The following is a 272,483-nucleotide window of genomic DNA, read 5'->3' on the forward strand; positions in this document are numbered from 1 at the left end:
AGGTAAATTCAGCGAAAAATTAATATATGAAATGAAAATGAAATATGTTTTATTTATTTATTTTTTTCATAATATAATTTCACGAGTTCACCTGCCCATCCTGTCCTGATGGTTAATGGTAAACGAACTTGGCTTGCTGTCCTCAATGGAGGCTCGAACCCGAGGCTCTGCTTAAGCACCGAGTTCAATTCCCCATTGCGGTACTACCTAGAGGGAGAAAAACAGAAATTGAGGAGGAGATGGGGAGGTGGAGGGATGCCGGAAGAATTAACGCTGGTACGGTGCAATGAGACATGCTTATATAGGCTCGTAATGATGATTGACAGGACTGAATGATTAGGCTTCTCCCCAGTTTGGAACTTCATATAATATAATATAGATTTTTATTATATTTATAATTGATATAATTTGCAAAGGTTATGCTATATGTTATTAGCTTTATTTAAATATTTTACAATATAATTATTTAATGTACTAATAGATTTATAACTGATATGATTTCATATAATATGTACAGTAAATCCTATCAGAATCCTTTCAGAGACTTTGTGTAGGTGGCAGCCAGTCAGAAGCCGTTCTGGAACTCCTCCACCAATGGCATTGCAGAATGTCTGTAAAAGGGGGTGGGGCCTGCATTGCTGCCCACTGGTTACTCTGACTCAGCTGGAAGTCAGGGTGTCGCGTGTCAGGACTGACCCCTCTGGCAGCACAGTCACTGACAGACAATCCCTGACTCGTGGAGCACGTCCCTTCTTAGAAACATGTCCCGTTGCTTCTGGCCTAATGTTACAGTTATGAAAGTATCCTCCATTCCCATATTTAGATCCATGACATTATGTAACAGGGGAGAGAAGCATCTTCACGCACTTCTGTGTTTGCACCTGTTGCGAATGAAAAGCTGCAGTATCATAGGTGAATTAGATTTGTTTTAGGGCTTCTTTTTTTATATTTTAAAGGGTTACTCCACCCCAAAATGAAAATTGTCCCATTGGCTGCCAAGTAAATTACACTGTCAAGGCCCAGAAAAGTTGAAAGGCGTTATCAAAATAGTCCATCTGCCATCAGTGGTTCAATCTGAACTATATGAAGGTATGAGAATACTTTTTGTACGCAAAGAAAATAAAAATAATGACTTTATTCAACAATCTGAATAAAGCGTAGCGCCATTTTGGAGAGTGTCCGTGTGGCGCAGCTGACAGAACAGCAGATGCGCTACGGCGACGTGGATGAGAAGCTGAGGAGACGAATTGTTGAATAAAGTCATAATTTTAATTTTCTTTGTGTACAAAAATTATTCTTGTCACTTCATAACATTCAGATTGAACCACTGATGGCAGATGGACTATTTTGACGATGCCCTTCATACTTTTCTGGACCTTGACAGTCAATGGGACAGTCACAAGCCTCCCGGATTTCATCCAAAAAAGCTCAAATTTCTTCCTTTAAGCTCAAATTCCTTGCTTTGTGTTTCAGCTCCTTCACAGAACATTCAAAACAGACATTCTTTCGTCTGCTCGTCTAGACTTTGGCATATGTTCTCTTTAATAAGTGTTGAAGCGTGTACAGCGGGTTAAACCCTGCACACAGAGTGCAGATGACACAGGCTGATGGTTTTCCTCAGGTTAATCCTGCAGGGCTGTAACACCTGCCACATGCACAGTCTGCCACAGGCCTTGTCAAGTTCATCGCCTAAAGTACCTATCAAACATGTCTGGAGACACTTGAAGTAGTGAGACTTGTCAAGAAGAGCCCAGGGTGAAGATTTTACATAAACATCGCGTTCCATTAAGACACACTTCTCACCCAGTTCTACTTGATCCTCTACTTGTGTGTTGGAAAGAAGAAGGGTGCTGTTTTTGGGCCAATTATAGTGGAGGCCGGGGCTAGTTGTCACACTAGGAAGTTGTCACACTATACCAGCAAAAAGTTTGAAATAACTAAGATTTTTTTTTAATGGTCTTGAAAAGAGGTAATCAAAGCTGCGTTTATTTGATCAAAGTATCAGTAAAACAGGAATATTGTGAAATATTATTACAATTTTAAATAACTGGTTTCTATTTAAATATGTTTTAAAATGTAATTTATTTCTGTGATCAAAGCTGAATTTTCAGCATCATTACTTCAGTCTTCAATGTCACATGATCCTTCAGAAATCATTCTAATATGCAGATTGCCCATTGTGTAACCTACATACAGTTTGACAACATTTCCTGCTTTTAGGGCATGTTGTCAACAAAAGTGAAAGAAAAGGAAGTCTTTTTGTAGCCATTGCTGAGGTTTTTACCTTTTTTTGACTTTCAAAAATAAGACTCTCCTAAGAAATAATAACTTAAGTAAACTAGCCCTGGTCATTCTCATATGTAAATGTGTACTAAAGTTAATTTGTTACAATCCTAGTGATTACTCCGTTGATGTTTATCTGGATTTAATTGACATTTCCAGCTGTAAACTTGAGCATTTTACACTCCATTTACAGCAATGAGCTCTAATGAGCTGAAGAGATCCAGTTTTATCCCTGAGCAGCGGAGGGAAAGTAGGTTAGTGGTCCACTTACAGCTCTTGGGAGCAAACATCTGCTCCGTTTGAGCCTGGGAAGAGGAGTGGAAAATATGAAGCGTTCCATAGCGCACATGAGGTCTGTGTGGGCACAGACAAGGAACTCCTTGTGTTCGGTCGGCATCTGGTCCTTAGATGGCCTGTCTGCTGGAATGCCAAGAGAATGGAAAGGAAAAGACGTTTCCTCTGAAGGGAAGCTGAAGCTTTGGAAGCCAAATGTCTCAGTGATGAAGTAGAATCATAAAAATTTTCACAAATCTGTATTTTTATACTTTGGAGGTTGTTATGCGTACGATTTAGATGCAAACGTAATGTAAATGCTAGTGGTGAAAAGTTGCACAATGAAGTCTGTCAACACAGGGAACTGGTTACAAATCTGGCCTCTGGCTATGGAACACCCGTCTGACTATTTGAGCTTTGTATTGTTTTACATTTAATCCCTTCATGTTTTACCCACCTGGGTTATAGTTCTAAACATGGCAAAGCACATCCATCTCTGGATATTTTTGTACTTTTGACATGCAACAGCCTTGCCTATGATATACAAGCTCATTTCCACTTTGTCAAAGGGATTTGTTGCCAGGAGGTTTTGTCTGAACATGTAGGAACACCTGTGTTTGCCAAATGTGTCAAGTTCCCTTGTGTAAATTGGTGTTCTTGAAGTATGTTCTAACAAGTACAACTCTAACAAGTAATACAAGAAAAACTAAACTTTAGTTTTTGTATAAAATGCCATATTTATTTAAACAGACTGGAGCAAAAACAGACAAACATACACGTTTTTTTTTTTGCTGTGACATCGTATAGACAACCTACAAATTGGTACAAAAGTTAGAAACAAGCCAAGAATACAAAACTATGTGGAAACACACAGCGGATATTGCACCGTTCGACTTGGGAGTAGCTTAATACCCATTTCACCCATCAACCCCTGAAATGGAAAACAATGGAAGCCAGTTTAATTAGCTCTAGACTAGCCTGACTGAAGAGTAACGTTGCTTCCTATATGCAGTATGCATTACGTTCAGTCTTTATGAGGGTTCTTTAATTCCCTGGAAGTGCATGTTTGAGAATGTTCTCGTAGTATGTAAAATAAAAAAAATAAAAAACACACAAACTGCAACTATTATCACCATGACCCAAAACACAAACATCAAGGTAAGGATGCATACAGTTCACAAAAAGTACATAGTCCCTTTTTAGTTATAGGTAAATGTCAGCGCGGCGCACAAATTCAGCCATAAACAGTGATAAAAACAAACATGGTTTTTGTGCCAAGGCCACAGAGATTGTTTCATTAGTCCAAACGTGTAGCTAGTGACTCTGGTTTGTCTGTTAACAGCACATTTATGTAAACAAACATAGCTAAAATCACATGTAAACGTCAGAGCATATGTTTGTCAAACTTGTGCATCATATTAGCCAAGCTTCGGTATACACTTTGAATGCAATCGATGAAAAGTGCTAGCTGTTGTTGAACAAAAAAAGGCCTACGCCAACAGGCCACAGTCAGAAGAGAAGGAAAAAAGAGAGTCTAGTTAGCTCTTAGTTGTACATATTGGAGTGCAGTTCTCTGCGTATATTGTAACAGTGCGAGCGGGAGGACTGATTCAGGAATGTCTTGCATCTCGATGAGAGTCCTCTTCGTTCGCCGTCAATGGTCTCTTTTCTTTCGCCACTTGAATCAGTGCCATGTTCAGTTTGATGCTCTCACAGTTTCTTTCTAGCAGAAAGGCAACGTGGCATGTCAGAATCCCATCCATAATGCTTTGCAGCAGGTCTTGTTGTATCCACATCTACAGTTTCCAACATTCTTAAAACATTTCAAGAAAATCAATGTGGTAAAGCCACTTCTTTTAAGTCAAGAAATGACAAACATTTGACAAGTCTGTCTTTGTTCTGTTAGAGTGGATGCAGGATGGGTGGAGTTATTTGTTGCTCTTAGAATAACGATCACCAAAAAATCTTCAAGATGATTTGGTCTGATCATTCAAATAATGAAGAATAACTTCCAAAACGAGGCTGGAGATGTTTGGACACTGTTCTCACACTTAGTGGTGTTGCATTTAATCCATCTTGGTGTCAAGGGCACAGTTTTACTCCGACAAATCTTGTATGTACTCTTTTCACCAAGGACGGAGGGGGAAGGGAGTCACTCAAGATCTTCAGCGGATTTTAGGGGCCGCTGAGCTGGACTCGACTTGGATTGGGAGTGTTTCCTGGAGGATATCCATCTGAGCACCAAGATGGCTACTCATGCCTCCTCATGAAGGAAGAACAAACCCCAGTTGAGGTTGTAGAGTTAAGAGATCCCTGACAGCATTGGTCAGGTGTGGTCACTCGTTCAGCGGGATGGACAGGTCTCTGGTCTCCTGTCCATGGAGCCGCACACCTGCTCAGGATGGGGATCAACCTATCAAGGGAGAAGAACAAGGTTTGAGAACTCAGGAACTCAAATGCATTAGCAGGACCGAAGCTACAAAAAGTTTGGGAACTCAACGCACCTCAGAATACAGAGGTGGAGGCTGGAAGCGGAACTCATGGATGTAAGCATAAAGCGGTCCTTCAATCTCATCCCTCACAGCTGGGAGCTCCAAGTTGTTCTGTCGCTCCTCATCGGTGATGATTTCAGAGTAGCTTGGTGGAGCTAGAAGAGTGGAGGACAAAGCCAACAATTAGACCAAAAAAGACTTCTAAACTGATTGTTTAATGTCAAACAGTCGTAAAGTATCTTAAGTAATGGGGCTCAATCCTACTCCTAGAGATCTGCCTTTGGATTAACTGGAGACTCTGGGAAGTAAACTCTAAAAGAATGTAGTCCTCAAGGAGCAGGACTGAGACCCCATAATCTAAAGGGTCTAGGTAACAAGTTTAGGATTTGTGCCGTACCTTCAGGTCTCTCAGGCAATCCCAACCAGCTCATAGCCATGCTGCACTGACTGCTGACAGAAGAGGTGCGACTGCCAAAGGAGTGGAGGGGAATGGTGCCGATCACCAAGGGCAGGTTCAGGGTCAAGTTGACAGCTCGAGGGATGTCCACATACACCTGTCAAGAAGCAAGAGATTAGTTACATGGCAGATATTGGCATGCAGTTTGCTTTATCACAAATCAAACAGATTGTAGACTCACCATAAGTGAATATTCCACATGGATGATGCTGCAGTCCAGAATGGATGGTGATATGGGTGGGATCTTCAGCATCTTGCCGTCCCAAGTCTCGCTCTTGCCAGGGGGTAGAGGATCTCCGCGGAGGTTAGCTACGAGTTGTTTGATCTCCTTGACCTTCCCTTTGGCAAAGAAGGTCTGCGTTTGGAAGATGGCTGCCTTTGGCACGACCACACGGGAAGAGCAGTTTTCAGTCTCTGCGAAGATCTGGATGGACTCTCCTGCAAAGAAAACCAACCAAATTCATTCACCCTGAACGATAAAACTTTCGTATTAGCTAACTGTCTACCAACAAGCAGGTTTATCATCTCACCTGGAGTGTAGCCCTTCCTCTCAATTTTGGCACTTAGTGATACAGGCCCTGAGGTGCAGAACCAGCAGCAAAGGGTTTTGTCCTTTGTGCCAGCCTGGGGAGACTACAAATGAAAAAGTGACAATATATGAACCTCTGAAATCATACAAGAGCTCAAGCAAAAATTCAGTTTTACATTACAAGGTGATTAGGCTTCAAATGGTTTTCTCTTACCAGTAACAATGGAGTGTTGATGTCAATGTGCTCAAAGACGGTGAACTCCTTCTTGGTTTTCATGGGCAGGAGCCATGGCCTATGAAGCTCCACCTTCACCCAGTACCGTACGCTGCCGTGTTTGCCTTCAAATGATGTCGCCAAAGGCCTAGAAAGAGACATGAAAAAATAACGTCAGCGTTTCAGTCGATACATTATATATGCATATAATCAGTCAGGAGAGTTACTTACGTCTGGGGCAGTTCGAGGCTGAAGGGAAACTCGTGTCGTCCTGAGTGAAGAACGGTGAAGCCCTCGTCACAGCTGTCATCATCTAAAACAAAGGAGAATAAAACTCGATATACCAATATACCATACCTGTAATATTCCTCAAGAATCCTAAACACAAGACAAAGACACGACCCACATTGTCTCAGTGCTTCAATGAATATAGGAACAGAACATACAAAATTACAAAACAATATCAGCATAAGAATGTTTTAGAAGAATGAGCAAACTGTCCATAATTTGGTGTAGTATGTTCTTATGCTTTTCAAAAAGCTTTTATCACTAAAACCTTAAATATATGAACATACAAACAAAATAACTAATTAAAAATGCACAACAACAAAAATGAATATAGGAATATTTGGTCTTTGGACTTAAATATGTTTATTTTTAGTAAAATATATCGTTTTTGATGTATTTTCATATTTTTTGTTCATTCTTTTACTTCCACCTCAGCAGTTCCACAGACTGGTGTAAATAACTATGGCCATAAATAAATACAGGAATAATCTGCCATTAACATGTTTTTTTTTTTTTTTTTTAATGTATTAAATGTCTCTCTTATTTTATCGCCACCTCAGCATTTCCACAGCCTGCTGTAAATAACTATGAGCCTGAAGGCAGCCAAGAGCTAGAGAGGACCGGACTGAACCGGCGCGAGCAGCCTCTCTCAAGCCGGATTTCCTCGTGCATATATTACTAGCCGGCTCCTGATTGGCTGAGCCAGGGAGTTTTTCTCTTGAATACGCCCCCATAAGGAAGCCACGTGTATTGCAGCATGGTTTAGGTGTAAAAGAAAATGAAAGACGCAAGACGAAAATAAATACGTTTGACTTAGTTTATTAGTAGAAAAGACTTCATTACAGAAACTCCATATTTACTTTAATGGTTGTTACAGAGCACATTAAATTCAGTTTACAACATACCTCAAAACATGACATTGTAGAATATAAACACATGGAACATTTATGTGACAAACTTTTACAGTTGACTCATGCTAACCAGTGGCATAGGAAGCGAATTAATTTGTTTTTCTTGCTGTTACGGTATCTTTAAGCCAAAATACTTTTTAACAAATGCAGAATGATGCATAAGGTGTAGAATGAAAATATGACATTTTAATGAACTTTCAATCAGTCCTGCGTTGTTGCGAATAAGTTGCGTCGCAGTCTTGACACTTGGGCAAAGATATGATATCACCGGGGGCCCACGAGCACTTCCACCAATCAGCGAAGAGATAGGATTGACCTCAACCAATCAGCGAGCAGAGGCTCGGTCCGCACAACCCCCAGTCTCCACCAGTTTCTGAACAGGTTTAAACCGCTTCTAACAAAGGCTACAAACTTACTAGAACCGCCTATGAAACAAAATGTAACTTATATATAAAAAACCGCATGTCAGGATATGATTGCATAGTGAATATCGATATAAAAAACGTTTATGGCAGATAAAAGTAAAATATTAACTGGTTGATTTGGACAGAAGGGCTTGATGTTTCTAAGCTCTGGTGTTCAAACAAACAACTTAATTTAAGCATTCACTTTGCTGGATGATGATTCATAATCTAATTCAAGATGCTTGTTTTTACATTTAATCCCAGTATTACTGAAATAAACTCTTTGGTAGCGAGGAAGACGTTTCAGCCAAGCATCATCTGCATAAGGGTTCATAAAGAAATCTTGTATTGCTGGTTTCTCTCTGCCTATGCCAGTGGATTAAACTGTTCAGAGTGCAAACTCAATGGAATATTTGCAAGCAAACAAAAGACACAATGTAAGGAGCATCTGTCATAAATAAAAGGTGCTTGATTAAAATGCTCCTTACCTCTATCATGTCCAATAAGGACGTCTCTGTGGTTTAAATACTCCACTTCTTCAGTGAAATTCTGTGTGTAGGCAGTGTTGGATCCAGCATTACGAGATTCAGTCCAGCGAACTTTCGCCAGTCCCTTGGCGTGAATGTTCAAAGATTTCACGCGGATTTCTCCGGTAACTTCAATGATCACCCGACCTGAGACATAGTCCCCACTGGCAAAGACAGGGACATTACTGTCATTGAGACAGTCGTAGCTGACAAAGAAGTTTTTCACCTTTCCGAGCACCATGGTGGAAATCTTACTGAGCTGTAAGATATGTCAAATAAAAAGAGCGAATCATCTATCAGATGTTTCTAGGAAAGAAATCATCCAAGGGTTTTGCCGTGCAGAAGGGCTGCAGGCGGGTTCAGTGCTATACCTGTCTGTTATTCATTGAGTTTTATTGTAACTGCATGTGAAGATGCAGCTGTATCTCTGCGCTCTGGCTCGGACTCTGCTTTAATACCTCCGTCTGGTGGAAAAACAACCGGACTGCGCATGCGCAATCGATAAGGCTGCTGCTGCTCCCTTCTTCCGCCTTCCTATGCTTCAGTGTCTGTTTTATTATTTGTTTAAAAGTAGCCTATCTTCACAAACTCGTACATCCAAGAGTTTTACTAATAAACTAGTAACTGCCTAATAGTATGCGTACATTATAACAGGATGAAATACTGCAGAGTGCTGTGAGAAAACAGTAGCACAGTGAAACAAAAATGAATGTACACTAATGCGTTGTTGGCGTCTAATACAGAAGTGAAACTATGCTTAATTAAATTTGAACGTACTCGCATGAATGAAATCACTCATTAGACTTTATATAAACGTGATGTAGCAAGCTTTACGAGCTAAGCTAAATTACCAAAAAAAAATAAAAAATCCTATAGATGGCTGTATTGTTAATTGATGTTTTCATATCATGGATTGTTTTGTTTTGTTTTGTTAAATCTCATCATTTCAAACATTTCATAGTTTCTCCCGCGGCTCTTCACTGCCACCTGCCTGATAAAGGTGGTTATTGCATAATGCAACTTCTAAATAGCATACTTTATACATTTAACTGATATCGATGGACAGAAAACAAACTTTCGCTTCAGACTTTGACAGAATAGGCTAAATCTTATGTACTTTAATATTTTGCATAATTTACTGTACAAGTACAATATGAATTGAATTCTTTTGTAAGTCGCTTAAGTACAACCCGAATTCTGGAAATGCTGGGACGTTTTTAAATTTGAATAAAATGAAAACTAAAATAATTTCAAATCACATGATCCAATATTTTATTCACAATAGAGCATAGATCACATAACAAATGTTTAAACTGAGAAATTTGACAATTTTATGCACAAAATGAGCTTATATCAAATTTGATGCCTGCTACAGGTTTCAAAATAGTTGGGACGGGGGAATGTTTACCATGGTGTAGCATCTCCTCTTCTTTTCAAAACAGTTTGAAGACGTCTGGGCATCGAGGTTATGAGTTTCTGGAGTTTTGGTGTTGGAATTTGGTCCCATTCTTGCCTGATATAGGTTTCCAGCTGCTGAAGAGTTTGTGGTCGTCTTTGACGTATTTTTCATTTAATGATGCGCCAAATTTTCTCTATAGGTGAAAGATCTGGATTGCAGGCAGGCCAATTCAGCACTCGGACTCTTCTACTACGAAGCCATGCTGTTGTAATAGCTGCAGTATGTGGTTTTGTATTGTCCTGCTGAAATAAACAAGGCCTTCCCTGAAATAGACGTCATCTGGAGGGGAGCATATGTTGCTCTAAAACCTTTATATACACCTCTCAGCATTCATAGTGTCTTCCAAAACATGCAAGCAGCCCATAACGTATGCACCCCCATACCATCAGAGATGCTGGCTTTTGAACTGAACGCTGATAACACACTGGAAGGTCTCCCTCCTCTTTAGCCAGGAGGACACGGCGTCCATGATTTCCAACAAGAATGTCAAATTTGGACTCGTCTGACCATAGAACACTTTTTCACTTTGAAACGGTCCATTTTATATGAGTCTTGGCCCACAGGACACGACAGTGCTTCTGGACCATGTTCACATATGGCTTCCTTTTTGCATGATAGAGCTTTAGTTGGCATCTGCAGATGGCATGGCAGATTGTGTTCACCGACAGGGGTTTCTGGAAGTATTCCTGGGCCCATTTAGTAATGTCAATGACAGAATCATGCCGATGAGTGATGCAGTGTCGTCTGAGGGCCCGAAGACCACAGGCATCCAACAAAGGTCTTCGGCCTTGTCCCTTACGCACAGAGATTTCTCCAGTTTCTTTGAATCTTTTGATGATGTTATGCACTGTAGATGATGAGATTAGCAATTTGACATTGAGGAACGTTGTTTTTAAAGTATTCCACAATCTTTTTACACACTCTTTCACAGATTGGAGAGCCTCTGCCAATCTTTTCTTCTGAGAGACTCTACCTCTCTAAGACATCCCTTTTATAGCTAATCATGTTACAGACCTGATGTTAATTAACTTCATTAGTTGCCAGCTGAATCTTTTCAAAATTTCTTGCTTTTTCAGTCCTTTGTTGCCCCCGTCCCAACTATTTTGAGACCTGTATTTTGAGACCTGTAGGCATCAAATTTGAAATAACCTTTTATCCACTAAAAATAAATTTAGTGGATAAGAGTGTAACGTTTCTCCGTTTAACATTTGTTATGTTCTCTATGTTCTATTGTGAATAAAATATTGGCTCATGTCATTTGAAAGTCTTTTAGTTTTAATTTTATTCAAATTTAAAAAATGTCCCAACATTTCCAGAATTTGGGTTGTAAATTAAGTATGTTAAATACATAAATGTAAATGTAAATACATTGTAGGAAAGAAGAGAAAGAACAGAAAATGTTGAAGCTAAATTATCTTTGTGAAATTTGTTTAATTGTCTTCAGCTGAAGAAAACAAGAAGAGTAGCTGGCATGACCGATGTTATTTTAGTATTATTAACATAGTATTATAGCATTTATTCATACATATGTGTATATATATATACATATGTGTATATATATATATATATATATATATATATGTGTGTGTGTGTGTGTGTGTGTGTGTGTGTGTGTATATATTATTGTTTTTTCAGTTTGTTTTAATTTTACTTTAAGTTTTAGTTATTTTTCTATATGCATTTGGCATTTTTTTTATTAGTTTTTAGGGTTTTTTAATATTTCTACTAGCTTTTTTAACTTCAGCTTTAGTTATTTTAGTACTTCAGTACCACATTTATTTTAGTTAGTTGCCAAGACAATTCAAAATTTCATTTCAAGTTTAAGTTTACATTTTATATATATATATATATTTGTAAGTATTTTTTATTAGTTTTTCATTACACAATAAACACAAAACATATTAAATAAAAGCACACTTTTAAGAACAATTAGGGCATATAGGCAGTTTCAGTGGACATTTAAACAAGCACTCAATAGTAATACTAATTATTAGCATACTAGCATACTAATTATTACATTGCTGGCCAGATGATTTAGAAATGGTTGCCATATACTGTAAAATTTATCAAGATTACCCATAACTTCATACCAGACTCTTTCCATGTGCAATATTCCAGTAAGATAAGTTAACCACATCTTAAACTGAGGAACAATATCCGATTTCCACACCCTTAGAATGACAATCTTAGTTATAAGTATTTCATCAATAATGGTACTTTGTACAGAGACATTATGGTCCAACAGAATATAAATATAACGTGGTGTCCGTATCAGGCGGAAAAACACAACTATACATGTTAGAAAACCACTTAAATATGTCAGACCAAAAATCGTAATGTTTCGGACGTGTCCAAAAGAGATGGATCAGAGAGCCGGATGCAGATTTACACGGGTCACAAATAGGAGCAATAGCAGAAAACAATTCTATGCAGTTTAGATTTGGAATGGTGCAGCATGCATCTCCTTGAATAGAATTAACTGATGCCAAATGATCTTTTCATCTTTGTACAATGACCAATTATAACATCTAAAATACACATTTCTTTGAACATAAAACTTATGTAAAAGTCCATATTATTTGTCAAATACTCAACAGCAGATGGCAGCAAAGCTCTATTCAAACTCATAAACTTGATACATTTAAAATTACCAACATAAATTTAAGCACAACTGTTTCATGCATGCTAAAAGTAATGATAAATTTAAGTTATTCCCAACTATTGCATGGTCCCTGGAGGTGTAAAATGGACAATATGTCATTTCCATAGACAGTATTTTAATTGTCCCATATTTTACAGCACAAACTCTATCAATCAGACGTAAAAGGTAAAGCATATATTCTTTTTCAAAGGAATCTGGAGCACAAAACCCCATATGTTTACGAGAATAAAGATTCTGGAACAATTCCGTCAAGTAATTGATTCTATTCAGATCAATTCTCATTGGATGACCATTATAGCTCAAGACAAAGACCCTTTCAGGCAAAGTCCTGTCATACTAAAACAATGGCCATGACTGAGAAGATGGATCCATTTCTACCTTTCCCACTCTTCGTTTTATGTAATTCACTGAATGATCTTATCAATTCCATCCTCCAGAGCAGGGACAGGTCTGCTCTCTCCGGGTCAGAGGTCACCGTCAGAGTTCAAAGGTCAAATTTAGTATTTAAATTAGACCTTAGAAAACGCTGATGGATACAGATAGCTTTTATCACAATATTATTACACTGCTGGCTCTTAAATGATTGAAAGATATATCTAATTATAATCAAAAAATTAAAATTCTATTGAAGTGAAGCATCCACACACACTGACTAATGTAGGCGAATGAAGATTTTACAAATTTACAGCACTTATACTTTTACCAATGTATTTTTAATCTATATCACAAATTTATATTATAACTTTTAATTTATAACAATTAATTTACTTGTTTTTTAGCAGTCGGTTCAGTGCCTCGACAAAGCATAAAGCTTCTTGGCTTAGGCTGGTATAGAGTGTGTGTGTGTGTGTGTGTGTGTTTGTGTGTTTGTGTGTTTGTGTGTGTGTGTGTTTTTGTTTTTATATTCCGGTGGGGACTTAAACCTGCATACACACAGACTCATGGGGACTTGTGTCACGGTGGGGACCTAAATTGAGGTCCCCACGGGTAAACAAGCTTATAAATCACACAGAATGAAGTTTTTTGAAAATCTAAAAAGGCAAAAAGTCTCCTATGAGGGCTAAGTTTAGGTGTAGGGTAATAGAACATACGGTCTGTACAGTAGAAAACCATTACGCCTATGGAAGTCCCCACAAGGATAGCGAAACAAGTCTGTGTGTGTGTGTGTGTGTGTGTGTGTGTTTGTGTGTTTAAGAGCCATGATGCAATGTGAAGACTCAAGTCTTTCCCACACTTGGAGAGGGATCCCTGACAGCCTGGGAAACTAAAAGCTTCCATCTGTTCAACAGGTCAACAGAGGGTCCTGTGACCTTTGACACAGATTTGTCCCCCAGTAAACATGAAGGACCAAGCTGTTGACAGAGTGGTAAACGATACAGACCAGTTCTGTGTAATCTCATCCGAGTCAGACTTATCTGATATTCTGTTGACAGGTCGTACATCTAATTTGTCAACAAAGAGGGAAAAGAACAAATTATTTGGTAATTACATAACTTTTTTTCACCATTAAAAGTGATTTATGAAACACCTTCCAAATTTAATTTTGTTTCCCAAAATGACTTCACTATCAGGTTGGAATGTTTATGGTTTCACAATGCCCGGCCCAACATCACACTGTGCTTAACTGTGCTTTTCACACTTGAAATAGTTAACCCTTGGGTTATCTTGCTTCATTTCCTAATCCATGGATTAATATTGATTTTTATTTGCATATTTGCCATGTCAGTGCCATTCAGAATGGACTTTTCGGTGGACTGTCAAGTTAAACATAAAGAACAGTCTCTTCTTAACTCCAAATCATCTGTTTTCCATCACTATTTCTGTGACTGTCCACTATTTCTGTTGCGAACCATAACACTCAGCACCTCATAAGGGCTGATAAATTGGACTGCACTGCGCTGGTTATCGTGGTTCTAAACCCCGCTTCTGATCCCGGCTCAAAGAACGTTTCACTCATGTAATGTGAGCCCGGTCTCATGAAAATGCGTAGACTATAAATAGAACGCCAAATAAAAGCGAAAACCTGTGGTATTGATAAGCAAAAATGTACTTTGGCGTATATATGATACGCACGTGTTTGGCGTGCATATAATACGCAGTTTTCGCGTGCATATGATGCATCTACCCTAATCATACCCATTGCGTCCCTTACCAAAAACTAGTATACAAGTACAAATACTAGTATACAATACACAAATATTCAAGTTTATTTTATTAAGTATGCTTAAGTAAAGTTCGATTATATTTTTAAGTACACAAATATCAGTGTACTACTTGTAAGTGTACTATTTCAATACTCTTGGGACTAAATTGGCCCACTTTCCAGTATCTAAAAGTATGCTTTAAGTATAATAGTATTAAACTTTAAGTATGCTACTAAGTCCCTATTAATTTGTATATATTTTGTTATATGAATATCTGAACATACAAAACATCAAAAGAAAGAACATGTTATAAACAAAATTGTAAATAATTGTAAACAAAAAAAAATATTATTAATTTTATTATTATTTATTAATTAATGTATTATTATTATTAGTACTAACCATGTGAAAGCACCTTTCCCCGGGGTAAAAAGTCAGAGAACATGTTAACAGCAGTATGAACTTATGGTGATATCCATGTACTTTTAAGGTAATCAATTAGCTATTTGTTTTTTGTTGTTGTTGGCATTTTATTCAACGTTAATATACAAAAGTTAGTGAAAAGAAGAAAAAAATAGGTATCAATCTACATATGTGATAGACATCAGTGATGCTCATCTTTGGTATCTCCTTTGAAGACATCTTGAGGAAAACAGCTCCATATTTAAAGAAGCACATATAAAAGATCTGAGCCAAAAACTGCATGGCCTGTTTTACAGAACACAGAGGTTTGTTGAGGTTAACCCCTATTACATAGAACTATTTTCAAGCCCTTGACTGTGGTGGTATGTTGAGGTCTTAACCCTTTATGGAAACTCCCTTCATTTAAATGGCGGTCAAGGACCCTCATATGCAGACAATCAATACTCTTATATACTGCTCACATGGATACCTGAATCTCAAAGCTTAGTGAGCTTAAGAAGACAGCAAGATGTTTATTTTCCTACCAGTTATACTATACCTGTTACACACAGTGACTGATTCAACACTAATCAATATTTCACAATCAGTCCAGGCTATCAGAAATAAATGAGTTACATCTGGAAATGTGACACACAGATCAAGGGCCGTATAATGGAAGCCCTGGCCTGAATTGCTTTATATCATCCAGGTGTGCTCTCACACTTGCAGATGTGCTGGAGTACATTCAGTCTCTCAGAAATCCAGCTGCACGCATTTGGCTTCCAAATAGCTCTTTCCTTCCAGAGGTCATGAAGGTCACACATCTGCATGTGAAATGCGATGGCCTTTGACACAACCTGCTGCCCCTGAGCCTCTGTGGCCCTTTTGTTACATAAAGTGCCAGCACTGGTGTCGACTGCTGCGATTTACACACCTGACATTTGCCTGGACTCACTGAACAGAAGTTACTTTATGGTCCTAGTGCAAAAATGTATTATAATAAATAAATAGTATGTAAAATATATAGATCTTTATATATATTATTTGTAATATTTATTACAAATTTGATATTCCTGCCAGAAATGTGTAATAATTTTTAAATATCATTCTAGCACATTGTTTTTGGAGTAGTGACCCTTCTTTTGACCTCTGACCCTGGGCTTTGTCCTTGTCTTTGCTCATTGTATCGCTTTGACCCTTTAACCTGCGGCTCCTACAACCTGTTCACAAACATGCCACTGATCACGTGACTCTGCTCCATCCAGAGCCTTGAGGTTCACCACAACTCGAAGCAAAACGTTGACCCTTGAACTCACTGAATTATGCATGAGAAGAATAGTTGCTGCTGGAGGTGCAATCACTGTTATTAATAATATCTTTAGACTATAGCTGCTCCTATAAATACCTTGGCTGTTTATATTTATAGGCAAGACACTACAGGTGATAACACTTTTACACTAACAGATCCCTGTCCCTTGTTGATTAATCACAGTACATTAAGACACTTGTTTTGTTTTACAAGTTTCCTAAAATGTTATGTTTAAATATGCAAATTAGACATGATTACACCTTTGTGAAATTCTTCAGAATATATGGAAAAAAAAATAGCCCAAAATTGACTAGTCCCTGAAAAAAATTAAATGTTATTTTTAAGTAATAAAATAAAAAAGTATTTTAAAGTAATAAAAGATTATGTTATATAAAATAAGATTATGTTTTTTTTTTCACACTAGGTGGCAGTCCTTCTATTTTTCTACACTCGTGAGCATCAGATTAAATATTCCAGCCTACTAATCAGTTGCAAAATGATAAATGATCTACATTGATTATCAGATTGGAGAATGAATATAATGCAGATAGTGGTGAGGATAAAAAGCATAACCTACCTTTTGAAAAGCTAAAACGTTAAATCCTACTCTTGTCCAATATCAGAATCACCCAGTATGTTTACACACACAAGGAATTTGACTTGAGGACAGGAGTTTCCAGTGCAGAAGAAAGTACAGACATAGCGCAGACATACATAGGAAAAACACAGTAGGGATAGAATATAACACACAGAAATAGAAGTATAGGAAAAAAATGTAATTGTTTAGATAAATGTACAGATATGTTATAAGTGTGCAGATATGTTATTTACAAAGTGTGCAGTTTACAAGTGTAAATATGAGAAAAAATACAAACGCATAAAAGTCTCAGTGTTTGCTATAAGTGACTCCAAGCACATAATTGCATCCAGCCGCATTTGGAAGGATGTGAGCTAAATGGCCAATCAAACAGAGCTTTCGAGCTTAAAGGAGCCGCCCACTTCTGTGCTTTAATACCTGATGGGGTCCATAATACAGGCCATTCAATAGACCACCGCTGAAGCGCGTATAAGACCAAGTGAAGGTGTGGTCATTTGGATCAGCATCATGCCAAAGTTGAGTCCGTTCAGCTCTGTTCTCACGGATACTGCTGTTTTTAGTTCAACTTGAAGTCTTCCATTCATGCTCATGTCAATCATGCCAACAGAAGGCTACGCTACGCCGCGTCTTTGCTCTCCTCGGATCTGATTCATTTGGGGCTTCCGATTGTCCCTTTTACGCACGAAGACACCACCAACACGGAGGTCCGGCGCGATTGTTTTATATCCAATCTGGCTGTCTGATCTTGTTGGACACATATCTCCAGTCTAATCGATGCGCTTTCCATATCAATTGGCTCTTCTGCATGGATAAAACACGACCGGCCTTCTTCATCTTGAATAATACAGGAGAAGACGCGTAAAAGGTTCGCAGTCCAGCCATGGCCATGGTGGTGAGCGTGTGGAGAGATCCGCAGGAGGAACTGGCGCCGGCGGGATCTCTGGATGATCAGAGCGGAGCGGGGAGAGACCACCAGCATCACCACCACTTGAGCGCAGCCGCGCACTCTCCAAACACCGGACTGCCTTCCGCGGAGGATAAAGGACAGAACTCGGCGCAGAACCAGCAGCACATTGAGTGCGTGGTTTGCGGGGATAAATCCAGCGGAAAGCACTACGGACAGTTCACCTGTGAGGGATGCAAAAGTTTCTTCAAGCGGAGCGTTCGGCGGAACTTAACGTACACGTGCCGTGCCAACAGAAGCTGCCCGGTGGACCAGCACCACAGGAACCAGTGCCAGTACTGCCGCCTGAAGAAATGCCTGAAAGTGGGCATGAGACGCGAAGGTGAGTGCGCAGTGCATTCTGCTTTTGTAGCCCACATAATATTTTTTTTAATTAAAAAAAAAGTAGAAAGAAAGAAAATTGCCCAAAATTAATAATAAAAATAAAGAGAGGTATTTAAAAAAAAAACTCATATTACAAATTAATAACACAACATTAATACACTTTAATATCCTACACTAGCCTGCATACTGTACAACTTGTAGCTCAAGGCCAAAAGCAATTTAATTAAAGGATTTTGCTTCTGAACATAAAAAGCTCTTTAAAACATTTTTTAAATTATTTGTCGTGTAATATAACCTTATTTAAAAAGCAACTTTTAGGCAGGCATATTAACTACAGACCGCTTATTTAGTCTGCATTCAATTACTGAACAGGAAAATTGCGTTATTGTATCAGTAGAACAGATTTCATGTTAATATCTGCATAAATGCATAAAATATGAGGAGTATTACAGAGTATAGTTTCTTATAGTATTGTTTTCATATTCTAGATTTATTGCACTTGAAGTTAATTGTGTAAACAGTGTGTTTTAGATTAGATAGATAGATAGATAGATAGATAGATAGATAGATAGATAGATAGATAGATAGATAGATAGATAGATAGATAGATAGATAGATAGATAGATAGATTATTCCCACGATTGCAGTGCATATAAACTTTAAGAAAAAAATAGGTATACTGGCGCGGTACACTTTCATATGGACAGTTTGTCCCTTATTTATCACTAAAGAGTGCATATTAATACATTAAAGATACATATTTGTACCTAAAGTGTAGGCCTACATATTAGCATCTAAATGGTAAATATCAGTACCTTTTGAAAGGGTACCTCGCCAGTGACAGCTTATGTACTTTTTAGAGTGTAGGCTAAACATGCAGAAAGATGAGAGATGTGATTATTCACGATAACATTATATGTTGTTTCTATGCACATTTCTTCTCCATCTAATTCTGTTTTGATAGCGGTTCAGCGAGGAAGAATGCCGCCCAATCAGCCGAACCCCAGCCATTACGCGCTGACCAACGGAGACCCGCTGAGTGGCCAATGCTACCTGTCCGGATACATATCCCTCCTGCTTCGGGCCGAGCCATATCCAGCGTCCAGATACGGAAACCAGTGCATGCAGTCGGGTAACATCATGGGCATTGAGAACATCTGCGAGCTGGCTGCCCGTTTGCTCTTCAGTGCGGTGGAATGGGCGAGGAACATCCCTTTCTTTCCTGATCTCCAAATCACGGACCAGGTGTCTCTCCTCAGACTCACCTGGAGCGAACTTTTCGTTCTGAACGCTGCGCAGAGCTCCATGCCTCTCCACGTGGCTCCTCTCCTCGCCGCCGCCGGGCTTCACGCGTCCCCGATGTCCGCGGACCGAGTCGTGGCCTTCATGGATCATATCCGATTCTTCCAGGAGCAGGTGGAGAAACTGAAGGCCCTGCAGGTGGACTCCGCCGAATACAGCTGTGCCAAAGCAATAGTGCTGTTCACATCAGGTAGGCCCGAGTCAAGATCAAGCAAACTTACAGCTCAATGAGCTTGTATAGCATAATCCTATTTGTTCCGCGAAGTTTGTTTCAAATAATGGGCCGCCAATCTGTCAAAAGTACCATCTGCGCACAATCAGATTAAAGGCGTGGTTGTTTAAAAATAATGGAAGTTCGATGATGTAAAATATTGAATAAGAATATAAAATCAGTATTAGGCTGCTCAGTAATAAAAGTTCAATTAGATCTTGTTTGACAACTGTACACATACCCATATATATTTCAAGTAACATTTTAATATTTAAATTATAATTTGAAATGTTCCTTTTTGGTGTGGCAAATAAAACAAATATTTCATTTATAGTCCTTCAGAACTGAACATATAGATGTGTGAGCTTTCATAATTTAAAACAATTAGCAAAGTGCTGCCTACATATACAGACTACAAATATACAACAAAAATATTTAGTTTTGATTAAAACTGTGCCACAAGACATGTAGGTTGACCGAATGCGCAAAGAACATAGAATAATGACAGAAAAATACACCCTCTAAAAATCACACGCTGATATCAAACTTTCCAAAACTGTCCAAAAAGAGTTTTAATATACTTAGGCCCATACAGACTGGTTAAAAACACAGAGTCCTATAAAAGTCGACAGTGTGTAACATCACAGTGGCCCAAACTGTTATTTTGAGGAGTTTCTTCTCAGTTTTAATTACTCTCGAAGACGTTTATATTAAACTTTCCAAATATAGCCTATACAAATAATGCAGCATTCACAGCTTAATTCGTTTCGTTAATTCGTTGTATCCATGCTTAGCCTGTTTAATAATTTATTATGAGAAATAACATTAAGAAATGAAACTGAAATGCACACGGTATATTCATTTAACATGCTTTCTTGAATTTAAAAAAATGTCTACTGACTTAATTTAGGTTGTAACTCCATCGAAACAATTCGATTTTCAAATGGATTAATTCTGTTTATCTATAAGGAAATAAATGAATGCTATTTCTGTTTTTCTGAGCCATGCTAAATAAATGTATTGTGCATACATGCCACAGAGATGTTATTCTTTTGAATGGCATGTGTTTATGCAGATGCATGCGGGCTCTCAGACATACCGCATATAGAAGGTCTTCAGGAGAAATCTCAGTGTGCTCTGGAGGAGTATGTGAGGAGTCAGTATCCGAACCGGCCCACTCGCTTCGGCAAGCTGCTGCTGAGACTCCCCGCGCTCCGGATGGTCTCCTCCTCCGTTATAGAACAGCTTTTCTTCGTTCGACTGGTGGGTAAAACACCCATTGAGACGCTCATCAGGGATATGCTGCTATCTGGGAGCAGTTTCAACTGGCCCTACATGTCCCTTCAGTGAGAAGAAGGTGGACATTTAGTGAGCATTTACAGACATAAAGAACTAAAACAGTCACAGATGATGCAGAAACTCTCTCAAAGTCGGTTTATATAGCAATTATATTCGTGATTACTCTCTTTCTCCTGAACTTTTAACAGTCAACCATGACACGTGCTATAAAAAGACTTTATATAACTTTTGATTCAGTGTAATTGTCCATTTTAAATGCATTGATCCAAAATAACATAAATAATTGGTGTTACCCTAAAAACGTTCAACAAAAATGTTTTAACTGAGAAGCGGAGACAATGGATTTAACAATTATTTATTTTGCTGTATTTATTTTACTGCTCATGTATCGAAACAATCAACCACAGCACTTAAGGTTTTCTGAGGCTCGACAATAAATATTATTGGTGTATTTTCCAACATTTGTTCTCGGTATAAAATATTACACTTTAAACTTGTTTTTTGTTTTTTGGGGGGGCTGTCAGGGTGGGCGAGGGGGACTGTTGGATTTGATGTAAGATGCAACATTTGATTAAACAATTTTCATTAATCATTTCGTGCGTAAATGTGCTTTTGTTTGTACTTTTGCTAATAAAGATAGTTCTCATAACTTTGAGGGACATTTTCGTAAAGCTGCGGTCTTATGCTTCAAGCGCTTCTTTCTGAAATATGTTGAGATCTTTTGTAGAAACTGATGCAAAGAGACAAAAACAATAGTCCCTTAAAGTAGGAGACCGTTTTAGTTTTACCATTAGCGTTAAAGATGTACACAAAATGGATTATTTTGCTTTATTCACAGTTTAACACACGCAGTTAAAAGCTATAGATATTTATTATTAATTCATTTTATGCATGGATTAAAACTAAGAAGAACTCAATCTGTGAATTTTATTGATCTTCTTCATATGTATATTTTTAGACAAGTAACAAGACAGTAAAGTCATAAAATATAGCCTATAGCCATTTATAAAACATAAAATGATACCAATCGAGTAAGCAATATAAATTCGCAGTGTCATTTAATATTTAAGAATATTTAAGCCTATAAATCAACAAAATGCCACTTTTAAACACATATAGGTGAGTTTCGACTGATCGTTTGGGCTGTAAAGGCGTATGTTTAGCAGAAATATTATAATTTCATCTGATAGATAGAGACAGACTAAACAGTTCTTTCCCAGACCGATGATAACCTGGACAGGTGAGATGTGTTTTGTACAGAGGTGTCAGGAAAGCGCTGTGATCTTATCACATCAGTCAGATCAACCTTCAAACAAACCTGTTCATTATAGAGTTTGTGTGCTTTCTTATGAGCTGGATTTCAATCTGTACTGCCATATCTCAAACTGCTTGTTCATCAGACAAGCAGCAAAGAAATTCGTTTTTATTTATGATGGTATATAAATATATGACGTTTTGTATATAATAAATAATAATACATTTGCAATATTGAACAGTGGGTTTGATACAGGCTATGTTTTTTTCTGACCAACTCATTTTATTCATCAAGCATTTTCTTTCAAATGACAATGAAAATGAAAACACTGAAGATGAAGCTGTTTTCCAGGTTCATCAGCTTCGAAATGTAGCCTATCATGTTGAAGCCGACAAATAAATGGGTTTAGACAGAAATTCTTTCCCAAACCAAAAAAAATTTTTTCGTCGCTTATTATGGACTTAATAAGGCGTCATTTATAATTTCTCGATTAAATTTAAACAGATTGACCTTTATGACAGCTCTCATTGTGAGGCACGTCTGGCATTTAATGATTATATCGAGTATAGAAATGCGCATGCGCGAAACAAAATTCAAGAAACTCAGGATTTTTTTTAGACTTATTACGCGAAGGTAGCACACAAATATGTAGAATTTATTGTCCTTTCTCTAAAACATGCAACAAAATCCCGATATTTTTAATCAAGTTGTTGGAGTTTCTATCTCATAACAATAGGCTATTTAAAGCTTTTTATTTCATTGTTATCTCTGTGTGGATTTAAGTAAAGTAATCTGGGAACAAAATTGTCTTCAGAATTGAGCTAAACCTGACAAAACCGCTTTTTGGAGACAACTTTCTAAAAAAAAAAATCCTTTCAGGCAGTAAGTAAAGCTTCATATAAAAACCTCAGAAGTCTATGGCATCTCCTCAGTTATACAGAAAACAGTGTGTGTTCCTCTGTGTTTTCTGTGTGGAGTCTGACAGCCAGAGTCTCTAGTTATTGTGAACTCCGTGACCCCACGCTTCTCTCATCATGTGCAGATCTCCTCCTGAGCTGAGGTGTATCATGAACTCGTGGCATCTCAGATGAATTGCTGACACCGTGCCTGGGTTAGCCATGACCCCTGCGGTGCCTGGGGACCCGTGAGGAGAACTGGAGCTCGGAATAAAGCGCAGGCTCCTCCACAGGGGGATTCCTGATGGCCACGAGGAGGGTCTTTGTTGGACGTTAGTATCATAGGATACGTGCTCGGATCAAGGGTACAGCTGTTAGAGGAAACGCTGTCCAAGCTGCTATAGTGTGGGAATGCAAACATAGACACTTGTGAGGAAACTAGTGCTAAGAAAGCAATTGTTCATGCCTGCAATTGTGATATCCTGCAAATATGGATAAAATAGTCATTGAAAGAAAAGGTCAGGTGGGCATGTAAATATCAGCGGCCCCAAAGAAGGCCTTCCTGTCATGGACAGCATTATAGTCTTACTGGTCTTAGTTGGATTATCAAGCTGTAAACACACTGCATACCAGGAAAGGACGATTACAGCACAATCTGGAGATGGAAGTGCTGTCAACCTGAATCAAGTTAACACAACTTGTCACCTATAGGGTCCTGGATCCTTGGTAATGGGCAATAGGCTTTCTGGAATGGAAATGGAGGGGAAGTCCAAATCCTGGTTTAAGACTTTAATGCAGTCTCTATTATATTCCTCGTCTCAGCTCATTTAGCTCACTCGCATCTAGGTACAATATTATAAGTGGATTTGAGCAACACATACAGCCAACTGTCATCTATGAGAATGGCTTTTAAATTCCAGTTCAATTCCAGAGTTTCTGTGTGAAGCAACCAAACTGTTTTCAACATTGATAATAATAAGAAATGATTCTTCAGCAGATTTCTGAAGGATGGAGTAGTGATGCTGAAAATTCAGCTTTGAACCACAGGAAAAAATTACATTTTAAAATATATTCAAATAAAAAACAGTCCTTTTAAATTGTAATAATATTTCACATTATTACAGTTTTTACTGTATTTTGGATCAAATAAATGCAACCTCGCAAAAGAGATGTTTTTCAAAAACCTAACTTACCCCAAATATTCTGAATGGTGGTGTAAATATATACAATCGTTTATATAACATTTGAATTGCAATTTGGTAAATTTCCTGTCATTCCAGCTGAATGTTCTTTGTGTTGTGGCTAATTCATCTTATATTCTTAATCATCATCTAAAAATCCTGAACTTAAAAGCAAGCTTTGATCAATAAGGTTAATTTGTCTTTGTCTCTCAGATGATCAGAGATGGTACCTGATCTTTTGTTGCTCGCTGATGATCAGACATCGTCTGTTCTTCTCCCAGTCAATTACGTCCTGCTGGTGTAATTGCAGAGCACTTCACTGTCTGGCCCATTATCAGCCTTTGTTCCTCTGCAACCTGGCCTGAACGCATTTGATACAAGTTTTTAATTGTCCAAGCGCTCTATTCAAACATAATCATTTTTACAAGAAGTTGCACACATGGATATATACAGAACTAGGGCTAAGAGTTTTGAAAGTTATATAATATATGCAAACATGTGCATTTAAAACATGCATAAATAGTGTTTTGAATTCTAAATAAAATTCTGAATATTTAAAAATAACACCTTTTGAATTCAGCAACTATAAAAATGAATATGCTTGCGTGTATTCAAGCGTTCTGCTCAAACAATCAAGATATGGTACACAAAAACATGAACAAGACTGTTGTATAATATAATTTAATAATTAATATAAACATATGCATATGCAAAAATAGTGTTCTGCAGTTTAAAATGACAAGGAATAATGGATCATTCTTGTTATACAGAACTTTTTAAATTCTGTAACTTAATTTAAATAAATATGTATTTCCAGAGTATATAAAGGCAAACAAACTTTCAGAACTCACAGAATGTGTCGAATCCATTGCTAACACTTGCTTCTGTGGAAGATGATATCATAAAGGTTTTTTTAGTTAAGCGATTTTACAGCTTAAAATCCAAATTATGAAATTATTGTAAAAAAATGAAACAATTCACATCTTTAACTCACAGAATTCATTAAATCCATTGCTAACATTTGATGTCTGTCCACTTTGCCACCGAAGTGATGTCACTTCCTGAAGGGATGATGTCATAAAGGCTTTTGTTAAAAGACTCAACAGCTTAAATTCTGGCTGATTAATATTAACATTACTATTAATTCCCTTATTTTACGTGTAACAAAGCTTACATAATAGAATGGTGCGTTTGTGTATGTAACCATCTGTGAATTATTCGTTTGCCAAATGACTGTAATTTTCTGCAAATCTGTGCCAGTTATGTGGAGAATTGGGGTGAGCGGATCCACAACAGCTTTGGCGCCTACGCTCGTCAGTATTGCTCCACGTTGTCATTGGTTTGTTGGCATGTGGGTGATTTCATGCACAAGAAAAGTTGTCCGCAAATTGCTCCAAGCAGAAAAATGCACAGTTGCTTCCAGATCTCGGTGACCAAAAATCACATCGTATTTGATGCAAATCTAACTCGACTAAATCAGATTTAAAAAGCCGTAACTGTATATGTTTTCTCAAGCAAAACTTCACTGAAAATGCATTTTCTTATATTTTAGCAAGTCATGGCTCACCACTGTGTATTACTATTAAATATGCACCCTGGTAATAAGTGTTGATAGAACGCTCTCTCCACAGACTACAGTAATCCTCCTAATGAAGTAAACATGGATTTCCCCGTAATGCCCACCGTATTGCACATGAACATCGTCCCTAATCCGCTCCAGACGGCCTGAGGATGACATGTGCTCCTATGGACCAATCAATCCAAGCACAAGAGCATTCACAGTGAATTAGCTTCTAGTTAGGGTCTCCACAAACCATATAGAGTCTTTGTGAACTACACTTCAGGTACATTTGGCCACTTTTGGTCATTTTTGAAACCAATGGTAAATGTCTACAAATGTATCAAATATGACACCCTAAAATCAGCGTGTTTTAAAAGATGGTGTAGAGTATAATATTAAGGTAAGTGTGTTTTTGGGGTCATTGCAGGGTCATCATATCACACTGCCCCCCCACACACAGCTTTTTAGACAACAGCTTGTCGACAGCCCACTCATTAGTGTCTCAAACACGCACACACATGCTCAGACATCAACTCCAACTGACACCACAGAGAGGGTGATGATAGTGTACTGTTAAAATTTGCTTTTGATTTAATTATGAATCTCAATCTAAGCTGCAATCTGTCCTCATTATCACTTTATATTTAATACATTAGCATTACATTTTATTCCAACACATGACAAATACACATTCAAATAGATCATTTTAACACCTCTTTTTTTTACATTAATTCTGAAAAACAAAGATCATGAAGTTTTCGGGAAACTTTTATAATGGATTCACATTCACCTTTTCTGCTTCTCAGCACGGACATGTATTAATCCACTTTATGCTTCTTTGAAGTCGAGTCTCTTTCTAATTAAGGAAGCACTGGCCTTCAGAAGACCTCATTCAGAAGTCATGTGGTATCCTCTATGCGACTTGACTGAGAAATACATTGGGGGTGATGCAGTTCTCGTTCTCTCAGAAATAAAATGTGTATGGTAGCGGTGCAACCACCACAAAGTGTGAATTTATACCAATGCAAACAAAAAAAAAGACAAAAGACTGAGGAGACATTTGGATTTCAAGAGACAACATCCCTCATGCCTAAAATACATCATCCAGCGAGTGTGTTTGGCTTAATTTAGACTAGTTAATTTAGCCACAAAAAACACTATTTTTAGGTTAACTATGAGATGCCTATTGAAGTCCCACCAATTTTTATTCTCTAGTTCCTAAGCAAGCCATCATGTACTGGTGTTTTAAAGAACCAAAAAAAAAAAAAACACCAATTTGAACAAACCACTGACATTTTGCATATGACTGTAAGTAATGTAATGCATAATATTCCAATACTACAAAAGTAAATATTTTACAATGCACCAAATATTCAGTATAAGACCTGGATTCTTGAGTTCAGCTATAAATAATGACTTTAAAAATTTTAAAAAGAGCGCACACACACACACGCACGCAAAATAAAAATAAAATTTAATCTATTTATTAGAGTACTTTTTACAGGAAAATACTATTTCAGTCTCTACTTCAAAAGCATTTAATTCAGTGTGTACTTTCTATACCAAGAATCTAAGTCTTGTACTGCATATTTGGTGTATTATAAAGTGTTTACTTTGTAGCAATATTACACATTATATTATATGCAATTATTGCATAATCTAGGTGTAATGACATTTCTAATACACCAGATATTTTTCAGTGGTTTATTCAAATCAGTGTTTTGATTCCATGGGTTCTTTAAAAGACCAGAACATGATGGTTTACTACAGAGTAAAGAGTTGCTGCTGGGACTTACTGTAAATAGGCATCTTGTATAACGGCAACCTAAAAATAGTGTTTTGTGTTAAAATCTAAATTAACTATAGTCTAAACTAAGTCAAACTCCATTCGGGTTCACCAATGATTCAATAAAGAGTTTTTCACCAATACAGACAGAACATTGTTGGTAGAACATTAAGATTTGTTGCTCGTCTCAACATTCCTCAAAAGCAAATGTCTGGAAGTATTCTGCACATGCTCTGTGCGGTCGAGCTAATTCTTCCACAGGGTGAGGATATTATGGAGTCTGCTCTCTGAATGAACCTGTGCTGTCTGTTCAGCCGCAGGCTCTCTGAAATGGATTCTGTACGTCTGAAGCAGTCTCGCCACACGCTTGTCCTTGGGATAAAAAAGCAGGGGATTTTTTCCCTTTAAACCCATAGAGAGGTTATTATCAGAGCTTGTGCTGTTAATAGATCCGACAGACACCTACAGACCAATCCGCCTCATTTCCCGCTTGCCTTTTTGAAGCATCAGAAATGAAATATAATGTGATTTGATAGGCGTTCTGCTACATCTGTCACGCAGGTATGACACCGATGTAATTCCCAGAGGAATGTTTTATGTTTTATACAAAGTCAACATTATTTACTGTCTTAATACACATTCTTGGGCTTATTGTGAACAACTCATCGGTGCAGGTTGGATATAAATGATGATGAGGCTTTAAAGAGAGCTTAGCTAAATGAACAGCGGTTGGTCTCTGTGTAGTATGGGAGCTGTCAGCGCTGAACTCCGTGTGCCAGTGTCTGTGGGAGCAGCAGCAGTTTTCATCACACCGAGGTGAGCGGCCCAGCCAGATCCACGGATCACTGCCAGAGGGAAACTTTGCCCTGGGCGATGCAAATGAAAGGCCCTCCAACAGATCACACATGAAGGAGACAATAAAGTCACGAGGGGCCACTGTGTGAGTGTGTGTGTGTCCACAAAAGACTTTGCAACACAAAACACAGTGTGTTTTTATACCTGACAGCACATTTCAATTTATTCCAATTTTGAATTTAGGAATATTTATAATTTTACAAAGGATTGTTTTACTATTGAAATAAGTTGAAGTATGTGCACTACATTGATTTTTTTTAATGTTTTGGAATAAAGTCATTTATTCTCAGTAACGTTGCATGCATTTATTTGATGAAAAATGATTTCTGAAGGATCATGTGACACTGAAGACTGGAGTAATGATGCTGAAAAAATCAGATTGGCATCACAGGAGTAAATTCAAGTAGAAAACAGATATTTGAAATAGTAATTTTTCAAAAAATGTATGTTTTTACTGCATTGTTTCTCAAATACATGCAGCCTTGGTGAGCAGGGGCTCGTTCTTCGTACGTTGCTTAAAACATCCGAGATCAAATGAGACATCCGAGATGATTTCATCGTGCTAATCATGATCCGGCTAATTGGGTTCTTCGAACACACCTGTTGTTGATGATTAGTATCGCTGGATTGAGTTATCTGAGATAACTGCGCGTTCATGCGCTGGTTTAAAAGGGGATATGTATCGATAGTAGAAACACTGATCAGCAACGCTGTTATTGGTTGCCCACAATGGCCAAAGAGCGCGCCCACTTTTTCTCTGCGGCAGAACAAGAACTCTTGATGGAGGGCTATGGGGAGTTCCAAAATTTAATAAAAACGACAGGGAACACCTCAAAGGCTGCAAAAGCCAGGAGAGAGTGCTGGCAAAAAGTTGCAGACAAATTAAATGCTTAAGTAGTGATTGTGTTAGAGGTTTTCAATCAGTTATTACAGTATATGTACATTAAACAATTTCATACTTTAATCTTTCATATTAGAGCCTCCACAGGACCCACTAGAAATTGGGAACAAGTAAAGGTGAAATACAAGAATATTCTACAAAATGGTAATTAACTACATATGTTGTTCTTAGTCTTTTTTTGTTTTTGTTTTAAACGACTGTGAAATGATGTGCTTGTTTATATCAGCAACTAGGAAAAAGGCAGAGCAAAAAAAAACAGGCGGTGGTCCTGCACCCTGAGTTAAATGTGAACCGACCCAATGTTCAGGACATCCCTGGGAGCAGCTCTTCCTTAGACCCACAGCCAGGAAGCAGTAGCAGCAGCACCTTCATTACTGGTAAAGAGGTTTTTAATTCACTTTGTATAGGCTACTGTAAAATAATTGGTAGCTACCTTGCATTTGGTGTAATCCAAATGTCAGCTACACTCTTCAACTGGTAAATCTTGAGTAGTGCTGAATTGCATTGACATGAAAGGAAGGCAGTTAAACCTACTTTGAGTAAATGGGGGGGGGGGGGGACTAAAAAGTTTCTATGTTTCTTTTCCTGTGTACCTCATTGTAATGATTTTTTTTTTTTCTTTATTTCTGTGCAGTTTTACATAAAACACCCACACTTTTACCTGTTCCCATGCAAGTGGTGGCTGAAGCATGTGCAGTAAGTGGACTTGTCCTTTTTTTTTTTTTTTTTTTTCAATAGTGAAATTTGGAGGAAGTACCTGTAAGTGCATAACTACACATAAAAATGCACTATATAATATACCCTATAAACTTATCAACTAATGTCCTTTATATTTTTGACCGCAATATGAGTTGCAGGAGTCTGCACAGAGGCCTGCAGAGAGGGAGTCTGCACAGAGAACTGATACAGAGGTGGACAGTGTTGCATTGTTTTTTTTACTTTCAGTTTTTTGTTTTTTTATGCGTTGAGTCTAATTTATTTTCTCTGCAAATGGCACAGGGTGACATCCGTTCCCTCTATAAACGTAGCCTACAGCAAAAGGTTGAATATTTGCATTTAAAAAAACAAAAACTGAGGGGAGAAATGGAGCTCCAAGAGCTAATGAAGAAGAAAATTGCTCTAGAAATAGAGTTGCTGCAAAAGGAACTTCAGAGTAAGTACTAAAACATTTCACATTTCAGAGCACTACTGTTGACCTTGCATAACAATATCTCTTTGCAGGCAAAAGATGACCCTAATTTGTTTTTTTTTCTCAAAGAACAACTAATAAAAGTCATTGAATCCATATTTGCCTTGTCTTTTTTTTTTTTATTTGTCTTAATTTTTATTAAATTATTCTCAAAAATGGTGTTCCACAATCCTGTCCCGTGCAGCTCAGCCACTAGGTTGATCCAAGTGCACTGGCTGGAGGTCATCATCAGGCTGCACTTCCACCACAGGGGTCCTCTCCTTTCTAATGGTGGCAATGTTGTGTAATACATGCGACAATAATGTCGCATGCCCTGTCAGGTGCAACCCTCAGACTTTTCAGACACTGAAATCTTCCCTTTAGTTGCCCAAAGGTCATTTCAATGCGTGCCCTTGTCCTGGCTAGAGCTGCATTGTAACTGGTTTGTGGTCCAGGGTTGGGGTCAGGGAATGGAGTCATAAAATACTGCCTACAGGCATAGCCCCTGTCTCCAACCAGGATCCCATCGTAATCACCTGTACAATGGTAAAATGCAGTTCTGTTAGGCCCACAATAAGTGTGTGTGTGGAATACAGTGAGCATGACATTAATATCCTTACCACGTTCAAATAATGTGCATAACTGTGACTCTCTGAAAATTCTTGAGTCATGCACAGATCCTGGCCATTTGGCTTCCACATTTGTGATATGACACATAGAGTCTAAGACATTTGTAGTCAATCAACTGCATACTTATGGAATACATTGTATATATTACCAATATAAAATATTAAGAATAGTGATACTTAACTCACCTGCACATTTATACTGTGAACCCCCTTTCGGTTCACAAAATCCCCTTCATTTGGGGCCTGGTGGGGCCTTGATATGAATGTGTGTGCAGTCTATGGCACCAATCACATTAGGGAAGCCTGGGGGACAATCGATTTATATTTACTAGTGTGGTCATATTCATACGATCTTCATTAACAAGTAGAATGTACCTGCAATTGCGAAATAGCTCTGTTTTACAACTTGGGGTCTTAAGTGGCTTGGAAAGACTACAACAACACCTAAAAACTGCTTTAGCGCCAGGTAAATTTTACGAATGGCACGACAGACAGCACTTTTGGCCAAGTTCTCCGCATCCCCAATAGTGTACAGGAAAGTGCCACTCGCAAAGAATCTCAACGCGATGCACACAGTTTGTGCTGTGGTTAAAGCCCGACTCCGACGAGTAGAACTTTTAATATGAGGTTCTAACAAGTTTATTATGTAAATGACACCCTCACGTGAAAAACGATATCTTTCAAAAAGTACACTATCGCGCTGTGCTAATGGATCCTGTCTGTGTCGCAAAACGCGATTAATTCTAAAAGCTCTGCGAATTATCCTCGCACCTTCCGCAACAGGTTGCTCTCGTAAAAACGGGCAAGACATGGCTGCGACAGACTTCCCCATCTCCTCCGCTTATAAAGCCGCGATCTAATCCTGTTTACATGAAATAAGCCTGCTCCCGAGCAGGTTTAAGCTTGCGCACCTGTTGCTATGACAGCAAGTCCAGGATGAGCGTCGAAGAACCAAACGATCCAAGATCATGCCAAATCGTCAACAATCAAATCCAGCTAACTGAGTTAGCGACGTACGAAGAACGAGCCCCAGAAGAGACAGCATTTGAAAACATTACATTGCGATTGTAATTACCCAAAACTTTTGACAGTGATTCATATACAGTAGGGCTGGGCAATCTGGCCAAAAAAGATTATCCCATTATTTTTTTTCATATCAGTCGATATCGATAATTATCATGATAAATGTCAAATCTTTATTTATTTAATGTTTTTAAAAGCCAGATTTGTGCTCCAAAGTGAAAAATTTATTTCTTAGTTTCTGCATTTTCTAATGAGTGATATTGTTTCAAATCAAGAAACAGGTTTGTGTTGCCTGATAATAATAATAATCATCATCATCATACTTTTGTCTCTTAGAAATGAACATTTGATACTAGTAGCTTGTCAGAAATCAGTAACATCTGTAGCAACCTCATTTTTATATGGTGAAATTTAATTATTCTGACTGAGTTTTTTTTTTTTTTTCATTAATCATTGGTCTTCCATAGGAGCATACATTTAAATAATGATAATCACAGTTAGAACCACACATATAGCACCTCAGTACCATGGTAAGAAAGTGTCTTCCTACATCTTTTGTGCTCAAATTGCATGACTTATTGAGAAAGGTGCAGTTACTTTTCATTTTGGACTTTGTGGATGATAAAGCAGGTGAAAAGCAACAATTTCTAAAACCTTAGCAACCACCAAAAAAAATCTAGAACCACCCAGAACACACTATAAACCATTCACAGCAACATCTTAGCAAAGACCATTGGCTGAAACATGTTGAGTCACTTAAAAAACAGCAATGTTCAGATGCGACAGAGTCAAAGTACCTATGCATAACCTGCCATCTTTCTATTAAAAATTTGAAAGATATTAAAATTCTTCAACACATTTTTGCGCACAACAACAAGTGGGGACTAGACTGCATTAGAAAGTGAAATTAAATCATATATCACCATTCATGCACACATTCCATCAGCATCTGAATACATATTCTAGCAGGTTCACACACATATGCGACTTTAAAATAATGTCCTGCAGGACCACCTGTTGTCCATTATTGTGAAATATTTCTGAGGCATGAATCATAAGGGTGAGTAATTAATCATGGGCTGTCAGAACAGAGCGCAGGGGTCTCGTGGGAGGGTGAGGAGTCACATATGGGCAGATGGAGGTCAGAGTCACACCGCACACGCCATCGACAGGTTAACATGAGAGAGAGCCAGAGAGCCAGCAAGTGTGAAGACAAAAGTACAAACAGATGAGACGAGGTTAACTCGCTGGGATATATTTGTAGCAATATCCAAAAATACATTGTATGGGTCAAAATTATCAATTTTTCTTTTATGCCAAAAATCATTAGGATATTAAGTAAAGATCATGTTCCATGAAGATATTTTGTAAATTTCTTACTGTAAATATATCAAAACTTAATTTTTGATTAGTAATATGCATTGCTAAGAACTTCATTGGGACAACTTTAAAGGAGATTTTCTCAGTATTTTCAAATAGTTGTATCTCGGCCAAATATTGTCCAATCATAACAAACCATACATCAATGGAAAGCTTATGATGATGTAGAAATGTGAAAAATGAGATGTCAAGTGAAACATTGTCACTTATGACTGGTTTTGTGATCCAGGGTCTCACACACACACACACACACACACACACGTTTGTTTTTGTGAAAAGTGGGACATCCCATAGACATCCCATGGTTTTTATTCTGTACAAACTGTATGTGCTATTGCCCTACACCTAAACTTAGCTCTCACAGGAGACTGTGCATTTCTACTTTCCCCCCAAAAAAACGTCACTCTGTATGATTTATAAGTGTTTTGAAAAGTGGGGACATGGGTCAATGTCCTGAAAAGTCACCTTCACCTTGTAATACCTGTGTCATTATACGTATGTCCTCATTTGTCACAAAAACATGCGCGCGCGCACACACACACACACACACACTCTCTTATATATACATATTAAATTAAATAAAAAAATAATGGAAGATTTTAGTACCTTGAAATGATACTGCAAAAGTCTTTTTTAATTTTTTTTATATTTAATAATAAAAAAAAATTATTTAATGGTTTCATACATAGATTATAAGTAAAAGTAAAAGTAAAAAAGTTAAGTCGTGACGTATTGTCAAGTATGGTGACCCATACTCGAAATTGGTGCTCTGCGTTTAACCCATCCAAGTGCACACACACAGCAGTGAGTAGTGAACAAATGCACACACACACACACACCGTGAACACACACCCGGAGCAGTGGGCAGCCATTTATGCTGCAGCGCCCGGGGAGCAATTGGGGGTTCGGTGCCTTGCTCAAGGGCACCTCAGTTGTGGTATTGAGGGTGGAGAGAGCGCTGGACATTCACTCCCCCCACCTACAATCCCTGCCGGCCCGAGACTCGAACCCTCAAACTTTGGATTACGAGTCCGACTCTCTAACCATTAGGCCACGACTTCCCCATTATGCTGTATTACACTATAGGTGAATTACTAAATCTGCAAAATGTAGATTGATCATGAGATTTCACCATTAGAAAAGATTCTGTTCTGTAAGATTGTTATAATATTGTTACAAAAAACCCTCCTGGCAACATTCTAGGAAGGAATTAAACCCGAAATTAACCTAAACGTTTTGACAAATTTTGAAATTAAACCTGAAATTAACCTTAAAATGACCATTAGAGAATGTTCTGTATCTGTTCTTATTAGGCTGTCAAAAATAAAATGGTTTCAAAAATTTATGGTTGCAAAAATAGAACGTTACTGGAACTGAAGGAGGGAAACAATATGCTTTTGTTACGAGAACATTGTGTTTGATGGGATACCATTTGATGAGAAATGTTTGCATTCAAATTTAAGATCTCGACTTCTGTTTGCAGATTTTGGTTTTGTCACAAATCTGAGCACTTTGAGACACTGTTGAGATCTCTTTTGAAACTTGTGAGATTATAGGCGTCTCTTTCAAGAGAAAAACATGAGAAGCAAGAGATAATGACATTAATTTAATGAACTCTTGATTTGATCTTTTGCTGTACAAAACAGCAAAATTCAGCAAACAAATACGAAACGCCAGCGTGTGGTTCCAGTACTGTTTCAACCCCAGATAAATCAGCTGAATTACACGTTTAAAGGTTTTGACTAATTGAAGTCGTCATAGAGCCTGAAGCCAGCGTGACGATCCTTCACTCCTCAGTAAACTCGTGCACTGTCGCCCTCTGGCTCTCTCCACTCAAACACTCAGAGATAATTACCACAGGCTGTAGGCTATAGCGCGTCCCATTTTGATCTGCAGTACAAAACATCTGAAGCCACTGTTGTGTGCTCCTTCTCTCCATAGACACTACCAGAGCATTTGAAGTGTGTTTAGAGCCACTTCTAGCACGTTTATTCTCAACTACATGTCACGTTTTGTTTCTGGCCGGCAGAGAGGAAAGAAATTCTCATTTAGCAAAATTTGATTCATCCAGAAATACAATCCGGAGTGAAGTGCTTCTTTTTACAGTCTTCCATGAACTTTCTTTTTGTTTATAAATACAACACCTATAGTATGAGTTACTCGTGAATGCACTTTTAAAATATAAAGTTTTTTTATTGGCATTGATGGTTCAGTGAAGAATTATTCCATTGAACAAAAGTTTCTGTATAGTGGAAAAAAAAATATGGCTCTTTTATATAAAAAAAATAATAATAACCAAAACAGGGTTTTCATAGCAATGCCATAGAAGAGTCGTGTTGGCTCTTAAAAGAACCATTTTTCTTAGTGTGAAGAACATTAAGCATCTAAAGAACCTTTTCCCCACTATAAAGAACCTTGAGGTTCTTCATGGACAGCCAGTAAAGTGTTTGCTGTGAAACCCCCCTTTCGGACCCCTTTTATGGTTGATTGTGTCTTCAATGTAAATTATTTTACTTGTTTTAAGGTATCATTCATGTCTGTAGCAAAAACTGCAATCTATAAAAATAAAATGCTGCTAATTATACTTATCAAATGGTTGTATGCTCCCTAATATTTTACCTTATTATGCACTATCAAAATCTGTTTTGAATCTGTTATATGCACTGGTTCACTAATAATGCATTTCATATCAAAGATGCGCATGCAGTAATGATTTGCCCCAGAATGCAACAGCATTTCATATGTCTGAACCTCCGAATGACCCACTTAAAGAGGCACTGATGCCATTAATACTTTCTCAGGTCATGGCACCTTAGGATTTTCAAAACACTCAGAGAAAGAAAGAGAGCGAGAAAAGAGAGAAATCTTGTGTGTCTCTCAGGAATGCCCTCTATATTAAATCTATAATAGAGTCGACCGCCATTGGCTATATCTAAAACACGCTCATTTTCCGGTGAACCTCAATATCCATGGGAAAACACTCTTCTCCCAATGGAGAAATCCAGCTTTAAATAGGAAAAATAATCTAAAGTTTTATCTTAAATCAATTCAAGGTTTAGCATGGAAAAATTGTACAATTGATTAAAACACAAAAACAAGTATAGGCTTATACAGTAAATTATGAATTCTCTTTTCTCAAGACATTTGGACATTTTACTTTTTAGCTTTTTTCCATTATTCTCAGTGGCGAATCTCATTACTGTAATACAGTATTAGTTTAGTATCACTGGGATACTATAATGGTTTTAATTAATATTTTGAATCAGTTTTATTTTTATATTTTTCATTTTAATGTTAAAGTTTTAGTAATTTAGTTGTCATTTTTAGTAGTTATTTTTTTTAATATGTCTACGTAGCTTTTTATTCATTTTTGGTTATTTCAGTACAACAAGGTAAAATGTTGCCTTGGCAACTAGCTGAAATATTAATATTTCAGCTATTAATATTAATATTATTTTATAACAATATAAAAAGGTTTTTAGTTTCAGTTTTAGTTAACTATAACAACCCTCCTATAATACGGTTTTGGGGGAAAATTAAGATTTTTCTTTTATTTGAATAAGTATTAATTATTATGTGAAGACATACTTCAGTTATGCATACAATTCAAATAATGTTTCTTTTACAGAAATGAGAATGAGGTTTTATCAACGGGTTAATGAAAATTGGGGGTTTTATTTGACATTAATTTAATGAAATTGTAAATAATATTGGCTTTAAAAATGGCCTTTAATTTTTTTAATGTAGAATATAATTTATTTTTCGATTTTGGGTGAAATATGAGCCGGGCTGTTAACCATGTATTCTATTTAAAATTCTATATATGCTCAAGAATAATAATACTGGAGTTAAGATGTAAATAAACATTGTCTCATGTCACATCACAGCACTACTAGAAACCTAATAATGACACAAAAGTGGGCAAAATTAGCTGTGAAGGCACAACAAATTAGTCATGCATTTGGTTTTCTGTGTTGTATACTGATTTCATTGGTCCGTTGATGAACCAATGAATTGAAAAAGAGCCTCTACGCTCCTGCTCTGCCTTTCCAGTCACGTCTCAGCATGGCATCTGGAGCGTTGTGGCAGGGTCAATGTCAGCGAAACGCTGGAAACTCAACACAAGCAATCAGTTTACTTGAGAGCTGCTAACTTTGCGATGAGAAGAGAGTGGGGCGCATCAAACTATGCCTAATTAGCCACTAGCATGCTCTCTTTAATAATGAAGCATTAAAAAAACCAGGAGGACCACACACACACACTCATATTCACACTACAGTGGGGTTCACTCTCATTCAAGTCTCAGTGGGCTCCAAAACTCCACAGCACCAGCAGAAGGAGTTCCAGCAACTTACCGAACAATGGTAATGAATAGAGAGATCATTTTGTTTGTGCAATATTCTGAATTCGTGACGAGGAAGTTGTCAAACGGCAACCATCACGCTTGTGACTGTATGTCAGGCGCAGTACTCACTCAGGGGTGGACTGTCAGCAAAAGGACCAGTCTCATTACACAAAAGCTGTGCGCTGGTTGGCTCCCTGCATCCACCGCTGGGGCCAGTGTGGGTTCCTGTGGGGCCGGCGTCTGCGTATTGACAGCTGGCCCCGAGCTCCAGGGACGTGTGACGTCTACTATCCCTGGAGCTCGGTACTGTGTGGCTGCAGACAATACACAGACCTCCTCTGAGTTCTAGCCTTGAAATAGCATCACGCTACTGAGTTACATTTAGAAGAAACAAAGTTCTGTATGTTCTTATCTTATTGATCTATTTATGTATTACTTATCTAATGTTTTTGGAAAATTCTATTAAAAATAATTTATGACTAAAATAAAGTTATTATATAAATAGTAAAACATTATAAATAAAAACATTATAATATAGTTACATAAAATCGAAATAATGTCCATGTTAAGTATTTACATATTTATACATCAAAGACATTAAGCTTATTATCTTAAGATATCAAAGGATCTTAATATTATTGTTTTTAATTTTTAAAATAGTTATGTTGACGTACATAATTAGTACATAATGGGTGGTGATGGTGCAGTGGATAAGACACATGCCTTTGGTGTGAGAGACCCGGGTTCGAATCCACTGTGAGACACCAATGTGTCCCTGAGCAAGACACTTAACCCCTAGTTGCTCCAGAGGCGTGCGACCTCTGACATATATAGCAATTGTAAGTCGCTTTGGATAAAAGCGTCAGCTAAATGAATAAATGTAAATGTACATGGTTTGTAGCCTGTACAGAGTTATATTATATAAACAGTAATAAGTAAAAACAAAAGATCCAAAAGATTTTTTAATATTTAAAATATTAAAAGACATGTAAAACATTAGGCCTACCTTAAGATCTCAAAAAAAGTTATTCAGATAAAAAAATTTTAAATAGTGATGTCTAAGGTTTTAGAAAGGCCATCTGACTTTGTCATGCTTGCTTTTATATCTATCACTATATTATATATATTCTGAGAAGTGAGTCTTGATCCCCAAGAAGGGGGAGAGCAGAGGACTCGAGGCTATGGAATAGCATCCTGATCAACCACATAGCATAAGCTCTCTGGCCGGAGGCCTCAGCCTCTGGAGGAAACATGTACTAGGGGGTGCCTACCCATTGAGAGGCCACCGAGAAGGGCGCGGTAGGCCGATAAAGCCGCCACGTAAACCTTCAGGGTGGAGTGGGTTACCCCTGCAGAAAAACGGGCCTGCAGGAACTCCAGCGCTGTACCAAACGGGCAGTTAACTGGGTCGAGGTGGCAGTCTCCGCACCATGAAGCGTAAAGTTTCCTCATAGAGGGAGCTCTGGATTGAAGGATGGTCTCAGCAACATCGGTTGAGAGACCGGAAGCTATGAGCTGTGCCTCCTCAGAGGCCACACCCACAGCTTCCACAGCTCCAGGCGAAGGTGGACGATAGTGCCTCCCCCGCCTGAGAGAGGAGATCTCTCCTGACAGGAATCTCCCATGGAGACCAATCGAGGAGAGATATCTGGTCCGAGAACCATACTCGGCCCGGCCAGAACAGTGCTACCGGTAGTAGACTGACCTCGTCCCAGTGCACTCTCGCCAGAACTCCCGGGAGCAGAGTGATCGGGGGAAAGGCGTACAGACGAAGCCTCGGCCAAGTCTGTACCATAGCATCCAGTCCCAGTGGAGCTGGATGACCCCGGGCCTCAGCCCCTACCTCGACAGGATGTCTGCTCTCCATGGTGGTCTCTTCAGTCTGGGAGAAAATGTTTGAGTGCTCGAAACACGGCCAGCATCTCCAGGCAGTTGACCTGCCATGTCAGATGGCGACCACTCCACAGACCGCGGGGCAGGGTGGCCACTCATGACCGCTCCCCAACCGGTGAGGGATGCAGCCGTCGCTAGCATTACGTGGCAACTAGGAGCTCCCAGCACCAGGCCCTGAGACGAGAACCAAGGACATCTCCACATGTCTAAGGCACGTAGGCATCGCTGCGTGACCTTGAATGCGAAGTGGGTTTCCCCTCAGGGAGAACCCCTTGGTTCTGAGCCACCACTGTTGGGGTCTCATGTACAGCAGGCCAATAGATATCACATTGGACGCAGCTGCCATCAGACCCAGCAGTTTTTGAAACTGCTCGACAGTGAGTGACCGGCCTTCTTTCACTCTCTTGACTGACGTGAGGATTGACTGAATCCGAGCAGGGGACATGCGTGCCTGCATCGTGGTCAGATCCCACACCATGCCTCGATAAGTGGTTCTCTGTACTGGAGAAAGCACACTTTTCTTGGCGTTCAGTCTCAATCCCAGCTCTTTCAAGTGCGCGAAAACGACACCTCAATGTCGAATCGCCAGCTGCTCCGATTGAGCTAGAATCAACCAATCGTTGATGTAAAAGTGCGGGGTGAGAGTGCATGGCCAACAGGAAGAACCCGATATTGGTAAGCTTTGCCCCCAAAAGCAAACCTCAGGGACTTCCTGTGAGTGGGAAGGATGGAGACGTGGAAGTATGCATATTTTAGATCTATCGTGACAAACCACTTGATCTGAGACATGACCTGTTTGAGTGTAAGCATCCTGAACTTCAGTCGTATGACTGAGCGGCTCAACTGACGCAGATCTAAAATGGGACGCAACCCTCCATCCTTCTTTGGAACAATGATGTACCCGCTGTAGAACCCGGACTCTCTTTCGTGAGGAGGGACCACCTCGATGGCCTCCATCCTCAAGAGAGTGTTTATTTCCTGTTCCATGACCAGAGCCTGCTGGGGGCCCACCAACATGGGAATCACCACATTGAAAGTGTGTCAAATTGAATATATAGCCTTTCTCTACAGTACGCAGGACCTGCTGAGACACATTGGCAGTAGTTTCCTCGCTGCCAGATGGTACTAATGCTAATAAGGGAACCAGTCTCTCGAGACTGGTCTCTGATGTACTCAGAGCTGCTAGCTTGGTGCCCTGAAGTGGAGGACCTGCAGGAAACGGCCGAACAAGGAGCTCTAGAGACCCCCGCAGGGGTGGCGAGCTTCTCCGCTCTGCTACGTTTTCGGTCGGAAGTGACTGAGAGAAGCGCTTGCTGGAGACCGCTGCGCCCTGGAACACTGACAGGGTTGGCAGACCAATCTCCTGAGGGCACTGAGGAGAGACGGGCACCGTGTAATGTGATGTACGCCGCTCTTCCCCAGAGGGGCCGGCCCTCAGAAGTCCTGGGTCATAGGCAGCAGGACGTTTTAGCCAAAGACTATCCAGCAAGAATGACGGTCCCCAGATCCGCCTTCTGATAGAAGCCTTTGGCCCGGGAGTGCCACTCTGACTCCAATATTATGGGGAGTACGAGAAGTGATGCTCCCTAAATGAGGAGCTGGAACACGGTTGGGGCTGCTCCGCCCAGCAGCCCCTGCTGATCACCTCAACCTCCTCAGAGAGGAAGAGAGGTAAAGCATCATGCTCTCACTCGAGAAATGTCCCAAGTGGCTCCTATACACACATATATGTTAGTTAGATGAAATACATAATTTAATTCCTCAAAATTAAATGCAGAAAGACAACCAGACCAGTAAACACGGTCTGATATGAAAGGGATTCATAAGAAGAATGAGAATGGTAAAGCACGCGTCGCCTCTGCAACAGCCAGCTCTCACTCAAAGGGGGAAGAACCGCACCGAGCCAGAGTGCTAGAGCTGGGGAATGCAGGTGAAGATAGGGAGAACCCGTCTCCAATCCGTCCGCCAGATCCATGTTGCAATCCCCGCGATCTCACTCGCCGCCATGCCTCAGCAGTGGTGGTCCTGAACCGCGAGATCTTACGGCGGGGAGAAGCACAATCAGCCCTTTATCTTTAGAGCTGACAGCGCGAATATTGATGTCGTCATTCATAATATGCTTGTACAAACACTGCAGCTTTACAAAGCTCATCGACGTCATTCACGTCCACCTCGGAGTAGGAAGACAAGCGGAGCATCGAGCCCTCTCTCTGGGGGAAGAAACCGTGGGGCGTGCTTCCGAACACAGAGAGCAGGCGCTGGATCTGATGGGAGAAGAAGATAAGGGCTCGCCCGTCTTCACTCCCTCCACCTGATCCATGTGCGAGCCCCACGAGTGCAGCCGCCGCTGCGCCTTTTTTTCTCGTTCTTTGGCAGAAGCGGACCGGCACCGCGAGGAACGCTAATGAAAGCGCACGCCTTAAAGAGAGCCTTCTGAGAGCAAGCAGACGCAGTGACAAACGCTCACAAAGCGGGCAGTCAGCTCCCTCGAGAACTGACTCTCAAGCAGACCACTCACGGACTGTGTGTATCCCCAGCAGAGATGTAACGTTTGCAGGGAGGAACATACAGCCTGTAATGCGATCTGCTCTCAAGTGCTTGCGCACAATGTGGAGCTTATTTCAAGTGGTTGTAAGGGACAAACAACACTAAATAAGACTCACAACACAGATTGACAGAGACACACACACATACAGAGTAGCGGTTACTGAATGACAAAGAGCTGATGCCGGTACCACCGCACTTGCTTTTATGCTTCCTGGTCGATTACGTCACCCGCCCGTGACGTCTCGTCCTTCCATTGGACAGATTACACATGTATTAGATGCAGCTCGAGTTCCTGGAAGGGAATTTATTTTGGATGCGATTAATCGTTTGACACCACTATTATTTATTTATTATTTTCCCACTTTCTGTTAATTTAGGGTTGTGGAACGGGGTAATTGTTTGAACTTTTTTGTCTAAACATGTTTGAAAAATTAATAAATAAAGTGCAAAAAAACAATTGTGATGTCATTGCGTTGATTTTTGTAGTCATACAGAGTTATATAAACAGTAAAAAAGTTATATAAATGAAAAATATTAGGCTATAGTTACATAAATATAAGTAATGTCCAAAGCGGTTATTTTTAGAATTTAAAATTTTATAGGCTACATAAAAGACATACAAAACTTATCTAAAGTATACATTTTTTTTAACAAAAATTATGCCATCGTGTGACATTGACCTACGTGGTTTGTAGTCTGTACAGCAATATGCCAGAAAATGTAGGATAATTGAAAGAAATGTATCTTGCTATAAATGTACCTATTTGACACCGACTGCTTAATTTTTAAATGTAAATTTTTAAATGTTTAAATGTTAATTATGAGCATTATTATAAACTGTTTCTACTTTGCAATAGCGCTGCTGCTAGGTTTGCGCGCCCATGTCTATTTTCTAAATTGGCGCAAACTGACGGTAAATGAGCGTAGTGTGAGGCTTAATTTGAAGGCTTGAGCGATGGAGTACATCCAAGCTTTTCCAAAGCAACACCGCTAGTGTTCAGGCTATGCCTTTTAAAATAACTCTACGCAAGGTACACTCACCTGCACTGGCTTCACTGAAGGCCAACCTTCTCAAAAGGCTACATGAACGGATTGCCATCCTCCGTTATTCTGACAAACTTCGTGCAAACATACAGGCCCATCCACCTCACTGAGACGAGGTAAGCACTATCAGGCAACAATCAATGGCTATGTTCAGAATGGATTGCTAGCATAGCTAATGCATACAGCGCATACACTGCATAGCCTACGTTTCTTTAAGATGGGAATTAACATTATGCAGTAGGCCTACACAACAATACGTATTAAACATTTAAGCATGCTATATTGCTTTGTTGACGTTCCATATATTATACTAGTAAATGAAATGCAAACATTTTAGTCATAATTTCAATTTGTAGATATATGAGATACATTAAATTGACATTCAAGTTTATTCCGATGTGATTATGGCTCTGGCTACAACCACATGGTGATGAGGGTACAGTAGAACAACTGAAATAGTATTTTCTTGTAAAACATACTTCAATAATCTTTGTTTTATTTACAACTTCGAAAAACATTATTTCCAATCTAATTCTTGGGTGTCTCTAATATAAGACTATATAAACCCATCTCTGACAACATTAAGGCACTTGAGGTTTACTTCATTTCAATCATGACAACTCTCTGAAGATTTTAGCATGGTGATGGATATGACAATGTTAATGTATTTGGTCTTGGCGGAATAGATCTGCTACACTGCTGCTGAATTGCTGCTGCTGTTGATTATATCTGTAGTTGTAGATTATTGCTGCTGCTGCTGCAAGCAAGTACAGGAACTTGCTACTGCCAATGCATAGGCGATACGGTGCCCTGAGTATTTAAGACATACTGCTGCTGCACAAATAGCATATAAAATATCCCGTAGCAGATCTATACAGGTGGAGCTGGGGAGGGTGGAGGGCTTCAGAGAACTCTGAAAGCACACTGCAGGAATCTCAAGTGAATATAAACAAGCCATATAAATGCAAGGCACTAAGCTAATTGGCTGCATATGCAGCATGAACTAATCAGCTTGTGGCAAGTCTGAATATCTTCAGTTACGTTAACAACCCATCAGCCAGCACCATCTAGAGTTGCATGACTGAACTATATTATTTATTTAATAATGATATTCCATATGATGCGATTTTCTTGGTGCTATGTTGAAAACCATCAATTATTTTTGCTTTGTTTCTCATGGTTGGCCTCCAGTATGGGTGATTTTTGGACAGGTAAGCTGTAATATTCTTCAGGAAGCACACAGTGTAGTCGCCCAGGTTCTCGTGATGCTAGAAATGAAATGGGTCCATCAGAAGTTCATCTACTTTATTAACATAGAAAGAGTTAGCAGAGAGTTGCTCTCCAGAACCCACTGTCCTCGCCGTGATCCGCACCTTTTGCCAGCGTCACCCTATAAAGAGACATTCTTTCTCTCAGCCTTTTTTATACACCCACAGTTTTCATTTTCATTTTGTATTCATTTAATTGCCTGGAGTCATGAATTTTTCATCACTGGTTTCATGATGAATAAAAGATGAAAAAGGGAAGGACGTAGAGAGCTGGAGTTACTGTGTTTGTGTATTGTAACTATGCGAGTCCACGAAAAATCTGTCACCACGCTGTATTGCTCTCTAGAGTGATAAAGTACATCAGAGCATTTCCTGTACAAATGTGACTCTGATTGCACCATAACTGAGACTAATGAGAAGTTGTTGATAAAATTAGTTTAAGAAGGAAGTGAGGAAAGTCTACTTTACAGACAGAATGGCGAAAAACTCACAGCACTTTGGTTTCGTGGAATAAAAACTAACTTGAAAACAAGTGTTTCTTGTTACATTATACAATACAATTCCCCCATGTAGATAAAAATAGCAATATATTTAAGATGGTTGTTGTTGTATATGCATGACTGGTAATGTAGTTCTAGAGAGTGTGTCTCACACTGATGGCAGAAAAGTTTTCTTTCAACCTATTTCTGCTCTGAAAAAGAGTGTTTCACAAAACACTTAAAATCACAAAAATAAATTAAATCCAGAATTCTGGTATGAAACTCTAGATTGCGCAGTCCAATAGTTCAAACTCAATCTGACATAATGACATCATTATCACACGGCTCAGCTGATTGGTTCTTTATGTATCAGCAGCCAATGAGCTTGCAGCTCAACATTCAAATACTTGACTAGTGCTTGCTGTAGCAGTTGCAGCGTGCTTTAGAAACCCTCCACCTTCCCCAGCTCCACCTGTATAGATCTGCTACAGGGTGATTCATGTATGCTATATGGGGGTTATTTCATATGTAATGTGCAGTAGCATTATTTCTTACATGCTCACAGCAACATGTTGTGGATGTGTTGGCAGTAGCAAGTGGCAAGTGCAGCAGCAGCAGCTTAGCAGATCTATTCCACCAAGTAGTGCTGTCAAACGATTATTCACGATTAATTGCATCCAAAATAAGTTTTTGTTTACATAATATATGTGTGTACTGTGTATATTTATTATGTATATATAAATACACACACATGCATGTATATATTTTAGAAAAATGTTACGTTTACATAATATGTACATTACCATGCCAATCCCTCAGAGAGCTGTCATGACAGAAATGACTTTTCTTAAAATTGTATTATGTAAATTACATAGATTTGAACATAACTCTTTACTTTAATAATGTACCAGTTTTAAACAATACATATACTAATAAGAATAAATGCTAAAAGTTCTCCAATGTGGTAATCACAAACAGTTCAGTAGAAGGAATCCTAGCAAGAATCTCAATGGCAGAAGTATTTCAATTGAAACTACTTATATTGTACCGAATCATCGTCCGCTGAAGTAATTTGTAAACAATTTGCTTTGCACACCTTGACTCTCAAACCTAACTGCGTTTCTCAGACTCTGCCAGAAAAAGCCTTCTGCCGCCGGGTTTGTGGGCCACTCCAACACACTGTGTCCACACAGGCAGCGCCGCAAGTTTAGGATTCTCGACTGCCGAAGAACCGGTTCCAACAAGACCAACACCATCACATCCACGCCCTCTTCCAGCAGCCTTTGTTGCGCTAGGAAAGCTGCCATCTTGAAAATCGCACTGTGAACAAATCCCTCCGTCAGCACAAATATGGTCTTCCTACTCCGGTTGACGCTTTGGTTTAGGTTATCCATTATCGGAATACCAGGAGTCCAATCTCTTTCCGCCAGACAGAGCGGATGAACTCGTCTTCCTCTATCTTCCAGTTCAAAACGCAAGTGGTTCAGTACCCATTCTGCAACCATCGGATCCTTGGTGTCGTACATAACAAAGGCATCATAGGTGCAATCATCCGTCTTCAAGTAATAACTTTTTATTTTGGCTCTCCAGAAATTATAAATGTACGATATGTCCCAGTAGAACACACGTATCACGATAGTTGTAGACATCATGACAGTGATGATGGAAGACGTGAGTACATATAGGATTTGAGCAATACTGTTGTTGATGCAGGCATTTTGTAAGTCCAGACTGACCATTGGATGCCCCCTTTTGGATTCTGGAAGGTCGCACAAGACGTCTGTTGCTAGACGAGGAAGGACAATCTCACTTTTCTCTAACCAGAGAATGAAGTCCAGAAAGTCACAGGTGCAGTGGATAGGGTTTCTCTGCAGGTTCAGCACGTGCAGGTAGTGATCGCTACCTGTCTGGAAGGATGCATCGCTGATGTGCTGCAAGCGGTTGAAAGCAAGACTAAGGATCAGCAGGTTTTTGATATCTTTGAGAAAGCTGTGATGCAACTTGAAGATCAGATTATGGCTCAAGTCTAAGACCTTCAACGAGCTTGTATGCTTTGATAGTTTTCTAGTGACCTTACTCAGTTTGTTCTTACTTAGATCCAGAGTCTCCAACTGGGGCAAATATTTGAGCTGTTCCCACACAAAATCGGCAAGAGTGTTCTTGCTCATGCTAAGATATGTTAGCGTACTTGGAAAATAGCTGAATATATCGTCTGGTATTTCACTAAGCTTGTTATATGATATATCAAGGTGCGTTAGGTTCGAGAGAGACTTAAAAAGACTTTTGAATCCACGGTCCTTCTTCCACATTATATCCAGTCGATTGGCTTGAAACTGCAGTTCCTTCAGTGAGTCGCTCTTCAAAGACTTGTTGGTTAGCGAATTTATCTCATTCCAACTGAGGTTGAGCACTTTGAGGAACTGAAGGTTTTCCAGGAACGTCAGACTGTTCCTGACACCTGCCACCTCAAAGTAATGTTTGTTGTGACTTAAATCCAAAACTTGTAATTCTTTCAGTTCATTTAAGGCGGAATCTGAACGCATGTAGACTCTGTTGTGAGACAAGTCAAGGTACTTTATCCTGGGAAAGTGAGTGAACTCGGTTCCATTGAAATATGAAGCAATGAAGTTGGAGGAAAGATTGAGACAAGTGATGTTCTCTGCTCCTGTAAAGAAAATTTGATTGATATGGTAAATGTTGTTCCTGCTGAGGTCCAAAACTGGTCCTGTTGCCAGGCATTCAGCTTTTGTAAATGGAGGATAATGGCGGAACTGTTCATTTGTGTGAATGTAGGGGCCTTCACGGCGGTTCCCTTCATTGTCATCAGAAAGGACGTCACTTTCACACTCCTTTCTTCGAATCGGACTTGTGAATGTTAGCCTGTTGTCAATCAATGAAATCAAAGACAGGTTGTGAAAGTTCCTGAACACCGATAGATTGAGATTTTGGAGAAAGTTGACTCCCAAGTTTAGTACGGATAGGTTTCTCAAACCAAAGAGAGGTTGGAGATCTTCCTCACAAAGACTGTGGAAAATGTAGCCTTCTAGGTGAAGTGTTTGTAGTGATTCCAAACTAGTAAAAGCTTTCGAGAGTTTCAGTCTATGGTAAAATCTTTGAGACGGATTATTGTATGAGAAATCTACAACTTCCACTTTTGGTAGAACACTGAAAAATTGGCCACTCTCAAATTCACTTATCAATGAGTTGAAGGAAAGATACAAATACTTTAACATGGTAAGGTTCTGGAACCATGATGGGTTGATCGTTTGTAAAGAATTTCCAGAAAGTCGTAGGTCTTGTAGTTTGGATAGTTCACTAAAAGCATCCGGATGAATCTGTAGAGCGTTATTCTTCGTCTGACAGGTAGTGCATGGGAATGGAGCGGTGAAACAAAAAGGGCAGTTTCCAGATAAATCAAGAACTTGCAGGTTTGTTAGGCTGTTCAGGTCTGAGGCATGAACATAGTAAATCTTATTTAGGAGAAGTGAAAGTTTGCGGAGGGATCTGGGTAAAGCAGACGGTATTTTTTTCAGTCCATTTTTAGACAGTTCTAGCTTAGTTAGATTTAAATGTTGAAATGTTTCTTTGTGAATTGTCAGTTCTATACTGGCATTATGATAGCAGTTCTTATTTAATGACAAAACTTTGAGTTCCTTTGTTCCTGCAAAATCTGATGGTCCAATTGTCTTGATATGGTTGGAATTGAGGCTCAGCCATTGCAGTCCAGGAGGGAGATCTCTTGGAAATACTGTAATCTTATTATTATCAAGAAGCAAAGTCAAAAGATTATCCAATCTTGAAAAAATCCCAAGATCTTTCTCAAGACAGTTTTCAATCTGATTCTTTCTGAGGTTTATCTGTGTAACATTAGTCAAATTCCAGAAGGCGTCCTTCAGGAGGTATTTTATTTTATTGTCCGCAAAGTCTAGTTCAGTTGTATTCCAGATCAGGTTTTTCGGAATTATTTTCAAAGATCTTCCCGAACAGTCCAAGGCGACAGAGCTGTTGGACAGGGTCACGTCACATGGAAGCTTTCTCCAAGCCCAGATGAGGCCTTGAGATGAGTGGACAGTACATATCAAAATCAACACAAGCATCATTTTCTTAAGAGTTCGGGGACTCCTGTGAATGAGAGAATGCATTATTGGTTACTTTCTGAAGCTGTCCAAATTGGGTATATACCCACATGGACAGGTTGAGGGCTAACACTTATCCTAAAAACCATGACCAGAACTAACCTAAAAATATCCTAATTAATATAAAAATATATTTATTCATGACACAAAAATGTCTTTATGCTCACCAAGGCTGCATTTATTTGATGACTATTTACTGTCTTGACATATATTTTAAATGCATTTATGTGATAGAAAAGTTGAGCTTCCAGCAATGTTTTTTGTGTCCACATGAAATCATTCTAATATGCTGATTTACTGCTCAAAAAACATTTGTAGTTATTATCGACAGGTTTTTTAAAAATATTTTAAAAGTTAATTTAAAGTTTCTTTGATGAATAGAAAGCTCAAAAGAACATTATTTGAAACTAAAATCTATTGTAACATTATAAATGTCACTTTTTGTCAATTTAATGCGCCTTACTGAAAAAATATAATTATGAAAAAGTGACTGATCCCAAATGGTTGTAGTTGTAACAGAAAGTGTGCTTACCAGAGCAGTCTGTATGGAAAAGGACATGGTTAAGTAATATCTGTCAGCTTATATGGATTCTTTTCTCTTTTTTTGACCGTAGTTTCCTCTTTCAAGTTTCAGAATGCTTCCTTATTTCCCTTCCAATCAACCAAAATAAATGCACAAATTTAACCTGTGTGCCTTAAAGGGGTAGTTCACTCAAAACTGACAATTCTGTCATTGTTTACTGACCTTCATCATTTACATTATTATTGTTTTGGATCCCTTTGACTTTTATTGCATGGGCAAAAAGAATGAGACATTTCTAAAAATATCTTCTGTTGTGTTCCATCTTTAAAAGAAAGGCATACAGGTTTGGAACAACATGATCATTGTGTATGCATGGCTATCTGTTGAATGACAGTACATGAAGAAAGACACTTTTTGTAGCTATACGGTGTGACTTCAAAATTGTGTTTATTGTCTTCAACAATATTATATTGAATACAAGAACTTGCAGAAAATAATTGCAAAGGAAACATAGGCAGTCATAGTTGTGCGACTGAACCAAACCAAAATATGAAAAACCTAAAGAATAGTAAACACTCAACTCAATAGCAGTCCTTTCTCAACCTTCTAATCCTACTTGATCCAATACGTCAGATCTACCATCTTCGATTGAAACAGTGACCATTGCCGGCAGATCTAAACAATAACCTGATCTGCAAACACTCAACAGTCTGTTTCTTCTGTTTGCACAGCAATGGCTAAAAGCACCAGAGTATGCAAGGCCAGACTGGCACTCATCGCATGCGGAGCCGCGAGTGCATTAGTATGCCGTGGAGAAACACGGCGACTGTGAGTGGACACTCCAGCAATTAGATGCATAGCACTTTGTGTGAACCCGCAGAGGTGCCAGTGCTCATATTCTGCTCAGCACCTGGGGGCAGCTTTCATGCATTGCTTTCCAATCGCTGCTACGTGTTCCACATACAGATCGGACCATTATTATTTTTAAATGTGTTGTATCCATGCCACAGTCCTTGGTATTTCTGATCAGTAGGGATGAGGTATGGAGATGAACAAGACACGGTTCATTATGTAGGCGTGTTTTACGCTGTATTTTGTTGTTTTACTTTTTTGAGCATCGTGCATTGTGTTCGTGCTGGTGTTTAGTTGTCGTTGTTATGTGTGGTGGAAATCTTAAGTTTGAAATTAAAGTCTTAGGACTTTGTTTACTAGAAATTCTGTCTGATTGCACAAGAGTGTGTAAGAGAAGCACTCATGTCTGGTCTGAGACACTAACAAAACGCATGAGATGTGCTTCTGCTACTACTTCCTTTAAAGTATGAGCAAAGCCTTACACTTAACAATGTGAGTAATGAGACACAATAAGTACAATCTTGACAATGATTTCCAGGTTGTATCCTGCACTTTTCACCTTTTCCACCCTTCATGATCCGGTGGGGTATCTGAGCCTGAGGGGGTGTTGAATTCTGCCCGGGGCGTAATGTTTGAGCTGCGAGGATGAGCTTCAAGCTCTTGAGGAATAGTGGACTGCAGTTCAATAGTATTGGTGATTGCAAAGGAAAAGAGTCACTTTTGCTTGCACAGAGCCTTGTTTTTGTATTGTGTGTGACTGGGTTTCCAGTAAATAAATAAATAAACGTGATTGATGGCTGCTGCGGACTATTACAATGTTTACTATCTGGGTTGTCTTTTCTCTTGTTTGTAAACTGAATATTAATTTAGATTTTCAGTATGGCTTGGATGGGAGATTCTGCAAAACATTAGATTCATCCACGTTGGAGCCGTGCTGGAGCACAACCCACGCAATAAAAATAATTCTGCAAGTAGCTGCAATTGCAGTTTTCAAACAGAGATGGCGACAAAGAGGCAAAACTTACGGACAGCAGCTTTAAACTATAAAGTACTGATACATGATAGCATTTACAATGATTACAATTTAAAAAGAAATACCAATAATTTACATTTAGTCATTTAGCAGACGCTTTTATTCAAAGTGACTTACAAATGAGGGCAATGGAAGCAATCATAATGAACAAAAGAGCAATATGCAAGTGCTTTGACAAGTCTCAGTCAGCCTAATGGAGTACACGCAAGTTTCTTTTTTGTTTTTTAGAAATATAGAAAATAAAGAACAGAGCAAGCTAGTGTTAGAGGGCTTTTTTTTGGCTTTTTGTTAATTGTATAATAAATAAAAGAAAGCAAATAGAATGTAAAATAAGCAGTTAGTAAATTAATAGAGTGCAAGTCTAAAAGGGGCAAGTTTTTTTTGTAAAATAATCCAATAAATACTCTATTGCAATAATGAAAAATTCTTAATTTTCTTGATGCAAAATACATCTATTATTTTTCTTCAGTTTTGGGAGGAAATGTGACTTCAATTCAAACTTACATAGCAGTCAAGTCTTTAAATGTTGATCTGTTGTTGAACTTGAAATTGAGCAATTGCAACTTCTCCGATTTTAGGGCAATCATAGCTTTGACTGTAGATTAAAACAGACATTTGTTCTTTTGTTTAGTCATTGTACAGCTATAGTATATATGTTTACTCCACCATCTGGATCTTAAACCATCAATGGGAGCACTGTGGAGAATTACATCGGTCTTTATTGAAGTGAGAAGGGAAACCCAAGACCGTTTTAAATTCTCATTAATCTCTTTTAAAATCCCAGGCCTAGGGAGAGACTGCTCTTTTGCTACTTTAAAAAGATGCCCTTCATAGCTCAATTAGTCTGTCCTGATTCCCAAAGAAGCATTTATTTAATAAGGCAGAGATTAAAAAAAACTAATTATAAACCTTTCATTTGTAACTGGGAGATGGACCGTCCTGTTGCCCATATGAACGTGTTAATGTAGACACAAAACTCCACCTGATGACTCATTCATTATCTGTTACTGTCCCTCCCCATCCCAAGAAATGCATCACTTCACACATACTGGATCTCTAATCTGGATTAGTTAATTGGATGCTCTTGGACAAATGATTAACAATCTACATTTTACACAAGGAGGAAATACTGGATTATGCAATGCCATATGCACTTAAAATCCCATGGCACCATGTTAAATTGCATGTATTAATTTGTTTTTAATTAATGAATTTCATGTCATCATGAAACCAAAAGTTACCCTTTTTTCTCGTCTTAATTGTGAACGATTCATTGGTGCACTCTGTGCCAAATATAAAATAGTCATAAAGAAAGCCAATCAAGTCCTGCCCTACATTTCGTTTAGTAAATTACAAGTATAGTGCAGAAATAAAATGGATTGCAAATGTGATTTTATGTTTCATCTTTTGAAGACCGATAAATACAAATAAAACCAGCAACATTCAGAAAAAAAGTCTATTATTTCATAGTTCATAACCAAAAGATCACAGAGAGAGGTTTTCATTGGTTGGTTTCAGCCTTGTATAAACATGCTCTTTTTTATTCTTTGAAAGTGCGCAAATGTTCTCAATTGGAAATTTGATCAATTCTTCCAACTAACAATTTATGTCCTTGAGTATATCTGCATAACAGTTGCATGCTCATAGACCACTGACGAATCATTAACAAGCAACACAATGTACAAATATTACAATTAACCACCATTTCATCATTCATCATAGCATATGAACAGTGATCATAGCATATGGCATCATGGGTAAACATGTCCAGATCAACGCAAAAAAAATTATATGCACGCACACATTTTTTCGATTTAGATGCACAGCATGCAGTTTCTCCATATGATATGTGCTTGTGGATAAAAATAATTATCCAAGGAAAATTATTTGAAGAGTGACCTCAAAGGTGCAAAGTTCAAAACTGCTGTGGTCAGACCAGTTGCATTCAATTGTGCAGATGTTTACAAAAGCTGATATTTTTGCACCAGAAAACATGTTATATAATTTATATAGTTAGGCACATATTTTTTGAGCTATGGTGCTCACGTGGGCGACACAGGTTTGAATCCGGTTTGCAGCATTTTTCTCCACATAAATCTCTTTGAATAAATATGTTGAAGACACTGATTGTGAATCAGTGACAGAATAAAAATAGGAATATAAATAATTAAAAGCACATTTTATGAACGGTTGTGTTTTGTGCTATTATAGTTGTGCAAGTTCGCTTAAATAATGCTAGAAATATTTCTTTTTAAAACAATCTCCTTTTTAAAGTCTTTGCAACATTCACAGTGTTTTGTACGTGAACAGAGCTTTGGAGGCTGTTGATTTAGAAACGTAATGTCACAGTTCAAGATCTATCCGGGGTTGTTCCTCCTCTTCTTGCTGGGACTCTGAGAAGTCTCCGGTTTGAGATCTTTGTATTGAACCTGATGAGCAGATTTTGCACAAACGTGTTGTGAATCATGCAAAAGAATGAAAATACGTCGTCACTTATCATTGATCACTTACCAACTGGACATCTGATGGAACTCTAGACAGGAAGTCCAGCAGCTCGTTGTTCTCAATGATGTAGGGATCCCGAAGTTTTTTGGTGAATTTATTGATACCTGTGTGGGACATGCATATTCATATCCTACTAATATCCAAAATATTACATCCTAAATCATGCATATCCAAAAAAATGCATCAGATTATGCCATTTTTTATTTCAACTAAATAATCTGAATAGTAAACTGTTGGGAAAGTGTTTAATATACAAAAGCAATAGGATTTCTCACCCCAGACCAGCACAATGTATCGTAGTGGGATATAGTATATTAGCATGGCACCGGCACATAGCACCGTTATGGCTAGCCAGCTCAGAAAAGGCACAGACCAGTTAAACGTGCTGAAAGAGAGGAACAGCATGAGAATGAATAACCATGCATTCATGACACAAAATTAATGCTACTAAAAGAGGAAGCTTCGAAGGTATGAGCAACATCCAAACGTCTCACTTCTTCACTCGTTCCCCAAAGCAGGCCACTTCATCCAGAGCGTTTTGAACCGTTATGATCACATCTTGAACCGCGTAGAATTTGTCCAAGAAGCCTTTTTTCTCTGAGTCCTGTTGTTTGAACACACAAGCATGCATGGCAAGTTACTCAACAGAATTCCCAGATTTTGAACAGTTGTGCTTTGGTCTGTAGGAAATCTTCTAGTAAGAAACATGAGTTGTTTAGTCGCGTTATGAGAAATGAAAGACGTGGGGGTGGGGAAGCTTTTGTTTGCTGTCTGGTGTCTCTTCTCTTTAGACTAAAAGGTTAGTTGGTGTAGCTTAACACAAAAGCAGCGAGTCTCCAATCCCAACCGCAGCTTCATTAATATGGAAAACAGGGCCTCAGAACGACGAATAATGTTAAACATTAGATTTAAATTTATCTCAATCAAATGTCAAAAGTTGCATTTAAAATATTGGTAAGTCAAATTCAAATCGAGAGCTTTCCATATTCTGGTGCCTGTGTTTCTTAACGCTTTTGAATATGTGTGTGAGAGTTCAAATTGAGTTTTTTACTGGATAATGGACCATAAATACTGAAATCTTGTTCACATGGTACGTAAATGTTTTTTAAAAGCAAGAAGCATAGTCAGGCTGATTCCATTTTCTAGTATACGTCTATATAATCAAATTTCCCTTTCATAACAATAAACAAGTTACTATAAATCACTATGGTAAATATAGCTGCTAATGTTTATGAAGAAAACTACAGTTAATTGTAAGTTAATAAATAAAAAAACATGAGAGGCAGTTAAGGGATTTCAAATAATATATACTCGGTATTCAGTACATAATTACATCATTCAAAAGTTTGCATCATAAAAAAATATATACATTTATTCAGCAAGGATGCATTGAATTTATCGAAACTGACAATAAAGACATTTGTCATGTTACAATATATTTAGATTTCATTTTCTATTTAACTAAATGATTTAATTTCTTCTCATCAATGAATCCTGAAAAAACTGTATCACAATTTCCACAAAAATATGAATCAGCACAACTGTTTTCAACATTGATAATAATCAGATGTGTTACTTGAGCAGTATATTAGAATAATTTCTGAAGATCACGTGACACTGAAGACTGGAGTAATGATGCTGAAAATACAGCTTTGATCACAGAAATAAATTACATTTCGAATTATATATAAATATAATATTTCACAATTTTACTGTTTTTTTACTGTGTTCTGATCAAATAAAAGCTGCCTTGGTGAGCAAATAATACTTCTTTCAAAAACATTAAAAAAAACTTTTTTCAAACTAAAGTCATTTGACTATTAAACAACCCTTCAATATGTCTTCCTGTGTCAACAGGAAATACGCATTTTAATTACACTATTTGACGGAGTAAGTTTGATCAAATAGATTGTCATTTTTCAATAAAATACTGGCGATTTGAACCATGCCAGGTTGTGTTTTTCCCTTGTTTGATCGTGCCTGACAGCATTTATTCTGCACCCCAGGCCTCACCTGTGTCGGGTCGCATGGAAAATCAGTGGGACGGGCTGCAAGTTGTGTTATTCTTTCCCCAACAACTTACAGAGTTGGAGTTCAACAAATCAATTGTCCCCATAAATTAGCGGGAACAATTTCTGAAAGCTTGGAGAGCGATACCAACCCTCGGCGTATTTTCATGACCAGTCGGCGGTAAGCTAAGTGCAAACATATGTCCAGGCTTAGCCTGGGCCTACGAGGGGTCCTTATGAATGGAAAACAGGTGTCTGGGTCATTTGTGCCAAAATACCCAAGTTAGCTCCCAGGGTCAAAGGTCAGGCCGCTAATGGCTGCCTTGTGGCGCACAAAGGGTTATGGGAATGAGAAGAACGGCTGGAGTTAAACATCTGGGATATGTTGAATATATTTGGCAACGCAAGCTTCAGGTGCAATTAAACTAAAGCACTGACTGTATATTAAACTGAGTGTCCGTACGCCAACCTTTCAGCTGTCCCAGAGAGCTTCAGATAACACACAAGACCACAAATTATAGTGTGAGATGGAGGGTAGATTTCCTTCAGCCATGCATGTCACCGAGAGGAAAGATGAGTCTTAATGAGTTGATAAGGAAATAATGAGGCTACCTTTCTATATAGAAGTGTAGGGTTACCTTGTCATCTTTGTCATAGTCTTCATCCACATCCTCAAGAAGATCCTCTATTGCTTGCTATGAAGCAACAAGAAGAAAAATCACAAATGCGATCTTTTTAATATCTCAATGGTTTACGCTAGAACGAAAGCAGCAATGAGATCAAATGGAGAGCGAATAGAGACTTTAGAAATATACCACAGAAATCTCACACGCTTCTCCTCTAGAGTTTCAGAAGAGATCTTTAAACTTTGCTTGCCAAGATACCAAAGTCTGCAAAAGTCCATATGAACTTGAATCCCAATAAGTATGAGATCTTCATGTTAACTTAAACATTTCTCATTACATAAATGATCTGAGCTCTGCTGTCCACATTCATTTTGTAGTAGGAATCTTTTGACAAAAGTCTTGATTACTTGATAATAATAATAAATTATGATTACTTGATAGTAAAAAATAGAATAACAATAACTAAATATTTGTTATCTGAATTTTATCAGTTAAACATTTTCCATGACTTTTTAATATTTAACAAATTTTTCTGACTTTTCCAGGCCTATAAATCACAGATTTATAACCATGAAAACCCTGCTTCATTTGTATTTTTCTCATCAGTTTTAAAAGAAACATCTGAGATGAAGTTGATATCTAAATAAAACATAACCGAGAATTCCATTAAGTCTCTCGAGCAATGAAAGATCAACCTCTGAGCAATAACATTTTCCTCTGGGGAGTCTAGAATGTCATTTAAACACTCACGTTACATCACATACAGACTGATGACAATCTAATGGCAACTGTTCCGCCATTTATTAGCCATTAGGCCACATATGAAAACACATATGCATACGTTGGTGACAGACTGTGTATTTGTGTCAATCTCCTTCTGAATGTGAAAATGATTCTCTCTCCGTATCTGTCATGTGTCCGTCAACCGAAATCCAGCTTAGAAAAAAATATTGAAATTCATGCTGGTCAATATGATAATTCCATATTTTAATTTGCAAAGTAGTGGAAAATTATTTTATTGTTTTGAGATTTATCTGATGCACATCGCTACTGACTGGTTGACTGGATACTCCTGATGGCTTAATTGGGAAGCGAACACCCTCTCCAGAAACGCTGCGCGTTGAAAGTCAGCACTCATTCCACGCCATTTTAACAATTAAAATGGAATCAATTTTCAGGGAGTTTTGCATACACACTTAGTGTGATTGGCAACATTTCACGATGGCATGAAATTAGTTTGACACAATTTAATTGGAAAATGCGAGTAAATACACCAGGTAAGTGGAATTGCACGTTTAAGAGCTCATATATCTGCGCTACTTTTAATTACCTGAAGTAATTGGAATAAAAACATTCAATTCCAGCTGTGCACACACCTTTAAAAAATAAACATGCACAATATAACTGTTTATTAACCAGGAATTGTTGATGGCTAGTTCAAATAATCAAAGATGGTTTGGGAAAGGTGAGACATTGCAATTTCCTGTGACGGCCTACAACAACTATGTTCTTAAAATGAGCTGGACACAAATGTAGCCCTCATTAGACGAGAGTCAACATCCATAAACACACTCACCACGCTCCCCTCGCGCGACTCCTTCCCCGAGGCCAGCAGGAAGTAGTTCCAGGTCAGCAGCAGCAGCAAGGACAATGGCACCATGTAGATCTCGAAATTCCAAACCACCACCACAAAGATCTGACCAATCGCAACAAACATATTACATATTCATATCATTTTATCAACTAATGGATGTCTTGCAATTCCATTTTCATGATAAAAATTCCTTCGTAACAATAAGTTACTACAATAAAGATATCTGCTAATGTTTGTAAATAAGTATAGTTAATATTGAATATTCAATAAATAATAACATTTAATATTAATCATCACAATAACATATTCGGTCCCACTTTATGGCCTTAAGGTGGCCTTAACTACTATGTACTTACATTTAAATGAATCATTTGACACAATGCACTTATTGTGTACATACATGTTTTTACATTGTACTTATATTTTAAAAATGCCTATATGTAATTACATCTGTAATGAAATTTATAATTACACTGTTGTAGTAGTATACTAATAGAGCTCATTATAATTACTGTGTAGGTTTATGATTTACAAGTGTGTGACAACTTGTGATATAATTAACTAATTTTGGCATCAATCAATTTTGGAATCTATCTATAGATCTTAAAGTATCTAATCTTAGATTCTTAAAGTTTATATGCACTGCAATCGTGGGAATTATCTATCTATCTATCTATCTATCTATCTAAAGTGTGGCTCTGTGTAATTTTTTATTCATAAATGAATACTTTTATTCAATAAGGATGCATTCAATTGATCAAAAGGGACAGTAAAGATCTTTATAATGTTACAAAAGATTTATATTTCAAAAAAAGAAAACTTTCTATTCATCAAATGAGTAAATTACTTTTTGCCATCTTAGGAAATAAATTACACTTTAAAATAAAGTAATATATAAATCATTTATAAAACAGCTATTTATATATATATATATATATATATATATATATATATATATATATATATATATCTTTATATTATATGTTTCACAAAATTGCACTTTTTATGATTTTTTTAAATCAAATAACTTAGTGAGCATAAGGGACTTTTTCAAAAGCATTAAACTTTTGAATGTTAGTGTGTATATACACATATTAGTATATATGCAATAGTGTATATTAGTATATGCACATTTTATATTTGTGTGTGTATATATATATATATATATATATATATATATATATATATATATATATATATATATATATATATATATATATATATATATATATATATATATATATGCTCCAGGGTCACACACACACACATACATATATATATATATATATATATATATATATATATATATGTGTGTGTGTGTGCGCGTGTGTGTGTGTGTGTGTGACCCTGGAGCACAAAAGCAGTCTGAAGTCGCTGGGGTATATTTGTAGCAATAGCCAAAAATACATTGTTTGGGTCAAAATTATAGATTTTTCTCTTATGCCAAAAATCAGTAGGATATTAAGTAAAGATTATGTTCCATGAAGATATTTAGTAAATTTCCTACTGTAAATATATTAAAACATTATTTTAGATTAGTAATATGCAATGCTAAGAATTTCATTTGGACAACTTTAAAGGAGATTTTCTCAATATTTAGATTTTTTTGCACCCTCAGATTCCAGATTTTCAAATAGCTGCATCTCAGACAAAAATTGTCCGATCCTAACAAACCATACATCAATGGAAAGCTTATTCAGATGATGTATAAATTACACTTATGACTGGTTTTGTGGTCCAGGGTCACATATGATGTTCACAAAGGCTTTGAATGTGGTTCATCCTATCAGATATTAGAGCTGGAACAGGTTCACAGTGTTTGTTACTGTATTGTAAAGGAGTTTTAGTTTAAGTTTCCAGTCATAGCCGTAAACTAGAGCTGAACTTCACTGTTTAAAGAGGGAGGTCAAATCTTGGTCAGTTAATTTTCATGAACAGGTACGGATGAAAACAACAGAGAGAATCTATTATGAGGGAGACTCAGAGTCTACAGCGCCTCCTTCAGGTACAGGAGGGAAGTGTGTGAAAGCGAGAGGGAATCCGTGTGAAGGGCTCTTGAGGTGTTCAGAGCGGGGCAGGCGGGGGCGAGGGGTGAGGTTGGGCGCGAGGTCACAGAGGGACGGCGTCTAAGAGATCACATCTACTCGTTTTAGCTCAAGGGTGCTTCAGCGCTAAACTACGAGCACACTTCACACATCACAGCCCTTCAACACACAAGAGTCACCAAACACACTCGATCTATAATATATACAGTGTGTACATCTATTATCTAGACCTATCTATCTTTAATAAGTGAGTTTGAGTTGTGTGTATCGGTGTTTGTTTCTGTGTGTATATACGAGAGAGTTTTGCCACCTACCAAGAAAGTACATAAACTCCTGGAGGGGGACTCCCATTGAAAACAGCTGTTGATGTAGGAGCCCACGTTAATGAGGAAGAGGACGCAGCGCTTCACTCGGTTAAAATTCTGCTGCAGCATCTGACGTGAGACAGAAATTCAAACAAACAAGCACTATAAGCCATAAACCTCAAAAATAATGATCATGATTAGAGAATACTCCTGAATACCAATATCATTTCCAATATTATACTGTAATATATTGATATGTTTTATGTTTATATCATATAAATAGGTTTTTATAACATATATTCAAACCAAAAGAATATTCATTTGTAAAAAAAAAAAAAACACCCACAATTTTACACAATACATTATTTTCTAATCATAAAATATATTTTATTAGTAAATTTAATTTTATATACTTTACTTGTATAATAATTAGATTAAGTATTACTATATATATTCTCTCAATTGCATATATCACACAATTATGTGATATATATTTTAATCAAGACATTCAAACAATGCACTACCGTTCAAAAGTTTGGGGTCAGTAAGATTTTCTCTGTTTTTTATGTTCATAAAGATTGCATTTATTTATTTGACAGTGAAAATTCAGCAAAACTGTAATATAGTAAAATATTATTACAATTCAAAATAACTTTTATATTTGAGTATATTGTAACTGAACTTTCCAGCATCATTACTCCAGTCTTCAGTGTCACGTGATCCTTCAGAAATCATTCTAATATACTGATTTACTGCTCAATAAACAATAACAATTATTTTATTATTATTATGTTGAAAACAGTTTTGCTGCTTAATATATATTTTTTTGTGTGTGTGGAAACCATACAACATTTTTTCAGGATTCTTTGATGAACAGAAAGTTCAAAAGAACAGCATTCATTTGTATATTAACATAAATCTTTTATAACAATAAATGTCTCTGTCACTTTTAATCAATTTAACTAGTTTTACCATTATTAATGTTATAATGTAATACTGAATATTTACCCTCACTTTTAATCAATATAAGTATTAATAAAAAAAATCTTACTAACATCAACCTTTTAAATGGTGCACATCAAAATAAAATAAAAACATTTATGATTTTTTTTGTTATAAAACATAAATATTATCCTCTTCCATCAAAGGCCGAACTTTGTTCTGATACACATGATTAACACAAACCACCCCAAAAGGTGCACAAAACTCACGGCATATCAAAAAACGAGGCGAATGTAATCATCTCCATAAGTGACGTGTGACTGACAGCTGGGGTTAGATATACGGGCCGAATCCGCGGTTGAACTCTTCACTGAGACGGGCATAAAGGACTGAAGAATCGGTCTGTTCTGCTCAATGGGCAGCTTTGTGACAGCGTCTGATTCAGCCCAGCCCCTCCAATTCAGCGCTTTTGTCACGCAGGCACATTGAGAGAGAGGACAATGAGCAGGCACAGCCGTAGAGCCGCAGCCGGGCCCTCTGGGGTGGCCCCTCTCCTCTCATGAGGGCCGGCTTGACATTTCTATTCAACACCTAGAGCGGCAGGGCAAGGGGGAAAACGCTGCGATTCAGCGCTTGCGCCCCCTGTCCCAAACACGTCGGCCTATTGTGTGGCGGGCATGGGACCGCCGGCCCTCGTTGGGGTGGTTTTGATTTGATTGCAGCCGTTGGATTAAAGGCACAGTTCAGCTAAAATGAATATTGTGTTATTATTTACTCGCCCCAACGGCATGCTGTTATTATGTATGGAACACACATGTAGAGAGTCTCTAAAAAAAAATAAAAAAACCATCATAAGGCGAAGTGGTCCATAGGACTTTTTTATTCAAAGTCTTCTGAAGCAGGGTTATTATAGTTTATTAAAACTACAAAATTAATATTTAAAATAAAAAAAGAAAAAAATCTTAAACTTATTTCATTTCAGCTAGGTGCCAAAAAAAAAAAACATTTATAACTGAAACTACAACTAAAAAAAGTAAATAAAAATAATAAAAAACAATTATACAAATGATAAAAAAAATTAAAGAAAAATTTTTTAAAATGAATAGAGATTAAAATGAAAATTGAAAATATAAAATAAAAATAAATGATAACTGAAGATGAATAACTAAAATGAAATTAAATATTAAAAATCTTAAACTTATTTAATTTCAGATAGGAAACTATGTACTAAAATAATTAAAACTGAAATAAGAACGAAACCCTAAATAAATAAACTATATTAAACTATTTAAAAAAATAGTCATAATAATAAAAAAATGACAAAAACACACATCAAAATGATTAATGCTTTTGTATCCAGAGTAAAAAAGATGCAAACACTTCAGAAGTCTTTGAATGTATGACACAACACAAGGCATTTGAGCTATTTTTTGGCCACGTTGAAGCCTCATTTTTATGGAAACAGCTGTGTAATGATTTTTCATGTAATGTATGGTTCACAGAATAAAAAGCAGCATGTGGTTTGTGGAGCGACATAAAGGGGAGTAAATAATGACAGAGGTGTAATTACTTGTGAACTTTTCCTTTTAAAGAATAGTTACATTGTTGTTATTTTACCTGTTTAGAGACTTTGGCCTCCTCTTCGATGTACTTCTGTTCTGGTGGAACAAACGTCCGCAAACTGGCTTTCACCTTGAAGCGAAACGAAGCGCAATGATTTGTTTTAATTAGCGCTGGAGTTCTCTATGCATCAGTAATTATTGCATATTCCACAGTGTGGAAACAAAAGACACAACATCCAGCGCTCTGGGCGCAGCGCACACTTACGGCGTTGAAGATGACGTCTGCTTCGAGAAAGATGACCCCCTTTGTTGGCCCTGTCAGCTCCTTGTTTTTTAAGACGTAGGCCTTCTGTTCACTGTTGCGGATCTGTGTGAAGAAGACGTGACAGCCTGCTGTCTGGCAAAGCCCCAGCGGACCCCCCTGCTCGGCTGACCCCTGATCTCCCAGCGGCAGCATCAAACAGCCAGCCGCACATTCCCTCCCCGTCCCTCCCTCCTTCCAGCACTTCCAACTCTGACAAGTACCTGCTCATTACCAGCATCCCTCTGTCACCGAGACATTACCCTGGCACCGGGAGGCCCAGCTGTGTGCGCCTTTAAAGACGCGCCGCCATCAATCTCCTTTCAAACATGTCTTTAAAAACACACGTGGATCTAAGAATCTGGGGAAACTGAATGGGACGAGCTTACGTTTAATAACGGGATGGCCACTTTACCCAGGAAGTCAGCGCTGCGGTCTCTGTCCTCGTCGTACACGGTGATCTCCAGCACCGAGTGAATGTCTTTCACGTTACTGCAGGGTGAACAAGAGAGAGTCTTATATCAAACACAAAACAAAGTGTGCAGAACATTTCGATTCATATTGCATTTACAAATACTGTATGAAGTCAACATCAAACAGAATTTGCAACGCATCTGAAAGCCATAATGGGCCGTATTTCTGTGGGAAATTATGTTGGGCGGTACTTGACTTCAGGATTTGATTGGATGATGAATCATACCTTATGTCACATAGCTTTTTTTGAGGTCAAGGTGTGCAACAAATTATGCAGAATGATTTCTAGTAATATTGACTATAATATGGCTTAGTATATTGCATTTACGTATGTCATAATCAAACAGCAAACAGAATTTACAACACATTGAAATGCCATAATGTTTGGAAGTATTATTCCTGCAATGTTTTATGTCACAATTCTGACATTTTTCTAGCAGCTCTGACATTTTATCTTGGAATTCTGAATTTACATCTTGCAATTTTGACTCTTTTCTATGATTTCTGAGTTTACATCTCACAATTCCAACTTTTTCTTGCAATTGCAAGTTTATATCTCACAATTCCGACCGTTTTATCTTGGAATACTTAGTTTATATCTCACATCTTGCAATTTTAAGCTTTCTTGGAAGTCTGAGTTTATATCTTTGAATTCTTGTTTGTATCCTCCATGCCACAGAATACAAAAATAAAGCAATTTTGACTTTTTATCTTGGAATTCTGAGTTTACATCTTGCAATTCTTTTTTGTTTCCTCCATGGAAAAAAAAAAGATGATTCTGACAATTCTGCTGCTTCTTCCCACGCTTGAAGGCTTCGATGGCAGCGGGGTTCCAGACGAGTGATTTGGGTTTGTTGCGAAGTAAATTGGTCAAAGGGCTTGTGATGGTGCTGTACTCGTGGATGAAGCGGCAGTAAAAGTTGGCAAACCCCAGGAACCGTTGCAGTTCCTTAATGGTGCCAGGAGTGGGCCATCCTCGAATGGCCTCCAACTTCCCCTCGTCCATCCGGATGCCACCGCTATCGATGTTGTATCCTAAAAAATGCACTGAGGACTGATGGAGCGTACACTTCTCTGCCTTGAGGAACAGGTGGAAGTCTCTCAGGCGTGTCAGGACCTCCGCGACAATGTTCGGCCATGCTACGGGAGTAGATGAGAATATCATCAATGTAGACCAGCACAAACTTGTGGAGAAACTCCCGGAGCACCTCATGCATAGAGTCTTGGAATACGGAGGGGGCATTGACAAGATCATAGGGCATGACTAAGTACTCATAGTGGCCAGTAGGGGTCACGAAATTCTGAACGTATTCTGATGAGGTTGTAGGCGCTGCGGAGGTCCAGCTTGGAGAATACGGTGGCTCCACGAAGATGTTCAAGCGCTGCTGGGACGAGAGGAAGGGGATAACGGAATTTAACCGTTATGTTGTTCAGGGCTCGGTAATCTATGCACGGTCGTAATCCACCATCCTTCTTGGCCACGAAGAAGAAGCTCGAAGCAGCAGGGGATGTAGAGGGGCAAATGTAACCTTGTTTGAGTGCCTCCTCAATGTACTCCTCCATGGCTTTCCGCTCGGGGATTGAGAGTGGGTAAATTTTCCCACGGGGCACTGGCTCACCCGGTATGAGGTCTATTGCACAGTCCCTGGGAGGCCTTCTGGGGGCACAAGACGTCACTGAAGTGGGAGTAACAGGCTGGGATATCTATGGACCGTTTCTCGAGGGGACTTTCTATGGAGGTGGCATTTACAGCGATCTTCTTGACAGGAACAGATTTGGGTCTGGGAGTGTTGGGAAAACAGCGGGGAAGCAGTGGTTACCCCACTTCAGGACGTCACCAGTATGCCAGGCGATATTGGGCTGATGTTGTACAAACCAGGGCCTTTCCAGTATGATATCTGCTGTTGAACCCTCCAGAACCAGAAGATGAATGTCCTCTTCATGCAGCGAACCCACTTTCAGGCGGACAGGACCCGCACTGCGGTTGACACATTTACGACTGAGGGCGGTACCACTTACCGACTGTATTTGATAGCTGGTTTTGGAGATTGCGGTTGGGAGGTTGAGCCGACGGCTGAGATCTCCCGCACGGGGCATGCTGCCCTGAAGTGTTCTTTTTCACCGCAGTATAGGCATAATCCGAGTGAGATCCGTCTTTGACGTTCCTGGATGGGCAGAGGAGCATGATCGATCTGCATGTGTTTGCTGGCTGGTTCTGGAGGGTATTGGCTGAGTGGGTGGCGGGGGAGTGAATTGCAACCGGGGGTTAAAGCTTGTTCCTCAAGACAAGATCTCATACGTGATGCGCATCGGATGGAAAGCTGTATCAGGCTCTCGAGTCCACAAATGTCGTCATAGGCGGCCAGCTGCAGCCGAAGTTTGGGTTCCAACCCCTGACGATAGGCTGTCAATAGAGATCGCTCGTTCCATCCGCTGGCTGCTGCTAGAGTGCGAAACTGGAGAGCATAATCATTAATAGACAGAGAGCCTTGACGTAAATGATACAGCTTCTCACTTACGGAGGTGTCACAGGCAGGCCTGCCAAATACTTCCCGGAAATGGTTTACAAAATTGTCGAAAGATTGAGTGGCTGGACCCCACTGAGCCCAGAAGGTTTCTGCCCACTGTAAGGCCTTTCCCTTTCGGAGAGAAATTATAAAAGCGATCTTTGACATTTCTGTGGGGTACAAGTGCGGCTGCATCTCGATGGCTAGGGAACATTGTAATAAAAATCCGTTGCACTCCTCTGCCACGCCAGAGAAGGGCGCTGGTTTGGCCATGGGACTGGAGATCACGGTGGTAGAAGAACTGGTGGAGCTGTTGATGGAAGTGACCGGAGGTGCTGGTAGAGGAGTCAGTGTGAGAGCATCGACGAGCTCTTGGAATGGATCCGGTGTGCTCATAGTCTGTCTGTTCGGTGTTGGTCCGGTGTTCTGTTACAGAAGTAGGACACGGACTGAGTGACGTAAGGTGAACGGGTTTTATTGACAGACTTGAGGCGGTCGAATGAATCAGGTAATTGATGATACAAGGATTATTCGGTGTTCAGGATTGATGGTAACTTGAATATCTTTTTCCAAACAGGAGACACGGAACAGGAGTAACTGCACACCTCACCAACACAGTGGATCAGGATGAGACTCGGGAGCTGACAAGAATTGGGATCGCTGGAAGACACACACTTGGGATGGAACACAGCAGATAAGTAAACAAGACGGTAAGTATCAAGCATAGAGATATGATAGCTATAGTAGTCCTCTTTGTAGGAACGAGACCGGACACTGGAGTGTTGTGAGGTGTGAGTATTTGAGGAGTGCGGGATGATTGCCATTGATGACGTGCAGGTGCAGGTGATTATAATTCAGGTGAGGGAGTGCGCTGTGATTGACTGGTGATTGAGCCTGGCCGATCTGGGACAATGTCCATGCTACTGGAAAAAAGTCAAGCAAACCATTTACGTGTTAATGTGATGTAATATATTGGAATCATGTCGTGAGGTAATTGGTGATAGTCTCGTTAAATTACTTAAACCAAGTCATATCTAGGGGCCAAAATACCATAAAGAATTGGTGCTAGGATCATTTGACTCACTAGGCCAGTTGAAAACCACCTAGAACCAGCCCAAAACAGTGCCACAATAACAATCTTGCAACCTAAATATCCTGCAATCAGCATCCATGTCTATTGCACTATTCATATTTCCTTTAGAAAATTTACATTTTGTTGGTTTTTGTTAGTTACTTGTGGTTATGAAAGCAATTGGATTTTGATTTAAGATAATTAAATATTTTTTCCCTTTATAATGAAGTAAATGGGAGACATTTTCATTTCATGTTTTCTATAATATATTACACAATCAAGCCAAATTACCGCTGATAGTTCAATCCACTTGAGTCCAGGTGATAGAACAACTTCATCAGCTGTGAATATTTTAATTGGTCCTCTGCTGGGAGCAGCGGAGGATGTGCATAATGAACTCACAAGGTGAAGACTTTATTCCACTCGGGGTTCAGCATCTTGTAGACCGTGTGTGTTTGTAGACGGTCGTTACACAACTCCGCAATGCAGAACGGGTCGCTCTTTCCTGAAACACAGTGATTCAAAAGCTTTTAGGTTAAAATACCCGCGTGAGATATGAAAATGATATGAATGAAATGTAATCTGTAATGTTTCCAATAAGTAATTGTATTACTGCAATGTAGTTTCTTGTCCCATAGTTCAAGGTTTAAGTCTGATCTCTGATGTTTTACAACCCTATTCCTTCTCTTGCTCTTGTCCTCTTACACTACCGGTCAAACATTTGGGGTTAGTAAGGATGCATAAATTGATCCTTAAAGTGACAGTAAAGACCTTTATAATGTTTTATCTGAAACAGATTTCCATTGCTGTAACATGGTTTCTACAAAAATAATCAGCACAGCTGTTTTCAACTTTGAATATAATAATAAATGTTTCTTGAGCAGCAAACCAGCATATTAGAATGATTTCTGGAGGATCATGTGAAATCCCATTAGTAATATATATATATATAATAATAATAATCAGAGTTACTCATGCATGTTTATTCCTTTCTGGTGATCATACAACTTCCCTGAAATGTTGCCAGTGTGAAAGATTAGCATAGAGAAACTGATATTGGCTTATATTAAGATAATCTTAACATGTATGAGTAAAATGTCTATGACATCTGTGCTGAAAGAATGTAATTCCACACATCTCCCACCACATGCATGTTGTTTTCTGAAATATTTGGCTAATTTTGGAAGGCTTTGAGCTAAAATAAATAAAACTGTGAGGGAAAAAGTACACAGAATCTGTGTGGGCGAATTTCAGTGGGAAAAAGTATAGAGGAGCTAAAAATCTTTTTAGTCTTTTTAAACCACAGGCTTAGAGAAAGGCACAGAAAAATGTGTGTGCATTAATGTGTGTGTGTGTGTGCAAAAGGTTTTTAAAAGCCTTTGTCTGTCCACCATGGTGTGGTATTAGAAGAAGGCATGAAATCAGAACCCACGAGGTGGGCCGCTTTTGAGAGAACAGCAAACCTCAAAAACTAGATCAACTTATGAGTGAGAAAAAATTAAATTAGGAGACTCCTCTTTTTCAGACAGTCATCTTTCCATCATACACCTCCAGAAGAGAAACTGAGGTATTAACCACTCCAAAACATTCAGAAAAATGCCCACAAAACTCTTATAGACCATCCAGTTTACTACCCGGGGAAAAAACCTCTATGTAACTATACAGTGTGTGTGTGTGTGTGTGTGTGTGTGTGTGTGTGTGCGTGTGAATGTGTGCGCAAGTGTGTGTGTATATATACCTGTATATCTCAACATTATATACTCAACATATATATCTCAATCATTATATCTGTAATATATATATATATATATATATATGTGTGTGTGTGTGTGTGTGTGTGTGTGTGTATGTGTATGTGTGTGTGTGTGTATTTATTTGATCAGGAATAGAATGAAGAACAGTAATATAATTAAATATTATTACAATTTAAAATAACTTTTTTCTATTTTAATATATTTTAAAATGTTATGTATTTCAGAAATCTTTCTAATATGCTGACTTGATGCTCAAGTAACACTTGTTATTATTATCAATGTTGAAAACATATTATTCCCACAATATTTTTGTGGAAACAGTGATGCACCACTTTTAAATTGGAATAATATTTTACAATATTACTGTTTTACTCTATCTTTGAAATCTTTGTTTAATTTTTTTAAGCAAAAAAAAACATTTTTATACAATGCCAGAACTGCTCAAAGAGTCATATCTAGTTAATTAAATATTTTAAATCCTAGCATAACTATATATATAAATGTGACCCTGGAGCACAAAACCAGTCTGAAGTCTCTGGGGTATATTTGTAGCAATAGCCAAAAATACACTGTATGGGTCAAAAATTATAAATTTTTGTTTTATGCCAATAATCATTAGGATATTAAGTGAAGATATTTAGTATATTTCCTACTGTAAATATATTAAAACTTAATTTTTGATTAGTAATATGCATTGCTAAGAACTTAATTTGGACAACTTTAAAGGCAATTTTCTTAATATTTAGATTTTTTTGCACCCTCAGATTCCAGATTTTCAAATAGTTGTATCTCAGACAAATATTGTCTAATCATAACAAACCATACATCAATGGAAATATTATTTATTCAGCTTTCAGGTGATCTCAATTTCCAAAGACGTATACTTATGACTGGTTTTGTGGTCCAGGGTCACATATATATATATATATATATTTACTACACAAATGAGATACATTTCCATGACTTTTCCAGGCCATAGATTTAAAATCAGCTGATAACTTCAGGTTTTTCAAGAAACTAAGAATCCTGGTTATCGTTCCACTGGGCACAAATGAATACAGGAAGTGACATATGATTTTACCTGTGACATCAGCAGCCAACAGCCCCTCGGCCCGCAGGATCTTCACCTGCACGACTCCGACATCCTTCAGGTTAAAGAACGACCTTTGTGGACTCTGAAAAAGAACAAAAACACATCACGGAGGCCCATGGCCACATTCAAAGCTCACAATCTGCCGAGCAGCAATACATCCATATGTTTCTGACAGCTCTATTTTGGCCCTAACTTTCTCTAATCCCCTGTCAGAGTCCGCAAGCAGTTTTGTGTCCACGTCAAAGCCACTCGGCCGTGGCCACTGAGACAAAAACACAGAGCCGCCACGCCAGATTATCTGGTGGCTCTCACGAATACATCTTCATTATGCAGCTGTTATGAAAGAAGGTCAGTCTGCATTGGTGGTGAGTTTCTGTAAGCGGTTCAGTGACCGGCCCTCTGGGGGACAGTGGCAGGACACAAACAAACCGTGAATAGAGAGGACAGACAGCTCCGAGAGCAGCGAGATGTCTCTCTCTCTGTCTTTGTTTGGTGTGAGTTACTCCACCGTCGTCCAGTTGTGAACGAGGCCAATGTTACTCCAGTAGTGCACTGGACTGTGATCATTTTACGCCTCCTTTTGGTCACAGAAGTGTACTGCAGAATAGAGCATTAACAGTTTCTGCTGTATTTTGCACATTTATTTAATCAAAATACTGCAATATTACTTGTTTTTGAATTGAATACATTTAAAAAATATAATTTATTCCTGTGATGCAAAGCTGTATTTTCAGCATCATTTCTCCAGTCTTCAGTGTCACGTGATCCTTCAGAAATCATTCTAATATACTGATTTGATGCTCAAAGAACATTTATTATTATTATTATCAATTTAGAAAAAACAAAATCTGTGCCTTAATATTTTTGCGGAAACTGTTCTTTTTTTCAGGATTAGTTGATGAATAAAAAGTAGAAAAAGAATAACATTCATTTGAAATGTAAATCTTTCATAACATTATAAAAGTCTTTACTGTCACATTTGACCAATTTAATGTGTCCTTGCCAAATAAAAACATTATTTTTTTTCAAAAACAAAAATAAATAAAAAAATAAAGAAAGTGGTGCTTGATCATACATAAGTACATTTGATCACTTATATTGACAAATATTAGCACTGCACTTTATTTTATATTTAAAATAACATTAGCACTGCATTTTATATTTAATAGCTAATAAAGTCTTAATATCATGTTTAAGATGGTAATTATTATCATTCTGAAGCATCATTGCATTCATTGTGCTGTCTTGGTTTTTCTCAGCGCTGGACAGGATAGGCCAATCACAGATGTGAATACTGAATAAGAAATTAATTTCAAGACATTGTTGAGCAAGATTTTTATTTATAAATGGCAAATACTATAAAAACCATACTGAGATTTGAATGCGGCTCAATAGAGGATATAGTTGTCAAGCGCCCTCTAGAGTTAGACAAGTTACCAGTTAATAGCAACACTTGCTGTACAATGTCAAAGCCCTGATTTGTGAAGAAAAAAATCCTGTTTGGCTGTGAGGACGTCACACTTACATATCTCTTAATGATCTGCTGGCGTTCGTGTGGGTCGTCCAGTAGGTTGACAGACAGGTCAGAGATGGAGACCGCGACTGTGGCGGTCAGAGTCACCAGAAGTACCAGCGACCCTTTATCCTCCTCCAGCTCAAGTTCCAGCTTATGTGTCTTCTCTCTGCTGAACTTGGACAGGTCCAGCTGACACCTGAAATATGTTAAACACATGCATTTCTTGTAAATCTGGTTAAGGTTCAAGAACAACCTCCTCGACAGCAAACAGTCTGGGTCCAGAAGTGGACATTCTAACGAGACAGCCTTGCTCTCAGTTGTTGAAGCCCTAAGACTAGCAAGAGTGGATTCCTAATTTTCAATACTTATATTGCTGGATTTGTCCGCTGCTTTTGACAAGGTGAACCACCAGATCCTCCTGTCAACCCTATTTGCAAAAGGCATCTCAGGAACCTCACTCCAGTGGTTTGAGTCTTACCTCTCAGACAGGTCCGTCAAGGTATCTTGGAGAGGTGAGGTGTCCAAGTCGCAACATCTAACTACTGGGGTGCCTCAGGGCTCAGTTCTTGGACCAATTCTCTTTTCTGTCTATATGGCATCACTAGGTTCTGTCATTCAGAAACATGGCTTTTCATATCACTGCTATGCTGATGACACTCAACTCTACCTCTCATTCCATCCTGATGATCCGACAATAGCTGCTCACATCTCAGCTTGTCTAACAGACATTTCTTGATGGATGAAGGACCATCACCTTCATCTCAACCTTGCCAAGACAGAGCTGCTTGTGGTTCCATCAAACCCATCGTTTCATCACAATTTCACCTTCCAGTTAGGCACATAAACCATAACCTCCTTCAAAAACAGCCACAAATCTTGGAGATATGATTGATGATCAAATCTTCCCGGTCCTGCAGATCTGCTTTATTCAACATCAAGAAGATCAGGCCCTTTCTTTCGTAACATGCTTCACAACTCCTTGTTCAAGCTCTTGTTCTGTCCAGGCTGGACTATTGCAATGCTCTCTTGGAGGTCTTCCAGCCAGTTCTATCAAACCTTTACAATTAATCCAGAACACGGCAGTCAGATTCATTTTTAATGAGCCAAAAAGAATGCACGTCACACCTCTATTCATCAATTTGCACTGGCCACCAATAGCTGCTCTCATAAAATTCAAAGCATTAATGTTTGCCTACAAAACCACCACTGGCTCTGCACCCCTTTACCTAAAATCATTACTTCAGACCTATGTGCCTCTAGAAGCTTGCGTTCTGCAAGTGAGTGTTGCTTTATTGTGCCATCCCAAAGAGGCACAAAATCACTTTCACGGACTTTTAAATTAATTGTTCCCTCCTGGTGGAATGACCTACCCAACTCAATCCAAGCAGCTGAATCCTTAGCCATCTTCAAGAATCGGCTAAAGACACATCTCTTCCATCTTTATTTGACCCTCTAACTCTAGTACTCTCTATTCTAATTCTATTCTTAAAAAACAAAAAACAAAAAAAAAAACTAACACTAGCTTTTCTAATCTTTTTTTATTTTATCTATTTGTTTTCTTTTTATTTATTATACAATTAACAAAAGCAAAAAAGGCCTCTAACACTAGCTTGCTCGATTCTTTTTCTATTCTATCTGTTTTTATTATATAATTTACAAAAAAAAAAAACCTTGCTGCGTGTACTGCGTTAAGGTAATTGAGACTTGTTATAGCACTTGCATATCATTGCTTTTTTGTTGATTTTAATTGCATCTATTGTCCTCATTTGTAAGTCGCTTTGGATAAAAGCGTCTGCTAAATGACTAAATGTAAATCAGGCATCTAGAAATAGTGTATTGATGGGCTTAATTTCCAGGTAAGAGACATACTGATAACGTGAATAAATGATACGTAGGAAATTGTACGCACTGGCCAATGAAGTCGTCTCTCCTTCCAATGTCTTTATCCCAAACGGAGATCTCCAGAATGCCTCCCTCCTCGTCATACAGATGCAAATCGAACTGCTCCCTCCACTGAGGGTTGAGGGTCTTGGGAATTGTCTGTTTGTACAGAAGAGAAGAATAAGTAATATAGAAATAATGTTCTTAGAAACAGTTTTAGCAGACAGTATTGTTATTCTGTCTGCTGAAACGTGTATACTGAAGTTTACTTCATATGACAACAAGGTTGCCACGATGATGTGCACATGTTGAAATAAATGAATCAATGAAAAATGTATTAATAAATAAAAATTGTATTTATATTATTTAATTTTATTTATTTAATAGATATATAACAAATTATATTTTTTTTATTTGGTTTAATTTTCATTTATTGTTTATGACAAAAAGTTGTAATTAAAAGACATATATATATATATATATATATATATAAATTGCAGGTGATTGGCTGAAGGGAGTGGTTGGTTACATCAGCAAAGAAATTTCTGTCAGAGGTGGGGAACAAACATTTTTTCTGTGGAATAATGGCTGAATCGTGGACAGTGGGTCCAGAGATATTTAAAAAGAGATCACACAGTGTCATGTTGCCATGTTGAAATGGCACGTTCGCTCATACCTTACTCTTGTACTTCTGAGGGCCTAGTTTGAACTTGACGTAAGGGTCACTCAAGCCGTTCTGGTCCATGGGGATGAGGTTACGACCCTCGATGAGTCTGATGCTCACGATGCCCCTCCACAGCTGAGACTTTCTGTGCATGTCCGACAGCCGGAGATTCTGCTGCTGCTGCTGCGCTCCACACACACATCACAGGACATTAAAAGGTTACTTCAGTCCAAAAGGACAATTCTGTCATCATCTACTCACCCTCATGTTGCTCAAAACATGATTTTTTGGACACAAAATGAGATTGTCTATACAGCAAAAGTGGTTGGTGAACGTGGCTGCAAAGCTCCAAAAAGGACAATCTGAGCATCAAGTACACTATTGTTTTAAAGTTTGGGGTCTGTTTTTTTATTATTAAATCAATTATTTTTATGAAGTAAGGATGCATTTTAAATTTAACAAAAATCACAGTAAATACATCTATAATGTTACAATTTACATTACATTTCTATTTCAAATCGATTCTGTTTTGAGCTTTCAATTCATCAAAAAGTCCTGAAAAGAAGAACTGCATCTCTGTTTTTACAAAAATATTAAGCTGCAAACTGTTTTCAACACTAATAATAATAAGAAATGTTTCTTGAGCAGCAAATTAGAATGATTTCTGAAGGATCATGTGACACGGAAGACTGGAGAGATGATGCTGAAAATGCAGCTTTTCATCACAGGAAACACAAGAAAACAGGTATTTTAAATTGTTATAATATTTCACTGTTTTCACTGTATTTTTGATCAAATAAATGCAGCCTTGGTGAGCAGAAGAGGCAAATCTTACTGACCCCAAACTTTTGAACAGCAGTGATTTTTGGATGAATCCCTTTAAGACAATGAAATGATTCCTCAGTGGGGAAAGAAGTCAAAGAATGTGGAATGGTTTCACATACACCATGAATGACTGGGCCACCAAAGCATAAAATGCAAATGTCTACAAAAATGTATGGCCCATCACCCTGAGAGATGCACGACTGTCGCAACTAATGGAGCCGTACTGATAAAACTCATCCTCTGACCAGACTGCTGCAGTGCTGACATTTAGGGCATTTGGCACACAAACCATTTTTTCTTTGAACATGTTGCATAAGTCATTCTACAAAATGTTCATTGCTAATAAACCCGATATGGTTTGTGTGGGACAGTTTACACAGCAGCTAGTCAGAGAACCTGGGGGCAAACGCTCTTGCTTTTTTACCTTACTGCATTGCTTCCAGCTTCTCCTCGGTAGCATGGTCTACAAAAACAAGAGAGCAGGTCATATGCGTTACTGTATATTCAGGGGGCTGGGATGGAGGTGGGCGCGCTTTGAATACTGCCAAGACTACTTTTGTATTGGATGAGAAGCTAAATCTCTAAATCTGATCAAGAGACGCATCTTCTGTTCTTATGCTCTGTCCTGAGGATCAAAGACGCCCATCAGACTGCCGTTTCATCTGTTGCTGGAACACCATGTGAATTTCGATGGGTTCTCCGCCTGCCTGCAGACTGCAGCAGGTTTCTAATGTCTAATTTGAAATCATTTCATGCATTATGCAGACAGCACAAACGTCCCATCATCCCAGTGTCTTTCAAGAGTCATGGGCTTTTTAGACTAGCCGAACATAATACTTATACTATTTTTGTACAGTATGCAATTTTTTTGTAAGCTAACTGAGCATGTTGTGCTGGGCACAGTATCCCAGAATTGTGCTTAACTTGATAATCCGTGTTTTTTTTGTGTGTGTTTGTTTGTACAAAATGTATTAAAAATAACCATTTTAATTAAATGCAACATAATAGCTCATGTGACCACAGTGTAGAATAGCACTATTTGAAATGTCCATTATGCATAATGCATACTGTTTTTAAAAAAATAGTAGGCTAGGCAGTATATACACTACATTCAGAAATTTGGAGTTGGTAAGATTTTATAATCTTTTTAAAAGAAGTCTCTTTTGCTCACCAAGGCTGCATTTATTTGTTCAAATACAGCAAAAATAGTAATATTGTGAAATAGTATTGCAATTTTAAATTTCTGTTTTCTATTTGAATGTATTTTAAAATGTAATTTAATCCTGTGATGCAAAGCTGAATTTTCAGCATTATTACTCCAGTCTTCAGTGTCACATAATTCTATCATTTTAAATCATTCTAATGTGCTGATTGGCTGTTCATTAAACATTTATTATTATTATTAATTTTGGATAAATTTTGTAATCAGTTGTGCTGCTTAATATTTAAGTGGAAACTGTGACACTTTTTTCAGGATTCTTTGATGGACAGAAAGTTCAAAAGAACAGAAATTTGAAATAGAAATAGTTTGGGACATTATAAATCTCTTTACTGTCACTTTTGATCAATTTAATGCATCCTTGCTGAATAAAAGTTTTATTTTCTTTAAAAAAAACATCATAACCCCAAACCTTTGAAAGGATTTGTACAGTAAACAGACATCAACTTCAGTTGCATGATTGACTTGTTTTTCAAAAACAAGATGACTGGACGTGGTTGCTAAATAGTTCATAGTCTCATGAGAAAGGTGTGAAATAAATTTGAGGTCTGTAAACATGTGAGAATGAAATCTTTTTGGAAGCATGCAGAGAATTTGCCAGCAGATTGAATCTTTTCCAACTTTTCCAAGTATAAAATCAGATTAATCAGCCAAATGAGTCTTACCGCCTGTCGGAGGGCCTCTCTGTCCTCTGTACTTCTTGGGAACAGAGTGACCGCCAGCTCCAGAGAGCCCAGGTCCTGATCAGGGCAGTGAGGATCTTGAAGGTCTAACCGAACATCAAGAGGCCTACAACAAAAACATGAGCTCTTATGACCACCATTAAAAGTAGTGTTATAGTTTATCACTTAAAGAAGTGAATAATCTTTTTGATAAATGTGTTAAAACTTAATTATTAGATCTACCTAAAATGATAATGTTAACCGAAAACTTTTGCATTTGTATAATGCTTCATCCAAGGCACTAGATGTCAGAATAAACTCTTAGATCACAACAAAACATTAGCAAAACTGACCTTGTCAACGTTAATATTATGACAATAATAACACCTTTTTATGCTGATTTGCTTATATCTTTGCAGTGATTATGAAAACACGATACCTCTGCAGTTCCAGAGAATCAAGGTACAGGTACGCTGATCCCATAAAATCATCTTGAAGGCCAAAATCATAGTCGAACACCTAAAATAGATTGCAACAGGGAAAATTCTTTAGGAAGAAATATCAGAGATCATTCTAGAATGACTTCTTAATGACTGATTGATTATTCTTGTCGATTCAATAAAAAGGACCAGCTCCTAAGAGTCTGTTGTACTGGAATAAATCTACATTGTTCAGGCTGTAATGCTTTTGTTTCACAAGTGAATTCATTCATTTCAGAATACATCGGTCCCGCACTTGGTTTTTGATTCACTAAAACAAACCGGCTCATGAGAGTCATTCATTTCGAAATCGATATACATTGTTCATGCTGTAATGTTTTGGATTTGCTAAAAAGAACCGGCTCATAAGTGTAATTTGTTCAGAATTGGCACATACATAGTATGTTTTTGAGTCACAAAAAAAAAAGGCTCATAAGAGTCATTCGCTTTGGAATCAGTCTTCATTGTTCATGCTGTAATGCTTTTGCTTCAATAAAAATCACTGTTTCATAAGAGCTGTTTGTTCAGGAATTGGACTACAGCAGTCACGCAGTATGTTTCTGATTCACTAAAAAGAATCATCTCTTAAGAGTCATTTGCACTGGAATCAGTGTATATTGTTCGCACTGTAATGTTTTGGATTCCCGGCTCATAAGAGTAATTCATTTGGGATTCAGACCACACTGGTGGTCACACAGATTCACTAAAACGATTCGCCTCATAAGAGTCATTACTTTGCGTTTTGGAATTCACTGCTCAAAAATATGAATTGATTCACTAAAATGAATCGACTCATAAGAGCCATTTATTCCGAAACCAGACTACACCAGTCATGCAGTAAGTTTTTGATTCGCCAAAATGAATTTCCTCGTTAGAATCATTAATTTGGGTTTCAGAATATACCGGTCGAGATATATGATTCTGATTCACTAAAACAAACTGGCTTTGCCGGGCGAGCAGCATGTTTCTGATTCACTACAACGAACCAACTCATAAGAGTCATTAATTCAGGATTCATACTATATACTATAATGGTAACAAGCATCCATAAACACTGTGAGAAAAATAAGTATTTTTACCTTAATATACAGAGGCTCATGCAAATTGTCCACTATCAGACAAACACGCTCGTCCCAAACCGGGTTAAGGTTTTTGTGGATGATTTTACTACGGAAAACTTCTTTGCCGGCTATTTTGAACTTCACATATGGGTCACTTGTTCCTGAAACATAAGAGCATTTTAATCTAAAAAGAATTGATTACACATTTCAGCAAATCATAGAAGGAACATAAGTTTTAAGTAGCATATGAATACATCTTATTAAAAGTAAAACACATTTCCTGACAGTGGTATTAGTGGAGATAACATGAGCAGGAGAGATGCAGGTCTTACCGCCTCTGTCTCGAATAGCAAGGTTATTTCCTTTTTTCAGCACGATGTCTAACTGGTACATTGCTGAAGTGGGCAGTGAAGGCTGTGTAACACCATTACCAGCTGCATTAATGCCCTGAAGAAAACAGACATTGTCCCAAAAACTTGATTGACAGGACCTCTTCAAACATTTAATACACCCAAAGCCTTTAAGGCTAAACCTTTTAACTAACACAAAAGTGCTCATATGAGAAAGCATATTCCTGGGGAATTTATGATTGAAATTATAACAGGATGTTGCAAGATGCTTAAAACTGATAAACTGGTGCTCTAAAACCAGCACTGAGAACATAACACTGAGCTCTTGTTATACACACCAAGTATTATTCTGTTTTAATCATTTTATTAGAATGGCCATTTGCACTCTGCATTCATTTAACTGGACTCATTACAACATATTTACTAGTTTCAATCATATTTTTGGCTGTTATATAGAAATATTATACACAGTGTTGTGTAATATCATTTATCTGTCCACACTAAAAGCAAAAATGCACAAGGCACAATGTGAAGCAATCCCAGTTAATCAGAATAATGTGTTTCAACTTTTGATACTTTCACAAAGTCAGCACTCATTTTCTACCAATTTCTGCCTTTTACCCTTTTGTGGAGATGTTCATTAGTGAAATAAGCTTCTACTTTGTTGCATGCCGCTTCATTACTTCGTCTTCTCACTTGGTCACTTTATCTCAGTCAGATGATCTCTTCCGGTCTAAGTAACCAGTTCCTGAACAGAATAAGCTGCAAATAAACTAAAAAGCGAGAGTCACAGGAAGCTAAACTAGCAATCTGTTGTCAATGTCTAATTTTTGCATAGGAAGTAAAACACTGTGCATGTGATGTTAACTTCACACATCTGACAGTGCTTAAAAACCGCCTGGTAGAGTCCAGAAAAAGTCATGTGTTTTTTCCAATGGTGTGGCGGTGGCCTAGTGGTTAATGGTTTAGTCTGAAAAGTTGTGTATTCATAAACTACCATCATTGCGCCTATTTAAGCCACCAACTTGAACACCTGCTGCAAGTCATTTAAAGAAGGTATATCATGAAAAACTGATTTTTCCCCCTACATCTAAAGGTACTACAGTGTCTTTCTATTTCAAAATGTCATGTTTAATTTCACATGACTTGTTATTGATTTGCAATTATATGTAAAAATACTAGCAATTTCTCAGTGAAAATGCTAATGTGTTGCTAGGGTGTTCTGGGTGTGTCCTATGTGGTTGCTAAGGTGTTACTAGTGTGTGTTCTACAGTACGAGGTTGCTAAAGTATTGCTAGGGTGTACTGTGTGTTCTATGTGATTGCTATGGTGTTACTAGGGTGTGTTAGTATGTGATTGCTGAAATGTTGCTATGGTGTCCTGGGTGGGTTCTGTGGATGCTAAAGTGTTCTGGGTATGTTCTATGTGGTTGTTAAGGTGTTACTATGGTGTGTTCTACAATATGTGGTAGCTAAGGTGTTTCTAATGTGTTCTGGGTGTGTTCTATGTGGTTGCTAAGGCGTGTTCTACAGTATGTGGTTGCTAAGGTGTTGCTAGAATGTGTTCTACAGAATGTGGTTGCTAAGGTGTCACTAGGGAAGTTGTTTACTGGCCCAGGTTAAATTATATTCTGTGATATTCTGGTGTAGATATGGGCTCAGATTGATTCATATCTGTAGGACCAATGGTGCAGAACGAGTTACATGACATAGTTGAATATTTTGGGGCTTCTGAAAACACAGTACCACTAATTATGTCACTTAAACACAGACAATATTTGGCAAGCACTACACACATTCTACTTACTCTTTTTCACACTTGAGTGAGAGATGAGGTCAGAAACACATTTCTCTCACACACTAAGTGTGTTTGTAGTGTCAGCTGAAAGCAGGTGATTTGCATTGTGGACCTTTAGGGCCTATTAAACATCCTGTTGATGGCAGGACTGGCAAGAAGAAGGATATAGGATATTGTTATTAGATCAGGAATTCCTCCAACAACATCCTGGTGCCGTGTTTGAGATAAAGAAGTTCTCATAGCTGATCTACATTTAGAGATATCATATTTATCTTCCTCCATCATTTCTGCATCACTAAAACCAAACAGAACAAACAGACTTCCAAATATAATGAATGACAGGTTTCATCTCATCGTATGATAATTGGTAAACAGATAGTCCCGCCCCGAACTCACACCTGAATATCCAGTTTATAGTGGTTCCACCTAGAGCTGCATGATTTGACAGGGTAAAAAAAATATATTTTTGCAAAAAAGAAAAAAGAAAAAAAGAGTGGTTAAAAAAAAAAAAAAAAAACTCCAGGTTTAGTGTTTGTAGAGCTAAAATATTTGGCCAAAAGATTTGATTATTATTATTTTTATTATGATTATTGTTCTAAAAAATTGTATTATAAAATTATTATATTATATTGTATTAAAAATATATTACTATTGTAATTTCACTGTAAAATAAAATCAAGTATATAAGAAAAATATAATTAATAATAATTGTATTTTACAGTACAACTGTAAAATATATCACTTTGATTATAAAATTAGATTATTTTATGATAATTAAGAAGATGGTTTATTATGATTAGGAAAATTGATTATGATTATTATTATTACTAAATATAAACAAAATACACAATATTACTATGGTCATTTAAAAATCTTGTAAAATAACAAAATCAAGTATTTAATAAAATATAATAATAATATATATATTTTATTGTTATTTATTTTATAATTTTTTTTTAATTACAGTACAACCACTAATTACAAATATTTTGGCTGTCTTATTTTCTTCATTTTAAAATGTTAACCCATTTAACTTTTTGACAGAAGGCCACAGGGACCCCTAGAGCTTCTGTTTTGTTGATAAAACTCAGAGCAGAAGCAGAGATGGACTTTGTGTGGAGAAGCATTAACTGCGAACCGAGCCGCTCTGAGACACTAAAAGCACTGGTTCATGAGCTGCTCGCAAGGAGATGAACACAGTGCCAGGCTTCACTCTGAAACATGCACCACACAATTAAATCGCAGCCTTTGCGATTTGATAATCACACTGCATGTCGAGTGTTATGCGTCGGTGGTTGTAGCAATAAAGCTCTCGACGAAGGAATGAAACAAAAAGGAATATTCTTTAATCAATGGCATCAACTCACATAAGACATTATTAACTTAAGATCGGACAAACATAAATGGCAAAACTGAGGACTTATAAAGGGGAGGAACAAACGAGGAAACAAGGTAATTAATAGAACACAGGTGATGACGATAATTAATTAACAGAACTAGGACACAAACTAAAGCAGGAAGAACCAAATAAGGAAGAAACAGAACAAAACCAAAACTGACATATTACAGTATCTCCCCCCCCCGGAAGGCGGACTCCTGAGGGCGCTCTTGCAGCGCAGACACTTGAGGGCGCTCTTGCAGCGCAGACACTTGAGGGCGCACGGGAGGCGCGAAGCTGGATAGAACCAGCGGAGACGAAGGAGAGCTGGACGGGACCAGCGGAGACGCAGGAGGGCGCTCTTGCAGCGCGGACATTAGAGGGCGCTCTTGTAGCGCGGACATTAGAGGGCGCACGGGAGGCGCGGGGCTGGACGGGACCAGCGGGAACTCAGGACGGCTGGACGGGACCAGCGGGAACTCAGGACGGCTGGACGGGACCAGCGGGAACTCAGGACGGCTGGACGGGACCAGCGGGAACTCAGGACGGCTGGACGGGACCAGCGGGAACTCAGGACGGCTGGACGGGACCAGCGGGAACTCAGGACGGCTGGACGGGACCAGCGGGAACTCAGGACGGCTGGACGGGACCAGCGGGAACTCAGGACGGCTGGACGGGACCAGCGGGAACTCAGGACGGCTGGACGGGACCAGCGGGAACTCAGGACGGCTGGACGGGACCAGCGGGAACTCAGGACGGCTGGACGGGACCAGCGGGAACTCAGGACGGCTGGACGGGACCAGCGGGAACTCAGGACGGCTGGACGGGACCAGCGGGAACTCAGGACGGCTGGACGGGACCAGCGGGAACTCAGGACGGCTGGACGGGACCAGCGGGAACTCAGGTGGGCTGGACGGGACCAGCGGGAACTCAGGTGGGCTGGACGGGACCAGCGGGAACTCAGGTGGGCACTTGCGAGGTGCCGGAATTGGTGGGCTCAGACGAGGAGCAGGCACAGGAAGGCACTGGCGAGGAGCTGGCACTGGAGGGCGCCGGCGAGGAGCAGGTACTGGATGGCACTGGCGAGGAGCAGGCACTGGATGGCACTGGCGAGGATCAGGCACTGGAGGGAATGTCATGCCCTCAAACTCAATTAAAATCCCTACCGGCACCTGTTTTTCCTTCCTCGGCGGTTCAGGGTGAACCGTTATAGGCGGCGGGATCCTCTCCAGCGCGGACGGCGCAACGTTCATCGCCCCTTGCGGCGGAATCCTCCTCGCCGTGGGCGGAACATTCATCGCCGTGTACGGCGGAATCCTCTTCGTCGCGGACGGCGCAACGTTCATCGCCCTTCGCGGCGGAATCCTCTTCGCCACGGGCGGAACATTCATCGCCGACTCAGGCGGAACGAATTTCTCTTGGGCGGGGGGTAAGGGCGAGCGGCGAATGGCGACCCGTTCTCCCCAAAACGGGTGGCCTGGGTAAGCCGCGACAGGCCGCCCGACATCCCACGCTGCACGGGCAGGGGCGAGCCGCGAACGGCGGCGTGAACCCCCGCAAACGACGGGAACCAGCTCAAGCATTTCGAGCGGCTATCTCGTCTTCGGTTGTTGGTCGGATCTTCTGTTATGCGTCGGTGGTTGTAGCAATAAAGCTCTCGACGAAGGAATGAAACAAAAAGGAATATTCTTTAATCAATGGCATCAACTCACATAAGACATTATTAACTTAAGATCGGACAAACATAAATGGCAAAACTGAGGACTTATAAAGGGGAGGAACAAACGAGGAAACAAGGTAATTAATAGAACACAGGTGATGACGATAATTAATTAACAGAACTAGGACACAAACTAAAGCAGGAAGAACCAAATAAGGAAGAAACAGAACAAAACCAAAACTGACATATTACATCGAGATGGCTTTTTTATTTCAATTAATCATCCAGCCCTTGTTCCACGCTCTCTATAAGACCTCTCTAAGATGAATTCAGCTCGGAGCATCTCTGTAAGCAAAGATATCCATTACAAGAGCTAGCCTTCTAAGGAGAAAGACACTGGCATGGGGAATGATGCCAGCCGATAAAACACATCAGCCACTGCACTGAAAATCTTTATTGAGGTTTGTACAAGTAGCTCATGTTGATTGTGCCTATAAATCAAAGTCTCGTAATAAGCTCCCTCCTGCTCCATAAAGTAGAAACAATGTGAGCATGATGATTGAACTTTAGCAAGAGAGAATATTTTTGAATAACTTGCCAAAGGGTTTAACAGGAAGACGTAGAGGTTGACAGTATGGTGGTTAAAGTTATAGAGCCACTTCCTGTTTGTGAGCAAGGCAGCCTATAAACAGAAATTCTGGGGTCTATTATAGGGGCCTCAAGGGATGTGTGCAAATGCACTTGTATTAGGTGAGAAGTTGTAAGACAGGAAACATGTGATCTGTTTAATGTTGTTTTCAAGCGTGTCTGGTCTGATATGTAGTATTTAAGCCCTGAGCAGTCAAACACCGACCTCACTGAACGTGACCTGCGTCTAGAAATGTTGTAGCTACGATACTCAGCCCGCAGTTTCATTATGACCTTAAAGTGGCAGTTCAATTGTATCAGAGCAAAACAACATCATCTTAACCACCCTTTTCATGATTTCATTCTTTTTCCAGCCATTTGTGACCTGGATAAAAGTTCATGGAAATTATTACAATTATTAGAATTTACATTTTAAAATACAAGAAAAACATTATCACAAAAGATCTTCAGATAATATTATATATCTGAATGTTGTTTGTGACTGTTGGACATATATATATTAAAAAGTAAGGTTAAATAAAAGGTTATATTTTATCCATTTACTTTTTAAGATACACATTTTTTGCCCAATAGTCATAAACAACATTCATATAAGTGCTGGGCAACAATTACTCGTGATTAATCGCATCCAAAATAAAGGTTTTTGTATATATAATATATGTGTGTGTACTGTGTATGATTATTTTGTATATATAAATACACATACATATATTTAGAAAATATTTACATGTATATATTTATATTCATATAATTTATATTATATGTAAATATTTATATATATATATATATATATATATATATACATAATACAACCCAAATTCCAGAAATGTTGGGACGTTTTTTTACATTTGAATAAAATGAAAAATAAAAGAATTTCAGATCACATGAGCCAATATTTTATTCACAAAAGAACATAGATCACATAACAAATGTTTAAACTGAGATTTCTTTTGCATAAAATGATCAAATTTGATGCCTGCTATATATATGTATATAGCATTATTTATAAATAAATAAACAATAAAATAAATAACAAAGCAAACAATTTAGTATATGAATGTTTTTATTATATGAATGTAATTTTTAAATGTAAATTAAATTGATCTCTCTCTCTCTCTCTCTCTCTCTCTCTCTCTCTATATATATATATATATATATATATATATATATATATATATTGATAGTATTTTTTTATTTTTTTTTGCCCTGCTCATTTTTTAAAGCAGAGCATGTCTAAAAAATAGTAAATGATAAATTGGTCAGATATACTTTACTAAACCCTGTAGGTAGCTCAGCATTACTGCAATTCCCACATACCATGAGTTTCAACAATAACATGCTCACCCAAATCAGCGCCTATGACACAGAGGAGTTGATCTGAGTTGCAAAGTTACTCCTGAGCAGATTAATCATCTGCTCTGCCAGATCCTGAGACACAGATTTCTTAAGAAAGGCATGCTGCTGTTGATCAAATCTCATACCTCCCCAAATGCCTTCCTCATCTAACCACAAAGACAGCTCACGCAGCTCCATACCAAAACTGTTTGTCAAGTCCACACATGCAGTGGAGTAAAGATAGCACCAGTAGGATCCAGAGGAACTGTAAGCTCCAGGCCGTGTTGTTTGTTTGACTCTAATCTCTGCTGCACTGTTGGAGGCTGTAAGCCAGTGATGTAATGGCTTGGGATAGACATGCATACAGAAAAGCTATATGTACACTTAGCTTCAATGTCTAGTCGAAAACTTTATTGCTCAAGGTTTCTTGCTCACAGGAGGCATTTTTTAATAATTATGTAAAATTTAAATCCTGTCACCGTTTGCACATTGTCACATCAGACTTTCTTTTTTCTCAGGTGGGGATTCACAAACTTTTTTGTCAGCCAAACCCCTTAGACAACAAATATTTACTTGAAGTTGCTCCCATGAGATTTTAAGTTAATATTTCAATACTGTAACAACACATTTGCAAGTTTGTGGGTCTCTGATGTCAGTTAATGGTCACAAGACATGCAAGTAAACAGATAAATATCAAATCTTTTTTTAGCAAGTGTTTATTATTGTTTTTATTTTAAAATAAAGTGAACCTAGCGCACATTACATTCCCAAATGCCCGTTAAACTCTCAGTGATTGCAGATTTGGAGTTCACGAGAAGCAGCATTAAAGAGTTATTTCCTTTAAGAATCGCCATTTTGGAAAGTACCCCAGAATGTAATCAACATAATGAGCATTCAGCATGTGTGAGCGTTGTTTACATTCTGTAACTCGGGGAGAAGAATCGTTGAATAAATTATGTTGTTATTGTTTTATTTGCGCACAAAAAGTATTCTTGTAGCTTCGTAAAATAATGGTTGAACCACTGATGTCACATGGACTATTATACCGATGTCCTTTACTACGTTTCTGGGTCTGGGAATATTGCAGTTGCATTATTGCAGTTGCAATATCTTAATTTGTGTTCTGAAGATGAACGAAGGTCTTAAGGGTTTGGAACAACATGAGGCTGAGTAATTGTTTGGTGAACTAACCCTTTAACCATGAGCCAAGCCGCTCTGAAAACACTGTATTATAAGATGAATGCATGTAAATGAACACTTAACTCTGAAACACACGCCTATTCACTTCTATAAAATACATTTTTCAAACTATCTTCTTCTGTGTCATAAAGAAGAAAGAAAGACATACAGTTTTGTAACAACCTGAGTTTGAGTTAAATCTCATTTTTGGGTAAACTATCGCTTTAAACAAAACACACCACTGGTGCTTCCAGGAAAACAACAGCAGAAGATCTCATTTGTTTTTTTTGAGATATGTGCATACACAACTTAATCAAATCTTTTCATTTGTATTCATGGATCTCAAAAATCTGATGCACATAGACAACCGATAATATAAATTTACTAATAAGCACAATAATTCACTTCTGCAAACTTACTCAACTCTTGGCACCGTGTTTGGCGTTAAGCCTGTGTTTGTGTGTCTTTACTTTTAGGCAAGTTCCTCTTCTTGCAAACCAGCTTGGCAAACACCCTCAGGCACAGAGAGAACTAACTGTACAGTGCCAACATGACTAAAACTAACAGTTGTAGACAAAACTCAATGTCAACCAAACTTTACAGTTTTAAAAGAAAAACTTGCGGAAAAAAGTCTGACACAAGCTCGTTCTGGCACATGTCCTTGTGTGAATGGGAATCTGACATGAGTTTGACTATGCAAACATATCGCTTTGCATCTACAAATGTAAAAATGACCTTGCACAAAAACACCTGATTCAGGTAAACCTTGGTGTGCATATATATTAAAGGCTTAAAATGGGTATGTACAAGGGCAAAGATATTCACAAGCATGCATGCAACAACAAAAAAAATGACTGTCTACTGATAATTGGAGGAGTTCTGACATGACATCTGATTTGGACTTGCAATGTAAAAAATATTACAGTGTCAAAATCATTCTGTTCTTGTATTCAAAGCAGTTGTTAGGGTGGGTTTAGCAAAAGTGGGACATCAGGTAAAATGAGGCAAATAGGCTTACTGGTCGATTGCCCTTCAAACCCAATCTAAGTCATTCTGGAAATGTTTCAATTTCTCTAACATCATCCTGCTGCATGGATCTAACGGATCTGTGTATTAATCTGCTTTTAAATGGTGTCTATCTGAAGCATGCTGCTCATTTGTGGTCCGCTTCAAGCTGGGATGTTTGAGATTGACTTGGTACACCTTGATCAAGTTTCACCTATAACAAATCGGCTAATAGGTTATATATATATATAACAGCTTAAACTAATATAACATGGGTTTTCCAGCTTGGATGTAATTCATCATGTTTCTTATAAGAAAATTAATTTATTGTTATTTTGTAGCAAACAGATTTTCTATAAACCTAAATTCAGTTTTTATACTAATTTTACCTAAAAAACTTAAAAATCACTATCAAATAGAAATTATACTAAATATGTTTTAATACATTTATATTTAGGAAGCTAAATGCATCCATCTAAGTTATTATACAAATTTATAAAAAAAACTGTTCCAGTTGTGGCCAGTTCGCTGTATTTATAACTAAAACAATCTATTTAAGTCAATACGTTCTAGACATCTGCAAATGTGAATGTAGAGCGTAAACTATATGTGAAAGATAACTGCATCCATCACTTATTACTGCAGTGCAATGGCAAAAACGTCTGAAAGATCATAAATCGTCTTACCACACTTTTATAGATCTCTTCCTCGTTACCATTCATCACAGCATCATCAGTGCATGTGGACCCTTTCAGAGCAGGTTTATGTTGAGACTGCACCAACTGGGAGAGCGTCGGTTTGGAGCTGACGGTTCTTTTCAACATCTGGATCTCCGCACCGAGCGACGCCGCTGCTACGGCCGCCGTACCCACACTCAGCTCGGGCGCGGCGCGGCGCGTCCTCCCGCTCTCACCACCATCCGGAGCGGCTGCCGCGCTGTGCAGATTGGGTTGAGATGAAGACACCGCTCGGTCCAAACCATTTGGTCGTTTCTTTTTAAATATCCAAAACCCGCTTTCTTGCTTTCGGTCCTTTTTGCCCAGTTTGGGGCTGCCAGTGAGTTTGGGTCTGCCGTGGAAGGATTTCCACAAGCCCCGCTGATGCTGATGCTGGGATGGAGAAACATCATCCATGTCCAGTTTCCCCTCCATATGATCTCTGCTGCGTCCCAGGCAGATGTTGCTGTGAGGTTAATGCTGAAAACATGCAAACCGATGCAAATAGCATTTACTTCAATGTTGTTGTGCTCAGCATGTTGAGTGTTAAACGCATGTTTGATGCGGAAGTAGAGTGATGGAGAGGCAAGTTTTTCCAGAGCACATCTGCAGACCTTCAGACCATCATGGTTTTTATAAAACGAGACAGTCCCCCAGTCTGTGGTCCTCATCCACGCCCAGTATTTTTAAAAAAGTTGCTTTGGTATCCATACTAAATGAATATATCTATGATTACGCAACGCATCGTTCCTGCCCAGCAAGCTTTTATTTACATGCACTTCTGTTAAACTCCTTCTACATGGTGGTCTATGTTAATTCGACACTACGTGATCGAAGAATGTAATATGGTAAATCGTAATACACACATATTTGCATAAGACAAACCTGTGGACTTGACGCATTACGCAAAGTTTCATTGGTTGGACCTTATGAACGAACACGCCCTCTTTAGATTCAACCTTTTATATATACTTTCAAACTCACATATTTTAATACCTGAACCAGTATGTCATGGAAAATATAAATTTGGCACTTAATGACATGAAAGTGAAATTATATCATGAGAAATCTAAATATATATATATATATATTTACCAAAGGTGAAAAGATGTACAGACTAGGCAGGTTTACCACGGAAATGTGTTTATTTTTCAAAGGAATCATGATAAATGGCAGATGGTGCATTTGTCATGCTCATAGCTTGAGTAAACACATACAGGGCATATGAATCAATATCTCAATGCATCCATCTAAAACCAACAACAATAGCTGATATAAAAGATGTCGGTGCCTATTCACTAATACAGATTGTCTGATATCCATTTTGTGAAATATTATAAATAATTAGGAGTTTTAAGACTGGAACAGTCATCCTAAGTGGCATATTAAAACCTGAATTACATAAAACTGTCATAAAGAATCCCATTTTCATGTTCAATCCATAAGGTAGACAAAAGGTTGCATGGATCAGTAATCGTACAGCAAAGTTTGCAATTCAAGGTGCTCTGATAAGGCCTTCAGAGACAAATAAATGAATGAAAATGAAAAAGAATGAAGGTTAAAGTATTTGCTTTAATACTGCAAATGTTTTGATACTTCTAAACCTTGTTCAATATGTAATAACTTATTGGTATAGCTGCTTTAAAAGTAGAAAATCACTCAAATATTTAGTTTTTCACTCAGTGCTCTTGTTTTAAGCAAATCGGCACAGGCACACACACACACACACACACACATTACTAAAATATTTTAAAAAAATGGGATAGAATCAGATCACAAAAACGGCAAACAAAAGACAATAGAATAAGACAATTGCCATGTCTACTGTGAATAAAGCAGCAGTCTTTGCCATGGAAACAGTCATCCAGCATCACATGGACTGTACAAAGTGTGTTACCAAATATTTGAACTTGGAGCCTGGTTTTAGATATCAGGCTCAGGTGAAGTGACCCTTTTAACTGTAGTGCTCGACACATGCATTCATATCTGTGTGCTGTGTTTGACATACAAATACATCTGTTTGCTTATCTACTGCATATCCTTCAGTGTGATGATGTTAAAGTGTCATGTGTCTGCTTGTGTAAAAGTGCAGACAAACTGAAATCAGCGTTTTTGTGCTCAGGGCAGCGTTCACAGGTCCTGTTCGTGCATCTGCTGCTGCATTTTTTGAAGCATCTCTTGCATCTTCCGCAACTGTGAGGGACAAAGTCAGCAATATTAGGCAGATTCAGCATTTAGGGTTGCAAACAGGGCCTAAAATGAACACTAGCCAAGCCCCAAGGGGAATAAAAACCAGCGTTGGTGAGTATATGAAACACGAGAACACAATATGGTTTATCAGTTTGCAAAGCTTGCGTTGTAATCATATAAATAATATTCTTGAAAATGCAACAAGCACCAAACATCTAACTAAGTTTATAATGAGAATGGTTTATAAGTCTGTTGTCAAAAAAAGAGAAGCATTTCAACAGAGAACTTCCCTGCAGTTTTATGCCAAAAAAATGAAAGCAAAGAAAACAATCAGCCATAAATATTAGTATTGTATTTGTACTGTTGTTATATAAAATAATAATAGGCTGATGATAATAATAATAATAATTATTATTATTATCCTATTATTAATAGCCTATTATTATTTTAGCCTATTTATTATTAGCCTATTATTATTATATAAATTTAATTTATTATTATTATGAAATGCTAAATAGTATTAGATAGTGTTAAATAGTATTATATGAATGTTTCTTTAATGATTTGTTTGTTTTTAATAAATAAATAACTAAGTAAATAAATACAATTATTAAATAATTAATTGCAATTAGATGTTCGCCTATTTGTTCTGCCTGATTTTTATTGAAGTAATGCACATACAGTTTCATGGATGGTAAAAAGTATTTATGGCAGGTACATTTTCTCAAATCACTTTTGATTTTCAGGTGCAGCAAAATGTTTAATTGCAAATGTTTCAAAAATAACTAGTTTTGTGCTCAATGCCACAGTTATAAAGTAACATCTGAAATGACTAGATTAAGCTGGCTGACCTCGTCATCCTTCATCTTTATCAGCTTTTCTGTCTCTACGTCCGGGGTGGACAGTGGTAGTATTGGGATGGGGCTCTCCACGCGATTATCCTGGCTCAGTTTGCTGGTGGAAACAGAACATCTCATAAGCGTTAAAGTCAATGGCAAAGTTTCTTTTCCTATGATATTTAGTAAGATATTTGAGAAAAGCATTGCGACTTACCTTGTCATTTGCTGTATGCACTGCGCCCTGTAGTTTTCATAGTGCACGTCACACGTGATGTCTTTCAGGTCGTGCATGTGTGAGCGAATCAACATGTTCCTCAGCTTGACGAAATCACAATGGGACTGATTCTCCACTGTGATAAAAAAAATGCACACAAATCTGTTTCAAAACCTTTTAGTACATTTATGGTTAGCTGGCACACGGTTGATTAAAACTTATTTATGTTGCATTTGTTCTTGTCAGTACAGAGAGTCTGTCTCATGCAAAACATAAATATTCAAGCGCAGATCTGGACTGACCTTCCACAATGCCCCATGGGTAAAGTCTGCCTCTCACCCGCTGACCTTTGACCTCAACTATCATGTTGCTCCCAATCACAGCAAATGGAGTGCTCTCCTGAAACACATAACATTGAACATTTGGATTTTTTTTGCTTCTAAATATTTCATTAGTTAGTTAGTAAAGATCTCTAGCAAGAGTTGAGTTTACAGTCGCCTTTCTAAAGTGTACATTAGTTAGTCAAGTTCTGTAGAAAAGATTGAGCTTACAGTAGTTTTTCAAAGATTGTGATGGATTCTCTTGTACAGGTGAAATTTTATTTTATAATTTTTTATTTAATTTTTACTTAGACCGTTTATTATTATTATTATTATTAGCAAAATTATCTGCAAAATGTTCCAGAGGAGTAGTTATAGCATCTACCATCAGTCAAACCTTAAACCCCTTAATAGAGGCAGTGCATTTGATTTTGGACTTCAACAAACTCCTGGTTTTAATCTGCCGTGGACCCTATGAACCAGACATCAACCTCGGATGGAACAGCGAACATCAATTTTCGTGTCTCGAGTCATTAAGTACTCCAGCATCCGTTTATGAGTCATAATACTGACCTTTAGCTCTCGGTCCTGTTGCTTGAACTCCTCATCCTCATCGGAATCACAGTCTGGGAACTGGTACACTTTGAGTCCGAACTTCTCGATCTCCTCCCTCACCTTGAATAGAAGGATGAAAAACATTGGTTACGTCAGAAGCCCTGACACATGGAGCGAAGACGCGGCGTGTGTGTGAATGTGAACAGAGCGTGTGCCTGCATTAACAGGCTGATCCACTTTACCCTGTCCTTCATCTTCTTCATCTCCGCTGGCGTCAGACAGTCAGCCTTGGAAATGAGTGGAACCACGTTCACCTTGTCCTGCAGTGCTTTCATAAACTCCACGTCCACGGGCCGCAGCCTGAGGGGGAGAAGAGAGAGTGAGTGGGCTTATCCGGTCGGAGATACTTTATTCACTTTGCTTTCAAAAAAGAGACATTTAGAGACTAATTTTCATAGAAGAGGCCATGTGATGGACAATAAGATTTTTCAAGTTTGATGTACACATAAAATACATATTACTATTCAAATGTTTGGGGTCAGTAAGATTTTTTTATGTTTTTGAAAGAAGTCTCTTTTGCTCACCAAGGCTGCATTTATTTGATTAAAAATACAATAAAAACAGGAATATTGTGAAATATTATTACAATTTCAAATAACAGTTTTCTGTTTTAATATTATTTTAAATTGTAATTTATTCCTGTGATCAAAGCTGTATTTTCAGCATCATTACTGCAGTCTTCAGTGTCACATGATCCTTCAGAAATCATTCTAATATACTGATTTGCTGCTCAAGAAACCTTTTTGACCTTGACCTTGACCTTTTTTGCTGCTTAATATGTTCATGATCTATTTTTTCAAGATTCTTTTATGGATACAAAGTTCAAAGAAGAGCATTTGTTTTAAATAGTTCTATAATATAATATAATAGAATAGAATAGAATAATTCTAAATGCTTTACTGTCACTTTTGATCAATTTAATGCATCTTTGCTGAATAAAAGTCTTAATTTCTTTAAAAATAAATTCTGACCCCAAACTTTTGAATGGGAGTGCATATTTTAATTTAAAAAAAAACAAGACCATTTTTTTTGCTCATTCATAATAGTGTTTAAAGTACTCTAAAACTGTAAACAGACCTAGCCTAGAAATAGTTTTTGTTTGTCAGTTTTTTTTTTTTACTATTATTTAATAATATTTTTTATTCTTTTAATAATTTTTTCATTTTGCCAAATTTAGCATGTAACAGTTCATGTATTTCATTTTCATTTATGCATTTGGAGGACGCTTTTATCCAAAGCAACTTACATTGCATTTAATGGATATGTTTAAGGTATTTTTTTATATATTTATTTTTCAGTTGCATGCATTCCCTGATCAAACCCATAACCCATAACTCTACTGTTTGAGCTACAGAAGTGCTTTTATCTGAACGTATTTTATTCAGATATTAGCAGAGAGTCAGGATGGACTACCCATGTCCAAACGGAGGGATGAAGTACAAGCAGCAGTGGACACGGTTATCCTGGATGTTCTTCCTGTTCAAGCCGCTTTCATCCCGAAAATACTGTTCAAACTGCTGGTCAATATAGTCAGTAATGGCCTTCCAGCTGAGGATTGAGACAAAACATTCTGTTAGCAGAAAACTACCAATACTTAACAAATCTGAGGTAAACTTTAAGTACTTACCTCTCTGTATTATTGACAGCGTCTCCAAAACCTGGTGTGTCTACAATGGTCAGCTTCAGCTTAACGCCTTTCTCTTCGATGTCAACCGTGTGTTTGATGATCTCCACGGTCTGACTGATGCGCTCTAAACATGACATACATTTTTGAGGAAGGACAAATGTGTCTTTTAAATGGCATAATGTAAATTGTCTGTGAGTCTGTGAGTATGGGAGCAGAAAGATACCTTCAGCGTTGAGTAGTTTTCTGTCCTTGTACAGATCTGTGAGGAACAAGCTGTTGATCAGGGTGGACTTTCCAAGACCAGACTCCCCTAAAAGACAACGAGTGTAAACTTTCAGAAATGCAGCTTTTGCTCATGTGGTCAAGGAAAGTTTGAATCCCCCATCTTTATCTGTTCTCTTTCCATTATATGAGTCATTAAATTTGGCAGGGTTATTAAAATTTCCCAGGGTTATTATAGTTTTTCAGCAACATTTCTCATTTTAATTTAGTTTAACTTGATGTACTCAATTAAAACTGAAATGCAAATGAATAAACAAAACTATATAGATACATACATATAAAAAAGAAAATATTACTGAAATTTTAAAAAATGCTAAATAAAAAATAATATATAAAATATAACAATAAAATTAATTCAAACTATTAATAAACACTAATAGTTTCTCAATGATACTAAAATATCACTGTTACCTTTGGTGTTTTTGGTATTAAGTAGTGTCAATTTAGTATTTTTACATACTATTATAGTATTTATTATTATTTTGAGTCTTATTTTTATATTTTCAGTTTTCATTTTAATCTTAGTTTAAGTTGTAGTAATTTTGTTACATGTTTTTTTATGTTTCTAGCTTTAATTTATATTTAGTTCTAATTTAGCTTTAGTAATTGTAGTACTTCAACTTATTTTAATTCAGTTACTTGCCAAGGTAATATTTCTAATTGTTTTAATTTTTACATTTTTCATTTAATATTTATATTTTATGCCATCTTCATTTTAATTAAATTGTATAGTCCATTCAAAAAAAATTCTATAAATCAAAATTCTAAAAAAATGAAAAGTCATAATTTACTAAGCCTCTTGTTGTTCCAAACCTGTATGCCTTTCTTTCTTCTGCATGTGGAATACAAAAAAGATCTTTTGAAGAATGTTGATAACCAAACCGTTTTGGATCCCATTGACTTCCAGTGTATTTTTTTGTCCATACAATAGAATCAATCAATGGGAACCAAAACTGTTTTGCCACCAACATTCTTCAAAATATCTTCTTTTGTGTTCCACAGAAGACAGAAAGTCATGGAACAACATAAGTATATGACGATAAAATATTCATTTTCGGGTGGACTATCACTTTAAGAAATACAATATTTAATAGTTTTAAAATGAGTTTTGGTTAACAATAACAACACTGGTGATAAGAACCTCACCTGCCACCATGAGAGTGAAATCAAAGCCTTTTTTGACCGACTTCCTGTGAACCTGATTCGGGAGGGTGGCGAAGCCGACATACTCTTTTTCCTAAAACAATGGCATATAATGACATCATTTAATAGCAGAATCCTAATACTACCACATTAATTTCCATATCAAAACAACTGTACAGTATGAAAAATCAGACATCTGCAAAGCAAATCACGTGATAGCTGCAGGATAACGATGAATCCAAGCACCCAACCCCCAACACAGCCAGCCTGATGTATGCCACACTCGCATCTTTACTAGGGCAATCCCAGAATTCCTGCCATGTTTCATTGTGCTTAGAGAGTCTGTGCGGAAGCAGCCTCACGGACCATATTCACAATATTACATAATTTATCCTATTATATAAAGCCTCTCTATATATATCTCTATATATATCTCTGTCATATAGAATCATTATGCTTGGTTTGCATCGCAAATATGCAAAATTAGCCCTGTTTATTGGTCCGATGCATCTTAAAGGGCAGCAGAGTATGCAAATACGCTTTACATACCATGCAGGATCTGTGTTTGTATGAAACACAAATACAATAACACTATGAATAATGTTTGTTTTTGAGAAAGCATATTACAAAATAACAATTCTGGATCAAAAAGGGAAGGTTAAACTTAAAATCTATTTTCACGCAATAGATTCTCCTGCTTGGCTTCATCTCCAGGATTGTCAGGCCTGTCTGGGAATCAGGGAAAGAGGTTTATCCTCACCCAGAGGCATGGGCATTGGATTTTGCTTTCATGCACGACTGGCAACAGTCTCAGTCGTATGGAAGCCGTATGCATGTATTCGTGGGCGTTCACCGAGATACAAGACAAGAAATGAATTGAACGTTTCCTAGCAGACAGAGGCCTTAGTGTTATTTTCATCAGTCGTCCAGATTGACTGATAGTTCGCCCTCGGGCGGACACAAGGAGAGCCAAGTGCACATTTAGACATTTTCTAAGCCAGTGCACAGAGCAGACCACACGAGCATCAGAATTTTTCAAGATTTCAAGAGGAATATGAAGTCAAAGAAATATTGCAAAACAGTGCTTCACCTCATAAAAAAATTAAACTAGGCCGATAATAAATTTACTAGGATATTTATAATTACTATATGGGAAAATGTAATCACAAAAATTAAAAGAAAAAATTATAAATTATATTTTACATAAAGCAAATTAACCCCCTTTTTTTTTTGGAACTATGAAGATTTTTGCATTATTACATTATCTCTGTAACATTTAATCAAATTTCTCTCCTAATGTTTATTATAGTAATGCATAAAGAAAAAAAGTGTCACAGTGCAAACAAACATAATTCATTTTCTTTCTGTAAAATACAATTTTGATTTTGAGGTGAAATGCATGAGATTCATGAATATAATTAAAATAATTATGTAATTAGATTCAATGGATTTTAATGAGCACATTAGGACTGGTGGCTGGTGGTATCAGCATCTTTCTCATTGTCCTCAAATGATGCAATGCATGCAGTTTTCCTGCTGCTTTACAGTGAGGTCAAACAGGGATTGTGATGAAATGTGGGACACTGAAAGCTGGCAGTGAGGATTAGTTTCATGCATTTCTGAAAATGGACAGCATCTATGAATTTGATGGATAGGTTATTTGCAACACTTAAATGTCAGACCGAATATACAGAATATGATATTTTGGTGTTTATTGTTACTCTCACAACCAAACAGAGGTAAGTGAGGCAGCACCATGGCTCTATAATCTCATATCAATCCAGTCCCAGAAATATATGCAGCATGCGCACGATGTGAATCAACCTATGGCAAACACACAGACACGCAGCACATTATTCAAATGGATGATTATAGACTGAAGCAGCTTACCTCTGCATCCTCTGTTGTGTGATGTGAGACGCCCGCAGCAGGTGAAGGATGCAGCCCATTTAGGCGTTAAGAAATCCAGAGCGATTGATGCAAACAGACCAATTACATTTCCGTTATTAAATCTAGCTGTTATTTCAGTCGCATACCGGTAACACCTCACTTATCTTACCTGATTTCACCGACCTGCTCTTGTACCTGGCGCTGCTCGCCATCCCGACCGCTTTCGGTACACCAACTCGCAAATACTATGGAGAAGGCGTGCTCATTAATATTCATTAGCTCAGCCTTCTCTATTGGACGATCGCCGAGGAATGTCTGCGCGAGTCCATCGCTATTGGATGGCAGCCGCACAACGGAAGCATTACGTAATTAATATTCATGAGATGAGGTTTCGCCATAATAGGATTTATATGTCGGCATGGAGAACAGCTGGAATAAATATGATGCTGCCGGACGGACAGGGGAGGACCTAACAGAATTAGGTTATCTTACCATTTGAGAATTAAGTTTTACTATATATATTCAGTTTTTAAATTAATTATATGACGTGTGTGTATGTATATATTATATATACATTTGAAGTGGATCAAAACCTTTCATCAAAGTTTTCTTAAAACCTAAATAAGATAATTATTTAATTATTTAGTTAAATGTGAAATGAATGAATGAACAATTTTTTTATATGCATTACTTTAATTACTGCATTTGGCTATTATTAATATTTTTTTCTTTAATTTACGCAATTATTTATTAAATTTGAATGAATACATTAGAAATTATGTCTTATGTAAGAGGTTCTTCCAACACTGCATGCTGTAGAGATCTGACACACGGTGGCAGCATAACATCATATCCAGTTTGTGTGAATCTTATAAATGTTTGCACTATAATGGTTTGAATGGATGCATGCGAGACGGCCTTTGTGTGCTTAAATGATCCATTCTAGGTCATGCATGTATAGTCATGCATTATGATTTTCCTCACAGAGAACGACATGCGAAGGAAGATGTCCAGAGAGCAACACATTAGTGAGACCCTGCTCTGTAAATACTGCCCAGGAAACTGTGTGACAGGTTACCAGGCCAAACTATAGGGAATTGTTCCTCTCCATGTCAGAAACAGAGCGGTTTATTTATTCTAGAAACACATCAAAGGCCGCTTAAATTAGGAAGATGCTGACACTGTAACCCTGCTGGATATAAAAGGAAGCAGGCCAGATGAACGGGAATGGGCTGTATTAAGAAATTTCCTCTCATCGTTTGAGGTTTGTTGAGGAAATAATGTCGACATCTCTTATTTGCTGTCAGAAGCTGTTTGCCAGTGCTTTGAAAACATAAACTAATATTTTAATTGATGTATATTTGATAGTATCTACTATAGTGCATAAAACTATTTCAATTTTCTCTGTTTTTAAGTACTTTATATTTGAGTATATGGGCCTCCAGTGAAGCGGGCTTGATCAGTCAAGGCTGTTTCTTCATTACAGAGGATTTGCTCAATCTAAATGCATTAGAAACATGTCAGACCATTTCTATGGAAACTTGAAGACTGACGTCTTACTGTAGAGTCCTCAAACAAAAGAGCATCCTTTGATCCATCAGGAGGTCTGCAGACCTATAGTGGGACGTGTTGTTTCAGCACCTTTTTCTGCTAGATTCATCAAAACCGATCCAGGGGAGACTTTTCTTACATGTAAATGACTTTGGAGGATTTGATGGGATCAGGGAGGAAGGTCAACACTGCACTGATTCACTGAAAGCACACAATAGTTCCCTCTGGTGCAGTTTGTAATTAATTTGGTTTATTCTTATTTCAGAGGAACTTTCAAACATTATTACATTTTAAAAGAGCTGTTTTCTATTGTCATATGTGTTAAAATGTAATTTATTCCTGTGATCAAAGCTGAATTTTCAGCATCATTACTCCAGTCTTCAGTGTCACATGATCCTTCAGAAATCATAATAATATGCTGATTTGATATGATATTGTTATCAATGTTGAAAACAGTTGTGCTGCTTAATATTTGTGGAAACCATGATACATTTTATTTCTAGATTTAATTTAATTTATTTTTTGGATGAATAAAAAGTTCAAAAGAACAGAATTTATATGAAATATAAATATTTTGGAACATAATAAATGTTTTTACTTACATTTTTCACCAATTTAATGCGTCTTTACATTTAACATCTGAAGTGTTTTTAATAGAAAACAGCACAAAGTACTGTGGATTTCATCTTTCGTTGCAGACATTTGCAAATAGCTTTATATGACCTGATGTTAAACTTGTTTATCTGACATAATTTTCAATGGCGCCAGAGTAGCCCCATAAAGCATATTGAGAAATGAGAGACAAATCTGGACGATCTCTAGTTTGTAATCAACTCATGGCTCTCAGAGTTTGTGTTGTGTTATTGGCCTGATGAAAGCTGATAGTTATAAACAATGGTGCAACAAAACAAAAACATCATAAAAACAGCGAGGCAGCGCTGCAATCGCTCATGCGGCCAAACTAGCACAGGAGCAAACCGGAGGAAAACAATGATGGGAAAATCCTGTCAAATAATCCAGCTGCTCTCCACAGTCACCTTCCTGTGCTTCAGTGCTGCTTATTAGACAGCAGCCAAACAATTAGCGCTGCAATTAATAGTTCACTCCAGATCTGAACAATCACAGTACAGCTATTTGGCAGTCACACAAGCATTGTTGTTGTACTTTCGTTCTTCGATAACCTTGCTAATTTACAATTCACTTTCTTAATTGAAATGATGTCATCATGCTTCCCCGCTATTTTAGCTGAGCATTTTATCTTTCCCTGGAGCTAAGGCCATTGTTGCCAAGCTTATCGTTGCATGCATCAAAAATGACTAAAGATGTCTTTCAAATGCAGACATCTCTAGATATGGCTTGAGTCCCTCCTTCAGTGTAAAGGTGCAGCGACATTATCAAAATTTCGGCAAAATTTCATGGACAAAAAAAGGTCTCTTGTACATTGTCAATAGTGCAGTGTAAGGAGCACAGGTCACACATGTCACTTTCAAACCAAGCGGCTTTTTGTTGGTTAACGAATTGAACTCAAATGGAAGAATAAATTAAAAAGGTAATTGCTTTATATCTCACAATTACTTTTTATAATTTTTTTAGTTTAAATCTCACAATTCTGTGATTATATGAAAAAAACACTGGAATTGCGAGATGTAAACATAGAATTTAGACAAAAAAGTCACAATTTCGAGATGACGTAAACTCAGAATTTGAATCGCAAGACATAAACTCTTGCAAAAAAAAAGTCAGAATTGTGAGATATAAACTCCAAATAAGATAAAAAACAAAACAAAAGAGATAAGAAATCCAAATTTAGAGATGCAAACTTAGAATCCTGATTAAAAGAAAGAAGAAATGCAAGATTCAAGAATTCTGAGAGTGATTTTTTTTTTTTTAGAAATTCCAAAATTGAGAAATAAACTTTCGGGAAAAAAAAAAAGAGTCAAAAATGAGAGATATAAAGTCAGAATTCAGAGGAAATAAAAAGTCAAAATTCATAACAATTCTGACTTTTTATAACTTTGAGTTTGAATCTTACAATTCTAAGATTATATGTCAGAATTCAGAGAAAAAAACGCTGGAATTACGAGATGCAAACTTGGAATTCAGATAAAAAAAGAAGAACTGCAAGACAAACTCGGAATTCTCAGAATCAAAAAGTCAGAATTTCGAGATGTAAACTCAAAATTCATGCAAAAAACAGTCTGAATTGAGAGATATCAACTCAGAATTTAGAGAAGTCAAAATTTAGAGATGTTATCTTAGTTAAAAATTAAGAACTGGAAGATATAGAGTCAGAATTCTGAGAAAAAAAGATATAAACTCACAAAATGTTGACTCAGAATCACAAAAAAAAGACTTCTCGTGTTGAAGTTGCTCATGTTAACCAACAGAAAGCTGCTTGTTTTGAAGGTGACTTGTGTGAAACTTGTTTGTCGCTCATTTTAAGTCTGATTACTTAGAATAAATAGAATAAAACAACTATGTTTTAAAAATTCCTGCAATCTAGCATCTAATAGCCTATTATGGAACCTGGTGGTAGTGGAATTACATAAGCACTATGCAAAACACATGGATTTGTGCCAGTTACAGTGACGCTGACTGAGGCACCTTATTTGTTTCTGTCTGGAACGTCTCAAGGTGCTCGATGTACAACAGGATGCTTCATGGCCGCAAACTGGGCATGGAAGCTTTCTGAACGTTTCCTCCGATGGACAGCAACGACCGCGGGCCACAATAACTTTTCTTGGGAAATCTCAGGAACACATAGGGTTTGTGTTACGCATCCATGTACAATAGCTCATTAAAGGTGGATCGAGCGGCTTTGCACCAGCTCGGTAAAGATGCCTGGGGCATTGCAGGAAACGTTTATTGTTCTGTACAAGCTGTTTCCTTGTTTCTCTTCTCATGACGAACAATTGAAGCAAGACGGTGGGGGTTAAGGCAAACATTTCTCTCTTTTCTCATAAAACCCAACTCAAACTGAAAACTATGAATTTTTCAGAAATGAAAGTGCAGAATAGTGGAGAATGATAGAAAATATTTGGTCACACTTTATATTAGGTGGCCTTAACTACTATGTATTTACATCAAAAAATAAGTACAATGTATTTATTGTGGTCATATTGTATTGCAAAACACTTCTGCTGCTATTGAGGTGGGATACGGGTAAGGTTAGGGACAGGTTTGGTGGTATGGGTAGGTTTAAGGGTGGGTCAACAGTGTAATTACAGAAATTAATTACAGATGTAATTACATATAGGTATTTTTAAAAATATAAGTACAATGTAAAAACATGTAAATAAGTGCATTGTACTAAATGATTAATTTAAATGTAAGTGCATAGTAGGTAAGGCCACCTAATATAAATTGGGACCAAATATTTAAATACCGAATAAAATATATATATATTAAAACTTACATTTCTGATCTAATTATAATTATTTTATTTTTCATTTTTTATTTATTTATTTTTAAGTGCAATACGGATTTGAGTTACTACCATAAAATGTTCATTTTATTTTGAAGATTGCAATGGATTTGCCTGTTTGAGTTAAGCTGAAATGCACAAAAATAGAGTTAATACAATTTTTTAAATATAATTGTGATTTTCTATGCTATTGAACATCAAAAAAAATCAAACATTGTTCTCAACATTTTACTCACTGTACAAATGTGTAGGAAACTAAAGAAATGGCATCAAGCAAATCTACCTCCCACTTTTTTAGAAACATAAAATTTTATAAAAAAAAAAAAAAACGTACAAATATTGTAAAAAGGGTATCTGAGAGGCTATGCTGTCCATACATGTTTCTTTATGATGGTATATGGACACAGGAAGTGGCCTCAGTCTTAAATATGACGGCTGATCTCAAGGTCGATAGGGAAAATGGCTCAGGAAATTGAAAGGAAACCGTGCGTCAGATGAGTGAATTTTCACCACTGTGAGGGACCAGTTAAAACCAGTTTGCCCTGAGGGCATAAATGAGTCATTCCCAGCAAAATAATGGATGAAATGATGGTCATACTTGTACAGTGACTGTAAACACAGCTGCATACAAAGTGCTTGACTCACGATTTCCTTCAGAAATGACAACATTAACGTACAAGAAACAATCGGACCTCCTTCCTGGTGATCACTGGACCGGGATATAAACTTCATTACTGTACTTGAGGAACTCCCATTGGCATAAATTAATGGCATTAATGTTTAACCATTAACTCATTTACTCATTATAAATTCAATAGGTTCACTCACACAGTGAACTTAATATGGTTATGTTCACACAATTCAGTTATTAACAACAACCACATTCATAACTCACACTCATTTTCAAGACTTGACAGCTTTTCTGTTGTAATGTTGTAACTTCAGACTCAAGAAACTCCACAAAATCCCCTCAAACCCGCAGTCTGGTTTGACAAATGACATCATGCTGGCGTTACAGACGTCATCATCTTTGAATTTCGAATTGTAACTTGCTAAAGTTTCAGCAGAGATTTGTGGAAATCATGAAAATAGAAAAAATACAGTTAATACAGTTTCTCAAATACTGGCTGCATAAACTGTTATATATAAGCCCATTTAATTTCAAATCACGCTTTGGTAAGTCATAATTATGACTTGAAATGTTGTAATTATGACATGCTAAATTGCTATTATGACTTTCAAAGTCAAAATTATGTTATAAAATGTCAAAATGATGACTTTTAAAATTGAAATTGATATACCAACACTGAAAAAAAATGATACTAAATCTTTTTTAAGGAAAGTGGTTGCAATCTATTTATTTTAGCTACATTTAAATAAAAAAATATTGTTGAAAGTTAGTCAACTATATTTGTTTATTTAAATGTAGCTAAAATAAATAAATTGCAACCACTTTCCTTAATTTGTTTTTGAAAATTCAATGAATCATTTTTTTCAGTGAAGACATAATTATGAGATAAAAATGTTCAAATTATGTCTTCAAAAGTCAAAATTATGAGATAAAAAAGTCAGAATTATGACAAAAAGTTGTAATTTTAAATTCAAAATTATGACTTTACAACTCAAAATGATATTGTAATGTAAATTATAACTTTTTAACAATAACTTTTAACAATTTCAACTAAGTATGCCATAATTAAAAACACTTGAAGTCATAATTGAATAACTTTTTATCTAATTTCTACATTTTATTTGATAATTATCATTTGTGTCAATTTTGAATTAGTATGTCATAATTTTAAAAAACGTTTTTACATCATAATTTTGATTTAGCAATGCATTTTTTTTTTACTTATATGGCAGAAATGGTGTCATATGAATAGAACATATTGAAAATCACAGTTTGTCAGTCCCAAACGCTGTGTGATTGTAGCCATGATATTTTGATGTCATAAAAATATCATGTAATATATGATGTAAATCCATATTTTTTGCCTGTAATAAATAGTACGTTTTTTAAAGAAAGGACCACAATGGAAGTAAGTTACAGTAACTTTATTGTGTTATCCTTGACAAGAAGTTTGTAACAGTGAATTACTACTTTCAGTGTCAGATAATCTCAACTCAACTCATCTAAACTAGTAACTAAGCATAAGCATAAGCAAAAGCAATTGCAAGCAATCATGAACATTTCTGAAGAATGTCCATTTAGACAGCTTAGAAAGCTTGTGAAAGATTAATAATATGAAAACTAATGGTTAATTACATAGTTGGATTGGCCATCATGCTAGAACAATAGTGTTGAGGGAAATAATAAGACAGGACAGGATTTCCGCACCATACAACTCCATCCGTCCCCGGCCCATGTGTCTCCATGTGGCTCACCTCAGCCTCGCTGTTCATCATCCACTGAGCTGCTGTGACTGCTGCCAAAGAAGGAGGTCTTGATGCTTTGTTTCTGTGCAGTGAGGCCCATTAGATACGTGTGTAATTCCAGACACCTGGCGTGGCTTCTGCACACCACTGAGACTAGAGGAAACATCTGCAGAAAACATGCACATCAGCGATTTTTGTGCACTTCTGGTGTAGGTGTCTGTCTGGACAATCCGCAAGATTCTTGCTAAAAGTGATAAAACATATCGCCGCCTTGGAATGCTGGGATGTACGTGGATAGCGTATAAACATGATATGAGGTCAGCCTTTGATTAATGCAGCTTTGTTTGTGTTCTTTCTAATTATACTTCCACACGGATGAGGGGCTGATTGTTCCCAGGAAGTTATGCCGGTTATTAGCTGACCCAGTGTTAATGTGTGTTCTGATTAACATACAGGTGCGGCCCTTTTTTTTTAGATCAACTAGATTTTTAGGTTTAAAAAAATACAATGGTGAATTTGCACGTGTAAAACTAGATACTACGATGCTAAGTTGTTCTGGCCGGTTGCTAAAAAAGTTGGGCAAAATTGAAGAAATCGCTCCCTTTCAATTCTGAGGTGTGGATTTTAATTTATTTGGCCACACCCCACAGAAAGCTGAATTGGAATGACAGGAAGAGGAATCTGATTAACTGTAGTGCAAAAAAATAATAAAAATTCAACACAAATAATGCACTTTGGGATATGAAGTTTTCTTTAAACCTGATTAACAAGTTAATTTGTTAAATATGATTGTATACAGTTTTCTAGCTGGCTATCTATCCATCCATCCAAATTTTTAAACAAGGATTTATCGAACTAACATTCAAAGTTTGCTAGTTACATTTAGTCTATAAATTTTGTATAGTTAGATTTACTATACAGGGCAAATTAGCATTAGAGTGCAATTCCATAAAAGGGCCAGATCATTTCCATAATGACCAGCGCAATTATCTACCAAGAGCAGCGCAAATTACCGCCTGCTTTAAGACATGCTTTTTTGGGTGTTGAATAATGGCTCAAATACCAGTAATTTGACGAGCACAAACATTAGTAAATTGCATTGTCTGATTCATTTTAATAGCCTAATGCTCTCCTCCCATAAATTTTGCATCTGAAGGGAAACTCCTACAAATGCATATTCAATGAGGTCAGGCGCAAACTAAGGCCTAACTGTGTCCACGTCTATTTTAACGCCAAAAGATGATTTGCACTAGCACATGCTGTTGGTAAATCTGACTTATACCTTTTGCACACTTGTTTCTGGTCTGGTCCGTTTCTATTCCCCTGTAATTATAAAAACCCACTTTTCCTTCCCTGTGGTAGGCCTAATTTTCTTATCAGATCCCTCCAGATCAATTTAGGTCACAAGCCACGGATGCAACACTAAATAAGGACACTTCAGTGACTGCATTTTGGGTTTCTAGGGGGTATATTTTCCCTCTGTAATGACTAATATAAATAGTCATAAGTAGTAAACGTTAGTGGTTTGGTGTGGTCTATCTTGTGATCATCATGCTACATTTACTATAAAGTAAACACATAAAGTAAGAAAACTTGAATCAGCCAATGAGAGCATCTTTCTCTGTCATCAGCAATTACTGGCATCCTGTTAATGTTTTTTAAAAAATGCAAGATGTCAGTTCACAGGACTGTGTTGGCAACACAATCACCAAAACAACAAGGACAAAAGCTGATATGACAGAAGAACCGAAACTGCATTTGTCTTTAGTTAATTGATATTGGCAGTTTTGTCCATTTACATGAAGAAATTTGAACATACTTTTAGAAATGTTTACAAATCATTGTTGTAATGTACATAATCTAAAACACACTCTTAAAATTGATCTTACACTCTTAAATATATATATATAATTTATTTTATTTTTTTCAGCAGTTCCATAGAATAAGTTTTGGTTCCCCAGAGAACCTTTCAGTTCATAAAACAACATTTTGTCATAGTTTGAAAAACATTTTAAAAATCTAAAGAAACTAAAGAAAGGTCCTTCATGGAACCATCAATGCCAATAAAGAACCTTTATTTTTTTATATTGAGTTTTACATCTTCAGTTGTCCATTTTTGGCAATATTGTGGTCTATATTGTTGCACTAAAAACAAGCTCTGAGATGTAAATGAGTGATATTGTGTGAGACATGCATCTCCAGCAACACAAATACAAACATGTCACAGTCCAGACAGATGATGTGGAGGCTGGTATGCTGCAAAGTTTTTACCCAGACCCTCCTGAGGAACAACAGCCTGAATCAACACAGATTTTCCTGCTTCAGTCTGACTCATGATAAGTGCTTCTGTCAAGGTGCCACTGAATGTGTTGCTCAGCACTTTTACCACACTTTGGGAAAGTGGCTGAGTTACTGATAGCGCACTTTTGTTTTTGGAGAATCAGAGAGCTTTTAATACCACAGAAACCTGGTTACAGTAAATGTCATTAATAGCATAACATGGAATTAAGCCTCTATGGCGTCCACTCCAGTAAATGAACAATTGTACCTTATGGACATAGGAAATGGTCACTTCTGGGAAAACAGCTTTGTGTGAGAAAGCACTGTCAGTTGAACTATAATCTAATACATTATACAAAAAACAAAAAACAATCAGTCACTGAAGTCATTGGTTCTATAAGGCAAGAACAAAGCTAACTGTTTGGCTCTTGAGTCTTCAGTATCTAAGGTGGTACCCTGTCTTCCGTCATTGTCTCTGCAGCTGCATGTTCACAATCACAAATACGAGACAGTTCACCCCTCTTCCTGTTTTTCCTGCGCCCCTCCTCTGCATGCTTTAGGAGAGGAAGTAACAAATCTAAGCATAAGTTATGACTGTACACATGACACACTGGGCTGCACGTAGATGAATCCGAATCACGCAAGTTGAAGACATTAAAGGACAGTTTTTATGCACATTTTTTAAAACGTTATTCAGATGAATAATATAACACAGCATAAAGTACAGAAACGTCACGATAAATGCTTTAAATGCATATTGGTTAATGCATATAAATAGCATAAAAATGGCATCAATCATTGATTATTACAATGTCTAAGTTTTATTTTTATTTAACTTGTTTCCACCATGTGATAAAAAAAGTAATTTTGGCTTTTTATCTCACAATTCTGTAAAAAAAAAAAAAAAAAAGTCCGCCATGGAATAAAAATTAAAGATTTTGTCTTGCAATTCTGTTTATTTATTTATTTTTCTGGCAATTGCAACAATTTGCGAGTTTAAACCTTGACAGTTTGAGAGAGCCTACACTTTTTTTTTTTTTTTACTTTATTACCTAAATTTACTTAACCTAAATTGCTTAGTTGTCTAACAAAGCCTAACTTAGTCTTTATGCTTTAAATGATTTTAAAGTGTCTTTGAAATGAGCAAGAAAGACAGATAGGGAAAAGGTGCATAACTAACCTAAATGGTTCCTAAGATGTTCTCGTTGGTTGCTATTGTTCTTATTGCTGTTCTATGGCTTCTGGCTGGTTACTAGGCTTAGGCAGTTCTGTCTGATTGCTAGTTTCGACTGGTTACTTTGCGTTGTTAGTGTTCATTTCTAAAGACGTCTATGGTTCCAAGTTTGCTGACCGCATTATATCACTTTGCGTCCACTCTCCACTGAATAAACAACAGCTAAATGAGAACAAAAAGGATAAACATTCGCTTTTAAAAGTAATAACTGTCAAAATAACTGTAATTAGACAAAATAGCGATTGAGAGAGACCGGGAATTAAGTAGGTAAGCACTTGAAGAGCAGTTGAAGGTTCGGTGTCTTGCTCAAGGGCACCTCAGTCGTGGTATTGAGGGTGGAGAGAGCGCTGGACATTCACTCCCCCCACCTACAATCCCTGCCGACCCGAGACTCGAACCCTCAACCTTTGGATTACGAGTCCGACTCTCTAACCATTAGGCCAGGACTTCCCCACTTGCTCTCTTTCACACACACACACACACACACACACACACACACACACACACACACACACACACACACACACACACACACACACACACACACACACACACACACACACACACACACACACACACACACACACACACACACACACACACACACACACGCTCAAAATTACAGAACTGAAAGTGTTTCGCGCTAGTAGTATTATTTCTGACGTCCCTTTTCAACATAAAGAAATTTCCTCTAATCTTATGCATTTGTGTGCTTGTTTTAACACCTGCCCCCCTTGTGTAAAGTGGGCTTTTCTTCTTAAAGAATACCAGGAAGACAAGGAAGTCACACTTCCAGTATGTTGCTGCTACCGTCACTTTTAAAAACTGAATGGTGCAGTTTGGTCTTATCAGGTTTTGTCCAGCGGCTCTCACTTCTGATTGGCTGTCGGGAGATGCGCTGCGCTCTGATTGGTTGGAGCCGCTTCTCTTTGTTGCGAGTGCTCTATATCAGCATCCTCCCTGCACACAAGAGCAGAAAACTCCCACCGCATCTCATCCTGCAACACTGCCAAGCAATGTAGAGATACTTCTGCTCTGAACAGCTGCTTTAAACAAAAAGACTTTCTAAACTAAGAAAAAGAGCATCAGAAAAACTTTGCAAAGATGATTTCTGCATGTCTGGAGATTATTGGACTTGGCTTGAGTGTCACCGGGACCCTTTTGGTGATGGTGGCTTGCGGGCTGCCCATGTGGAAAGTGTCTGCCTTCATCGAAGGCAACATTGTGGTGGCTCAGAACATCTGGGACGGGCTGTGGATGTCCTGCGTGGTCCAGAGCACGGGTCAGATGCAGTGTAAAATGCACGACTCCGTCCTGGCGCTGACCACTGACCTCCAGACCGCTCGGGCTTTGACGGTCATCTCAGCGGTTTTGGGTGTCCTGGGTCTGATGATAACCATCGCCGGCGCTCAGTGCACCAACTGCATCAGTAAAGAGTCCATCAAAGCCAAAGTAGTCAACGTCGGAGGGGTGATATACATCATCGCAGGCTTGTTTGTGCTGGTGCCTCTGTGCTGGATGGCCAATAACATCATCTCAGACTTCTACGACCCTCAAGTGTCTTATGCAAAGAAGAGAGAAATTGGAGCTGCGCTCTACATCGGATGGGCAGCATCTGCCATGCTTCTGGTCGGAGGAGTGATCCTGTGTTTCTCTCGTCCACATGATGAGAAATCCTCGTATCCTCTAAAATATATACCTCCACCTACAAAAAGCACATCAATCAATGGGGACTATGATAAACGAAACTATGTGTGAACCTCAACGTTCAACCATGGACTAGTGGCTCTGCGCATATGGACTTTCAAGGCTGTTTAATATTTGTGCAGTTCATCAATAATTGTATTTTTAATTCAAAAACAAGATTTAAGGTTCAAATATATATGAAAATGTATTTTTAGGTGCTCTGTTTCTTACAAATGAGTGTGAGAAATAATTTTTTAAAGTACATATTTTGCATATTAATTAAAACTGCATGTCAAAAAAATGTTTAAAATAGTTTTAGATGAAATAAAGTCACACTGCAGTCAACTTCCCTTTTACATGCAACAGGTCTTGTATCCAAACTTAGCAAGCATTCAGATAATCAATTGACAGAATGTATAAACTATGTTTGATTATATTTTTATTGTCTTTAGCTCCTTTAACAGTTTGTTATAGTAATAATGAATTAGATGTACACGGGTATTTTTGTCTTAGTTAATGATATTAGGGTCAGCAGCCCACTTGTTTGCGTTTGATTTTAATCACTGTGTCTCTAAGGGGGTGAAGGGAGGGTCTATATTTCTTGTTTTTGTTCCGCTTTATAAGAGTGCACTAATTAGACACGGTCTGTGCTTCAATAAGACACTGAATGATGCCTATTGTTCTGCCTATAGACTCCAGGCTGCAGCTTTACATGAGACTGTTTTGATCATCCAAACCTCCTGATTGTACATAGTTGTATGAAACTGTTTTTTTTTTTTTTTTTTAGTAAATCTGTGTATATTCAAAGTAATAAATAAAACGTTTTTTGATAATAATGTGTCTAGTTGCTTAATTTAGTTGGTACATATGCATGAAGTGTCTGAAGTGTACACTTTAATAATAAAAGAACTGTAGAAAAAGCTACATGATTTTGTTTTAGATTTCTGATATCTTTTTTTAAATAAACCAACATTTTCAGCTTGTTTTAATTCAGTTCAAATGAATAAATATACTAAATGGCTCCCTAAATTACTAATATATTTGACAATATACTCCAAAAACAAACAAATGCTTTGAAAAGTGTGCCTTTGCCATCTTTGATCAAAATAATCTAATGCTACATTATTCATACGTATGAATGTGTGTATATACTTTTTGGAAGTTAAAAGAATGTTTCACCCAAAAATAAACATTTTCTGAAAATGTACTCATCATCAGGCCATCCGAGATGTAGATGCGTTTGGTCCTTTACCAGAACAGATTTTGGCTTTACATCATTTGTTCACCAATGGATGCTCTGCAGTGAATGGGTGCCGTCAGAATGAGAATCCAAACAGCTGATAAAAACACTAAAATAATCCACAAGTAATTCACACCACTCCAGTCCAGCAATTAACATATTGTGTAGTGAAAATCTGCATGTTTTGGGGGGAACCATTCCTTTAAACTGCACCCTTTTTGTGTGTGTGTGTGTGTGTATGATCTTACGCATTGTTAAAGCAAGGACAACCAAAGTCAGAGCCGTTACCTTTATCCTACTAAAAAATCATCAGCATCACTTCAGGTCTCAGGAGTTCTGGAACTTTGACCCAGTTCTGAGTCCTGTGAAATGACAGAAACGGCACACAAGAAATGATGGCGCCTCTTCTCCCCTGATGTTGCCGAGAGATTAGAGACCCGCGGCAGGTGGGACTGAAGCCAAATCTGGTCAAGCGCTCATTTCCCTATGAGCTCAGGAAGAACATGCACTAACAAGTGCATATAAGTTAAATAAACAGGGTTCTTTAATAGGATTCTTTCAAGTTATTTTAATTTTTGAAATATATGCAAAAATGTTTTCACCTAAATCTGGAAAACAAACCATTTTATGATACTGAAAACAGAAATTCTGTCAAATAAATTAAAAATAAATATTTTATACTTTTTTTGCATGTCACAAATCACACTTAAGACACATTTTACATTTTTTTCGGTTCAATTTTCACACAAACTTGTATGCTGGTAATACGTTTATTTTATTATTAAATTAGACATTTTCACTAGTGATCTCAAGCCTTTTGGAGCTCACTTAAAATGGTTTTTAATTTCAGCATTGTATTATTTAAGTTTGCATCATATTCTGACCAAAGAAACAACTGGAACATGTATCAGTGCATGCAAGGCGTTTCAATATCCTCAAATAGCTCTATAAACAACTTCCCTCCAACCAAGATTAAAACCAAATTATATCATCAGAACATTTGCTGCAGAGAAATCTTAGAATTACAATAAGGTGTTAAAATAAATCATTGTATTAAAATGCATAACAAATACATACAATTCATTATGTACAATCAGATGCATTTAAATTCCCAGTGAAGATTAGTCCTTACAGTCTGACACAAAGGCAAAAAGTCCTGACTCTACTGCACTCTTGTGGCACACATGAGAAAATGCACTTCAAACAGTCTTGTGTCGCTCAATCTGTGATACAGCAACATTAATACATCTTCAGTGGCCAGTCACAGTAATCCAGTCCTGAGATCTGTGACCGACCAGATCAGCCAATCCAGGCACAGTGTCATAACGTGAGCATCAGCTCTCCTACTGTTGATATTCTTTGAGAATGTTGTTGGCAATGACTAATCTCTGGATCTCGCTGGTGCCTTCATAGATCTCTGTGATGCGAGCGTCGCGGTAGTGTCTCTCAGCAGGCATGTCTGTGACGTAACCCATCCCGCCCAGCACCTGGATGGCCTGCACATTTCAACAAAATACTCATCTTAGTGCATCTACAGTATGATAGGTTTAGAAATAAAGTTTCTATTTGATGATTACCTGGTGGGAGACAAACGTAGCAGCCTCAGATGCAGCCAGTTTAGCCATAGCAGCTTCCTGCAGAAACACACATTTTTTATGATTTTTTATTTACCCACTATCCCCAAGTTTAAACAAACCATCAGCACATTTACCATAAACTTCACAATAGTTCTGAGAAAACAGACTAACCTTAGTAAAAGGTTTCTTTGCGTCTCTCAGCATTGCACCTTTCCAGGTGAGCAGCCGAGCGCTCTCTATGGCCAACGCCATGTCTGCCAGTTTAAACTGAAAGAGACATTTATAGAGAACCTTCAGCAGCTGAATCATCCCAGATGAAAGATGAAAACACTAAAGCTTTCCACTTTCCCTCTGAATGTCACACAGGGAGTGTTTGCGGTGAGTTATAGCCCGTATATCACCTGTATGGCCTGCAGTTTCCCAATCGGAGAACCGAAAGCTGTTCTTTTATGAGCGTAATCAGCCGCACAGTCCAGCGCCGCCTGAGCGATACCAAGAGCCTGTGCTGCGATACCAAGCCGCCCACTGTCTAGAGTTTGCTGTGGGATGTAAAACAGCTGCATTAGATCACACGCAAACAAATGTGAAAGAGCTTTAGTTTTATAACTTGACTAAAATGAAATGTGACCCTGGAGCACAAAAGCAGTCTGAAGTCGCTGGGGTATATTTGTAGCAATAGCCAAAAATACATTGTATGGGTCAAAATGATCCATTTTTCTTTTATGCCAAAAATCATTAGGATATTAAATAAAGATCGTGTTCTATGAAGATATTTTGTGAATTTCCTACCGTATATCAAAACTTCATTTTTTATCAGTAATATGCATTGCTAAGGACTTCATTTGGACAACTTTAAAGGAGATTTTCTCAATATTTAGATTTTGTTCCCTCAGATTCCAGATTTTCAAATAGTTGCATCTCGGGTAAAAATTGTCCTATCATAACCATACATCAATCGAAAGCTTATTTATTCGTTCCAAATAAAATTTTTTGAAGAGAGTTGTTTCTCCCACCCCTTCCTCCTTAGTAGTATATTTTTTATTTAATGCCATGTCATCATCTTAGGCTATTTTCATGACAAAAAACAATTAAAAAAATACAAATTCAATAAAAACCAGCAAACTAACAAACACAAGAAAACACACATTTCAAAGTAGAATAACTGGCTGTAGCATTGTTTTTCAGGAGGAACAAAATATCTGCAAACATATTGTGCTATTTTTATGCTTTAGTGCAGTAGTACAGTCCAAAAATTACATACAGCATCTTTAAAATCATACCATTGCAATCTTAAAGCCCATTCCGCGCTCTCCCAGCATGTTGCCGAGTGGGATGCGGCAGTCTTCCAGAATGATATTGGCAGTCGATGAAGCTCGAATTCCCAGTTTGTCTTCTTTCTTCCCTAAAGACAACCCTGGATGAGGCATCGGCACTAGGAAGGCACTAATTCCCTGATTTTTCAGTAAAATAAAATAATTAATATATTGAATAAATAATAATACAAGTAAATAAATAATGTATTTTTTCATTTGAAAATTCCCTATTCACTCTATGAATACATAAAATCAAAACAATTTCAGCTCTTTACATTTTTATGAAATGAAAAAAAAAATCAGTTCTTTTCAAATCAGTTCATTAGTTGCACACGAACCTTGTGTTTTAAGCTCTTGTCTGTTGTGGCGAAAACGACGGTGGCGGAAGCATCCCAGCAGTTGGTTATCCAGGCTTTGGTTCCATTCAGAACCCACTCGTCTCCCTCCTGCTGTGCCAGTGTTGACGCCGCACCTGCATCGCTGCCGTTTCCTTTATAGTCAAAACACATCTTCAGCACAACATTTCATACCACAAGATGATGCAAACAAGCTCTCACTGATGTAAGCGTAAACATGGTAACTCTACTGATCTACAGATGTAGAGTATAAATGAAATCATCTCCATATAAAGCTTAGCAATTGGTGGATGTGTGAAGGATGCACCTGTGTTTATAAAGCAGGCAGATCTCATGGTAACTGCAGCTGTGTTTACCTGGCTCACTCAGAGCAAAACAGCCCACTTTTTCCCCCGCGGTGAAGGGAGCAATCCACTGCTTTTTCTGTTCTTCTGTGGCAAACTTCAGAATCGGACCCAGGTACAGAGACTAAAACACAGCAATTCGATCACATGCAGAATTAAATCTCAGCTAAATGATAATGAAAAGGACAGGTTTGATACTTAGAGATTCAGTTCAGTAAGTATGAGCAATAGTGATTCTGTATAATAGTGGAATAATAATATGTTATGAGGAAAAATAAGTATCAATATAATAAAGTAATTATATATATATATATATATATATATATATATATATATATATATATATATATATATAAAAGTGCTGTCAAACAAATAAATGTTTTTGTTTGCATAACATATGTGTGTGTTCTGTGTATATTTGTAATGTATATATAAATACACATACATATTTTGAATATATTTATAGCACATATTTATATTCATATAATTTATATTATAAATAAATATATAAAATAACCTATTTTTCTGAAATATATACATGCATGTGTGTGTATTTATATATACAAAATAAATATACACAGTACACACACATATATTATGTAAACAAAACTTTTATTTTGGATGCGATTAATCGCGTCACACTAATATATATATATATATAACTTAACACCAATGACAAGATAATCTCTCCCAATAGGCTAACTTTCTCTCTCGCTCTCTCTCTATATATATATATAAGTACACAAAAATACATATATGAAGTTAGCACAATGGGAAGGAGTGACATTTTTTTACACTCACCAAAGATTTTTATTTGATTAAAAATACAGTAAAAACAGTAAAATTGTGAAATATTTTTACAATTTAAAATAACTGTTTTCTATATTAATATGTTTTAAAATGTAATTTATTCCTGTGATGCAAAGCTGAATTTTCAGCATCATTACTCCAGTCTTCAGTGTCACATGATCTTCAGAAATCATTCTAATATGCTGATTTAATGCTTAAGAAACATTTACTATTATTATCAGTGTTGACAACAGTTGTGCTGCTTAAAATTTTTGTGGAAAATGTCATGTTTTTTCAGAATACTATCCAAGATTAATAGAAAGTTCAAAAGAACAACATTTCAAAAAAATTGCAATAAATAATTTACTATATATTAATATATATACATATTTATACACATATTAATCGCATCCAAAACATTTACATAATAATAAATGTGTGTGTACCGTATATATTTATTATGTATATACAAATGCACACACATACAGTATATATTTTCAAAATATTTACATGTATATATTTATATTCATGTAATTTATATTATATATAAATATATTTAATATATAAACATAACATTTTTCTTAAATATATACACGCACATATGTGTATTTATATATACATAATAAATATACACAGTACACACATATATTATGTAAAAAAAAAACTTTTATTTTGGATGTGATTAATCACAATTAACCGTTTGACAGCACTAATATATATATATATATAATGGCTCAAAACTATATTTTTCAAAATATAATTTGAATTTATCCAAAACATGGTGTAGGATTGGAAGACTGGAATTGCATATTAACCTGTTAACTGTCGGTTCCACGTTTTGAGTATAGGCCTGAAAATGACATTTCCAATTTAAATTGTTATAAATTTTGAATGGTTTGGAGCAGATACTTAAGCAAAATATGTTTGGACATTTTTTTAAATATATAAAAATATATCTGAAAATATATTTTTTTTGCTATTAATTGCATGATTGCTTTAGGCATTGCATGAATTCATTGTTTAACCATATATGTTCAAATGCAGATTGTTTTTAATGTGCACTGAAACAGATTCAGCAGAATTGAGTGACTCACATTATTCACACTGACGATGACTCCGGTCGATGCACATCCTCTGCTGAGCTCTTCTACAGCCAGACAGTACGCGAGATAATCCATCCCAGCTCCACCCAGACTCTCTGGTACCTCTACAGCCATGACACCCATCGCTCCCAGTTCTTTTACCTACACCGTTAAAACAACAGCCACAATCATCTTCATATGCTCTAATCAAAAGACAGTGAATACTGTGGAGCTCCATGGGTCCTTCTACCTGCTTGGCTGGGAACATGTGATCTTTGTCTAGCTGAGCAGCGATTGGCGCAAGTTCTTTTTGAGCGTAATCCCTACATGTCTGCCTCATCATCTGGTGCAACTCTGGCAGCTCCGCAAGCTGGCTCAAACAGCGAACGCCACGGCCTACCGCCATGCCCAGAGCTGATAAATACACAAGAGAAGATGATAGTAACATACTGTATATAATTATTAAAAGAATAATGAGAAAACTGCAACATAAATGTGATTTAGCAAAAATAAGTCAATTATAAAGCAGTGAAAGCATAGATACATGACAATAAAAACTGCATAAATTGCAAGTCTAAATCATAATCTAATCAGTAAAAAAATATTTGATTACAGTATTTACACAGTAAAATAAAGAAAATCATGAAACTTCCATGTACAAAAATAACTATATATATGACCCTGGAGCACAAAACCAGTCTGAAGTCTCTGGGGTATATTTGTAGCAACAGCCAAAAATACATTGTATGGGTCAAAATTATCCATGTTTCTTTTATGCCAAAAATCATTAGGATATTAAGTAAAGATCATGTTCCATGAAGATATTTAGTAAATTTCCTACTGTAAATATATCAAAACTTCATTTTAGATTAGTAATATGCATTGCTAAGAACTTCATTTGAACAACTTTAAAGGCAATTTTCTCAATATTTAGATTTTTTTGCACCCTCAGATTCCAGATTTTCAAATAGTTGTATCTCAGCCAAATATTGTTTTATCCTAACAACACCATACATCAATGGAAAGATTATTTATTCAGCTTTCAGATGATGTAGAAATCTCAATTTCGAAAAATTGACACTTAAGACTGGTTTTGTGGCCCAGGGTCACATACATGTTAATTAATATATACATACACTCGTATTTCACTAGTAACATATGAAGAGTTAATTTGCAAAAACAGATAATACAGTTTTTAACAATTTTCAAACTGCAGTTGGCTTATTTTGATTAGGTCTAAAAATTACCCCAAAAAAAAAAATAATACAGCTATCTTACATAATAAAAACATGATGACATAAAAAAAACACCGTGATTTTTTAAATAATAAAAAAGGAGTTATCTTTATGTGTCAGTCATAAAATATGAGTTTATGCGCATGCGCAGAACCTGCAGAGTAAAAGTAGGTAAAAGGTCATTGTGCGCTTTCACATCATCCAAAATAGCTATAATGAGAAAAATGCATTAAAGTTGTAGAATTGTGCTTCTGTACATGCATAATTAGTTACATAAACCAACTCTGAATGCATAACGCGTGCATTTCTTTATGAAACCCGCAGTAGTTTACTGTTTACTCTGAATGACATCAGCTGTCAGGGTAAAGATTAACCCCACATTTGACAATAAACCATCCAAAACAACACAAACACAGCAAACTAACATTTCATATTTCAGACGCGCTCGTGCCTAATCATGGAGAATCAATATCAGGTGAATTTTAATAAGGTAAGCACGTGATTATTCTTATTCTATTTATTGACTAGTTAGTTTATTAATGTTCTTAACTATAGACCTAACCGAAACAGCGTCATATTAAGGAAATGATTATGATCTATGTTAATATTCAAGCTGCACATGAGCTGCGAGTAACACAGAGTAATAATCAGTAACAAATACTACTGACCTCTCCGTGCTTTGAAAAGCGCCGCCATCTTGGCTCTAATGTATCTGCTTTCGCAACAGCAAGCAAGCAGGAAGCGGTGCAGTGACCGGTCGGGTCATGTGATCATGACGTCGCGCAGACGTTTTATTTTATTAGATTTTAAGTTTTATTAGAGTTTAAAATGAAATAAACATTTGAATTTTGTGTTATTTAATTGATTCATATTAATTTTAAATGTCTAAATAAATTAACGTCTTACTCTATAAAGAAATGATGAAATCATAGTACAAGATACATTTTAATATAAAATATATATTGCAATATTAATGCGTAATAAGTTTTCTTTGAGTTTAAATGAAATTATTCTCTACTCACGTATGTCGCAATGTAAAGTAAATTAAGGCTTCACTCTTTATTATAATAAAGCAGTGAAATTATAGCATAAAATACGTTTTAATAAAAGCGCATATATTGTATACTAATGCATAATATGATTAATAACAGGATTACAGATATTACAAGTGATTTCTCTGAGTTTAAATTAAATATATATTATAAAATACATACAAATCTAAATTAAATACTATATAAATATTTATAAAGATAAGATTTATATTTAAATGCTATATTTATAATAAACATTATGTTCAAATTAGAATGAGAATTACGTTAAAATCAAATAGCTCTATTAGCAAAATTAAGATATTTTGAATATTTTTTTTTTCTTTTTTTTTTTTTGTGAATTTTGTATTTGTATTGTAGCCTATATGTGTGTATTTAAGTCATTTAAATGTTAGAAAAGAATAACATGAGATGTCAGCTTTTTTGTTTTTCCAAAACATGTTTATTATTGGCATCATAAAAAGTCAGTTAGATGTCCGGGACAATTTAAATGAATCTATTCTGGGGGGAGGAGTCAGAGAAAAGGGGGAGGTACGGGGATAAAAAGCGCCATGAGAAGGCTAGTCGCTATGCTACAGGAGCGCAGCGGGGTGAGTTCACTGTTTAGCGGCGATCAGATTGAAGTGGCCGCGCTGGTGGAACTGCATGTCCCTCACACGGCGCATGGACTGAATCTGAGGCTGGAAGGCGCAAAACTCGTTGTAGTGTCTGTAGTCGCCGCACTCAAACAGATACTGGTAGCCCCTGTAGCCGGGGTACTGGTATCCCACCCAACTTCGAAAAGAGGAAAAGAGTGTGTAAAACATGGGATAGTATTGCTGTTAGCCGTTAGTTGAGGTTTTGTTTCGCTACTCACGCTCCACCGGGAACCTTCACGCTGCCCACTCTGTCGCAGAAGCCATGCGCCCACAGGGTTGGCACGTCGTCCTCCTGGATCTCCATCTTGTTGCCCTGGAAGTCACACTGCTCGAACAGGCAGATCTTGTGCTCCATGGGGTCCTGTAGGCATTTGGACCAGTTAGCAACATGCATTTGAATTCAATAAGGAGAAGTTGGGACGCCGTCCCAAGTGTCCTACCATGCGGATGGGTCTGAGGGACATGAGACAATCACTGCGGTAGCTGTTTGACCAGGTGTCCCAGCGAGGATACTCGCCCTTCTCCAGGATGAACATCTCGCCACGGAAGTTAGTCTGCTCGAAGGCAACAAAGCTGAAGACATGGACAGCAGGGACAGATGTGTACCAGACAGTGGACGAGGAAAAAAAAGAGGAACGGAGGGATGACAGCATGAGTACGGATTGAAAAGGATGGTACCAGCTAGATATAGCTCAGGGTTATAGTTAAGAAAACTGAAAAAGTTTAACTTTTTGCAGTAAGAGAAATAAAACGAGTAAAAACTATATAGGCATATTCAAAATAATAATAAAAAATGACAAAAACTCAAAACTAATTTACTAAAAGTTTAACAAAAAACTCAAAATAAAAAAGAAAGTCAAAATATTAATATAAACTATAATAGTATCTCAATGAGTTAACTACAGCCTCTATGTTTTTCCCATCCACATTAGAAAATATCCATGACTTACGGGCCGCACTCAACAATGATACTGCGGACTCTGTCCATTCCTCGTTCACAAACGTTCGTGCACTCATTCTGGACCTCCATCATCCTGCCCTGGAAGTTCTCCTGGTCGAACAGGAAGATCTGCAGGAGAAGAAGAAGCAGACCATGACCAGGTTTCCCACTTACTTTCTTAATTTCACAAATTAGCCTGATTTTGTGGATACAAAAGGATTTTTCTGCAGCGATGCCATTAAAGAACCATTTTGGGTTCCCCAAAGAACTTTCTTAAAACCGTTAAATAACTTTTTCTATTATGAAGAACCTTTTGCACAATGGAATGTTTCCATGGACGCTGAAGGCTCTTCATGGAACTATAGAAGCCAATAAGATTCTTCAGAACCTTTTTAGAGAACAGTTCTTAAAATAACATTTTCTTAGTGTGAAGTATTGTTTAACTATCTAAAGAATATTTTTCCACTACAAAGAACTTTTTGTGCGATGGAGGTTCCATAGATGTTAAGCGTTATTCATGGCATCATAGAAGTCAAAAAAATAACTTTTTTTCTTTTTAGGTTTCATGCTAATCATAATGTCTGTAAGTGGTCTGTCTGACAAAATCTAATCCCTAAAACCAGTGGAACGCAGATACTTACTTTGTAGTTACCCGTGAATCCGGGCTCTCCGGTCTTGGTATTCTTGCTGGTGGCGGCAGGGGCGGGAGCTCCCTTGTCCTTGGCATCAGTGCCCTGGCTGGTGGCGGACTTGGCGGTCTGAGACATGATGAAGGGGTTCAAGAACGTCTGTGAGAAAAGAGCAAAGGGTGGGAAAATGTCATGAGGCTTGAAACTGGTGCGTATACTCCAGAACATCCATGTGGGACTGGTGTTGTGGGACAGGGGTTGAATGTTAGGGATGGTACGGGTCGGGCTTCACATTTCAAATGGTTCCAATCGCTAAAAAACCAGTGAATCCAGGGCAATTCCCTACTAGATCCGTGAGACGGTGAAGGGACTCAGCTTTTGCTGTATCCGTTTTACCTGGGCTCTTACCTGCTTGAGTACAGCTGTGCTGAGATGGCTGGCTCGTGCTGGCCCCCTCTGACCAGTGCTCTAACTTTTATACCCTGGCAAGGGGAGTACAGAGGCGCTCGGCGTACAATAGAAACCCATCGTCATCAGACTTTGCCTGTGCCAAAGCCGCAGGGTCATCGCATAGCCCAGAAGGCTCTCCCCGCAGCGCCCGTAAGCATTTTACTGTCAATGAAAAGCCCTGACAATGGCACTTTCCCTCTTAGCCGGTGCTCTATGCTATAGGCTACATATGGACGAGAGGTTTCGTGCAGGTCAGAGGTCACGTGATCCTACACCACTCTAATGTGCTCTCTGACTTTGCATGAGTTTCACAAGAAATACACGCTGTGATGTTTGCACTCTGAGTTACATTATGATTTCAAGTGCATTACAATATATAATATATATTTCGTTATTAATGTATAAGTATTGTTATTAATTTATTAATTATTATTATTATTAATTAATTATTTTGATAAATAATTTTTTATTTTTTATATATTTTAATATTTTAAATATACATTTTATATATATTTATTTTATATATATATATATATATATATATATATATATATATATATACACACACACACACATACAAATATATATAATTTTTAATATAATATATTTTTTAGGTTTAATGCATTATTATTATTACTATTATTATTAGCCATAAGAAAAGTTTATATATTGTGTTCATTGATTATTATTATTGCTATACAATGTCGGCCATATTAAAATCCATATCTGACATCTATTAATGGTTTGATCCCAGTCATTCAGATTCTCATGACTTTTAGGCTTATTATTACATCTTCAATGGCATCTTTAAGGTTGTGTTTGTATCTTGGTATGTGTGATAGCAGACACAGAATGAGCTTGTTATGCAACAGAAGGATCCCACATGGAGTTGCACAGAGTCTCACAGGCACTCTTTGAACATGCGGTATGAGATATATGGCTACAATCTTCTCAAATGAATGCTGCAATAGCCCTGTAACAACTGCAATGTGTCTTTTGAGAGCCTCTCCTTACTCTGACTCGCTCAATGATTAGCAATAACCTTTGAAAGCACAGGGATAAATAAAGAGCAGTGTACAAACCTTGAGATGCTTTAGCTTTATAGAAGCCTTACCGTTTTCATCTAACTGTATATAATAAGTGTTTTTTATATTTGCTTGCATTTTATTTTTTGAAATGTGCTATGCAAATTAAATGTATTATTATTTTTATTGTTATTATTGTTGTTGTTGTTATTAAAGTTGTTTTGTCACAGTAAAAAATTATTATTTTTTTAATTTATTTTAGATAAAAATAATCTGGTTAAAAATGTCTGTCAGGGTTTCCCTTTGGGTTGGAGATAAAATTGCAGAGAGTTTGTGAGACTATGATGAAAATGTCAGTTTATAAACAAATAAATGAATGTCCATTTAAATGTAAAATATAGCAATAACATATAACACCATTCAAATGTTTGGGGTCAAAGATGTTTATTTTAAAGAAAGGATTGCTTTTATTTAGCAGGAACACATTAAATTGATCAAAAGTGGCAGTAAAGACATTTATAATGTTACAAAAGATTTCTATTTTCAAACTAATGCTGTTTCCAAAAACATATTATGTAGCACAGCAGTTTTCAATATTTTTACAATAATAATAGATGTTTCTTGAGCAGCAAATCTGCATATTAGAATGATTTCTGAAGGATCATGTGACACTGAAGACTGGAGTAATGATGCTGAAAATTGATCTTTACATCACCGGAATAAATTACATTTTCAAATATAGCCTATTCAAATAGAAAATGGTTATTTTAAATTGTAATATTATTTCACAATGTTACTGTTTTTACTGTATTTTTTGCATAAGAGACTTCTTTCAAAAACATGAGTCTTACCAAAAGCCGAATTTCAGAGAGAACATGCAAAGCTATTGTAAAATGCATTAGACTTATATTGCATTTACATTTCACATTACATATTTAGAGGTTAACATACTTCAAGTAATTAATTTAGGTATAGAGGTTCATCTGAGAAAAACAAAAAAACCCTGATCAATATAATATATAGGTGAAGATGATTAATAAATGTTTAATTTGTTTTTTTGTGTAATGCATGTAAATAGCTTTTTCACTTTTTTCACTCCAAACTATTAATAAATGTGACCCTGGAGCACAAAACCAGTTTTAAGTCGCTGGGGTATATTTGTAGCAATAGCCAAAAATACATTGTATGGGTCAAAATTAGCCATTTTTCTTTAATGCCAAAAATCATTAGGATATTAAGTAAAGATCATGTTTCATGAAGATATTCAGTGAATTTCCTACCGTAAATATATTAAAACTTAATTTTTGATTAGTAATATGCATTGCTAAGAACTTAATTTGGACAACTTTAAAGGAGATTTTCTCAATATTTAGATTTTATTTTCAGATTCCAGATTGTTATAGTTGTATCTATAACATTTAATAGTTAATAGTTGTATTTCGGCCAAATATTGTCCTAAGAAACCATACATCAATGGAAAGCTTATTAATTCAGCTTTCAGGTGATGTATAAATCTCAATTTCAAAAAATTGACACTTATGACTGGTTTTGTGGTCCAGGGTCACAAATAGAGACCAAGATCAACTATTGTCCTCAAAATATTTAAAGGTATCTATAATTTTGATTTACCTGATTTTGATCATCCTGGGCCACAAACAGGGGTTATTTTAAAACTGTACACTATTGTACAAAAGCTGAATGTATTATTGTGTAAATTTGAATACTTTAGAATAATTTCATATCTTTTATTATGGTATTTACTGTAGGTGTATAACATCTTCACAGCATCACTGTAGACCTCCCCTGCTGTCAATCATTATTTTCAATGCATTCGCCGAACCAAAACAACAGTGTCATATATGGAACAGGTCCAAGACCGGCACATCTCCCCCCTGCACATGCACCGTCTCAGATCCGCGTCGGCCCTTAACACATATGTGCATGTGACTCGAGTGTGTCCAGGTCCGAGCGTCCAGGCCTGGATCCAGGCGGGGATAGTGTGGCGTTTGCACTTCTCCAGCTGTATAGATTTAACCCCTCCTTTGTCAGCTGGACAATGGCAGGCCCCTCCCTCGCTGCTGAGCTGGGGCTTTTACTGGGCCCTTTGCCAGGGGAGGCTTTAAAAGGGTACATGCACATGCCCAGCTTTCACTCTCACATCAGGACGTCCCAAGGGCATCGAAGCGAGGTGAGTTCTTCTCCGCTACGGGCCCGTTGTCTGTCCCCCCACCTCCCTCATACGTTTACACCGCCACAGGCCTCGGCTTCTATTAGAGAGGCCTTCCTGTTTGGTCCGATAACTTGAGAATGACTCAAAAACAGAGCACATAGTCAGACCGTGCTAATGTAAAGTCTAGTCTAATTCAGATGCGTGTGTGAGAGGTATGGGATGTTGATTTGTCATCACTGTTATCTTTAGTGAAGTTTCGGAGACTAATTCTGTTTAATCTGGAGCTATGAACTGTTTGTATCAACTTGCTCTTTGTTTTCAAGCAGACGAGATGACTCACCATTGCACCAAGTTCTCTGGCCATTGGAAGGTATGCTGTAAAAAAAATAATTTTTCTGAAGTTGTTAATGAAAAAGAAACAATATTATTGATTATTTTACAAGAAAATACCATTTCAGGTTTTTTTACTCCAAAATGTTAGTTAATTCAATTACATTATTTGTAATTGTGAAATTTACTAGCAATTTCTGACTGAAAATTAATATACACCATTTTTAGTGTATTATATAATAATATATATTATATAGTATTTATTCATATTTTGCATTTGCTTTTATTTTTGTGTACTTTAAATATTTTTTAGTTTTAGTAACTTTAAAAATATATAGTTTTTAAAAATACTATTTTACAATAAGTGCATTTTACAAGAAAATACTATTTAAGTTTATCTGCTTCAAAATTTCACGTTTAATTCAATGCATTTCTTAACATTTCTTTGTAATTGTGAAATTTACTTGAAATTTATGAGGGAAAACAGATTTTTCAAACTTGTAAATCACAAAATTATAACAAAGATGATTTAAATTTATTTGACAAGAATTAGTTTTTTCTGCTTCTAAATATGACATTAATTGAATGTTTCACTTGCCATTTGTTTGTGAAATATACTAGCAATTTCTGAGAAGAACATTTGAAAAGAAAATACTATTTCAGTTTTTCCCCTCCAAAATTTCACATTAATTCTATGTATTACCTATAATTTCTTTGTAATTGTGAAGTTTACTAGCAATTTTTGAGTAAAAATGGTACAATTTTTCAAAGTACATTTTACAAGAAAAAGATATTTCCGTTTTTCTAATTTCATGTTTAATTCATTGTGTTCTTTGCAATGAAATTTACTTGCAATTTCCAATACACGCCAATTTTTTCCAGCGCATACTTGACACTATCCTGTCACTCATCAAGATCTCCAAAACAAGCTGTTGTTTCCCAAGGAATCTTACATGAGTCTGAAAAGACTCCAGTATGTTGTTATCTGGACGCTTTTGCTATAATTAGATGGTATATTTCCTCAAACGTATCCGCTGGTGTTGAGTAACTGCTGCTTTTATAGTGCTTCACATCCCATTTGGCCTTTCCCCCAACATGCAAGTCTTTAATTGTGCCCTTGAAATCTTTAAAGGTGCCCAACCTCTGTCTTCCAGATCATCGTGTACGACGAGGAGTGTTTCCAGGGTCGTCACCATGAGTTCACTTCAGAGTGCTGCAACGTCATGGAGTTCGGTTTCGAGAGCGTGCGCTCATTGAGAGTGGAGAGCGGAGCGTGAGTGTTTTCTCCAAGCTCTTTGTTTGATAGTTTACGTAATTCCTGAGGTTTGTGCCAATTATCTCTTCTGTAGCTGAGACTCCATGCCAGAAAAAATCATGCTCTGACCCTTCACTCATGTCATGTTTTTTTAAAACTATTTTTTTAATTTTAATAAAAAAAACTTATCACAGTTTTAGTTATTTTAGTGCTTCAACTTATTTGATTCCATTTAGTTGCCAAGGCCATGCTTTTTCCATCTAATATTTATATTTAATTTCAGCTTTATTTTATTTAAGAAGATAGCTTTAGTACTCAATAATAACAACACTGTGGCACACAAGTTCAGCCGAGGTTTAACCCGTGTTTGTCTTCAGGTGGGTCGGCTACGAGCACGGAAATTACCAGGGTCACCAGTTTGTGCTGGAGCGTGGTGAGTATCCTCAGTGCGATGCCTTTGGAGGAAGCAATGCCTACCACATCGAGAGGATGACCTCCTTTAGACCCATTTCCTGCTCTGTAAGTTCACAAAGCTTTAAAACCACATCGTACATCACTGACACAACCTGCCTTATCTGACCTCATTTTGCATTTAATTCATATTATAATGACCATTTTTGGTTTGCATTGGAAAACAAATGCTCATTGGCTGACATTATGCTTAATATAACTCCATCCAGAACCACAGGGAGTGCAGAATGACTATCTTTGAGAGGGAGAACTATCTGGGCCGCAAGGGAGAGCTCAGTGACGACTACCCCTCTCTTCAGGCTATGGGATGGTGCAACAATGAAGTGGGCTCTATGCGTGTTCAGTCCGGAGCGTGAGTATCTGTTTGGGTTCTTCTGTCATTTTTCCTTTCGCATTTTTCGTTCACCGCTGTCTGTTCTTCGATCCGCACGCGACAGGTTCGTGTGCTACCAGTTCCCTGGTTACCGTGGATACCAGTACATCATGGAGTGTGACCGCCACTGTGGGGAGTACAAATACTTCAAGGAGTTTGGCTCCCATTGCCAGACCCCTCAGATCCAGTCCATCCGCCGTATCCAGCAGTAATGGATTTCTCCTCGCCCCTCTCCTTGCAAAAACTCTCATGCCCCTTTCTGCCCGATGCTAAATAAACTGTCTTTCTTAAACCTCACTGACCTCCTGTTATAAATCTGTGTCCAAAAAAGAGTGCATTTATTAAAACCTCAACATTGAGGAATTTTGGACACTTTCAAATAAATTAAAAAATATTAAATGCTGTGCCTTTTAGTAAAAATTTTTGAAACTGGTTATATAAGTTGTTTTGGCTCACAAACTTTCTTTTTAAAAGGATAGTTGACCCAAAATTCTGTCATCGTTTGTCAGATGTATGAGTTTATTTCTTCTGTTGAGCACAAAATTATATATTTTAAAGAATGTTGGTAACCAAATAGTTGACGGTACCCATTGACTTCAATGCACAAATTACTATGGAAGTCAATGGCTACCGTCAACTATTTGGTTACCAACATTCTTTAAAATATATAATTTTGTGCTCAACAGAAGAAATAAACTCATACAGGTTTGAAACAACCAGAGGGTGATTAAATCATGACAGAAATTTTATTTTTGGCTAATCTATCCCTAGGAAGTAAAATACACATTCACAAGTTTTCCGCCAGAGGGAGCAATAAACCTACAAGCCAAACGATCATAAGAAAGGCATGCAATAAAATAATCAGCTTTAATGAGAAACTAAATATCAGAATTCTCTTGGAGGATAAGCGAACACGCTCCAACTTGCTCCCAAAGGTGGGTTTAAATATCAGTGTTTGTCAGATTGAATCCTATGACCAGGAACTGAAAGGAGAAACCCCCCTAAAAAAAAAAAAAAAAAAGCTTTTTTTGTAGATGCATTGTTGATAAAAGAGGTGGGATGCGCTTACACAATGATTTTTATTTAGATAACATGGCGCAGCCACTACACTTTGCTACTATGATGTAGCCATGGCTTATGAATATTAATTACGCACGATGACGTGCGCCAGTACGCCTAGCAGACGGCGAATGAAACATCCTTCTATGGGGAAGATTCGACTCATGAATATTAATGAGGTAACGTGCCTGGCCGCTTCAACGTCAGCAGGATCTATTTAATATTCATAACTCAAGCCTTCGCCGTAGTAGTTTTTTTACGCTTTTACATTTAGTCATTTATCAGACGCTTTTAAACATGCATACGTTGCGTAAATCAATTCAGTAAAAGAAGTTTAACAAAAGAGCACTAAAACAACTCGAACAACAGCGTCAGTGAATAAAATGAAAAGGCATTGAAGTGCTTTCCTGGAGTCCAGCTGCGCTCCAGCGCCGGGTTTTGCAGCGACTCCGCCGCTGGGAGGAAGTGCAGCTCGCAGAAAAACCTGAATTTCACTTCACGACGCGCCGTGGGGCTCAGCTCACTCACACTCAAGCACTAAAACAAGAAAATAGTCCATCTGGATTAACCACAGGGGGTCCTCAAGAAGCAGTGTCTCCCGGGACCGGACTGGAGTGCTTTATCTGGACGGATGTAGTGTTTTTGTTGAGCGACGACTTGGATCTGCGACCCAAACACGGATGGGAAACAAAAGAGTGCTTTCTAACATCGAGAAACCCAAACCAGACGTCTTTTGGAAGAAAGTGCATCTGAAACCCCTGAACGAAGCGTGTCGGGGTTAAAAACACGTCGTTTTCTCGAGTTTCGTCCAGAGTTTGAGACGCACAGCCATGCAGATGAAGTTCCGCACGAGATCAAGCGCACAGATTTCTGGGTGAACGCTTTAATTTTGTGTTTTTTATTCACAACTAAATCACAGTAGCTGGGTTTTTATGTACAATCCTGTTTTGAAGTTTCATCTGAACACGTTTTGTGGCACCATTTTTTTTTTTAGAAGAAGGAAACTCGGATTGCTTTCGTTCACATTTGCTTATTTCCTTTTCTAGCGCCCCCCTCTCATCTGTAGCTTACAGTAGAGCAAGATCTCTTAGAGCACACCTCTCATTACATAAATAAATTGACCAGCAAGCAAATCCAGTTTAAGAGGAAAACTGCATTGATGCACGAGGCAGTGGACTTGCATCCAAACGCATCTACTATAATTTAGTCTCTTTAATGTGCTTCTGAGATCAAGACAACCAGTTTGGATCAAGAGGAGTGACAGGCATCGAATCACACAAAAATGGGGATTTGTTTGTGATAATACCAGGATATTTACACTCGTGCATGTGCTGTTTAGATCTTGAATGCTTTTTGGATATCCAGAGAACAATCCAGCTGCTCGTGTCGCATTATTTATGTTTCTCCATCCACTGGGCTTCAGATTTCCACCATCTTTCCGCTTTTTAAGAAGAGTGTGCGTGCTGTGGCTAATATCGGCGTCTGTTGTCATGCATTGGGGATTTGGTCAGTTTTTTAACACCGTAGCTCGTTACAATTTATGTTCTGCATCTTGTTGGTTTTAACGGGATTGCATTGAGGTTTTGATTTGAGCATCATCCATTTGTGACACTGCCTGGCCAGCTTGCATGTATTTGTAGTTAACCAGCCCGTTATTTGCATTCATCTGCACAGACGGCGGCTGAAATTAACTCGCATGTCGTTTAGTTGACGGTCGTTACACCTGCAGGCGGGTTCTTCGCGTTAAACTCACCCAGAGCAGGGGGGTGCTGGATGGGGGTTCGATTAATCGATATTATCGTTATCTCCATCTAGAATTATTATTTTTTGAAAATATCCGGACCTGTCGGTGATGCCATGCACATATTTCTCCTCTCGAAGCCATTTCTGCTGCTCCAGTAGACCTGAGGGTGCTTCATAGATAAGCAACCCATAGATTTTCAGGGTGGATTTTTTTTTCTGCTTTTTCGTCTATTTTCAGCCACGATGGTTGATTTCTGAGAGACTTCTGAGAAAAAAAAAACGGTAATAAAAGAACTGAGGCTGGGATAGATGTTCGCGCCTCTCTCGCGCATCACCACCACAGCTCCCGCGCTCGTCTCGTGCTGAGTCCGCCCACCGTCCCCTCACGGCCGGTTCTGGTACCGTTAGCGACTCGGTTCGACCCAGAGGGCTCGAAGATGGCGGACCTCGAAGCAGTTCTCGCCGATGTCAGTTACCTGATGGCGATGGAGAAGAGCAAATCGACTCCAGCGGCCCGCGCGAGCAAGAAAATCATCCTTCCTGAACCCAGGTAAGCGAAACGAGTCTGAGACAGTTAATTCATATCCGTGACGCCTAATATGTTATTGTGAAGCGGTGGGTTGACATGTCAACATATTGAGGTATTAATGTCCACTGCATTTTGACTGAATATTCCTGTAATTTGGTGTTAAATAAGCGATTTCCTGTCACCATCCTTCGCAATGGCCTCTCATACACAGGGTTTGCTGCTTTCTTGTTTACAAAAAACACCATGGTATTTTTAGACTATCTACTTGTATATAGCTTAGTAATATACCATGCTATTTAAATACTTAAGAATAACATGTAAATACGATGTTATGAATGTGATAATCAGGCCTGTAATATCTGATACCGTGGTAACACTAGAGTACTTTTTTGTTAGCGTTGGCTAAATCCTAATTATTTAGTTAAAAAGCTAATGTCACAGATTTTGTGCTGTGTTTAGTGTTTTTGAGGTTGTTCAGCAGTTACTGAGGCCTGCTGGGAAAGTCTCCCGTGTGAATCAATGGCTCTTATCACCTGTAGATTTGCTCCGGGTTGAGGGTGATATTCACTGTAAACAGGTCCAAATTCTGACATTGCCTTCACATTTTGGCTTACATACGCAATAAGGCTTACAAATGCCCTTTGTTGGGGTTTTGTGTGACTGTTTTGAATGCTTAGATCTTGGAAACGTTGAAGCAGACAGCATCTATTATATTAGACTATACATGTAATATGTTCCGATGATGAATGTGTTTCTTGCACCTCGTATCAGTTAACTTTTAGTTTGTGCTTTTGTTTTTAACTTCTGCTTTCAAATATTAAGCAATAGGTTTTTTCCACACAGCCTATATATTCACAACTTGTTTTCATTGCCTTGGAATTGTTTGGAGGACAACATTGGGCAGGATGTGGGATAACAATTTTGTAAATAACTGATGGAAATGATTTTTTTTTTCATCCAAATAAGTTAATCAGTTAATCAAATAATCAATATATAAAAATGTTATATTTATGTCAGATTGAATTAGTTCAGATTAGCTAGACATTCAACAATTCTTGTCCCACTGAAAGCAAGGAGTCTGATGGTGTCTAGAAGTACTAAACATAATTAGGCCTAAAATATTGTTAACTATGGTCTTTGTTGGAGTTTATTGTACCTGTCGTCTTGGATATCATGTGAGGTCCCTTGTGTGTATTGGATTTTGTTTTATGGCCACTGTCTGAAAACCATAAAAGTGATAAACTGACCATGCTGTTACATTTTGTAGTTATTTGGCCATTTACTACTCCATTGGGTGACTGAACATTGTAAATGTTATTTAGACCTGCTTTTGGTAACAAATCGAGGCCCTAGAAATAGGAAATGGTATTTCATATTTCACAGTTTGCTCATCTCATTGGCTCACTGTGGTGATACGGCTGTCAGTTTACAATGTAAAGCCTGTAGTTGAACACAAAGCTTTTATTGTACAGTTTACGTGAGCATGTGTCTCAGTATAGCCTGCGCCTTCGTGGAATTGCAGTAGTTGGAATGTTTTTAAAGTTTATATAACACTTAAAAGTGATTAGTGATCTCTCAGTGTAGCTGCCAGTTTTGTTGTCAGGTAAACAGATAAGAAGTGCACAGGTAGCAATGCAACCCTTTCTTGGAAATATGGGCTATTAAGGCCTTGTTTAGACTTTTCCTCAGCATGTGATGGTATATAGTGTTTCCCAATGTTTAATTACCTAGACTGCTGCAAGGGTTTAACGCGAAACTAGGACAGTATTGTAATTTTACTTCTCTAGTTAAGTATCACTTATGAACCAAACGGGACATTTTCTATTGGTCATCACAGCAAATTGTGAACAGTTTGAATCCGTTGTGAAATCTGTGTGGGGAAATCCTGATTGAATATTGAATCCTATTGGAATGACTGGATTTCACCCATGAATATTTGCTGAACCACTGTAAATATGACCACACCTTGACAATAGTACTGTATTTCTGTCTCTTGGCTGATAATGTTGTAAAATTATTATTACATTCAAATTCTTTGGCTGCATCTTTGCAAATGTAATATATTTCTGTCTTAGGCATAAGAATAATATAAACTTGATGTTGTTGTATTCAAATAGTTTGGCTTTCTAAAAACACCAATCTGAATGTGACTGAGACGCTATCACAACTAAACTTATTTTGGTTCAAAAAGTCCACCAGTTACAAGTCAATGCAAAGACTTTGTTCGGTATGGCCCCTGAAAATGGGTTGAAGCACCTAATTGATGCACTTAACTTTAAAATGTACCATGCTACATAGCGGGAAACGCTGGTATAGATGGAATAATTGTTAAATTTTGCTTGCATAAGCCTCTGTGTTCATGCCTTTTTTAGCATGCTAATAGAATTTGAATATGTGCCACCTTGAGCTTTAAAGACATTTTTGTTGACGTGATGGTTCTGAAACCTTGAACCGAGAGTATCTTAAGTAGTGTGTTTTAAGTGCTCAGTTTGATTGCTGACCTGCCGATTATTTATAGAGCTTGTCCTTAGTGATTATCACCTATGTAAACATATCATATCATATAATCCTGCGAAAGAATTCAATCAGGCTTTTTGAAGAGTCTTCTGTGAGTCGGCCAGCATCAGGACATAGGCAGAGTAGACTTGCGGCAAGATTCATTTATGGTTAATCATCTTCCTTCCTACGCCAAGGCTAATATAAACGTCTCTCCCTGGGCCAAGATGATGCATGTGCCGGTGGGCTATTTAGCCTCCCCGGATGGTGCGGTAATGCACGGTACGAATTTGAAACGATAACAAGGGTTGGCTTTTCCGGTCAGCAAAGTGGTAAACCATACATCCGCTCCTCATTGTGATTAGTCTGCTTTAGTGGCTCTGTTTGCTCTGAGGGATTACTGTAGTCCTCAGCAGGGTGGCATTACCATAGATCGAGTGAAAGCATTAGCCGTTGACATCAGTGTCCCCATCATTAGCATTATTACGGGATCCATAAGTTTCATGCCACTCCCAGCTGCACCTTCTAACACTGTCATTTAACGTCAAACTCTTCTTGTGACACTCAAGCACTTGTTTGTTGTTGTTCAGTAAGCGTTTTTGAACCCCTGTGGTATAAGAGAACCGTATCGATATCCCATATTGGCAGCAGAAATGATCCAGCGTGCATAAGAAAGCGTAACCTGATGTTACAACAAAGGCATTTGTTAATAAATAGAAGGTACTTTGTCCTTTGCCGGCATAGAAAGTAGCGGCGTAGAGAGATAACGCAGCTCTGCTACATTCTCCTCGGGCCAGTCGTGAGCCCGCTGGCAGAGAGGTGAGATTTTGACAGCATGACTGGAAGAGACTGGAGATTGTTTCAGTCACATAGACTTTGGACTGTGGGACGGGACGGAACTGATGCGATTGCAGACAGACAGAGAAACAGATGAATGTGTCTGAATCCAGAGAGAGACAGGCAGCAAGGGGTCACGTTTGTTGTGGTTGAATGCAATATGTCCTGCACGGGTACAATACTGCGTTTTAAATTGTATCCATTAGTCGGTGGTTTTGAACTAGTTACCACATTTGAGATGCTAAAGGCCAGTTAATGTGTCATAATAATGTAGGCCAGGCGATAAAATATGAATGCGGTGTGTGAGTAAAACATGTAGTCATTAATAAATGAAATGTTTGTTTATGTCTTAAAAGCGCTCATGGCAGGCTTGAGCTTTCAGTGATCAGATTTAGCTTTTTACAGTAATTTACTAGGGCAGGGCGCTAAAATATTATTTTTAAGCCAATATTGATTTGATATATCCCTATTTATATATTTGCTCTGAAATTACTTGTACGGGGGTTTTTAGAATGTTCAATGCTAGAATTAGATGAAGTATTTAATGATTTTATTTTATATGCACTAATATAACAAAAACATGGTAATAAATGGCTAGTAAGACTTTTTGTGTTTTTAAGTATCTTTAGTCTCTTATCCTCAGCAAGGCTGGATTTATTTGATTAAAAATGCAGTAAAAACGGGAATATTGTGAAATATTATTTCAATTAAAAATAAGTATTTTCTACTTGAATATATTTTACAATGTTATTTATTCCTTTGACGCAAAGCCCTATTTATATTAGCAGTCCTGATATCAGCCCTGTCTGTTTACTGTAATGTGTCAGGTCACTCACTACAGGGGTGTCTGTGTCTGGTCCAGGACTGCAGGAGCATGTTTGGGGACACTCCTATCTCCCCTGACCTGCACTCTGACTCTGTGGAGCTGTGGTTGGGTGATAATAAGCCCTTGGAGGGGGTGCTAATTGATTCAGTCTCCCAAACTTGCTGCTCATTAACACCCTCTCCCAGGGCAGCGTGGCAATGCCCTCCGTTGGGAAGCGACGGGCGGAGAATTGAGCAGGTGGTTGCGGAGAGACCTAAACTAAGGCCGGGATCGAGGTGTAAGGGCAGCGCAGGAGGCTGGCTGAAAAATTCTCTTGCCTTTTGATGTGGGGTTTGAATGGTGTTTGTTTGTTTTGAACTAAAGACATTTTCCCATTTTCTTACAGTATTCGAAGTGTCATGCAGAAGTACCTGGAAGAGAGGGATGAACTGACGTTTGACAAAATCTTCAACCAGAAGATTGGTGAGTTTTCTCAATCTTTCATGTCACTTTGAGCCAGATTTGCGTTGTAAAAAGGTCCGAAGTTCTTTGTCGTCATTTCAGATTTGTAAAAAGGCCATTGTTGTGGACGTAAACAGAGTAATTCTTAGAATAAGCTTCTAAAAATCACCACAGACCCTTGAGGAGGACATTTTAATCACCATGAAGTTAAATAATGATCTTGTTCTTCCTTTTTTCTTATCTGCCGAGTCAAAGCCAGCTCTTTGTTCTTTGTAACCACTGGCCGCTATGTCTGCTTTTCTCTATTAGTCACCTGAACAGTTAAACTCTTTGTCTTACAGTGTGTCGTACAAATGCTCCTGTGTTATGGTGTGATGAATGCATATGCCCAAATAACCTCAGGTACCTAAGTGAAAGCATGCTTTTTTCCACTTGGTGCTTTTGGAGAAAAGGCGTGCTGAAATGTGTGAAGTATGAGCTGTGAAGGCACCATGGGAACACGGCAGCCAGCCCAAGATTTTGATTAACCTCAATTTTTACTTACTTTTGTGTCTGAAGTCCCAAGTGAGGATCTCCTTCAGTGGTTTCTCTCTCTTTCTTGACTTTTTTTGCACACTAAAGCCTGGTATGCACCAAGCTGACACCAACGAACTAGTGACGACGAAAGCAGACTGCGGGGTTGGCAGCGTCTTGGTCCAAAGTTGCCCTGACACACCAAGCCGACGCTCGACACCCGACGGCCAAGTAGGGTTTTTTTTCTCGAGTACTGCTTCGGCAGCTGAACAGCCAATCAGAATGATCAGATGGCCCGACTGACAGACGAGCTCTGACGCCGATTAAACATTGAATAGGCCGAAAACAAGCCGACAAGGACCAACTTCAGCCGACGATGCAGAGCACACTGAGAAAACAAAAACGACGTCCTGACATCCGACCGTCGGCTTGGTGTGTACCGGGCTATACACAATAACACGCTGATAGCGCCGTTTTAGGGTAGCTGAGATTCTTATCACCGGTTTTAACCAACAAAATGGTTAAATTTGTTAGAACAGGGTTTCCCCACCTGAGATTTGAGAATTGATGGAAAAACTAGTAATTAATTAAGGGAATATTTCACCCAAAAATTACAATTTGCTAAAAAAAGTACTTGCCCTCAGGCCGTCCAGTGTAGAAGAGTTTGTTTTTTCATCAGAACAGATTTGGAGAAATTTAGCGTGACATCACTTGCTCACCAATGGATCCTCTGCAGTGAATGGGTGGCGTCAGAATGAGAGTCCAAACAGCTGAAAAAACATCACAATAATCCACATGACTCCAGTCCATCAGTTAACATCTTGTGAAGTGAAAAGCTGTGTGTTTGTTAGTAACAAATCGATCATTAATGCTGCGGATTATTGTGGTGATTCTATCAGCTGTTTGGACTCTCATTCTGATGGCTCTATTCTATACTACTCACTATACTATTACTTTAAATCATAATAAAAAGAAATAAAATGTTGTATTTGTTTATCTGCATGTCATGTGACCAATAATAGACCACAGAACAGTAAACATGCAAATGTGTTAAATTATTTAAGTATTAGAAGATGGAAATGGACCAGACTTCTGTTAATGGTTTGTCTTAGTTGTAGGCCATTGTTCACTGAACTACCTAGATCACCTGTTTAAAGACACTATAATACAGGTCTTTTATTGATCCCATGTAAGTATGGCTGGTGTTGAATCAGATAGTGAAGGAAAAGCAGTCAAAAATTGTCTTACGTTTAGTGAACTACTTCAATACTGTTTGAAAGCATTCCAGGATGCACCTCTTGTAGTTAATAATCTAATCCAAAATGCAGAAAATAGTAGTAAGTGGTCATATTTATGTGTTCTTATTTTTTCATAAGCTGCATGTTTTATGCTGTCAGTGTTACTGTAGTATAAGATGAGTCACTATTACAAACTGTTATGCACATATAAACAAGTGGTCTATTTGAGAGTGGGAAACTTGTTCGTGGTCTTAACAGGGAAGCCAAGCCGCTCTGCATGTGCCATGTTGATGGGTCTAAACAACAAGTACATTAATTAAGTGAAAGAAGGATTTTCACTAATGCAAATATCTGAAGCTTGCAAATATTTCAGGTCCTCTCTAAAGAGAGACGCGAAGCAGGAAACCGAAGTCCGCTGCTGCGGTGCCGCTAGTTCACATGCAGAATTTGAATGACAAATGTCTCTTTTGCATCTGACCAGTGGAAGGAGATAATGACTCAGGGACTGGTTGCATAATCAAATGCTTCCCTCCTGTTTTTGTCTTTTAACCCTTGTTTCTGTGGCATTTCATGTTTATTTGATGAACTAAATAGCCTAGTGTTGCATGATGTAACGATATACATTACTGCTGGCCTTTTCTAGGCTAGTTCTTTTAGGGCGTGATAGCTGCGACCTATTGATCTATTTTTTTTCTTTTTGATGTGCATATGATTGTAATGTCCTAAAAAAGCTAATGTTGCATGGTTTCTCATATGTTTAGTTTATTTTTAGCAGACCTTCTTGATTTATTGCAAAAACATGCTTCCCACTGTTAAGACCCTACCCTCGCTGTGATCATATAAGACCTAATAGGGATCAACAAGTAGCTTTTACCATTAAAATTGCATGAGAAACTAATAGAAATGAATCTTGCTTAGCGGTAGAGGTAGAGAGCAACACAAGGATGAAAAGCTCAGACTCAGGGGTGTCTGTCGGCCCAGAATGACATCTTCCTCCATTAATATAATTTGGTTTGACAGTCACAGCCATGAAGACGTTCGCACGGAAAAACTGAGCATTTGATGTCTGACTTTATTGGCAGAAGAACTTGATTTACTGGAACATCTGGAATGGTCTAGATAATGCTGTCTATACATGTTATAATATGAGAAGCATTCATAAATATTGAACTATGGAGCAAGAAGATTGTTTTTCCAAGTCAGTGATATTTTTTCTCCTCAGCAATCCCCACTGTTTAATGTATCATGTGCCATAGTTTTATACCTAGGTCAACACTGATTTATTTAGCATTTTTCCTAGCATTGAAAGCTTTGAAATGGTTAACAGTCCTTCTGAGCCATGTGACCAATAACTGTCTGGCGCAATGGGAGAAAAAGCTTCATGTTCCTCCTTTGATTGTGCCAGACAAGCGTAGCATTTCACAGCTACCATTGTTCTCTTTCTACCCTCACCGGTTAAACGAAAGCCATTTTGCCCAAACTCTTCCATGACCTACACGCACCGAAGATCTTGCATGCTCTGCAGATCGATAAGCTTGTTGCATTGATGCCTTTTATTTAAGTCTTCGTCCTGTCTGGGAAGTCACGACTGACTGTAATAAATAACGCAGGGCAGCTCAGGGCGAATAATAATGAATAGCCCTGTTTAGCCGAACGGCATTGGCGATCCAGTGCATGCACGCTTGTGTGCATGTATCTGTGCACAAACGAGACAGTTTGACAGCAAGTTTCGGGCTGATAATGATGTCTCTCCATCCCCCCTCTCCATGACACATGATTTATTGGTCTGCAATGTTGGTCTGTGATACAGAGATGCTGCACTGCAGTGCAATTCTCCTTCATTTGCACTTTCTTCTTCTTTTGCTCTTTTTCTTGTTAGCATGCTTCACTTTGTGGCAGGTGACATCAATTTCATTTTATTGCGGCCAGCGGAATTTTTGGAACAAGGTCTTGAACCCTGCACAGAAATAAAATGTTATGTTGTTGCAGTGCTACTACTCAAACATTAAAAAGGAGACCAGAGATGTAGATGAGGATGTTCAAGGCGTAGTTCTCTTCATCATTTACTTTACATAAAGCCCTGTGAACGTCTTTCGTCCAGTTTTTCACCAAAGTAAATGTTTTGGAGAATCTCCCAGCTGCTGTTTTCCATTAAATCAGAATTAATATATTTAAATAAATTAAAATTATTATATTAATTTTAATTAAATTTAAATACTATATATATCATCATATATACATGTTTTATTAATATTGTTTTTAATTTTTTAATTTAATACTTAGCCAGTTTTTTATTAAAATCTTGCCCTTAAAAAAATTACTTGCATGAAAGATATTTTCTGTGAATAGTGACTGTAATGTCGATATCCAAAGGTATAATAATTTTTTTTTTTTTTTGGAGCTTGACAGTTAGTGGTCACTATATGCTTTTGGTGTATGAAAGAGTGGATTGAACATTCTGCAAAGCTCTCCTTTAATGTGCTTTGAAAGAAAGGCGAACAGGTTTGAAACAATCTGAGGATGAGTAAACGGTAACACAGTTTTCATTTTTGGATGGACTAATCCTTTAAACCACTCTTATGCGTTTCACATGAAAGTCATGAATATTTAATGTTAGTTCAGACGTATGAAATCTTCATTTGTCCCATCAGGCCAAATACCGCCAATAGCCACGATTGCTCTGCTGTGAGTCAGTGTACTTGTTTGTGATACACAACCAGATGAGCAGTCTCTTCGTTTCCTGGCCCAAACCATCACTTATCATGCAGACCCCACCTCCCTCTTTATCGTCAGTAATGGTTTCACGATGACAGCCCAGAGCTGTCAAAGGACACAGCACACACCGTCCCCGAGCGCGCATCGTAAAACCATCATATCTCTGCCATCTCTTTGAGCTGGTCGGTTTATTCTTCTGCATGCGTTTCATGGCTTTGATGCCCGGAGGAGGCGTTCACGGCTCCTGTGGATCTTCCGATCTGTTATGATGTTATTCCTCTATCTGCCCTCCTCCTGGTTTCTTCATTTGTGTTCTGCCTGTCCACCCCTCCTCCTCCTCCCTCATTCACATCTCCCTTTCTCTCTCGTTCCATCTGTCAGAGTTCTGGAATGGATGTTTGAGAGTTTTGTGTTGCCTAGCAACTGCAGTTGCCATGGGAATGCCGACGATATCCTGTGTTTGCTTGGCGACCGGGAAAATAAAATTAAAGGATGAATTAAAGAAGGAGGAAATAGATGATTTCTATTCAAACAAAGCAAAAAAAAAGCCCCTAACAGAATATTCACTGATATGTTTGGATAATTACACCCGTCCTCTTCCTGGCCTGAGGCTGGGAGCTCTGATTGGTCGGATTGATCAATGGCCATTAACGGTTTAGGTTTCATTTTCAGTGTATATAGATGCATGTTTGACCATTGTCTGTAATGAGAGTGGAACATATCGATGCGTGTCCTTTGCTAGAGAGTCAGACCGTCTGTGCCCAGATGTGTTTATGTGTGTGTGTGTGTGAGTGAGTTCATGCATACGTGCGCATATGTGCACTAGCATTGCATTAATTGACAGTTCTTTGATCCACCAGCCTCTGTTAATTGCTCTGGGATTTGGAGAATTAATTGGCCAGTCAATGTCATTATTTCCACCCCACTCGCCCTCTCTCTGATACTGAAATCACGTAGCTTGAGGGACACTTTTAGAAAATGCAGAGTGACTGGGGTCAGTGAATAAAATGACCTGGTAATATTAGTTTTGAAGTGCAGTGTCTTTTACCAGCTTAATTTTTACGTTCTCATTCAGTCAAAACATTATAATGTACTTGGTGTGATTTTAAGGTCTTCTTTGAACTTGTTTATGTGTTGCACTGTGTCGCTCACGTGCAGTCCAGGCATAGAAGTGGCAAAAATAAAGGCCGGATTGTGGAGGCGGGCCTGTCTTTGAGTACAGACCAGAGTTTTTAAATTTGAAAGCAGCTTGTGTCTTCCCATTGCTGCGTGGACCGCTGGGAGAGGCTCTGGAGATTTTGATGTTTCCAAACCTGCCTGTTTTCTTCTTGCCAAATTCTATGTGGAGAAGGCAATCACATAATGCATTTCAACAAAGTTATCTAAAGCTATGAAAGCTATCTAATTTAGATGTGGAGTGAAATGAGAGCGATCTTTATAATGTTACAAAAGATTTCTATTTCAAATAAATGCTGAACTCTATGAAAAAATGTATCACTGTTTCCACAAAAATACTAAGCTTGATTGTTTTCAGCATTGTTTCTTGAACAGTAGATCAGAATATTAGAACGATTTCTGAAGGATCATGTGACACTGAGTAATGATGCTGAAAATTCAGCTTTACATCACTGGAATAAATTACATTTTAAAATATATTCCTATAGAAAAGAGTTCTTTTAAATGCTGATAACATTTCACAATATTACTGTTTTACTGTATTTTTAATCAAGTAAATGCAGCTTTTGTAAAGAGAAGTGACTTTTAAAAACCTTTGAACGGTAGTATACTAATACCTTTATCATGAAGTAGTCAAGTCACCTTTATTTATATAACTCTTTTAACAATACAAATTGTGTCAAAGCAACTGCACAATATCAAAATAGCAAAATAGTGTGTCAATAATGTAAAATGACAAGATTAAACACTCAATTTTCCGTTAAAGGCCTTTCGTTATTGAATTCCGTGATGTCATCGTCCAACTCAGTTCAGTTTAAATAGTGTCTGTGCAATCAGGTCAACGATATCGCTGGAAATGAAGTGTCCCCAACTAAGCAAGGCGACCGCGGCAAGGAACCAAAACTCCATCGGTGACAGAATGGAGAAAAAAACCTTGGGAGAAACCAGGCTCAGTCGGGGGGCCAGTTCTCCTCTGGCCAAACGAACCAGCAGTTCCAACTGCAGCAAAGTAGATTACATGAATTAACAATGAAAAATAGTATATTTATAAAGCAACATTAATCTATATTTATAAATGCTGTTAAAAATCCCTATTTATTCTTAGTTTCTGATACTTAATGCATTAACTAATTTTAATGAATAAAACCTTAAACCTTACCTTTCTTTTAATACCAAAATGCATCTAAATGTAGTTAAATATGGATTATTCAATGTTCGAGCTATAGTATTAAAGCATTGAAATCCACTTGATTCATATTTTTTATATTCAATAAGAAAAATCTTTTACGTATTTATCTGCGGGGTACTCGAACAGTCCAGATGACCCAAATGAACGTGCCTACTGTATTTTGGGTTGATTCATGTCCAAATAGCTCCATTTGGGCCTGGTCCATATAAGCATCTATAACGGCTCTATTATATGCTGTGACTGCAAGCGTTCTCTCACAGAATCATTGTCTCTTGGCTGGTCACCATGCTGTGTAGTTCTCTAATCATTTTGGGCTGTTTTTCTCTTTTGTCTCTCTGCCGAAGTCTCTCGTCCTCTGTCCAGTTTTGGCAGAGGGCCCTTGTGGGTTTTTACACACTGTGGTCTGCCATACAGTTATTTTCCCATGCAGACTCAGGCTGTATCTATGCATGCGTCTTTGCCCTATAATTATTGCTGTTTATTTTAGTCGTGTGACATGGCTCTTTGGCTCTTTTCTTACTACCAGGTTTACCAATAAGATCCGGCAGGTTAGATCTTGCGATACTGAACATCCTGTTGACTCTCGGAGAGTTTGAATGACTGGTTTAAGAGCCACACACTTGTCAATATGCAGCGGGAGATATTAGATGCTTTTCAAATTAAGCTTGTGACCTTCCTTGTGTGCACGGCAGTTTGGCAAGCCTGCCTGTTTGACGTTGTGAGATGACAGTTTGAAGAACGAGCTACAGCTTCCAAAAGAGTGATCTGCTCCAAGTTGCTCCACCTTGGGATTTTCCCGTGGAGCAGTAGATGTTTTTGCATCCAGATGAAGAAGTAATACATACAGAATGGCAATTCTTGGACCAGGGAAAATGAACCTTAAGTTGATTTCCATGTGGGCCTTTGGATGAAAGGTTTGTGTTACTTGACAGATGGCAAATAACCTGTTTGAAGACTGTCACATTAGCCAGAAAGGAAAGTTGCATCATCTTGTACACATAAAATGACAGTCATCATGGAAGCCACATCTGCCACCTTGATGATGATTATTTATTTTAGCGGGAAGAAAGCAGAGTTTGTTTTCTGTGAATTCACAGCTTGGAAGTGATCGGAGTTTGAGTGGCTTCCATTTTGCCTTTTTGCACTAGCATTCTTATTAGGTTAGAGAGTGACACTCTTGCCAAGTCTAAATTTAGTTTTATTTATTTTTTTATTTTTTTTACATGTTTTGTTAAATGATAATAATTGTATTTGCATATTAAAGGCATAGTTCACTCAAAAATTACAATTCTTATCATTTACTTACCCTTATGTCATTCCAAACCTGCACTGCTTTCAATTTTTGTAGAACACAATAGATAATTGGAAAAATGTATCAGTGTTTTGCTTTGCTTTGTTATTTTTTATATATACAGTGAAAGTCAGTGGGGTCCAAATTTGGACCCAAATGATTTTCACTGTATAGACAAACATCTTCAAAATATCTTCTTTTGCATTCCACAAAGAGAAAAAAAAAAAAAAAAAATCCAAACTGGTTTGGAATGACATGAGGAAATGACCAAAGTTTCATGTTTGAGTGAACTGTCCCTTTAGGTCTTTTGTAGATTGAATTTTTCCAAAAAGCAATCATACAACTATTTGTTTGGCATGTGGGCGAAAACCTGTTTGGCAACAATTATTATTTTCACCGGTCTGCCTCAGAAACTGCACTCTTCAGCACTTTATCAGGGGATTGAAATTTGGCCACCGCTCAACACGACATGTGCAAGGCCTATTGGTCTGATTCATCGTGTATATAGTCATGATGCTCAAGACTAGAAGGATCTGTCACTGGACTGGAACCTGAACAGAAGTTCTGGCTGTGAATCTCAAGCCCACTCTCCATTCGGCCCGGCACGAGCATGGTGTCTTTTCACACTATCGCTGATATTGAAACTATGCAAAGGGAAGTGTTTGTGACAGAATAAGAGAAGACGAGGGCGTGCGTGAAATGGAGTCATGACAGTTTCGGCCTAAAATAAACGGACACTTGTTTGCTGAGTCTGCAGTGCGTGTATGCGTGTGGGTGTGTGTCTGTGTGCGCTCGTGCGTGTTTAATGGGCTGTCCGATTTTCCAGCTTCACCTGTCTCGTAAACATCACTAAGACACTCACATTGTCGGCAAGGTATTGTAAAATAAAGACACATTAACCTGGCCTACTAAACTACCCAGGAAATGGTGGTTGTTTCCCTTTGCGATTGCCCACAGTAAGCTCTAATGTAGTTCCTTGTGATTTTGGCTGTGCGTGGGCAGTGTGGTTAGTGTTGGCCTGTGTGCTTGCATGCGCATGTGAACGCTCCTCCCCTCCTCTCACAGAGACCACATCTCGATATTGATTACATGCTTCCGGGTGGCTGGTGAAAACGACAGAATCAGTTCTGGCAAACAAGTGTTGAGTAGAAAGTCAGACCTTTGTATAACTTCAGATGCATGGAATTTACACTTTCAGAATTCCATAGAAATTTCTGTACAATTAAAACACCTGTCATGCATAAACGTCAAATTATTTCTTTGATGTTTGTTTTGCCTTTAGGCTCATTTGATAATGCTTTCAACTGCTAATGAGGGTGTAGCACTCTCAGCTACTTCATGTTATCTTCGTGTTACATTTATGCATTGGCCAGAAGCTTTTATCTAGTGCATTGCATTCAGAGTACATTAGAGCAGTTTTTGAGCTACAGTGAAGTCAATATGATCCGATGTTCACAGCCTTTTTTCTTTTTTTTAATGGGATGGATTTATGAAAATAGACAGACTTTATCTGTTGTGTGTTGATTGGATTATGAAAAGTAGACCTTTTAGACCTGAAGTTGTGGAGAGAATGCTAGAGTCTCCGGTAGTTGTTGGCTGATATTGCAGTAGATCTGTCTAATGCTAGAAAGGCAAATAATATGCATTTATGTCATTTAAACACGTGTTTGAAGACCTATTAAATATCATATATTAGGGATGGGCATTTTTGGCAATTTCTTACTTCGATCATCCATAGGTTTCAAAAACGATTAATCTGGTACACGGGGGGCGGGGCATGGCCGTAATGGAGATAATGAAAATATCTGAAGACTGTTATGAAAATGAATGTTAAAAATAAAAATATGACATGAAAACATGCATCTGAAAACATGAACACATTATTAGATGTTAGATTATGATTATGATGCAGCAATGTTATTAAAAAAGAATAGCTGAGGTGAAGCTGACTTTATGCCAATAAACTGAAACCCGTTCTATGACACTTCCTGTGATATTAATCAGATAACTTGGATACATAACATAAATGTAACATTACAACTTGTATCTGCACAAAAGGATGCATATGCCAGAGAACTTTGTTACGCGCTATAGTGTGAGAGAGAGAGAGAGAGAGAGCGTTCCCGCCGTGATGCCGTTTCAACAACGCACTGAAACATGGGTAAGGATGGAATTTACTATAGATTTCACATCTTATAAAGTTTTCTTCTACATAATCAAGTGATTCCTAAAATCGCCTGCGTATTTTCGAAGCCATACGAAGTACGAAAACAATTTTAATTGACTATGCCTACTGTTGAACAAATATGATGAAAAACGTCACTGCTGCATTATTATAGGATCAGTATTTTTGAAAAAGAAACATCTAAAAGCAATGTGACAGTCTCAAATAACTTAATAAATAACTAAATTTTGGGCATTGCATTTGAGCATGAAACTAAACACTGGTAATATGCAGCGCATTCAGCTGCATGTAAATAAATGTTAATATCCCAACGCATCCTATATTAGATTAATCAGATATGTATGCAGCTAGCCCAGACATCACCAAGTGACTTCAAAGCCAAGCTTTTCTCTCTTCTCACATCTATACTTTGAACCGCATGTTGCAAGCTAAACAATCAGAGCTCAGGGTGCCACCCAAAGTGCTGCTATAACCAATCAGAATTTTTTTTTCATGATCGATCATCGCTGTCACTGCCGAGTACTCGATCACTGTTGCACATCCCTATCATATATTTATGGGTGTGGTATGGAAATATATATTTCTAAGCATTTATATTTTTACTATCTTTAATGTGCAGATAGATAGCTTGCTATTTGGCCATTTTGATTTAATGTTGACTTTGCATCAACAATGTGGAGGAAAATAAAGCAGTGCCGATTCCAGGCCTACATGTAATTATTCCCCAGCTGTATTCAGAGGGGCTGTCATTGGATTTCTACTGGATTATTGCACTGATGAGTTTGTGATTCAGTGGCCATCCTCCCAGATCCTCCTGTGCTTCAAGAGGAAGCACGCACTGAGCTGTCCGTCAGCAGGCTAACCCCACCTGTGCTTGGACTCGAGTGAGAATCCTGCAATCAAGGAGAGAGATGGCTTTGTGCATTCAAAGCGTGATTAAGGGTAATCCATTAACTCTGTGACGTAAACCACGCCAAAGGTTGGCATCCTCTTTATTTCTATCACTCCCGTTCACTTCATCATTCCTGCTCAGAAGATAAGGATGAGGAAACCTTGAATTAGACTATTTCATCTGCAGTTTCAATTGATGTGCTGTCAACATGATGTTTATATGTGGCTGATTCAGCATTTAGAGCTGAACTGCTAGTTTTTAAACACCTTTTTACCTTCCACAAGCTTGTTGATTTCTTGTCTTGGTGCATCTTTATGCTTATTTATATGACCACTGTCTGATCCAGGGATGTTCATTTTAACCGTTAAACCGACAATAATTTTGATCGATTAATACAATCAGTTAAATGGTTTAAAGTCACTTTATTTATTATCAGTAATTTATCAAAATATTTTAAAAGAACACTGTAAACATAGCTAGGCTATTTTAGTTCCCCTCACTCCACAACAAATCCTTTCAATTAACGGAAGGCTATTTAGAAAAGAACAGTAATTAAAAATGTAAGAAGCTATAGCTGTATAAACGACAAACCAAAGCAAATTCATTTAGGCTAAAACGAAACTGAAACCAATGTTGGGTCTCTCGTTCGACACAAAATCAAATGTTTCTGTATTCGCGATGTATTTGAATGCCAAAATATTATTTACCTTTTATGTAGGCCTATTTCACTCTGGTTCCAATATCCATGTAAAACTAAATATTTTTTCACAACTTCACGTTGGTACGGTGATAATGCTTAAGGGCACAGATTTTACTACATATTTAAACTGAGCAGTGTGTTTTTTTCCATATGTTTGATTAATTTTTTTTATATTTGATAATGAACAGGCTGCATTGTAACTGGCGCTGGTGCAATCACTTGATTTGTTTTTCCCTTCTAACAGTGGAAGCAACTACTCCTTTTAGTCATGAAGTACATTCACAATAAAAACAAATCTTTGTGCTTTTGTATACAGCGCCCAGCTTTGTTTTTCTCCACTTGCAGAAGCGCTGCAGGTGCATGATGTGATCGCCATGATGACCATGTTCTGTTGTTCTGTTGTTTGCTCCTTTTTGCGCATGTAAAATGAATCCCCTGATAACAAATGTTAGTATTTTTAATGGGTCACAGACACTTATTCTTTCTGATTTAATTCACTTCTAATTTAATATAATGTTAACGGTTAATAATCGGTTAACGACCGTCGGTTAGGAAAGATAACCGAAATGAACATCCCTAATATGATCAATATGTTTACACTGTGATCCATGACTCTGTTTCCATACATCTGTATCCATGTCACCAGCTGCTGAGTTTATTTCTCTCTGGATGGTGTATTGCAGACAGCAGGAAAGGGAGGAAGACAAAAGATGAGTGTCCAATAGATAACAGAGAGGAGGAAGAAGACTGCAGGGAAGATACTGAGAGGAGAAAAAAAATTCTGAGAGGCCCTTACTAGTATCGCTACTACTATTACTGCTTTTGGTGCGGATGTGAATTATACCTCAAATCGTCTGGCTTCTTGAGAGGTGTGCGAGCACTTTTCAAGCTGATTAAACTTGCAAAAATGGGCAAGAAATCCCATAGATAGACACTGAAGTAGGGACTGAGTGAGAATGAAGTATCACAATATATTACTACATCGTTGTCACTGTAATGTCCATGATGCCTCATATAATTTCAGCTGTAATATTATTTTGCTCTAAATGCTTATTGGTTTGTGCACAGCCCATTTTACTTCCTTGATACAATAGATTTATGAAAACTGCAGGATAAGACTTGACTTTATCCATTAAGAGTTGATTGGATTGCATAAAGTAGCTTTTTCAGATCTGAAGTTTGCAGTTGGTTGTGGAGAGGATGACGGTGCTTACTGTATTTTTATATTTATTTATTTATTTTTTAAATATATAAAATTATCCACTCAAATTACATTTTGGGAAATTATTTCAATGCATTTTGTGTGCCAGTCCGGAGCAGAGATTGGGAAAAATAAAACAAAAAGCTGGTTTTAGTGTTTGATTGATTGCCGATTGACTGGTGCTTCTCTACGCAAAAGTTAGTTATATTTTATATAATATGCTTTATATTGAGTTAGGGAATGAGTGAGAATAAAGTATCACAATATATTGCTACATAATTGTAGTCATTACGACCGTTATGCCTGTAATTTCAGTTTTGTGTTGTACTGTTTTGGTGTAAATGCCATTTTAAAACAATGTCATTTTAATTCTTTATTTAAAGAATAGGTGTAAAATTTGTGCTGTAGCTGCCCTTCAGCACCATGTTTGTGGTGTTTATTTTTTTGCTTTTAATCTCCCAAAGATAATTCCACTGTGATCCAATTAACACCTGCATTACCCTCCTATTTTAACAGCAGTAATCAGCTTGCACTAATGCTGCAGGTATCAGAAGTGGCCCCGCTCTCAGATCTCAGCGCCCAGCGTTGGAAAAGCCACTAGAACAGCGTTTCTTCCTCCGTCATCCTATAATCAGCTCCTTTTCCATCACTTGCGAAGACCATATCACTCCTCCTTGACACCCTTGAATTGCATTTCATCCAGTGACTTTTGCCCTCTGTTTGTCCGTGCGTCCGCCCAATCAAGTGCTGACACGGGCAGTAGTCGTTAACCGAGGTCCGTCCCTTCCGCTCATGATGATGTCCCATTAATGTTGCTATGGGAACAGTCTCAACTTTGCTGTCTGTGCTGATCTTCTCCCTCTGCGCCACGTCATCAACACGTGAGCGCACGGGTTGTTAAACTGATAACTTCTGCTGCGCTTCATCGAAAAGCAAACAAATAGAAGATGAGAGAGGAAGTGCTGTAGCTGGCGGGATCTAGTGAAATGAAAGGTCAATGTGGCCTCTGATGGAGGATTTTCTGAATTAGGAGAGTGGTGTCTGTCCTGTGATTTTAAGGATAATCTTCTCAACAGTAACTAATCCATGGGCCACTGGTTAGGTTATCATCATCTCTCATTCATTGAGAGTTAAACTATTTGGGTGAATCTCATAGATGCAGGTTTGCATCATATTTCATCCAAAAGAGGATAATGTTAAATTGTTTTACATAAGCCTTTTTATTATGTCATTATTTTCATGATAAATCAACCTAGAAAGTGTCTTTGCAAGGATGAATGCATGTTTACGATCTTGTGGTCTTTCTTGTGTTTACTTCACCACGTGATATTGATTTGATTATGAAAATGCTGCTTTATTGGAACAGCTTCTCCCTTCAAAGCAAATCATATTATATTTATTCATGGTGATACAGCTGCTGTTTGAGCTGTCTTTTTTATTTGCTCTGGTTATACTTTTGTTTACATTGGCATGAAAGGAACTTTTACAGATATCAATATAGCTGCTGTTTTCTTTTTGCTTTTTTTATGTATACAATACATTTTTCTTGCATTGTGCACGCTAAAAAGGTCAAGTCTTTCCATCAGACGTTCTGTTTTGCACCTTATCTAACTGTTCTCTTTCCTCCCTCTGTTGTCCAGGTTTCCTCTTGTTCAAGGATTTCTGCATGAACGAGATCGACGAGGCCGTTCCGCAGCTGAAGTTTTATGAGGAGGTAAAATCGGGATAAATCTATATGTTCCTTTCATTGCTAACAGGACAGTTTTCGTGGCATTTGTGTGGGGTTTTTGCTGTATACTTTCCAAGTTGTGTGTTTGACCTGACCTTTCCTCATTCTGGTTGTGACCTGAAATGGCACAGCTCAGTCGTGAAGTTTTGTTGACCTGAAGAACACCATATGTCCTATTAAAGAGCATGGGGGTTGCATCTGAGATGAGCGTACTCTTGTTTTGTCCCCTTCAGATTAAAGAATACGAGAAGTTGGATTCAGAAGAAGAGAGGCTAACTCGCAGTCGACAGATTTATGACGTCTACATAATGAAGGAGCTTCTGTCGTGTTCACATGTAAGAAAGCGTGGCAGAATGTATAAAGTGATCACTAGCAGTCATTTTACATGCATATGGCAAAGGGCTGTATTATTAAGCAATACTAAAGATTGCATCTTTGCTGATTTTGCGTTCAGCTACTTTTAAAACGTGTCACTTGCAGCATGTTATTTAAATCTTTTCTCTTTTTATGTATAAACGATTTATCTTGGATCAATAGATGACCTTGCAAAAATAACAAATATAACAATATAATCAGTATAAATAGTATTGTAATGTGTATAATTTTTATTTTTCTATTTACGATATCATTTGTTTTATAAGCAATTTTATTTATGTATTATAATGTCTTTCTCTCTTTCTTAATTTATATATATATATACATACATTTTGGATTTTTTTTTTTTTATTTTTTTTTTTTATATATTTACTTTTTATAATATAAAAAGATAAAGGGAATATATGGGGAACGGGGTTCTATAATGCTGCTAGCTTGGAGGGACTATGGTTCTTATTGTCCAATGCAGATCCGGAGACTCCATTCGGATGATTCTGTTGAGAAAACAAGTGTCCCATTAGTCTCCGTCAGTCTCCAGTCGTAGCTTTTCAGAAACAGGAAGCTTGAATGAACCAACACAATGGCCTATGGGACACTCAAGGCCTGTGCGATTATGTCACAGTGTTTTATGTTGTGATAACCGGGAATGCTTAGGAGGTTAATGTCAAAGCTTGACGTTTGTTCTGGGGGAACAGTTCTTGTTGTTTTAGTGTTTTGACCTCCCTTATCGCAAAATGTCACTTAATCTACCTTCCTTTCTCACAGCCCTTCTCTAAGAAGGCAGTAGACCATGTCCAGACTCACCTAGCAAAGAAACAAGTTCCTCCAAATCTCTTTCAGGTAAGTCCCCCAACACGAAATAAAATCTAACCAGTTTTTCCGGGTGCTGATTGGCTTTTGTGCATTTAACACAAAGGAAGTAAAGTGTTTGGGTAGCAGGACTCTCAACAGATCCTGATGTATTTGTTTGCTTTGCTTTTTCCAGCCATACATAGTTGAGATCTGTGACAGTCTTCGAGGAAAGATCTTTCAGAAGTTCATTGAAAGGTGACACAGACGGCTACAAAAAAGCTTACTTTTGCACTATTTTTGTTGCATCAGAATGATTTTAACATCTTAAAACCTTTCTCCTCACTCTATAGCGATAAGTTCACACGTTTTTGCCAGTGGAAGAATGTAGAGCTCAACATCCATGTGGGTTTTTCCTTACATTTGGTTATTTTTATTCACCTGTAAGTCGTTTGTTTTCCTTTTATAACTGGTTCTCCTTAATATTGCTCTTGATTTTGCACACAGTTGACGATGAATGACTTCAGCGTGCATCGGATCATCGGCAGAGGGGGGTTCGGAGAGGTTTACGGATGCAGAAAAGCAGACACAGGGAAAATGTAAGTGCTGTTGTAAGGATCAAACCAAAAAAAAAGCCAAGTTTGGGTTTGCATAAAGGCATCGACTAATTTACTGTGTGTGTCTCAGGTATGCCATGAAGTGTTTGGATAAAAAGCGGATCAAAATGAAGCAGGGAGAAACGCTAGCGCTCAACGAGAGAATCATGCTGTCGTTGGTTAGCACTGGGGTGAGTGACACATACAAACTCAGACCGCACATTAACATCCCTGTCTCGCTTATTTGACCCTCTCTATCTCTTTCTCTCTCTGCAGGACTGCCCTTTCATAGTGTGTATGACATATGCCTTCCACACTCCTGATAAACTGTGTTTCATCCTGGACTTGATGAATGGTAAGGGCAGCCATCATAGGCTTGTTCACACAATGTGATTACACATCACAAAAGTGAGGCATTTTTTCTAACTAAAGTTATTTAGTTTAATGCCTAATGCTAACCTAAAAAAACAAAAAAATTGGACTCTGTCATCACTGAAATACTATTGTAATTTTTACAAATATTTTGAATAGGGCTGGGCGATAATTCGATGACTATAATTATCACTAGGGATGCAACGATACCATTTTTTCCGATTTTTCCGAGTATCTGCCGATACTGATCCAATCCGATACCGATGTAGAATTTATATACTTCTGTGTGTCTGTGTGTGTTACTCTTTTTGTGTGTTAAACACAATCTACTACATATAGATAACTTCATTTTAATGAAAAATAACAAATGAAAAAATATATAATCATAATCTATGACAAAAAATACTATTATAAACTAGGTTAGTGGATAATTCAGCTGCAAAAGATACTCTAGAAAATTCATGGGTGCACAATTTTATAAAACCTAGTGAAACATTTCTATTTACAAATAAAAGTGAATAAGTGTAGGACTAAATCTGGTGAAATTATACACATTGCTCTTTGAATTGTTGTAAAATACATTCATGAAAAAACAAGCAAATACATTTATATATAAATATATAGGCTACTATAAAATTAAAATACATTTCTTTTAAATCTATAGCACAGTAATGAAGGCAGCAACATATGATAGATAGGACAGAACAATAAAGACTGTTAATAATCTTTCATTGCGCAAAAGTATTATAATAAGTAAGGCTCCAATATAGAGCAGCAGAAAGTGCTTGTACGCATCCCGAGTACAAAGGGAAGAGATATGGATGCGTAGTGTATTAAATCTGTGCGTACGTTTATTAAGCCTTTTCTTTTAACAGTTTTAAACCTCAGTAACTGCGCTCTTGAAGAGAGTTTGACTGCAGTAACCGAACGCGACACGCAGTTTGATTGCTGAATGGAGGATGACAGACAGCCGCGGCGGGGAGAAGAGTTTACCTGAACTTTAAACTATGGAACAGCTTCAGAACACTTGAAATATAGTGCACGAAAACTTTATGGTGCTTTATAATATTTTTGTGCCTTTCGTGGGGCTCAACAATAACACAGAATAGTATACGCACAATATCGGTTTTGTATCGGTATCGTCTGACCGATACCCGATCCGCAGAAAATGACCGTATCGAGTCGATACTGATCCTGAGTATCCGATCGATGCATCCCTAATTATCACGATATAATTGTCCTCGATAAAACGATATGAAGAGTTTGATAAATGTTTATGCGCCAAAAGCGGAACGAAATGCATTTGAATCGCGCCACACAGACTGTTTATCCGCTCGGATCACAGTTCAAACTGCCGCACGGCGTGAGCTTCACTAGAGCAGATGCGTTGACTCGGTCACGCAAGCACTAAACAGCACTGTGAGATCCAGTGTGAAGCTCTTGAATTCAGTGATGAACACAAATGACTCTGTGATTTTAAACTAGTTTATAGCCAAACAGGAGAAACACTGTGGGCAACGAGACAGTCAGAAGGCTTTTCAATCTACACATCGCCATCATTTACCGTGGATTTTCTGTAGTAACACTCACTGCACCATGGTATTGTGTCAGAAATGTGGGATATTATAGTATGTATTTGTGATTTAAGCTATAGTATGTGTGCATTTATACTGAATGTTTTTAGACTACTGTTTTTCATACAAACAGGCTACCTAAAAACCATATAGTTATATTTTTACCATGGTATTGAGGTGTTATATGGTTTTAATTGTGTTTATCATGATTTAAATGTATGCTAATATGGGAGATCATAAGCTTAATTAAAAAAAAAAAAAACTTGGTCAGAATAAATTTAACCATATAAAACTGAGGGTGGTACAATTTTTACAGATGCTACTGACTTTAAAAATGAAAAAAAAAAGTTTACCTCTGCATCCTAACTCAAACTATTATCAAATGTGCATTTCTAAGAGACAAAAAAATGGATATTATTATTATTAATATTATCAGGCAACCCAAACCTGTTTCTTGATTTGAAACAATATCACTCATTAGAACATGTAGAAACTAAGAAATAAATTTTTCTATTTAGATATTTATTTTGTTAAGGAAAATTAGCAAGTGGAGCAAAATTCTGGCTTTAAATTTGAAAGAAATAAAGATTTGACATTTATCGTGATAATTATCGATATCGACTGATATGAAAAAAATTATCGTGATGATTTTTTTGGCCATTAGGCCCAGCCCTAGTTTTTAAGTAGATTTTTATATTTTCTGTTTTCTCTGTAATTTTAGTTAATGATTTCAGTTTTTTAAGTATAGTTTGTTTTAGTATAATTTTTAGTATTTATTCATTTTTATTTAGCTTTAACTAAATGAAAAATATTGCCTTGGCAACTAACTGAAATAAAATTAGGTTTTTAAATAAATAAAAAAATATTGTATTTCAGTTAACTTCCATCCCACTGCTCCGGGTGTATGTTCACTACTGTGTGTGCACTTGAATGGGTTAAATGCAGAGCACAAATTCCAAGTATGGGTCACCATACTTGGCCACACACCACTTCCCCTTTCCCTGAACATTTCTTTTCAGCACATATTTTTGTGCTGAAAGTTTGAACTAAATACGTGAATACCGTGAAGTGTATAAACTGAAGCGTATATACCATGAGCATCCTCAAATCTTACAGATCGAAGCAAACCCCTCCCAGTGTGAGAATGTAAAAGCCTATTTAGGGCTCTAATTTTGGCCTTCCTCTATAACTTAATGTCAGCTTGAATATGGGTCGGAGCTTCCTCTTCAGACACTCACACTTCCTATATCTGCACTGCAGCGTGGGCCACTTCTCTGAATGTCCTTCTTGGATAGGGCTGGGTATCGAGTTCGATACTTTTTAGGCACCAACCGAATTGCCTCGATACCACCGAGTATGGAAAAACGTCTTGTCGTTCGGTACCAAATTTCGATACCTAAGGGGTTAATCTCATCACCGTCAGTGAGCCAATAAGCCTGCAGCACTAGATGTGTTTGACTAGAAGCGGCACGGCGCTGATTGATCAGTGTTTGACATCCGCGAGAGCGTTTCGAAAGCGCACGGAGCAGTCTGCTCTCTATATCGCGCGGTTTGTACTACACACAGACTGAAGCTCGCGTGACGCTCGCGGTGATTTCAGCGTCTGCCGCCTAACTAAATGAGGACATAAACACATGAACAACATCTCCAGAACTGCTGTGAGAGTCAATTAATGAGCATTTTACCGTTTGATTCGAGTAAAACTAACGTCATATCATATACACACAGAACTGTAAAGGTATTCCAGGCAACCCGTCAAAATAAAACTTGGAAGACACTGCGGCAGAAATATATTAATATTGTTCAGCAGACAGTACATACTGCTACTACTGGGCTACTATTAAAATTATTAAAACTTTATTATTATTTTTATTAGTAATGATCACACAACAGTTATTCCATTTTTTAATTTTAATAGTAAACCCCCTTTGTTTGCCAAAATAAATAAACTTTGATTTTCAATAATTTAAAGAAATTAAATTAATGTTTTATGTCTTCATTTGAAAACCAGATTCAGAACACAGAATTTCTGAGGAAAAATAAAACCTTTCATAAGGCTATTTTAAGAATACATTTAAATAAACTAAGTTGTTTTTATGCATTCAAATAATTAGACATACTACACCAGAATTTAATAAAAATAAAACACATGGTGAAAGAAAATAAAACACCCACTTATGAAAGTGGATGAAGATTTTAAAATTCTTGAAGTCTTTAACAACCTAGAAATGATGATGTGTTTTAAAATGAACACGCACTAATGTAAACGTAGCCTAACAGATGTGTAAACTGAAAACAATTTGAACTTTATTAAAATTATTTATTTATTGTGTTGGATATATTTTGTTCCTTTCTGCAGTGGCTCAGGAGATGAGGCTTTGAGTCTGTATAAATATCAACATAAAAAAAGAGTTTTTTGAGATAATGTAATCTTATTAAAACTGATTTCATAAAACTGGTATAGAAAAAAGTATCGTTCAGGAACCGGTATCGAACTCAAGGTATCGGTATCGTTATCGGTATTGAATTTTTTTAACGATACCCAGCCCTATTCTTGGATTTGTGAAACAGTCACATCACTTACACAAGTCTTCAGGAACAGAGGAACATACTCTACAAAAGCATTTGGACACTGATGAGTCCATTAATAATAACCGCTTCTACATATCAGAGTGATAAATATTTTCCCAGAAATGTCCATTGTTGAAGTGGCTGTTCATGTGATGTCTCTCCATCAAATTACTCTTACAGGAAGATCCTTAACTGACTTATTATTTGTAACATAATTATAGAAGATAAGTGTTTTGCAAACTGAAATTAAATATAAATGTCAGCGCTCAAAAAAGCTGTTGGGCAAATTTCAGTAAATTCAAAATGTGAATTTAATCAAGAAGTAATCATCAGGTTTCCCAACAGAATTGCTGGCAGGATTTCTTCAGTATCTTGTGTTTTATTACTTTTTTTGTTTAGTTTTATAATTTTATCTTTTTATTTCGTTTAATTTTACTCTGGTTTATTTTATTTTGCTGTACTTTCGATTTTTTTTAAAAATCCCCTACAAATGACTGAAATAGTAATGAAGTTAATTGGTTGCAAGGTTTAAAATCACTGATTCATGAGATTTATTGTGATTATATTCTATTGACTGCTCATATACATTTATAACACTGTGTAATTGTTTGATATTGTACTCGTGTATTTCAGGTGGAGACCTTCACTATCACCTGTCTCAGCATGGCGTCTTCAGTGAGAAAGATATGCGCTTTTATGCAGCTGAGATCATACTGGGCCTCGAACACATGCACAATCGATTCGTCGTCTACAGAGACCTCAAGGTATGGTCATCCCCGTCCCAGTTGTTCCTTTTTCACAGAGAAAGAATCGTTCGTACCGTCCTCTGTCACTGCAAAGCCCATTGATCTGTGCTTGATTCCATGAAAAGGGAAAATTAAATGTTCCGTTAAGTTTGTGTATTTTGTAACATAAGCTTGTATCTGTTCTGCGTCGTCGTCTGAGGTTATTTTTTATTAAGTTTGGCTGAGCTGTCTCTCTTGGCAGCACTGTTTATTGTCTTTAAACGGAAAAGTACGTCATATGATGGAGCGAGTCGAGGTTAACCTACAGTCCCACACGTAGAGTGTAGCCTTCCCGTGACCGCGAATATCATGTCATTTGTCGACCCTCCACATGGAAGCAGCAAGAGTGCAGCTATGCGATTGTTTTGAATTATGCAATTTTAAGTGAGATGTTTGGGCTTCACGCTGCCCGATTGCTGAGAATATGCAGGATCTTCCCTGGCAAGCTCCTGAAACGGGACACTGCACACGCGAGCGGGGTGCATTCTGTGAGTGAACGATCCTGTTGTTTTTCCACAGTATCACTGATGTTTGTTTAGAAGAAAAACTCCATGCAAAGGTTTGCTTGCTTATACCTCTGAGCAACATTCCTGAGAGCCGTAATACATGGCAAGATTTTCAGTGCAGTATGTCTCTTAAAGGGATAGTTCACCCAGAAATGAAATTCGTCAGTTCACTTGTCCTTATTGTTGTTCCGATCTTGTATGCTCCATTTTTTTTTATGAAAGGAGATGTTTTTAAATAGTTTTTACTAGGGATGCATCGATCCGATATTCAGGATCGGTATTGCTCCGATACTGGCATTTTCTGCTGGATCGCGTATCGGTCAGACGAGACCGATCCAAATCAGATATTGTGCATATACTATTGTGTTATTGTTAAACCCCCACTCAATAAACTATGGCACAGATTTAATAAACTATGCATCAATATCGCTTTGAGTTTGAACTTCTCTATGCGGAGCGCTGCACGCTGTGACTCTTGTGTTGTTTCAAGCACATCATTCTGTGCACGGGATGCGCAAAAGCACTTTGTGCTTCTGTGTATTGGACTCCTCTATCATATGTTGCTCCCTTCATTACTGTGCTATACATTTAAAAGAAATGTCTTTTAATTTTATAGTTTATATTTATATATAAAAACATTTACTTGTTTTCATTAATGTATTTTCCAACAATACAAAGAGCAATGCGTCACATTTTACCAGATTTAGTCCTACACTTATTCACTTTTATTTGTTTCTCACTAAATAATGTTATTCACTAAATCTTTAGATTTTATAAAACTATGCACTCATGATTTTTTCCAGAATTTTTGCTGCTAAATTATCCACTAACTTATTGTATAATAGTATTTTTGTCATAGATTATGATTATATATTTTTTCATTTTTCATTCAAATAAAGTTGTCTATATTTAGTGGATTGTGTTTAACACTCAAAAGAGTGACGATCAGGTCAACACACAGAAGTATAGAAATTCTGTATATTATTGTGTGTGTGTGTATTTAAGAGGTTTAAGAGATGAAGTCGGCGACACGGACTTGTCATCTCTGCAGTATTGATCCGCCTGAATTCATGTTTCATACGGATTACATAATCTGAGAATATCTGTTTTACATTTGAATTGGTTTATTTGAAAGTACACATTTCAGTCTCTATAGATATTGTTTTATGTCTGTAAGGCAAATATACACCGTTTCGCTCAAGTTCACAGAGACTGAGACGGCAGAAAGCGCATCCTGTTTGCTTTCGTTATTTTTGCAAAAGCGCCATGTTTTGTTATTTTGAGTGCACACAAATAAACGTAGAGTCTTTACAGATTTGAAAGATGTATTACTCTTATCTGTATGACTAAAAAGGAGTATCTTAAGAGCAAGTGAGCGCACCGATGCCTCCATCTGTCCTGTGGTGAGCGCACTTCTACACTCCACACACACACTTGAACAGCGCACATTTCTCTAGATTGAGTGGCCATGTAAAGTTGCTGCTACTAACATATTTCAGATGATAAGCCATATTTGAGGTCGATGAATGATAGGCGAGTGTCTGGATTTCCTGTCTGATGTACTACCACATAGACCAGCCGTTAACAATCTGCGTGACTTCGCCAATGTGGATTTTCTTTTTCTTTTTTTTTTCTGCAACTAATAACATTTTGGTCGACTAACGGTTAGTCGTCTATTAGGGGGCAGTCCATCCAATATATTCTCATTGGTTGTTATTGTGTGATGCTATGCGATGTAAATGCTCTCTGTTGTGTTTAGTGTCAAATAGTTTTTTTGCTGGTCAACTTTATCTTTTTGCTTAGAGAAAGTTTAACACTTGCTGTTTTTCTTCATTATATGTACTCAATGTAATCACAGTGATGCTGTTTTTGTAGCTGTTGCTTACAAAAAGACAGTCTGTTTTTTTTATCAGCCTCTTAAAATGATTTTTTGGACTGTTGGACGGTGTCCTAATCTCCACATCACTTTCTGTTCCTCACAGCCTGCAAATATCCTCTTAGATGAACACGGACATGTTCGCATTTCTGACCTGGGCCTGGCCTGCGATTTCTCCAAAAAGAAGCCTCACGCCAGCGTGTAAGTTCCTCTACACAAATAAAATTAGTGCAAATAAAAGTGTTGTTTGGGGAAGGTGTGGTTGCTTCTGTTCTCTGACGATGTTTCTTTGAGCATACACAAGCTCTTTGTTGTTTCACACTCGTGCATATTGCAGCTTTTCTTTGCAGTCAGTTATGGAATCTTATACCACAGTCATATGCTTTTTACCAACAAATTGCATATAAGCAGTCACATTATACATGCATACGGTGTTTGCGCTCACATTTTCACATACATTGTTTTGGTTATTTCAGTGTCCTTTCATCTGAAGTGTTGTAATGAATCTCTATTTTTTTTTTTTTTTTTTTTGTTTTTTTTTTAGAAAAATTTCACATTTGAAGGGGACATAAAGTATTTTTTTAATTACCTGTACACTACTGTTCCAAATTCAAAAATGCAGTAAAACTTTAATATTTTGCAATATATTTACAATTTAAATGAACTAATATTTTAATATATATTAAAAAGTACTATATTCCTATGGTGGCAAAGCTGAATTGTCAATGCCACATCCTTAAGAAATCATTCTGATATGCTGATTTGATGCTGCAGAAACGTTTATTATTGTTATCAATGCTGAAAATTGAAAATTGTCATTATGAATAGAACAAACATTTGTTGAAAATATAATTTTTGTAAGATTATAAATGGCTTTCCTTTTTTATCAATTTATTATGTCCCTGCTGAATAGAAAATATAATCTTACAAATCTTACTGTCCCCAAACTTTTGAATGGTGGTGTAATATGCAGACAAATTGATGTTTTCAAACCAAAGCTCTGTCTCATGCATTGAAAGCATGTTATGAATATGACATCATAGCTGTGACAATTTTAACATATGACACCCAAGTTTACATGTCAGCACCAATTCAATGCTCATTGTACTTTCAGGGGGCTGGGTCAGATATTTTTACGAAATGTTCTCTCTTAAATATAGACTGTGCAGTCTTAAAAGCACATTAGTGAAAACATCCTGGTAAATGCAAAGGGTCAGAGAGAGGATTGAAAACCTTTTGTGTGTAATGTAGCAGTTCTTTGACTGTTTGTGTTATGTATGAGAATGAGCTTTGTTGTGTTTACAGTCAGTGTGTGCTCAGCCTGGGGGGTGTGTGTACACTTTGAATTTAATGTGCATTAATTGCTGTGTTTCCAGAGGTACTCATGGCTACATGGCACCTGAGGTTCTGCAGAAAGGAACAGCGTATGACAGCAGCGCCGACTGGTTCTCTCTAGGCTGCATGCTGTTCAAACTCTTGCGAGGGTAAGACCGCCCTCTGCAGCGGCCCGCTCATGAATTCTTCATCTGTCTCTCTCTCTCTCTTTTAGTCTCTGTCTGTGTTTCTCACCTGTTTGATGTGGAGTGTAAAGTTTAAATGTCAGGGGTTTGGAAGTAGGAGGTCAGGAGCAGACATCATAGAGAAGAAAGACACAGAGAGTGGGGGTGGAGACCACTGAAATGGTTGCTAGGTAGAGAGTGGGGAGGGGGTGTAATAGGGGAGGAGTCTAGGGCATGTCTTTCCACTGAGTGTCATATGCACTTCAAAGCAGAATGGAAGCGGGTCAGAACAGGCCTGGAAACACACTCTATATTTTTATACTTTACAAAACAAAAAACAAATTCTATATGTATTCTATATACTCGATGTATATATTTATCATTATATAAAAATGAATTTTATGATTTTATAAATTAATTACATAATTTATATATATAATTTTATTTTATATACCATTTTAGTGATAATTATAGATATATATCATTGTACAGTGCTTCCCACAGACTTGCACTCTATTTGTGGTGGCATATATATATGCAAATTCATTCTCTGCCAGCAGGAGGTGCTTGTAGAGCAGGAGAAATAGAGGTTTTCCCGGTAACGGCTGTACACAAAGCAGCGCTCTGCTCACAAACTCTGCTTTATCAGACATTACATGCAAGAGGAAATTAAAATGACATCCCAAATTTTCTGAAGACAGTCGGTTTCCTTCAGAAATAAAGTGATATAAAAACACCCGCACCGGGTTTTTATTTTTAAACGTGCAGTGCTCATGTTTATTCAATGAAGTCAAAGCCTTTTGAAAATCTATTTGTCGCGGTCAGTTTTGATATTGTGTCGGGCGTCACAAATAAATCAATGTATGGGAAACACTGATTGTAATCATTTCAATCATTATCATTTTCATTTGTTTATGCCATGCATGTGTGGTGATTTATTTTAATTTGTACCATGGTCTGTTTGAATACTGGATTCTGATTGGCTGGCAGGTGTGCATTAAAACCGTTGTTACAAGTCAATTTAGTCATCGTTCTATATTTAATGCGCTGCTTTAATTAATGCACACAAACCCACACACGCACAGAGAGAGAGAGAGGTCGGAGACCACAGATTGCACTGCGCACACACAGAAACTTGTCAACGCTTCCCCTTTGACTTCTATTAATAAAATAGCCTAGGTACTAGATAGCTACATTATATTCCTCAGCAACAAGGTGGTAAAATCACTGTTTTGGAAGTAACTAAACACAGCTTCATTGTTTGTGGAGAGATGCGCAGAACGCAGGCAACGCACACAACTGTCTCTCTCTCTCTCTCGATCGACCGATAATTCATTCAAATAAATTAATTCAAATAAATGTGATCTTACCGCACTATTTCATCTCTGTGTCTGAGTTGAAGCAGGCAGAATGTTAGCACTAACAAACTGTAACTGATGAAATAATCGTCATTTTTACCTGTCCGGTCAAATGTTGCATTGCAAACATCATTAGCAGCTTTAACTTGTCCATGCTGGCAATGCTAGCTGTGCATTAAACGATGTTGCGTTGGGTGGTTCTTGACCTCCATGTCGTGCATTAAAATCGTTTAATGCACAGCTAGCCATGCATTATCCCTTACAAAAATAACATGTACATTTGAATACATTTTAATGATTTTTTTTTATTTTCAGTTATACTTTTAATTTAACTAGTTTTTACATAATACATTACCGTTGCACTTATCTGTACATAGTCAATATAGTTATTTTTCAGCTGTTGTTGACATCCTATCTGAAACGTAATTTAGCCAAAAAAACAACAATAACATTACCACTTTAAAATGTCTTGCGATATCCGTGCGTGCAAAGGTTCTGCGCGATCGTCTTGTTCAATATTCTCGAGGTCTGAATTGATATGGCAATATTGATGAACTTACTGTTCTGGCAAGGGGCGGGGCAATACTGAAACTCATCTAAGCTGTCCACCAATCACAACGCACTGGGACAGTTAACCAATCACAACACATTTCGTTTTTTGGAAGGCGGGCCTTCATCAAACCCAGAACTAATATGAGTCGTTTGTGTCAGGCTGGGGAGAAAGGTATTGTAATAATATTAATTATGTGGAAAAATAATGTGATTTTCAAGCCACCAAGCATGAGAGCATGTTCTAATACACCCCCAAAACAAAATCAAGGCTTTGTAAAAGATTCTTTCATTTTTACCCATACAATGTATTGTTGGCTTTGCTACAAATATACCCATGCGACTTATGACTGGTTTTGTGCTCCAGGGTCACAAATGCTCGTCTCTCACGGTGATCGACTGAGATTGAAACTTTTTTGAACTCTCATGGAAACCCTCCTCCCACCTACATGTCACGGCTAAATCACTACGTGTGTCCTCGGTATGACGTTGCGACGCTAAGCATTGTGTGTTCAGTTACGTGAACTCGGTTTCTTCTTTTCTTGCAGGCACAGTCCATTCAGGCAGCACAAGACCAAAGACAAACATGAGATCGACCGCATGACCCTTACCATGGTGAGAAACCAAAGCGCCATCTTTCTCTGTTATTTCACACATAATTATGTATGTATGGGAGTGCTCTGGGTTTTAAGTTTCTTGGTGCATGAAGAAAAATCCCATCAAAAAATTATCCCAGGAACTACCTAGATGATCTTAGCAACCACCCAGTTCTTAGTTATAGCTTTAAAGACTTCAATGGAATCTTATCTACAAATGCTGTAACTGTTCAAATTGGAAAGAGCTCCCTTTTGCTGATTATCAGATAGAGCTGTGAAACAGGAGATGGATAAATGAGCCACAGCTTTCCATGGAAGTGAAGAGGGACATTTCATCATAGCAACACCTGTGCCTTTACACCCACTATGTTTAACAAGGGAATGCTAATTGAGAGGAATTTGCATCCACGCTTTGCATTTACTGTCCTCCTCTCACCATCACAGTAATTTAGTCCTCATCGAGCTGCCACTCTCTTGACTGTTGTACAGTCACTAGAAAGGAAGTCACTTGTTTTTAATGCAGATTTTGTGGTTTCCCTTCAAAATTAAGACACAAGTAATCTGCCTTAGGCATCAATGATCCCAAGGAAAAATTGTGCTACTTTCTGAGACATCTTGTTTTGATTAAAAGGAAAAGCAGCCCCAGTCCAAAAATACATTGTGCAGCTTAGCGGATGAAGTCAATGCAAATGTCAATTATGAATGTATTTTGTATTCTCGTTAGAGTTTGCTCAGAAACATGTCAGATTTTATTGTGCTGCCCATGAAGGATGATTCAAATCAGTCATTAGGACTTGGAAAAATCTAGTCAGAAATCAGCAGAAAAAGCTCTCGGTGTCCAAGCAGGTGTTCACCCAGCAGAGACGTTAAACAGTTTTCCTCTGACAGGCAAGATGATCGTGTTTTGTTTGTAAACTGGAACACAAAGATTACGGGCCAAGACTGACAGTGCTGACACAGTGTTCAGAGATCTTTTTTCATAATTTCCAGAAGTAAATTTATAAAAAAAAATTGATCCTGGTAAAATAAAAGCTGTTCAGTATACGCAGAGCAATTCTGACACAATAATTGTGCTATTAAGGTTTGTTTTTGGATGCCGACCTCACAGGGAAAATATCTCCAGATTTCATTAGTCAAGGATTTAGAAGGTATCTTGTAAAATAAGCTGTTTTATAGTCTGATCAGATTGAATTAAGATTGGACTTTAAAACTCAATCATGACTCCACAGAGGTTCATTGGTTTGGAGTTGGTAAGATTTTTTTAAAAGAAGTCTCTAATGCTCACCAAGGCTGCATTCATTTGATCAGAAATACAGTAAAAAATGGTAATATTGTGAAATATTATTATGAAATATTTAAAATACAATTTGTCTGTTTGAATATTTTAAAGTGTAATTTATTCCTGTGATGCAAAGCTGTATTTTCAGCATCATTACGCCAGTCTTCAGTGTCACATGATGCTTCAGAAATCATTCTAATATGCTGATTTGGTGCTCAATTTAATTTCTTATTACCATCAATGTTGAAAACAGTTGTACTGCTTAATGTTTTTTGTAAACCATTTTTTCAGGGTTTGCTGATGAATAGAAAGCATTTATTTGAAACTATAATGTTTTATAACATTTTAAATGTACTTACTGTCACTTTTAATCCGTTTTTGGTGTCGTCCTCATATATATATGAAAGAAAGAAAAAATCTTACTGGCCCCAAATTTTGGAACAGTACTGTATATAGAGGCACTTTTAAAACAGGTGGGAACAAATCCCATAGACATTGCATTGAATGAGGAACTAAAGACCAGAATATTGAGACTTGAAGCTGGACTCTTGACTAACACACTCGCAAGTACAGCAACAAGCTACCACTCAGTATCTATAATGCAATGCCCTGTTATTTAGTTCAGTGTTATGGTGAATGTACCTGACAGCATGAACTGAGTGAAGTTTATTTGTCTGCATTTACTGTGACTTTGGTGAACGTTGACCTTGATTTGAATGTGCAGTTGGCACTGCCTGTTACGTAAGAGAATTGTTTTGGTTGTCCTCACATTCATTTGTATGATTGTGAGGCTATTTAAATACTGCTAAGCACTCTGTACTGTTAATGCTCTGTTGATCTAGACGGCTACTGGAACGTTTGCTGTTCCTGCATATTTGCATTTTACTAATGAATGTTCAGTATAACTGACGGGGATAACTAATGAAACAAAAGCAAACATCTTGTGAAAGTCAAACGCCAGCTGACATGGCATAAAGTCATGTTTAATGAGATATCAATCAAGCTCATGAGCCTCTTCCTGTTCCTTCTCTCTCATCAGAATGTGGAGTTGCCTGACTCCTTCACACCTGAGCTCAAGTCCCTCTTGGAAGGACTCTTACAGCGAGACGTCGCCAAAAGATTGGGGTGTCTAGGACAGGGGTAAGTCAAAATGCCTCCCATCTTCAAGATTAGACATCTGTAATACTTAGACATTTTATCTGATGTGTATTTGGTTTGTACTATCAAAATAAATAAATTTGATGCCACTTGTCCAAATGAAGCTACAGTCTGAAAGCTTTTAGACTTATAAAAGACAGAAGGGCATGCTGGGAATTATTTTCAGGTCGTTCTGAATTGCTGACACCTGCTGGTTAAAAGTGGTGATGATTTTTCCTTCATACGTAAAATATACTTATGCAAAGCAATTTATAGCTATATCTGTGTAGCAAATATCAATATAATTTATCAACCACATTATCACCCAGCTCTTTAAATAAAGTTTGGTGTATAAGTATGTCCAACTTTATCTGCTTACATACAGTATACTCGTGTAATGTGATATGTACTGTCTAGCAGATTTCAAATGTGTGATTGTTTTTATATCATTGCAGCACGCAAACTATATTATTGTCCAGCTCTGATCTGCTAAATGCATCTATAAGACATGAAAATGTTAAGATTTTAGAAACATCAAGATTATGATTTTCTGTAAAGCTACTGTGGAAAAATTGTGTTGTGTGAAAAGCGCTTGACAAATGTATTTGACTTGAATGTGATCTCTTTTATGCTCTGTAGGGCGTCAGAGGTAAAGGAGCATGTGTTCTTCAAGGGGATCGATTGGCAGCAGGTCTATCTTCAGAAGGTGAGACCTTCGACCTTGTTTTCGGTATCAGCCCTGTTGAAGTCCTCATCATACACTCTGATAGAATAAGAGGTTTTATTGAATTGCAATTTATAACTGATCTGATTTAGAGTCCAGATGATGGACTAGTCATTCAGCAATCGATTAGCAAGCCTCAGATTTTTTCTTTTTAGTGGTGCTGCTTTAATAGGAATGAATTTAGATGAACATCATCGCGGAGAGTGTGTTAGAGTGCTGTTAGCATACTAAAATCCTCTCTAGGAAGTTGTTACTCTAATTTCATCCCTTTTACAGCACCATTGGAACCGGCATCAAAGCCAAGCCTTCAACGATACATTTTCATAAAACAATTACTCTCAGACCTCAAATAATTTCCTGTGAGCAGTGTTCCCGTTAGTGTGCACAATCTATAGATCTCTGTTATGAGTACTATCATAGTTTTCTGAAATAAAAGGTCATTGACCCTGTGGAGTGCAACAGTCAGGTTCCGAAAGAAAAGGCTTCATTCGTTTTATCCATAGGGCAATTGATTTTAAATGAGAACATATAAACCTTTGAAGAAAGACCTAAGAGTTTAGAGGTTGTAATTGAGTGCTATATGCTTTTGCTGAAGCCATCCATTCACATTATTTTAATATATATATTGAGTTTGTGGTGAAAAGTACATTACCCATGTTGCTGTACAGAAAATTTCACCAATCAGAGAGTAACAAATCGTGCCAAAAGATCTTGCCGGAAACACTCATGTAATCATAGAGTCGTTATGCTGTTATTAGGGGTGTCGAAATTAATCGTTGCATCGATGCAGTAATCCATTATAGACTATGACGTCATTCGCATACGCACTTGTCACGCGAGTATTAAAAATGCATTCTCTATTTTAAAATCTGAATTTTTTTGTGCGTGCATCTACTTTTATGATACGAAATTGATGTAAACACGGTCAGTGTGTTTTTAGAACAGGACAAAACATCTGATGTGTGGAAATAAATCTGTGCATTAGTGTGAATGCAGTCTATTAAAGCTGCCAGTGTCTATTATCTCATCAGTAGCTAATAATCAAATGGCAATAAGGCTGAGGAAAAAAGAAAAACCCATAACTATGATTATCTGTGAATTTTCGATACTTAAAGCACTCCCAGATACTGAGAGTGTGTTTTATCACTTGCAATTGTCTTTTCCCCCCTTAGCTATTTTATATTTGCTTGTATGTTTTGAAGCTATATTTACTTTTCATTCTGAACGATAATAACAATTAATTAATATATTAATCAATCAATTAATTAACATAATTTTAAAAAGTATCCTGCTTATATAATTTAATAAAAATGCACAAAATAAATTTGATATAATCGTGATATCGAATCGAATCGTTGACATGATAATCGTAATCTAATTGAATCGTGAACCCAGTGCCTATTCACACCCCTAGCTGTTATATAATGTATATAATCAACATCAGTTTTATAATCCTCCATCATTTTGCAAGACAAACTAGTTAATCTTAAAAATGTTGTTTTGAGTTTGTGTGATGTTCATTCTCTGCATCTTTTGTTTGATTGCAGTACCCCCCGCCCCTCATTCCCCCCAGAGGAGAAGTCAACGCTGCAGACGCCTTTGACATCGGCTCCTTCGACGAGGAGGACACCAAGGGAATTAAGGTAAAGACCAGTAACCATGGGACCAAACTTTTCACTTATTCCACTTGGTGCTCAAGGCCGATGTGTTTTCTTCAGCTCAGTGACCATCAAAGTGGACTACATAGTAGGCTTTCAAGTGGAGCCAAGATTGCATCCAGCACCAAGAGAACCGTCTAAAATCTAAGAGCACTTGAGCTTGTGTTTCATGCTTTAAAAACTATGCCGTGAGCATGTTAAATGACTCCCTTATAGCCAGAATTTGACTTCCAGCGTAAAGTCTGGTCTACGCTGCAACTTTATCTCTGCCCACTTAGACAAGATGAGACTGTCTGAATTGAAAGTAATTGTATCTTTGTCCCTTTCCCTTTCAGCTGCTTGACAGTGATCAGGAGCTCTATAAGAACTTTCCGCTGGTGATCTCCGAGCGCTGGCAGCAGGAGGTGGCCGAGACCGTGTATGAAGCCGTCAATAGCGACACGGATAAGAACGAGGCGCGCAAGCGGGCCAAAAACAAGCAGCAGGGCCACGAAGAGGGTGAGACACGGCACATAAGTTTTATTGTTAATTATTTATTTTCTGTGCATTTCCCCCCAAATTCTCAGTGTTTGAAGGCTGATCATTCAAATATTATTTTAGATTTTGTGTATTTGTTTTTAAAATAATATACGCTGTCATTCAAAAGTTTAGGTGCAATTGTTTTTTTTAAAGGCTGTTTATAAAGGCTGTTTTTATTAATGAACCATAGTCAAAACAGTAATATTGTGAAATATTATTACAATTTAAAATAAATTTTTCTATTTTACTATATTTTAAAATATAATGAATTCCTGTGATTGCAAGCTGAATTTTCAACATCATTACTTCAGTCTTCAGTGTCACATGATCCTTTAGAAATCATTCTAATATGCAGATTTTTTTTCAGGATTCTTTGAAAAGAAAGTTCAAAAGAACAGCATAATTTTAAAATTCCTTTGTAACATTATAAATGTCATTACTGTCACTTTCAATTTAGTCAATTTAAAGCTAAAAGAATGATGTATATACAGTATTTATTTTTAAAAAGGCTTAACCCAAAGTTTTGAAAGTGTAACTGTAAAATTTAATTATTTTATACGGTTTTTTTTTTAATCTGTAGCCAAGTATTTGGTTTTGAATCTTGAAATATTGCCCTGATATTGCTTTGTGAAATTCGTCCAATAATAAGCTAACATATATGTATAGCAGAGCTTCCTGTGCAGTGAATAGATTTTTAGAAGATTATATTTCTTGAAGTCTCTTCATATACACAACATTTGTGACTAGTGAGAGGTGTCATGGCAATGTACACAGAACAGCTGGTTGCAAAATGCTGTTTGTAAACATCCTGTTTGCTCTCATTCAGCAGACTCTCATTTTTTGACTGTATTTTGGGAGTGTCCTGTATTTTGGACTTCCAGAAGGTCACGAAACCTAATGAACGGCTGCTCCAGGCGTCTTGTCGTCTGCGGCACTCGGTCATTTACCCATGTTTTAAGCCGGTCCAAAAGATAATGTTTTCTGGTAGAAACTACGGTTTGTGTTAAATCATAAGACGTCTGCAAAATTGACCAGCAGTAATTTCACACAGTGGTGTCAAGAGAAGAAAATGGCCTCTGCTACGGTAGTGCTACATTCTCCAGCATGAATTAAAGGCCTGGACTGACGTCAGCTAATCGACTTTCACGGGTCCAGCGTCAGTTCCGTTAGCGACCTCGAGGAGAGGCCTGAACCCTACGGACTTGTCATGCAGTGCTGGTTCCACATGCTTCCCCCAAGGGAAAGACACAGAACCCATCACATGACCGAATGTGCGATGGTCAGAAATAGATCTGAAAGAGCCCGTGTAATTTAGCAAACACTGAGTTAATCGTTTGCGTCACGACCCCAGGATAGGAGCACAGAAGTCATGAACAGGAATTCAAGTGGGTTATATCTGAGAGTGTTAAAGTAATTGATGACCCAAAAAAAGTCATTTATTCACTGTCATCTCTTTCCAAATGTGGCTTTCTTTACAAAAAATATAATAAATATGAATGAGCATGTCTCAAAGATACTGAATTTTAAGTTAATGCAATTATTCCAAAATGGCATTGAGCGTTATGTGACTGTGTGTCTGTGGTGTTTATGCAGACTATGCGCTGGGGAAGGACTGTATCATGCACGGCTACATGCTAAAGCTAGGAAACCCCTTCCTGACACAGTGGCAGCGGCGGTATTTCTACCTGTTCCCCAACCGCGTTGAGTGGAGAGGTGAAGGAGAGTCTCGGGTGAGTGTTTTTGTGTGTTTTGTTTGCTGTTAGCATCTCTATAAAAGGCCATTTTTTGAGAATGAACATGCCTGTGTGTCCCTACGCTGTAGGAATATTGGACTAAAACATTAAAAAAACATAAATTCAAGGTGAGTCTGGTGCATTTTAGCTGATTCCCCCTCTCCTTTAAGTTTCATTGTTCATTGCAGAGCAGGAAATATCAAGATTTTGATAAAAATTCTAAGAAGGAGAAGGCGAGGAGGAATCACATCACCCTACGTAAACCCTACATCAGTTTAAATCCTCCACCCTGCTCTGAAATTCCCATAGTGACGCAGGTTCACCTGCAGCCTAAACCATTGAGACGCCCACCTCTCCTTTTAATATCCTCTGCTTCTTTCCAGCGCTAAACCAAACCTCAGTCTTTTCCCATCCGGAGGAAGCGTTTGCGCTCAGATCTGTGTAATGCAGAAGTAGGTCACTGCAGGATCCCTGGGGCCAAAGAGTTTCTGCCCTGATCTGTAACTAAGATAAAGAAGTGCAGATTTTGCCAGTTTCCTGCATTTTTAACTCCCAGAGTCCCTGAATCTTCGATCTGAGGGGTAAAGGCACTTCCTGTGGAACATGTTTTAGAGGAGATGCATGGAAATGGAGGACACTTGCAAGTCAGATTTGCAAGCAGTGATGCTTATACTTGACTACATTTTAGTTGTTCTGTGTTCTAAATTTTAGAGATTTAAAAAATAATATATTTTTAAGGGCTTTTATGCCTTTTTATTGAGATATGACACAAGAGAGAGGACAGGAAAGCACTGGGAGGAGAGAGGGGAGCGGGATCGGCAAAGGACCTCGAGACGGGAATCGAACTTCATTCGTTCATTTTTATTTAATTTTATGTATGGTCAGTTTTCAGTTTGCACCCATCCTGTCTGTTTCAAATAAAACTTTTAATATTATTATTGTTATTTTTAATCTAATATTAAATTCACTGGATTATACAGAAGTAGCCATTTTGACATGATGATTTAATATTTAAAATAAATATGGTTGTATAATTACAGTAATATAAAATTTTGATCATACAGCCCAACGCTAGTATATGTAATATTATATAATAATATAATAATTTTCTATTCTAGTTCTAGCAGCTGGAAAAAATGAACAAATGTTTATTTTTCATTTTTTTGATTTTGTTTTGTTTTTAACATTAATTTTAATTTAAAATTAAACATTTTAATTGACTGTACTATACCATTATATTTATACGTCATACTGCCCAAACATAGATTTAATTTGTTTGTCATTTCATAAAATTGATCTGTGCATCCCTAGCTTTATGTTGTTAAAGAGTGTTATTTGAAAATCGTTTCTTGTTCTCGCAGCCGAACAGTGAACAAAAGGCTTCTTAGGAAAAAAAACACTGGATGTTTAAGTGTTCACACAGAAGCACACTTTAAATCAAGGTCTTTAGAAACCAGACTGAATGTGGTATGTGTTATTTAGAGGGAAAATGTTTGTACAGAAGTGAAATGACTTCCATTATCCTCCAGTCTGATGGGAATCAGGTATCCGCGATCAGACGGTTACATGAGATGCTCTGTCTGCGGCCTGCTGTACCACCACTGACTCATTGAGTACAAGAACAGCTTGTCATCCGTGTCTTTGCTCCCTCGTAGCCCCAGACAACCTCTAGAATTTCTACCACAGTGTAAGTGACACCGATAGATGCGTATACCTCAAGCATAGGGTAAAATCCCACCCATATAGAGCTAGCAGGTAGCGTGGTGTGTTCTCCTCGAACACAGTAGGATAATGTGAGAAGACTCACAGGGACGCACTAATTAGTCTTTCCTCCCCCCAGCAAAACCTGCTGACCATGGAGCAGATCGTGACTGTGGAAGAGACGCAGATCAAGGACAAAAAGTGCATCCTGCTGAGGATCAAAGGAGGGAAACAGTTTGTCCTGCAGTGCGAGGTAGGGCACCTTCATGCATTTCTCACAGTCTCGTCGAGGGATTCTCTCTTCCCCTTTTGGTCTTGTATTATCTTGCTTCACTTTTATTGTTCCCTATGCCTCTCTTTCAAACTCTTGTGAGTGTTTTATTATAAATGAATATTATTATAAATAAAAATAAATCAAAAAGTCCAATTTAACAAGTCACATTTACTATTTAAATAATATCATATATGAGATATTCAATATTATAATCAGTAATAATACACAATTAATAATGAATATAACATAATTACTGCAAACAATTTTTTATTGCTTTTCTTAGAAAAGAAAACTTTGGTTTCAGTCACAAAAAATGAGGCAGAAAATGTAAAGCACCGCCTCTGCGGGTTGCTTATACATGAAAATTTTCAATTTTAAATTAATATAATTAATAATAAAATACAATTAATAATAAATGGTATCTAGTGTATGTTACTGTTATTTTGCGGTAATTTTTTCTCAAAAAAGAAAAGAAAACGTTGGTTTCAATCACAAATATAAGGCAGAAGAGCTAAATCCTTGCATCTGTGATGTAATTTATATATGATAATATTAAATTATTGAATTTTACTGGATCTTGACAACATGGTTATTTATTTTATTTATTTTATTTTTCAATAAATAACCATAGTTACCACGGTCAGTATATACCTTTAGTCATAGTGCCCAAACTTCCCATGTGTTCCCTTATGTTTGCTCTTGTGTTACTTCCTAATTTTTCAGAAAAAGTAAAGCACAGCATTTATGGAGTTCTTATGTATGATATTAAAGGGGTTATCGGATGCAAAATTCACTTTACATTTTGTTTGAACATAAATGTGTGTTTGAAGTGTGTGTACACATCCACCCTATAACGATAAAAATCTACCCAGTGTTTTTTTTTTTTTTAAATCCCCTTTCTCAAATCAGGCTGTTCTGAGATTCCTGTCAGAATGACCTAGTTCTGCACAGACCGCTCCTACGAGAGTTGATTGACAAGGCCGTCTTACAAGGCAGGGCGAGCAGAGCTCATTAGCATTTAAAGCAACACGGACTAGAATGGCTGAAGACAGAGCTGATTTTGACAGGTTAAAAAGGGTGTTGTTTTACACTACCATTGAGAAATTTGAACCAAAGTATGTTATAGACTTTTCATTAAGACCCTAAGGAATCATATCAACTTGTGGAAAATGGACATCCGATGACACCTTTAAATTGAAATATTTAATTGACTAGATAATCCAAAAAAGATGCTGAAAAAAGCAGTGCCTCTGTGGGTTCTGTGTGTGCTGCTGTGAACTTCTGTTCTAGGAAACTTCCTTTATCTTTTTGAGTCTGTTCTGTGGGAAATATTTTTTCCCATCTGTGCAGGAGCAGCTCAGAAGTGCATGTATGTGAATTTGCAGACCTTAGCGCACATTAATCTGAAATTAAACCTCATAAAGGGCTGATTTGAAATGGTTTTTACGGGCAGCTCATTCCATACAAATATCTCTCACATTAAATGCACAAGATTTAAGCTCGATTGATTCCAATCCAGTTTGACTTTTGCATGCTAATGATACTCTAGGCACAAAAGCATACCAAAATATTGGTGCAAAATACATTGAATAAAATCTAGTTTCATTTAACATTAGCATCACTGTGAAGTGGCTTTCAGAATGCAGTCTGGTATTGCCTTATCCACAGAAGAAAGACATTTTCTGTATTTTAATTTTTGCATCCAAAAGTGCTGACTAGGTAGCTCACTTGCATTTAAAAGTTCTTGATTATATTAAAAAATCATAAAGCAGCTGAGACTGAATTGCTAATGTTATTTTTCTTTTCACAGAGCGACCCAGAGTTCGTACAGTGGAAGAAGGAGCTCACCGAAGCGTTCACAGAGGCACAGAAGCTGCTGCGTCGTGCCCCCAAAGTCATCGGCAGGGGGCGAACCAATGTGGTGGAACTGTCCAAACCTCCGCTCATGCACCGCAACAGCAATGGCCTGTGAGCCGCCCACCTCCCGCCGCCCTTGTCCACCACTCCTATACATCCTCTTCATCGACATACACATGCACACGCTCTCACACGGTCTCTCTCTCTCTCCCAGCAAAATGCTTGTCCAGCACCATTAGGCTTCCCAACCGGTACAGCAAGCCACCATATGGTCCGTCTCGGAAGGTTCTGCTGGACTGTGCCCTGCTGTTCCTCAACTGTTCGTCAATCAAATGGACGCACGCACACACACAGTTCCTCTCAACTTGACACGCTGGGGTGGACGTCACTCCAGGATAATGTTAAAGAACAATCGGTGATGACCTCGTTTTGACCAGTGGTGCAGGCTGGCAAACTGCGCCCCATTTGTGAACATGTCGTTTCTTCTGTGATCCCCACGTTCTCCTTGCACACGCTGGCATGCTCGTGTATTAGCAAAGAAAGAGGCTTCTGCTGTAACAATGTCCACTTGAGCTTCTCTTTCAAGTGACAGTGTGCTAGAGCCGGACAGTATCAGTACCTCTGCTAGAGGGAAACTAGAGCCATGCGGCCTGAGAGATCTAATCCGATGGAAACAATCTCAAAAGACGTTGGCTTAAATTATATCACTCCCGTTGTCTTTCATGTCCTTTGTGGGAACGCCAAGGCCACCTCACTGACTGTGCCATTCTTGAAGCATATGCTTTGCACCACTTTCTATCAACATCGTGGGTGCATGGCATGCATGCCGTTTTATGCTAAACGGACTCGGATTTGTTGACTGTTGTGGCACCCGACCTTCGTCCCGTACTTGTAAAGTACAAAATTCTTCGACACTTCCTTAATACTCGCCGATGGATTGAACAAACTGCAATGGCGTGTGTTGTGCGCATCCAAGTTGAGCTCTCAGAGGACTACGTACAGTGTAAAAATTAGGGAGCGTTTTTCTTTCTGCCTTTTATTTTTTTTTGGTGCTCAGCCTTTGTAAACACCAAACTTGGTTGGATTGCTCACGTGCATTAAGTGCGTGTACTTGTGCGTGTACACGATGCAAAAAGTAGGTGTTGTCGCTTTAAAGGAAATTCCCCCATATTTTCACCAGGAAGAATTGCTTTCTTTCACCTTGAATGTATTTTTGTTTCTCTTTTTTTTGTTCGTTTATTTGTGGGTGGAGTGATTTACGCTGCTTGACACAATGGGTAGGAACATGGCGGGATGTTTGCTTGGACACGAGCCCATCCCCTTCCCCTGAACCCACAGAAGTGCAAAAAGTGCCAATGAAATAAACGTTCGACTTGAGACACCTGAGAATTCCTCGAGTCCAGGCCGCATCACCTCCATCTCCATGTGAACGGACCCCGAGAACAGTGTTGGAAACTGAACGCACAGAATAAAAACTGAACTGCAGACCTCCAGTCGTGTACAAGGACGCCAATGGACGGTTGACGATGCATGACGTCTCGGTTAGAGGGACCACTTGGGGGAAAAAAAGCAGCAGCATCCCTGGAGACTTTATCCGACTGTATATATGAATCCTTTCTCTGTGCATCTACAGTATAATCTTCTTGACAATGTTTGCATATATGGCGAATCTCTGTCTCTGCCTGTCTGTGTTTGTCCCTATTTCTCAGCTTGGGGGCGGGCGGGGTGGGTGGGGTTCACATCTGTCAATCAATCGGCGGGCGTGTGCAAACCTCAGGCTGAGAATTGTGCGTACACGCCTCTTTTAGGACCATCGGTGTGAGAGCGGAGAGTCGGATGGCTTATCTCATAATGAGGTGCGAGGAGGTCTTCTGTCTGTCTCTCGTGTGTTTCGCCATTATCCATTCATGGCAGGCAGACCGTTATTCAGTGCGATTATAGTAAGACGCTCGCAGGTGTTCGGGAAGGTGGGCTGCCTGGATCGCGGAAGGAGAGACAACTTAAAACCGTTTGTTGTAAGGCTTGATTTAAATATAGTTTAAATTTTTATATTGTTTTGAATGTGACGCAAATGCAGGTTTCTATAGATGACTTTTTTGGAGTATGTTATGTGCATTTATTTTGGTCTCTTTTTTTTGGAATGGAAAAACAAGCACAGCTTAACAGGCATGAGGTGATTTTAAAGAAGTGTTTTCTTCATGTATATTCAGGTCCTTTTTTTTTCCATGCAGTAATTTTCTTTTTCTATGACTCCCTTCAGTGCATTTCCGAGTGATTTTCATGCGGCGCTCTGCAGAAATCGCAAGGTTTTGGGAGTCGATCAGTTTTTGTAGCCTTTAAGTATCGGGGAGGTGCCCTTCAAGGGTTTTATTTTGAAACCAAAATGGCTTGTTTTGAAATATATAAATATATATATATCACTGCACTTTTTCCACCATGCTTCATGAGCTGATGACAAATAAATGTGCCAAACGACTGTAGGAGAATGTCCTTGAACCAATGAAAAGGCTGTTTCCGAGACTAAAATTGGTACGTTTTAACGGGCGAGCAGCGGCGAGTTTGAGAAAGGGTACAAAAATGTGACCAAATTCAGGTGACGTGGAGCAAGTGGGCCGCGAGGCAAACGATCCGACGTCATTGACTCTACGCCTCAAAGCTACTGACCGGCGACGGCCGGTACCGTGTTTTGAAAATGCTAGCCCATTTCTCAAAAAAAGGGTGGCACCTCCGCCAGTCCTAAATATCCATGTTTTATTCAGGGGTTTTATATTTTATTTTAACGGTAGCTTTTCAGTCACTTGGTCAGTGTTTGCTTCATTCAGTTGCTTGTGTGTCTGTTCCATAGCGGGGGATTTTGTGTGTGGGCGAACGCAGTTTTCGAAACGCAAGTGGTTGAGCGATAGGAAGGAGAAAAAAAAAGAAAAACAAACTAACAAAAATCTAAGTATATATATATATGTGTATATGAAATGAAAACAAATGAGCTTAAGTTTATTTAAAAGACTTTACGACGTAGACACAAAACAATTGAGTCGGGAAGGGATCGGGTTCGATGTGAGTTCAACTATTTGTGGTGAAGAATCAGCTCAGATCTTGCACATAAAGGTTTAGATATTGTACCTACGACTTACAGATTATTATTTTTGTTCGTTTAATACAGGTCTCTCTTGCTCTTTCATATTTATTGTCTGGTCGGGGAGCTAGTCCCTCTGTGCGTTGGTTTATCTAGGGCACGGAGCTGTCGAGTATCTGGGTTTACAGTCAACCGAAACTCTCTTTTTCATGTGCCACAAACAAACGCAAATACTACTGTCTGGGGTTATGATGATGATGATGATGATGATTATAATTATTGATAATATTATTCAATGAATGATAATTGTTATTAAAATTATTTTCTTTTGTTTTCATTTTTCAGAACAGCTAGGAACATGTGTGTTGGACTGCTTATAAAAACAGTTCAGAAATAAAAGCCCCTTTTTCGTGTTGCCATGTCTGTTGTCTCCATGCTTTCAAGCCGCTTCATTTCGGGATTTATCCTGTGTATATCAGAACGAGGACAATCGTTCGATGTAAACTAACTCTTCAGTGTGAGATTTATAAACTTAAACCTCCATTAGCCAACTTTCAGGGCATGTTAAAGCCATTTGGAAGCACTGCGGCCAAGTCTCCTCACTGGAGCTGAGTGTGATTGAGCAGGGCATTAGTGTTCTGGAGTAAACACTCCTCTCTTGGACATCCTTCTCTATCCTGCAGCTATAATCAAAGCTCAAATTATTCAAAGGGTTCTTGAGGTTTATTACCCTCGCCGTATTGTAATATCTGTCCTCGTTTACCTCTGAATGGATGGTGTTTTTAACGGCACTGATTGAAACTGCACTGGCCTTGAAAGTATTTGGACACTCGAGACGCAATGTCTGAATGTCATTAGATAAGAATCAAACCGAGTAGCAGTTTTTGTGCTTTCTGTAAAGTAAATGCTGTTATGCAAGCATACATTTTTAAAATCAACATGAATTCAAGACTTTTTGTCATGCATTTGTAATGTAATTTTTTTTTCAGTAATTCAAATGAAAATGTCTATGATCTTTCCTCAAAATGAAAACGGCTTGATCTGGTCACTGACTTTTTCATGATACAGTCAGGACCCAGTGATTGAAAATGAGACAAAACAAGCATTAAAATAAGATTAAACTACAATTTTTTTTTTTTTGGAGGAACCTATATGAGGTCGCCTAATTTTAAGAGAAATAATGAAAAAAGTCATATAAGTGTGCAACTCCTTAGCCATTTTATGAAGAAAATACAAACCAGTTTAATGGGTGATTTAGATTTAGTTTTTTTAAGATATATTAATAATTAAATCACAAACCAACTGTAAAAACCCATGAAAAATGATGAGGCCTTCAAATATTGTGAACAATTGAACAATATATATTTTTTAAGACTTTATATGTCTAATATATTTGGAGGGCAACTGTATGTTTTTTTTTTTTTTTTTTTTTTTTTTGTAATAATACAGGGATTATTAGTTCAAGTAAATGAAAACTTGGTGCCATAACACAGTAGCTATGTTTACATGCATCAAAATAATTGGTTTATAATCAGATTGATGGACTGAAAAGCCTTCATATAAACACATCAGATTAGAAGCGGTGGTGTAGACCTGAAATAGCTAAATCAATAAGAAAAAAATCAATCATGTAAACACCTGGATCCGACTATTATCTCTATTTTATTAGAAAATACTTGGCACACATCAGTGCCATGATTCACAGAATAGAATAGAATATACTTTTATTGTCCAACTTTTGGGAAATTTGGCATGGACTTTAAAGACATAACCAGCAATCAACACAAATCACACAGTTCAATATAACAATACAATACTAAATAAATTACAACCTACTACATAAAAAATCTTAAAAATCCCAAATTTTGAAATTCTCAGTTTAATAATTCAACTGACTTTGGCACAAAAACGTTTTTTTATGATTTGATTTACACGCTGGGATTCTAAATTATCTCAAGTTAAAAGATTCTCATGTAAAATGTGTTTTCAGTTACAGTTTATTGTAGATGCCTCATACAGCTAATACGTCTCATATCCTGTGAACCGTCAGTGGAAAAGACTGATTATTGACTAAATATTTGCTCAAAAAAACTCTCTTGATGTTTATGTAATCCACAGTAATTATACATGCTGTAGCTCTGGTGACATCATCCACAGCGACTGGGAACTAGCATGTGCTGAAGTGTTTGAAATGCATGTAATGCAGATGTGAACAAATATGTGAATCATATTGTAGTGCTTATTAATTTCAGAATCTAAAATCAAATTGGATCCATTCCAGTTGAATCCGTCTAAACGGTTTCAGCTGATTTAATAAATGTGCTTTCAGACAAAGTGAGACCTTTCGTGCGAAATTGATTTAACATGATAATCAAGTACGCTAAAGATTAAATTTATCATCTTGAGATCAAAATGATTGTATGAGCTATTCCTCCACAATGGCTCTGCTCAACCCTTTCGAAAACCACAATATCCATTGGCCTCCGGCGTTTCTTCCCAGAGATCATGAGTGTGCTGATACGCTTGTGTCCTCTCTAATTCTCTCTGACACCACCTCCCGCAGCTCACCTCCCACCCCTGCGTCTCCCAGCTGAGTCTGTCCATCAAACCACGCCTGCAGACGCTTGACTTCTGTGCTTTTTCCAGCACTGCTTTCCCAGGTTTGCATCGAGACAGATTTCCAGCATCCAAATGGGGTCATTCTGGATGCCCAGCCTTGACAAAGTGTTCAGAAACATTACTGCCAATGTAATCCAGCATGTTTTGAAATCATCCACATCAGACGATGCATCCCCCCATTTACAGCACTCAAGTGTTTCCCAAACAGGGTAGTATGTCCCACCTCTTCTAGCTGCGGGATATTTATAGCTGAGTCTTGTGTTAACTCAGCTGCCATGCTTATCTATGTGTGTGTGTGTGTGTGTTGCCACTCTATTTCAGATTGTAGCTTCACCCTCTCAGTGACAGTGAGACTGTGTACCTTGCTTTTGGCCTCTTAGTTTTCCCCTGGAATTTCACGCATACATTTCTCTCATTGGATATATTCTTCCACTCCATCGAGGAACCATCACAAGGTATGCCTGTTGGTTTTCATATTGACTCCCAAATCTGTTGTTTTTGTAGATACTGTGATTTATTTATAGATCCCAGACCCTCACAGACACCCACGTCTCGTACGGCCGTTCTGGTGTTCTCCTTATGGACATTGAGCCATTTGTCTATATGCCCAGAAGTTGAGTGGTTTGTTCTGGTTGGGAACTGAAAGGCCTTGTGTTTGGATCGCCGCGACTAAATGCAGCGCTGACTCCTGCTGAAATCTGAGCTCCCAGGATCATTTTCTACCTCTGACTAATTTGTTTTGTTGTTTGTCGTGTAATGTCGAAGGGGATGACAAGATGTTGAGGTTTTGCAGGGTTGGAAATGCGAATGCAATGTCATGATCCTGCGACCTAAACTTCACATGAGTCAGTGTTTGTGTGCATTTGCATTAAGATGAATTGATCTGCAGGAAACAAGTGAGCAACTGTTTATCTTACAGCTGTCGTTTGCAAAAAGATCCATGAAAGTTTGACATAATCCATGATATTCGATGATTATCATATTTATATGGTGTTAACATGGAGTACTTCAGTTGTATTACTATGGTACCTGTCAGAAATCAATCGTGGTATTTATGGTACCGAGGTCAGAAATTACTTTGGGTAAAAAGGCCCAGGAATTCAAATTGTTTGTAATATCTGAGATATTTCATGCATTTTATATTTTAAATATTCTATTCTAGAATAAACATGAGATTCAATCATTTATGCTGAGAATTTGTCAATGAATGGATGAGATATCTAACAGAAGGATGGCAGTTGAGTTTATAGGGTTAGAAAAAGTATTCCCCAAAAATCTGATTTTGTGGACAAATATTTGACTATAATAAAAGTTCATTTTTGACACTATGGTACAAAAAGAAAAGAAAAAAAGGTAGGACCATGGTGCATTTTACAATATATATTGCAAGCTACACTAATACTGATTGTATTGTATATTTATTTATTGGCAGTATATTTTATGTGGTTAGAAATATCTCTGAAAATCAATTTTTGGGACACCCTAAAAAAATTATTTCAGACACACTGGTACTTTTTAGAGATTATATTGCAAGCTATTAATATTTTTATTTTATATTCAGCTCCTCTTTTTTTTAGCAAGTGATGGAATTTTTGATAACACTTTATTTTAAGGTGTCCTTGTTACATGTACTTACTATAATAATAACACTTAATTATGCATAATTACATGCAAATAACCCAAAGCCAAACCCTAACCATATAGTAAGTAGATGTAGTTAATGAATATTACTCGGTACTTAAATGTATAATTACACTGAAACAAGGACACCCTAAAATAAAGTGAATTATTATTTTATTCATTTTTTATTTTAACTTATTTGTCATAGTAATACGTGAACACTAGTTTTGTTTCTTGTAGTACAATAATATAGATTTTGTTCATCATTAGTCATATTTTAATTAAAATAAATTAATTTAATTATCAGGTAGATTCCTTGGAGTTTGCCAAATGTGATAATACAGAGTTGTCAGAAATGTAAATGCTTACAGCACCTTGTGAACAAAGTGTCAACAAAATGAAACCGATTTGTAAAATGAAAAACTGCTGGCTGAACACTGACACGGTAATGAAGCACAGATCTGCGCTGTTTCCAGTCAGTTCCTGCCATTTGGCCTTCATTAGACTCAGCTTCTGGGTTTGTTTTCATCGTGTGTTTGTGTTGCTCAAGCGGGTGGTCTGTGTTTATCGTGGAGCGAATGTTTCACTGAAGACTGTGGAAGAACATAATCTCTTTCATTTACTGCCTTATTGCCTGAAGAAGCTCCGTTGGATTTATCATCAACAGCCTAATTCTAGATTTCTGTTTTGTGTGTATTTGCCTGTGCAGAACTCACTGTAACGATGGGTGGTTTTTAGCAGGTTTCTTGGGTGTTTTTGGTGGTTTCTGGGGCATTAACCATAACATAACATTCAGTTTCATACTGTAGATGTGACTTGGGTCCTTCCTTCCCTCTAAATGCATGAAGTTATGTGTCGAGGTTTAATATTAATATATCAGCAACAGCACTAGTGATCCTCGGCTCCTTAGCAACTGCCACTATTAATTATGACCAGATCTTCTGCTTTACAGTGTGTTTGCTGAGCAATGACCTCTGTTACCCGCACCGGTCAGCCGGTCCTTTCATTCTCTCCTGCTTTATATCATTCTAGGTTAAACTGCCTCTAAAAGAAGAGCAAAAAGTGAAGTTGTTTAATTTGAAATGTAATGCATAAATATCTCACAGCAGCAGGGCAGCAGATGAAGACATGCAGAGATGTTTTTATGTGTGAAATCATTTGCATAAAGCATTCTGTACCGTCTAATGTCTGCTTCATCAGTTTGCTCAGATTTCACACACACATTCAGAATATATTTACAGTGGGTACGGAAAGTATTCAGACCCCCTTAAATTTTTCACTCTTTGTTATATTGCAGCCATTTGCTAAAATCATTTAAGTTCTTTTTTTTTCCTCATTAATGTACACATAGCACCCCATATTGACAGAAAAACACAGAATTGTTGACATTTTTGCAGATTTATTAAAAAAGAAAAACTGAAATATCACATGGTCCTAAGTATTCAGACCCTTTGCTCGGTATTTAGTAGAAGCACCCTTTTGATCTAATACAACCATGAGTCTTTTTGGGAAAGATGCAACAAGTTTTTCACTCCTGGATTTGGGGACCCTCTGCCATTCCTCCTTGCAGATCCTCTCCAGTTCTGTCAGGTTGGATGGTAAACGTTGGTGGACAGCCATTTTTAGGTCTCTCCGGAGAAGCTCAATTGGGTTTAAGTCAGGGCTCTGGCTGGGCCATTCAAGAACAGTCAGGGAGTTGTTGTGAAGCCACTCCTTCGTTATTTTAGCTGTGTGCTTAGGGTCATTGTCTTGTTGGAAGGTAAACCTTCGACCCAGTCTGAGGTCCTGAGCACTCTGGAGAAGGTTTTCGTCCAGGATATCCCTGTACTTGGCCGCATTCATCTTTCCCTCGATTGCAACCAGTCGTCCTGTCCCTGCAGCTGAAAAACACCCCCACAGCATGATGCTGCTACCACCATGCTTCACTGTTGGGACTGTATTGGACAGGTGATGAGCAGTGCCTGGTTTTCTCCACACATACCGCTTAGAATTAAGGCCAAAAAGTTCTATCTTGGTCTCATCAGACCAGAGAATCTTATTTCTCACCATCTTGTGGTCCTTCAGGTGTTTTTTTGTGTCTTGCACTGAGGAGAGGCTTCCGTCGGGCCACTCTGCCATAAAGCCCCAACTGGTGGAGGGCTGCAGTGATGGTTGACTTTCTACAACTTTCTTCCATCTCCCGACTGCATCTCTGGAGGTCAGCCACAGTGATCTTTGGGTTCTTCTTTACCTCTCTCACCAAGGCTCTTCTCCCCCGATAGCTCAGTTTGGCCGGACGGCCAGCTCTAAGAAGGGTTCTGGTCGTCCCAAACGTCTTCCATTTAAGGATTATGGAGGCCACTGTGCTCTTAGGAACCTTAAGTGCAGCAGAATTTTTTTTGTAACCTTGGCCAGATCTGTGCCTTGCCACAATTCTGTCTCTGAGTTCTTCAGGCATTTCCTTTGACCTCATGATTCTCATTTGCTCTGACATGCACTGTGAGCTGTAAGGTCTTATATAGACAGGTGTGTGGCTTTCCTAATCAAGTCCAGTCAGTATAATCAAACACAGCTGGACTCAAATGAAGGTGTAGAACCATCTCAAGGATGATCCGAAGAAATGGACAGCACCTGAGTTAAATATATGAGTGTCACAGCAAAGGGTCTGAATACTTAGGACCATGTGATATTTCAGTTTTTTTTTTTATAAATCTGCTAAATTGTCAACAATTCTGTCAATATGGGGTGCTGTGTGTACATTAATGAGGGAAACAAATTAACTTAAATGATTTTAGCAAATGGCTGCAATATAACAAAGAATCAAAAATGTAAGGGGGTCTGAATACTTTCTGTACCCACTGTATGTATGTGTGTATGTGTATATATATATATATATATATGTATATATATATATGTATGTATGTGTGTGTATATATATACATATATATATATATATGTATATATATATATATATATATATGTGTGTGTATATATATATATATATATGTATATGTGTATATATATGTGTATATATGATAAACACCTGTAGTAATATTTAATTTTTTTTTTTTTTTTTTTTTAAATAATAATTTACATTTACATTAAATTGGACCCTGTATATTATGATAATGTCTCATGCTTTTTCTCCTCCATCTACAGGTCCACAGTGTCACTGTTTCTATTTTTGGCTCCACTTTGTGTCCTCGCTCACATCACACCTGGCTGAGATCTCCCCGGTCGATCTTTCACCCCTCGTCCCGCCATGGCTCTCTCCTCACGCTTAAAACTCTGGGAACAGAAGGGAGGTGCAGGACGGCTTCAGGCCTGGAGCTCAACTCAACTAACCCGACTGCTGCTTGACTCACTGTTTATTAACCAGCACCAGTTCACCGATTAATCACTGTTCTTTCTGAGATGCTTGTAGCCTGGCCTCAGTCTCACACACAACACACACTGACTTTAACTTGAATATGAAAGTCAAAAGACTGCCTGTGTCTCTTTAAGTCTCTGTAATGTAATATCGGTCACATTGGCAGTGCCATCCAGCAGGGATTAGACATACAAGTTCAGCTTCTGTAAAAGAGGAAAGACTGAAATCTGCGCTTGTCAATATTACATTCTAACTGCATCATCAAATCTAACAGCAATCATATCAAACGTTGCTTCTCTTGTCCAAGGGTAAATAAAACACATGAAGTTTCTGAGATTACCTGCAAAGATAGTGGCCCTGAAAACAATCAATTAGCAATTAATTAACTAATTTCCTTTGACTCAAGTTAGGCCATCATGTTTGCCTGCATTTTCATTTGGTATCAATTTTATCTGGAAAAAGTACATGTAGATGCATTGTAAAAATATATATTTAAAACAATATATTTTTCAAATGTAAAATATTGTTTCATTTTAAACCTCCAAATGGAAAAATATATTAGAAAAAGTCTTTAAAGTGTCAAGAAAAAGACTTAACGATCATAAAATACATAAATAACTTTTTAAAATATATTTTGAATAATATATTGATAATTTTGACCCTTACAATGTATTGTTGGCTATTTCTACAAATATACCCGTGCTTTTTTGTGGTCCAGGGTCACATATAACAGAGTACAAGCGTCAGAGGCAGCTTAAGCTAGCTGGTACTGCAGACTGAATGCTCTCCGCTGGCTAGCGGTCATGAAGAGCAGTTATTGTAGACTGTATCTAGAGTTTCATCTCTGCTGGCCTGCTGAAGGACGTCTACTGCCCTCAGCTCACGTGTTTAATATCACTGCAAGTGCTGCTAATAGAGTGGCAAGGGCATCAGTGGAAACTTACAGCACGAATATGGGACGCTTACTAAAAATATTGTCGTTAGAGTTCACCCTCATAAACATTTACCATGGTTTTAATATGGTACAACTAGCTGTAGTAACGTACAGTGTTTTGGTAGAAGATTCATGGTAAATATTCATGCTAATATTAGAAAAGTAAGGTTATAAATTTAAATATTTAAGCTTTTTTTTAAATGTTATGTTCATTTTTACCTGTGGTCATATGGTCATACTACAAATATCCTTTTAATGTTTACTGTGCATGAGCTATGGTAAATTGGAAATGAGGGATGTATGTACTGTAGCTTGTTAACATATATAAGCTAACAAGCTAAATATCAAGCTTTAAGTTTTTATTTCCAAAACAAAAATGGTATTGCATTGCCATGTTTGCTTGCACGTTTCTTAACACCATGATATATGAATATGTTAATCATCTTTACCAAAGTATTTAAATTATTATTAATGTGTATAGTATATATGAATATAGTATAAATATAAACATTTGTGACCCTGGAGCACAAAAGCAGTTTTAAGTCGCTGGAGTATATTTGTAGCAATAACCAAAAAAACATTGTATGGGTCAAAATTATTAATTTTTCTTTTATGCCAAAAATCATTAGGAAATTAAGTAAAGATCATGTTCCATGAAGATATATAGCGAATTTCTTACCGTAAATATAACAAAACTTCATTTTTGATTAGTAATATGCATTGCTAAGAACTTCATTTGAACAACTTTAAAGGAGATTTTCTCAATATTTTGATATTTTTGCACCCTCAGATTCCAGATTTTCAAATATGTATCTCAGACAAATATTGTCCTATCATAACAAACCATACAGCAATGGAAAGATGATTTATTCAGATGATGCATAAATCTCAATTTTGAAATTTTACACTTAAGACTGGTTTTGTGGTCCAGGGTCACATTTGTTTTCCAGATAAAAAACATAAAGCATCCTTAAAACACTATACATTTACTTGTGTAAACTGTTGTTTTTGTTGTATATATAAAATAAAATAAAAAATATGAAATATAAGTAAACTTATCTTAATTAAATGTATATAGATATATATCAACTATATATATATATATATATATATATATATATATATATATATATGCACATTCATTTAAGGAAAAATAATCGTTCTATTTTTGTAATTTTTTTAAATATTATTTTTATTTGTTTTCCAGATACAGTAAAACAAAAACATTCTTAAAACAATACTTGTGTAAAATGTTATGACAAAGTAGTAATAAGAAAATGCATGTCTGCAGTGGGAATGTAGTTGTCTTCTAAGCATTTTTCGTGTGAGTTGTTTGTTTGTTTGTATGGAGTTCATGACTGGAGCTCCTGTATTCCTCATCTGTGAACAGATCAAGGAGGAGAAGAAGCCTCCTCCAGCCGTCGCCGCCGCCGCTGCACAGCCTCCTCCTCCTCTCTCCGCCGTCCCGGGAGGATTCCTCAAACAGCTGGTGAGAGAGACCGAGAAAGAGACGCGCCACAAAGAGCCAGAGCTCAAGGAGGAGAAGACGGTGAGATCTCACTTCACTGGGGGGGGTTCTGCTGGGAAAACCTGGTCAAGTGGGTTATTTAACACTAAAGGGGGTGGATCCATGATGTTCTTAAAATATTTGCAAAATCATTTTTTGCACTTTTTCAAATTTCAAATTTATCTTAAGAATTGTCTGCACTGTAAAGATGCTCTTAAGAAAATATTTGCAAACTGAAGAATGTTGCCATACAAACTACTTTCTTAAGAAAAATAAGATGTTTTTCAAATATTTCAAACATTCTTACAAACTTATTATATTTTTCATGGAGGTCACTTAGACATTCTTAGAATTCATCTTAAGAAATGTCTTGATTTCTTAAGAATAAACAATGTTCTTAAAAATATATTTTTAAAACATAAAAAACATTTCAAGAATAGTTAGAATTAATATTAAGAAATGTCTTACCTTATACCTCAGGGAAAAAGATATATGTAACTTGAGAATATTAGCAATGTTTTAAAAAAATTACACTTAGAAATGCCTTGGCTTCTTTTTTAAGAAAAAACAAGCTGCTATGAAGAAAATGTTTGCAAACTTCTGAAGAATTTTTCAATTATTGCAGTTTTACGAACCTCTTAGAATCTTAAGAAAAGTCTTGTTTTAAAAAATATTAGCGAATTTCACACGAAGTTAGAATATTTGCACATTTTTCAAGAATTACACTTAGGAATTCTTAGAATTGATCTCATATCAACTTCATTTATTTTAAAGTTCAAATAGCAGCGAATATTTAAAAGAATTACACTTAGAAACATTCTTACGGACTTAGAATTTATCTTAAGAAATGCCTTGCCTTCTGTATTAAGAAAAAAAAAAGTTGCAAACTTTTCAATTATTGCAGTTGGGAACATTCTTATGAACCTCATAAAATCTTAAGAAATGTCTTAACTTCTTTCTTAAGATGTTTCTTTCAAATAATTGATGCCACTGACTGTTAGCATTTATGAACTCCCCATTATGAGCTGGTTTTAGTTGGCTTTACCAGCAGGCGAGGGCTTGTTTTGATGTGAAGATGACTTACATCAAGCTCCTTGTGTTTTTAACGCCCCTCACAGCCCAGGAAACTCAGCGACAACCTGGTCCAGAACTTCTTACTTCCCGACCAAACTCCACCGATACTGGAAGCGGAGATGGCGCTTCGAGCGGAGCAGCTAGTGAACGGGGAACGCAGCCGCCACACAGCACTGACAGAGAAGAAAACATCCTCTCCCAGGAGGATAATGTCACCCGACCCCAAAAATAAAAAAAACAGCTCAAAGTCCACCACTCCAGAGGTCAGCCGGCAGGAGCAGATGCCCAGCCCCAGGACAGAGACAGCGAAATCTCCAGCACCACCAACAGAAAAAGAAGTAGTAAAGGTGCAACAGGAAGTTAAACCCCTGAAACAGGAAGTGAAAGAGCCGAGGCAAGAGCCTGAGGGTCAGATCACTGTAACCCCCATAAGAGAGACGCCCAAGGTGCCAGTGGTAGGTAGAACATCACAAATACACCAAACACTTCACCGATGGTTTACATGTCTCCAATACCTTCACCGTCACCAAAAGTGATTGTTTCATCAAATTTTGGATGAATTCTGATCAAAGTCTTCTCTACGCTTTCAGGTTTTTGTAAAGCTAAAAACATTTCTTGATGTTCTTAATGTAGCTTTCTAGGATCTAGGGATCTCATCATTTTTAAATAATTGAATGAATAATACAGTTTATGAATATAATTGACTTATAACTGATACCAACTGAGACTGACTTTGTATCGCAGTATGACTTAATGTTTCAGTGACTTTATCTCACAATTCTCTCAAAAAATGATTTTTTTCTTACTTTAAACTTTCTCACCTGTTTTATTTATTACTCTGAGTTGCAAGTCACCCTAATATTCATAAAATCAAAACTTAGATTATATTTTATTTTTAATTTTTTTAACTTGATTTTATTTCCCAGCAGGAATGGGTTATATTATGAGATTGCTGGTACTCACTTTAACAATATTTTGTATTATTGCTCTAACTTTTATTTTACATTACTTTGTACATTATTACATTGTTTCTAGTATTTATTATTTTTGTAATTTATTATAAATATTTTTACTATATTTTTACTATCGTTTTTCTACTTTTTATGTATACAGTATAGCTTTCATTTATTTCCGTTTTAGATTTAGTCATTTTAGTACTTCAACTTGTTTATTTCAGATTTTATTTTATGTCTCTGCCTTTATTTCAATTAGCGAAAACAGTTTTTCAAATTTGAGTTAACAATACCAACACTGGATGATAGAAAGCAGTTTCTCTTTCTCTTTGTCTCTGCAGAGAGATGTCTGGTATGAAGCTGGCAAAGTGTGGTACGCTCACAAAGACGGTTATACACTCGGTTAGTCACCTCTTACACCTGTGTTTGAGTGTCCACCTGACATTTAAAAGAACGAAATCTGTTGTTAATGACACATTGTTTGGTGCGCTTTAGTAGTCGTTTTGGTTTATCATTCCAGAATTTGTCATGTTTGAACACTAGGCCAGCTCTCCTGTGGTGTTGAGTTACAGGTTATTATTATTAGCGTGTTGTTTTAGAGGATGCTATATTTACATGTGGCTTTATTATTATATTTCGTACTATCGCAGAAGTCAGTTTTCATACTATGTAAAAGCAGCCGCATTGCTTTCAGTGTGAGCTCTGAAAACTTCATATTGCTTAAAATATATCTCTTCTGGTGCAAGATTCTCTTTGCATGGAAAAATTGTAAAGAGCTCAGAGACTAATCTTTTTGCTGATCGGATCTATGGTGCCGTTAGCTATTGCGTTGCTTCAGTTTAGTGATGAATGGGTTTAGTGTTCTTATCTTATCAGGCTCATAGCCTTGCTAAATCTACGCGCCGAGGCTGCCATGTTACAAGATTCAAAGATTACTGCATAAAGCACACAGCACTGCACTATCTTCATGAACCAAAATCTGTCAGGCTCTAAAAGGAACAAAAGCACCATTAAAATAGAGTTATTGCACCAAGTTTGATGTGGGCAAAGCCACTGATTTTCAGATGTCTCAACCTTGTACACAAAATATTGGATTTACATTGAGTTTTACAGTGACCTTTGACCTGCCTGGCCTCTCTGATTTGTCTCAGCCACTCAGCTAAAGCCGGATGAAGGCACACCGGAGCTCCCTGACGGCAGGGTGAGGGTTCGACTGGACTCTGATGGATCCATCCATGACGTTTCCCAGTTTGAGATTGAAAAGGTGAACTATTCAACGCTATTAACTAGGGGTGTAACGGCACACAAACATGATGCTTCGGTACGTAACTCAGTTTGGACATAATGGTTCAATACGGGGAAAAACATCAAATTATTTATTTTCCATTTTAATTAAACAGTGGTTTACTGAAGAAATTAATGCTCTCTTTAAATTCAATTATAGTCACGATTTTCTTAAGGAAAAAATCTACCTCGACTAATGCTTGTAAACTATATAGTAAGCACTATTACAGCACATTACTATAATACAATTACAATGAACAACAGGTCCCGAACTATTAAATTCAAATGCTATTTTAGATATAATAATGAACCCTCGAAAAAAAAAGGCATAAATTGCACATGAAGCTGTTTTTACTTTGACGTCTGAAGGTCATTGCACACTGAGTCCGAAACTTTCATCCGTCATAAAAATTTTGAGTCAGGTTCGATTTTCTGTGTAATCTGATTATAAAATTTATTACAGATTTACTTAAACGTCTATTAAATAAATAAGGCGTCACTAACAGGTTAAGTGAAATATAATGAATATATAGACTAATATAGTGCATATATTTAGTGAAATGCTCTTCTCTAGACTTTATTTCTTTAGTGAACTCACGAGCTGTTGACACTGAAGGACTTTCCTGAGGTAAATGTAATGAAGCTGTTTTGTTGATGTTTTTCTGCTGTTGAAACACTAAATGAGCGATCACTTGAGACATGATACATTTCAGTTAGTTGAACTGTTTCTTTAAACATACCTTCTGATGTTCATTCATGTTTATTTCATGTTCTAAAGCAAGGGATAATTGTTCACCTGCGCTGCCGCTTGAACTGAGGCACCAATACAGCGATCTCTCGTGCCACATCAGAGAGCATCAATATGACATTTTTTGCTTGAATTTCATGATAAAATGCACAGAATCTGAAAGATGAGACTTTGTTTCTTATCAAAAGTAACAATATCTAAAACTAGGAGTTTCAAATCAAGCTCAGTGCGTTGACAAAACTCTATTTGTTCGCTACCCATGAATTCGTTGTGTATAGTTACTCACTTACTTTTAAATCATCCTGATGTGTGTGACCAGTGTTGACTTTTCTTCGTGGCTGTGTTCAGCTGAACCCACCTGAGCTGGACCTGTGTGAGGACTTGAGTGACCTCGTGAGCGTGAACGAGTCGAGCGTCCTTCACACTCTGACCAGTCGAACTAAAGCACATCTACCCTTGACTCACGCTGGGCCCAATCTACTGGCTCTGTGGCCTCCGCTGTCCTCGCCAGGCAAGGTAAGAGCAGTGTATTTACAAAACCATCAATGAGACCATGATGACTATGATCACACATGTAGTTAGAGTAGTTACAGACAGCACATTAGTTGTAAATGTATAGACTAAATTAGCTTGCATATAAAAAATAGTACTATAGTATTTCTTTTTTTTCATCCAGTTTTGCAATATTCAAAGGTGAATTGAGAATGCCTTTTAAAATTCAGTTCAGTTGCTGAATTTCTATCAAGGTATTTGTACCAGTCATTATACATAAATTATGAAATATAAATATTTATATAATATATTGTGCATTAGTAAATAAAATATATAGGTTATATTATATTATGTATTTATTTATCAGTGATAGGCTATTGTTATATAGGCCTACACATTTATTTATTTATTTTTTATTTTTTATTTTTATTTAATTAACTTTCGTTTTGTCCAACATGGAAAAAAGAATAAATAAATGCATTTTAAATTCAGTTCAGTTGCTGAATTTCTATTGAGGTAGCGTTGTACTTCAAATTTAAATGTAATTAAAGTAGTGTGATTAAAATAAATGCCCGAATGTGTGTGTATTTATAAATATCAGTGATAGGCTATATTTATTTATATATTTTTATTTAGGTGTGTATTTATGTAACATAAAAAAAAATGTTTATTTATTTATTTTATTATTTAGAATGCTGTAATTTCAAGATGAAGACTTATGTCCCACCACAGAATGTTTTTGTGAGGGTGTGACATGCAGAACATGATTTAGCTTATTTAAATGTGTTCTGATTCAGGGGCTTCGGAGCAGACGCTGGGAGTCCTGGGAAGCTCCTGGTCCTCTGCAGGCTCTGGTGAGGAGGGTGTACGTGTCTATGGTGGGTCAGCGGAGGGACCAGACGCTGGTGGCTTTGGGCCGCAGTGGCACAGGGAAGACCACGTCCTGCCAGTCATTTTCCCAGGAGCTGCTTAAACAAGCAGGAACAGCAGGAGGAAGCCTTACCTGTGAGTGCATCCACTTCTGTGTTTGTAGCCCAAAGCTATAGAACGCCAGAAAACAAAAGCTCTTGACCATGACTAGAGTGCATCTCAAAATTACCTGCAGAAATGAGTGGAACAAGTGCTTGAATAATTTGCACACTGGTTGAATTGACTCATTGGAGCCTCTGGTGGTTACAGGCTCCTTCCTGTAATTACAAGAGTGTCTTCCTCTCACAGTGTGACATGTTTCGCTCACTGAATCTGTGTGAATCTGCTTCTGCTGATGTTAAATGATAGGTGAAACACTATAGCAACAGTTTAGAGGCTGTTTAGTGGTGTTTGTCCGTTGTCACAGATTGTGAGACATGATGTGTGTGTGTGTAACTGCAGTAGAGCGGCTCCAGGCGGTGTTTACAGTGCTGCGATCGTTCGGGTGTGTGAGCTCGTCTCACAGCGAGGCCTCGACTCGATTCGCTATGGTTCTCTCACTGGACTTCAACCACGCCGGCCTCGCTGCTGCCGCACATCTACAGGTTCTCCGATCTCTCTCTCTCTCTATCCATCTGCCCATACATCTGTCTCTATCTATCTATCTATCTATCTATCTATCTATCTATCTATCTATCTATCTATCTATCTATCTATCTATCTATCTATCTATCTATCTATCTATCTATCTATCTATCTGTCTGTCTGTCTGTCTGTCTGTCTGTCTGTCTGTCTGTCTGTCTGTCTGTGTCTGTCTGTCTGTCTGTCGTCGTTCTGTCTATCCATCCGTCCGTCCATCCATCCATCCGTCTTTCTATCATTCTATCTATCTGTCTGTCTGTCTGTCTGTCCGTCCGTCCGTCCGTCCATCCATCCATCCGTCTTTCTATCATTCTATCTATCTATCTGTCTGTCTGTCTGTCCGTCCGTCCGTCCGTCCGTCGGTCGTTCTGTCTATCCATCCGTCCATCCATCCATCCATCCATCCATCCATCCATCCATCCATCCATCCATCCATCCATCCATCCATCCATCCATCCATCCATCCATCCATCCATCCATCCATCCATCCATCCATCCGTCTTTCTATCATTCTATCTATCTGTCTGTCTGTCTGTCTGTCTGTCTGTCTGTCTGTCTGTTTTTCTGTCTTTTTGTCTGTGTATATATCTGTTCATCTGCCCTTATGTCTGCCTGTCTTTCTGTTTGTCTTTGTTAATCTGTCTGTCCATCCATCTATCCATTTAGTCCATCTAACTAATGTTTCCTCTCTGTGTTTCAGACCATGCTGCTGGAGAAATGGAGGGTGTGTCAGAGGCCGGAGGGAGAGAGTAACTTCCTGGTTTTCTCCCAGATGCTCGCAGGCCTCAGCTCAGACACGAGGTCAGTTGGGTCCCTGGAGCTCTCTGCGGTCACACTCAGTAGCATTTGCTTCTTATATTGTGAAGCTTCCTTCTGGTTTCCTGGCTTCTGTCCTCACAAGCCTGAGTGCAGCATTATTAGATGCAAAGGCAAAGTTACCCGTCATTAAACCCCAGATCATTCACCCTATTGTCAGGGTTTTGTTTTTGGATTCGGTTTCCCTTCAGAGGCACGCACAAGCTCTTCAGCGAACGCCGCTTTGGCAGAACGCCTGCTCTTTTCATAGCTTTGCCTTAAAACAAAAGCCCCTGAGAGCTTGGGGGGCAGGATCTTGTCTGATGTCATTTCCTGTTTAAATTTGAAAATTTGTCTTGTTTTCTAATCACAGGACTGAACTGCAGCTGCACCAGTTAAAGGAACACAACTCATTTGGAATTTCATGCCCAACGAAGGTATGAACTGTTTAAAAATAGCAAAAACAAAAAAAGCGTGAGGGAAAAAAAGTAAGTGTTAAACTAACATGATTAGTGCATCTGCTCTGACATGATAAGCTTTGCTGCACATGTGGGAAACAAACATTTAAGTCTGGCTTGCAACATTTGCTGATCCTCTTCTCATCACATCTACCCACAATTGCAAAAAATAAAGAGGAAAAAAGCATAAATTCACTTAATTTAAGATCAAATTTAAACTGAATTACATTAAGTAAAGTTTCAATTAAATTATGAAATTATATGTAACTCGATTTAAATTAAATGTAAATTAAATTACATTGATAGTTACTTTTAAAGGTGACATGTTTATATATATATATATATATATATATATATTTATTCATATATATATATATATATATATTTATTCATATATATATATATATATATATATATATATATATATATATATATATATATATTCATATATATATATATTCATATATATATATATATTCATATAATTTATATTATAAATAAATATATTTAGTATATAAAAATGACATATTTCAAATGACATGAAATATATACATGCATGTGTGTGTATTTATATATACATAATAAATATACACAGTACACATACATATATTATGTAAACAAAAACTTTTATTTTGGATGCGATTAATCGCGATTAATTATTCGACAGCACTAATATATCCATCCATCCATCCATCCATCCATCCATCCATCCATCCATCCATCCATCCATCCATCCATCCATCCATCCATCCATCCATCCATCCATCCATCCATCCATCCATCCATCCATCCATCCATCCATCCATCCATCCATCCATCCATCCATCCATCCATCCATCCATCCATCCATCCATCCATCCATCCATCCATTATGAAGAAGAAGAATTGGACCTGTTCGTTTTTAAACTAATATATTGTCAATGATTTATAAAGACAATCAAGTACTTTGTTCCTGAATGAATCAGCCGTTCAAATGAATCAAATAAATGAATGTTTCATTGATAAAATCAGTGACTTGCCGCCACCTGCTGGCAGTTTTAGTTTAATTTTTAAAGTATATTTCCTCTTATTTAAATAATTTAATATTTCTATATTCAAAATTGCATATTTAAAACATTAACCTCAATATGAATTTATGAATTTAATTGCACTCTCAGCCTCATTAAAGGTCTGAAAATACACCTACAAGCCACTTGTGTGTTGTTCTGTGCCACCTCTGTAGTACAAATTTATTCCTTAAATACTGATTTCATTTGATTGATAACTTATTCTTATTCTACTTTTTATTCTGTTGTATTAATTAGAAATGTTAAAAAGCTTATGCATTTTTGAATTGATAATTAAAAGATGATATACTTTTGATAAAGTTAGAAAAATGCCATTACAAAGGTAAAAACTAAATTCCCTGTAAATCACTTTAAGGAGTCACATATCACCTCGTAATGGGAAGGTTCATTTTTTATCAGAATTTTTAATTATTGATTAGAAGGTGCTCCTAAATTTTTGGCCATGCTCCTAAAAAGAAAAGTAAGCGTAGAGCCCTGTTACTCCATCAGTTGATCTGTAAATTATTGCAGATTTGGGCAACATTTAATTTTGCTCTTAAAGTCACATATAGAACAGTTTTTGTTACCCAGACAGACAAGTAGTATTTTATTAATTTATGTCTGACAACAGAAACAGAAAATATGTAAATTAAGCACTGACAGCATTTTTCCTCTCAAATGTAGGGTTTATGATAAATAATCGAAATGAAGAGGAAGGCAGTTGACATATCCACCTTCTTCAGCAAAAGGCTTGTAAATTGTGAGAACATTTAGGGCTTCATTAGTGTACCAATTGTTTTGACGAAGTGATGGGTTAAACATCTATGCTTCTTGTTTGAAATGAATTTGCACTTCAAATAAACATGAGGGTACTTGCAGTTGAATTGCAGAGCGACTATACAGAAAATAGTAATAGCCTACTGACGTTTTGAAGCCTATAACTTTATATGCTCCCAGAATGAATTGTAACACCAAAAATTATTGTCTGCCATTAGATTTAGGCATGCAACACTTTTTTTGTATTTTGTATTGTGCCACCCTAACATTTTATACTGGCCCCTTTCGGCAACCCTATAAAAAAAAATCCTGGAGGCGCCTATCTGCCCTAAATAGTATTGAAAATTACTAATATCACATAGAATTTAAGATGGATAGTGTGTACATTGGGACGCAGGCAATGATTACCTTCTGCGCTGTAGGTATTTTTATTAGTATTGTTTTTAATTCAACTGAAAATTATAATTATTTCCATTATGGCCCAACAATATATAAAAATTGGATCTACATTCAATTTTATCCACATACATACAGTATACTAACATAAAGCGATATAAACAATATAGCAACTCTCAATTTCTTGATTTTTTATATTGTTGCAAAATGTAAACTATATTATCGGCCAGCTCTAATCTGCTAAATGTGACTTAAGACATTTGTATTGTGAAAAGCGCTATACAAAAAAACTTATATCATGTTATTGATAGAACAGAAATGAGACAGACTGGACTTGAACCTGTGTTTCCTGAATGAGCACCAAGGCTCAAAGTGTCTTGCAGATGTGTGTTCTGACTTGAACTTTTCTTTAATATGTTTGAATAAAACACATTAAATCAGGTGGATGAAAAGCAGAGAGCTTCAGTGGGTTTTGGGAAGCTGCTGGCCGCCATGAACACTTTAGGATTCTCAGCGGATGAGCAGAAGGCCATTTGGCATGTTTTGGCAGGAATCTACCATCTCGGCGTCGCAGGAACATGCAAGGGTAAATCAGGACTAGACTTACAGCTGTATTTTGTCAAGCGAAAAATATTAGGTGAGACTTTACTCTCTGTTTTTCCGTTCTTGCACGGCTTCAGTGGGCCGTAAGCAGTTTATGAGTTTTGACAGCGCGCAGACGGCCAGCGCCATCCTGGGTTGTGAGGGAGAGGAGCTCCACACTGCCGTCTTCAAACACCACCTGAGGCAGTTACTGCAGAGAGCGACCGGAGGCGTCAGAGAGCGCCGCGCCGCAGAGGAACCAGAGGACGGTCAGAAATACACACTATACTCTGTCAAACCCAGCAGAATCTGAGAACATCTCCGCTAAAGTGTGTAGAGAGGAACTAGAGATAATGTACTGGACACTTATTATATGGATATGTACCAAATAAATTAAATATTGTTCTTAGGAAGTTTTATTAAGCAGTTTAGCATCATTATAAAAAGATATTTGACCACAGAATGACCATCCAGGTGATCAATTAGAAACAATTATTTCTGAAAGCCACATATTAAAACTTTATAACCAAGTTAGACCAAGTTTATAATATAAAAGTAATTATATAAATGTATATTTATTGATATGTATTATTTAATATGTAATCTTATTTTACTTTCTAGTTCTGCGGTATATTACTATTAAAAATGTTTTCAGGGTTTTTTGTTGTTGTTGTTTTTTGCTGCTTAACATTTTTGTGGAAATGTGAATTTTTTTCAGCATTCCTAAAAGAATAGAAAGTTCAAAAGAACAGCATTTATTTTAAATAAATCTTTGTAACATTATAAATGTCTTTACTGTCACTTTTGATCAAATTAATGCATCACTGCTGAGCAATAGTATAATTTTTTCTTTTTTTAATCTTTCTTAGCCCAAACCTCCAAACCTTTAGTTGGTGATGTATCACTGTTTCCACAAAAATATGAAGAAACACAACTGTTTTCAACATTGATAATATTAAAAAATGTTTCTGGAGCAGCATATTAGAATGATTTCTGAAGGTTCATGTGTAATGATGCTGAAAATTCAGCTTTGCATCACAGAAATAAATTACATTTTAAAATATATTCCTATAGAAAACAGTGATTTTAAATTGTAATAATATTTCACAATATTACTGTTTTTATTGTATTTTGATCAAATAAATACAGCCTTGGTGAGCAGAAGAAACGTCTTTTAAAAAACGAATCATTCAAAAGCATAAGTTAGCAAAATCCTACACAAGCTCCATTTAAGGATGTCCTAAAAGGAAAATATGTCAACTGTGTGTGTTTCAGGTCCGAGACTGAGTGCCGCTCAGTGTGTGGAAGGGATGGCGGCTGGTCTGTATGAGGAGCTCTTCACCTCTATTGTGTCTCTCATCAACAGGTAAACACACTGTTCGGTGACCGTTCTATCTCTCTAGAGTGATCTAGCAGTGTTTCTCTGGTTGTCTCTCAGAGCGCTGCACTCTCAGCAGCTGACGCTGGCCTCTGTGATCGTGGTGGACACTCCGGGCCTGAGGAACCCCAGACACAGCGGTGACGACCGGGCCGCCGGCTTCTCTGAGCTCTGTCACAACTACTTACAGGAGCGACTGCTGGAGCATTACTTCAACCACACATTCACACACACGCTGGAGAGATACACACAGGTACACACACCGTCCCCAACCACTACAGAGATACGTCTAGTGTTATGTCTCAAAATATATTATATATGAATATAAACGTTTCTGATTTAATTGAAATTGAATTTAATTCTGTTTAAAAAGTAACATATAAAATAATGCATAATACAAAACAACATTTCTATGAATATTTATAATTGCTTTAATATATTTATAATTATTTTTTTAAATGTTTTACTGCCATTCATCTAAAAATGTTATATCACAATCTCAAACAAATATCGGATGTTTGTTAAACAATTATTGTTAATATGAATATGAAAGTTGCTTATTTTAATTTTAATTTAATTTAATAAAAAAACATTAAATAATACAAAATATAGTATCATTCCTACATATATTTATAACTTCTATTTCTGTGTGTTATACTGCCATTTTTCTATTTGTTCAATAAAATAGATGTAAAAAGGCCATATCTGTCATTTTTTATGGCACCTCATAATTAATGTTTTTGGGGGTTAATTTTTGTTATTGACAACTGCAAAGAAATAGTTAAGAGTTAGAGTTTAAACCTTGCTGATTTAATTTAATTTAATTAAATAATATCCAAAATAATATATAAAACGCCATTCCTGTCCATACTTACTCTATAACTTTTATTTCTGTATGTTTTACTGACATTTTTCTATTTAGTCAATAAATTAAATCTAAAAATGCCATATCTGTTATTTTTCATGGCACCACATATTAATAAAAAAAGAAATAAAATTGTGGCCATTTTTGGCAATTTTATTACCAACCTCAAATAAATATTGAGTATTAATATAAAATATTGAATGTGATTAATATGATTAACTTTAATTTTAAATAAGTTTGCTTTATTACTTAATTTATAATATAATATATAAAATAATAATTAATATGCATATTTATTTCTCTTTCATTTCTGCATGTTTTACTGTCATTTTGTTGTTTGGTCAATAAACTATATCTACATTTTTTATTTATTTTTTTGATGCAACTTTTTAGTGTATTTTTTGGCCTCTTTATTTGATACAATAATGGAGAGTGACAAGCAATGACATTTTTAATTTCAGATCATTATTAACTTTCTGAGTAATTTTCACAGGAGGGAGTAGCTGTTGATTTCACAGCCCCTGAGACGAGCCCGTCAGAGGCGGTGTGTGCTGTTGACCAGCCTGGACTGCAGGTATCCCTCACTGATCCTCAGCACGCTTCTTACACACGGCAGTCACACATGTAGATTCACAGCGTGTGTGTGTGTGTGTGTTCTCAGGTTCGAGGACCAGAAGGCGACTCTCGAGGTCTCCTGTGGGTTCTGGATGAAGAGATGGTCACTCCGGGCTCCACTGAGAGCACGGTTCTGGAAAGAGTGTGTCAGTACTTCAGCGGCACAGGTACTCCAGCCTGATCCTGACCTGCTGCTTTCATGTTTTTTGAGATATTTCCTCAGGTTTCATCTTTCTGCTTGCTTGCCTCTTAGTGCGCCAGTGCGAGCAGCCTCTGCAGTGTGAGATCGCTCACCTGATGGGTTCAGATCCAGTCCGCTATGATCTCTCGGGCTGGTTCGGTCAGGTCCAGAGCAACCCGTCTGTCCTTAACGCCAGTTCTCTCCTGCAGAACTCCTCGATGTAAGAGACTGCAGATGATCACAGACTTTTGCATTGCTGTAGATGACCTCTAGTAGATTTTCCTCAGATAATATTATGAATATTAAACTTTGCCAGTTAAATTTAAAATAAATGGTTGAAGTTATTTGAAAAGTTATTGATTTACTAATTATTAGTATTACCAAAATATTCATTATAATATTGCAACATTTGTTCATCTCTACAATTTTATATAAATAAAGGTGTCAAGAAAAATAGCAGGTATGGTTATACCAAAAATTGTAGTAAAACATGTAGATGTTATAAATATGGGTGATTTTTTTATTTTTTTTATTTTTTGTTTTGTTTGCACTGTTGAGCTTTTCCTTAAAATTCTTAATCTTGCAAATTAAAATTAAATGTTAAAGTATTTTATTTTATTTTCTAAAAGTACTTGCATACAAGGGCTTTTCCTCAAACATATATATGAATAAGTAATATTTCCATTGATGTATGGTTTGTTATGATAGGACAATATTTGTCTGAGATACAATTATATAAATAACTGGAATCTGAGGGTGCAAAAAAAAAAAATCTAAATATTGGGAAAATTGCCAAATGAGTTGTCCAAATGAAGTTCTTAGCAATGCATATTACTAATCAAAAATTAAGTTTTGATATATTTACAGTAGAAAATTGATCAAATATCTTCATGGAACATGATCTTTACTTAATATCCTAATGATTTTTGCCATAAAATAAAATAAAAACAATACAATAATTTTGACCCAAATATATCCCAGCGACTTAAGACTGGTTTTGTGGTCCAGGGTCATATATATATATATATAATAAAATATATTAGAAAATATGTATTAGAAAAAGGTTATATAATATGTTTTATTTCAGAAAATGAAATAAAATAAAATATATTTTAATTTTTATTAATATTTTTTTATTTTACTGTCTGGTGTTTGGTTCATGTGAATTAGTATGACAACAGTGCATCCTTAACCACAGAAGTGACATTTATGCAATATAATTAGCATTTTTGCAATCTTCCACATCTCATTTAATATAGTATAATGCATTTCTCATAGCTGCTTGTCACTGAATAAATTGCTGTTGGAAGGCATCTCACATTCTACGCATCTTTTGCACTACGTCTACAGCAGATAAACGCAAGTGCTGTGGGTTCAGTTTTGGTGATAAACCAAATTCAAAAACACCGTGAAACTGGTGTCTTGTCCTTCTGAACTGTTACCTAGCAACAGGGATAAACATCTGCTGCTAGTGCTCACAATGGTATTCACGCTGATGACGCGAACGTGCCACAATAAAGACAAGTGTGAATACAGACGGCATCAGTGTGAGGGCTACCATGAGCTTGCTGTCGACAACTTTTGGAAAAAATCCTTGGTTGCTTTCAATTTTTGTTCTTTTTCAGTTGTGCTAAAAATGCATAGCAAGCGATGAAACGAATTGTGCTCACTAAACACAGATCCTCTGTAGAAATGCAGCATACAACATTAATACTGTTGTAGTTTATGTGTGCAAACCATGCCAGATTGCTTTCATAACAGCTGTAAACCACACATGAACTTAAAACGAATTCTATTGTTTAATTGCATAATTCAAAAACAACATTTTTAAATAAAATAATAAAATTAAATAAAATGCATATCACCACCTTTATTTATAACTAATATATAACTAACTTTTTGTGCATTTTAATTTGCAAAGTTTAGTATTCAGATGTTTGTTTGAGGAAAAGCTCTAATATGAAAGTGTCCTTAGAAAATTAGATTAAATTAAATAACATGACGTTATTTAATTACCACCCAGATTTATAAATTCTACCATTTTGCTTTTTGTTCTACAAACTATATCTAGAGATTATTTAAAACAAATTCAACTTAAAAAATGTATTAAGATGAAAATAAATTTTAAAATATTTATTGTATAACAAGCATTTTGATATTTGTTCTCTAAACTATATCTAGCGATGCCATACCGTGCACCATATACTAATTCTTTGGCACATTTAATGATTATAATAAGAGAGAGGTAACAGGAAATCAATGTTTTTTTTGTTTTTTTTATTGCACCACATGCTTTTTTTGCCACTTTTATTGATATGATAATGGAGAGATGACTGTAAATTCATTTTCTATTAATACTAATGACTTTTATTTCATCAATAACGTAGTTCATGTGTACTAAACATGCCACATGGCTTTCATACCATCTGTAAACCTCATTGGAGTACACATGAACTTGAAATAAATGCTTCCTAACCAATTAAAAACAAACCGAATTATGAAGTCAAATGGATGTGGGTTCATACTAAAAACTCCCTAATTCTCTTATCCTTCTCTGTCTTGTTCCTCTTCTCAGTGGAGCGGTGAAGGCCCTGTTCAGTGCACGAGCGTCCGTGCCGCCTCTGTGCCGGGGTTTGGGTGGCGTGGAGGGCGGCTCTCAGCGCTCTCTGGAGAGATGCGGCACGGTGCGGAAGACTCTGAGCGGCGGGATGGCGGCCCTCAGGAGACATTCACAGTGCATCGCCGTCAAACTGCAGGCGGTGAGAAACAAATGAGCCGTTAGGAAGCCGTTTCCATCTGCCTTTTGTCTGTAAATCCTCTTGACTCTTTACGTGACTCTCTCTCTGAGCAGGATGCTCTGGTGAATCTGATTCGGCGAGCGCGGCCGGTCTTCCTGCAGTGTTTGAGTGTGAAGACAGATGGCTGTGGCTTTGATGTCCCAGCACTGCGTGTACAGCTGCACTCCACACACCTGCTGCCGGCGCTACAGCTGTACCGAACAGGTCACACACACACACACACACACACACACATGCATGTTTGTTTCTTATCATGTATGGGACTGTTGTACTTCATTAAAGCAAATTAGTTGCAAGTATCTCTCTATCTGTTTGTTTGCTGAGAAGTTACTCACCTTCAGGCCTTCCAAGATGTAGATGAGTTTGTTTTTTCATCAAAACAGATTTGGAGAAATTCAGCAGCTAGCACTTGTTCACCAATGGATCCCCTGCAGTGAATGGGTGCCGTCAGAATGAGAGTCCAAACAGCTGATAAAAACATCACAGTAATCCACACCACTCCAGTCCATCATTTAACATCTTGTGAAGTGAAAAGCTGCATGTTTGTAAGAAACAAATCCATCATTAAGGCGTATTTAACTTTAAAACATTACTTTTGGGCAAAATACAAGTCCATAAAAAATATGAGTGTTCCCCCAGTGGATCATCTGTTGTCCTCTCACATCAATATCCACCGACGTATTTGTTTGGAACTGTATTGCAACATGGTTTTCGCTTTTGCTACACTCAAAAAAAGGAAATTAGCTGGTTATTACATTAAAACAAGCGTAACGTGTAATTTTAACAAAATTATTTCATGTTTCAAAGGTGAACGTGATAAAATAATGTAGGATAAGCATGAAATTCAACAAATTAACATTTGTTAAATTCAGTCATGTTGAGATAACGTGATTCAATATAGTCAGACTGATCTTGCACCGAAAATGGATTAGCGAGATCACGCGAGATGACAAACCGCGTGCTTCGGAAAATAACGAGATTATCACATGAAGAACTTGCCTGGCGTGCCTGGAGTTCATTTGGAAAAGGTAAGATAAAATCTGTTTTCATCCATCTACAAAACGATGTGTATAAAATCATCAGCAGACTGTCCATCATTTTCAGCAATATTTGGTTATGCTTGTTTGTTATTTTTGTACTCAGGCCGTTAATGTCATGCTGGCACATTCATGCTTACATACGTGACGATAGTTGGCTCGCAGTTAAAGGATAATTCCGGTATTTAGCACTTTGAGTCTCTTTTCTGGTTTATGGATGAACTAGAGTAGTGGACACAGAAATGTTGACGATGGGTCCTGTCTCGACTTATTGACTCGTTTAGATTCGCCTTTGACCGCTTCAGTGGCTGGCTACGAGCATTCACAAACATGTCCTTAAAACAACCCTTAACGTTCGTGTTCAAAACTGTGCAACTCACTGAGTGGCTAGTGGTGTTCGTTGATGATTAAAAACAAATATATCGGCGCAATGTATGATTTCAATCCGTGTTATTTGCTATAGTGGAACTATTTTTTCAGATACCTCACAACTGCGTATAAACTTCCGCTCGATATTTGAGTCTGAAGCGCAGTAATATCAACGAGCACTGAGTCCTCCAACAGAAATCAATGGGATTTTACAAAATGCCAAATAAAACACGACAGAAACTGCATTTCGCTACGCTATTTGTTTTTAATCATCAACGAACACCACTAACCACTCGGTGAGTTGCACAGTTTTGAACACGAACGTTAAGGGTTGTTTTAAGGACATGTTTGTGAATGCTCGTAGCCAGCCACTGAAGCGGTCAAAGGCGAATCTAAACGAGTCAAATAGTCGAGACAGGACCCATCGTCAACATTTCTGTGTCCACTACTCTAGTTCATCCATAAACCAGAAAAGAGACTCAAAGTGCTAAATACCAGAATTATCCTTTAAATAAAAACTCACTACCACATACAAATTATTTGGCCTGTTTTTTTTCATCATGTAATTCTTCTATACATGAACAAAAACAGTGTATCAAATGTCTGTTTGCGGTAAAGTAACTTATTACTGATCTTTTTGGAAATAACCGGGCCGGTTTGGGAGCCTCTCTCCTTGTCTTTCTCTCAGACAATAACACACACACACACACACACACCATACTTTTTTTTTCCTTTAATAAGACAATATACCTTTATTCGAATGGAATAACTAACACTGAACTCATGATTACAACAGACAGGCCCTTGGTATGGCTTAGTTGAAGTATTTCACCGACTCAGTTAAACAATTTTAATGTCAATTGGTTATTTGATTACATTTGCATTATTATGAATATGGATCAAGTTAGTGATAGCTGTTTTACAGTAATACTGTAAAGATTGTGTGCTATAAATATGCATGTAATGCACATCAGTAAAAAAATCTTTGTCCTTGTTCATTTTATTTTTTGTCACAGGATGTCGATGAAAGCACTCAAATGGCCATAGCGGAGACAGTATTTGGAATCTTTGTCATTCGACAAGAAGGCGCAGAGCCTGGCGATGACCCCGCGGATGTTGGTATTGTCCTGGAGGGGGTGGAAGTGATGAGTGAGTTGGGCAATGTAGCTTTTGCTGTGGTGATGTTGCTGGGGCTTGTCTACGCGCTAAACCTGAGCTACCCCCAGGAGCTCAAGTACACTTTTGAGGTTCTGCAGAAGATCATTATGGAATTGGATGGAAACAAACTATCCAACAAAGGACAAGTTCTCAAAACACTGCTTTCCCGTTAAGAAACATCGCCATAGCAAAAGCTACACCAGAAAAGTTGTACCTTCTGTTTTGTTGTTTAGGTACTCCAGCACATTAAACTACAGGTGTAAGTGCAAATCTTGAAGGGGAATGTGAGTATAAAGGCAGGGCCCCATTTCCCAGTACAGGTCCTTTTCAAAAAATTAGCATATTGTGATAAAGTTCATTATTTTCTGTAATGTACTGATAAACATTAGACTTTCATATATTTTAGATTCATTACAACACAACTGAAGTAGTTCAAGCCTTTTATTGTTTTAATATTGATGATTTTGGCATACAGCTCATGAAAACCCAAAATTCCTATCTCAAAAAATTAGCATATCATGAAAAGGTTCTCTAAACGAGCTATTAACCTAATCATCTGAATCAACTAATTAACTCTAAACATCTGCAAAAGATTCCTGAGGCTTTTAAAAACTCCCAGCCTGGTTCATTACTCAAAACCGCAATCATGGGTAAGACTGCCGACCTGACTGCTGTCCAGAAGGCCATCATTGACACCCTCAAGCAAGAGGGTAAGACACAGAAAGAAATTTCTGAACGAATAGGCTGTTCCCAGAGTGCTGTATCAAGGCACCTCAGTGGGAAGTCTGTGGGAAGGAGAAAGTGTGGCAGAAAACGCAGCACAACGAGAAGAGGTGACCGGACCCTGAGGAAGATTGTGGAGAAGGACCGATTCCAGACCTTGGGGGACCTGCGGAAGCAGTGGACTGAGTCTGGAGTAGAAACATCCAGAGCCACCGTGTACAGGCGTGTGCAGGAAATGGGCTACAGGTGCCGCATTCCCCAGGTCAAGCCACTTTTGAACCAGAAACAGCGGCAGAAGCGCCTGACCTGGGCTACAGAGAAGCAGCACTGGACTGTTGCTCAGTGGTCCAAAGTACTTTTTTCGGATGAAAGCAAATTTTGCATGTCATTCGGAAATCAAGGTGCCAGAGTCTGGAGGAAGACTGGGGAGAGGGAAATGCCAAAATGCCTGAAGTCCAGTGTCAAGTACCCACAGTCAGTGATGCTGGTGTTGGTCCACTGTGTTTTATCAAGGGCAGGGTCAATGCAGCTAGCTATCAGGAGATTTTGGAGCACTTCATGCTTCCATCTGCTGAAAAGCTTTATGGAGATGAAGATTTCATTTTTCAGCACGACCTGGCACCTGCTCACAGTGCCAAAACCACTGGTAAATGGTTTACTGACCATGGTATTACTGTGCTCAATTGGCCTGCCAACTCTCCTGACCTGAAGCCCATAGAGAATCTGTGGGATATTGTGAAGAGAAAGTTGAGAGACGCAAGACCCAACACTCTGGATGAGCTTAAGGCCGCTATCGAAGCATCCTGGGCCTCCATAACACCTCAGCAGTGCCACAGGCTGATTGCCTCCATGCCACGCCGCATTGAAGCAGTCATTTCTGCAAAAGGATTCCCGACCAAGTATTGAGTGCATAACTGAACATAATTATTTGAAGGTTGACTTTTTTTGTATTAAAAACACTTTTCTTTTATTGGTTGGATGAAATATGCTAATTTTTTGAGATAGGAATTTTGGGTTTTCATGAGCTGTATGCCAAAATCATCAATATTAAAACAACAAAAGGCTTGAACTACTTCAGTTGTGTTGTAATGAATCTAAAATATATGAAAGTCTAATGTTTATCAGTACATTACAGAAAATAATGAACTTTATCACAATATGCTAATTTTTTGAAAAGGACCTGTATATCAGTGTTCAGTTCATCTGGAGGTTTTTTGTGCTCTGTTTTTATTAAAAAATGTTCTCTCTGATGCAAGGTCCAGTCTATTGGCACTTAAGGAAAGCTGTATGCTGAATTATTTTTTCAGTTTCTCATAAAAAATTAAAGGGATAGTTCGGCCTATCCCTTTAAGACTAAGCTATGTTTAATTTTTTTTAAGTTTAAACATTTACAAATTTCGGGAGTTAAACTTTATTGTAAGATCTCCATTTGTCTTGTTTTTACCCTTGATGCCAACCATGCTGTAGACATTGTTGAAACTTGTTTAAAAAATGTCCCTACGTTTCAATGTAAAAAATTTAAATATATATTTATACAAAACATGTTCTAACTTTGGTAAATATTTTTTATTAACTTCTGTGTGAGTTCACCATCACATAAAACCACAGGTGCAAGATGTACAAAGTGCAAATGTTAAGAGTAGATTAAGTGGGATGCGAGTGAGAGGGCCCATTTCCCTGTATTCTCATAACAAACTTGAGATATATTTCCTTGTGTTATCAACAAGCAACTCAACTGTGTAAAACAATGTGCATTATAATTTTGGAAATACAATTTGATTGCACCTTTTCTCATTTGTTGTGTGTTGTTTCCACCATTAGAGTTTGTTAAAAAGGTTTTAATTTATTCAACTCAAAAGCTATTCTTTGAAGTAATGTAATTAAATCATGGAAAGGATTTCCATGTGATTAAATGGCTTTCTTTCAGCATTAAGCACTTTTGTTAGGCTAACTTAAATAAATTAGTTGGTCCAAAACATTGCTAATTAGTTGGGCTGACACTATTAAATTAAGCTGTGCCCAACCATAGTAAATAAGTTGAATCAAACTTAATAAATTAAGTTGACCCAACGTAAGTACATTAAATTGGAATAACAGAATTGCATAATGCTGAAATAAAGCAAGTTAATCATGTGGAAATCCTTTCCATGATTTTTTTATGTTCATTCAAAGAGTAATTTTTTTGAGTGTAAACAGTGCTTGATCTGTGCGTATTAATCTTCTGATTCAGATGAAACGACTTTTCACTGAAGAAAGCAATATTATAGATTATGGACTCCATTATGATTTGAAGTTAAAAACATGTAAATGATGGATTTGATTGTTACAGACACGCAACTTTTCTCTTTACAAGACATTAATTGCTGGACTGGAGTGGTGTGGATTACTTGTGGATTATTGTAATGTTTTTATCAGCTGTTTGGACTCTCATTCTGACGGCACCCATTCACTGCAGAGGATCCATTGGTGAGCAAGTGATGTAATGCTACATTTTTCCAAATCTTTTTCCATCTTCTTTTCTGATGAAGAAACAGACCCATCTAGATCTTGGATGGCCTGAGGGTGAATGCATTTTCTGCAAATTTTCAGTTTTGGGTGAACTACTCCTTTAAGAGTGGAGATTTTAACCACTTGTGGTAAAGTCATGATTAGTTGCTCAGGTTGTATGCTGCATCTCAAACAGCTGGGTTCTCCTCGTAAAAACCGAAATCAGGTCCCATATTGTGTAGTCGACTAGTACCAAATGTCCTTTCAAAGACGGCAATCTCTGTGTCTGTGTGTTGTAGGCTACCCTGAGCACATGACCCTGGGTGATTTCCGCTGTCGTTTTCAGGCCCTCTCTGCTCCCATAATGAAGCGATACGGTTCTGTCTTCATTACCCCAGACGAGAGGAAGGTCTGGACATCCTGAATCACCACGGCGCACACGCGCCTCATTACCCTCTGTTAAAATGTCATTTATTTTTAATGATGTCAAATGATGACGTTATGTATTTCCCTGTTTATTAACTTGTTTATTGATTAGCCAGCTTTTGCTTGAATGGCCCTCACTGATTCAGGGAGCTGCTGTTCCAAAAGTGGGCCTGAGCTCTGTCTGTTTGTGTTTGCATCCCTTTATATCAGGCTGTGGAGGAATTATTGATTGATCTGGATTTGGACAAGAAAAGCATTGTTTTAGGAGCAAGCAGGGTGAGCAAAAGTCATCTATCTATCTATCTATCTATCTATCTATCTATCTATCTATCTATCTATCTATCTATCTATCTATCTATCTATCTATCTATCTATCTATCTATCTATCTATCTATCTATCTATCTATCTATCTATCTATCTATCTATCTATCTATCTATCTATCTATCTATCTATCTATCTATCTATCTATCTATCTATCTATCTATCTATCTATCTATCTATCTATCTATCTATCTATCTATCTATCTATCTATCTATCTATCTATCTATCTATCTATCTATCTATCTATCTATCTATCTATCTATCTATCTATCTATCTATCTATCTATCTATCTATCTATCTATCTATCTATCTATCTATCTATCTATCTATCTATCTATCTATCTATCTATCTATCTATCTATCTATCTATCTATCTATCTATCTATCTATCTATCTATCTATCTATCTATCTATCTATCTATCTATCTATCTATCTATCTATCTATCTATCTATCTATCTATCTATCTATCTATCTATCTATCTATCTATCTATCTATCTATCTATCTATCTATCTATCTATCTATCTATCTATCTATCTATCTATCTATCTATCATGTACCTATAACATACACAGGTTTTATTTTATCCTTCACTTCTGAAGTTTTCAGGTCATTCTCACTCTGATGTGTGTTTATGAAGGTGTTTATGAAGCGTGGTGTCCTGAGGTCTTTAGATCAGCAGAGAGATCAGTTGTTGAGCGGCTGGCTGATGCAGCTTCAAGCGTCCTGTCTGGGTCACCTGGGCCGCCAGAAATACCGCCGTATGAAGGTGAGTCTCTTTTTGTCCTCTGCTGGATCAGCCAATGTTTATAGATCTGCAGATATGGGCTCAGAGATGACTCTCTGTAGTGAGGTTTCTCTTTATAGGGACCCAATGTTCAGTGAGAGTAAGTAAAATGGACAATCAAACAAAATTATGAAATCTCTGCTGCAATATTACATGATTAAATTTAGGGGGGAAATTAAATTCTTGGAAAGGTGTAAAATACGGCTTTTAATGGGCTTTAGTAATAGTGCTCCAGTCTTGTGTGTAGTTGTGTCAGTGTGGGTCTGATGCAGCGTCTAATGTGAGTGCTGATCTGGGATCAGGTTCAGCAGATGGCACTGAGCTGTATTCAGAGAAATGTGCGAGTCCTCACCGCAGTGGCCCGCTGGAGCTGGTGGAAGCTGCTGTGCAGAGTGCGCCCCCTTCTGGATGTCAACATGGATGACCAGCGGCTCAGATCCAAAGAGGTACTGACAGATCCAAAGAGGTACTGACACATTCATTTTATACATCATATTTAAACCACTAAATAATCAAGCTGTCCAGTAATCATCTGTAAAATGATAGTTGTGTAGTTAAAGTACATATGTGCAACAAAAATGAAAAATATTTCTCCATGTGCAATTAATTGTCATAATTTTACTTAATTTCTTTGTTTATTTTTTATGTTCTTTGCTATCTATCTATCTATCTATCTATCTATCTATCTATCTATCTATCTATCTATCTATCTATCTATCTATCTATCTATCTATCTATCTGTCTGTCTGTCTGTCTGTCTGTCTGTCTGTCTGTCTGTCTGTCTGTCTGTCTGTCTGTCTGTCTGTCTGTCTGTCTGTCTGTCTAGACTGTCTAGACTGTGATGTTGTTTATCAGATTTGTTTCACTCCATTATAATTGAATCACATTCTGTTGTTCAGGATGAGATCACTGCTCTTAGGAGACGTCTGGAAAAGTCAGAGAAAGAACGAAATGAGCTGCGTCAGACTGCAGACAACCTGGAGACCAAGGTATGTGTTTGTGCCGTGCCCCCAGAGCCACATATGAAATGATACTGTCAGATCAGAAATCTCAAAATCAAATTTTCTAGCAGTCGGTGTTCAGAATGATGGATGGAGTCTGGTTATGAATTCTCATCAGTGAAAGCATATTAACACAAACTCACTTGTGATCGGCTCATGAAGTGCTAATCTCTGTCATATGACTGCCGCTGATGAATGAACAGCTCTTCTGCTGGGACACTGACAGATGATGGTGTGTGTGTGTGTGTGTGTGCAGGTTACGGCTGTTGTATCTGAATTAAGTGATGAGAGGTTCAGAGGGGAGGCCATGAGTCAAGCTCTAGACACTGAGCGCACGGAGAGACTGCGCCTCGCCAAAGAGAACAAGGAACTGCAGGTACAGCCCACCCATCATTTGTCTCCATATCTCTCTTTCTAATTGGTGAAATTGCATCACAAACTATCCATGATGTGTCCACGTGATGAGTTATAATGGCAACATTCAGAATATCATGCTACTCTTATTAGTTCTGCATCACAGTATGTTTACAGTGCACAATAAGCACATTATCTGTGCATAAAAAAATATCTAAAAAGGGTTAATTAGCATTTTTATACAACACATACAAAAAATAATAGGTTGCATACAGTATATTTACACCATATCAAAATCTATCTATATATCTAGATAGATATGCATGGCACTTGTATAATTAACAACTCTTAATATTTCTGCCAGATGAAGATATGCTATTTCAATTTTAGCCTCTTGGTTTCAGTTTTATATCCTGTGTCCCTACTATTATAAAAAAATGTGAAACGTAATTTACATTATACAAAGATATACAAAGAAGAATATACAAAGACCTTTTCTTTTGACAGTCCACATAAATGAGTTCGAGAAAGAGATGAATCATTAAAAATTGTGGCTGGTTCAAAAATGACTGGTTCATTTGTCACACTAGAAATGTAAGGTCAAGTCGAGGACAATGCATTTTGGGATACAGTACTAATAATTTATTGTATATTGCACATTTCAGCAAATTTAGTACTGTAGGTAATGTATCCCATGCATATAGAAAATTTGCATATTTTGCACAATATACATACTATATAATTCAGAAAAAGTATGATTAGTATGCTTTTCCAAATATAGACTGTCATATTGTCCCAAACGCCTCACCGCTGTGTCTCCTGTTGAATTGTGGGTGTCAGGCCCGTGTGTTTATTCTGTGCTGTGTCTCAGAGTCGTGTGGACCAGAGTAAAGTGTTTTTGGAGGCTCTCGAGCGGCAGTTAGAGGAAGAAAAACAGAAAGTCAAGAATAAAGAAGCTCTCAGCGGAGTAGCGACAGGTAAGACAGGCTTCAGCGTAGATGCAATCAAACATGCTGGTGAAGAAAGGTAATGACTGTTTGCATGGGTGTGTGTGAATCCTGCATGTGCACGCAGAAAGTGAGCTGCAGCTGCAGCTGGAATGTGCGCAGACGGAGGTGGAGTTCCTGCGCAGGCGCCTGCGGCAGTCAGAGGAAAGACTTGAGGGTGAGAAAGAGGCCCGTCAGCTGCTGGATACAAAGGTATTCATATTAAGTATTATATTAATTATGACTTTAAAGAGACACCTTATAGTATTAGTCAAGGTTTCTTGCACCAAACACTCAATTTTAGTTTTCATAAATGGTCTTGATTAGTTTTGTTATAGTTAACTTCAACATTTAAATTTTCAGTGATTGAAATGAAGTTAAAAGAAAATATACATATTAGATAAAAGCTTTAATGATAATCATATATATATATATATATATACTGTATATAAAAATGACAAAAGGACAACAAAATTACTAAAACTTAGACTAAAATTAAAATGAAAACTGAAAATAAAAAATGAAAGTTAGTTCAAATTATTATTAATATTGTAGTATTTAAATATTACTCAAATAACACTAAAGTTAGATTTTGTATACAATACAAAAAAAATTGAAGTCTTCAACACACACACACAAATCTATATTTATTTTATTATTGCCCAGGAAAAAGAAACAGCTCATTTAACATGTAGCGGGGCATGTTGTCACACAGTATAAGGTACTATTGTTTATTTTTATTTATTTTATTAATTATCTAAAAAGCTGTCTTCAGAGCATCAGTAATTTAATGTGCATTATAGAATATAAAGGCTTTTAAATAAAATATACAATTATGAAATGATAAAATTATAAAAAAATAAAAAATGTAAAATACAAAATAATAAAATGTAATTAATTGTTATTGTATAGATAAAAAAGCATAAAATATGTGTTTGCGTTTTTAAAATAATAAAATATGAATTTGAAATAAACATATTTTTGAAAACTCTAAATACAGCATTATTTATTATCATTAATTCACAAACATTATTCTAATTGAAGGCTAAGCAACTGTTAAGAGAACACAAGCATTTATGAAACTAGACTAATAAGTGTATAGTTACTGAAATGTAGTCCTTCTGACAGCTAGACTCAGTGTATGCCATTTATTTAACACTGTCCAAGTCGTTATATGAACAATATTATGACATACTGAATATATTAAGAGCTCAGATATAAAACATTACAGATGAAATGTTTGTCACCCTGTCATGTCCAGTGGGCGGCACATGGTCCCTTCCTGATGATCTTTGTCTCTCTATCTCTCCTGTGTGGCAGGTCCAGGAACTGCAGTCTCAGTTTGATCAATCCAAACGCTCAGTGACAGAGCTAAAACGCCACTGCCGGCGGTTGACCTCTGACCTTCAGGACGCCCACGTGCTGACACACAGCCTGCAGGGCCGCGCTCACGAGCTGGACAGGAAACAGAGGAGGTCTGTCTCATTTACATATAATACATTAATATTCAGTGCCACGCTCACTGGTTGCTTGAATATGCATTCTCAAGCCCTGTGTGTGTGTGTGTGTGTGTGTGTGTGTGTGCATGTTTATGTGGTTTATGAGGACACAAATTTGTATAATGACATGGGTATGACAGAGGTATTACAATATGAAGGTGGTTTATGAGGACACTGCCTATGTCCCCGTAATACAAAAGGCTTAAAAAACATACTAAATGGTGTTTTTTTGAAAATCTAAAAATGCACAAAGTCTCCTGTGAGGGCTAAGTTTAGGTGTAGGGTTGGTGTAGGGCAATAGCACACACAGTTTGTTCAGTATAAAAACCATTACGCCTATGGAGAGTCCCCATAAACCACAAAAACCAACGTGTGTCTCTGTGTGTTTGTTTGTAGGTTTGACAGCGAACTGACCCAGGCGCTGGAACAGGCTGATAATGAGAGGGAGCAGAAAGAGAGAGCCATCCAGGAGAATACCACACTCGGTGCAGAGATCTTCACCCTTCGCAAGACGCTCAAGGTACGGGCTGAGGTCAAAGGTCAAGTGTCCACCATCTGTGATCGTGCCCATGTACTCCAGGTGTCCTCTGTCGGAGTCCCCAGAGATCCCAAATATGCAGAGGAGAAAAGTTCTGCTTTGAGTTCATCAGATTAATGTAACTTTACACTGTCATTATAGGAAAATGAATGAATGTGTGAAGTTTATACTGCTTTGATAGAGGTCAGAGGTCAATACATGGGAAATACACAGGCACACATTTATATCTACATTATGCATTCTTATATTTGAATATGATGTATTTGTATCTGTTCGGATGACTATGTGATTTTTGGTTGTGTGTTGGTGATTGTAATTGTTAGTTTTTTGGTGCATTGTGTGTTTGTATTTGCTGTTGTGTTTGTGTACTGTTTGTGCTTGTTTGTATAATTGGGTGTTTGTATACATGTGTTTATGTGTGGTTATGTGTCTGTGATTGTTTTTTTTGTTTTTTTTGCATCATTATGCAATTTTTGCTTGAGTGCATTTGCTTTTGTGTGTTTGTGTATGGTATGTGCATGCATGCTTGTCTGTTGTATGTATCTATGTTTTTTGTTAATTGTGTGTTTGTGCAATATTTTGTGTGTTTGATTGTTTTGTGTGTTCATGCATTTGTGCTTGTTTGCATAATTGTTTTTGTGTGTGTAAATCTTGTGTATATGTGAATTTGCGTTTTTATGCATTTATGTGTGCCATTATTTTTCATTGTTATGTGTATTTTTTGTTTGTTTTTTATGCACTTGTTTGTGATTTTGCCATTCTTTGTGTTTTTATGTTTGCATAGGCCTATTCATATGATTTGTTTGCATTGTGTGCAATTTCTGTGTATTGGCTTTTAAGTTTGTTTATTATTATGTGTATTTTTGCATTTGTGCTTGTTTGGATGTGTGCATTGTGTTTGTGCAATTTTTATTTGTATATTTGCTTTTGAGTTTGTGTTTATGATATGTATAATTGTTTGTGTATGTATGTGTGTATAAGCATGCATGTTTATGTGTGTTATTTGTATTGATGTTGTTTGTATTTTTATGTTTGTATGATTTTGTGTGTGTGATGTTTGTCTTGTATGTGTTTTTGCTCCTGCATGTTCACTTGATGTATTTATGTTTACATGATGTGTGTATGATAATGTTTGTGTGTTTCAGGAGAGTCAGGTGGAGGTCATGCACCTTCAGCAGCAGAAGGAGGAACTGTGTGCTCAGATCCGTGACCTGAGCATCCCGCTCCACCTCACCTCTGACTCCATCCCTGAACTGAAGAAGAAGCTCCGTGAGCTGGAGACCAGAGACAAGGAGCGCTCAGAGGAGATCAGCCAGATGACTGCCAGAATCAAACAGCAGGAGCAGGTACAGTAATGCAAGAACATTTGACCTATTGAAAAGGTTATGCCATGATAGCCATGAGCACATTAACATGTGACCGCCCACATTTACATAAATCTTAAAGACACAGTAACACAAACAGACCATCTGAACTCTGTTCTGCACAGATGCACCTGCGCTTTGAGATGGAGATGGAGAGGATGAAGCAGATCCATCAAAAGGAGCTGGAGGACAAGGACGAGGAACTGGAGGACGTGCAAAAGTCCTCACAGAGGCGGGTGAGGGATGCAGAATGAATTACAGCTCGACAGACCACCTTACAACGCTGTCTCAAACATCCTTTCTTGTCTGCCTCTGTGTGTGTTTGTGTGTGTGCAGCTCCGACAGCTGGAGATGCAACTGGAACAGGAATATGAGGAAAAACAGATGGTGGTTCATGAGAAGCATGACTTAGAGGGGCTGATTGCCACACTGTGTGAACAGGTAACACACACACACAACCATAAAAATTGTATAATTAAAAAACATTGTATATACAAAATATAAACATTGCATATAACATTATATAAAATGTTATCATAGATAGCAAGATTTGAAACATTTGCTTGCACACACTGTAAACAACCTCTGTAAGTTTCATAGCATTCCAGGCGTGATATTTATTAAAAACAGTATGTGGTGTCATTTGGTTAGACGCGCTGCTTGATAGATCACAGAGTTATAGTCACATCAAGGCTTATGAGGATCTGTAAAGCTGTCACGTTCCTCTCTGATCTGATATAAGAGCACTAGAGACTGCCCAGCTCTGAATCTACACGTCTCTTCTCTCATCTGTCAGTGCTCTTCATTACAGTTTGTTTGTGGAAATATTAAAGCTCAGCAAACTTCATTTATATTAACAGCTTAACGCCAGCATGAAATTATATTAGTTACCCCATTCTACTTCTAAAATGTGACATACTTCAGAGAAAAATCTGTAGGCCAGGGCTTGGTTTTATCCTTCAGCAAGTGACTGGATGCTAAAAGTGGGACAGGGTCAAAAACTACGAGGGATTGGTGACAGGCCAAAAGGAAAGTCATTATATATATATATATATATATATATATATATATTAAACTTAAAATACTTGGATGTCAACATTCAAATTGTTGATTTACTATTGAAAGCACAAAATACTGCTTTATCCACATTATTTGAACATGAGAAAAATTATTGGAAACGTTGAAAAAAGTTCCTTTATTTTCCTTTATAGTTCCTTATTATTATCCTTTATTTTCAAGTTCCTTTATTTAGAAGGATGTTCTTGTAACAGCATTCAGAACATATCAGACATTAAAATGCAATGTTTGAACATTGTTTGTACTTTTATCAGCTATAAATATCATAAGGGCATTCCATTAACATTTTTGATGTTCATAACATTTATGCAATCTTTTCGTAATGCTTTTGGCATGTTTGCTGGGACTATATTAGTTTGTACACTGTTACTTTTAGTGGTTATTGGGGATCTTTTTACCATTAGACATGCTCTTGCTTATGTGCCCTGTGCTAAACTTAGCTAACAGCTTGTGCTACGCTGAGAGGGTCCTTTAGAGATACTGTACACGCATTCGACCTGAACGTCCTGCCCTCGGGCCGTCGTGAGCTCTCTAATGTGACTGAGCGTGATCACTACCGAGATCGATATGATGAAGCTACTCATCTGCTGCTGTTAAAAACGTCCCCGGTTTATGACCCCAGCTGCACGTAAACACTGCTGCTCAAAATGAATTTGTTATTGAGTAAGCGGATGTGTAAAGCGCCTGGTTTTCATGCATGTATTGATTTTTCCAGGGCATATTGCTGGAATTATTGTGCATGATGATGTTTGTGTCTGTATCTAATATTATTACATTATATTATGTGTTCTAATATAATATAATAATGTTTCATTAATATAATATTTAGTAATTATAGCAGTTTAATAAATAATGAATCATGTTGCTGTTCTTATTGTGCATGATCTTGCATGAATCTTATAGAAGAATAGAATAGAATAGAATAGAATAGAATAGAATGCATTGCATTGCAATGCAATGTAATGTAATATAGTATCATATAATATATAAATTGTGTTTTTAATACATGTTGCTGATCTTATTTTGCATGATGATGTCCGTCTTGGTAATCTTGTTTTATATATAGTATAATAAAATATAATAACGTTTCATTGTTTTCATATAATATGTAGTAAATATAGTCATTTAGTAAATGTAATGAATCATGTTGCTGGTCTTATAGGGAATGATGTTGTCTGTCTTCATTCATATTATATTATATTATATTATTATTATTATATTATATTGGTCCTTAAAAAGCTCATATCTGTCAGGCACTAATTTGAGATTCACATTCCTTACAAATCATCTCATATATGAAGCCATAATGATTAATTGAGCTTCTGGGATTTACTCAGTTGTCCACAGGCAGGAGTTTGAATGTCTCTGTGTTCATGTGTCCAGCATCATTACTCAGTTCCTATGGTGTAAAAGTCACCTCCATTATCCAGAAATGTCCATCTCTCTCCCGCAATGTGAGTGTAAAGGCTTTCTGTTTGTGCTTCAATGTAATGTATCGATCTCTCTCACTCTCTGGTCTCAGGTGGGCCACAGAGACTTTGACGTGGAGAAGAGGCTGAGGCGGGATCTGAAGCGCACACATGCCCTGCTCGGTGATGCCCAGCTTCTGCTGTCCACCGTTGAACAGCCCGGGCAGGGTCACGACCCCGGTGCCAAGGAGCAGCTGGAGAGACTGCGCTGCCAGGTGCCACTGCCATCCCATCATCCTCATAGCACGGCTCACACGCACAGATTTAAACAGCTTTACATTATCGCTCTTCAAAAGTCCCGCCGTAACTGCATGTAGCATATTTGTGGCATAACCTTTATTTGCCCAGTACATTTTAAGTAATGTTCTAGCTATTCATTAAATATTATAAATAATCTTTTAATACATGCTGCTAATCTTATTGTGTATGGTGAAATCTTTGCAGTCTTTTTTACATATTATATTATTTTATGTTATGTTAGGTTATATTATATTATATTATTATTATTAAAATGTTAAAATATCAAAAATACAATATATTGACCATTCTGGTTTCTGTATATCTCAATTATCCAATAAAAAGCCAATATCTATCAAAAAAAAAAAAAAAAAAAAAAAAAAAATATATATATATATATATATATATATATATATATATATATACACACACACACTAGTCAACATTTTACGTGGATCAAATCCTTTCATCAAAGTTGTCCTAAAACCCAAAACCAAAATGCGTTCTTGTCTTAGGACAACAGTGATTAACTTTTTTGATCCCCTTCAAATGCTGACTACTATACACACACACACACACACACACACACACACATATATATATATATATATATACTTTCATTAAAAAAAATTAATATACTATTGACCATTCTGGTTTCTGTATATCTGTATTCTTAATTAAAAGGCCCTTATCTGTCAAGGGCCTGTCAATCACTAGTTTGAGATGTACTAAATATAGTAATAATTATAATGAATATATTTTGTCTTTGAAGTCTTTGTGGCATAAGCTTTATTATGCCAAATATGATCATCACATTTCTACAATCACATTTTCTACAGGAATTTCTGCTAATTTTCTAAATGCAGTTAATCGAGATTCATCTCACACAACCCTAGCACAGTTAGGAAAGCATCTTTAACTATTAAGTGTCACTTAAAATGATGAAATACAAGTTGAGTGCTTGTGCATATGTATAGTGCCCTCCAAAAGTTTAGAAAACCCTAGGTTTCATAAATCCTTATAGCTTCATTATCATGTCAGACATATCCCTTAAGCAGCTGTGATGGCTGATTACTTGATTAAATTTGGCCTATGTTTATTTTTTTGAAGATTACTGGGTCAAATCACCTTTATTACTTTACTGGTTGATTGACAGTTAAGGTTAAAACACAACCAACCAATTAGAACACAGAGATGGATTAAAATAGACCGCAGATGGTTTAAACTGGTCCAAAATAAAAATAATAATGATAATAATACGGTTTTCAACACTGATAACAACTAATCAAAATATTAGAATGATTTCTGAAGCATCATGTGACACTGAAGACTTTGATCAAAGGAATAAACTACGCTTTAAAATATATTCAAATAGAAACCAGTTATTTTAAAGATTTTTGATGAAAACATTTCTCCATATAATGGACTTCATTGGGACCCAAACGGTTCAAGGTCCAAATGACAGTTTAAAGGCAGTGGCTATTTGCACTGTATAAATATTAATAGATGCTATTTACACTAAGTGAAAATAGCAGTATTTTTTAGTGATATGCTATTTACACTGTGCAAATAGCTATAGATTGTATTTACACTGTTAAAATAGCAGGATTTTTCTGCTGTTTATACTACTTATTGCAAATAGTGGCAATTATCTGCACCTCAGTATTGTAGTACGTTATAAAACAGTATGCAATAATAACTATTAATTTTAATATAAATTTAGTATAAATTTTAATTTTAATTCAAATTATTATATAGATGCCACCTTATTGGGACAAAAGCCCTCCCTACACCTACCCTTACCCTACCCGATACTTTATTTTCAACTTTTTGATTATTTCCTGAAAAGGGAGAAAAAAAGTTCGGATTCGAACCCGGGTCGATTGCGTCAAAAGGAGTAGGAAACATGCTTTACCATCTGCGCCACAAGAGCAGATGACTGACAACTGTCCTTTATAATGTTGACTGGCCCAATCTCATGTTGGTGGGCAGAGTTAGTGTAAATGGCCTCTGCCAACAAGGCGGGCTATTTGCACTTAGTGTAAATAGACACTCTGTATTTTAAATTGTAATAATATTTAACAATACTCCAGTTTTTACTGTATTATTTCTTTATCAAATTAATGCAGCCTTGCTGTGCAGAGCAGACTTCGAAGTTAATTATTCCTAATTTTTTTGATGGTGGTGTATATTTGCATAGTTTATTTTGTCAATACAAACTCATCTAAAAATAATAAGGATTTATGCTGATATTGTCCAACACCCGTTGGTGGTCTATATTTCTGTAGTTCCCTTTATTTGAGTTTTGTCTATGTGTATTCTAGCTGGAGGACAGTGAAGCCAGACGGTTGGAGTCTGAAAGCTCACAGAAGACTCTGGCTGCAGAGCTGGAAAACGCTCAGATCGAACTGGAGAGCATCTGCAAGCAGAAGAGCCTGGTGAGGCCCGAGACATGAAATGAAAGGAGCAAAGGGTTAACCTCAGGTTTACCTCAGTGCTCTCTGTCTGTTGTCTCAGGTGGATGAGCAGCTGGCTCAGCTACGCTACGAGAGGACGGACCTGATGAAGAGGCTGGAGGAAGACCAGGAGGATCTCAACGAGCTCATGAAGAAGCACAAAGCCCTCATCGCTCAGGTCTGCTGGAGTTACATCACTCTCAGGGAGATATGACAGTCGCTCAGCTGTTTTCAAAATAGTGCAGCTTTTCCAATAATGAGCTGTTTTTTTTTCATCACGCGGTTGTGAAGCGTGACAAAATGCTATAATTTGTCACATTGCTTTGCACACAATCCTAAAGCATCCTTTCTCTCTAGTCTGATTCATTTAAGTAAATCAGTGATTCATTTCATTTCAACTGGTAAAAAAAATGGTTTATTTGTTCACTTGAGTCATCACTTAATAGTGTTTCCAGTCCTTGGGCAACATCATTAGATGTTTTCTTTTCATAGCAAAATAAGGTTTATGGCTATAAAAAAAAAATATTTTCTTTAAGATTTTAGTATTTCAGTAAGATTTGATTTTCAGAAGATTCTTATGGTTTGATCCCATTAGATTTGGTTTCAGATTATGAAAGAAGTTCCTTTTGCATTCATTTAAGATTTCTGACAAACATTTTCAAAGTAGTTTCTCCAACACTGGTGTGTGTGTGAGGTTATGTTAAAAGGGAAAAATATCCCAAAGCCAACTAAACATGTTTGTTTATCCCAGTCTTCCAGTGATATCTCTCAGATCCGAGAGCTTCAGGCTGAAATGGAGGAGCTGAAGAAACAGAGACAGACCCTACATGAGGAGGTGAGACAGACACACCGAGACATAGATGTGATGCATTAGATGTCCATTCACACGTGGAGCAGGCACATATGAACATGTTAAAGCAACATGGGCCGACTCACAGCTTACTACAACTATGTACTGCGCTTCTGTTAGCAAAGTTCCTACTTTTAAGCAGTAAAATGAAATAATGCAAAATACAACCCGAATTCTGGAAACGTTGGGACGTTTTTTAAATTTGAATTAAATGAAAACTAAAAGACTTTCAAATTACATGAGCCAATATTTAATTCACAACAGAACATAGAGAACATAACAAATGTTTAAACAGAGAAATTGTACACCTTTTATCCACTAAATGGGCTCATTTCAAATTTGATGCCTGCTACAGGTCTCAAAAAAGTTGGCACGGGGGCAACAAAGGGCTGAAAAAGCAAGAAATTTTGAAAAGATTCAGCTGGGAGAACATCTAGCAACTAATTTAAGTTAATTAACATCAGGTCTGTAACATGATTAGCTATAAAAGAGATGTCTTAGAGAGGCAGAGTCTCTGAGAAGTAAAGATGGGCAGAGGCTCTACAATCTGTGAAAGAGTGCGTAAAAAGATTGTGGAATACTTTAAAAACAATGTTCTTCAACGTCAAATTGCAAATGCTTTGCAAATCTCATCATCTACAGTGCATAACATCAAAAGATTAAGAGAAACCGGAGAAATCTCTGTGCGCAAGGGACAAGGCCGAAGACCTTTGTTGGATGCACGTGATCTTCGGGCCTCAGACGAAATTGCATCACTCATCGGCATGATTCTGTCATTGACATTACTAAATGGGCCCAGGAATACTTCCAGAAACCACTGTCAGTAAACACAATCCGCCGTGCCATCTGCAGATGCCAACTAAAGCTCTATCATGCAAAAAGGTGAACATGGTCCAGAAGCGCCGTTTTGTCCTGTGGGCAGTGAAAAAGTGTTCTATGGTCAGACGAGTCCAAATTTGGCATTCTTGTTGGAAATCATGGACAATGCAAAACCACATACTGCAGCTATTGCAACAGCATGGCTTCGTAGTAGAAGAGTCCGGGTGCTGAATTGGCCTGCCTGCAGTCCAGATCTTTCACCTATAGAGAACATTTTGTGCATCATTAAATGAAAAATACGTCAAAGACGACCACAAACTCTTCAGCAGCTGGACACCTATATCAGGCAAGAATGGGACTAAATTCCAACACCAAAACTCCAGAAACTCATAACCTCGATGCCCAGACATCTTCAAGCTGTTTTGAAAAGAAGAGGAGATGCTACACCATGGTAAACATGCCCCCGTCCCAACTATTTTGAAACCTGTAGCAGGCATCAAATTTGATATAAGCTCATTTTATGCATAAAATTGTCAAATTTCTCAGTTTAAACATTTCTTATGTGATCTATGTTCTATTGTGAATAAATTATTGGCTCATGTGATTTGAAATTCTTTTAGTTTTCATTTTATTCAAATTTAAAAAATGTCCCAACATTTCTGGAATTCGGGTTGTACTTAAGAAATCCATCAGAAGTAGAACACTTTTTAAATGAGTTTATTTTCAGTGTATTGTGATTTGGGACACTATGGAAGCTTGTTTCCACCATAGAATATAAAACATTAATAGGTAGTTGCAACTTTTTATCTAACAGTTTACATAAATGCAAACTCCAATTGCAAGAAAACATCAAAATTGTATAATATAAACAGACAAATAAGCAAACAGAATTGTAAAATATAAACAGAATTCACAGGAAAGAAATTTTAAAATACTAGATGTAAACTCAAAATTCTGTGAAAAGTCATAATTGTGAGATGCAAATTCACAATTATGACTTTATAACTTGGAAATATGAGATATAAACTCAATTGCGAGAAAAAAGGAGAATTGTAAGATTAAAAACTTTGATCAGGACACAATTGCAAAATGCAGAATTTAAAGACAAAAGTTATAAACTCAAAATTATAAGTGTGAAATAATAAACTTACAATTCTGAGAAAAAAGTCTGAATTGTGAGATATAAAGTCGCAATTGCAAGGAAAAAAAATTAAGAATTGTGAGAAAGTCACAAAAAGTCGCTGACGGAAACAGTCTTTTGTAGGGACACACAACATCTATTCTCACTTATGTTTTTATTTTAACTTGCACTGAGGAAGACTGTTGTGAACGTGGAGTAGAAATATTGTTGTATTTTGTTGACTTGTTGACTGGTCGTAACCCAGCGGTGCTTATCTTCCCAGCTGCAGACCAGTGTAGCACGTGTGCAGTTTCTAGAGTCGTCCACGGTGACCCGCAGCATCGTAAGCAAGCAAGAAGCCCGTATCTGTGATCTAGAGAACAAATTGGAGTTCCATAGAGGACAGGTCAAGAGATTTGAGGTCAGTCCAGACCCATTAACAGCGTTATACTCTTTCTCAGAGAGGATCTTTACGGTGTGTGTGTGTGTGTGTAGGTGCTGGTTCTGCGTCTGCGGGACAGCGTGGTGCGGCTGGGTGAGGAGCTGGAGCAGGCGGCCCAGGCCGAGGCCAGGGAGAGGGAGAACTCCCGATACTATCAGCAGAGACTGGCGGATATGAAACTGGAAATGGACGACTTGAGCATCAGAGAACAGGAGAGCAGCCGGCGACGCATGGAGCTGGTGATTGACACACACACACACACACCTTTCCGCTGTAGCTGATGAAGCAACACATTATTCTATTTATTTATTTTTACGATATTTAACACACAAGTAGTAGTTTATCATGACTATGGAAGTTCTAAAAGGTGAGTATCTTTTGTTTTTTATTTTATTTATTTATTAATGTTTATTTTGGTCACAATTAAATTTTCCTTCATTTTCTTTCATTAATCAAAATAAATAAATAATGGATCATTGCTTGAATAATCAATTTAGTTTAAGATTACACTTATATTATTATTTATATATTTTAGTATATTATAAATGTTAACCTTGATGGTGAGAGGATGGTAAAGGTAATCAAAATGTATAAATATGCAAAATTTAATATCTGATACAGTATATATCGGTGTTAAAACATTTGGGGTCAGTGAGATTTATTTTGAAAGTCTCTTCTGCTGACCAAGGCTGCATTTATTTAATAAAATATACAACAAAAACAATAAAATTCTGAAATATTATTACAATTTAAAACAACTGTTTTCTGTTTTAATATATTATAAAATGTAATTTATTCCTGTGACGCAGAGCTGAATTTTCAGCATCATTGCTCCAGTCTTCAGTGTTATACGATCCTTCAGAAATCATTCTAATATGCTGATTTATTGTTCAAGAAACATTTCTTAATTTTAGCAATGCTTGAAAACAGTTGTGCTGCTTAATATTTTTTTGGAAACCATGATAATTTTTTTTGCATTTCTTTGATGAATAGATTTGATTAATAATGATTTTGATCAATTTAATGCATCATTTAATGCATCTTTGAATAAAAGTAGTCTTTTATTAAAACAATTTCTTTAAAAAAAAAAAATACTTACTGACCCTAAACTTTTGAACAATAGTATCGACACCAATAAAATAAAAAAAATATTAAATTACTCATATTGTTCTGAAATATTGTGTATCCCTAAGATTAATATCAAATACAGGTGTTGAATCTTTAATTTCTGTAATATATTGAAATTAAAAATGGTGCATTCCTTTTTGATCCTTGAATTTATCTTAAGAATGTGTGTTAAAATTGCTTTTGTGAAACTCCACGGCACATTGAATGGCTGTCCTCATAACTAATGTATTCATATCTACAGCCGCTCGGTGCATTTTCCCCTTAGTGGCTGCCCACAAGCCTGACACGTTATTACCCATGAGAATACACAGATCTCTCCTGAAAAACCTCTAAATATTCATAATTTAACACAAAGGAGGAGGCCCTGCGTCATTACAGCACCTGCCGGCTTGTAATGCAATTTGACCTGCGTGCTGAGAGTCAAAGGCATTCAATATTATGAATATTAGCTACAGTGTTAGCAATGCCGGGCACATACACAAAGACTGGAGTCTGGGATGCGTTTCTTCCCGATGCGAAGACATGCGCGCACACACATGCTGAGGCTCTCCAGGTTATTGGTTATGAAAGGGAGGGGGCAACAGTGAAGGTGTGGTTGTCATGGAGATGAGAGGAGCGGAATGGGATTTGTTGTATCAATAACCTTGAGGAGACAATGGGAATTAATCATAGACAGACAGTGGCGGCTCGTCCAGGAGAGCAAGAGACTGGGGACGTACAAAGAAGGGAAGAGGAAAATGAATCGTGTAATCAGTCGCTCCGCTGGCTCTCCAGCGCTCATTATCAAATTATTCTACAAACAAGAGCTGGCGATCAATAACGCAGGATTGTCCTTTAGCAAACAAGCACTTCAGAAGTTAAAGAGAAAGGCTTGCCAAAAAACACAGTAATACACTGATTTATATATATATATACATAAATTTAAAAAATATAAGTAATAATGGAGAAAAATACTTAATAAATTTGTTTATTTTTACAAATTTACAAGAAAATTGTTAATAAATATTTATATTAATAAATAATAAGTATTAAATCTCTCTCTCTCATATATATATATATATATATATATATATATATATATATATATATATATATATATATATATATATATATATATATATATATGAAGGGTAAATCTAAATATATTTACAAGAATTTAAATTAATTGGATTTAAATATTTATTTAATTTAAATGTATATATTTACATTAAAAATATAAAACAGAACTATTAAATGAATGGTTTCCTTTGAGTATATTCCTTGAATACTTTATTAATATTTTTATTAAAATAAATTAAGTGTATATATATATATATATATATATATATATATATATATATATATATATATATATATATATATATAGTTAAGTTATATATATAGTTAAGTTATATAAGATAATTTTTGTTAGAACTACCACTTTCAAGGTCCAGAAACGTACCAAGAACACCAGCAAAATAGTCCATCTGACATGGTTCAACCATAATTTTATGAAGCTACGAGAATATTTTGTGCGCAAAAAAAGAAAAATCTACTTCTCATAGCTTCTAAACATTATGGTTGAACCATGAGCTCACAGACTTTATTAAAAATACCTTAATTTGTGTTCTGAAGATGAACGGAGGTCTTACGGGTTTGGAGTTATTAATGACATGATTTTCATTTTTGAGTGAACTATCCCTTTAAGGTTAAAGGGATAAAAATAACTCTGAATGCTTCATTTACATAACGTCTTAGCCTTTATATAATTAGTTACATTTTTATGTTTTCTGAAGAGAATGTGAGTGGTTTAATAACGATGCAAGCCTTAGCAAGCAGTTAATTTATTAGGCACATTTTGTGATTAAACACTTCTCTTGTCGTGATGCAGGGTCTTTATTTCCCCTGGAGATCCAGCGTGGCCGTCGCAGGTTATCTGATTTGATCTTGTCTTATCTGTTTCCAGGAAATGCAAGTGGAAGAGCTTAGCGCTGTAAGACAGACCCTGCAAGCTGATCTAGAGACATCGATCCGGCGAATCGTTGATCTACAAGCTGCGCTGGAGGAGGTGGAGTCCAGCGATGAAAGTGATACAGAGAGGTATCGCTAGTGACATGCGCTTGACCTTTGCCATTTCCTTTCTTGTTTCTGTTTTCTGTCTAGCAAATTGTCTGCAAACCAGTTTGTATACTATCCAAACTATATAGTATTCAAGATTGTGATTGGTTATTTACAAATAATAGTGTGTTGAACAAAGTTAGCTATATACTTGAACGGTGTATAATTTCCAGTAGATTTTCGAAGTACCATCTTTTGGTTTTGTTTTGTTTTGTTTTGTGCTATTTTTAAGGGAAGGGGGTTGCATTTTGTTTTTGTTTTTTCAGTAACTTTTTATTTCATTAGGGTTGCTTTATTTAATTTTATTTTTATATTTTATTTATCTTGTTTTTTATTTTATATTTTTTTATTTTTTACTCTGTTTTACTTTATTAAATTTAATTCAGGGTTTTTTGCTTTTGTTTTTCAGCTAATCTTAACTTTACAATTTTTTATTTAGTTGGAGTTGCTTTATTTTATCTTGTTTGTTTTGATTTATTTAGGGTTTTTTGTTTGTTTTTTCGCATTTTGTTTTGGTTTTCATCAAATCTAACTTTGAATTTTTATTTCAATTGTTTAATTTTAATTTTATTTATTTTTGGCAAACTCAACTCCATATGTACAGTATATATAGTATGTATATGCACAGTTTTTATAAAACTTCAAAACCAAAGGGAAGAAAATAATAGAGATATGCTGTTTTCTTCCCTTTGGGTTTGAAGTTTTACTTCTCGCTGTTACTTTGTAATTGCTTTCATTTTTTTCAGTTGAGCTGAAATGTGAAGAGATTTGCCTCACTGTGCAAAATCAAGGCTACGCTTTGCTACTATAAGCACTTCAATAATGCCTTCCTCCCTCGACACCCATAGTAAAATGCAGTCCGATGTATCAGAGTTCAAGACTTTGATCTTCTCCGCCAGACTGCTTAGACTTCACTGAAAATTCGATATGCTTGCTTTGCTCGTACCCCCAACCACTTTAGCTATCCGCTCCACTCCTGTGTGTCTCTGACTGCGTCTCCCTCTTCACACAGTGTGCAGACGGCTGTGGAGTCCTTCTCTAGAAGGAAAGATCTGTAAGCACTCCATCCCCCATCCTGTTGTTGTTCTCTCCCATGTATCCGTGTTCATTTTCTATGTTCTGCATTTGGGAATGAGCAATTGGCTTCAAAGTAGGCCAGTAGCTGCATATTGGACTGGACGATGTAGAAAAAAAATGCATTTATTGGCTTTCCTAGATATTACATTTTTAGGATTTTTTTGTTGAACATTCTAATTGATATTGATTTAAATATATAAATAATATATATATATATATATATATATATATATATATAATTTTTTTTTTTTTTTTTTTTTTTTTTTTTTCATTCAATAAATATATATTTAAATAATTTACTTTTATTTTTAAAGTATAGTATTTTAAATTTATTTACCTTTTAATATTCATTGTTTAACCTACTAGCTGTATTTACTAGTTATTTAAATCTCAGACGCTGTAGAATATTTTCTCGTAGCGTTCTCATACTCACAAATCACAAGACAAAGAAGGATTGTGTAACTACTTTAATGATCTTAAAGAAACTTAACAGTCAAATAAAAGTGTATTAAAAGCATCTAGGATGCTTAATTTTATATTGCCAGATATATTATTGCAAATGCATTCCCTATGTTATCCAGCTCTAGTTGCATAACATATATTAACGTCTGCTGCGACATGAAGAAATGCACTGCTTTATGCAGTACGGTTTCTTTTTGCATATAAATGCACGGTGTCTCTTTGTGAACTGTGGCTTAATGGTGTTGGCGGTGTCTAACGCATTACCATCCTTCTCTCGTTGGTCTAAAAATTCTCCATCAAGCAAATGTTGATGGATGGGCCAGCGCTGCATTCGGCTGTTGATGTTGCCTGCTTAGCCTGTTGCTCAGTGCTGTAAGTGTGTGTGGACTTGTGTAAGGTCACGGCTTCCTTTCACACGTCTGAATGAAGATAGACGAGAGTCTCTGCTGGACAGATGTGAACAGACACCTACTTGTCAGACGAAAACCGCAACATACCCACACTGCCACTTTGCTTTGTTAAATGCAAGAAGCTTTCCTCTGTGCGAGCGAGTCCTTTTAAAAGTTCACCAGCTGTGATATGCTTTGTCTTCTGAATAATGCATGTGCGTTAGCCGAAGACCCCCTGCGTCTCGTCTCTTTCAGTTGTCTGTGAAAGCGAAAAAGGAGATAAAATGAACTGTGTTGCAGTTGCTCAGAGCTTTGGGTCTTAAATCTCTGTACGAATGTAGTGAGTCCAATTACAAGAGCAGGGTAGGAGAGAACCCAGGGCATGCAAGCAAATTAATATTTTTGTTACCTTACTCGTGTATGTGGAGATCGAAAGAGAACAATCTATAAATACTGAATTTTTCTGAAATATTGTTAATCTTCAGCACTCAAAATTTGAAGGAATATTAGGTATACCACTGTACTACTAACATGTTTGACAAGTGGCAAGCAATTCCAGCTGCAGCGTTGAACCGATTCCCCATTGAGAGTCTCTGTCTTATCTTATCCTCGTAAATGGACAACCAGCCTTTTTTGGGGGACTTGAATGAATAGTGTCATTGTAAACCTGCAATATTCGAGAAATCACAGATTTGGAACGACTAATTTATGATTAACTCATCTTGCAATCTCAGTGAAAATTGCAGGAATGCTGGCAGTTAAATAGGGTTTGTCATATAATTAATATAATAAGGAAATTAGCACCAGGTGCCAGATTAACACCAATAACTTGGAGGTATCTGTAAGAGCTCTCTAATTTTGATCAGAGTTCTACTTCAAATATCTCAGTCTTGTATGCTGTTCTTCAGAATACAATTAATTTATCAAATGTGCTTAAAAACTGCTCTTTTACTCCTGTTAGGTTCACTTCAAATAGGGCTAAACAGTGACCTTGAAATTGAGGAAATTATAGGTTGTTCTCTATTTTTGATCTCTACTGTTTATGCTTAATGCAGTACTGAAAAATAATCTAATAAAAAATGCAATTTTAGCCAATATTTTTGTGAATGCGCATTTTATGCTTGGTAGAGTAGCTCTTGCATCATTTAGCAACATGATGATGCAAAACTAATTGTACTAATCAGTTGTGTGTAATAGCTAAACTTACTTCATAGCACCAAAAGCTCCTCATAGTTCTGTGTATTTCAGACAGTAGAGCATGGTGGAAGCAATGCCAAGGTCATGGGTTCGATTCCCAAGGAATTCATACACTTATACCTTGAATCTAATGTAAATCACTTAAATAAATGTGTCTGCCAAATGCATAAATGCAGATGCAAATATATGCCTATGCAGAGCGTTCCAAATCAATCACTTATGAGAATTCATGGCTATACTCTTAAAAATAAATGTGCTTTGTTGGGATGGTTCCATGAAGAACCTTTTAAGTCCATGGAACCTTTCAATTGCACATAAGGTTCAACACATAATGGAAAAACATTCTTCAAATTGTTAAAATATTCTTAACACTAAGAAACAAAATGGTTCTTTTAAGAAATTATCTCCGAGAGGTTTTTTTTGGGGAACCCAAAATGGTGGTTCAATTGCATCGCTATGAAACCCCCCTTTTAGAAACTTCATTTTTAATAGTGTAGGGTGCTCCATTAGAAGATAGCTGCCTCTTTTGGCAATTAGCAGCAAGGCAGCACACTAGCTCTTGGAACGGAGCTTATGTTTTGGGATCTCAAGCAAACAGCTTTAGTCAGTCTGTAAACAGGCTGTGGATCAGTGCATTGTGCCCTGATGAGCCCTGAGAATGACAGCGCTCTCAAGACTAATGAACTCACAGCTCACTGAACACACATGGCCTGCTGGGTAGCAATGAGGATATCAGAGCTAATATCACCCCCATGTGTGGCGTTACAACACCCATGACGAGAGATCTCCTCTTGAGCCATGTGCACGATCGTATTCATGTAGGTCATGTATGCATTGATACAGGCTTATATTGATTTGATCGCTTATGCTGGGAAAGCATGTTGCACAGCTGTTAATCTTACCCATGAAAGCATGATTTTCACACTAACGTGGGGTTTGAATTTCAGCGACACCATGTCCAGCGTCGGATCCAGTGTGGGTACTGAAGACGTTGGTGAAGGGATCCGTCAGTGGGCAGGTGTACCACGAGGAGGACGGGGAGGCAGAACTTCTCCTTACGCAGGAAGCAGTTCCGGCCGCCAGTCTGTTACCGACACCATGAGCACCTACAGTTTCAGGTAACATAGCAAGAGAAGCCTGATAATCAATAAGCATGAGTGTGCATCAATAAACAAGGTAACACCACCAGGCCAGATTAGGTAAGAAGTCATTTTTAGCAAGCATGGCTCTAATCCTGTATGACTGACTGACTTTTGTGCATCACAAATGGAGAAATGTTGAAGAATTAATGATTTTCATACAATGAAAGGCAACTGAAATTGTCAAACACCAGAGAAAAAAAAAAAAGTAGTGTATGCATCTGTAATGCATAGCCAGACCCTCAGCATAAGGTCTGGACTCTATGGCTGCATTCCAGTTAATTTTTTTATGTCCTTCGCTCATTTCCCTCTGTCTCATTTACTTGTATGTCATTGATTATGCTGCACAAGGTACTTCACCACTACAGGCGAAGCCTTCGCAATGGGCTGAATTGGAACGTCCTAAGCCTTTGATCACTTAGAATCTGTCGTGGAGTTGATTTATTATTTACATTTTTTCCCTTACGAATGTGTTTGATGCAACATTCAATGTGTATATAGGTAAGCTTGGACTGTTTTAAATGTTTAAAAAAAAACTTTTGTATATCAGTTGTTTGGGGTGAGGATAAATTAAACGCAATCTGCGATGGCGTCATAATCATGTTGCATTGTAGTCTATGGAGCTACCTGAGGTGTACATATAAAATAGACTCATGTTATTATGTTTGGGGGTGGGTTAATGTCGTTACGATAACAGATCTGTATGCAACCATATGTGATTCGATCAAGCTCGGCATAAATGTTAAAGCAAATAATGATGCAACAATCTGTGGTAACACACTAGTCCACTTTAGACATTCTACTAACTATAAGTAACTTTGCAATTATGTTAATATCTGCTAATACTTTTTAATGGTCACCAAACCGGCATTCATAACCGTCTACTAATGAGAGTTAGTTGTCATGTACTTGCAAAGTTACTTAGTAGAATGTCTAAAGTGGACTATCGAAATTAAGTGTAACCCACAATCTGCATTAGAAACAAGCAACTAAACATTGGATTTACACAAACCTTTGAAATCTAGTATCTACAGTAGTTGCTTATTATGCTTATATGCCGCAGTCTTCATAAACACGGCTTTATTTACTGGCAGATGTTAAAAGACTCCAGAATCTCGAAAAGCCGGTAGACTGATGATTTAATAACCATCCTTTAATTTATATTCACTGTTTTTGTCTGTCATTTATTACCTATGACAGATCTTGCACGCAAGACCTTGATGAAGATGTCAAAGAAAGTTCCAGTGGTCTTGGCAGAGCGTCGTCATCCACGGCCTTATCTGAGCTCCTGGAGGGTCTGAGGAAGAAGCGCGCTGGGTGGGAAAGAGGCTCGGAGGCGGGCGAGGGGAGCGCGGTGTCCCTTCCCATCTATCAGACGACAGGGGCCTCCACGCTACGCCGCAGGTCCTCAGCACTGTCTCTAGAAGCAGAGGAGGGTCTGGAGGACCTGCCTCGACATGGCATACTGAAACCTCCCAGTCCACACCTGCCTCGTGCCTCCAGCCTGCGCTCACTATCCGAGTCAGGCCCAACATCCTCCACCACCACAACCACCACAGGAAAGATTAACCGCTTCAGCTCTTGCGACTCCCTCGCATCCGTGACCTCCACCGCAAGTTCCCGCCGCCACTTGTCCAACCTGGCCATCCCTGAGGAAGGCGAGGAGGAGCCAAGCTCGAAAGCGAGGCCTCCTCTTGGCACCTATCAACCAAACCGACACCGTCTACTCGGTGGCCTGGTGGCAGAAACGGGAGAGTCGCAATTGGGATCGGAACCACTTGTGTTCCAGAATCGCAGACTCCTCGGGAATCAAGACAAGGAGAGGGCCGGAGTCGATGCGGGGGACACCAGCTCAGATATTCTCCCAGCCATCCGACGAGCGCAGTCCACCAGCAGCCTGGCATCTAGCGGTTCCCGAACGGGTCAGAGACGAGCCCTCAGTGTGCACTTTGGGGAGTTGCCGACCTCCAGAGCGTCACGTAGGGAGTCCGACTCGGATTCTTCAAGTTCTGGCGGATCTCAGAAGCGGCGTGGGCCTCAAGGAGAGAGGCTGGAAGCCGAGGGCAGCGAGGACGTCAACTCGGTGATGAAGAAGTACCTGAAAAAAGCAGAAGTCGACTAGAAAACTCAACAAGGTTAAGCTTAAAACTGCACTGGCCTGCTTTACATTTAAGGGGGTCATATCAAGAGAAACCTAATTCTCCTTGATCTTTTGAATTTATACTGAAACATACTGCAACTTATTTGCAAACTCGAAACTTCTTCCCCAGTCCAAAATCCAGGGATATTCTGAAATCCGTAGATTTGTGTTGTCAGAAACCTGGGATTTTGAGAAGTCAGAATCATTTGATCACCCATACATTGCACATCACAAACATCAGTTTGGTGTATAGAAGGAAGTTTAACAGTTTTTTTTAATAGCATAATAATTATTGGAGGATATTACCTACAGTGTCTGTAAGCTTTTTCTTATTGGAAGAAGCAGAAGTACCTTTCTGTACCAATATGCACTCTTTAGGTACAAAAGTGTACCTTTTGAAATGGTACCCCCGACATTGACAGTTTTTGTGCTTTTTTTTCTGAGAGTGTATGCAAAGTGAATGTTTACATGTATTAAAAGCACAGCTGCAAATAAAAAAAACACTAAGGAAAATGGTCACAAACTGGCTATTAAAAAAAAAAGCTTATGACCCCTTTAAATGACAAAAACTCTGAAAAATGAGCAACATGAAACTAAACTGAATTGTGAAAGGATGCGAATCACTTAGTCACTCTTTTTTTCTTTCCCCCTGACAGGATAGATGAAGACATGGAGAATCGTCTCTATCCAGAATGCATTGAGGCACATTTAACTGGAAGCACAAATACACTGAGGATTTATTTTGAGCACTGTTTGTACACACAAATAAAGATGTTAAAGTGAACGCTTGAAATTCCTAAAATTCTCACTGTAAACATGCCCTTTATTCGAGCTGTGCTGATACCCGCGGGTGCTTCAGGTCAGGGAAATGAATCTTGACCAGCGAGCGCTTGCTTTCCCTCTCAGCAGTCAGTGCAAATTTGTTGAACTCCAACAGATGTAAATAAAAACATCGAGCAGAATCATTGGTATTTGCTTCGACCTTTCAAAGGAGAAGAGCAGTATTACATTCACAGAGGAAAACAACTGAAATAGAGCAGTTTTACAAAGCAGTGATTGTGCTTATGAAGCAAGATCAAGAGATTCAAGATTTTTATTTGTCACATACACAATTATACAGAGTATAACCAGCAGTGAAATGTAAGTCAGGTCTGCTCCAAGGACAGTGCAAATGTATAGAATACAAATATTAAGAAAAAGAAAAGTAGAAAAAAATATAAATATAAATGTGCAGGTCATTATGTTGTTGACATAAATAGTAGTATAACAGGATTGTGCAAAAAAGTTGTACAGTCTATTTAAATAGCAGCAATATGAGGTAGAAAAAATTATGAATAGCTTATTGATATGGTGATATTTACATGGAGTCATGTGATGTTATGACACAGAGTTAGAGTTTATGAGCCTGATGGCCTGTGGGAAGAAGCTCCTCCTAAGTCTCTCAGTTTTTGCCATCAGGCTACGGAAGCGCTGACCAGATGGAAGCAAAGTGAATAGCTGGTTACCAGGGTGATTTGAGTCCTTGATGATTTTGACAGCTCTATTTTTGCAGCGTTTGAGGTAGATGTCCTGCAGAGAGGGGAGAGCAGACCCTGAGATGCACTCAGCTAAGCGCACAACTCTCTGTAGTGCTTTGCAGTCCTGATTGGAGCTGTTTCCATACCACACTGAGATGCACTGAGTCAGTACACTTTCTATGGTCCCTGAATAGAAAGTTTTCAGGATTGCTGGTGAGACCCTGAATTTCCTCAGCTGTCGCAGATGGTACAGTCTTTGCCTGGCTTTCTTAACCTGTGTTTGGATGTGTGTAGTCCAAGTCAGGTTCTCGGAAATGTTTACACCAAGGTACTTGAAGCTATACTCACCCTCTCCACAGGGGTCCCACTGATCATAAGAGGAGTGTAGGGCCGCCGCTGTCTCTTCCTAAAGTCCATGATCAGCTCTTTAGTTTTGCTCACATTCAGAGAGAGACAGTTGTCCTGGCACCATGATGTGAGTCTCTCTACCTCGTCCAAGTATGCGGTCTCATCATTGTTGGAAATGAGGCCCAGAACCACAGGATCATCAGCGAATTTGATAATAGATGTGGAGCTGTGAGAGGATACGCAGTCATGCGTGTAGAGAGAGTAAAGCAGGGGACTCAGGACACAGCCCTGTGGGGCTCCTACGTTCAGGATGGAGTTTGAGGTGAACTGGCCAACTTTCACCACTTGAGGTCTGCCAGTGAGGAAGTCAGATGGAGAGCAGAGGCTCGCCATAATTGAGGCTGACCTGGTTTCTGCAATCAAATCATTAACCTAGCCTTATTTGCCTAGGAACAGAGTAAAGAAAATTTGTACTTAATTGCCAGAGCAGTATTTGAAGCTGCTAAACACAGGGTCCAAATGCTTTGTATTAATGCGCTTGGCAGGCATAAACAGGCTAAAGGAATATTCCAGGTTCAGTTATACTGAATTGCACCATTTGTGGCATAATGTAGGTTATCAAAAATAATAGCTTTGACTAGTTTTCCTTAAGGGTACAGTGAGATGTTAAAAATGGAAGTTAAAGAGGCCAATTTGAGGTTTTAGAAGCAGAAACTTAGAGCTCTTCTGTTAAAACTGTAATTTTAAAGTCATTCAATGTGGTCATTACCATTATGCAATAAGTGCTGTAAATTGAGTTTAACTTGTAGTTGAAAATTTTCCAGGCTCGATACATGCAAGATCTACTTGAAGCAGCACATTACAGTGACTTTACCACAGTAAGATTTTTCTTAACCTTTACCTCTGGTAAATCACTATAATGCAGTGCCTTGGATTTAAATTTGTGCTTCGGTCACATTAAGATGACAGCTGCAGACAGTGTTACACCAACCCAATCATACTTTCTTCCACAGACAAAATGAGACAAGTTTGCTTTCCCCTCCCAACAGTTTTATTGACATGAAGTATAACTACAATGGGACCATAGTGAGAAATTTGAGCTCCCAACTCAAATGTCCATCAGCAGCCTTCTGGGAGCGTGCTGCTTCCCAGCCACATCTGCAATAAAAGAACATGATCAATGCTCGAGTCTCTACATGATCAAATTTGCATGTCATCTACTGGTCCTTGCCTGGTCACACCTTTGCCTTCCGTCCTCTTCCTTTACCCTGAAAGAAACAAAATGTTACTCATTTGTGCATGGCTTTTAAAAAAAAAAAAAAAAAAAAAAAAAAAAAAAAGGTACCTTTTTAGGTGGATTGTCACCATCTGAGGCTTCCCTGCATTTACAAAACACTTGATTAGTTTGCTTTGAGAAACTAATGAAAGAAATAAAAACTCAATTAAAGTGTTAGATTTAACTTACTCATCCTCCCCCTTTTCTGGCTTCTTTCTCTTTGAAGATAAAAAGGAGCAGTGAGAATTAGAACGAATTAAGTTTAAACAACTTGTGACCTACGAGATGAGGCCTTACTTTGCCAGCACCATTTTTTGTGACTTTCTTAACTGGTGATTCTTCGATATCTTCCTCTTCTTCTACCTCCTCATCCATCTCTTCATCCAGCTCTTCATCATCAGAGAACTCCTCCACTGGGAGAGATTTTGGCACAAGATCCATTGGCCTTAACAGCACCCACAGATAGTAGCTAAAAATAGAGCTGAAAGTAACACTCACGGGCCACATGTTCCGCTCCGACATACACCGGCCCCGAGCCGTGCTTCAGGCGAAAGGTCACGGGTGGATGAAGATCCAATCCAGACAGGTTGACCTGATGGAGAATCAAATCTCATGGTATATACAGACTTGTGGAGGCGAAATGTGATTACTGTAGCTCTATTAAAAGGTAAGTTATAAAAGACTCCACAAAAATAGTTTGATGTTTAACCCTATGGTGCTGCTTGCGTGGTAATTATTTTTAATGAAATGAATAGGCTACTATATTTTAGTTCAATAACGTTTAATATTTTGCGTTGACATTTTATTGTGCCATTTATGGAATAGTTATGATCCATTACCCATGAACTGCTTTTTGAGCATAGATCTGAAAATTAGGTATCCAACTTAAAGGGATGGAAATCTTGAACGCTTTAGAGAAGTTAGGTTTTTTAAGTTCTCAGTAAAGGTTTGCCTCCCATTTATTTCCAAAGCAGTCATTTTTGACCACACGTACGACTTTTACCTAAAGTCTAAATAAAAAAAAATACATAAGAGCACCAGAGGGTTAAATTGAAACCAGTTATCCGGGTGAAAACCCTCAAAAAAAAAAAATCCACTATGAACAAAAACGCTACTTAAGGCCAATTCACACCGCACAAACAAACTCCAACAAACAAGTTGGCTGTTGGCTTTCGAATCATGAAAACTCACTCATGTTCACACTGCACCAACAGACACCGACCAACTCTATCTATAAGCATGTTCAGTCGGGTGAAAAACTCCAACCAACACCAACAGGGGTAACACACTGATCAAACAAACACCAACAGACTAGTTTGTGCAATATGGCAGACGGCTTACATATAGCGGCCCATAGAAACAGTTGCTAATGAGGCATCTCAGTGCATCTATGATTTTAGTGAGCGAACGTTTGCACAGAAATTACATAAAAAAACAAAATGTTTCTTACCGTAGGCATAGATTTAGCATGTAGCGTTGCTATCGGAACCGCTTTAGTGCTGCTGTTGCCCTCACCAGTGACCAACTCCACAATATTGAACTCATCTTTAGCGGTGTGACCCAGACACATCTTCAAAACAAATATTAACAGGTTAAATGTAATAACCACCGATTAAACATCACCTCGATAAGTCACCGAACCAACCGTTCTCAGTGCCAGCTGGTGTTGATGGTTCGTATCATCCGTCTTGAAGGACTCTTCTTTATTAGATTCATTGAGTTCACAACCTGAAACAACAAATTATTTAATATAGAATAGCCTACTAGTACGTTTTGAATTATGTCTTACTTGAAAACACGAAAAGTGTAGGATCTTACCCCAAAGAGTGGATAAAGGTTTCTCCGTTTTGCTCATTTTGAAACAAAAACAGAAAACTGAAAGACACATATAGTAAATGTTTATTAGCCAATTTAATGTGCAGTATTTAACGTGAATTATTTAGAAATTCGTTACATATTCTCACCAGAAATATATCTTAAGGCTGCTTCTAGGACAGCAAAAGAAAAGAAAGAGTGAGTTTGCCCCCTGTGAATGTTTAAAGAGGAAGTTAATTGCTCATCAGGTGACAGTAATTAAGTCAGGATCACTGCAGGTTAATTATGGATCCGACCTGCTGCATGAACCTGCTGAAAAATCACTTCTTTATAATCATGTTTTAATGGAACAGAATTAAGCTGACTCATAATTATGCATAAATATGTTGTCTTTTATGTTATATTAACCTCTCTTATAACCGGGGCAAGTTGTCACATGAGTATGTTTTCGCAAGGTCTTTAGCAATAGCAGATAAAGTGGTTTAATAGTAGTGGTTTCATTTACTTTATAAACCTAGAGTAAATAAAGAGCCAAATTATGATCTTGTTTATGAAGTAAAGTTTAAAACAAACAAAAAATAGAATATCATCAAGTTTTGTCATAGTTGTTGGGTTAGCAAGCGAAAAAAAAAAACATGCTTTAAAGGAAGAGACTATAATAGAGGTATATTATAGTTTTGTAATAGTTATTTAGTCCTTAAGTGAAACTTGCATACATTAAGGAAAGAGTTGACTAGGTTATATCTATATATATATATATATAAATACACTGCCCTTCAAAAGTTTGGAAACGCTCTAGAAAAGTGGGGTTTTTGACAATATTGATATGAATCCTTTTTAATTTGTGATAATTTTGCACTGATAAGGGACAACACAAACTACAAAAACATATTTTATTATATAAACAGTTTATACATAGAAAAAACTTAAATTTTCGATTCATCAAAATATCCAGCATTAGCAGCTATTACAGCTCTGCATAATCTGGGCATCCGAGCTGTCAGTTTATTCAAACATTGACTTGATACTGTATATTACTCCAAGCCTCCTGAAGGATTGCCCAAAGATGATTCACACTGATTGGACACTTCTTAGGGACATCACGGTCCAGTTCCTCCCATAGTAGCTCAATTGGGTTGAGGTCAGGTGATTGGGGAGGCCATTCCATGACAGACATGATGCCAGCTGACTGTTTCCTCTCCAAATAGGATTTGCACAGCTTGGAAGTGTGCTTGGGGTCATTGTCTTGTTGGAAGGTTGGGGTGTTTCCAAACTTTTGGAGGGCAGTGCATATATATATATATGTGCCCTCTAGAAGCTTGCGTTCTTCAAGTGAACGACTCATTATTGACCATCCCAAAGACACAGAAAAACACTTTCAAGGACTTTTTCATGAACTGTTCCCATCTGGTGGAATGACCTGCCCAACTCAATCCCAGCAGCCGAATCCTTACCCATCTTCAAGAAACGGCTAAAAGCTCATCTGTTCCATCTTTACTTGACCCTCTAACTCTAGCACTCTCTATTCTAATTTTATTTGATCTATATGTATTTTTATTTAAATAAAATAAAAATAATAATAATTATCTGTACTGCGTTAGGCTAACCAAGACTTGTTATAGCACTTTAAATAAATAAATAAATAAATATATATGTGTGTGTGTGTGTGTGTGTACTTTGATTACATTTTATACAAAGATATGTTGTGCAATACTTTTCAAATCAGAGTAAAATAAATAGCAGATTTCCACTGTGACAACCACTATATATCTGTACAAATGTGGATTTTATTTATTTTTGCATTCAAGACTTTTGTTTATATATACTGTAAAACCAGCTCTTAGAAATATTCACTGTAGTAACAAGTGTGACAGCTATCCCCAGTCTCTCAAATCAATTATTCTCAAGAGATCAAGCTGTGCCTATAAACTCCTTTCAGAATTCATGAATTTTACACTAAATAATTAATTAAACATAACTTTTTTTATAGCTGATATACAGCTGATATTTTTTTATAGCTGATTGTTCTCATATTTGAAGAAGCCTGCATAATTAATATTTATTTTCCTGTTTATTACTGTGAAGCTGCTTTGAAATTATCTGTGTTATAATAAAAGTGACTAGACTGTGTGTGTGACTCAGTTCATAATGTGAGCCGGATGTGTATTTCATTCGTTTAATTTCTATTTGCCATGGTTGTTTATGTATCTCAGACCCCCCTCAGTTCCATATGTGCTGCACACTCTCATTCTGTCGTGTGATCTATTATTAACAGATCTCCATGCACCGGATCGCTCAGCCTGTGCATTACGGAGCGGAGAGAGAACATGGGCTGTGAGTTTGACCGCCGCTCCCCTGGGTTCCACCGCCAGCCCCTCGCCACCATCAAAGTCCATGAGCCGCCGGATGAAAAGAAAGTAGAGGAGGGGGCCGAAGATGCCATGAGGACAAAGAGACTGTGATATTACGAGGTGTAGGGGTGATGGGTAAATCAGTATTATATATACAAATATTATATATTGACGTTAGGCAGAATTATGAGCTGTGTTTTTAATATAACTTCATCATTTTCTCTGTCTGCACACCTGTGCTCGCCAGAAGAGACTGAATGACATGCGAAAAATAGAGGCGAATGCCTTGTAAATGAAATGTGAAGCCACATGGGAGCTCCACTCACACAATCTCGGCTCCTGATGGCGTATAGGATGGTTTAGAGAGTGCGTGGGAGGGCTCAAGTGAATCCTCGCTGTGTGTGGGCCCCGTTCTCCACACACTGTCTAAGTTAAAAAGCACAAATGAACCCAATGAGCATTTGTTGGCTATTATTAATGGTGACTAAGAGCATTTGTGGGCTGTCTAATGCAATGAATGACACACACATGTGGTGCACAGTGCCAAACATCTGTTCGGTAACGTGACAAGTGTGCTATATAGTGCTTTAAAATTTAGAATAGAAGAGTAAATAATAATAGTAAATGTGACCATGGAGCACAAAACCAGTCATAAGTGTCATGGGTATATTTGTAGCAATAGCTAAAAATACATTGTATGGGTCAAAATTATTGATTTTTCTTTTAGGATATTAAGTAAAGATCATGTTCCATGAAGATATTTAGTACCTTTCCTACTGTAAATATATAAAAACTTAATTTCTGATTAATATGCATTGCTAAGGACTTCATTTGAACAACTTTAAAGGCGATTTTCTCAATATTTAGACTTTTTTGCACCGATTTTCAAATAGTTGTATCTCAGCCAAATATTGTCCGATCATAACAAACCATACATCAATGGAAAGATTATATATTCAGCTTTCATATGATTCATATGAAAATTGACCCTTATGACCAATTTTGTTATGTTAAAAAAATGTTCTTTTTATACTCGCTCTGCCTCTAAAACAAACTTCCTTTGTAGCTGATGTCATCGATGCCACAGACCCCCAAATGTGATGACCCCTTCCTAATATATGACTTTATATAAAAAAGATATTGAAAAAAATGGCATGTATATTCAATTTATAACATATATATGCATGTATGTATATTTGTATTTATTTTACATTTATATTTAGTCATTTAGCAGACACTTTTATTCAAAGCGACTTACAAATGAGGACAATGGAAGCAATCAAAATCAACAAAAGAGCAACAATATGTAAGTCCTGTGACAAGTCTCAGTCAGTTTAATGCATTTTATAATAAATGAAAAGAAAACAAGTAGATAGAATAGAAAAAGAACAGGGAACGCTTGTGTTAGAGGGTCTTTTTTTTAAATAAAACAATTATAATAATAGAGAATGCTAGTGTTAGAGGGTCATTTTTATAATAAATAAAAAGAACAGAAGATAGAATAGAAAAAGAATAGAGAATGCTGTAGTGTTAGAGGCTCTTTTTTCTTTTTAAAGAAAACATGGTAAATAATTTCAACCAATAGCCAAAGAGTTGTTTACATTGTCAAGGTTTTTTCTAACATCTTGCCAATGATTAATGCAGTTCTTTAATGTTACTGCAGTAAAAGCAAATAAGAGTAGATTGAACTAAGCAGTGCTGGTACATATCACCTATTTTTTTATCATCTGTTCCTGGTGTCCTACCCTACTAAGTCCTGCCCTACTCATTTTTTCTGTCTCGTTGAATATCGTGTTTCACTTAAAAATGCATCATCTTACAGCAGCAAAAATGGGTTGCAAATGCCATTTCACATTGACTTTAATTGTTCCTGGGAAATGCTCCAAAGTGCTGAAAACTAAAAAAAATGGGTTTCCCATCCCCAAAGACCTTTCTACACCACATTAGCTGCAGAATACCTGTTTCAGCACTTTCTAAGTAAACTAAGCATATTGTGGCTTTGCTCGTTTGGTGGCATTTCAGTGTGGAATTACAGCAACCCGGCTGATAGATGGCAGGAAAATGGAGACAGTGTGGAAAATCACAGATAATCCTTAGACCTCCTCGGATCTAATTAAGATTTTCTCAAGGAAAGGGAGGGATGGGACCCTTCTATAGAGTGTCAATAGCGTCTCAGTCACTTAGAGATTTTCTTTTCATGGATTTTCTTCATTTCTCTAGCTTAAAGGGAAGAGTGTGGCACTAGCAACACCAAGGTCATGAGTTTGGTTGCCAGGGAATGCATGAAGTTAAAAAAAAGTACATTGGATGCAATGTACATCACTTTGAATGAGTGTCAGCAGATGCATATATGTTTCACTTTATCTGTTTTAAGATCAATGCAACCGCATCATTATATTCAGCAGCTGACTTTTAACTATGGCAAACACAGTGGTTTCAGTGCTGGGCAATGAGCCATACATGTATCATGTGTCATGCCTCATTAGCCTGTAAGGCTGAGTGGCATTGCCAACACTGAGCTGTGATCTTACAACCTCAGAAACAGTCAGTCGATTTAGACAACCAAAAAGCTCTTTCCTCTTTTATTACTCCCAAACAACACTGGACTCTAGTGACTTTCATTGTACAAGAAAAAAAAAATCTTATATATACCTTATTGAAGATTATTTTATTCTTATTTAGATTATTATTATAATCTAGTTTTTATAAAGGAACCCAAAGAATTTGACCCCCCCCCCCCCCCACACACACACACACACACAAATAAAAATGCCCACCCTCAGTCAGATGAGTTTGTTTCTTAATCAGAACAGATCTGGAGAAATTTAGCATTGCATCACCAATGGATCCTCTGCAGTGAATGGGTGCCGTCACAATGAGAGTCCAAACAGCTGATAAAAACACCATAATAATCCACAAGAAATCCACACCACTCCAGTCCAGCAATTAACGTCTGAAGTGAAAAGTGCATGTTTGTAAGAAACAAATTTATCATTAAGGTGTTTTAATTTATGATTCCATAATTCATAATAATGCTTCCTCCAGTGAAAAGGCTCATTCTGTGTTGTCCTCTCTAATCAAAATCCACTGACATAATTGTTTAGAACTATTTTTGCTTGTAGACGGAGTTTAATGGACTGGAGTGGTGTGGATTACTTGTGAATTATTGTGATGTTTTTATCAGCTGTTTGGACTCTCATTCTGACGGCACCCATTCACTGCAGAGCAGCCATTGCTGAGCAAGTGATGTAATGCTACATTTCTCCAAATCTGTTTAGATGAAAAAACAAACTCCTCTTCATCTTGTACAGCCTGAGGGTGAGTGCATTGTCAGTAAATGTTCATTTTTGGGTGAACTATCCCTTTAAGCAAATTTTTCCTGATGAATGTTTTCTCTTTCTCTTCTGGAACACTCACTCAGAAGTAATTAACAAAGATTATCGCAAAGCAGCTTGTGATCCAGCTAACAAGTATTTGAAAATGACACTCAGAGAAATGACTTTCTTCTCAGGCCACTGGATTGACAAGAAATAAAAGTGCATCAAAGCATCACATATATCAAAGCGTGCTGGAGGTCTTTATACGGTTTCTGTCAGCTCTTCTCACACAGCCAGGCATATCTGGTTGAAACAGTCTGCTCTGGTCACGGCACCTCAAACTCAAGGTCTATCTCATTTCTTAGTGCAGGCCAGGAGCCTTTTAACCTGAGATGAGAGAAGTGAGATAAACACTATCGCTGTTACTGGACTATGAATTCCCTTGACCGGTGAAGTCATGCATGATATCATATGGGGCTTCACTGTGGATTGATTTGGGATCACTGTCATCATTCTCAGAAATGAGTTCTTCATGTATGTCAGAAAATTTCTGATTGGTTAAAAAAGGGTGGGCTTGTGTTTATTTCAGATAAAATTCTATCTATCTATCTATCTATCTATCTATCTATCTATCTATCTATCTATCTATCTATCTATCTATCTATCTATCTATCTATCTATCTATCTATCTGTCTGTCTGTCTGTCTGTCTGTCTGTCTGTCTGTCTGTCTGTCTGTCTGTCTGTCTATCTATCTATCTATCTATCTATCTATCTATCTATCTATCTATCTATCTATCTATCAGTAACAAATAAGCATTCACTATTTCCCTGGATTCAGATTCTAAACTGTAGAAGCATATTCTCCCCACAGCATCAGCAACTTTTACACACACAAACCAGAGAGAGAGAGAGAGAGAGAGAGAGAGAGAGAGAGAGAGAGGAGGGGTGAGTGAAGGAGAAGACACACTGCAGAGTTCAGCAGAGAAGAGATGAAGAGAGCTGGAGACAGAGACCAAACCCACATCACAGAGCTGTGAACACACAGGAGCTCATGCACACACGCCGCCTGTGAGTTCAACTCCACGTCTCGGACACTAAGCAGCTCTGCTGTGGACTTCAACGCCGCATCTGTGATTATTCTTGGCTGGACCCCCTTTGGACTGTCTTAACATGCTGGGAGTTCAAAGTGATGCTCTGCTGGTCGGCTTGATGGTTTGGATGGGAATCCTATGGGGAGAGATCTCAACCCAAGGTAATGTTCATTACTGCACTGATTCATTCAGATGCCCTTGTGTCTTTGATGCACTGACACTGCTGTTTAACAGAAAGAGCCCTGGAAACTTTAATAACACACTCCTCACTTTTATCACGATTACGCACAGCCTATTTGATAAAGACTCGTTGCAACACAAGTATTTGAGTTTAGTCGCCCTGATGCGACATGTGAGGTTTGCGCACAAGATCGTATGAGACAAACATGCCTGTTTTGATCAGTTTGGCTCGTGCATGCGCCGCCAGAATTGTTTTCAAGACAAAAGTGGGGCAGAAATAATGAAGAAACATGCTTATGTGTGGATCTGCTGCATAATAACGCGTGTGGACAAAGAGAAACGCTGCGGGATTCCAGCTGAATGTGATTTTATAATCTATCACATGTATAGATGTAATGCATAGACATCGTGCTTAAAGCAGTCAAGAAGGACCCTTTGGACTTGTGCGTTAACTGTAATGAAAGTGCATGGAATGACATGAAAATGCATTGGTTTGTTGTCAGCTAATGCGTGTGTATGTGTGCTTGTCCATTCATAAGCATGCTTCCTTTACGCTATTATGAGTTTCTTAGCGCAAGATTGCCATAATGCTTTCTTTTGTAAATCGTGCGCTCGCATGAGAAACAGGAGCAGTTTGATTTCAGTAAGTGTCACCTCCACAAAACAGGAGCACTCACCCTCCCTGACCTGGTGTAATAAATGCAATGCTGTTGCATTATTCATGCAGATGCGAACAAGAAGTCAAATGACTGTGTTGGTTCATCCACCCGTGTTTTTCTTCCCCGTGCAGCTCTTTAATCACTTGCTGTGTAAATTTAGCTCAGTTCCACGCGCGTGGGCAACTCATCTTTAATCGGGACATGCGCGAGTGCATGTGGCTCCTTAACACGATTCTGTCCTCTAGTAAAAAAATATGTTTATTTTCCGTCAGTGGTGTGTGCTGATCTCCTGAAATGAGAAGGAAAAGACTCGTCTCTGCGTTTGGATTATGTCTGTCCAATGTTAATTCATATCCCAGCTCCGTTTGACGTTTCCAGGTTAAAGGAACAGCGTTTTCTACACTATAAAGAAGTATAAACAATATAGCTATATGTAGCTATTTGTTTCTATAGAACAACCTTAAAAACTGACGTAAGCGAGTTAAACATTGCTTCAAACATAAACACTACAACAATACAATAACGGATATTTTATAATCTCGTTAATAGTATTTTATTATATTAGTTGCAATTATTCTATCATCGACTATCCTTGGTCAAACGCAGATGCAGCTACAGCTTTATTATTTATTCATTAATTCGAGTGATTCTAAATTCATTTTGATTCAGATTTAACTGAAAGTGGTGATATCTGTGTCTGTTTTGTAATTATTGGTTTATATTCATCGGTCTGGCGCATTGAGGTTTTTCGCGCACCTGTTATGAACCTCGTAGGCGGGCTTTATCCCGTTGACAGCGTGATCAGCCAATCACAGCGAAGCAGACACACCTGCGCAGGTACCTTTCGCGTTTTAGCGCTCGTATTAACGCCATGTTTAACGATGAGATTGTCGACGCAAATAAGCTCAAGAATGAAGACAAAACCTCTGAAACTTCATATAGTGTGGATTGAGAAACATGAGTGTCATATTTTGTAATATTTTTTTTATTTTATATACATTTATTTATATTTTATTTACATAATGTGAGTGTGGTTTGCTACAATCAGTAGTTCACATGTAGATTTTCAAATAGTTGTATCTCGACCAAATATTGTCCTATCCTAACAAACCAATGGAAAGCTTATTTATTCAGCTTTCTCAGATGTTATATAAATCTCAATTTCAGAAAATTGACACTTAAGACTGGTTTTGTGGTCCAGGGTTACATATAGGCTAATATTAAGTCATGTAGATTCTAATATGATATCTTGTGGGTATATTTAATGTTTTTCCTTGCTCCATAGACTTCCATTGTAATGTTGTGTTCCATTCAGTTTTGACATCTCTAACCATGCATTATTCTGTTGTTTGCACAGAATATAATGTGTAAAGAAACAAAATGGCAATTTAATGGCAAAAAAAATTTGTTTTGCAACTGTACGGTATTTAAATTGTAGATTTCAAAAATAGCTTCCGAGTTGAAGTGGCTTTTGTTTCATTTACATAGTGGAAAATATGACTCGAATTAAACAGCACGAGAGCATTACTTTAAACACAATCACAGTGCATTGTTTGTGTTTACAAATGATGAGTTGAAATTGTCTGTGAATCGATAACATCTGTAATAGTGATTAATATAGAACTGAATTTGTACTGAGCCCAGCACTTTCCATAACTAGAAGTGTTAGATTACAAAAGTTAGCCTATCATGTCCCTCGTGTTCACTTTGGATCACATCCCATAATAATTGAGTTCCCTTTGTTTTGGCACACTCTGTTCCGTTAAAAGGAATGAGATCTTTGTTACACTAGCTGTCTTTATTTACTGCCGGTGATATGATAAAGCCCTTCCATGCTACGAAACACATTAGAGTGTTTTTACTGGTGACTCAAATGAATCTAAATTGTTATATTTATTAAATAATTCTCTCATGTCACTATTTGCTCTCCGTCATTGTGTTTGGTGTTCCTTCATTCGTAGAAGAATTGTGCTGGTCGCTCTATTCCATGCAATTACAGTGAATGGGAACTAGGGCTTTCATGCTTTAAAAGCACCATAAAAGTAGTCATAGGACTCACACTTTGCTTCCGCAGAGAAAAGAAAGTCTTACGGGTTACCCAGGTGAAAAACAGGTACACTTCCATAGTGTACTTAAAGTGCTCTATTTTCGCTCACAAGTTTTGTACTTAAATACTAAAAATGATTCTTTAGTACTTCTTAAGATCATCTAAGTGTACTCAACTGTGCTCTTTTGAGAAACCATGAATATGAACTAAAATGCACTTTTAACATACTATCTCTGTATTTAAAAAATGTATTTATTTACCACTTGTAGTACACTTGAGTGTACTAGTGTATGAAAGATGGGTTCAAGTGTGCTACAAGTGGTAACTAAATACATTTTTTAAATACAGAGATAGTATGTTAAAAGTGCATTTTAGTTCATATTCATGGTTTCTCAAAAGAGCACAGTTGAGTACACTTAGATGATCTTAAGAAGTACTAAAGAATCATTTTTAGTAATTAAGTACAAAATTAGTGCTTGAAAATAGAGCACTTTAAGTACATTATGGAGGTGCACTTGTTTTTCACCTGGGTAGGAATGAGTAAATGAGTGCTATTTCTAATTTTTGACTGAATTATCCCTAACTGAACAACCGCAGAACTATATCGTCTGCAACGTTTTAAGCAAATTCACAGTAGCTCTCCCAAAAATCAGATCGACTATTCTGGCGGTGCTGTCAGTGTTATTTTCACAGGGCCAGACCTCTCTAGGTGACAGACTGTCTGTTCTGCACCTTCTGAAAATCACTCATCTGGAATTTGTCCTTCTCTTCCCATCACATCACTTCCCGTCTTTCTCCGCAGCTCTCCCTACTTTCTGATACACAAAGCCAAATCAGAATAGAAAGGGCAAGAATGTGCTGCAGGAAATGTCTGATAGGAACTAAAACAAGTGCGTGAGATGTGCTCTCAGAGGACTATAGGCGTAAATATGTGTCCTTTGCTGTGGATTTATGGAGACCTGAACATTGGGTCATTCTACAAAACATAAAAAGTGTCTTTTGACTCATTAACATGTAAATAATGACTCTTATTACAATTCTTAAAAATAAAGTTTCCAAAAAGGGGATTGCACTTTTAAAAAACATAATCTAAAGAACCTTTTTCCACTAGATGGAACCACATAGAATATTAAATGCCAATAAAGAGTGTATGGATAATTATAGACATTTGCTGTTATTGCTTCTTATGTTTTTGTTTAGCAGGCATCATTACCATGATTTTTTTATATAGTACACAAGTAATTAAAGAAAAGTGAATATTTGTATAAGTATCAGCTCGTGGCATAACTACCAGCAGTGCAGATGGGGAAAATTAAATAATTATTTTAAATTAATATTTTGATGTGACTCAAGATGGCATAGTACAATTTATTAATTCTTTATTTGATTGAAACAGTGTTTAAAATGTTACTTACAAATTATTTAATATTATAAAATAATTTAATTTAATTGTGTAATATAAAAAAATTGCATTAAACATTTCTAAAATTATATAAATTAAATTAAAATGATTTATTTAATATAATTTTAAGGAATGTTTTTAATCACTTTTTCTAAAATATATATTGGTTAAAACTATACTTTATTGATTACTGAATTTAAAAAAAAAAAAATTGTATAATTCATATTTCATATCTAGCCAGCCCCAAATATTGTATGGTATTGTATACTTTCATTAATTTAATCAATGTTTAATATAACTACAATAAAGTAATGAATTTTATTATACATTTATAGAATTATACTTTAATTAAAAATAGTTTAAATCTAAATCTAAATCTTTAGCAAAGTATTTCAAAATAAATTGATTTTAAAAGATGAAAAAAAAGAAAGAAAAAGAAAATGGCATCCGTTTCATAGAATGACTCATTTGATTGTGGGTTTGTGATTCAGGATACGATGGGCTTCTGTCTGGTTCTGAATCCATCACCAGGTGTTTGTTTTGCTAATATCATAGTTCCCTAATCGGATATGAAAACAAATGCTGATGTAGATCCATTGAACGCTGGCATGTTCTGTAAATATAAGCATTAGGTAATATCACTAGCGTAATTTGTTGGCTGGCGTTATGGTATTAATTAAATTAAGCATGTGGTGTGTTAAAAATAGCAATAAGCTCTTAAGATTTCTGTCTACATCAAAATACGGTGTTGTATGCAAGATCACTGCCATTTATAAGCTCTGACAGTAGGGCAGCTTGCGTAATATCTGCTATCCTGTAGCTCTATACCGTGGGCTGGCAGCCTGTGCACATACAGTGGATCTTGGAAAGTGCTTTCCGCTGTAGTTTCCTCCGAACGAGAGGTTTGCATCTGATGCCCTGGAGGTTTGCTGACGGGAGGGCGACTGACAGCTTCTCTTCAGCTCCTGGAGCCCAGCTCAGCACCTCCTCATCGTTCACACAGAGGATTCTCTAGTCACTGGGAATTGGTGAGACTTTCTCGGGTTTCCTTTGAACACTTGTGTCCTACAGCACAAAAAAAGACAAGATTTGTAGCTGTGATGGAAGGATTGTGGGGAAAGAGTAAAGGTAGATGAGATGTGGACAACCTAAAGATTGTAAGTGGTGGTTTTAGGAGACGCTTTATGGGGGGGGGGCCAAGTATGGTGACCCATACTCAGAATTTGTGCTCTGCATTTAACCCATCCAAGTGTACACAGTAGTGAACATACACCCGGAGCAGTGGGCAGCCAATGCTGCGGCGCCCGGGGAGCAGTTTGGGGTTCGGTGCCTTGCTCAAGGGTCTCACCTCAGTCGTGGTATTGAGGGTGGAGAGAGTGTTGGTTATTCTCTCCCCCACCTACAATCCCTGCCAGACCTGAGACTCGAACCCATGACCTTCGGGTTACAAGTCAGACTCTCTATCCATTAGGCCACGACTGCCCATATGCATTACCAGCTAATTAAGTGACAGTAAAGACATTTTATATTATTAGAAAACTTTACTATTTCAAATAAATGCTGTTCTTTTGAACTTTATATTTAATAAATAATCCTGAAAAAAAAATGCATTATGGTATCCACAAAAATATTAAGCAGCACCACTGTTTTCAGCATTGATAATAATAAGAAATGTTTGTAAATGTTTATAAATTCTATATGATATATATATTAAGGAGTAATATTAATGCATGTATTTTCATATTTATATAGTACTAATTCTTTTAGCTGTCTTGGAATAGTGTGTTTTTATAATTTTAAGAAATGATTTTGACTAAATCCTTTTAATTAAAATATGAATTCAAACCTACATTCTTTAAATTTCTGATTATTAAAGTATTTTTATTCAGTCATACAATTCATAATTCATCACTAGTTACAATTCCTCCCTCAACCTCAGTTGAGACATTATGTGGTTGCTGCCAGAACATTTGTCATTTGTGTTAGTGTTTAACCAGCAACCTACAGATGAAAAAAAGTTGAATTTTGCACTGGCAAACAATGCTCTAGGTCTAGTTTCAGGTTCAATCCCCCTTTAGCAATCTGTGTTTTGCTAAAGGGCAAAATATGGATGCTTTTCTTCTTGCTGGGATCAACCCATCAACCTACTGGTTACCAGCTTTTGCCCATTACACTCGCTTATCAGGTAGGCAGCAAAAGGCTGTCAAACGGAAAGACAAATTAAAGCCCTCTTTAACGTTTCCCGATGAAAATGTGAGGAAACAGTTTAGCGTAAACATCCTGACACAAGAGTTTCACAGGCGAGCATCTGTTGCCTCAGAGTGTTAATGAAATTATCAAGCAGTGTTAATCAGCCTTGACTGATCGCATTGGTAGAGTGAATCTGACAAATCTAATGAACGGCCCAAAGGATCAGCTCATCTTTACCAGTGCCCTGAAAAGAAAATATATTTAATAAAATATATAGTTTAGTTGCACTGACTGGATTCATTTCAGAGGTCATTGAATGCTCTAAAATGTTTACTCTAACATGCAGAAGTCTCTGAAAGGAAGTATTAAAGTTAACGTGAAATCAAAATCAACCTGACTTTCATAATAAATTATCCTAGTCTTATTTTAAAGGATTCATTGCATGTCGTGACAAAATTGTTTGACTTGGAACATTAATCACGATGGGTTGCAACCACCATTTCATGTTTGTTGAGTTTTAAGTAATAGTTCTCTCAAAAATGAAATTTAGCTAAAAATGTACTCTCCCTCAGGCCCTCCAAGATGTAGATGAGTTTGTTTCTCCATTTGAAAAGATTTGGAGAAATGTAGCATTGGATCACTTGTTCACCAATTGATTCTCTGCAGTGAATGGGTGCCGTCAGAATGAGAATCCAAAGAGCTGATAAAAACATTTCAATAATTCACAAGTAATCCACACCACTCCAGTCCATTAATGTCTTGTAATGAGAAAAGCTGTGTGCTTATAAGAAACAAATTCACCACAAATTTGTTTTAACTTTAAACCATTGGTTTTGGGTGAAATCCATAATAATGCTTTGTCCATTGAAAAAGTCCATCCCTTGTTATCCTCTCGGTAACACTTTATTTCGATAGTCAAGTCAAGTCACCTTTATTTATATAGCGCTTTTAACAATGTAAATTGTGTCAAAGCAACTGCACAATATCAAAAAAGGAAAATAGTGTCTCAATATTGTAAAATGAAAAGATTAAAAAAAAGATTTTCAGTTAAAGGCATTTCATTACTGAATTCAGTGATGTCATCATCCAGCTCAGTTCAGTTTAAATAGTGTCTTTGCAATCAGGTCGACGATATCGCTGGAAATGAAGTGTCCCCAACTAAGCAAGCCAGAGGCGACAGCGGCAAGGAACCAAACCTCCATCGGTGACAGAATGGAGAAAAAAACCTTGGGAGAAACCAGGCTCAGTCGGGGGGCCAGTTCTCCTCTGGCCAAACGAACCAGCAGTTCAATTCCAACTGCAGCAAAGTCAGATTGTAAGGGCTCAACTGGTTCCAGTGGTCTTTCCCGATGGCTGTCTAAGTGGCGGGGTCCTCACTGGGGATCTGTCTCTGGCGCTCATCTCGGTGTCCTGGTCTCCGCTGACGTTCAGGGCTGTAGAGGTCGTCTCTGGGTGCTGATCCACCATCTGATCTGGATACGGACTGGATCTGGTGACTGCAGTGACCATCTGGGCTGGATACGGACCGGATCGGGTGGCTACGGTGACTGAGGATATGTCCCGGGGGCTCATCCAGGTGTCCGGACTCCGCCGACGATCAGGGCCACATACATCATCTCCCGGCGCCGATCCACCATCTGATCTTGACACGGACTGAGAAACAGAATAGAAACAGACAAATATCAGCGTAGATGCCATTCTTCTTATGATGTAACGAGTACATCATGTGTTATGGGGAGTGTTCCCGGTTCCGGTTGATCTAATTAATGCAGTCTAACAATCCTTTAACAGATTTGAATATTAGAAGTGTATTACTGTGTTATGTGTAAGCCAGGTTAAAGAAATGTGTCTTTAATCTAGATTTAAACTGACAGTGTGTCTGCCTCCCGAACAGTATTAGGTAGATTGTTCCAGAGTTTGGGTGCTAAATAGGAAAAGGATCTGCCGCCCGCAGTTGATTTTGATATTCTAGGTATTATCAAATGGCCAGAGTTTTGAGAACGCAGCAGACGTGGAGGACTATAATGGGATAAGAGCTCGCTCAAGTACTGAGGTGCTAAGCCATTCAGGGCTTTATAAATGAACAAGATTTTAAAATCTATACGATGTTTGATGGGGAGCCAATGCAGTGTTGACAGAACCGGGCTAATATGGTCGTACTTCCTGGTTCTAGTAAGGACTCTAGCTGCTGCATTTTGGACCAACTGTAGTTTGTTGATCAAGCATGCAGAACAACCACCCAATAAAGCATTACAATAATCTAACCTTGAGGTCATAAACGCATGAATTAGCATTTCTGCATTTGACGTTGAGAGCATAGGTCGCAATTTATATATGTTTTTGAGATGGAAAAACACAGTTTTACAGATGCTAGAAACATGGCTTTCAAATGAAAGATTGCTATCAAACAGCACACCTAGGTTCCTAACTGACGATGAAGAATTGACAGAGCAGCCGTCAAGTGTTAGATAGTGTTCTATAGGTTATTACATGTGGGGTTTTTAGGTCTGATAATTAACACCTCTGTTTTTTTCAGAATTTAGCAGTAAGAAGTTACTCGTCATCCAGTTTTTTATATCGACTATGCATTCTGTTAGTTTCTCAATTTGGTGTTTCACTGGGCCGCGAAGAAATATAGAGCTGAGTATCATCAGCATAACAGTGAAAGCTAACACCATGTCTCCTGATACTATCTCCCAAGAGTAACGGCCCTAGTACTGAGCCTTGAGGTACTCCGTACTGCACTTGTGATCGATATGATACCTCTTCATTCACTGCTACGAACTGATGGCGTTCAGATAAGTACGATTTGAACCATGCTAATGCACTTCCACTAATGTCAACAAAGTGTTCTAGTATATCTAACCCTAAATCTACCCTACTGAGAGTTAGTAGACATGTAGTTACAAAGTTACTTATAGTTAGTAGAATGTCTAAAGTGGACTATCAAAATAAAGTGTAACCATCCTCTCACATCAAAATCCACCAACATATTTGTTTAGAACTGATTTGGACTGTTCTCACAATCTGTTTGAAGTTAAAAACTTCTTAATTATGAATTTATTCTTTAAAACATGCAGATTGTTCCCTCGCAAGACATCAGTTGATGGACTGGAGTGGTGTGGATCACTTGTGGATTATTGTGATGTTTTTATCAGCTGTTCTGACTCTCATTCTGACGGCACCCATTCACTTGTAGAGGATCCATTGGTGAGCAAGTGATACAATGATAAATTTCTCCACATCTACATGAAGAAACTAACTCTTTTACATCTTGTATGGCCTGAGAGTGAGTACATTCTGAGGACATTTTCATTTTTGGGTGAATTATTCCTCAAAGGACATTTGCTCCCTCACATTGAGCCATGGTGCTCAAATGGGAAATGTGAGTTTGAGCCTGTTATTTTGTGTGTGTGTGTGTGTCTTGATTGCTCCCTCCTTTCAAGTATTCTGCTGTTAAAAGAAAAGCAATAAACTGTACTGGAATTATGCAAGACAGTCAAGACAGGAGAATAAGGCTCCTCAAGCATCTAAATGTTTACTGTTGCCAACAGACGCCTTTTAAAGAGATTAAAAAACAGGATATTGTCGTGGAATAGAACACAGCCCCTCATAATCACTCCTAACGCGGCTACAGCTCTAATGATGCATGTGAATGAGCGATTCAGAACGTCAGAGCTGAACTTTGAAGACGCTCCATGATGAATCTGAGCCTCTGAATATGACGGTGTCACTTCTACAGATGGAACGGTTGGTGCAAAGCATGCTCCATCTGTCAAGCTCATGACACCTCAATTTCCGCGGAGCATTTTACATGCTTAATATTTCAGCTTCCCTTTGCTTCAAAGCAGCGGCTGACAGGTCGCATGTTTTGAAATGTCCCAACCTGTTTCTCTGATTTGAGAGCTGCACGCAAGCGGCTGCCTTCACCTGAGCCCGGGCGCATTTAGCGCATCGAAACGAGGTGAGAAATGCAGTCAAAGCATTGCCGTCAGCTCCCCCGTCTCCACGGTGACATTTGAGAGCGAGTGTTTGCCTTAACGTTTTAGCTCGATGTTTTACACACCTTCAGCTGTCGGGTGTGTTTATCCTGTGCTTGCGAGCGCTGTCAGCCGCTAATGCAGACGGACAGTCCCAGCAGGTGGAGAGAGTCGATTCGGTACTGAAACTTCATTTTACAGCTATTATGGAAATGACTTTTTCGGGGCATGAAGACAGCTTTAAGAAAGAGCCTCAGAATTAATGTAATTTCAGACGTTTAGATCTGAATCATTTCTGAATGTGATAATGTCTCGCTCCTGCTGCTTTTGTAGATGGGAATTAATGTCTTGAAATGTGGCTGAAGAGCTTTAATGCCCTTAAAGCCTACTGTGGAGGTACCATGGTACTTTTGATATATACCAGGGAACTTATTATACTAATATGCCGTGGCATTTTAGACATGTAACATGGTATTACCAGGGTATTAGTGTAACCATGTACATTTGTACCAAAAGTAGCCTACCATATTATTAGCATCTGATATCATTACTGTTCTGCCACAGTAGTTTTTGCAAAGTACATAACAATAAAAAAAACTCCATGTAACTCACCATGTTACCCCATCTGGTAAATATTCGTAAAAACCATGATTTTGGTACCATGGTACATCTATGGTATCAGGTGAAAATACCATTGTGTTTATATTGTACTGCAAGCTATTTCATTGTACTGTCATGTCCAAAAATATTATTATCTGGTACCACATTTGCAAAAAAGTACCATAGTATACTGCCATGGTGTTTTTGAAAATACCATGGTATTCTTGGAAGTTGTGGCAAGTGTTTCAAAGTACCGTTGTGTTATCAGATGTTATAACTAGAAAAATCATGGTATTACCATGTTACCAAATTAAAAACATTGTATCACCATGGTAAATATTCATGAAACAATGATATTAACCACGTTAGCATATCAAAAATGGTATTACCATGGTGAATATCCATAAAACCATGCTTTTACCATTTTCCTTAAAAATGTGATGGTACCATGATATGGTGATGGTAACAGGTAAAAATAGCATGATATTTACATGGTACCACAACAAGGTACTTTTATGAATATCATAGCACTGGTACCATGTTTTTTTAAAAGTACAATTTAGACATGTAAGATGTTATTGCCATGGTATTTTGGAAATGTAAAAGGTCAGTCTTGGAAGTTATGGTAAATGTTTCCATAGTATTACCATCTGATACAGTCACTGCACCATGGTGCCACCACAGTACTTTTTCAAAGGCCATAACCAAAAACCTGTGGTATTACAATGGTGCGTATAAAAATCATAGTATTACAGTGGTACCATGGTATCAAAAAACATGGCATTTTTCCTAACAAAAGTGGTATAGTGATGGTTAGAGGTGGAAATACCATGAATGTACCACAAATAGCACAATAAGAGTATTTACTGGCTATTTTAAGGTAAAATTATGTGGTTTTATCACAAAAAAATGTATTATCTGAAACCACAGAAGTACCTTGGAGTACCATGTAAATACTGCGGTACCATGGTTTACATCAAAGTTACATCTGATTCCATCACTGTATTGCCAACGTACTTTAAATAGTTAATATTGTAACAGTCTTTAGTGCTTCTGTTTTTTAGTGATTGTTACATTCATGTACCATGGTATACATGATATTCCTAAGTACTTGGAATACCATGGTATACCATGATAAAATGCATGGCAGTACCATGGTGCTTTATTGTTAGCATGTGATGTAAGGTGTCCCGAGGGCTGTGTTAAAATGGGTGGCCGGGTGTTTTCTGCCTGTGCAGTCTCGGCTGCGGTCGGATCCAGGCCTTTTGAGCGTGTGAATGAGCGATCGGTTGGAGGGTTCTTGGCAGGGCTGCACACTTTAGTGCCTCTCTGTGGGCAACAGTCATTGAAACACCACTCACACTCCAGACTGCCTCCCGTTCATGCATGGAGCACAAGATGGAGGAGTCAAGGCATGGAGAAGAGGGGGGAAAAAAAGAGAAAAACACTCATTTTTATAGCTTTTTTTCCATCTTGCATCCATCAAACTTTGTCACGCTTATGAAACCTCCTCACTGTCACAGGATCTGTGTGTAGATGACAAGAGCTTTGATTTTTAGACACTACGGCAGGGTTCCTCTGGGTAGCATAAAGCATAAATAAATCAACAAATAAATGTTTTAAAGGACAGCCGCATTAATTGTAAATGGAGAGGGCTTTTAAGATAGGTTGTCATGGTGATAGGAATATCAACACAGGAAATCTTTGGGAAAACAAGAGTGGAATTCAGTTCAGTTCAATTCTGTTTCATTAGTAGAGCACTTTTTCTATTGAAATTGGTCCAAAGTGGCTTTACAAAGAAAAGTACGCAGTGAATAAGCCAAATGTGACATTGCCATGGAAAAACTGCCAAAGATATTCAGGTTAGATGGGGAAGAATCTCAAAGGCCATTATCTGTGGGTTGGTTTTGAAGTTGCATACTAATTACATTAATGAAAATAAGTAGGATGCATGCTATTATACTGTATGTGAATTTCTGTATGCATGAAACATCTGGATGACAGTCAACTAGAGCACACAATGTGAAATACTTAATCCCATAATGCAATGCACTCGACTTCATTTTCCAATTGAATTTATAGATTTTATATTATATTAATCCAGGTTTTTTTTTATTTTTATAAAATTTTAAACTCTTTAAACTGAATTAAAGGGGGAAAAATGATATGATGTAAATATTTCCAAGATGATAACTTGATGTCATATGCCGAGTGAAACAAGCAAAATAATGATGCCATGTGACTGCATTTATTTTATCCAAAATAACTAAATATAAAGAAAACATAAATATTGTGAAATATTTTTATAATTTTAAATAACTGTTTTCTATTTCTATTTTAAAGTGTAATTTATTCCTGTGATCAAAGCTGAATTTTCAGCATCATTATTCCAGTCTTCAGTGCATTAAATATTCTAACACACTGATTTGAGCTCAAGAAACATTTCTGATTATTAACAATGCTGAAAACCCTATTTTTTGTGGAAACGAATGATTTAATGAATAGAGCAGCATAGATATATTTGTAACATTTCAAATGTCTTAGTGTCAATTTGGATCAACTTAATGAGTCCTTGCTGATCAAAAGTATTAATTTCTTCAAATCTTACTGACCCCAGATGTTTGAGTGGTAGTTTACTGTAAAGAAATGGTAGTATGATAATCTGCTATTCTGAACATTGACAGACGTTTGTGAGGAATCTGTGTGTTTTTGTGGGCTGATGCCCAGAGAGAGATTGTTCTATCGTTCTTCTTGGTCTTTTTGATCCCTGTGTAGACTTTGTAAGTTAAATGAAGGCAGGAGAGGGAGAATGGAGAGGATACGGCCCTTTGATGTATTGTCACCCTTTGTTCTCCAGAGAAGTGGTTAATCACACACTCGTGGTATCGTGGAAACGTTGTTCGTTTCACCTCAGCTTTGAGGGACACAGCATCCCAAAATAACACAAATAAAACCAAAGCAAAGGTCAGAATGTTGAGGGAGGAGCGCTGAGATTAAAGGCAGAGGACAGAGGGAAGGATGGAGGGTAAGAGGAGAGCGAGGAGCAGGACAGCTGCCTGTGCAGACGACGCACACCTGTACAGATGCTCAGAGACGCTCGAATGACGAGCGGGCAGAAGATGCCATCTGCCTCGCCATCCTGGAGGGAATCCAATAGATTCCGGCCCCTAGAACATCCAAGAATGGATGAGATCCCTATAAAGGCACCATGCACACAATGAGACGGTTTACTATTCTGATGTTCTTTAATAGAACTGAATTGTATTCAATTTTAAAATACTTTCTCCTGTCCTAATTTAATATGCTGAGACAATAACTACACTGTAAGAAAAAATCTGTTGAAAAATTATACATGTCCTGGCAGAAAATGACCAGTATCTTTTCCGTTGCGGATGTTTCCTTCAGCCCTTAAACACAACGCATTGCAAAGCATAATTCAAAATATGGGTAAACACAGTTGAAAAGTCAATACAGAGGATTTGTTAATATTACCAATGGCATATGTGACCCTGGACCACAAAACCAGTCATAAGGGTCAATTTTTCGAAATAGAGATTTGTGCATCATCTGAAAAGCTAAAAAAATGGAATAAATAAGCTTTTCATTGATGCATGATTTGTTAGGATCGGACAATATTTGGCTGAGATACAACTATTTGAAAATCTGGTATCTGAGGGTGCAAAAAAATCTAAATACTGAGAAAATCGCCTTTAAAGCTGTCCAAATGAAGTTCTTAGCAATGCATATTACTAATCAAAAATTAAGTTTTGATATATTTACGGTAGGAAATTTACAAAATACCTTCATGGAACATGATCTTTACTTAATATCCTAATGATTTTTGGCATAAAAGAAAAATCAAACATTTTTACTCATACAATGTATTTTTGGCTATTGCTACAAATATTTGTGGTCCAGGGTCACATATATATTCTTTTCACACAATACCATACCATGGTATAATAAATATATAAATAACATGGTACCTCCCCTGGTCTTTTTAAAGGGTTCCTATTATTAGAAAGCAAATGCACAGTTTTGTGATCCAGGGTCACATATTGTACCATGTTTTTATGCTTTTTTTAAAAGAATATAAGTAATTTAATATTATGGTAAATCACAAAACCTCATGTAAATTGTCACAAACAACTTCTAAAACAATTTAAAGCCTGGGTTATTGAATGATTTACATTTATTTGACTCTATTTATTTTTTTAATGCAGATTAAACTTGCCTTCTGATCCCATTCTAGTATGAAACCAAGTTGAATTCCAATTTAATACCCGAAAATCAACTGTATTTGAATTGAGGTAGCAAAAAGGTTGCAGAACTGCAATTATAATTGTAACCAGCGTACTTGCTTAAGTTACAATTAAACATTAAATCAAAGTAAATTCTACATTTATTTAGCAGGAATTTTTTATTAGAATCATCAAATTTCATGTTGGCTTGACAAAGCTTTGTTTAAAAGTAAAAAGATAAAAAAAACCTTCTAACTCTTTAATTAAAAAATACATATACAATTATTATTATAAGATTATTGGAGTATGTTTCTTTTTTTTTTTTTTCAGTGTGTAACTGGCCATTTCTTTGTAATTGTTTATGAAATTTAATAGCAATGTGAACATTGTTGCTACACCAATTTTTTTTTTTTTGTGTGTGTGTGTAGTATGAAACAACCAGTTTTTCCACTTCACATTTTTTAGGCGAATATGCCATTTCACTCAGAAATACATCACAAGAGCAAAATTGGTTGTCATTGTGCATTTCCAACTCATGAATGCTTACTTATATAGTTACTTTGCATATTATATTTGAATAGAAAAAATGCATTACATTAAAATTATACACTTTACCTTAAATTAACTGAAAATAAGCTTAGTAAATGTCTAAATTGTACCATTTTGATGCCAAGTCTTTCATCCATCTTATTACAGACGCAAGTTGATTTGTGCTGAAAAGCTTTACATGCCGGGTGAACATGCCATCTGTACTGGATCAGCTTTTATTTTCCACATCGACGGACGACTCAATCTAGAGCTGTAGTCACCAGCAATTTGATCGTACCATCACCAGGCTTTTGTCCAAGACTCTTGATGTAATTTGTACATGTTTACAGACTCGTAACAGATGATAAGGATGTTCGCGTGGTAGTTCATTGGTTTAATATTGTATCCACGGTGCTTTGGGCAGCACTTTAGACAGAGATAATGTCTCATGTGGCTCATCCCAACACAATCAATGGCTGCTCCAGTTCAGCGTTGGATCTAGAGGGCTCGACTGACCCGATGGGGGCATGTAGGAACTGTCCCGAGACATCGACCCAGTGTCTGTGCTGCTCTCATTAGCTTCCACTGGGAAAAAAAAATCATTATTTCTGCTTCCTGCTCTTCTTTGTCTCTATCGTTGTGGTGTGAGCTTCCAGTAATAGCCGCTGTAACCGGCCACCGCTAATGAGGCAGGTGTTCAAATTAGTGAGCCGAGCCAGCGATCCCTTGGGAAAATGGCTGCCGTCATGCAGATGTGGAGAATGAAAATTTTGATTAATTAATGCTGGAATGTGAGCTGGAGTCAATAGTTCAGATATAATTAATATGCGGCCCTTCTGAGGTATTGTTTGGGAAAATATTGTGTTGAAGTGGTTGCCAAGGCATGGCTATAAGGTGTGCTGATTGATTGGTTTAGCAAGATGCAGTGGTTGCTCTGGTGTTCTGGGTGGTTGGTAGGGTGTCATTTTCCAGCCCATTTCCAAGACACTCGCTGTGTCTGAAATTAAATACTTCCTGACTATATAGTATGCGGAAAACAGTATGCCAAATGTACATCCAAATTTCATTCGTACAATATAGATCATGCTTTTTTAATGGTCGCAGAGTAAGTTTCAAATACAAATGTAGTACCTACTCAGACAGTATGCGATTTCGGACACTTTCGGAAACTTCTTCTTCTATCCCAGCATCCCATTCGGAAGGGCTCATCCCTAACCCTTCAAAGGGTTTACCCTCCGGAGTGAGAGCTTCGAAGGGTTGAAGGGTGTGGGGACCAGACAACTGTTTCTTGAAGTGCCCTTCTGCATCATTATACGGATGCAGAAGGACTAAACACGCTGGAAGGTCTCCCTCCTCTTTAGCCATGCCACGGCGTCCATAATTTCCATGAAGAATGTCAAATTTGGACTCGTCTGACCATAGAACACTTTTCCACTTTGAAACAGTCCATTTTATATGAGCCTTGGCCCACAGGACACAACGGCACTTCTGGACCATGTTCACATATGGCTTCCTTTTTGCATGATAGAGCTTTAGTTGGCATCTGCAGATGGCACGGCGGATTGTGTTTACTGACAGTGGTTTCTGGAAGTATTCCTGGGCCCATTTAGTAATGTCAGTGACAGAATCATGCCGATGAGTGATGCAGTATCGTCTGAGGGCCCAAAGACCACAGGCATCCAACAAAGGTCTTCTGCCTTGTCCCTTACGCACAGAGATTTCTCCAGTTTCTCTGAATCTTTTGGTGATGTTATGCACTGTAGATGATGAGATTAGCAATTTTACACTGAGGAACGTTGTTTTTAAAGTATTCCACAATCTTTTTACGCACTCTTTCACAGATTGGAGAGCCTCTGCCAATCTTTTCTTCTGAGAGACTGCCTCTCTAAGACATCTCTTTTATGTTACAGATCTGACGTCAATTAACTTAATTAGTTGCTAGATGTTCTCCCAGCTGATCTTTTCAAAATTTCTTGCTTTTTCAGCCCTTTGTTGCCCCCGTGCCAACTTTTTTGAGACCTGTAGCAGGCATCAAATTTGAAATGAGCCCATTTAGTGGATAAAAGTGTATAATTTCTCAGTTTATACATTTGTTACATTCTCTATGTTCTATTGTGAATAAAATATTGGCTCATGTGATTTGTCTTTTAGTTTTCATTTTATTCAAATTTAAAAAACATCCCAACATTTCCGGAATTCGGGTTGTATAATATATATATATTAATATTTATAATTAAATATAGTATTTAGTGAAGTATAAAAGATTTATATTTCAGATAAATGCTGTACGTTTGAGTTTACATTCATAAAATAATCCTAAAAAAGGGGATTCATGTTTTCCAATAGTGTTTTTAATGGCACAAACTTTGCATCTATATTTAGGCATATATACAGTATTTGCATCAATATGGTTTATATTTATTTAAATAAGTAATAATATAATTTGTAATGAAATATGTGTAGCATTTGTGTAGTATTTCTTAAGTATTACTTTCAACTTTATTTCCAGACTCAAGGTCCATTAGCAAAAGACAGAAAATACAAACCAAAACAGTACACATTAAAAAAGACAGTTATGCCAATACTTCCTCATAGAGAACTGATATCGCACTTCAGTAAGCCTAGGATTTGTCAACAACATTATAATATTATTATGTGAATTGTCCAGCCGACAAATAAATTTATACATCAAATTTCTCATTAAAGCAGGGAATGATTGTACTCTCGCCTTACAGAATAAATCACTTGCACTACACCATCTTGTTTTTTTCAGCAGGATCCTCATTGTACGCTACTTGAAGCTTACAGAGGCTCTTTTTCTTAAATTTAACCCACAAAGGAGCAATATAAAAAGAAGTACAATATGCTCTAAAAAGGTTTATCTTTACATGATCTGAACACATATACAATTTTCTCATCCACATATTTGCTTGAGCATATAACTTACGATGTTGACTAAACATATCATCATCATCACTCATTTCATTATTAATGATATGACCTAAATATTTTGCAGTAGTACATACATTCAACACTTGCCCTGATAAATAAAAATCTGGGAAATTCCAAATCTCTATGTTCTTTGGTTTTTTGTATTGTATTGCACATCATATCTAATCCCATAATCAGAGCATTTATTAAGTAACTGCTGAAAACCAGCACTACTTGGGGAAAAAACAACTAGATCATCAGCATACATATAGTGATTGACTGTGATATCACCAAGCATGCATCCAGTCCTACAATCGCTTAGTTCTTCTGACAATTCATTCATATAGACATTAAAAAGAGCTGGTGAAAGTAAACCTCCTTGGCGCACTCCATTACTTACTCTAAATGAATCTGAGATACAATTACCCCACCTTATCTGCATGCTTTGATTAGTGTACCAATAAGTCAAAATTCTTAATATACTATTAGGTATGCCCCTTTGTCTTAGTTTACTGAACAACTTCTGATGATTAACTCTATCGAAAGCTTTAGAAGCATCAATAAAGCCGATTATAACAGTGGAATTTTGTCTTTTATACAGTTCTACTACTTCCTTCAGAGCATATATACACAAATCCGTACTATGGTGAGCCTTAAAACCGAATTGATTGTCTGTAGTATCAAGATAAACATCTAATCGATCTAATATGATTCTTTCCAAAACCTTTGATACAACACTCGCTAAAGCAAGTGTTGTGTATTATCTATATTATAAATTATTTATAAATAAATATAACATTTTTATAACTATACAACCGCCATTATATAACTTCAATAGTTGTATTCTATGTAAAATGCTGCTGTTAACTGCTTTTAAAAGCTAAAGAAGTTATGTGCTCAATGAACTGCTTCTGAACTATTTTTAGCAATTCAGTAATTTGTCTAATAATATGACAAAGTCGTTTGACTCTTAAATGTTTCATTCCAGGAGCCAAAAGCTCCCTAGTCATTTTTTGTCTGCGGCGCTATTATAATTTCAAAAATCAATATATAGTGCAGCCTTAGTAAGATTTCTTTAGCAAACTCTGACAGTCTTTAAAATAGACCTGCAGCATCAGATATTAATAGTGAGTGGTGATAGTGGCTCTCCTGTGGGAGGGCAGGGATCTTTACTGTACTGTAAACCTCCCATAATGCTCAGCATGGCTCCGAGAGCAACCAATTGAGTTTTAAGGTTGATGATTGTGATCACCGTCTGCTTCTGTTTACGTTAAACACTTGTGTTTCTTTGCCCTGAGGTTTATCATTCTCACAAGCAGCTATTGAGCTAATTTCCCCCCAATATGTGTGATGTTTTGTAGTCATTATAAGCGCCGCAGCCTTCACACGCAGTGCTTTTCCACAGCGACTGGATATGATCGGACGGGAATGTGCCGCCAGGAATTTACGGTTACAGTAATTGTCTGTTTGTCAGGTGTAAAGTGCGCCGGGAATGTCACTGGCGATGGAAAGAGGAAGGGCATAAAAGCAGACAAATGTGGAGATTGAAAAGTCAAGGTTAGTTATATGTTTCTCTATTCAGCCATGCGTTCAATCCTTGACAAGCGTGCAATTCTTCCCCGCATCCATACAGCCAATGGCGGTGGCCTTTATCTGCTCTGCCCAGAAACACACAGTCTCTCTCTCTCTCTCTCTCTCTCTCTCGCCCATCCTCACCCACCGTCCTCTTTATCTCACGCAATCCCTCCTTTCTCAGCCACTCTGTTACTCTTTTTCTCTATGGTGGGATCATTGACACCTTTAATGAGTCAGCATGCAGTCACAGCACTAAACGGTGATAATGGGATGCCGTGTAGACGGGGGAGATGTGGAAGTGTGTGGGAAGCTCTGCAAGAGCGTGTTTATCGGTTCGGTCAAACCAAGTCATTTGGAGCTTATTTTAATGCCCTTTCTTGTACTATGACCGCCCACTTTCTTGGGTTCCGGAAGTATTTTTTTCCTATTTATTTTCACCACAGGGAAGCAAACCAACCTGCTTCCCGCTGAATCACAAGGTTACAAACTTTGACTTGACGCATCAACAATATTAATTGCGGCAGGCAATATATTCCATAATTTATATTCTATAATTCACCTCATATGCATTGCTTTGAAAAGAAAGATTTAATTTAAATATGCTTAAATTGGACTGCTGGTGGTTAGTTAAAGTTATGATAAAGTTGTGCAGCTGTTGAGCTTTATTTATTTATTTTTTCAATTCTAATTCTTTAAAGGGGAATTAACTCATCCCATGAAGCATTACAATTGACTGTAAATTATGGTACAAAAATAATACAGTCTTCAGTGATCCTTCAGAAATCATTCTAATGTGTTGATTTACTGCTCAAGAAACATTTCTCATTATTATTATGCTTAATATTTTTGTGAAAAACATTTAACTTTTTTGGGGGGGATTTTTAATAAATAGAAAGTTCAAAAGAACAGCATTTATTTAGCACAGAAATCTTTTGTAACACTGTAAATGTCACTTTTGATCAGTTAAATGCTTTTTTTGCTTAATAGAAATATTAATATCTATTTTAAAAAATTGGTCCCACCCTTTTGAACATTAGCAGTAGTTTAATAGCTAGCCTAAATAGTGTTTAGATACTCTACACAGATATAAAATAAAATGTAAAATATGTTTTTGCTCTCAAATTTATAAGTAGTTTGAAATATATCTTTTGCTGCAGTTTTTGTTTCCATGGTAACGGCGACTTCTTGGGTGGAACATTGTAAATTCTGCAAATAAACGTGATTTTAAAAAGTTGAATTCTTTTGAACAGAAGCTTAACCTCAGAGCTCGGGGAAGGCCTGTCTTTATCGGATTATACGTTATTGCTAAAAGTCTGTATTTCTGTAAAGAAAATGAATAGCATTTTTACTTCTGGAGCTCTGCTGTTGCTCTCTATCGCTGCTGGCTTTTAGCAGCATCCTGATAAAGACGTAACTGTCTGGTGGAGGTAAATAAACTCTGCTTTATCAACAGCAGAGAACGCTTGGTAAATCTCTCCAGGTTGTTGAGGCAACAGCGTCTAACTGAAAATCCTCCAACTGCTCTCTAGGCTGCAATTATGACAACTGAATGCCTCTATTTTGATTTTGGCATATTCGCTCCGAGCAGCTCTTGGATTTGATCCAGACACACAAAGGGAGGCGGGATAGTAACCATCAAGCGTTTGTACACAGTTGACAGGATCTCAGCGTTCTTGCTGATCCAGATTGGTCGGGATCTTCCTCTTGTCAAGCACTGCTGGTGAATAGACCATTGTGGCCCTCTTTCACCTCTGTTTGAATGTCAAAGGATGCTGCTGAGAGGAATTATATCCCTGCATTTCAACAGACAAAAGGCCTGGAATAGGGTTTGTTACAGAGACAGACAGCTTCAGCTGATGGAGCACTGCTGTCATATTTCACAAAACCCTTTTAGATTATTTATATCGATGCACATGCGTTGCACAAGATGCTGTGCATTTGCTTTCTAATAATAGGAACCCTTTAAAAAGACCAGGGGAGGTACCATGCTATTTATATATTTATTATACCATGGTATGGTATTGTGTGAAAAGAATATATATGTGACCCTGGAGCACAAAACCAGTCTTAAGTCGCTGGGGTATATTTGTAGCAATAGCCAAACATACATTGTATGGGTCAAAATTATAGGTTTTTCTTTTATGCCAAAAATCATTAGGATATTAAGTAAAGATCATGTTCCATGAAGATATTTATCAATATATAGATATTTGTAAATATAAAAAAAAAAAAAAAATTTTTTTGCACCCTCAGATTCCAGATTTTCAAATAGTTGTATCTCGGCCAAATATTGTCCGATCATAACAAATCATGCATCAATGGAAAGCTTATTTAGCAATAAATTTAACTTTTCTCAATTTTACACTTTAGACTGGCTTTGTGGTCCAGGGTCACATATCATGGTGAAATACTATGGTATTTTGATAAATACTGTTATTTTAGTTTTGTTTATATACTAAATATAGTATTTATTAATATTTCCCAATTAACCTTTTTTTTAGATTTTCAGTTTTTGTTTAAATTTTTATTAGTTTTTTCATTAAGCTTCAAGTCTTAGTTTTAGTAATTTTACTACTTTTTTTTTTTTAGCAATTTTACTTCAATTTATTTCATTTCAGTTAGTTGCTAAGACATCATTTCCAATTTTAACTTTACTAGGCTACAGTATTACCTTGATTGTATGATGGTAATACTATAGTACTTTTTGTAAGGAATACAGCAATTAAAAACAACATTTAGACATCCAGGACAGTTTTAATTGTATAGACCTACAATTTTTTTTTACATGCATATGTATATGTGGTATATACATGATTCTATGAAAACCAAATACTAGAAACCAGAAAAAACAGCTAGAAACCCCCTTTAGACGTTTAGACCGGTTTCAGACATTAATATTTCTCGCATGGATGAGCTGCCACCGTTTTTTTCCCCCTACTGCGTTTTTCTCAGCGCTGGCCATTTATTGAATTGCATTTCTTCTGTTTCCGCCGTCACTGTCAGGAAAGCTGTCTGAGTCATAATCCGACAGAATAAGCAGAGTGCGGGGGAACGGAAAGAAGCCGAGTCGAGGAAACAAGATAAAGAGAAGACAGAGGCAGCGGGAGGGAGACAGCGAGACAGGGAGGAGAGCGAGACAGTGAGGTTTAAGTTGATGACACCTAGAGGAGGATTAATTTCTCAATCAGCAGCAGTGTTGGACTCTGTGCTCTTAGTAATTGCTGTGCTGTTGGGGCCCCTGTGTTTGGGGCTCATTATCTCATGTGAATGAATGGGGTTTACGGGACCAGCTCAACCGCACTGACACTGCTGCAGAATGCTTCGCTCGCTCCGGTTGGACGGGCGTTAATGTGTCTACTTGATGTGAGCAATTTCTAACCGGTGGAATAGTTCATTTGTCATTCAGAGTAGCGGGGAAAATAACACCCTAGTCATTTCTGGTTATTAAAGTTGGTGCACTTGCAGTGTATCATGGTTGATTATGACTAATGGTCAAGCCAAGCATTTTTTTTTTATTCCTTATTTTATTTTATTTTTATTTTATTTATTTATTTATTTATTGATGGTCAATGTTGACAACTAGAAAGAGGAATGGTCAATGAAATATGTAATTATATGATATAATAATTACATGTTATAGCTACGCACCTCAATAACTGTCTGGTTCAGCTCAGCTACCAAATCTGACCTCAGAAGACTACGGAGGGTAGTCCGGACAGCTGAGGGAATCATTGGTACAACCCTCCCCACTCTCCAAGAACTGTACTTATCCAGAGTGAGCAAAAGGGCTGGTAAAATCACTCTGGACCCCTCACATCCAGCACAATCCCTCTTTGAACTGTTACCGTCTGGTCGACGCTACAGAGCTCTGAGCACCAGAACGACCAGACACAGGAACAGTTTCTTCCCTCAGGCAATCCATCTCATGAACACTTGACAATAAACGCAGAACACACAACTCTATTATACATTATTTATTCACCACACTTATTTTTTTCATTTATTTTTTTCATTTCAATAAAGCTCATTCTGATTCTGATACGTATACATGATTTAATATGATAATATGTGACCACAAAACCTGTCATAAGGGTCAATTTTACACAACTGAGAAATTTTCCACGCTGAATAAATAAGCTTTTCATCGATGTATGGTTTGTTATGATAGGATAATATTTGTCTGAGATACAACTATTTGAAAATCTGGAATCTGAGGGTGCAAAAAAATCTAAATATTGAGAAAATTACCTTTAAATTTGTCCAAATGAAGTTCTTAGCAATGCATATTACTAATCAAAAATTTAAGTTTTGATATATTTATGGTAGGATATTTACAAATATGTTCATGGAACATGATCTTTACTTAATATCCTAATGATTTTTAGCATAAAAGAAAAATCTATAATTTTGACTCATATAATGTTTTGTTGGCTATTGCTACAAATATACCCCAGCGACTTAAGACTGGTTTTGTGCTCCAGGGTCATATATGATGATTTTTACTGACAGTAGATATGTGTATACAATTTATTATTTAAATTAAATTATATATATATATATATATATATATATATATATATATATATATATATAATTTGTAATGCATTAAATTATATACACATCATTATTTGTGTGTATGTAATTTAATGCTATACTGCATATATAGTGATATTCAATTTAGTAAATGATAATGTAAAATGTGATGAAATTATAAATTACTTCTATCATTAAATCAGATAGATAGATAGATAGATAGATAGATAGATAGATAGATAGATAGATAGATAGATAGATAGATAGATAGATAGATAGATAGATAGATAGATAGATAGATGATAGAGTGCCCTCTAAAAGTATTGGAACAGTAAAGACAAATTGCTCTGTTGGCTGTGGAGTCAAGACATTTACAAATATGATTAAAAGATGAATATGAGACAAAACTACAGAATGTCACATTTTATTATTGGGTGATTCAACACATAGATGTTTTACCAGCTAAGAAGTTCAGCACTTTTAGAGTTTCATCCCTCTATCTGATGTGAGCGTAAGTATTGGAGCAGTTGCCTCACAGGTCTTTCTAAGTGATCAGCTGTGTCCTGTTGCATTAATTCTTCAGATATTAAAAGCAGGGAATGTATTAAAAGCAGGCAATCTCCAGATTTAAATCTGATTGAACATGAATTTGACCA

At 37.3% G+C, this 272,483-nt stretch overlaps 14 protein-coding genes across 17 annotated transcripts in view; 7 read left to right on the forward strand and 7 right to left on the reverse strand.

Moving 5' to 3' along the window:
- Positions 1-3,277: 3,277 nt before the first annotated feature.
- Positions 3,278-8,806, reverse strand: LOC306866088 (arrestin domain-containing protein 3-like). Its single transcript, XM_079411096.1, has 9 exons — positions 8,750-8,806; positions 8,340-8,637; positions 6,480-6,561; positions 6,249-6,396; positions 6,036-6,138; positions 5,687-5,943; positions 5,446-5,602; positions 5,061-5,203; positions 3,278-4,969 (listed from the first exon to the last, which is right to left on the reverse strand). The coding sequence occupies exons 1-9, from the start codon at positions 8,762-8,764 to the stop codon at positions 4,901-4,903; spliced, it is 1,272 nt and encodes a 423-aa protein (XP_079267222.1). The 5' UTR covers positions 8,765-8,806; the 3' UTR covers positions 3,278-4,900.
- Positions 8,807-17,832: 9,026 nt separating this feature from the next.
- Positions 17,833-21,103, forward strand: LOC306865596 (nuclear receptor subfamily 2 group F member 1-B; the record flags this gene model as incomplete). The annotated part of the gene is made up of 3 exons (XM_079410302.1): positions 17,833-18,238; positions 19,205-19,732; positions 20,829-21,103. 3 exons carry the CDS (start codon positions 17,833-17,835, stop codon positions 21,101-21,103), a joined length of 1,209 nt encoding a protein of 402 aa, XP_079266428.1.
- Positions 21,104-45,975: 24,872 nt separating this feature from the next.
- On the reverse strand, positions 45,976-49,363 carry tlr8b (toll-like receptor 8b; the record flags this gene model as incomplete). The annotated part of the gene is made up of 1 exon (XM_079410506.1): positions 45,976-49,363. One exon carries the CDS (start codon positions 49,361-49,363, stop codon positions 46,316-46,318), a length of 3,048 nt encoding a protein of 1,015 aa, XP_079266632.1. The 3' UTR covers positions 45,976-46,315.
- Positions 49,364-51,888: 2,525 nt separating this feature from the next.
- Positions 51,889-89,828, reverse strand: LOC306866041 (multiple C2 and transmembrane domain-containing protein 1-like). Of its 2 annotated transcripts, XM_079410999.1 has the most exons (21): positions 88,942-89,828; positions 79,236-79,350; positions 78,922-79,064; positions 77,803-77,882; positions 77,367-77,490; positions 75,907-75,945; positions 74,670-74,840; positions 74,022-74,152; positions 72,122-72,308; positions 70,585-70,678; positions 68,152-68,254; positions 64,086-64,188; positions 63,661-63,762; positions 63,451-63,525; positions 60,901-61,020; positions 58,524-58,643; positions 56,960-57,016; positions 54,807-54,916; positions 54,588-54,697; positions 54,319-54,416; positions 51,895-54,236 (listed from the first exon to the last, which is right to left on the reverse strand). In XM_079410999.1, exons 1-21 carry the CDS (start codon positions 89,404-89,406, stop codon positions 54,165-54,167), a joined length of 2,619 nt encoding a protein of 872 aa, XP_079267125.1. In that variant the 5' UTR covers positions 89,407-89,828; the 3' UTR covers positions 51,895-54,164. The 2 variants fall into 2 exon arrangements, with proteins under 2 accessions (XP_079267126.1, XP_079267125.1); XM_079411000.1 differs by lacking the exon at positions 75,907-75,945 and having other exon boundaries at positions 51,889-54,236; positions 88,942-89,821.
- A 272-nt stretch (positions 89,829-90,100) lies between these two features.
- On the reverse strand, positions 90,101-98,325 carry LOC306865473 (septin-5-like). The gene is made up of 11 exons (XM_079410079.1): positions 98,247-98,325; positions 96,205-96,295; positions 95,000-95,086; positions 94,777-94,900; positions 94,563-94,697; positions 93,332-93,449; positions 93,108-93,209; positions 92,517-92,613; positions 92,215-92,350; positions 92,013-92,115; positions 90,101-91,164 (listed from the first exon to the last, which is right to left on the reverse strand). Exons 1-11 carry the CDS (start codon positions 98,301-98,303, stop codon positions 91,102-91,104), a joined length of 1,113 nt encoding a protein of 370 aa, XP_079266205.1. The 5' UTR covers positions 98,304-98,325; the 3' UTR covers positions 90,101-91,101.
- Positions 98,326-110,060: 11,735 nt separating this feature from the next.
- Positions 110,061-111,467, forward strand: LOC306866170 (claudin-4-like; the record flags this gene model as incomplete). Its single annotated transcript, XM_079411244.1, has 1 exon — positions 110,061-111,467. The coding sequence occupies one exon, from the start codon at positions 110,061-110,063 to the stop codon at positions 110,712-110,714; it is 654 nt and encodes a 217-aa protein (XP_079267370.1). The 3' UTR covers positions 110,715-111,467.
- Positions 111,468-112,431: 964 nt separating this feature from the next.
- On the reverse strand, positions 112,432-119,315 carry LOC306866171 (short-chain specific acyl-CoA dehydrogenase, mitochondrial-like). Its single transcript, XM_079411245.1, has 10 exons — positions 119,247-119,315; positions 117,594-117,757; positions 117,356-117,505; positions 115,485-115,596; positions 115,111-115,262; positions 114,740-114,910; positions 113,861-113,998; positions 113,631-113,726; positions 113,460-113,516; positions 112,432-113,378 (listed from the first exon to the last, which is right to left on the reverse strand). The coding sequence occupies exons 1-10, from the start codon at positions 119,272-119,274 to the stop codon at positions 113,226-113,228; spliced, it is 1,221 nt and encodes a 406-aa protein (XP_079267371.1). The 5' UTR covers positions 119,275-119,315; the 3' UTR covers positions 112,432-113,225.
- Positions 119,316-120,223: 908 nt separating this feature from the next.
- On the reverse strand, positions 120,224-121,972 carry LOC306866172 (beta-crystallin B1-like; the record flags this gene model as incomplete). The annotated part of the gene is made up of 5 exons (XM_079411246.1): positions 120,224-120,401; positions 120,484-120,626; positions 120,706-120,838; positions 121,216-121,334; positions 121,847-121,972. The coding sequence occupies 5 exons, from the start codon at positions 121,970-121,972 to the stop codon at positions 120,224-120,226; spliced, it is 699 nt and encodes a 232-aa protein (XP_079267372.1).
- A 3,821-nt stretch (positions 121,973-125,793) lies between these two features.
- LOC306866173 (beta-crystallin A4-like) lies at positions 125,794-128,204 on the forward strand. Its single transcript, XM_079411247.1, has 5 exons — positions 125,794-125,849; positions 126,964-127,082; positions 127,442-127,583; positions 127,745-127,887; positions 127,973-128,204. Exons 1-5 carry the CDS (start codon positions 125,811-125,813, stop codon positions 128,118-128,120), a joined length of 591 nt encoding a protein of 196 aa, XP_079267373.1. The 5' UTR covers positions 125,794-125,810; the 3' UTR covers positions 128,121-128,204.
- Positions 128,205-129,418: 1,214 nt separating this feature from the next.
- Positions 129,419-178,484, forward strand: LOC306866206 (G protein-coupled receptor kinase 3). Its single transcript, XM_079411299.1, has 21 exons — positions 129,419-131,260; positions 135,784-135,860; positions 150,580-150,653; positions 150,902-151,003; positions 151,809-151,883; positions 152,029-152,090; positions 152,186-152,237; positions 152,340-152,431; positions 152,520-152,619; positions 152,705-152,783; positions 157,579-157,709; positions 160,219-160,313; positions 161,489-161,596; positions 164,067-164,133; positions 166,433-166,533; positions 167,170-167,236; positions 168,802-168,897; positions 169,248-169,410; positions 171,025-171,161; positions 173,005-173,118; positions 174,950-178,484. Exons 1-21 carry the CDS (start codon positions 131,148-131,150, stop codon positions 175,109-175,111), a joined length of 2,067 nt encoding a protein of 688 aa, XP_079267425.1. The 5' UTR covers positions 129,419-131,147; the 3' UTR covers positions 175,112-178,484.
- Positions 178,485-180,994: 2,510 nt separating this feature from the next.
- On the forward strand, positions 180,995-236,429 carry LOC306865705 (unconventional myosin-XVIIIb-like). Of its 3 annotated transcripts, XM_079410457.1 has the most exons (44): positions 180,998-181,143; positions 185,447-185,592; positions 187,982-188,140; positions 189,217-189,627; positions 190,467-190,527; positions 191,277-191,389; positions 192,506-192,673; positions 193,447-193,654; positions 194,021-194,163; positions 194,901-195,001; positions 195,369-195,432; positions 198,114-198,258; positions 198,353-198,523; positions 199,530-199,620; positions 199,693-199,885; positions 200,991-201,071; positions 201,159-201,279; positions 201,366-201,513; positions 203,869-204,052; positions 204,145-204,295; positions 210,165-210,274; positions 210,502-210,567; positions 211,258-211,386; positions 211,707-211,850; positions 212,304-212,393; positions 212,662-212,781; positions 213,631-213,736; positions 213,834-213,958; positions 215,066-215,220; positions 215,641-215,764; positions 216,928-217,128; positions 217,272-217,382; positions 217,483-217,587; positions 219,746-219,907; positions 222,254-222,367; positions 222,447-222,563; positions 223,137-223,220; positions 225,458-225,595; positions 225,670-225,855; positions 228,690-228,823; positions 229,854-229,895; positions 232,914-233,084; positions 234,306-235,240; positions 235,902-236,429. In XM_079410457.1, the coding sequence occupies exons 4-43, from the start codon at positions 189,292-189,294 to the stop codon at positions 235,225-235,227; spliced, it is 6,135 nt and encodes a 2,044-aa protein (XP_079266583.1). In that variant the 5' UTR covers positions 180,998-181,143; positions 185,447-185,592; positions 187,982-188,140; positions 189,217-189,291; the 3' UTR covers positions 235,228-235,240; positions 235,902-236,429. The 3 variants fall into 3 exon arrangements, with proteins under 3 accessions (XP_079266585.1, XP_079266583.1, XP_079266584.1); XM_079410458.1 differs by lacking the exon at positions 229,854-229,895; XM_079410459.1 differs by lacking the exons at positions 185,447-185,592; positions 229,854-229,895 and having other exon boundaries at positions 180,995-181,143.
- Positions 205,005-209,167, forward strand: LOC306865706 (uncharacterized protein). Its single transcript, XM_079410460.1, has 2 exons — positions 205,005-205,119; positions 206,514-209,167. Exons 1-2 carry the CDS (start codon positions 205,078-205,080, stop codon positions 206,826-206,828), a joined length of 357 nt encoding a protein of 118 aa, XP_079266586.1. The 5' UTR covers positions 205,005-205,077; the 3' UTR covers positions 206,829-209,167.
- A 1,916-nt stretch (positions 236,430-238,345) lies between the features above and the next one.
- Positions 238,346-240,241, reverse strand: npm2b (nucleophosmin/nucleoplasmin, 2b; the record flags this gene model as incomplete). Its single annotated transcript, XM_079410461.1, has 8 exons — positions 238,346-238,378; positions 238,456-238,489; positions 238,576-238,604; positions 238,684-238,799; positions 238,885-238,978; positions 239,837-239,956; positions 240,032-240,114; positions 240,205-240,241. 8 exons carry the CDS (start codon positions 240,239-240,241, stop codon positions 238,346-238,348), a joined length of 546 nt encoding a protein of 181 aa, XP_079266587.1.
- A 6,599-nt stretch (positions 240,242-246,840) lies between these two features.
- The window catches only part of LOC306865582 (seizure 6-like protein), a 50,718-nt gene continuing 25,075 nt past the window's right edge, over positions 246,841-272,483 (forward strand). Inside the window, exon 1 of the mRNA XM_079410284.1 lies at positions 246,841-247,122. Coding sequence (XP_079266410.1) covers positions 247,041-247,122 — 82 coding nt within the window. The 5' untranslated portion in view covers positions 246,841-247,040. The remainder of the gene's footprint in view (positions 247,123-272,483) is intronic.

The sequence above is a fragment of the Barbus barbus genome, assembly GCF_936440315.1.
Source record: "Barbus barbus genome assembly, chromosome: 47".
Lineage (NCBI taxonomy): Eukaryota > Metazoa > Chordata > Actinopteri > Cypriniformes > Cyprinidae > Barbus > Barbus barbus.

Excerpts from the sequence above, each read along its gene's own strand:
- LOC306866173 (XM_079411247.1), top strand. The coding sequence starts at position 125,811 with ATGACTCACCATTGCACCAAGTTCTCTGGCCATTGGAAG. Across the intron at positions 127,083-127,441 it reads TTGAGAGTGGAGAGCGGAGC|GTGGGTCGGCTACGAGCACG; the intron begins GTGAGTGTTTTC and ends GTTTGTCTTCAG. Across the intron at positions 127,888-127,972 it reads ATGCGTGTTCAGTCCGGAGC|GTTCGTGTGCTACCAGTTCC; the intron begins GTGAGTATCTGT and ends CGCACGCGACAG.
- LOC306865706 (XM_079410460.1), top strand. The coding sequence starts at position 205,078 with ATGAAGAACTTGCCTGGCGTGCCTGGAGTTCATTTGGAAAAG. Across the intron at positions 205,120-206,513 it reads CTGGAGTTCATTTGGAAAAG|GATGTCGATGAAAGCACTCA; the intron begins GTAAGATAAAAT and ends TTTTTGTCACAG.
- LOC306865705 (XM_079410457.1), top strand. The coding sequence starts at position 189,292 with ATGGCGCTTCGAGCGGAGCAGCTAGTGAACGGGGAACGCAGCCGCCAC. Across the intron at positions 213,737-213,833 it reads TCTCAGCGGAGTAGCGACAG|AAAGTGAGCTGCAGCTGCAG; the intron begins GTAAGACAGGCT and ends ATGTGCACGCAG. Across the intron at positions 217,129-217,271 it reads GAATCAAACAGCAGGAGCAG|ATGCACCTGCGCTTTGAGAT; the intron begins GTACAGTAATGC and ends TGTTCTGCACAG.
- LOC306865473 (XM_079410079.1), bottom strand. The coding sequence starts at position 98,303 with ATGGCGAGCAGCGCCAGGTACAAGAGCAGGTCGGTGAAATCAGGTAAG. Across the intron at positions 94,698-94,776 it reads GCTGTCAATAATACAGAGAG|CTGGAAGGCCATTACTGACT; the intron begins GTAAGTACTTAA and ends CTCAATCCTCAG. Across the intron at positions 92,351-92,516 it reads CCCATGGGGCATTGTGGAAG|TGGAGAATCAGTCCCATTGT; the intron begins GTCAGTCCAGAT and ends TTTTTATCACAG.
- LOC306866171 (XM_079411245.1), bottom strand. The coding sequence starts at position 119,274 with ATGGCGGCGCTTTTCAAAGCACGGAGAG. Across the intron at positions 115,263-115,484 it reads TTTTGCTCTGAGTGAGCCAG|GAAACGGCAGCGATGCAGGT; the intron begins GTAAACACAGCT and ends TTGACTATAAAG. Across the intron at positions 113,379-113,459 it reads CTACGTTTGTCTCCCACCAG|GCCATCCAGGTGCTGGGCGG; the intron begins GTAATCATCAAA and ends TGAAATGTGCAG.
- LOC306866041 (XM_079410999.1), bottom strand. The coding sequence starts at position 89,406 with ATGGAGGGGAAACTGGACATGGATGATGTTTCTCCATCCCAGCATCAG. Across the intron at positions 63,763-64,085 it reads TGGCCATCCCGTTATTAAAC|ATCCGCAACAGTGAACAGAA; the intron begins GTAAGCTCGTCC and ends TTCTTCACACAG. Across the intron at positions 58,644-60,900 it reads GGAGTTTATGTACTTTCTTG|ATCTTTGTGGTGGTGGTTTG; the intron begins GTAGGTGGCAAA and ends GCGATTGGTCAG.
- LOC306866088 (XM_079411096.1), bottom strand. Across the intron at positions 6,139-6,248 it reads TCAACACTCCATTGTTACTG|TCTCCCCAGGCTGGCACAAA; the intron begins GTAAGAGAAAAC and ends TTTCATTTGTAG. Across the intron at positions 5,603-5,686 it reads ATGTGGAATATTCACTTATG|GTGTATGTGGACATCCCTCG; the intron begins GTGAGTCTACAA and ends GCTTCTTGACAG.
- LOC306866206 (XM_079411299.1), top strand. The coding sequence starts at position 131,148 with ATGGCGGACCTCGAAGCAGTTCTCGCCGATGTCAGTTACCTGATGGCG. Across the intron at positions 152,238-152,339 it reads ATGTAGAGCTCAACATCCAT|TTGACGATGAATGACTTCAG; the intron begins GTGGGTTTTTCC and ends TTTTGCACACAG. Across the intron at positions 152,620-152,704 it reads TGTCGTTGGTTAGCACTGGG|GACTGCCCTTTCATAGTGTG; the intron begins GTGAGTGACACA and ends CTCTCTCTGCAG.